We start from the raw sequence: 288,358 nt of genomic DNA on the forward strand, positions 1-288,358 counted from the left end.
TCCGCGGAGACAAACTGGGAAAGCCAATATAGAAAAAGCAGCTACATTTGAGGCATTTGAGGCACTTGTGTCACACAGCATTCCCTATTCCCCCCCCCCTTGTCCCCAAGGAATCATCCACTGCTCCCTCCATCAGTGCCCATGAGAGCAGCAGCCTGCCATGATGAACGGGGGCATGATGGGGCATGTTTCCGCTTCGGTGACATCCTGCAGAGCACAGCTCCCTGCTAGCCAAACAGGGCATCATGGAGTCACTCTGTATGCCAGTTTTTCTCCTCTAATGATGACAGATCTCAATTAAGGCTTTCTGTCTCAATGATGATTGGCCTTCTAACAACAGTTTCCACATGAACACCTTCAGACTGTCTGACTTGGATTATCAAAGAAGCAGCAGGATTGGAGATTCAGGCAGTCTTGTGACTGTACATTGTGCATTTCCTCTTCACAGCACCCATTTTAGCTGAAACAACAATAACCTCTCCCCAGCATCTCGATTTTCATTTTGGTCCTGTTTTGGTCTTTCAATATCACTAAGGTTGTGTTACTGAACAAGGGTTAGAAAGGCATGGGGAGTGGATTAGCCCTCCAACCTAGCACGTCAACGTGTTTTTAGAGATTTAGGGCTCTGTTTTCAGCTGGTGTTAAGTGTCAAACACATGTTAGTTTGCAATTTTGTAATGTAAAAACTGGCGCACTGGCATTTTCCAGCCCTAACGCCAGGTTTGGAAATGTACCTCTCTAACATCAGCACGCTTACACTCAGATGGGAGGAGTTGGAAATATTTTATGCGTGTTCTTAAAAACACAATCCAACGTGCTAATTTCAGGCACCACTGGTAGGGATTTGTAAGACCTACCAAAAGCTGGTTTTAGCAGTAACACAGTTGGTTATGGCATGCATTATGACAGCAGAAATGCAACCTATCCAGCCGTGAAGCACACTACCCATATGTGCATGGAACAAGAGTAGCCTAATGTGCTTTTGGTGCCTGTATACTTCATATTTAGAAACATTTAGTTTTATTTGGTTAAAAACCAAGAGTAGCCTCCCCTCCTCTCAATTAAGGCATTTTTGGTGTCTGCCCAATGCAATATCAGAGTAGGCAAGACTATAAATAAAGGGTTTGGCTCCTGAAACAGCCTGGAAATAAATCTTAGGAGTGTGAGGAGGTGAATTATTGGATGCCTTTTTTGTTTAAATTACTGTCTTAAACATTTTTTTTGTTCGTATATTTTCTGGATTTATTGACCGACAGCCTGTAAGGTTCGCAAAAATATACCCATATTTTGTTTTGTTTTGACATCTCCTTTCGTCTTGTGTTCAGCCCAACTAAGAAGCTTAAATTGCTGGAGAAGACTGAATCCAGCAAATATCTTTTTGAGGATCAGCCATCCATCAATTCTTAAGTAAGAAATATACTCACTGTATAATGCTGAATAGTCTTGCTGATACATTTCAATGTTAAACAAATTACTTTAAACATTAACGCTACAATTAAGATGGCTGCTGCAGTTGTGGCTATCTCCAGCGATGCAAAAACTGATGTCAAGGAAAATGAGACCTAGAGCAAGGTTGTGGTATGAAAAGCCCCAAAGGAGACTGTTTTACCTATTTTTATCATGGAGAGAGAAATCCTGACAAAAGAGGAGGCCATAGCCAACCCCATTAAGGAAGAGGAGCTCGACCACAGTCTCATACATGAAATTCTTCCAAACCACTTGAGGTCAGTACAGAAAGTATGTGCACTCTGGTGTATATATCTTCTCAGTAAAGAAGCAAGGGCAAAGCTTCTGGTCAGAGGAATAACAGTTGTGTTCAATAAGAATAATCCTTTCAGTTTGAAGTCACGCATGGCTGACCAGAACTCAATTCAAGTTACAATTAAAGAACTACCTGAATCAGCAGATGATAGTGTTGTGACTGAGTTTCTGGCTAAAGTAGGATGTAAGATGGTGGGGAGAGTGATGAGGCGCATGACAAGATACAAGGGTCAACTCACAAACTGCTCCAATGGAGATCGTTTTGTATATGTTGAAGCAGCACCTATCACTCCCATAACACGGTCTGTAAAGATTGACCCTGAATGGATCAAAGTATTTTGTGATGGACAAGGCCCTGGGGCGTAGACGAGACTGGCAGACAAAATCCCACTCTAGAAGGGGTCAGGAGATGGTAGAGTACAGTCCTACTACACCGGAAAACATAAGCGCCAGAGAGGAAAATTTTTCACACTATATGCAGGACAGCAATCCTGTCCCCATGAGTAGGGCAGGTGTATCACATATCCGAGCTGAAATGACAGAAAGTGAGACTGAGGTTGAAGAGGATCATTTCTCAGCTCCCAAGGACAAAGGTGAAGTGAATGAAACATTGGAGTTGGTACCTGGTGAGCCAGAGTCTACAACAGTGACCTCTCATTCCAAGAAGAAGAGTGCTAAAAATGAAGCTGGGAAAGTGGCTACTGAGACCAGTGACAATCATAACCCAATAGAAATCTCTGAGGATAATAAGGGGCCCCAAAAGCGGTGCAACTCTCTGGGGAATGCAAAAGAAGGAAGCCAAATATCAATGCTGGCCTTCAGTCAATCAATCCAGAATCAACAAACACCCAAGCAGCTCAGGGTAGGGAGGGGATTGCTTATGTACATGAAAGATAACTTTAAAGGCAATCGTTTCACATTGAAACATGCCAATGACCTTGAATATATGGGGCTGAATGTTTTCCTCTCACCTCTGTCTTTCACTATCATTGGATTATATCGACCACCAACATCTGATACCTCGTTTTATTACCGTCTAAATGCCATGCTTAAAGAATGTGATCATTAGATCACATTTCTCCCAAATTCCAAATAAAAGTATTGTCATTTGGAGCATTTGTTTGCAGAAAATGACAACTGATGCTCTAAATGACAATATTTTATTTGGAATTTGGGAGAAATGTTGTCAGTAGTTTATAGAATGAAAAAAAAAAGTTCATTTTACCCAAACACATACTTATAAATAGTAAAACTGGAGAAACTGATATTTTTGCAGTGGTCTCTTAATTTTTTCCAGAGCTGTATAGTTTGGCGGTTTCCAGGGGAAGATACGATCTATCTGAAGTTGGATAATCCAAACTTGACCGTGTTAACCACCTTCCTTACTTGTTTCTTAAATGTCAAGTTGGAATCCAAAATGACGCTGAGATACCTGAAGATAGACAACTTTCAGATTCTCACTAATGACAAGATCAGCTCTTTGAGTAGAATCAATGGCTTTCTTAGACAAGTACATACAAACAGTCTTGTGACAACTGGTCAAATTTCACAGTGGGTTCGAGACCTGGAGAAGCCTACAAGCCACAGTGTCTCGCACCCACTGTGAAATTTGGTGGAGGATCGAAGATGATCTCGGGTGCTTCAGCAAGGCTGGAATTGGGCAGATTTGTCTTTGTGAAGGACGAATTAATCAAGCCACCTACAAAGTTGTCCTGGACGAAAACTTGCTTCCTTTTGCGCTGACAATGTTCCCCAACTCTAAGGATTGTGAGTGGGTGTAAAGTGGGTATGGAGCCTGCTGCATTCGAAGGAAATGCCACTATACAAGCGTTTGCATCTTTTTCAAAAGAGCCACAACAAATCCCCGGAAAGTAGCAGGACAGGAACTTTCCCCTAGCGGTGTATAGCCTCTGTTCGATCGATAAGTGGTTCATAGAGATTACAGTTTATATGTGAAGGAAGACATATGAAATCACGCCTTACTTAACATTTTAGTAGAGGCCAGGGATCAAATATTACGGATTCCTTGCGATGAGAAATTGGCTAAATTTGCCACAGGAAAAGGTATTTTGGGTTGAAGTCTAGGCGAAATGCCAGGGGAATGGATTCTAAAGGTAACAAATTGAAATTATATGGCCAAACACTCCTCGCAAACTCAGAATGCCTTGGGGGGGTTTTTAATATCATGAGACATTTTGTGGTTTTATTTTTAAATAGATTCACGTTTTATATTGTCTAATTCTGGAATAGATTTCTAGAATGGACGAAAGGGTGGAGGGGTCACGAGGAATTAGTAAAAGGGTAACCAAACCTAAAATGAACTGGGGTCACAAGGAATTAGCATAGGGATTACCAAACCTAAAATGAAGGTTTGATCAATGACCTTTTATTTTTTTTATGTGGTGTGGTAGTTATGGAGAATCATGGGGAAGAGACCAGTGAATTGTTATACTCAGTGGCGAGATAATGTCACTGTGTGTCACGTCCTGACCAGCAGATGGAGCTGGTGTAGTAGTTTGGGGGTCAGGACGTGGCAGTCTGGTGTGTGTCTTGTGACTCCTGATCAGGAACAGCTGGGAATCGTTGTTCCTGATTGGGAGTCACATATGTAGGAGTTGTTTGTCACTGGGGTTTGTGGGTAATTGTTTCTTGTTTAGTGTGTTTGCACCTGACAGGACTGTTGGCTGTCAGTTTCCTTGTTTTGTTTGTTATAGTGTTCTTTCTAATTAAATTGAAAGATGAATACTAACTCCGCTGCATTTTGGTCCATTCCTGAAGACAGCCGTTACAGAATTACCCACCAACAAAGGACCAAGCAGCGGAAGAAGGCTGGCGAGGTAAGGGAGACCGGGAGGCACCCCCAATAAATTTTTAGGGGGGGGCACAAGGGGAGTTTTGTGGGGCAAGAATGGAGCCCCAGGCCAGCTCCCCGCACTAGCATGGAGGTGCGTGTTCGCAATCTGGTACGCCCAGCACCACGCACCAGGAGTCTAGTGTGTCAACCCAGCCTCGCCAGTCAACAGTCGTCGTCAGAGCTGCCCGCCAGTCAACAGTCGTCGTCAGAGCTGCCCGCCAGTCAACAGTCGTCGTCAGAGCTGCCCGCCAGTCAACAGTCGTCGTCAGAGCTGCCCGCCAGTCAACAGTCGTCGTCAGAGCTGCCCGCCAGTCAACAGTCGTCGTCAGAGCTGCCCGCCAGTCAACAGTCGTCGTCAGAGCTGCCCGCCAGTCAACAGTCGCCAGAGAGGTCAGACTGCCCCGAACTGCCGGAGCGGCCAGACTGCCCCGAACTGCCGGAGCGGCCAGACTGCCCCGAACTGCCGGAGCGGCCAGACTGCCCCGAGCTGCCGGAGCGGCCAGACTGCCCCGAGCTGCCGGAGCGGCCAGACTGCCCCGAGCTGCCGGAGCGGCCAGACTGCCCCGAGCTGCCGGAGCGGCCAGACTGCCCCGAGCTGCCGGAGCGGCCAGACTGCCCCGAGCTGCCGGAGCGGCCAGACTGCCCCGAGCTGCCGGAGCGGCCAGACTGCCCCGAGCTGCCGGAGCGGGCCAGACTGCCCCGAGCTGCCGGACTGCCCAGACTGCCCCGAGCTGCCGGACTGCCCAGACTGCCCCGAGCTGCCGGACTGCCCAGACTGCCCCGAGCTGCCGGACTGCGCCAGACTGTCCCGAGCTGCCGGACTGCCCAGACTGCCCCGAACTGCCGGACTGCCCAGACTGTCCCGAGCTGCCGGACTGCGCCAGACTGCCCCGAGCTGCCGGACTGCGCCAGACTGCCCCGAGCTGCCGGACTGCCCAGACTGCCCCGAGCTGCCGGACTGCCCAGACTGCCCCGAGGCTGCCCAGACTGCCCCGAGCTGCCGGACTGCCCAGACTGCCCCGAGCTGCCGGACTGCCCAGACTGCCCCGAGCTGCCGGACTGCCCAGACTGCCCCGAGCTGCCGGACTGCCCAGACTGCCGCCGGACTGCCCAGACTGCCCCGAGCTGCCGGACTGCCCAGACTGCCCCGAGCTGCCGGACTGCCCAGACTGCCCCGAGCTGCCGGACTGCCCAGACTGCCCCGAGCTGCCGGACTGCCCAGACTGCCCCGAGCTGCCGGACTGCCCAGACTGCCCCGAGCTGCCGGACTGCCCAGACTGCCCCGAGCTGCCGGACTGCCCAGACTGTCCCGAGCTGCCGGACTGCCCAGACTGTCCCGAGCTGCCAGACTGTCCCGAGCTGCCAGACTGTCCCGAGCTGCCAGACTGTCCCGAGCTGCCAGACTGCCCAGAACGGCCAGAGCCTGAGCCGCCTCCAGGATAGGTGGGTTGGGGAGGGAGGGTGTAGCACAGTGCCGTCGTTGACGGCAGCCACCCTCCCTTCCCTCCCTTATTGTTTAGGGTTTTGTTGGGGATTTTGTTTGTTGGTGGTTTTTTGTTGTGGTTAGGTGCATTCTGGGGTCTGCACCTTGGGGGGGGGGGTACTGTCACGTCCTGACCAGCAGATGGAGCTGGTGTAGTAGTTTGGGGGTCAGGACGTGGCAGTCTGGTGTGTGTCTTGTGACTCCTGATCAGGAACAGCTGGGAATCGTTGTTCCTGATTGGGAGTCACATATGTAGGAGTTGTTTGTCACTGGGGTTTGTGGGTAATTGTTTCTTGTTTAGTGTGTTTGCACCTGACAGGACTGTTGGCTGTCAGTTTCCTTGTTTTGTTTGTTATAGTGTTCTTTCTAATTAAATTGAAAGATGAATACTAACCCCGCTGCATTTTGGTCCATTCCTGAAGACAGCCGTTACACTGTGTCTAATGGTAGTACATGCTAAATTGTCACGTCCTGACCAGTATAAGGGTTATTTGTTATTGTAGTTTGGTCAGGACGTGGCAGAGGGTATTTGTTTTATGTGGTTCGGGGTGGTGGTTTATTTAGTAGGGCGTTTGATTTATTATTTCCGGGCTTTTGGGTAATGTTCTGTTTGTATTTCTATGTGGTCTCTAGTCTTTTGTATTTCTATGGCTAGTTTATTGGGGTTGGACTCTCAATTGGAGGCAGGTGCTTTCTCGTTGCCTCTGATTGAGAGTCCTATATATGGGTATGTGTTTGGTTTAGTGTTGGTGGGAGATTCTTTCTTGTTTTGCCTGTGTGAGCATGACAAGACTGTTTTGTTGTTCGTGAGTGCTACGTTTTGTTATTTTGGTGTTCTTTTTATTTAAAATAAGATGAGCATACACATTCCTGCTGCGTTTTGGTCCTCCATTCCCGACGACAACCGTTACAGAATCTCCCACCACAAGTGGACCAAGCAGCGGAGTAAGGAGCAAGGGGAATTCAATATGGACTGGCGGGAGAAATGGACATGGGAGCAGATTCTGGCCGGAGAGGGCCCATGGAGGAAGTCTAGTGAGGACCGGGAACGCTACCGGGGAACACGACTGGCGTTTAAGCCCGAGAGGCAGCCCCAATAAAAAAAAATTGGGTGGGGGGGGTACATGGGTAGTTTGGCTGGCTGAGGATTGAGCCCCAGGCCAAATCCCCATACCTTTTCTGGGCAACCAGTGACTGGACAGGTCCCGTGCTTCGGGGTAATGGGTACTGTGGTGAAGCCAAGTATTTTTAGGCCGGTACGCGCAATACCAGCACCCCGCCTTTGCCAGGGGGAAGTGGGCATCCAGCCAGTAAGAGCGATGCCAGTTCTGCGCTCGAGACCGCCAGTACGCCTCTACGGTCCAGTGCGTCAGCCCAGTCCGACTCGTCCTGTTCCCGCTCCCCGCACTAGCCCTGAGGTGCGTGTTCCCAGGCTGATACCTCCAGTACCAGCACCACACATCAGGCTTGTAGTGCGTCAACCCAGTCCGACTCGGCCTGTTCCCGCTCCCCGCACTAGCCCTGAGGTGCGTGTTCCCAGGCTGATACCTCTAGTACCAGCACCAGGCATCAGGCTTCCAGTGCGTCAGCCCAGTCCGACTCGTCCTGTTCCCGCACTAGCCTTGAGGTGCGTGTTCCCAGGCTGATACTTCCAGTACCAGCACCATGCATCAGGCTTCCAGTGCATCAACCCAGTCCGACTCGGCCTGTTCCCGCTCCCCGCACTAGCCCTGAGGTGCGTGTTCCCAGGCTGATACCTCCAGTACCAGCACCACGCATCAGGCTTCCAGTGCGTCAGCCCAGCCTCGAGTATCCGGCACCAGTGTGCAGTCCAGAGTATCCGGCACCAGTGTGCAGTCCAGAGTATCCGGCACCAGTGTCAAGTCCGCCTATGACCCGGAACCGGGGGAGTCCGCCTATGACCCGGAACTGAGTAAGTCTATTGACGATCCGGAACTAAATATGAGTAACTGTTTCGAATGAGTCTGCCTACAGTGTGGAACGGAAGAGGTCTGCCTACGATCCGGAACGAGGGGAGACTGCCTACGGCCCGAAACTGAGTAAGTCTGTCTACATTCTGGAGGCCAGTAGGCCAGAGCCAGAACCACCTCCTGTATAGATGGGTTGGGGAGGGGGGGTGTAGCACAGGTGCCGTCGTTGACGGCAGCCACCCTCCCTTCAGTTTAGGGGGATTTAAAAAAAATAAAAATATTATGAGGTGCATCTGGGGTCTGCACCTTTAGGGGGGGGGATACTGTCACATCCTGACCAGTATAAGGGTTATTTGTTATTGTAGTTTGGTCAGGATGTGGCAGAGGGTATTTGTTTTATGTGGTTCGGGGTGGTGGTTTATTTAGTAGGGCGTTTGATTTATTATTTCCGTGCTTTTGGGTAATGTTCTATGTTTGTGTTTCTGTGGTCTCTAGTCTTTTGTATTTCTATGTCTAGTTTATTGGGGTTGGACTCAATTGGAGGCAGGTGTTTTCTCATTGCCTCTGATTGAGAGTCCTATATATGGGTATGTGTTTGGTTTAGTGTTGGTGGGAGATTGTTTCTTGTTTTGCCTGACAAGACTGTTTTGTTCGTGAGTTCTACGTTTTGTTATTTTGATCTTTTTATTTAAAATAAATAACAAGATGAGCATCCACATTCCTGCTGCGTTTTGGTCCTCCATTCCCAATGACAACCGTTACATAAAGGATGGGGTGGATGAAAACAAACATTTAATGATTGGAGTAAGGACAGTGAATTTACAATTAACAGGTTTGGCTTTATAATTAATACTTTTGGATTGCTGATTAAAATGTAGCATAGTGAATGCTAACGAAATGTGCACTCTTTTCCAAAAGGGGGGGGCTTCATTATTTTTCGTATGAAGGTCCCGGGAGACTGTGGGGAGAGAGCAGTTAGTGATATTCTGCAGTTTTAAGTATAAAAGTATTTGGATTAGGCCATAAACGAGTTCCAGATAATGAGTGAGGCCTGTTCATGTGTGTTCTGGACCTACGGTTCACCAGCACGCACACGCTATTTACTGGTTAACCTCTTAGCGTTCCCCTAGGATAGGGGGCGCCACAGCGCATTTTGAGAAATTCGTGCCCATTTTAAACGGCCTACTACTCAAACTCAGAAGCTAGGATATGCATATAATTAATACTTGTGGATAGAAAACACCCTAAAGTTTCTAAAACTGTTTGAATGGTGTCTGTGAGTATGGCAGAGCCTTCTACTGTGAATACTGACAGAATGAGACGCTGAAATTGGTCACATGAGGAAGGCCATCACCATTATGACGCCGGCGGCCCTGTCTACCCTCCCCTTTCGAAACGTTTTGAAACACAATACAATCGTCCCCCTCGAATCTTATTGGCTCTCTTGTTGAAACAGGCCCTGAAGATTTGTTATACAACGTTTGACATGTTTGAACGAACCTAAATGGGATAAAAATGTTTTGTCGAAATAGCTGTCCCGCGCCCGACGGAGCTTTTGGATCAGCCTTCAGACGCGCTAACAACAAGCTAATGGAACATAAAGGATGAACTTTTTCGAACGAAAATACATTTGTTGTGGACCTGGGATTCCTGGAAGTGCTTTCTGATGAAGACAACCAAAGGTAAGGGATTATTGACAATAGTATACAAGACTAGATGTGATGTGCGATTATTCCAAGATGGCGCAGAGCTGTATTTACTAGGTAATTTTCTGAGTATCGCATCCCCTTTTATCGCAAAGTGTGATTACCCAGTAAAGTTATTTTTAAATCTGGTATTACAGGTGCTTTCAAGAGATATTCATCTATAAATCTTAGAATGACAATATTACATTTTAAAAATGTTTTCAAATAGTAATTGAGTAAATTGTAGCACTGTTTCCCCGGATGCATTTGAGGGAAAATAGTTAGTCAACGTTACGTGCCGATGTAAAATGCTGTTTTTATATATAAATATGAACTTTATCGAACAAAAGAATGCATGCATTGTGTAACATGATGTCCTAGGTGTGTCATCTGATGAAGTTTGTAAAAGGTTAGTGCTGCATTTAGCTGTTTTTTTGGTTATTTGTGATGCATGTGGTTGGTCGGAAAATGGCTGTGGCTACTTTTACGATATACTCCTAACATAATCTAATGTTTTGCTTTTGCTGTAAAGCCTTTTTGAAATCAGACAACGTGGTTCGATTCAGGAGAGGTGTATCTATAAAACGATATAATTTGAAAAAAAAATGGAAGATTTTTTTTTTTAAATTTTGTTATGCTAATAGCGATATGATTTTTCGCTGGATGTCGAGGCCGCACAGGGGTTAAGAATGTGCGTTAGTGGTGTGTTACTGTCAGATTTATTGGATGAGGTCTTTTCAATTGGGTATGCAGAAGGATGGAAATGTTTTGAAAATGTATTTGAATGGTTTCTAAAGGACAGGGAAACAAAGCTCCAGAAACCTCATCTCTTACTGTCCTCCTTAGGGAATCACTGGATGATAGCTTGGGACAACCATGAATGTGTTTTTGTTCTCTTGTTTTACCATGTACTCAGAGTTATAATGTTAGTCGCATTAAACATGTACTTTTTTTTTCTCTTTCCTTTTCAAGTCAATATGTTAGGTTTTGTGGCACATAAGAGTGAACATCGTTCCAGAGGAGGGACTGTTGTATGTTCATAACTGTAGAAATGCATTAGGAGTAGTGACTAGTGTGTTATGGCTTAGATGTAATGATAGAGGAGTATCATTCCCAGAGACTGTATATTGTTACAGGAGATGGCTCATAAGAGAGGGCGGACAGCAAACTGTACAGTACACAATATGGGGGATTAATTGAACATTGCACATACCCATGGTGAGAATAGAAGAGAGAGTGGTGGGATATCAGACACTATGGTAAACTTTCAGGAAACCTGTGACTCAGTTTTGTTAGGTTGGATATTATTCCCAACTCATTCATCTTTTTCCCAATATCTAACAGCCAGCGAACACCTGACAGATTAATTGAAGGTGGTTATAGTCATGGGCCATGTTAGTAGTATCAGGGGTTACTTTGGTAGCATTGTTGGGATATCAGTTTGAGTACTCATGCCACATGGATTGGTAACTGGGAGACCGATGGTGTACAGGGGGGGATGTTGTATAAATGTCACATTAGTGATCTTGCCATAAGAGAAGAGTTTATGTTGTCAGGAAATGACCCATGTGTTGCAGTGTGTATATCCTCAGGTGAAAGCAGAGATAACCAAGGGCACGGGCTGAATTCTGGAGATTAAGTGTACATCAAGATGCACCAGGCGGGGGTGTTGGGACAGCGTTGGTTTGGGCCACACACACTACTCCTTACAGCACCTGCAGCAGTAAAGATTGTCATGTCTCTCGTTGGGGGGTGCATAGTTCTCACGTGAAGTGAGGTCCAGCTGCGTAATGGGTGAGCTTGAGACACCATGACGGAGAAAGCAGAGCAAAAGAGGGCGAGAGAGATTCCATTGCAAGACATGCAGATAGGTTGTGTCTGGGAGCTACTTTAAACATCATAGTTGGGTTGGGGTTAGCTGCTTTATTGGTTAATGCATCATATGATAGAGGATAGATGTTGGGGTAATTGTACTCTAAACATATCAGGTGACGTGCCTATCAGGTGTAATGGAGGAGATGGGGGAACAAAGTGAAAATTACATGTCTTGGGAACACCTCTCTGAACTGGGGCCGAAAGGGGAAGACTGGGCGAAAGCATGAGGAAGCTTTTTTAGGGATTTAATTTTTGTGGAATCCACCAGAAAAGTATCCTGGAGGCATAGTCAGGTGAAGGGAGAGTGGGAATTGTCATGGTCTCAGGCTTTGTTTTTCATGCATTTATAACTATGCATAGCTTATCACATTGTTAACCTCTATGGGCTAGGTGGGACGCTAGCGTGCCACCTGTGGTGCACTCCATCAACAGCAGGTGCATTTCAAGAGCGGCAAATTTGAATCCAAATAAATGTCAAAATTCAAATTTTTCAAACATACAACTATTTTACACCCTTTGAAAGATAAACATCTCCTTAATCTAACCACGTTTTACGATTTCAAAAAGGTTTTACGGCGAAAGCATAAATTTAGAGTATGTTAGGACAGTACATTTACAAGAGTTGTGTGTAATGTTTTGTCAAGTCAAAGACAGGGTCACCAAAACCATAAAACCAGCTAAAATGATGCACTAACCTTTTACAATCTCCATCAGATGACACTCCTAGGACATTATGTTAGACAATGCATGCATTTTTAGTTCTATCAAGTTCATATTTATATCCAAAAACAGCGTTTTACTATGGCATTGATGTTGAGGAAATCGTTTCCCTCCAATAACCGGCAGTCAAGTCAGCGTCACAAATTAAATAATTAAAATTAGAAAACATTGGTAAAATATTATATTGTCATTTAAAGAATTATAGATTTACATCTCTTGAACGCAATCAACTTGCCAGATTTAAAAATAACCTTACTGGGAAATCACACTTTGCAATAATCTGAGCACTGCGCCCAGAAAAATACGCGTTGCGATACAGACTAGACGTCATGTTGGGGAGATCTATCGAAAATACTATGTAAATAATCCATTACCTTTGATTCTCTTTATCAGATGTCACTTCCAGGTATCACAGGTCCATAACGAATGTAGTTTTGTTCAAAAAAGCTCATCATTTATGTCCAAAAATCTCCGTCTCGTTAGCACATGATGTAAGCCAGCCGGACTTCTCGTCATGAACGAGGGGAAAAAATATATTTCCGTTCGTTCAAACATGTCAAACGTTGTATAGCATAAATCATTAGGGCCTTTTTAACCAGAACATGAATAATATTCAAGGTGGACGAATGCATACTCTTTTATAACGTATTGGAACGAGGGTACCCAACATGAAGTCGCGCGCCAGGTGTCTAATGGGACATCATCGTTCCATGGCTCTTGTTCGGTCAGATCTCCCTCCAGAAGACTCAAAACACTTTGTAAAGGCTGGTGACATCTAGTGGAAGCAATAGGAAGTGCCAAAATATTCCTAAGCCCCTGTGTTTTTCAATGGGATAGGTTTAAAGGTCAATACAACACATCAGGTATCCACTTCCTGTCAGAAAATGTCTCAGGGTTTTGCCTGCCAAATGAGTTCTGTTATACTCACAGACACCATTCAAACAGTTTTGGAAACTTTAGAGTGTTTTCTATCCATATATAATAAGTATATGCATATTCTAGTTACTGGGTAGGATTAGTAACCAGATTAAATCGGGTACAATTTTTTTATCCAGACGTGCAAATGCTGCCCCCTAGCCCTAACAGGTTAATATTGTTGTTTTGTGTGTCTTTTTGTTGCTTTCCAAGTCTTATGCTATCACTCTCTCAGGAACCAGGTGGAGAAACAAAAAGCGTTCCATCTGACATGGAACAAGATGGCAGATTCAGCTGGAATGGTATTTTGCTATATGATGAGAGATGGAAATAAAATTGTGTATGGTATGATCATAGAACAGAGGCCTTAAGTCTCTGAGTTTCTAAACCTCACGGTAAATGTTTTATTGTTTGTTCATTTAGAATATATATTTTTTTATTCATATTTTATCATTGTTTGTCCATTTAGAAGTAATTTCCAAGTTTATATTTATTGAACATTAGGAAGCCATTGTTCAAGAGGGGGGACTGTTGGATTCAGGGTAAACGTTGAACATTGATATACTAAAGACATGATAGATCAGAAGAAACGTATATATTTGAGTGAAAGAGACTGGTTTTTATGTCAGAAGTTAATGGTTCTCTGTAGAAAGACAGAGTGGCTGTGGAATGTGCTGGGTGGATGGGAGGGAGTCACAGGAGTGTGATAGGTGATACGGGAGGACATCTGTGGATTAGGCTAAGGAGGGGTTAACCTGTTAGGGCTAGGGGGCAGCATTGACACGGCTGGATAAAAAACATACCCGATTTAATCTGGTTACCACTCCTACTCAGTAACTAGAATATGCATATACTTATTACATATGGATAGAAAACACCCTAAATTTTCTAAAACTGTTTGAATGGTGTCTGTGAGTATAACAGAACTCAAATGGCAGGTCAAAACCTGAGAGATTCCTTTACAGGAAGTGGCCTGTCTGACCATTTCTGGAACTTCTTTGCCATCTCTATCATTTACTAAGGATCTCTGCTCTAACGTGACACTTCCCACGTCTTCCATAGGCTCTCATAGCCCGGGAAAAAAGAGAATGTCGTCATTCCAGCCCCAGGCTGAAACACATTATCGCCTTTCTCAAGTGGCCCATCAAGAGACACTAGCTTATGCGCGTGACCCCGACCGCCCCCGCCTTTGGGATTTTTTCCTCTGTTTGCCGAAAAGGAGATTCCCTGTCGGAATATTATCGCTTTTCACGAGAAAAATGACGTAAAAATTGATTTTAAACAGCGGTTGACATGCTTCGACGTACGGCAATGGAATACTTTGAATTTTATTGTCAGGAATTGCGCCAAGCGCGACACTTCTTTACTATTTCGGATAGTGTCTGGACGCATCGAACAAAACGCCGCTATTCGGATATAACGATGGATTATTTTGGACCAAACCAACATTTGTTATTGAAGTAGACGTCCTGGGTGTGCATTCTGACGAAGACAACAAAAGGTAATGACATTTTTATAATAGTAAATATGATTATGGTGAGTGCTAAACTTGCCGGGTGTCTAAATAGCGAGCCCGTGATGCCTGGGCTATGTACTTAGAATATTGCAAAATGTGCTTTCACCAAAAGCTATTTTAAAATCGGACATATCGAGTGCATAGAGGAGGTCTGTATCTATAATTCTTAAAATAATTGTTATGCTTTTTGTGAACGTTTATCGTGAGTAATTTAGTAAAATGTTAGCGAATTCCCCGTAAGTTTGCGGGGGGTATGCTAGTTCTGAACGTCACATGCTAATGTAAAAAGCTGGTTTTTGATATAAATATGAACTTGATTGAACAAAACATGCATGTATTGTATAACATAATGTCCTAGGGTTGTCATCTGATGAAGATCATCAAAGGTGAGTGCTGCATTTAGCTGTCTTCTGGGTTTTGGTGACATTATATGCTGGCTTGAAAAATGGGTGTCTGATTATTTCTGGCTTGGTACTCTGCTGACATAATCTAATGTTTTGCTTTCGTTGTAAAGCCTTTTTGAAATCGGACAGTGTGGTTAGATTAACGAGAGTCTTATCTTTAAATGGCTGTAAAATAGTCATATGTTTGAGAAATTGAAGTAATAGGATTTTGAAGATTTTGAAAATCGCGCCACAGGCTGGCAGTGGATGTTACGTAGGTGGGACGAATTCGTCCCGCCGGTCCCATAGAGGTTAAGGTCAGATCACCTGAAGGGAAAAATAACAGTATTATCCTATTACCCTCTTCCTGTCAAACCATAAGATGTAAGGATTGGAGAGGAGTATATATACTTGTGATGGTGGGAACATGTCTTGGTCTGAATTACAGCTGTAACGAGCCTTTGGGAATAATTAAACTTGGTTAAGCTTCTCTACTGTCCGTGAGTAATTTACTCTGAAAAATTAGAACCTAACAGCTTTAACCTCTCTAGGCTAGGCGGGACGAATTCGTCCCACCTACGTAACAGCCACGGCTATCCTGTGGCGCGATTTTCAAAACCTTAAAAATCCTATTACTTCAATTTCTCAAACATATGACTATTTTACAGCCATTTAAAGATAAGACTCTCGTTAATCTAACCACACTGTCCGATTTCAAAAAGGCTTTACAACGAAAGCAAAACATTAGATTATGTCAGCAGAGTACCAAGCCAGAAATAATCAGACACCCATTTTTCAAGCCAGCATATAATGTCACCAAAACCCAGAAGACAGCTAAATGCAGCACTCACCTTTGATCTTCATCAGATGACAACCCTAGGACATTATGTTATACAATACATGCATGTTTTGTTCAATCAAGTTCATATTTATATCAAAAACCAGCTTTTACATTAGCATGTGACGTTCAGAACTAGCATACCCCCCGCAAACTTACGGGGAATTTACTAAATTACTCACGATAAACGTTCACAAAAAGCATAACAATTATTTTAATAATTATAGATACAGACCTCCTCTATGCACTCGATATGTCCGATTTTAAAATAGCTTTTTGGTGAAAGCACATTTTGCAATATTCTAAGTACATAGCCCAGGCATCACGGGCTCGCTATTTAGACACCCGGCAAGTTTAGCACTCACCATAATCATATTTACTATTATAAAAATGTCATTACCTTTTGTTGTCTTCGTCAGAATACACACCCAGGACAGCTACTTCAATAACAAATGTTGGTTTGGTCCAAAATAATCCATCGTTATATCCGAATAGCGGCGTTTTGTTCGATGCGTTCCAGACACTATCCGAAATAGTAAAGAAGTGTCACGCGCTTGGCGCAATTCGTGAAAATAAAATTCTAAGTATTCCATGACCGTACTTCGAAGCATGTCAACCGCTGTTTAAAATCAATTTTTACGACATTTTTCTCGTAGAAAGCGATAATATTCCGACAGGGAATCTCCTTTTCGGCAAACAGAGGAAAAAAATCCCAAAGGCGGGGGCGGTCGGGGTCACGCGCATAAGCTAGTGTCTCTTGATGGGCCACTTGAGAAAGGCGATAATGTGTTTCAGCCTGGGGCTGGAATGACGACATTCTGTTTTTTCCCGGGCTCTGAGCGCCTATGGACGACGTGGGAAGTGTCACGTTAGAGCAGAGATCCTTAGTAAATGATAGAGATGGAAAAGAAGTTCAACAAATGGTCAGACAGGCCACTTCCTGTAAAGGAATCTCTCAGGTTTTGACCTGCCATTTGAGTTCTGTTATACTCACAGACACCATTCAAACAGTTTTAGAAAATTTAGGGTGTTTTCTATCCATATGTAATAAGTATATGCATATTCTAGTTACTGAGTAGGAGTGGTAACCAGATTAAATCGGGTATGTTTTTTATCCAGCCGTGTCAATGCTGCCCCCTAGCCCTAACAGGTTAAGCAGTATGTAGATGCAAGCCTTATCTTTAAGATCCTGCATGGTCTTGCCCCTCCACCTCTATGTCGGCATGTCATGCTCAAGAAAAACACCTCCAGGACAACAAAGGCAGTAACTAGAGGGGATTGCGTTGTCCCTTTTGGACACAGTAAACTCAGTCAATTGGCTTTCTCTGTTAGAGCTACAATATACTGGAATGCAATGCCCATGGACTTGAGAATCTGCACCGATTATTGTACTTTTACATTTAAATTGTAAACATGGCTCAATTCTACATGAACAAAAGTTGTGGTTCCTCACATGTACAGTGCCTTGCAAAAATATTCATCCCTCTTGGCGTTTTTCCTATTTTGTTGCATTACAACTTGTAATTTAAATAGATTGTTGCTTGGATTTCATCTAATGGACATACAAGAGTCCAAATTGGTGAAATGAAAAAAAAAACTTGTTTCTAAATGTTCAAAAATATAAAAAATGGAAAATGCAATCTAAGTGTCACATGATCTATTCTGAAAGGCACCAGAGTCTGCAACACCACTAAGCAAGGGGCACCACCAAGCATCCCATTACAAAAAATAGAAACAATATGGCACCACAACAAACCTGCCAAGAGTGGACTGCCCACCAAAACTCATGGACCAGGGAAGGAGGGCATTAATCAGAGAGACAAAGAACCCAAAGATAACCCTGAAGGAGCTGAAAAGCTCCACAGCGGAGATTGGAGTATCTGTCCATAGGGCCACTTTAAGCCGTACACTCCACAGAGCTGGGCTTTACGGGAGTGTGGCCACAAAAAAAAGCCATTGCTTGAAGAAAAAAATAAGTAAACACATTTGTTTGCTAAAAGGCATGTGGGAGACTCCTCAAACATGTGGAAGAAGGTACTCTGGTCAGATGAGACTAAAATTGAGCTTTTTGGCCATCAAGGAAAACGCTATGTCTGGCGCGAACCCAACACCTCCCATCATCCCAAGAACACCATCCCCACAGTGAAGCATGGTGGTGGCAGCATCATGCTGTGCGGATGTTTTTCATCGGCAGGGACTGGGAAACTGGTCAGAGTTGAAGGAATGAAGGATGATGCTAAATACAGGGAAATTCTTGAGGGAAACCTGGTTCAGTCTTCAAGAGATTTGAGACTGGGACGGAGGTTCACCTTCCAGCAGATCAATAACCTTAAGAATACTGCTAAAGCAACACTTGAGTGGTTTAAGGGGAAACATAGAAATGTCTTGCAATGGTCTAGTCAAAGCCCAGACCTCAATCCAATTGAGAATATGTGGTATGACTTAAATTTTGCTGTACACCAGCAGAACACATCCAACTTGAAGGAGCTGGAGCAGTTTTGCCTTGAGGAATGGGCAAAAATCCCAATGGCTAGATGTGCCAAGCTTATAGAGACATACCCCAAGAGACTTGCAGCTGTAATTGCTGCCAAAGGTGGCTCTACAAAGTATTGACTTTGGGGGGGTGAATAGTTATGCACGCTCAAGTGTTCTGTTTCACACAACAACAACAACAAAAATAGCATCTTCAAAGTGGTAGGCATGTTGTGTAAATCAAATGATACAAACCCCCAAAGAATCCATTTTAATTCCAAGTTGTAAGGCAGAAAAAATGCCAAGGGGGTGAATACTTTCGCAAGTCACTGTAAGATGACAGTTGATGATGTTGTTGTTATAAACATTTTGTATTGGATGTAATGTATTTTGTATTGTTTTAATGAGTATTTGTTTTTGTATTGTGGCTGTGTAATTGCCCTTACCTGCCCTGGGACTACGGGTGCAAATTAGCTATTGGCTAACCCCGGCACATTTACAAAATGAATGTAGTTCTGTCCTTAAGCTGTTCTTGTCTATTAATGTTCTGTATTATGTCATGTTTCATGTTATGTGTGGACCCATGAAGAGTGACTGCTGCTTTTGCAACAGCTCATGGGGATCAAAATAAATGGATGTTGCATTATTGCAATATGAATTAATGTGCAATGTCCCTATAAACAAATTAATAAAGTATTTAGAAACATAAAAAAATAAAAACTGTTTTCCCCTTTAGTTTATTTGGTCAAAAACCAAGCGTAGCCTCACCTCCTCTCAATTAAGTATTTTTCCCTGCCCAATGCAATCGTGACGTAGTCAAGACTATCGATAATGGGTTTGGCTCCTGAGACTACTTGGAAATAAATGTTAATCACAAGTTTTATTAAAATATTTATTAAAATATGAATAAAATAAAACATTGAGCTGACATTCCCTTTTTATCTATGCATTGTGGGCAGGCCCACATTATTTTAGCCTCGCAGTCTGCGTTGTTTTAATATTACATGCCTACCAGGAGAAATTATGGTGTAACGGCCGTCGTAGGAAGTGGACCAAAATGCGTGAATGCTCATATTTATTTTATGACGAACATTAGACAATCTTGCAGGCTAAACATAACAATGCAAAAACAACCTCCCACAATTCCCATAACAAACACACCCCTATACATAGGACCTTCAATCAGAGGCAACGAGGAACAGCTGCCTCCAATTGAAGGCCCAATCCCAATTAACTAAACATAGAAATAGATAAACTGAACATAGAAATACACTAACATAGAACATAGACCAAAACCCCGGAATACTCTAAACAAACACCCCTCTACATAAACAATATTATCAACAACCCCGAACCACATAAAACAAACACCCCCTGCCACGTCCTGACCAAACACAAATAACCCCTTTACTGGTCAGGACGTGACAGATGGTGCCTGAAAGTCTGACATAGCCTATTTAAAACAAGTTGTTGTTTCGATTTGTTTAGAATTATTTGTTCACTTTTTTCGTCTTATTAATAGTGAATTTCATCTTGCTTATTGACAGTGTTTGGCATGTCCATGCTCAGCCATAATGCAATTTATTGCAGGCCTAGCCGTGATGCTAGTGAATTCTATTGAAGCCATGCAATTAAGAAGAACCATGTGGACAGCAAATGGATTCAAGTTAACGTATTTAGCAAAGATAGGTCTACATTTTGTTATTTTGTGTCTGTAAGCCATTTAACAAACTATGACAGACTAACATTGGAATTGGAGTTGATTCCAAGGCAATACATAGAAGACTGTAAATACACAACTTGAAGCAACCACATATTTCACAATGGAGCATGCTCTGATTGGCCAGTGAGGGGCTACGCCTAGACACACTCATAAGTTGTTTATTCATCAAACCCAGCCCTTTCGTGCCAATGTCAGCAAGTGGGCCGATTGTTATAATAGTGAAAATAGGTTAAATATTTCTGACACACCCCTAAACCTACAGCTCTTCCACCTGCGCTTAGATTTACCATTGTGTTTGGTTTGTTAAAATGGAGCCCTAAGTCTGTAGGCCACTGGTTTGAGCTTTCTTTACCATTCCTTTGCACAAACAAAAGACGGCCCAGGCAAACAAGCTCCCATAATGTGTTCTTTGGGAAATAGACAGAATCACCTTGTGTACAATAAGAAGCCTATCATGCCAGGTACTAGGAAAAATACCCCATTGAGAAGAGGAGGCAAGATGCTGCTGCTCAAGGCTGTGAAGTGAAGACGTTAAATCATCCATAAAAGCACTATTTGACTTTACTTACCATGTTAAGTAACGATGACTTTACTCAAGAGTGACATATTTTCTCACTCGTCTCTGACTGTGAAACTATTTTAATATGACAATAGAATGCACTCCTAATGAACACTAGCTGTCCTAATGCACACTAGCTGTTCTTTCCCCAAAGTGTGAAAATTGAAAACAACAAAAAAGTTTTCATGATATTACCTGGAGAAGAATTAGATAGCTGCAGAGGGATAAGTAAGGAAACTGTCAGATGTGGAGTGAAAAGTTACATCAATCCTTTTCAGATGGGAGACTCTTGATTTCAATCCCAAAGTGTGGTTTGTAGACAGGTTTCAACATGCATTATTTAATATGTTTGTTTAAAGGCTGAGCTATCTTTTAGTTTTACACAGTTGCAGACTCCCCTTGGGACCTCTGCTCTGTGAGCACTGCCCTACTTTCCAACGTTACTGAGCCACAGAACAATAGCTTATGAGCCATGCCAGGAAGATCAGGCTAGGGAAAAATGCAGACTAAAGCATGGAGTTGGAAATGACACAGTCTGAAAACATGTGATCTGAAGTGGTGAGATTTCTCAGAATGCATGTCACACTTCAAATCTCTCATATGAGGACTGTTTTCTGCCACAGTGTCAGGTTCTAATTAGACAAACATATCTGGAACTATAAAGACAGTCAGGAAAAACAAGGTCATTCAAAGACAAAGGCATACAGTACTTTGATCATGAAAAACATCCCAAGTATTGAATGTCCTCTGAGATATTCTACAGTGAGACAGATGCCCATCTATCCTACAGCATAACTGCTCTGATTATGTCACAGCAATGGTATGGAGACGTGACTAGAACTCTCGTGTTTTTAATTCTGTTACGTTCCTCCATATCGTAACAAGAACAAAAACAGTCTGAAACTGAATGTAAAACACAACAATAACAACATGCAGTTTGTACTCCTCCAGCGCTGATAGAATTTCGAGAGATCGTTGAAATGTAGTGTGTCCAAGTTCAATAAAAGACAATTTCCCCAGAAGTTGACTGCTCTTGCGAGATCCAATCCCAGGGTTTAGTGGGATTGTTCTAAGAACCAACTGTATCTGATCGGCTATCTCCCAATGACACGAGTTAGCTGAAGCTCTCTAGGGGCTTTCTCCAGAGTGCCGAGAGGGAAGGATAGTAGCTTGAATCATCCTCTTCATCTTGCAGTGAAGAGATGTTGGCAGAGTGACAAGAAGAACTTAGTACAGCCATACTGTGGCATGCACTGCAGTGGCTTGCACATGTCTTTGTGCCCAATAGATTGCTTTTTAAAATCACAGGTAGGAATACTGTGTGGAGGCCCTCTTGAGAGAAGCCCTCAAATGTAATGCTACAGAATATTGGACCAAGTAGGTACATCCTATGTAGAAAATGAGAGGTATCCACAGCGCACATTTTGAAATGGCTGTGTTTTTGTCACACCCTGATCTGATTCACCTGTCTTATGCTTGTCTCATCCCTCCACCTGGTGTCTCCTATTTTCCCCATTATCCCCTGTGTATTTATACCTGCGTTTTCTGTCTGTCTGTTGCCAGTTCATCTAGTCTCGTCATCCAGTGTGTTTTACGTGTGTTACCAGTTCTTGTCTTCCTGGTTCTGACCTTTCTGCCTACCCTGAGACTGCCTGCCGTTCTGTACCTTTTTGACTCTGCCTTGGCCTACGAACCTCTGCTTGCCCTCGACCTGCCCCTTGCCTGCGAACCGAACCATCCGCCTCCTGTGTCTGCATCTGGGTCTTATCCTGAGTCGTGATAGTTTTAGGATTATAAAAGCGGAAAATGTGTTGTAAAGCAAGGATATACCTGGTTTGCAAGGGTATACCTGTTCACATTATTGGCGTTCTGCAGCACTTATGTCACACCCTTACTCTTTGACCACGATAACTAGACCCTGTTATATCATCCAGAGCAGTAAATGGGGTTTGAGTGTTAGTGAGGTCCGTAAGGGGTGGGGGGAATTTGTTGAAAGTTTAAGCTCATTTTCTGCATTTCTATACAATTAAAAAACCTTAAAACGCTATTTGGAGAACAGCAAAAACAAGCAAATATAACCCCAGCCATTATCACCTTGGCAGCTGTAGGTTCATTCACCTCAGTCGATCTACAAACACATAGCTTATTAGCTATACAACTGTAATCTTATACCCCTGAAAGGGTGGAAATACACACAAAAAAAATAGGTTTCCTCAAGTTTTGATGTTCAAGTTTTACTTTTTAATGTCACATGCACAGCGAAATGCCTTTCTTGCAAGCTCCAAACCCAACAAAGCAGTAATCAATAGCAATGTAGAACTAAAAATAACATAAGGTTGAACAAAAACACCATACATATTTGGACATTGACCAGGTTATTTTTATTTTAGCTGTCTACCACAGCATATTGGAGGTGAAATTAAATAATGAATATGCGCTGAAAGTGTGGACTTAAATTTTAGGGTATTTACATCCAAATCGGGTGACCTGTGTAGGAATTATAGCACTTTTTATAAACTCAGCAAAAAAAGAAACGTCCCTTTTTCAGGACCCTGTCTTTCAAATAGAATTCATAAAAATCCAAATAACTTCACAGATCTTCATTGTAAAGGGTTTAAACACTGTTTCCCATGCTTGTTCAATGAACCATAAACAATTAATGAACATGCACCGGTAGGCAATTAAGGTCACAGTTAGAAAAAGACGGACAGCTGATCATCCTCGCAGTGTAACAACACCTGCACAGGATCGGTACATCCAAACATCACACCTGTGGGACAGATACAGGATGGCAACAACAACTGACCAATTACACCAGGAATGCACAATCCCTCCATCAGTGCTCAGACTGTCCGCAATAGGCTGAGAGAGGCTGGACTGAGGGCTTGTAGGCCTGTTGTAAGGCAGGTCCTCATCAGACATCACCGACAACAACGTCTACTATGTGCACAAATCTACCGTCGCTGGACCAGACAGGACTGGCAAAAAGTGCTTTTCACTGACGAGTCGCGGTTTTGTCTCACCAGGGGTCATGGTCAGATTTGCGTTTATCGTAGAAGGAATAAGCGTTACACCGAGGCCTGTACTCTGGAGCGGGATCAATTTGGAGGTGGAGGGTCCGTCATGGTCTGGGGTGGTGTGTCACAGCATCATCGGACTGAGCTTGTTGTCATTGCAGGCAATCTCAACGCTGTGCGTTACAGGGAAGACATCCTCCCTCATCAATCAATCAAATGTATTTATAAAGCCCTTCTTACATCAGCTGATGTCACAAAGTGCTGTACAGAAACCCAGCCTAAAACCCCAAACAGCAAGCAATGCAGCTGTAGAAGCACGATGGCTAGGGAAAAGGTCAGCACCTCAGGAGTAAATGTCACTTGGCTTTTCATAGCCGATCATTCAGAGTATCACTACCGCTCCTGCTGTCTCTAGAGAGTTGACAACAGCAACTCATGTAGTACCCTTCCTGCAGGCTCATCCTGACATGACCCTCCAGCATGACAATGCCACCAGCCATACTGCTCGTTCTGTGCGGGATTTCCTGCAAGACAGGAATGTCAGTGTTCTGCCATGGCCAGCGAAGAGCCTGGGACCTGTTGGATCGGAGGGTGATGGCTAGGGCCATTCCCTCCAGAAATGTCTGGGAACTTGCAGGTTTCTTGGTGGAAGAGTGGGGTAACATCTCACAGCAAGAACTGGCAAATCTGGTGCAGTCCATGAGGAGCAGATGCACTGCAGTACTTAATGCAGCTGGTGGCCACACCAGATACTGACAGTTACTTTTGATTTTGACCCCCCTTTGTTCAGGGACACATTATTCAATTTCTGTTAGTCACATGTCTGTGGAACTTGTTCTGTTTATGTCTCAGTTGTTGAATCTTGATATGTTCATTCACGTATTTACACATGTTAAGTTTGCTGAAAATTAACACAGTTGACAGTGAGAGGACGTTTCTTTTTTTGCTGAGCTTATGTGGTCCCCCCTTTTTAAGGGACCAAAAGTAATTGGACAATTGGCTTCTCAGCTGTTCCTTTGCCAGGTCTGTGTTATTCCCTCATTAGTTCATTTACAAGTAATCAGATAAAAGGCTGATTTCAAGTGTGGCATTTGCATTTGGAATATGCTGCTATTAACCCTCAATATGAAGTCCAAAGAGTTGTCGCTGCCAGTGAAGCAAGCATCATTAGGCTGAAAAATCAAAACAAAACCATCAGATAGAGCACAAATATTAGGTTTGGCCAAATCAACTATTTGGTACATTCTTAAAAAGAAAGAACGCACTGGTGAGCTCAGGAACAACAAAAGGCCCGGAAGACGACAGAAAATAACTCTGGTGGATGACAGAAGAACTCTTTCCCTGGTGAAGAAAAACCCCTTCACAACAGTTGGCCAGATCAAGAACACCCTCCAGGAGGTAGGCATATCTGTGTCAACGTCAACAATCAAGAAAAGACTTCACCAGAGTAAACACAAACCATTGGTAAGCCTCAAAAACAGGAAGACCAGATTAGAGTTTGTCAAAAAACATCTAAAAAAGCCTGTACAGTTCTGGATTAACATCCTATGGACATATGAGACAAAGTTCAAAGTGTACCAGAATGATGGGAAGAGAAGAGTATGGAGAAGGGAAGGAACTGCTCATGATCCTGCTCATGATACCACCTCATCTGTGAAGCATGGTGGAGGTAGTTTTATGGTGTGGGCATGTATGGCTGCCAATGCAACTGGTTCCATTGTATTAATTGATGATGTCATTGCTGACAAAAGCAGCAGGATGAATTCTGAAATATTTAGGGCTATATTATCTACTCTAGATTCAGCCAAATGCTTCAAAACTCATTGGACGGTGCTTCACAGCGCAGATGGACAATGACCTGAAGCACTCTGCGAAAGCAACCCAATACTTTTTTAAGGCAAATAAGTGAAATGAACTGCAATGGCCAAGACAATCAGCTGACCTGAATCCAATTGAGCATACCTTTCACTTGCTGAAGACAAAACTTAAGGCAAAACACCCCAAGTACAAGCAGGAACTGAAGACAGCAGTAGAGGCCTGACAGAGCATCACCAGGGAAGAAACCCATCTGGTGATGTCTATGGGTTCCAGACTTCAGGCAGTCATTGACTGCAAAGCATTTGCAACCAAGTATTAAAACTCACAATTTAATTTATGATTATGATAGGTTGTACAATTACTTTTGAGCCCCTAAAATTGGGGGGTGATGTTTAAAAATGGTTGTAATTCCTACACGGTTTATACAATAATTTTGACAAAACTCTTAAATTAAAGATGAAATTCCACACTTAAAGCACATCTTGATTGTGTCACTGTCCATATACTTATGGACCTGACTGTATATACAGGGTCAGTTCCAATACCATATTTACAATGTGCAGGGACACTGGAGTGATAGAGGTAGATACTGTATGTATAGGGGTAAGGTGAGTAGGCATCGGGATGTATGATAAACAGAGTCGCAGCAGCGTAAACTAAGATTGTATATGAGTGTGTGTAGTCAGTATACATTTTTTTACCTTTATTTAACTAGGCAAGTCAGTTAAGAACAAATTCTTATTTTCAATGACGGCCAAGGAACAGTGGGTTAACTGCCTTCTTCAGGGACAGAACGGCAGATTTTTACCTTGTCAGCTCGGGGATTCAATCTTTCAACCTCTCGGTTACTAGTCCAACGCTCTAGCCACTAGGCCACCTGCCGCCCCAAATGTGTGTGCATGTTATGTGTGTGTTTGAGTGGGCCAGAGCCCACTCAAGGACATTCAGAGACTTGTCCCGAAGCCACTGCGTTTTCTTGGCTGTGTGCTGAGGGTCGTTGTCCTGTTGGAAGGTGAACCTTTGCCCCAGTCTGAGGTACTGAGTGCTCTGGAGCAGATTTTCATCAAGGATCTCTCTGTACTTTGCTCCGTTCATCTTTGCCTCGATGCCGACTAGTCTTCCAGTCCCTGCCGCTGAAAAACATCCCCACAGCATGCTGCCACCACTATGTTTCACCATAAGATTGGTGCCAGGTTTCCTTCAGACGTGACACTTGGCATTCAGGCCAAAAATTTAATTCTTGGTTTCAACAGGCCAGAGAACCTTGTTTCTCATGGACTGAAAATATTTAGGTGTCTTTTGGCAAACTCCAAGTAGACTGTCATGTGCCTTTTACTGAGGAGTGGCATCTGTCTGACTAGTCTACCATAAAGGCCTAATTGGTAGAGTGCTGCAGAGATGGTTATCCTTCTGGAAAGTTCTCCCATCTTCACAGAGGAACTCTAGAGCTCTGTCAGAGTGACCATTGGGTTCTTGGTCACCTCCCTGACCAAGGCCCTTCTCTCCCGATTGCTCAGTTTGGCCGGCCGGCCAGCTCTAGGAAGAGTCTTGGTGGTTCCAATTTTCTTCCATTCAATGCCAAGAGTGTGCAAAGCTGTCATCAAGGCAAAGGATGGCTACTTTGAAGAATCTCAAATATAAAATACATTTTGATTTGTTTAACGCTTTTTTTGGTTACTACAGGATTTCATATGTATTATTTCATAGTTTATATGTCTACACTATTATTCTACAATGTATAAAATAGTAAAAATTAAGAAAAAACCCTTGAATGAGTAGGTGTGTCCAAACATGATATCGCCATGACTGCAAAACATTGCACAAAGTAGTTGACATATCAGGAAATCTCAAAGACAGCAAAAGTAATGGCACCAGATCATTTTTCATCCCCTCTCGTTTCAGAGAATGACTGACTTCATCTGTCTGTCTATGGGAATCTGTACAATCATTTCAGCTAAACTTTTAAATGTTTCCAAGGACTCCGTGGCACCACCCAGATCTTCCCCCTGCAAACAAGATAAATACAGTGGCATCCTTCCGATGCAATTGAATTTACTTAATTGATTGCTCCCCCCTATTTGGCTAACTGAAACAACCCCATGTAATGTAATTTGGATCCTTCATTGACCTTCATCCTCTTCTTAATCTAACTATTTTTTTCTCTCCCTCTTCTTGCAATTCCATTTAACTCCGAAGACCCTCGACGGTCTCAGACATTGATGGGACTTGTAAGCCGGACAGAGATTTAATATCAAACAGGGCATATCACCTTAGCCCCTCGGCCCAATGTGTGCCACAGCCAGCTTGTTTGGCAGGGACCTTTTAATCCGTGAACGTCATCTATCACTTAGCCACGGCCTTCATGCCTGTCAAGAGCCAAAGTGAAGAGTCAATAGACAGTCCTTGCTGATGTGGATAACATCCAATACATCAGGAAATAAACCACCTGGAAAGCATATTGAGAAAATATGACAAGCTCAATTTAACGTGCATTTCCTGAAATTCACACACAGTTTGGATAAATTAGAATTAACCAGCTTCTAAACATGTTAATATTTGATGTGCAGACAATTACAGAGCTTGATCCTTTGTAAGGAATAAGTCTATTGAGGGTTCTTAATTATAAAAGTAATACATATCTTCATTGTGCTAAATAGTGCTATTGGTGGGTTATGTTAATCTAATAGTGCTATTGGTGGATTATGTTAATCTAATAGTGCTATAGGTGGGTTATGTTAATCTAATAGTGCTATAGGTGGGTTATGTTAATCTAATAGTGCGATTGGTGGGTTATGTTAATCTAATGGTGCTATAGGTGGGTTATGTTAATCTAATGGTGCTATAGGTGGGTTATGTTAATCTAATAGTGCTATTAGTCACCAGACAGCTTTTAATCTGAACTCATAGGGTTCTCACAGCATACTCATTTATAAACATATCCTTGATAAATCTGCACCATGGTCTTACAATGGTTCTCTGGACCCTCATGGAAAATCACTGTTTTTGAATTCAGTTTTCACTGTAGCATTCCTGCATTTTGCAACAATTACTGGAGTCCATTGTGTTCATCTCTGCAGGATAATTGCTTTATGTAGCCATAGGCACAGATAATATATGTTTGGTCACCTAGCAAAGACCGACATCACTGCAGGAATTTGCCTCAAGCTCTCCCCCACCATCTCTTTCAATTGATAATCAACTTACCAAGGCAGTTGCTAACTACTAATCTTCAATGGTAACATTGGAAAAAGTTTAAAGATAATGACAATTTAGATAGTCATCACCTTGTGTAAAATTGTTGTATCAGCTTTGAAAACCACACTCAAATCGTTTTAACAAATCACAGCTTTGTTGAAGCTAATGGCGTGTAATCTTTCAACAACAAAAAAAGGGTAAAATAACCCTACATCTGGACCATGTTCAGTAGGCAGGAAACAGAAAACATTTAGAAATGTATTGAAACGGAAAGTACCGTACTACCTGAATTTGACCAATAAGAACATTCTCGTTTTCCATTAAAAAAATGGTTTGCTACATTTTGCTGACTTGTAGACCAATGCACATATAAGCATTGTCATTATTAGTATCATAAATTATTCACAAAATAACAGACTATTTTCTATTTGACCCTCTCACCTATGAATTAGTAAACACATCTGCCAGGCAAATGAATAATACAACATTTTGTAATGCACAGACACCTGACGTCTGTCACATGTCTGGGAAGTGGAGCGCAAAGTGCTTCAGAGGGTCTTGGCATACACCATGCATTAGTACACTGCAACATGTGATGTCAGGCCCCTGAGAGGACAGAGTCACAAGAGGTGAGCCCTCAGGAGAGGTTAAAGAGCTTCACATTTTGGTAGTGGGCCAATGGAGTCCCAATGGAAACTACTTAACATTAATTTAAGTGAGTTCAAAGGTCAATAGTTCCAATCCAGTGTAATTCAGTTCAAGGCTTTATGCTTTGAAAGAAGGTTAGCACTTTATAAATACTCCACACAATAAAGCATTTATAAAGGATTAGTCAATTGTTTATTCATAATTTATTAAGCATTACTTCATTCATAAGATGTTTATTATAGGTCCTTATAAACGGTTTTCTCGAGTGGATTTCTATTCCTTCATTAATACTGCTATGTGATTGAGGTAGAAATGTTACATGTACAGTATTACATTTAAATGTTTCCAGTGCTTCAGTCTTTCAAATGCAGACCATTTTCACCCATGGCTTTGTTTGGCTGAACCTTTACTGAGCCTTTAAACGTAAATTAGATAGTTCAGCTAAATAATGTATTCCGATATTTGTTTCCTTACCTAGTAAGAACTAAGCAGTCTGTGGACTGCTCTTAGTCTCTTGTGGACAGATTCTGCATGTAAATGGGATGGAATGCATAGGATAACAAGCAGCAGTACTTCTGGTGTTTGTGTTTTCATCACTGATTATGTGGACATACCAGGATTGGGCAAAGGCTTAAACTTTGACTGCATCATGCATGTGGCTGAGAGTTTCCTTTTGTGAGGGTGGAGACTTCATAAACCAGAACTCCCAATTTTGAACACGTACTGTATGGACCTAGAATTTAATCATGCAGCTGACCAAATTACTCTTAGTTCTGGGTTAATTAACGAAGAGTACACTTTGGTTTTCGTAGAAAATTCACTGCCAATAAACACTTATGCTAGCATTTTCTGACTAAAAACATTATTTTACTCAGCATCGAGAAGTTATACATCACATTATTACAGCACTGTGACTGTTATGAAATAAAATTGTCAATATATTTTCTTAAACATTCTCTTTATTATGTGCTTATTGTTTAACCATTGATATGTTCTAGGGACCATTTTGAGACCTTAAGGAGCATCAGGTACTGCTGGAATGTCTACCAATGGCATGTCCAACTTTCTGTGAGAAATTACACTGGTCACTCAAAACATTCTTAAAGTATTTATAAAACATAAATAGCCCACACTTTAGAGGAGGCCTTGCAAAAATACTTAACTGATAATTAGTAAATGATTTTTAAGGACCTAAATTAAACATCTTATGAATGATCTTATTAATAATTCTGAAATAGTCATTACTAAATTGTTTATAAAAATGTGAATAACTAGGTTATTAACATTTACAAATGTGGGAGTAATGATTAATATATTATGAATAACAGGGGTGCAACTTTCACTGGGGATGGGGGGAGGACATGTCCCCCGCACATCCTGAAATATAATTTTTGTGTCCCCCAGTTTAATCATTATAATGTGATACAAAACAAGGCAAAGGTGTGCTTTAGGATCAACCGGACGCCTCCGAGCGGCTGGGTAGGCTGTTTAGAGTGCTTATTCGACTGGATTAAAAATAAATAAACATTGTCCCCCGCACCTCTTAAACCAAAGTTGCGCCCCTGATTAATTAATAAACTATTTACTAATCCATTGTAAGTGCTTTATTACGTGGAGTTATTATAAAGTGCTACCAAAATAAGTGTGAATAATGGACTATGCACAGCATTTGTTGATTATAGCCTGTGTCTGATAATATAACTTATTATAGACCTATACGGTGAAAAAGCATGCTCCGTTGAAACTGACAGCTTGGTCAACCCCTGTGGGCGACTGAACAACTGTGTGATGCCAACAGACTGCATCCTTGTGTGAAAAACATCAGGTGATACAATACAATTTGTACAGAAACAATGCCAATGTGGGAGCCAGAGCAAGACAGAGGACAAACTCAAGGGGCAATGAGAGGGAGGCAATAATGTTTCATATGCCAGCTTAATGACCTCTTCCAATACGAATTAGTATACAGTACACATCCTCATATTATTACAGAAAAGCTACACAACAAACTACAAAGAGCCATGAATTACTATCCTCTGTTATAGTTGCCCAAAATCTATTTCCTCACTGCCAAAATATATTCCTTAACGGTTTCCCTCTGCCAAGTCCCCGTTGATCCCTGGAGCCAATGAGATTGTTGCTGGAAGCTAAAGACCCCCCAGCATCAGAAACCTCCTAAGAACCACGCTTTTATCAAAGCTTCCTACTCAAAAGACCAAGGTATACCCTGCCCACGTTCTCCTCCACAAAGAAAATACTCCTCATGAAAATCCCCTCTGGTGAGGATGGTCTGTGTGTGTGGGCTGAGAGAGAGAGAGAAAGTAGAGAAAGGTAAAGAGAGAGATTCTAACTGTTAAAAGTGAGTCTCTGACCATTGCATAGCCACAGGGCTGTATGTTTGTTTTGGTATATTCATGCCTCAGACATTTTAGATTTTAGATTTTATTAGGATCCCCATTAGCACATGCCAATGGCAACAGATAGTTTCACTGGGGTCTGACACAACGAAAAAGACAGACAAAATACTAATATTTACGAACATCTAAAACGTTAACATGTAGCGTGTGTCACGGCATCTATCAGTTACACATACATGTCAGTACATACCGTGCATCGGGAAAGTTTTCAGTGTACTTCACTTTATCCTCATTTTGTTACGTTACAGCCTTATTCAAAAATGGATTACATGTTTTTTTCCCTCATCAAACTATACACCATACCCCATAATGACGATGCAAAAACAGTTTAATTTTTTTGCAAATTTATGAAATAAAAAACTGAAATATTCAGACCCTTTACTAAGTACTTTGTTGAAGCACCTTTGGCAGTGATTACAGCCTTTAGTCTTCCTGGATGTGACGTTACAAGGTTGGCACACCTGTATTTGGGGAGTTTCTCCCATTCCTCTCTGCAGATCGTGTCAAGCTCTGTCAGGGTGGATGGGGAGCGTTGATGCACAGCTATTTTCAGGTCTCTCCAGAGATGTTTGATCGGGTTAAAGTTCGGGCTCTGGCTGGGCCACTCAAGGACATTCAGCGACATTTCCCGAAAGCCACTCCTGCTTTGTCTTGGCTGTGTGCTTAGGGTCGTTCTCCTGTTAGAAGGTGAACCTTTGCACCAGTCTAAGGTCCTAAGTGCTCTGGAGCAGGTTTTCATCAAGGATCTCTCTGTACTTTGCTCCGTTCATCTTTCCCTCGATCCTAACTAGTCTACCAGTCCCTGCCGCTGAAAAACATCCCCACAGCATGATGCTGCCACCACCATGCTTCATCGTAAGGATGGTGCCAGGTTTCCTCCAAACGTGACCTTTGGCATTCAGGCCAAAGAGTTCAAACTTGGTTTCATAAGACCAGAGAATCTTGTTTTTCATGGTCTGAGAGTCTTTGGGTGTCTTTGGGCAAACTACAAGCGGGCTGTCATGTGCCTTTTACTGAGGAGTGGCTTCCGTCTGGCCACTCTACCATAAAGGCTTATTTCATGCAGATTTGATCTCCACACAATCAATGACAGAGAGATGATCTGCAGAGAAGAATAGGAGAAATTCCCCAAATACAGTTGTCCTAAGCTTGTGGTGTCATACACAGGAAGTCAAGGCTGTACTCGCTGCCAAAAGTGTTTCAAAAAAGTACTGAGTAAAGAGTGTGAATACTTATATAAATGTGAGATTTCCATATAAAAATGTTTAAAAAATGTGCTTTGTCATTATTGTCACACCAGTCTTTGGTTTGGCTCCCCCTCCTGTCCAGCTCGCCGGCCTTCTAGCTGCTGCCGAAACCTACTGCTGGCAAACCCCCTTCACTCATCAACCCCGGACTTGTCTCTTCATCATTACACACACCTGGTTTCAATCCTCACTCTATCACTGTATATTTGTCGATGTCAGTCATTGTAAATGTTACTTGTTTTCCTGAGAGGAATCTCTTCTACTCTTTCCTATGTACTTTATATTTTGTACTTTGGGTTCGCCCTGTGCCTTTTTGTTTACGAGATATATTTTGAGCACAACAGCGTTGGATTTTCACAATACTTATTTCCCTCATTAAAATGCAAATCAATTTATAACATTTTTGACATGCGTTTTTCTGGATTTTTATGTTGTTATTCTGTCTCTCACTGTTCAAATAAACCTACCATTAAAATTATAGACTGATCATTTCTTTGTCAGTGGGCAAACGTACAAAATCAGCAGGGGATCAAATACTAATATATATATAGTTGAAGTCGGAAGTTTACGTACACCTTAGCCAAATACATTTAATCTCAGTTTTTCACAATTCCTGACATTTAATCCTAATAAATAATCCCTGTTTTAGGTCAGTTAGGATCACCTCTTTATTTTAAGAATGTGAAATGTCAGAATAATAGTAGAGAGAATGATTTATTTAAGCTTTTATTTCTTTCATCACAATCCCAGTGGGCCGGAAGTTTACATACACTCAATTAGTATTTGGTAGCATTGCCTTTAAATTGTTTAACTTGGGTCAAACGTTTTGGGTAGCCTTCCACAAGCTTCCCACAATAAGTTGGGTCAATTTTGGGCCATTCCTCCTGACAGAGCTGGTGTAACTGAGTCAGGTGTGTAGGCCTCCTTACTCGTACACGCTTTTTCAGTTCTGCCCACACATTTTCTATAGGATTGAGGTCAGGGCATTGTGATGGCCACTCCAATACCTTGACTTCGTTGTCCTTAAGACATTTTGCCACAAGTTTGGAAGTATGCTTGGGGTCATTGTCCATTTGTAGACCCATTTGTGACCAATCTTTAACTTCCTGACTGATGTCTTGAGATGTTGCTTCAATATATCCACAATTTTCCTCCCTCATGATGCCATCTATTTTGTGAAGTGCACCAGTCCCTCCTGCAGCAAAGCACCCCCGCAACATGATGCTGCCACCCCCGTGCTTCATGGTTGGGATGTGTTCTTCGGCTTGCAAGCCTCCCCCTTTTTCCTCCAAACATCACCATGGTCATTATGGCCAAACAGTTCTCTTTTTGTTTCATCACACCAGAGGACATTTCTCCAAAAAGAACGATCTTTGTCCCCATGTGCAGTTGCAAACCGTAGTCTGGCTTTCTTATGGCGGTTTTGGAGCAGTGGCTTCTTCCTTGCTGAGAGGACTTTCAGGTTATGTCAATATAGGACTCGTTTTACTGTGGATATAGCCTATCAGTCAATTAGCCTATCAGAAGCTTCTAAAGCCATGACATCATTTTCTGGAATTTTCCAAGCTGTTTAAAAGCACAGTCAACTTAGTGTATGTACATTTGTGACCCACTGGAATTGTGATACAGTGAATTATAAGTGAAATAATCTGTCTGTAAACAATTGTTGGAAAGATTACTTGTGTCATGCACAAAGTAGATGTCCTAACCGACTTGCCAAAACTATAATTTGTTCACAAAAAATGTGTGGAGTGGTTGAAAAACAAGTTTTGATGACTCCAACCTAAGTGAATGTAAACTTCCGACTTCAACTGTATAATACTTTAAAAAATTCTCCAATCCACTCCTCACAACTTTTAAAATTCAACACCCCCAAGTGGCAAACCTGATGGACAGTTTAACTGTCACTTAACCCCTCACACAAGCTATTCCAAAGAATACTAGACTGAGGTGCACCATTTGTAGTGCAACCATATAGCTCACTTTAAAGGCGAAGTTAAGCGAGTGAATCGGTGTGTAGTGGTACAACTGTGTGACCTTTTAAAATCAGACTTTTCCTAGTATTTATCTAGTTATCATCCAGGACATTGGACATTACAGTTGTGAAATGGAAAAATGTCAAGCTATTAATAGAGGAAGAGATGACTGACAGTGGGACTGGAGACAGCTATAGATCTGTCATGCCTTTCAATGTATTTAAATAATTTCCTGACATTTAAAGACGTGCTGTGGCCCTGAAGTTAAGAGGTCATTGCTTTTTTTCCTTTACTCATCTTTTCCTACTCTTCAGTCCTGATTCTATTTGGTCCCTTTATTAAAGTGTGTTAGCTCACCGGCAGCCATCCAGAGGCAGGTAATATACAGAGTACATTACTGGGCCAAAATTAATTTTGATGGTGAGACAGCGTTTTGTCAAAGTGGATATTAAAACCAGAAGGTATACTCGAAGCCAAAGAATCAGTAAACAGAAGATACTCTGCAGTGAGGCGAAGCGTTGCCATGAAAAAAAAGGCGAGGTGTCCGGGATTTCTCTAGACATAATGTCAAACGTTATCGGGCAACTTGAATGAGCAGTCAATGTTCTAGTCTTAGAAGAGCAATCTGGCATTGCTCAAACTGCTGATGTCCCCTCATGAATGCCAAAGAACATTATGGTAGACGTCCTCTACAGGACTGCAAATTGCTCCTCACAATGAAATACAGACATCTGTGCAATAACAAAAAACTGTGAAAGAGTGAAATAGTCTAGACAAGCTAAATGCCACTTCACTGTAAAAAGCAGGCCTGTTTAAAAGAGTACACATGAATCATTTCATAGAACTCTATAAAGTAGTTTTCACAGCCAGTCTTCTATGGAACACCAAAAAATGGCGGCTCACTTTTGCAATATCTCAACATGACTCCTCTACTTATGAAATGGTAGCAGTCATAAGGCTTGAATTTAATCTGCTATATTTTGATGATTACATCATATCTTATTCTATGTTTAGCCAAAAGTATGTGGACAGGTGCTCGTCGAACATCTCATTCCAAAATCTGAACTATTCAACAGACATATGTTGAGGTTGTGTAACACTTTCCAAGGTAAAACCATGTTGGGACTCGTGAGAACTCAAAAACATAGATTCACAACCGATAGTCCTCAGCAATAAAAGATACTGGATAAAACATACAGCGGCCACTGTCACCAAATACATGCAATTGAAATGGTACTGTAGAGTTGGTCATCAACACATAAAATACCCCCCATGCCAGTTGATATCCATCCTCCTTTTGGGACATCACATCTCCTTACACCTTGGACTATCACAGTGGCTTCGTAAAAACCACGTGATGAATCTGGGCTGTGCTGAAAATCCAATGGAGCAAGATATAGCCTAGTTCTACAGACATTTAGACTGCATTATCTCCAGCACAGTCTGCGAGGTCTATGAATCAGACATTTTCTGTTGTGACTGACTGTCCTCCACTGTGGTTTCAGTTACACAGGGTTCACAGCCCATCGGCTCTTGAGGGAGTTGTGCCTCCCATCTGGAAAGGTCACAGCCACCACCAGTGTATCTCAATTATACAGCTTGGCCTAATAGCATCCCTTGCGATGCAAAACATAATGGAGCATGTTCACTGCGCATTAAACCCATGTTAAATATTCACAGGCTCTAATATTGTGCTATATGCATTTAATGTATAGTTGAATGGACTTTGTATACACATATGTCTATTGTAGCACCCTCTAATTGGTACCTCCCAGAATATGGCATGTCATATTCAACACCTCTCAACAACATGTGATTACATCGGAGAATATTGCCACTGTCGTGACTCAGGTAAGTGCTAGCCTTTTCAGTGGGTTTCATTTCCTGTGATGTTGGCAGAAACACTAGAGACTTGGGTATGAAATCTCTCTCGCTCTCTAGTCGGCTTGTGAGACAATGGGAAGCACGGAGAAGAATCGTTTGATGGTGTGTGGTGGACAGTTAGAGAAGAGAACACAGGTCTTTGTGGGCTGGGACAATAATGTCTCTCTGAGGCGATAGTAGAATGGGATGGGAGTTCCAGGATTGTTGTCCTGTTAGCCCTGTGTATGGTGATGTGGGCTTGCTTCCCTGTGGGATGTCCCTGTGGGTGACAGTAGCCCTATCTCCTGCCTTAGAGAATCACAGATTGGGCTCTATTGGAGAGCAGCAGGCCCCTTGCGAGTATTTTGATGACTGGAAAAGTGAATAAGCTGTGGACGAAGCCTGTTGCTACTTTGCTTTATTAATCATTTGCAGCCACTGGGTCGTTCTGCTCTCAGACAGGGGCAGGCAGACCTTCTAGGAGAGAGGAGACTGTACGTGTTTCTGTGTGTGTGTGTGTGTGTGTGTGTGTGTGCAACCTCTCAAGTATTTTTAAACAGAGATCCAATTGAATAGCATTATTACAAATTAATATCATATGTAAACTGTGTGAAATCCAGTTTGAGTACGTGGGCGTGTGCACACTATACACAGCATTGCATCTGAGCCCAGGAACCTGATACTGCAAGCCTTTTCTCAATATTTATCCAGTAATGGCCTCAGCTTTTAAATGAACTGAATTTCCTTGGCTTACGAAATTTCTTTGTAATGTACAGTAAGTAATTGGGTTAGCCTTTCAAGTCCTAATTCAGTTACCCTGACATTGACCTCCTTGAGCCTCGCTTTTGAAGCTAGCTGCAGACTGAAGGTTTCACCGCTTCTCAACCCATCACTTGGTATTACTATAGTCTGCAAATTACTTTGGCAAATGGATTTGCGCTAATCTGCAAGTGTGAGCATGCCCTCATTCCTGGTGCGCTTGGAAGTGTGATTACTGCTATAGGCAATGGCGGGTGAAACACAACACAGCTGCAGAGGTAACCTGTTATTGAATTGATTTAATTGGCCCCCAGTCCTTGGTTTAAACAGGTGAGTTCACAGGACCATTAATGAGTTGATTGACAACAGTCAGATCAACAGTCAATAGCACCTGTGCCAGCAGGGCTCTGGTGGAAGTTGTAACAGATTGTAATCAAGGAGGATTTATAGAGGATAGCAGTAGGCCTACAATGGTTTGTTATTCACAGAAATATGACTGTTGGTAGTAATCTGTTTCAAAATGTTGCTTACAACCACACATTTGCGCAAGTGTGCATAGCAATGTTCTTATTCAAATTTATACACTACAATGCATAGTTTTCATTTTCTTTATCTTATTCTCAACAGGGCGAACACAACATTGCACTTAACAGCTAAATCTTCTCCATGAAAAGGTAATGGACTGACTGTCATGGTTAGTTGGCACAACTTCCAATGCTCTCTTTGAAAATGGCAATGGAAAATGGCTAAACACGGAAAATTCTGATTATACGTATTTTTTCATATTAGTGATGCTGTCCCAATCAGAGTGACAGGCATTGCAATGCCATAGTGATGTGGTTTTTCATGTATAATGCTGCTTGTTGGAATGCAAAATGACCATTTTGAAAAGGTTCTCTCAAAACCTTAATTGATGTAAAACATTAAAGTTGGGGGGAAATTTGTGTGAAGTTGTGGAAAGTTGAGTATGTGAGCATATGTTTTGCAACATACTATACATTTTTGCTTTGGTGTTAGTTCAATAGTTGCTATGGTTTAAAATAAGCACTTTAAATCACTAAATATTATGACCAAACCAAAAGCAACTGCAGCAAAAAGATGAGAAAGGAAGGAAATCTCTTGGAGTTCATCCATCCAACAAACACTTTAAAATCAACAACGTCTATCTTTCTGCTCCTAGTTACCGATATCTGTTTTTTCTTCCCAAGACAAACCATGGAGGCCTGTGGCTGTAGCCCAGGTTTTAACGAGAAAAAGGATGAAACAAAGAACAGTAAATGTCTGTAGGGGGCAGGTTCACAGGAAAAAAGTTTAACTTCCAAAAAAACAACTGTAACGAGGTACGCTGAGAGTCGGGAAGCAAGTTCAGGGACTGAATACATTTAATAAATAAATGAATGAACAAAACAAGAAACACAAACAGCGCACCAACATGAAACAGCAACAATGACAACTGGGGAAGAAACCAAAGGGAGTGACATATAAAGGGCAGGTAATCAAGGAGGTGATGGAGTCCAGGTGAGTATCATTATGCGCGTAACGCTGGTGACTGGTGTGGGCCCTAACGAGCAGCCTGGTGACCTAGAGGCCGGAGAGGGAGCACACGTGACAACAACAAACATTTGGCTCCACTTCATAGGGAATCTTTCCATTATAAGAGCTTAACCCATTGTGTGGTGACATCCTAAAAAACATCCTAAAAATGACGCCTCAAACATGGTTTACTAGGAACACAGAATCAAATTATACTGCTGCCACAGCAGGCAGCAGCGTATTTACTTACTACTCAGCATTTTCATTCTAGCATGTTGGGAAGGGAAGCAATGCTCTCTCTGTGACTGTTTATTTGTGTCAATATACTGTGCCTTGCATAAATTGACCTAACCTGAAATGTAATACTCGTTGCCAGTCTTGTTTTATTAGTTTATAAATGGATTTCCTCTTCCAGTAGCTGGGTTTTAAATATGTCTGGAAGGGGTAATGTGTCTCCCTGTATTTACCAAAGTTTCACTTGTACGGATCTGGGGTTTATATTTTATCTAAAATATTTCAAGGTTCCCAGAAATAATATTAAAGACAAAAATCCATCTACTACACTTGAATAACGCACAGTAATAGCGATGCATTCGGCTTATTTTTGTTGTGTTCAAGAGCTGAATATTCTCCTAACAGTGTTTGATTGCTCAGTTGGTGAACTTGAATCATTGTGAACTTGAATAATTGAATAAGAATTGTACCACTCTATCAACCAATCTTTTATAGGGTCATGGAGAAATGTTAAAACCCTTCAGGTAGTTTGTATATCATTCCTTTATAAATTTTTCAGGGAAAATAGCATGTTCTTCTTTTAATTTGAAGACATTTCTATGGTTATATTTGTCTCCATAATGGCCAAAGTGAGCGTGTGGACTGTTGATCTTAAAATTCTTATTAGAGAAGATTATCTTAAAGATCTCTTAGATGGATTCTGAAGGAAAATAACAAATAGTAGCTCCTTTAGGAACATGTAGCCTAACTTTCCAGACTACCAAGGACAGGAAGTACATGGATGCTCTGAACAATAGCAATAAGGGAAATGATGAGTGGAAATAAAAGGAAATTAATCCTCTCACTTCGGCTATTTTGTTGAATGGACATTTTTCCTCTCCATATATTGGTAATTTCTGTAAGTCCCTCCGTGATAAACTATGTAATGAACCCATCTGGGGAAAGCATTGTTGATCAACCAAAGAAATGTATTTCTTAATGATTTCTGTTAATGAACAACTCAAAATGAGCTTGCTTCATTGTTCATAATAAAGTCAGGCCCCCATTTGTAGGAATATCAGAGAGCACTTTGATATACGAAGCAGATGAAGAAGTGTGAGAGGATTTTAATCTTGTTGGTGGTGGAATAATCATGCTCTTCTACTGATGAGGTCAACATTTCAAAGCTAGTTTGTTGAAAATCGATGTCTACGACTTTCTCATCTCCCTGTGTGGGAATTTATATTTTAATAATGAAAGTTTGCACCGTTCATTGATCTCTACTTAGCTCCTCTCCTAATTTTCTCTGCAGTGTGCTCATGGTCTTATTCACCCCAAAGATGTTTCACAATCATTGCTGCCATGCAAGACTAATAGGTTACCTTGGATTTTACAGTGGCTTTAATAGTTGATTGAATAAAATGGCGTTGTACGTGTCCCCAACCGATTTGTGTTTTTTTGTTCGTTTATTTGAGTTTTTTGTAACTTATTTTGTACATACCGTCTCTTATGACCGAAAATAACTTCTGGACATCAGGACTGTGTTTACTCACCACGGACTGGCAGAATCCTTTTTTTCCTTTAATGAGTCTGATGAGCCAGACACAAACAATATACTGCTTTCTCAGGAACAGGCCCAGATGCCTGTGATTTGCGTGAAAAGGAGGCAGAGAAAAAGGGGCCAGATGGCGGGATGCCTTCTGAGAATTTGTAGGCGATCGAATAAACCTCCACTTCCTTCCATTCTGCTAGCAAACGTGCAATCGTTGGAGAATTAACCCCTGTGCGGCCATACGGGACGGACATCCAGCGAAAAATCATATCACCATTAGCATAACAAAATTTAATAATAAAAAAAAAAAATGTTTTTTTTTCAAATTATATCGTTTTATAGATACACCTCTCCTGAATGGAACCACGTTGTCCGATTTCAAAAAGGCTTTACAGCAAAAGCAAAACATTAGATTATGTTAGAGGAGTATGTCGTAAAAGTAGCCACATAGCCATTTTCCGACCAACCACATGCATCACAAATAACCAAAAAACAGCTAAATGCAGCACTAACCTTTGACAATCTTCATCAGATGACGCACCTAGGACATCATGTTACACAATACATGCATTCTTTTGTTCGATAAAGTTCATATTTATATATAAAAACTGCATTTTACATCGGTGCGTAACGTTGACTAACTATTTTCCCTCAAATGCATCCGATGAAACAGAGCTACAATTGACTAAATTACTATTCGAAAACATTTTTAAAATGTAATATTGTCATTCTAAGATTTATAGATGAATATCTCTTGAAAGCACCTGTAATGCCAGATTTAAAATTAACTTTACTGGGTAATCATACTTTGCGATGAAAGGGGATGCGATACTCTGAAAAATAGGCTAACGTTACAGGTGAGCGCCATCTTGGAACAATCGCATATCACATCTAGTCTTGTATACTATTGTCAATAATTCCTTACCTTTGGTTGTCTTCATCAGAAAGCACTTCCAGGGATCCCAGGTCCACAACAAATGTATTTTCGTTCGAAAATATTACTCCTTTATGTTCCAAGAGCTTGTTCTTGTTAGCGCGTCTCAAGGCTGATCCAAATGCTTCGTCGGCCACGGGACTGCCATTTCGAGAAAATGCATTTTTTTCCCATTTAGGTTCGTTCAAACCTGTCAAACGTTGTATAACATAAATCTTCAGGGCGTTTTTCAACAAGAGAGCCAATAAGATTTGAGGGGGACGATTGCATTGTGTTTCAAAACGTTTCGAAAGGGGAGGGTAACCAGGGGCGCCGGCGTCATAATGGTGATGGCCCTCTCCGTGTGACCATGTTCCACAGCGTGTCATTCTGTCAGTTTTCACAGTAGGAGTCTCAAACCACTTTGTAAAGACTGGGGACATCTAGTGGAAGCAATAGGAAGTGCTCAATGAACCATAGCTCACGGTGTGATTAATAGGCAACGTGATGAAGTTGAGTTCGCAATTCAGAATTCCACTTCCTGTTTCCATCTGTCTCGGGGTTTTGACTGCCATATGAGTTCTGTTATACTCACAGACACCATTCAAACAGTTGTAGAAACTTTAGGGTGTTTTCTATCCACAAATATTAATTATATGCATATCCTAGCTTCTGAGTTTGAGTAGGAGGCCGTTTAAAATGGGCACGAATTCTTTTCAAAAATCGCTTTAGCGCACCCTGTCCTAGGGGAACGCCAAGAGGTTAAATCAATGACCTATGCAGAAGATTAAACTACCAACGGGACATTCAAAACTGTAATATCTTATGCTTCATGGAGTCGTGGCTGAACGACGACACCATCAACATACAGCTGGCTGATTATATGCTGTACCGGCAGGATAGAACAACAGCATCTGGTAAGACAAGAGGCGGCGGACAATGTATTTTTGTAAATAATAGCTGGTGCACGATATCTAAGGAAGTCTTGAGCTATTGCTCGCCTGAGGTAGAGGATCTCATGAAAAGCTGTAGACCACACTATCTACCTAGAGAGTTTTCATCTGTATTTTTCGTAGCTGTTTACATACCACCATAGTCAGAGGCTGGCACTAAGACAGCACTGAATTAGCTGTATTAAAACGCACACCCAGAGGTGGCGCTCCTAGTAGCTGGGGACTTTAATGCAGGGACACTTATAACCGTTTTACCAAATTTCTATCAGCATGTTAAATGTGCAACCACAGGAAAAAAACTCTGGACCACCTTTACTCCATAACACAGAGACGCATACAAAGCTCTCCCTCACCCTCCATTTGGCAAATCTGACCATAATTCTATCCTCCTGGTTCCTGCTTACAAGCAAAATTAAAGCAGGAAGCACCAGTGACTAGATCAATAAAAAGTGGTCAGATGAGGCAGATGCTAAGCTAAAGGACTGTTTTACTAGCACAGACTGGAATATGTTCCGGGATTCCTCCGATGGCATTGAGGAGTACACCACATCAGTCATTAGCTTCATCAATAAATGCATCGATGACGTCATCCCCACAGTGACCATATGTACATACCCCGACCAGAAGCCATGGATTACAGGCAACATCGCAATGAGCTAAAGGCTACAGCTGCCAATTTCAAGGAGCGGGACTCTAACCCGGAAGCTTATAAGAAATCCCGCTATGCCCTCCGACGAACCATCAAACAGGCAAAGAGTCAAGACAGGACTAAGATCGAATCGTACCACACTGGCTTTGACGATCGTCGGATGAAGCAGGGCTTGCAAACCATTACAGACTACAAAGGGAAACACAGCCGAGAGCTGCCCAGTGACACGAGCCTACCAGATTAGCGAAACTACTTCTATGCTCGCTCCGAGGCAAATAACACTGAAACATGCATGAGAGCACGAGCTGTTCCGGAAGACTGTGTGAGTAAGACCTTTAAACAGGTCAATATTTACAAGGCTGCAGGGCCAGACAAATTACCAGGACGTGTGGCAAGTGTCTTCACTGACATTTTCAACCTCTCCCTGTGCGAGTCTGTAATACCAACATGTTTTAAGCAGACCACCATAGTGCTTGTGCCCAAGAACACTAAGGTAACCTGCCTAAATGACTACCAACCTGTAGCACTCACGTCTGTAGCCATGCAGTGCTTTGAAAGGCTGGGCATGGCTCACATCAACACCATTATCCCAGAAATCCTAGAACCACTCCAATTTGCATACTACCCCAACAGATCCACAGATGATGCAATCTCTATTGCACTCCACACTGCCCTTTCCCACCTGGACAAAAGGAACACTTATGTGAGAATGCTATTCATTGACTACAGCTCAGCGTTCAACACCATAGTGCCCTCAAAGCTCATCAATAAGCTATGGACCCTGGGACTAAACACCTCCCTTTGCAACTGGTTCCTGGACTTCCGCCACCTTGATCCTCAACACAGGGGCCCCTCAGGGGTGCGTGCTCAGTCCCCTACTGTACTCCCTGTTCACTCATGACTGCATGGCCAGGCACGACTGCAAATCCATAATTACGTTTTCCTATGACAGAACACAGGTAGGCCTGATCACCGACAATGACGAGACAGCCTATAGGGAGGAGGTCAGAGACCTGGCCGTGTGGTGCCAGGGCAACAACCTCTCCTTCAATGTGATCAAGACAAAGGAGATGATTGTGGACTACAGGAAAAAGGAGGACCGAGCACGCCCCCATTCTCATCAATGGGCTGCAGTGGAGCACGTTGAGAGCTTCAAGTTCCTTGATGTCTGTTGTATATTGATATTCTAGTTTTGTCCCTTTAGGGCACCTGTAACCCCCCCCCCCTTGCTTACCTACGTTGAAATGCTTGGAATGTTCTTCCTGTGAAACGCATTAAACAATGCCCACGTTAATTTCTACTCCCGTCTCATGTCCTGTCCTTATATTAGTTGTATAAATAATACAGTGTGCTATACAACAAAACTGTCGACGAGGAAGAAACGTTCTCACCTTCGGCAGAAAGTCTGAGTTCAATTCGTTATTTTTTTCCCGCTGTAGAAAGACGCAAACAAAACGTGGAGCTAGCCAGTCGAGTGATGCTAGCTAGCCTTTGATGTCACAACAACGAGAGCCTCGAGGGATAGGAAGAGTTTCTCCCGTCGTGTTTCACTTTCTTGAATGCCTCCTCACATGACAACAAGCTCAGTCCAATGATGCTGTGACACACCGCCCCAGACCATGACGGACCCTCCACCTCCAAATCGATCCCACTCCAGAGTACAGGCCTCGGTGTAACGCTCATTCCTTCTACGATAAACGCAAATCCAACCATCACCCCTGGTGAGACAAAACCGCGACTCGTCAGTGAAGAGCACTTTTTTGCCAATCCTGTCTGGTCCAGCGACGGGGGGTTTGTGCCCATAGACGATGTTGTTGTCGGTGCTGTCTGGTGATGACCTGCCTTACAACATGCCTACAAGCCCTCAGTCCAGCCTCTCTCAGCCTATTGTGGACAGTCTGAGCACTGATGGAGGGATTGTGCGTTCCTGGTGTAACTCAGGCAGTTGTTGCCATCCTGTACCTGTCCCGCAGGTGTGATGGTCGGATGTACCGATCCTGTGCAGGTGTTGTTACACGTGGTCTGCCACTGCGAGGACGATCAGCTGTCCGCCCTGTCTCCCTGTAGCGCTGTCTAGGCGTATCACAGTACGGACATTGCAATTTATTGCCCTGGCCACATCTGCAGTCCTCATGCCTCCTTGCAACATGCCTAATGCACATTCACGCAGATGAGCAGGGACCCTGGGCATCTTTCTTTTGGTGTTTTTCAGAGTCAGTAGAAAGACCTCTTTAGTGTCCTAAGTTTTCATAACTGTGACCTTAATTTTCTACCATGTGTAAGCTGTTAGTGTCTTAATGACCGTTCCACAAGTGCATGTTCATTCATTGTTTATGGTTCATTAAACAAGCATGGGAAACAGTGTTTAAACCCTTTACAATGAAGATCTGTGAAGTTATTTGGATTTTTACGAATTATCTTTGAAAGACAGGGTCCTGAAAAAGGGACGTTTCTTTTTTTGCTGAGTTTATATTCTCACTATTGTTATTTTACAGCTGCTCTTTAATTACTTATTATTTTATTTCTTATTCTAATCCATGCTTTTTAAAACTGCATTGTTGGTTAGGGGCTCGTACTGTTAGTAAGAATTTCACTGTAATTTCACTGTAAGAATTTCACCTGTTGTATTCGGGACATGTGACTAATAACATTTGATTTGATGATTCTTCCAAAGTTGAACATGACGCCTCGCTCCTGGCCCATGTCCAGCTCCAGCTTAGTCAATAGCTAAGCCAGATGGGTAAAGCATGTACTGCAGTTGTCAGGTCAGGTGGGAATTGATGAACACATCATTAATCACCCGCCTCCCACTGCTCACATATTTAAATGAGGTTTCATCTTTAAACCGTTGAATCAATTTGAGAAACCATCGAGACACTCGTTTATCAAGATGGAATGCCCTTCTTGCCAGAATGCTGTACACTGTTTCCCAATTGTTTGACCCGATTCAGGAAACTAGGCATATGTCGCAAGTCACGACTTCACAGGAGAACTGTTGGAATGTAAAAAATATTTTTAAATCCCCCCAAAAAATTTGGGGCAGAAATGCATTCTCGAACATGTGACCTTTCATGTGCCTTAATATCAAACTTTTATGCCATCTGTAAATATGAATAAAATTGTTCATTTACGAGCCTAGTTGGTTTAGCCACAGAAAAAGTGAGCAACCTTCCTGCTAGCCATGATTGGCTGAGATAATGATCGGGCTGGACATGCCAAGAGATGAGTTTGGATTGGTCTGCCATATTGCACGCGTCTGTCTATTGGAGATGGTCAGTATGTCTAGGTAATCATGTCAAATTATGCTTTTTTTTAAATGTATCGCGTAGTAAAACTGCATAAACCTAATGTGAAGTTAAAGTGTACTGTAAGCTAGCTAACGTTATGTGTACGTTTGGCCTGCCATATGAGTTCTGTTATACTCACAGACACCATTCAAACAGTTTTAGAAACTTTAGGGTGTTTTCTATCCAAATGAAACAATTATATGCATACACATAACGTTAGCTAGCGACCCAGCCAGCTAATGTTAGCTAGATAACAGTACACTTGAAATGAAACCACTTTGTCAAAATTAGAAATGTGTAATATCTGAAAATGTAGCTAGCTAGACTATCTTACCCGTGGTATGAAATCAGAGTAGATAGCCAGAGCGAATTTACCAGCTACTACGTCTATCAACAGTTGCAGTGACATTCTATTGAAATGGATACTTGCATGGAATCTTTTGTTAAGGGTGGATCTGTGAGGTCTGTACTAACTTGCCAGCTACTTCCAGACATCTAAGAAATAGAGAACCGCTCACCGAACATTACTCGTCCTAGTAGAGATTGTTAGGCTGTTATGTTATCCAGAGCGTTGGTAACTGTGCTGTCAGATTGTTCATTCGTAAATTCAGAGTGTTTCGCGTTCAGAGCGCACACTGGACGCTCTGGCCTATAATAGGGTTGTTCCGAAAGTTCTGACATCACAACAACAGTCAAGCACCCAAGCTAACTGGCTAACATTGGCTAGCTACTTCCAGACACATAATGAGAGAACACCCCACTCTAACCATTTTACTCCCCCTAGCAGAGCTGGTTAGGCAGTTTTCATGTTATCCAGAGCGTTGGTGACTGTAACAGTGCTGCTGGCTACAATTGAATTCCGCTTTGGTGCCGACGTTTACTGACACCAGACATATTCAACCGGTGTTGAACATTCAAAAATTCATCAGTTATTCTGCACTATGGCACACTAAGACGAGAGTCTTTGTTAAGAAATGTAGCTAGATAGCTAGTTAGGTAAACAATAAATCCCAATGCTTGATGTAACGTTAGTTAGCGAGCCAGCCAGCTAACGTTAGCTAGCTAGCTAACAGTACAATAACTTGAAATGAAAACACTTTGTCAAAATTAGAGTGGAGTCTTTTGTTAACTAGATGTTCCGCTAGCGGAACGCCTCGCCAATATCCAATGATAGAGCGTGGCGCGAATTACAAACACCTCAAAAATCCCAAAACTTCAATTTTTCAAACATATGACTATTTTACACCATTTTAAATTGTCCGATTTCAAAAAGGCTTTACAACGAAAGCAAAACATTAGATTATGTCAGGAGAGTACCCAGCCAGAAATAATCACACACCCATTTTTCAAGCTAGCATATAATGTCACAAAAACCAAAACCACAGCTAAATGCAGCACTAACCTTTGATGATCTTCATCAGATGACACTCCTAGGACATTATGTTATACAATACATGCATGTTTTGTTCAATCAAGTTCATATTTATATCAAAAACCAGCTTTTTACATTAGCATGTTTTGTTCAGAACTAGCATACCCACTGAAAACTTCCGGTGAATTTACTAAATTACTCACGATAAACGTTGACAAAAAACATAACAATTATTTTAAGAATTATAGATACAGAACTCCTTTATGCAATCGCGGTGTCCGATTTTAAAATAGCTTTTCGGTGAAAGCACATTTTGCAATATTCTGAGTAGATAGCCCGGCCATCATGGCTAGCTATTTTGACACCCACCAAGTTTGGCACTCACCAAACTCAGATTTACTATAAGAAAAATTTGATTACCTTTGCTGTTCTTCGTCAGAATGCACTCCCAGGACTTCTACTTCAACACCCAATGTTGATTTGGTTCCAAATAGTCCATAGTTATATCCAAATAGCTGCGTTTTGTTCTTGCGTTCAAGACATTATCCGAAGGGTGACGCGCCGGCGCATATCGTGACAAAAAAAATCTAAATATTCCATTACCGTACTTCGAAGCATGTCAAACGCTGTTTAAAATAAATGATTATGCGATTTTTCTCGTAAAATAGCAATAATATTCCGACCTTGTTTTCGTTCAAACACTGAAAATAGAAAATGGAGTCTTCACATGCACGCGCGCACCCGTGTCATTGTTCTCAGAACGACCACTTTCCAAAACCCCTACTGTTTTTCGCCCAGGGACTGCAGAGTCATCATTCCCCGTTCTGGCGCCTTCTGATAGCCTATGGGAGCCTTAGAAAATGTCACGTTACAGCAGAGATCCTCTATTTTCGATAAAGAGGCTATAGAAGGCCAAGAAATGGTCAGAGAGGGCACTTCCTGTATGGAATCTTCTCAGGTTTTGCCCTGCCATATGAGTTCTGTTATACTCACTGACACCATCCAAACAGTTTTAGAAACTTTAGGGTGTTTTCTATCCAAATCAAACAATTATATGCATATTCTAGTTTCTGGGCAGGAGTAATAACCAGATTAAATCAGGTACGTTTTTTATCCGGCCGTGAAAATACTGCCCCCTATCCTAAACAGGTTAAAGAGATGGGTGGGGCTAAGGCTTAAGAGTGTGTGAACAATGCTGAATGAGTGAAGACAAAGAGGGGCTCTCCAATACTAGTACCAAAACATTTTTGCATAATTACTTTCCCATTGTTTCCTCAAATGCTGTGTATGATATACCATTTTTTAGCTTTGAGTCTCTACTTTTATCCAATGTAAACAACATAAATTCAAATTCAAGACCGAATCCAGGTGGTGAGTCACGTATGTCCTTCATCTTCTCTGAGTCTATGGCACATTCTAAGTACATTATTGCCACCTACAACACTTATTGAGGCAAATGGCTGTCAAGTTCGCAATTCTTCACTCTCTACACTTCAAGGGGAATCTATTACACTGTCCCGAGGACAAATTTGTCTGCCACTCTAATATACATCAATGCAATTTTCAATAGTGCTGAAGTAAGGTGCTAAGGTATGTGTCCCTTTCTAACATGATGCAACAAACTGTAATGTACATCTCCCAGCACCTCCCATGACTTTCCTCCCTATACATAGCACTACCAATACTGTAACTGACACGTAATGACAAAGTTCTGTTTGCTACAATAACATTCAAAGGTAGATAGTTCATCATTAGACAGTTAGAAAGTCTCCCCACTGGGCACAGACATCAGTTCAAAGTATAGTTTTTTATTTACATTTGGTTGATGTCACTATGTTATTGGATTTTGTTAAAAAAATGGGGTGACAAAACTATGAAATGCCTTTACATTGACGACTTTTTGCAAATACTATCAGTTTTCCACGTTGATTCAACATCATTAAATAGATTTTTGGGGATGAAATTACTTAGAAACAATGTTGATTCAACCAGTTTTGCCCAGTTTTGGCTATCTGGAAAATATGGCTATATTTCACTCACTCACTCACTCACTCACTCACTCACTCACTCACTCACTCACTCACTCACTCACTCACTCACTCACTCACTCACTCACTCAAAGGGTCTCCACTTCTGTCGGCCTATGGCCATCTTTTCCAACATACCCTAGCTCTGCTGATGTTGCTGGACCCTATGGTCTATGGACTAAGTATGCAAAAGTAAGAAAGCGAACAGTGTCAGGCAAAGTATCAAGTCTGGAGACACTGGTGACTATGCCTGTGGATCTGTGAGAATAGAGGCTCTGAGGCAGTGCTGTTGCGCCTTCTTCTCCACACTGTCCATGTATTGCGTTGCCCATGTTTACTCCAATGATTCCTACAGTTATGTCAAGTTGGCTGGATGTCCTTTGGGTGGTGGACCATTCTTGATACACACGGTAAACTGTTGAGCATGAAAAACCCAGCAGCGCTGCAGTTCTTGACACAAACTGGTGCGCCTGGCATGTACTACCATACCACATTCAAAGAAACTGAAATAGTTTGTCTTATCCATTCACCCCCTGAATGGCAAACATACACAATCCATGTCTCAATTGTCTCAAGGCTTGTCTCCACCCCTTCATCTACACTGATTTAACAAGTGACATCAATAAGGGATCATAGCTTTCACATGGATTCCCCTGGTCAGTCTATGTCATGGAAAGAGCAGGTGTTCATAAATGTTCTGTACACTCAGTGTATATGACTCTGGTTGGGATATCCAACCACTCAGCTGTGCATCTACAGTAAAGAAAAAGTTGCTCACTGCGAAAACAGTTGCATTGGATCGCTCAGCCTCAGCCTCTGCTCTGAGAAGCTTCCTGTTGTCAGTTGCATCAGTCACATGCCAGCCCTGCGTGACAAAACCTTTAGAGTTTAGACAAATGCCTCTCTGTGTCACTGACAAAAAGCAGCGAGCTGAAGAACAGCGTCCTAGTCTTTAATTAAAACCACTCAGTGGAACAATATTGTCTTCTACAATGAGACATTGTGGCTCTGTAATGACTATCTTAGAAAACAAGGAGTTATTGACTATCTTCAAACAAGGAGTTATTAAAACACGGAACTTGGGTAAATGTGTATTGGTGCATGGTGCATTAAAGGAGGAATGCTGAAGTGAATGAGAAGCGATCTGAGAGTGCTGTGTCTGTGTGTGTGTGTGTGTGTGTGTGTGTGTGTGTGTGTGTGTGTGTGTGTGTGTGTGTGTGTGTGTGTCCGTGTCTGAGCCGTGCGTGTGCGTGTGTGTATATACACGGCCTGCGACAAAGTTTATAGGTGTGGCCTATTCCCAGTTAAAAGGCATTGCAAAAGAACTGCAGATTACCAAAGGGACATGGAGGGCGCAGGATCAGTTTTCGATCCAAGCCGACCTTCAGTCCTGACTCCAAGCTTTCACTCCCTCTATCTCTCTCTAGTAAATCCTCCACTCCCTCTCTCCACTCGAGTGGCTAAGGCCTAACAGCAAGAGCACATCCAATCCTCCTGGATCCTCTGGGTCAGAGGGGCTTCCCACTGCCATCAGAGCAGCTAAGCTTCTCACCGTCCTCAGAGGCTGCTGCAAAGCATGGGCCTTTATACTGAAACAGCCGGAGCCTCTGACCCACATGACACAGACACAGCATTATTAGATTAGAACACAGAATTTGATTGGCCTCTAAGTTATCAGTGTCTGGCTGCACTCAGAGATCTGACTCTGAGGTCTCTCATAGAAACCAATACTGTAGATGAGTGGAGGTCGGTGCTGATTTTTAGGAGTATTGTCTTATTTCTATTACAGCATATTGGATGATTGTCATTCATATTTCATTCACCCGGCTCAATGTAACATCGATAGGTTTAGGCTACAACACATTACACTCAATTTTCCCCTATTCCCTCATGCCTGCATCTAGCTGATCTAGGGTTTAATCATTAGTCCAACAGTTGAAAATTTGAGTTTCTATTGGACAAATTCAGGTATGTTTATCCCCATTTCGTTTTATTTGCTTCTGTTTAAGAAACCTTTTTCAACAGAATCGGCTGAATGAATACACCCCTGATCAGACGCAAACACAGTTCTCTTTGCTCATTGTATTCTTTCGCATATCTACGCGCTCTCCTCCTCTCACCTTTTTCCTTCGCTTTTGGACTTCAGTGCAAACCACATCTGCTGTCTGTAACCAGGCGAAGAAAAAAAATATCCAAGCCAAACCTTCATATCATAACCGCTACACACAGCTAACGTCATAGTCAATATAGCTACTAAAACGAACACGTTAGTAAACCCGCTACAATCATGCAGTACAGTGTACAGTCAGAAAGGAGTTTAGCACATACACTGGCAGACCCCGATGGCAATAAATTAATAAAACCAAAAGTTTACCATGACTTGCCCCAGGGCAGTGCCCTGTGTAGGGTGCCGTGTTTCGGATGGGACGTTAAACGGGTGTCCTGACTCTCTGAGGTCATTAAAGATCCTATTGCACTTATCGTAAGAGTAGGGGTGTTAACCCCGGTGTCCTGGCTAAATTCCCAATCTAGCCCTCATACCATCACGGCCACCTAATCATCCCCAGCTTACAATTGGCTCATTCATCCCCCTCCTTTCCCCTGAAACTATTCCCCAGGTTGTTGCTGTAAATGAGAATGTGTTCTCAGTCAACTTACCTGGTAAAATAACGGTAAAATAAAAAATTTAAAAACTTGGAAGAGTTACAGTGTTGGATTGCCATAGCCAGCTAGCTAACAAAGAATCCCTCGCTGTTTGAGTCAGGTGTTTGAGTAGGCTAAACTAGCTAGCTGCATTCGCTAAGTAAGTGGAATATATATATGGCTTGTAGAAATCCCAACAGGATGGCCAGCAGAGATAGGTGGGATCGGCTGAGGGAAGCTGAGGGTTGGGATGTGGATTTGGAGACAAGTGGGAGTGGAGTTCCTGGGCGGGGGATAAAAAAGACAATCAAAGATAAAAGTCAAACAAAAATTCTAAGGAGTCACGTGGGATCGCCCAAAAAAGATGGCAACACTTTAGTGTGCTCCTAATACCCGCATGTACACAACCATTCAAAAGTTTGGGGTCACTTAGAAATGTCATTGTTTTTGAAAGAAAAGCTAATTTTTTGGCCATTAAAATAACAACTAATTGATCCGAAATACAGTGTAGACATTGTTATTGTTGTAAATGACTATTGTAGCTCGAAACGGCTGATTTTTATTGGAATATCTACGGAGGCCCATTATCAGCAACCATCACTCCTGTGTTCCAGTGGCACGTTGTGTTAACTAATCCAAGTTTATCATTTTAAAAGGCTAAATGATCATTAGAAAACCCTTTTGCAATTATGTTAGCACAGCTGAAAACTGTTGTTCTGACTAAAGAAGTAATAAAACTGGCCTTCTTTAGACTAGTTGAGTATTTGGAGCATCAGCATTTGTGGGTTTGATTACAGGCTCAAAATTGCCTGAAACAAAGTTCTTTCTTCTGAAACTCATCAGTCTATTCTTGTTCTAAGAAATTAAGGCTATTCCATGCGAGAAATTGCGAAGAAACTGAAGATCTCGTACAATGCTGTGTACTACTCCCTTCACAGAACAGTGCAAACTGGCTCTAACCAGAATAGAAAGAGGAGTGGGAGGCCCTGGTGCTAACTGAGCAAGAGGACAAGTACATTAGAGTGTACAGATTGAGAAACAGACGCCTCACAAGTCCTCAACTGGCAGCTTCATGAAATAGTAGCCGCAAAACACCAGTCTCAACGTCAACAGTGAAGAGACAACTCTGGGATGCTGGCCTTCTACGAAGAGTTCCTCTGTCCAGTGTCTGTGTTCTTTTGCCCATCTTAATCTTTTATTTTTATTGGCCAGTCTGAGATGTGGCTTTTTCTTTACAACTCTGCCTAGAAGGCCAGCATCCCAGAGTCGCCTCTTCACTTATACAGTCCTTTTTACATTAGCAGATGTCACAAAGTGCTATACAGAAACCCAGCCTAAAACTGGGATTATAATATTATATGGCCATTGAGGCCAGATTGTTCTTCAAGATGTTTAGTGCATAGATGACCAGCAGGGTCAAATAATAATCACAGTGATTGTAGAGGGTGCAACAAGTCAGTACCTGGCAGCTCTAGACAGGCGGGCGACCCTGGCGGCCCCGGACAGGCGGGCGACCCTGGCGGCCCCCGACAGGCGGGCGACCCTGGCGGCCCCCGACAGGCGGGCGACCCTGGCGGCCCCCGACAGGCGGGCGACCCTGGCGGCTCCCGACAGGCGGGCGGCTCTGGCGGCACCGGACAGGCGGGCGGCTCTGGCGGCTCCGGACAGGCGGGCGGCTCTGGCGGCTCCGGACTGGCGGGCGGCTCTGGCGGCTCCGGACTGGCGGGCGGCTCTGGTGGCTCTGGCCCAGGATTCACCAGGCTGGGGAGACATGCAGGAGGCCTGGCTCTGGGCGCAGGCACAGGACTCACCAGGCTGGGGAGACTCACTGGAGGCCAGGTCCGAGGAGGCGGCACAGGATAGACCAGGATGGGGAGACCCACTGGAGGCCTGGTCCGAGGAGGAGGCACAGGATAGACCAAGATGGGAAGACCCACTGGAGGCCTGGTCCGAGGAGGAGGCACAGGATAGACCAGGATGGGGAGACCCACTGGAGGCCTGGTCCGAGGAGGAGGCACAGGATAGACCGGGCTGTGGGGGAGCACTGGAGTTCTGGTGCGTAGGCTTGCCACCCCTACTCCAGGCTGAATGCCCACTCTTGCCCAGCACGGGCAGAGTGCAGCCATAGGACGAACTGAGCCCTCCCAGCGCCCCGGAGACACAGTGCGCAGAACCGGCACAGGATAGCCTGGACCGAAACGGTGCACTGGAGACCAGACGCGCTGAGTTGGCACAATCCGCCCTGGCTCGATGCCCACACTCGCATGGCACTTGCGGGGGGCTGGCCTATAGGACTGGGCTATGAGCGCGCACTGGAGACACTGTGCGCTTCACAGCATAACACGGTGCCTGACCAGTACCACGCTGCTTCCGGTAAGCACGGGGAGTTGGCCCAGAATTCCATCCTGGCTCTGCCACACTCCCCGTGTGCCCCCCCCCAAAAAAGAAAAATGTTGGGGCTGCCTCTCGTGCCTGTTGCGCTCCCTTGCCTCATACCATCGCCTCTCCGCTCTCGCTGCCTCGATCTCCCACTGCGGGCGGCGATACTCCCCAGCTTGAGCCCATGGTCCTGCCCCGTCCAAAATTTCCTCCCAAGTCCAGGAGTCCATAATGCTCCTCTCCTGGTGCTGCTCCTTCCTCCGCTGCTTGGTCCGTTGTTGGTGGGTGAATCTGTAACGGCCGTCGTCAGAATGAGACCAAGGTGCAGCGGAGGATGTGTTCATCTTGAAATTTCATGCAAAAATTAACACTTTACAAATTAAACAAAAATGACAGCCAACAGTTCCGTCAGGTACTTACAACTAAACAGAAAGCATTCACCCACAAACCCCAAAGGAAAAACAGGCTGCCTATGTATGACTCTCAATCAGCAACAACAATCTACACCTGTTCCTGATTGAGAGCCATACACGGCCGAAACAAAGAAAACCACCAACATAGAAAAAGAAACCTAGAACGCCCACCCATGTCACACCCGGGCCTAACCAAAAATAGAGAACAAAAAACCCTCTCTATGGCCAGGGCATTACACTATTGTCTTTCTCTCTCTTTGAGTCAACTACTGGCCACATGTTATGCAGTGGTAGCTAGCTGTAGCTTATGCTTTCAGTACTAGATTCATTCTCTGATCCTTTGATTGGGTGGACAACATGTCAGTTCATGCTGCAAGAGCTCTGATAGGTTGGAGGAAGTTGTTATAATTACTGTGTAAGTCCATGGTAGGAGGTGAGAACCATGAGCCATTAGGTTTTGTGTTGAAGTCAATGTACCCAGAGGAAGACGGAAACTAGGTATCCTCCGGCTACACCATGGTGCTACCCTACAGAGTGCTGTTGAGGCTACTGTAGACTTTCATAGCAAAACTGTGTTTTAATCCATTATTTGGTGAAGTGAATATATTTAGTATAGTTTTATCTAAAAATTATAACTTTTTTTAATGTTTCAGTATTTTTATTTTCATAAAATTCACTGAGGAGGATGGTCCACCCCTTCCTCCTCTGAGGAGCCTCCACTGGTGTAGATAGAGCTGACTTTGTGACTCATTACCTTGGCATACTAAATAATTCAGGTGCATCATTGTAATGTATGAGACTTTCACAAATACTGGTAGCAAAGGACATGATTCTATATTATGCTAATAATTCACATTTAGTTGGGGGATCTTGGCAGAAATATATGCAATAAAACTCCAGTGGGACTAGAAAAATCCTGCACCAGTATTGGATATTTGTGCTGAGGCAAAATAAAAGGATCCTGTGTTTAACTGTAAGTTAAATTACCCAAGAGTGTTGTTACAATGCCTTGTGACAATGTATATGCTCCATAAATTATTTAATTTGCAACCCCCCAAAAAAGAGAATAACTCTGAATAAATATTATTTGCCTCCACTAACATCATTCAATGCATAGTAAGGGTTGACAGGGTAAAGGTAAAATATCTTGGGAAACAAGAACCAATTATTTAACTTTATATACAAAGGACAACAGAGCTATAAGATTTCCCATTGCGCCTGCATTATTTTGCAACTTGGCCTCGCCAACCAAACATCCTCCACTGGCACTATAGAACTAGACCACACTCATCCACCCACTGTGGCATGACAAGGTTGCATGGATATGGCATGGTAGGAGGAACCATCCAAGACGGCATCAGCTTTCTGCTAACCTACATTTAACGTCTGAAAAAACCTCGATTAAAACTTCTTAGGGCTAGGCCCCTTTTTTCTCCATTTTCACCTGAATGACATGCCCAAAGTAAACTGCCTGTAGCTCAGGCCCTGAAGCCAGGACATGCATATAATTTGGTGCCATTGGAAAGAAAACACTTTGAAGTTTGTAGAAATGTTAAAATAATGTAAGGGAATATAACACAATAGATATGGTAGGAGAAAATCCAAAGAAAAACCAAACAAATCTTTTTTTGAATGGGACCATCCTCTCAGAAATGCAAGAGAAAGGTCATATTGTAAAAAACTCCCTGGATGCAATTCCTATGGCTTCCACAGGGTGTCAGCAGTCTGTTTCAGGCTTGTATCTTCAAAATCGAATAAGAAATAACAGTTTTAGTAGAAGGACACCGTCTTGGAAATCCGTGTTTGCGCGTGCCATGAAGAAATTAAGCACCTGCTAAAATCAGTTTCCTATATAACATGTTATAGCTGGGACACTTTGGATGACAAATCAGATGAAGTTTTTCAAAACGTAAGTGAATATTTAATCTTTATAAGTGAATGTATGAAACTTGTGCCGGTGGCAAAAACATTTTGATGTGGGGCGCCGTCCTCAAACAATCACATGGTATGTTTTCACTGTAATAGCTACTGTAAATCGGAGAGTAGAGTTAGATTAACAAGAATGTAAGCTTTCAGCCGAATTAACCTCTTGAGGATACCCTAGGATAGGGGGCGCCACAGCGCATTTTGAAAAAAAATCGTTCCCATTTTCAACGGCCTACTAATCAAACTCAGAAGATAGGGCATGCATATACTTATTATATATGGATAGAAAACACTCTAAAGTTTCTAAAACTGTTTGAATGGTGTCTGTGAGTATAACAGAACTCATTTGGCAGGCAAAACCCTGAGACATTTTCTGACAGGAAGTGGATACCTGATGTGTTGTATTGAGTTCTAACCTATCCCATTGAAAAACACAGGGGTTTAGGAATATTTTGGCACTTCCTATTGCTTCCACTAGATGTCGCCAGTCCTTTCACAGTGGTTTGAGCCTTATAGAGTCAAAACTCAGTGAATGACAGGAGTTTGAAATTGGTCACAGGGGATGGGCCATCACCATTATGACGCCGGCGGCCATGTCTGCCCCCACCTTTGGAAACGGTTTTAAAGGCAATGAAATCATCCCCCTCGAATCTTATTGGCTCTCTTGGTGTTAGTGGCCCTGAACATTTATTTTATACAACGTTTGACATGTTTGAACGAACCTACATGCGCGAGGATTGCTTTCAGTATGAAGTGCAGAGCTGCGTTTGGAGAGAGCCATAGGACGCGCTACCAACATCAGGCTAATGGAACGTGAAGTATGGACTTTTTGACCGAAAATACATCTGTTGTGGACCTGGGATGCTTTCTGATGAAGACAACTAAAGGTAGGCGATTATTGACAATATTATTGAAGATGAGATGGTTCATACTGTTGCATCCAAGATGGCGCCGAGCACTGTATATTAGCTGATTTTCTGAGTATCGCATCTCCTTTTATCGCAAAGTGTGATTACCCAGTAAAGTTAATTTAAAATCTGGTATGACGGGTGTTCTCAAGAGATATTCATCTATAAATGTTAGATTGACAATATACATTTAAAAAATCGTTATAGTATAGCAATTTATTGAAACGTAGCATTGTTTACCGGGACGCTTTTGAGGGGAAATTAGGTAGTCAACGTCAGACAGAGATGTAAAATGCTGTTTTTATATATAAATATGACCTTTATTGAACAAAAGAATGCATGCATTGTATAACATGATGTCCTAGGGGTGCCATCTGATGAAGTTTGTAAAAGGTTAGTGCTACATTTAGCTGTTTATTGATAATATGTGATGGAAGTGGTTGGTCGGAAAATGGCTATGAAGCTGCTTTTTACGATGGACTCATCTAATATAATCTAATGATTTGCTTTTCCTGTAAAACCTTTTTGAAATCGGACGACGTGGGTCGATTCAGGAGAGGTGTATCTATAAAAAAAAAAAAAAAATTTTAATTTTGTAAAAAATTATGCTAATTTTTTAATGCTAATTGGCGATATGATTTTTCGCTGGATTTTGATCCCGCTAACGGGATCAGATGCTCAAGAGTTAAGAGACTTATATGTACCTAAATGTTTAAAATCCATAATATTTATTAGAATTTATTTGATTTGCATGCCCTCCAGTTTCACCGGAAGTTGTCCCGCCAGTGGGACACCGATCCTTATTAACTCTGCCTTGTCACTGCAAAGTGAGCCATGGTCCCCTTCACTTTCACTCTTATTTTGTTGTCACGTCCTGGCCAGTATATGGGTTAATTGTCATTGTAGTTTGGTCAGGACGTGGCAGAGGGTATTTGGTTTATGTGGTTCGGGGTGGTGTTTTTGTAGTAAGGGCATTTGATTTAAGTATTCCGGGTTTTTTTGGGCACTGTTTGAGATTCATGTATTCTATGTTTAGTCTAGGTAGTCTGGTTCTATGTTTAGTTAATTAGGGTGGGGACTCTCAATTGAAGGCAGGTGTGGTCTATTTGCCTTTGATTGAGAGTCCCATATATTAGGGTGTGTTTGTGTTTGTCATTTGTGGGGGATTGTTCTTGCACTGCGTTTTTGTATGCCTGTAAGACTGTTCATGTCGTGTGTATAGTTTTTTTCCAGTGGATGCTTTACTCCTTTTTTTAAATTAAAATATGAGTATCCATATTCCCGCTGCAGTTTGGTCTATTCAACACGGCTCATTTTGTGACATTTGTTCACCCTCATCTTGCCTCATGAGAGTGTGGGTCCTTTAAAACAGCGGTCCCCAACCCCCAGGCCACAGACCGGTACCGGTCTGTGGGTCATTTGATACCGGGCCGCAGAGAAAGAATAAATAACTTACATTATTTCCGTTTTATTTATTATCTGAGTCTGAACGATGTTTTATTTTGAAAAATGAACAGACACCTTCTCTTATACACAGAAATACGATGGTTATCCCGAGGGAGATTGCTGGCCAGAGTGTTTGAATTACGAGAGCCGCTGCAGAGATTTCTCTCCGAAAAAAAGTCACCGCTGGCAGCACATTTCAGTGACGAGGAATGGGTCGCAAAACTCGCTTACTTGTGCGACATATTCAACCTGCTCAATGAACTCAATCGGTCACTTCAGGGGAAAATGACAGCTGTCTTCAAGTTGGCAGATAAAGTAGCTGCATTTAAAGCCAAACTGGATTTGTGGGGACGGCCCGTGAACAGAGGTATATTTGACATGTTTCAAACATTCGCGGGGATTTTGGAAGAGACTGAGCCCGAGCCTTCATTGTCCCAGCTGGTGCACGATCACCTGTCTTTGCTTTTAACCTCTTGGGGCTAGGTGGGACGCTAGCGTGCCACCCGTGGTGCACTCCATCAACAGCAGGTGCATTTCAAGAGCGGCAAATTTGAATCCAAATAAATGTCAAAATTCAAATTTTTCAAAAATACAACTATGTTACACCATTTGAAAGATAAACATCTCCTTAATCTAACCACGTTTTACGATTTCAAAAAGGTTTTACGGCGAAAGCATAAATTTAGAGTATGTTAGGACAGTACATTTACAAGAGTTGTGTGTAATGTTTTGTCAAGTCAAAGACAGGGTCACCAAAACCATAAAACCAGCTAAAATGATACACTAACCTTTTACAATCTCCATCAGATGACACTCCTAGGACATTATGTTAGACAATGCATGCATTTTTAGTTCTATCAAGTTGATATTTATATCCAAAAACAGCGTTTTACTATGGCATTGATGTTGAGGAAATCGTTTCCCTCCAATAACCGGCAGTCAAGTCAGCGTCACAAATTAAATAATTAAAATTAGAAAACATTGGTAAAATATTATATTGTCATTTAAAGAATTATAGATTTACATCTTTTGAACGCAATCAACTTGCCAGATTTAAAAATAACCTTACTGGGAAATCACACTTTGCAATAATCTGAGCACTGTGCCCAGAAAAATACGCGTTGCGATACAGACTAGACGTCATGTTGGGGAGATCTAAAATCGAAAATACTATGTAAATAATCCATTACCTTTGATTCTCTTCATCAGATGTCACTTCCAGGTATCACAGGTCCATAACGAATGTAGTTTTGTTCAAAAAAGCTCATCATTTATGTCCAAAAATCTCCGTCTCGTTAGCACATGATGTAAGCCAGCCGGACTTTCGTCATGAACGAGGGGAAAAAATATATTTCCGTTCGTTCAAACATGTCAAACGTTGTATAGCATAAATCATTAGGGCCTTTTTTAACCAGAACATGAATAATATTCAAGGTGGACGAATGCATAGTCTTTTATAACGTATTGGAACGAGGGTACCCAACATGAAGTAGCGCGCCAGGTGTCTAATGGGACATCACCGTTCCATGGCTCTTGTTCGGTCAGATCTCCCTCCAGAAGACTCAAAACACTTTGTAAAGGCTGGTGACATCTAGTGGAAGCAATAGGAAGTGCCAAAATATTCCTAAACCCCTGTGTTTTTCAATGGGATAGGTTTAAAGTCAATACAACACATCAGGTATCCACTTCCTGTCAGAAAATGTCTCAGGGTTTTGCCTGCCAAATGAGTTCTGTTATACTCACAGACACCATTCAAACAGTTTTGGAAACTTTAGAGTGTTTTCTATCCATATATAATAAGTATATGCATATTCTAGTTACTGGGTAGGATTAGTAACCAGATTAAATCGGGTACATTTTTTTTATCCAGACGTGCAAATGCTGCCCCCTAGACCCAACAGGTTAAAAGAGTTTGAGCGCTAATTCCCTACCACAAAAGACCCACGAACTGCCAAGGAATGGATCCGCGACCCATTTGTCAACAAACCAGGTGAATCCAGTATGTCTATGCAAGAAGAAGATCAACTGCTGGAGATCGCAAATGACGGCGACCTTAAAAGTATGTTCGAGACAACAACTCTGCCGGTGTTCTGGATTAAAGTCACGGCAGAATACCCTGAGATCGCCACCACAACAGCATTGAAAACCCTGTTGCCATTTTCGACATCCTATTTGTGTGAAGCTGGATTTTCTGCAGTGACAGCAACCAAAACAAAATTACGGAGTAGACTTTACATAAGCAACACACTTCGGGTGTCATTGTCTCCCATTACCCCTAGATGGGACCGTCTCGTTGCAGAGAAATAAGCTCAGGGCTCCCACTGATTTAGCGTTATGGTGAGTTGTATTTTTCATGCACTTTATATTTGTTTTTGTGTTGTATCTTATTTTTAAGGCATGTTTAAACGTTACCATAGCGACCAGAGAGCGTTAGGGGTAGAGAGGACATTACTCATGTTATGTTGTTGGTGCGATGTTACGAGGACGCTGCTAATAAAGTTGCATACGAGTACACAGTGGATTCACGTTTATTATTATATTTTAAAAATACCACAGTTTTTATGCCGGTCGTATCATTTTATTTTGTGTATTTATCCGCCACACCTTAAAGGCCGGTCCGTGAAAATATTGTCTGACGTTAAACCGGTCCGTGGCCCAAAAAAGGTTGGGGACCGCTGCTTTAAAAGACGGACTCAATTTTGCTGTGGCTATGGAGAGAAATCCCACTCAGGCATGTGGGCGTTTCGAAATATATATTAAACAGAAAATATCAGGCTAGTCAGAAGGCCTAGTCAAGATACCAAGTCAGCTTTGTTTCAACGTGGCTGGGTGTAAATATTGGGGAGTTGACACATTCAACCTTGTCAGCAGTTCGGTTTTGGCTCTGTTACTCACCTTAACCCTCTCTCTACATGCAATTTTCCAGGCGAATCTGCTCCCATTCACGTGCTGATACAGTCCGTACACCCTGGCAGTCAGAGAAAGAGAGAGGAGATTAGTGAACCGTATCTGCGGACTGCATAATTAGCCATCATCTTTACTGTAATACTTTCTTTATCGCCCTGCTCCTTAGCACTTCTTTTAAGCAGTGGTTTTGAAACGTGAAGTGTGTCTGGCTTCTTAATTTCAGGACGAGGAATCAAGAGAAAAGTTAAATATAAAATGTATGAGGTTACAACTGTGCTTTTCACTGTAGTTCATTCTCCATAATTGTGTAAAACCATATTTCAGTTTTTCTGTGTTCCTAAGTGAGGTGACATTCTGCTATCAGCCAGCCTTATAAATCATGAGAAGTGTAACGTGAGTAGTGTTTCAATTCACAGGCATACAAGTTCATTATAGTATATTGACCCAATGGAGGTCTAGCTAATGGGGTCTCAACTGGGAAATGCAAATAGTGTATAATTAACCACACAAAGTGATGGGATTTAACATTAGTTAATCGGTAGTACTGTGGGTCTACATGATAGGAAGTCTTTGTATAGAATATATTTTCATTCTGCTGTACATTCCTACATGGAGCAATAAGGCACTCAACACCAATTATTTAACTTTATATACAATGGACAACAGAGCTATAAGATTTCCCATTGCGCCTGCATTATTCTGCAACTTGGCCTCGCAAACCAAATATCCTCCACTGGCACTATAGAACCAGGCCACACTCATCCACTCACAGTGTGGCATGACAAGGTTGTATGGCTACAGTATGGCATGGTAGGAGGAACCATCCAAGACGGCACCAAAACTTTGGCAGCAGTCAGTGGTTAGTGGTGCTGACTTGTATTGGCCTACTTCCCCTCGTCAGCAATAACTCTCTGACTAATTTGGGGGAAGACAAACAACAAGTGGACTGGGTCCATTATCAACCAGTACTCCCCCCCATCTGTCAGGCCAAGGAAAGTCACTTGGCACAAATATTCAGGCACAGAGTGACAGCCTCTTCCATCTGAGGAGGGATCAGCTTTTTGCTAACCTCCATTTAACATGTGAAAAAAAACTCTTAACTGCCTTATCACTGCAAAGTGAGCCATGGTCCCCCTCACTCTCACTCTTATTTTGTTCACCCTCATCTCACCTCATGAGAATGTGGGTCCTTTAAAAGACGGACTCAATTTTGCTGTGGCTATGGAGAGAAATCCCACTCAGGCATGTGGGCGTTTGGGTTTCCAAAAATATATTAAACACAGAAAGTATCAGGCTAGTCAGAAGACCTAGTCAAGATACCAAGTCAGCTTTGTTTCAACGTGGCTGGGAGTACATATTGGGGAGTTGACACATTCAACCTTGTCAGCAGTTCGGTTTTGGCTCTGTTACTCACCCTAACCCTCTCTAGTGTCAGATTTCACTTAGAAAGTGAACACTGAGCGCTCCAGTCATACAGACACATGCAATTTTCCAGGCGAATCTGCTCCCATTCATGTGCTGATACAGTCCGTACACCCTGGCAGTCAGAGAAAGAGAGAGGAGATTAGTGAACCGTATCTGCGGACTGCATAATTAGCCATCATCTTTACTGTAATACTTTCTTTATCGCCCTGCTCCTTAGCACTTCTTTTAAGCAGTGGTTTTGAAACGTGAAGTGTGTCTGGCTTCTTAATTTCAGGACGAGGAATCAAGAGAAAAGTTAAATATAAAATGTACGAGGTTACAACTGTGCTTTTCACTGTAGTTCATTCTCCATAATTGTGTAAAACCATATTTCAGTTTTTCTGTGTTCCTAAGTGAGGTGACATTCTGCTATCAGCCAGCCTTATAAATCATGAGAAGTGTAACGTGAGTAGTGTTTCAATTCACAGGCATACAAGTTCATTATAGTATATTGACCCAATGGAGGGCTAGCTAATGGGGTCTCAACTGGGAGATGCAAATAGTGTATAATTGACCACACAAAGTGATGGGATTTAACATTAGTTAACCAGTAGTACTGTGGGTCTACATGATAGGAAGTCTTTGTGTAGAACATATTCTCACTCTACTGTACATTCCTACATGGAGCAGTAAGGCACTCAACACAGCAGGCAACAATATGCATGGGGCATTTAGCCTATAGATGAGCTAGCGTGCGATTTCCCCTACATAGGCCTACAAACTCTCTCACATTGCTAAAGACAGTTAGACGTCCACTATTGAAATGTAGGCCCTAGGCTGCTATAGGCTACTTTACCCTCCACACTAAAAACATGTTGTTCAGAGTTTTGAAGTGTTTATTGCTGCTAATGTCTACACTGTAGGCCTAGCCTAGGCAACTGATAGTGGGCACTAGAGGGCTAGATTTGCACTATCATCTAGGATTGATGTGCATTCCTGGCAGTGTTGCCAACTTAGCGAGTATTCAGACCCCTCTAGCGACACATTTTCAAAAAGCGACTAGCGACAAATCTAGCAACTTTTTCTGGTGTTATTGGAGACTAATGGAGACTGACGCGAAAGTACGTATCATTCTTACTCTTCTCAACGAGCAGCGGGTGTTGCCGTGTGCCCCACCCCCGTCCCAAAGCACTCACAGGCGGCCCAGTCCTCGCGCAGCAGTCCCTCCCAGCTGCAGTCAGAGCAGGAGATGTTCACCCCTCCGCCTCCAGACTGCAAATGAATCGCGCATGCGGGAAGCCGCCGCTCGCTGATCCTGCCATGGCTTACATTCAGGGCGGGATGTAAATGTAAAAAACTAAACAAACAAAAAAAAAATTATAATAAAACTAACTCTGCCAGAGTGTCTCTTTTGGGTCACTTTTGCCGGTCCCAAGCCCGGATAAAGGAGGAGGGTTGGAATTGTGACATGGTGACATTTTTACTCACTTTTTGTCTCTCCCACAACGTTATTCCTCTCTTCTACAGCGTCCATCACAATTACATGCACATGGCCAATTATGCAAATTAGGTGATGACGTCATTTAGCGACTTCTAGCGACTTTTAGGACAGCCAATAGCTACTTTCCTTACTGAGGAATTGGCAAAACTGATTCCTGGTAATACACACGTGTCCCCCGTGGACCGGCTGGTTAATAAAGCATCCTCCACTCAGGCTGAAAGGCATAATTGTCCTCCTTAACTAGCTTTAGTAGGTGAGAAAAGGGGAAAAATATGTGTACTATCTTAATTTAAAAAAATTTTATCCACCACCGTTTTCGGATTTTCAGACAATTTAGGATGTCCCAAACCCTTGGCTGAACGTGGTGTGCAACATCCTAAGTTATTCGAAAAGGGTGGTGGAAAATGTTGTTTTATTAAGACACCATTAATAAAAGACTAAGGAGGGAAATGGTGCCTTGCAGCCTGAATGGAAGACGGTTTATGTACGAGCCAGTGCACGGGAGACATGAGTGTATTACCGGGAAATCACATCAAACCTAGACAACAGTGCATATCTAGTGCCCACTATTGGCTGCCTAGGCTACCGTAGACCTAGTTAATTAGCCTACATGTCACATTGATTTTGCAAATGCCGTTTGCCGCAATTTGGCAACATAGCTACTAATATGTCAGTCTCAGCCATATCCCCTGTAGATCATTACAGTAACGTTATTGTCGATATCTTCCGTACCTTTAAGTAATTTGAGTTTATTTCTTAGTAAAAAAAAGCTATATTTTTAGGCTACCTTTTTCACTTCCTTTTTCTCCAGGGCGCCGGGGTGACTTGCAGCGAGGGAGCGCAGTTGTCACTAGATACCACAGCCACAAAGTCCAAATTCATGAATATGTATGTATGCAAACAAAAATTTTCTTTTTAGTATTAATTTAAAGTTAGGGTTACGCATATGTCTAGCCCAGTACGTAGTGTATCGCTGCCTAGGCTACCTTAGAACCAACTTCCCCTTAGAACTTTCCTTGGCAGCCGATACCCACTGGGAACACACTAGTTGTTTCCACGTCATTTCAATTAATTTACTTTGAACCAACATGGAATAGACGTTGAATTTACATCTGTGCCCAGTACGTAGTGTATCGCTGCCAAGGCTACCTTAGAACCAACTTCCCCAATTTTAAACGGCCTACAGATATGTGGCATCGATATGAGTCAGAAACATGAATTTTAGTGTGAAAATGTACCACAAAGTGTAAATAGGATCATTTTTGTCATAAAGTCAGTCTCGTCCAAAACTGTGTTTTGTAAGTGAGTTTGTAATGACTTAGCCTACTGGAGAGTTGGGTATGGATTACGATCATGTCCCCTTGCCCTGTGTTGCCCACTAACACGAGAGAAGCAGCTGTGCTGATTGCTCTCTATCAACGGAGATCACTCAATCCAATCATAGCAGCCAGAACTTCCAGACAGTGAGACAGACATAGAATTAGGAATTAGAACACTAGTTTGGTCATAAATCTTCTTATGATGGGATAAAAGGTCAGACATTTTGGTCAGGGAGATGGTTAACCATTGATTGCAAGGGCTGTGATAAGATATTGTGTAAAATAATCAGTGTTGGGGAAGCGACTCTGAAAATATATTTTATCAAGCATATAATCTACAGAAAGATGTCCAAAGTTTAGATACACCTACTCATTCAAGGGTTTTCTTTATTTTTACTGTTTTCTACATTGTAGAATAATAGTGAAGACATCAAAACTTTGAAATAACACACATGGAATCATGTAGTAACCAAAAGCATTTTTAACAAATCAAAATATATTTTATATTTGAGATTCTTCAAAGTAGCCACCCGTTGCCTTGATGACAGCTTTGCACACTCTTGGCATTCTCTCAACCAGCTTCATGAGGTAGTCAACTGGAATACATTTCAATCAACCGGTGTACCTTGTTAAAAGTACATTTTTTGAATGTATTTTCTTCTTAATGTGTTTGAGCCAATCAGTTGTGTTGTGACAAAGTTGGGGTGGTATACAGAAGATAGCCCTATTTGGTAAAGGACAGAGTCCATATTATGGCAAGAACAACTTAAAAAAGCAAAGAGAAACGACAGTACATTATTACTTTAAGACATGAAGGTCAGTCAATTTGGAAAAGGTGAAAAACTTTGAAAGTTCTTCAAGTGCAGTCGCAAAAACCATCAAGCGCTATGATGAAACTGTCTCTCATGAGTACCGCCACAGGAAAGGAAGACCCAGAGTTACCTCTGCTGCAGAGGATAAGTTCATTAGATTTACCATCCTCAGAAATTGCAGCACAAATAATTGCTTCACAGAGTTCAACTAACAGACACATCTCAACATCAACTGTTCAGAGGAGACTGCGTGAATCAGGCCTTCATGTTTGAATTGCTGCAAAGAAACCACTACTAAAGGACACCAACAAGAAGAAGAGACTTGCTTGGGCCAAGCCACGCGAGCAATGGACATTAGACCCATGGAAATATGTCCTTTAGTCTGATGAGTCCAAATTTGAGATTTTTGGTTCCATCCGCCATGTCTTTGTGAAACGCAGAGTAGGTGAACGGATGATTTCTGCATGTGAAGCTGGATGAGCGAATGCCATGAGCGTGTAAAGCTATCATCAAGGCAAAGGGTGGCTACTTTGAAGAATATAAAATATATTTAGATTTGTTTAACCTGTTGGGGATAGGGGGCAGTATTTGCACGGCCGGATAAAAAAACGTACCCAATTTAATCTGGTTACTACTCCTGCCCAGTAACTAGAATATGCATATAATTATTGGCTTTGGATAGAAAACACCCTAAAGTTTCTAAAACTGTTTTAATGGTGTCTGTGAGTATAACAGAACTCATATGGCAGGCAAAAACCTGAGAAGATTCCTTACAGGAAGTGGCCTGTCTGACAAGTTCTTGTTCTTCTTGGCTGTGTTTATTGAAAACTGAGGATCTTTGCTGTAACGTGACACTTCCTTCGGCTCCCATAGGCTCTCAGAACCCGGGAAAAAGCTGAATGATGTAATTCCAGCCTCTGGCTGAAAAACATTAGCGTGTTTGGATAGTGGCCGGTCAGAGTACCATCAGACTGAGGCTCGTGCACGAGTCGACCCCATGTTTTATTTTCTTTCGTCTTTGAACGTAAACACGCTTTCCCGGTCGGAATATTATCGCTTTTTTACGAGAAAAATGGCATAAAAATTGATTTTAAACAGCGGTTGACATGCTTCGAAGTACGGTAATGGAATATTTAGAATTTTTTTGTCACGAAATGTGTCGTGCGCGTCACCCTTCTTTACCATTCGGATAGTGTCTTGAACGCACGAACAAAACAGAGGATATTTGAACATAACTATGGATTATTTTGAACCAAACCAACATTTGTTATTGAAGTAGAAGTCCTGGGAGTGCATTCTGACGAAGAACAGCGAAGGTAATAACATTTTTCTTATAGTAAATCTGACTTTGGTCAGGGCTAAACTTGGTGGGTGTCTAAATAGCTAGCCCTGTGATGCCGGGCTATCTACTCAGAATATTGCAAAATGTGCTTTCACCGAAAAGCTAATTTAAAATCGGACATAGCGAGTGCATAGAGGAGTTCTGTATCTATAATTCTTAAAATAATTGTTATGTTTTTGTGAACGTTTATCGTGAGTAATTTAGTAAATTTGCGGGGGGTATGCTAGTTCTGAACGTCACATGCTAATGTAAAAAGCTGGTTTTTGATATAAATATGAACTTGATTGAACAAAACATGCATGTATTGTAAAACATAATGTCCTAGGGCTGTCATCTGATGAAGATCATCAAAGGTTAGTGCTGCATTTAGCTGTGGTTTGGGTTTATGTGACATTATATGCTAGCTTGAAAAATGGGTGTCTGATTATTTCTGGCTGGGTACTCTGCTGACATAATCTAATGTTTTGCTTTCGTTGTAAAGCCTTTTTGAAATCGGACAGTGTGGTTAGATTAACGAGAGTCTTGTCTTTAAAATGGTGTAAAATAGTCATATGTTTGAGAAATTGAAGTAATAGCATTTCTCAGGTATTTGAATAACGCACCACGGGATTCAACTGGCTGTTGAGTAGGTGGGACGATTTCGTCCCGCCGACCCTAGAGAGGTTAACACTTTTTTGGTTACTACATGATTCCATATGTGTTATTTCATAGTTTTGATGTCTTCACTATTCTACAGGGTAGAAAACAATAAAAAATAAAAACACTTGAATGAGTAGGTGTGTCCAAACTTTTGACTGGTACTATATATATTTTTGGTCTTGAGAACTTGAAGGCATTAGTCCATGATTTAAGCTACTTTCTGTAACTTTATTCACTAAATCTTGCACCTTGGAAATAATCTAGCCTTCTGTGCCTAACTCTCCTCGGGTGAGACATGGTACCCTTTGCCAGGCCTATAAAAAAGAATAATGCAATAATTTAATATAAGACTTAATTTAAAGGTATTAATGGCAATTAGAGATATATGATGACAGCCTGGGCACAATAATCAGCATTCAATCTAAGGGAGGTCCATGTAGGCCTACAAGGACCAAGGAAACATTAGGATTTACAATCATGAGGGACTGACATTATTATTATTAGGCTACACATGCTGAAAATGCTGAATTCATTACATTTAAATTCACAAGCGCGTATCTCATTTAAATTCACAAGTGCATTGCCACCAGTGAGTGCATCGCTCCCTCCCTCTCGTGCACAGCTCAGTTCCCCTCCCTCTCTGCATCTCATGTTTTAGTGAAAACCATTAGCCTACATGGTATTCCCAACGAGGCACAATGCAACACCTCCACACCAGCTCATTTTAACTAAATTCACGGTTTGACTTGAAGACATGGAAGTGAATAAGATAGGTTTCTCTCTGAAAGCTACTTACTTGGTCAGCAAGTAGGCCCACAAGGAGAGACGCGGAAAGTACTCGATGGTGGGAATGAGGAGGAAAGACATCGGACTGGGCGTGCCGCTGCAAGTCCGGAGTTGAGATTGCATCTCACCCCACCCGCTCGCTCACCTAGGGGTGATCCACAGAATTGTTGTGTAAATCATTCACGGTCATTTGTTATTCGCCCAATAACCTCATTGAGACGTATATCAGGTGACAGCGATGTAATTCCTTGATATAGCAAATTCCTATAGGTTGTTTTACTTTCACTGGATTTTTTTTTTTTAAGTGTTGGCTTTGTATGAGGTTGTTGGAACCCAGCTATGGATTTTGGAGAAACGCTGGACACGCCTGCACCTTGTATTTTGGACAAAGTTCAAGGTTGCTGCATAATTTTTCTCCAAAATGCATGAGTGATTGTTTTTGGATAACGGTACCGTCCGTTTCAATTCACTGGAGTGTGTTTCTAACAATTGTATGTTTTCTTTGATTTTGGGGGAGAACGGACAACACGTTTCAAAGAACGTTGTGCCAGGAACCATTGGATAAATGTGATCAGCATGTTAGTCAAGGACATTTTGCACTGCAACCGAGGTGCGAAGAGGCATTGCTACCCAGCACAGATGAAACCGAATCGATTGACTAAAACCCCCTTATAGTAGTAACTTTACACTATTATATCTTTGTTATTCCTGTGCGTTTTCCAGCGTGTGTTTGCTATACCTGTGGCCGGTGGTGGTACCTGAAGCTTGTCTCCTGTCTGGGTGTGCGTCTTTTCGCGTTCAGAAATTTCCCTGCGCTGCCCGACTGGCGTTGCTATAGAGCAACCCTACGCCGTCTCTGTATCACCCCGGGCAGGAACGGATCCATCCGTGTGGGGACAGAAGTGCAAAGTTGGACGCTAATCGCCAGGCACCGTGCGTTCGAGAGCGGGATCTTTCGACTTTGAGGGACTGGAGAGAGGGCTCAAACCAAAAAGGTAGGCTAATTGATAACGTATTAATCATGTAAACGTGTTCGAAAATGAAATGGCGGTTTCTGCGACTTGGAATGCAATTTCGCATGAGAACAGCCCTGAACATTGCTGCATTTTTATTAGTTGAAGAATTACCGGCATGCACTACTGATGATAGCATGGACCGCCATCCTTGTGCCAACATGCATTCTAATATTTGACGTCCATTTGATTAAATATAGTATATTTGTGCACGAATGAGTATGTTTTCCATTCTAGCTAATATTGCACGAACATGTGAATTTATGTTTTGTAAGCATATTTACGTTATCAAAGCAAGGTATTTTATGCAGTGTCTCAATGATGTACAGAAATGAGTGAAACACTAAAACATGTTTAGGCCTAATTGGTGTCATTTACGAAATTGTGTGCTTTGTGGTTGCCAGAGCTTCCTGCAATCCTGACCGCATTGGAATGCGTTAGCTCTGTTGGAATGAGGACACATTTTATGTATGTTTAAATTGCTTTTGTCCTTGCAGTGACTAGCTATATAGGGGCGAAAGAAACAGCAAGGAATGTGGTTGGTAAGGTAGACTACACTGAAATCAGAACTAGTACTGTTCTCGCTGGCAGATGTGGCTGGGTGAGACTTTTCAGCACCATGGACAGCTCTCCAACGTTAGCAATGAGTTCCTGACGAATTGGCTGTATGAGACTCTCGGTGCAATAGACAGCTCCCGAAACGGTATCCTTGAAACTTTACCGTTTTGAGAGCCAGAGGTCATTATGTATTTTACGCTGCATCATGATCAAATGAATAGTCATGAATATATTAGTTATCTGCTGCAAAAACAAACGATAGATAATATATAACTGTGACTCAGGCGATGTGTCTGCCTCGATAACGGTCATATGGAGCATTACAAGGTGCTCTACTTTATATCACTCGCACTTCACACCCACACACTTATTCTCACAGAGACGGCCTCACACACAGACAAAAAAACCACTCAGCACCTAGCCTACATACTCTCATGTACGAAATGTAGTGAGTGCACTTCTATCTCAGCTAAATCACTAATCTTCAGGCATCAGCGATTAGGGCGTCATTTGATTTGAAGGTCATATCTGACACAATTCTGATAGCCTTTTTGAAATATGACGTGTCTCTAATGTGCACCAATTAGCATTTTCGTTTCCATTGTGACAGCCTTGCCTCTAGGTCAGCCAGCACCTGTGATAGCCTATTCTGGTGCCAAATATGGATAGGTTTGTATTTCGCATAGAGGATGACTATTGGTGAGCTGAATATGAAAAGCTCTCAATAATATTCAGGCCCTGTAGACTAATAGACACAAGATAGATTTTAGCAATTTTCATTTTAAACCTCATAAAAAGGCCAAATGACTTTATTGACCAGTCAATAGCTGAAGACCACTTTGCTGCCTGGTGTTAGAGTTTGTGCCTCCTTGGGGAGGGACTGCGCAGGATGAAGGCTGAACCATTGTCATGAGAGTGCCTGTGTGTGTGTGTGTGTGTGTGTGTGTGTGTGTGTGTGTGTGTGTGTGTGTGTGTGTGTGTGTGTGTGTGTGTGTGTGTGTGTGTGTGTGTGTGTGTGTGTGTGTCTAGGTTATATTTTATGTACTGCTGTAGCTCAGAAAAAGCATGTTGACACCTTCCTAGCAGTGTGTGTGTGTGTGTATGTGTGTGTTTGTGTGTGTGAGTTCCAACTCATAGCCCATGGGTGGGATTAGGTGGACACGGCTGGTGCTAACAAAAATGCATTTGTACCTGGCTACTCCAGGCTGTCTGGTGTTCTGTGCCTGCCCAGAGCGGGCTCTCTGTCAGTAGGGTGAGAATTAGAACAGAGTTGCCCATTATGGTGGAATAGACACCCTGAGGCATATGGATCCGCTCTCTCTCTTCATTCCCTCCCCAGTCAAGACCACGCCTCCCCAGCCCAGCTCAGCAACGGTTCATGCCCTTGACTATCCCACATTGTGTTAAGTGTGGGCTGTGCAGTCCTATTGTGTCTGTTAACATTCGAGACAGCTGTGAAGATGGAGTTAGTGGGTAGGTAGGGACCTAACAGGGCCTAGTCTTGCGCTTTTGTGAGGCAGGTCAGGTTGTAGTGGATTAGCTTCACTGTTACAGCCTGCTTTGATCCATAGAGTCTGGCATCCAGCAAGCAACTCTCTCCATGCGCTACCTGAATGAATTTCACCTGTAGTCACACAATGGAATACAAACTGAGACTTGCTGTTGGTTTAGGGTGGTTTTATTACAATGTAGGTGTATTATTGTGAATTACCCATGCAGGGAATTATTTAGAACAGCTAGGTTGGTAAGGTGAATCCCTTATAGATTTAGCCTTTTTGCGGTCCATCATGGTCAGTCAAACACAATACACACACAGCGATAGCTCAAGGGAGTTTTTACTTTAACTCCCAGCCTTCCCTTCTTTCCATCAAAGCTGAAGACTTGGCACATGTTAAATAACTTGTCTGAACTACCCCGCATGGAAATAAACCTGAAATAGACACACTCACTCATTGCAGTCTCTTCCCTGCTTTCAGGGTGTGTAAATATCGCCCTCTGATTCAACTCCTGTAAACAGGTACCCCATGCTGGGGCACTATATAGATTAGAAAAGGGGAATTACAAGGGGAGAAAAGGGATAGAATGCATACCGTTGCTACCATCATTGCACCATAAGACATCATGGGGGAAAATGTCTAAGGCTTTGAGAGTGACCGTGGATAAATGGCACCCAATTATCTCAATCACCGTTGTGTGAACAGTGGCGTGGTTGCTGTCAGCATTAAGATAAAAATAGACTGTGTGAACCACAAATCTACAGCATTGCGGCTGCAGCCCATACTGTCCTGTTGTAATTGGCTGGGGTTTGTTTTCTCATTGTTTTGGGCAAGTGTAATCCTCTTTTGCAACTGTTATAGGGAAAATGTGTATGCTTCAGTCAGTAGCCTAATCGGGTTGATGAACTTCAGATGTGGGCAGAACTCATGTAGAAGGGTGACATTTCCCATCCGCAATAGGCATGAAATTAATGCATAAACCAAACTCAACAGCTTGCAAGCATGAGCTCATACACAATTTGATACATAAAAAAAATAAAATGTTTTATTGTCACACACTTGATAGGTGCATCGAAACATGATGTTTTACAGCCATAGTAGTATGGCACCCCTGGAGCAAATTAGGGTTAAGTGCCTTGCTCAAGGGCACATCAACAGATTTTTACTTTGTCAGCTCAGCTATTTGAACTAGCAACCTTTCAGTTTCTGGCCCTATGCACTAAAACGCTAGGCTACCTGCTGCCCTATAAAAGCTATACATGCATAAGCATGAGGTCATTAACTAGTAATTATCAGGAATTAAGGTAAGACCCAAGTGCAGACTGTGTGAAGTAACAATGTTTATTATAACCACAGGGGCAGGCAAACGACAGGTCAAGGTAGGCAGGGGTCAATAATCCAGAACAGAGGCCAAGGTACAGGACGGCAGGCAGGCTCAGGTCAGGCAGAGGTCGGTAATACAGAGGTGGAGCAAAGTGTAACGAGGGTCGTCTAATGGGGACCAAGACGCGGCGTGTGACGTGCTCATATTCACTTTTATTTAACTCGCAAACAACAAAATGACCGTAAACAGTCCCGTCAGGTGCAACATACAGGAAACAACCACCCACAAAACACAGGAAAAAACACCCATACTAAATAGGACCTTCAATTAGAGGCAACGAGGAACAGCTGCCTCCAATTGAAGGTCAACCCAAGAAACTTAAACATAGAAATAGACATACTAGAACAAACATAGAAATATTCTAACATAGAACATAAACCCAAAAACCCCGAAACACATAAAACAAACAAACAAACACCCCCTGCCACGCCCTGACCAAACTACAATAACAAATAACCCTCTTTACTGGTCAGGACGTAACAGTACCCCCCCCAAAAAGGTGCAGACCCCGTATGCACCTCAATTTTTTTTTTTTTTTTAATTAACCCCAAATAAAGGGAGGGAAGGGAGGGTGGCCACCGTCACCGACGGTTCCTGTGCTAGACCCCCCCTTCCCAAACCTCCCCCCACGGAGGTGGCTCTGGCTCCGGGCTTAATCCCCACTCTAACCTGTCCACCCCTGCTAAAGGCTCAGGGCTGTAGCCCACCGCTGAAGGCGCCGGGCTGAGAGGCGACTCTGGCTGCGCCGGACTGGCGGGCGACTCTGGCAGCGCCGGACTGGCGCAGCCCCGGACTGTGGGCCGTCTCTGTCGGTTCCGGACTGTGGGCCGTCTCTGTCGGTTCCGGACTGTGGGCCGTCTGTCGGTTCTGGACTGTGGGCCGTCTCTGTCGGTTCCGGACTGTAGGACGTTGCCGGAAGCACTGGATGGGGAACTGTCGCCGGAAGCTCTAGACGGGGCACTGTCGCCGGAAGCTCTAGACGGGGCACTGTCGCCGGAAGCTCTAGACGGGGCACTGTCGCCGGAAGCTCTAGACAGGGCACTGTCGCTGGAAGCTCTAGACAGGGCACTGTCGCCGGAAGCTCTAGACGGGGACTGCGCACTAAAGGCCTGATGCGTGGGACTGGCTTTGGAGGCGCCAGACTAGTGACTCGCACCACAGGGCTAGTGTGAGGAGCAGGAACATGACGTACTGGACTGGGCAGGCGCACTAAAGGCCTGGTGCGTGGGGTTGGCTTAGGAGGCGCCAGCCTAGTAACACGCACCTCAGGGCTAGTGCGAGGAGCAGGACGTACTGGACTGTGGAGGCTTACCGGAGAGAGAGTGCGAGAAGCAGGCACATGCTCGACACAATAAGCATGGTGAGTTTGCTCAGGGCTTACCCCTGGCCCAGCCAAACTACCCGTGTGCCCCCCCCCACAAAAAAATGTTTGGGGCTGTCTCTCGTTCTTCCCTGGTAGGCTCCAATATCGTTCAATAACTTGCCCCCAAGTCCAGTTTCTCCTCCCCATCCATTCCAATACCGACCAGGTATCCATCTCTGCCCGGGCACGCCGCTTGATCCAGTCATGGTGGGTGGTTCTGTAACGAGGGTCGTCTAATGGGGACCAAGACGCGGCGTGTGACGTGCTCATATTCACTTTTATTTAACTCTCAAACAACAAAACGACCGTAAACAGTCCCGTCAGGTGCAACATACACAAAACAGGAAACAACCACCCACAAAACACAGGAAAAAACACCCCTACTATATAGGACCTTCAACGAGGAACAGCTGACTCCAATTGAAGGTCAACCCAAGAAACTTAAACATAGAAATAGACATACTAGAACAAACATAGAAATATACTAACTAACATAGAACATAAACCCTGAAACACATAAAACAAACACCCCCTGCCACGCCCTGACCAAACTACAATAACAAATAACCCCCTTTACTGGTCAGGATGTGACACAAAGGTACAGGACGGCAGGCAGGCTCTGGGTCAGAGACAGGCAGTGAGTGGTCAGGCGGGCAGGCACACGTCCAGGACAGGCAAAGGTCAAAAACCAGGAGGACGAGAAAAAGAGACTAGGGGAAAAACAGGAGCTGAGACAAAACACTGGTAGGCTTGAACAAACAAGACAAACTGGCAACAGACAGAGAACACAGGTATAAATACACAGGGGATAATGGGGAAGATGGGCGACACCTGGAGGGGGATGGAGACAAGGACAGGTGAAACGGATCAGGGTGTGACAAGTAATGATGTGTGTGGGGTTAATTTGCTGGAAATACCAATGCAGATGGGAAAAGATAGGGTAGGGACTGTATGATCAAGCCATGATAAGTTTCCATATCATTGTTAGTTCAGTGAAATTTATGTTTGCCTCATCATTGGTTAGAGTGGTGGCCTTTAATTGCATAATGGCAATACATTACATAACACATGTATAATGAAATTATACAATATGTAAATTGTTTTGTTTTCAAACAAAGGCTTACTCACAGATATTCAGGATGTCCTGGAATTGGTACACCTTTTGGATTAGTTGATCTCTCTGTCCATCAGAAGGTCTACAATCATACGTCCCTCTGTGTGAATTAAGGTGTGTGGCCAGCACCACCTGAGCTTTGGTCCTAAATCCCCATTTGATGTTGGTTTGATCCACGTGCAGTGAGGCCTTGCTTGCCCTTTTCAGTGAGCTGGCAGGCCCTCAATACCTCCTCAGGGCTGCTGGCTGTTCTGTTGTGATCTAGCTGCCCATTGACCCTCAGTAGTCTCCTCCGCCATTGGTCCCACTTTCACCCCAAGCTCAGCCATCACTTTCACCTTGAATATCCTCCTCCTCTTCGTCCTCCTCTTCTCTTTCCCTCTTTCTTTCCCCTTAATGTACATTATTGGAGAGGTTGGAGCATTTAAACAAACAAGTAGTTATAAATGCTTTAAAGAGCATTATTCATGACATATTCTTCACAAATAATGTATGTTTGTCATGCTGTATAAAGTGTGACATAATAGCTCCTGCTCCAAAACCTTAACACATTCAGTAGTTGTTTGTTTAAAGTGGGACTGAGCTTTTTTTAACACCAACATTCCTCTGAGCTTCAATATGCACACACCCATACTCTCACGTAGCGTAGGTTACGACCCACATTAGTCAGTGACTGGAGCCGACAAGCTTAGTTTTATGGATTCTGAAATAGGCCATGGTTGACATCATTACAGAAAATAATGTTGCCGCATCCATTACAAGGCTGTGCTTGTGATGATATGAGCTGGCAACAGTGAAAATATCCAGCTCTGTAAATATGTTGTTCTAAGGATGAATGCAATGATAGGTCGGTCACCCCTGGTTAAAGGAGATACTCAATGGCAAGAAATCAAAACAATAAGACCATCATGGCTGTCATTGTACATCAGAGAGTAATCAGCAAGGAGAAAAGACACTGGGTGAGAAAAGACACTGAGTGTGAATGAGAGGTCATGATTACCTTTCCCTCCAGCTCGTAAATCACGACAGCTGGCGCAACACCCCGGATCATATTTCCACCAGAGGCAATAGAGAACTTCAGAGGGGAGATTAAAGTGGGGGATAATAGTTTCTTGAGCTGTCTGCCTTTATTGTTGGCTAACAGCCTTGTTATCCAATAAAAATGATTCATAAATAGTTCATGGAAATACATGAATAAGTCAAGTCCCTACTGGTTGCTTGATGAAAGGCTGATATGCAATTCAATCTAAACTGCTTTTGTCTTTTTTGGGATCACGCAGTTAGTTGATCGATGCAAGATCAACAATGTGTAATGAGTGAGATTATCTTTTTTCAATGTGTCTGTGAGTGGAGGGTAACAAAATTGACCCTGCATGTACTGTAAGCAATAAGTATTCCTCTCCTGTGCTTCCTCGATCATCAATTTTCTACTGTGCACTTAGTCCAACGCTGCTTGGCTCTCCATGCTCCACCCACCCACTCAGAGCCAGGTCAACGGTAGAGGAAACAAGTGCTCGCCGGGGTCAAGGCAGGGGGGTCCCTGCGGTGTCACCCAGTGTCGGCCTAGTTGGAGGATGATGGGGCCATGATGGGGCCCTATAGACGATTGATGCTTCCGTTCTCAACCACCGCAGACCAGCTAGACCCACCAACACAGACTAGTCTAGAGACTATAGCTGCAGGTGCAATATACAGATCCTTAATGCTGCAGTATAGTTCCAGTCTAAGACACTAGCTAGGCAAATTGACTCATCTTTCAATCAATGGCTTTCATCAATTTGTAGCTATGAAAATGGAGAGGTACCGCATCCATTGTGGACAGTAGAGGAGCGCTGTAGTACCCTGCATTATTTAATCCCTGTTGTTCTACCTCACCACTGTGTTTTCTTATGTGTAATATGTTTGCTTTGACTGTTTGTAACCATGGCCAGGATTTGTTGTGCGTCTGCGAACAAATTTGTTCTCAGACGAATAGAACATGAATGAGTGTCCCGTGCGAGAGGAGTGCACACCTCCAGTAGCCATGCCTGCCTCTGCATACTGTATGTAGGTCTAAGGTCTCGAGATGAGCAGCCGAAGGCGATCACGTCCGGGTGGAGAGAGGCTTGGTACTACATGAGGTTTTAACGAGCCTGTTTAACAGCACAGTAGCCTGGTCATGTAGGTGCAGACACCTGGAAAGAGAAGCAATTAGCCATGGAGCACAGCCTCAAAATATATTAGACCTTCTAAAGACAACTGGATTATTGAATTTCTCACGTGTGTATGCATATGTACATGCACGTGGATGTGTGTTGTTTGCCAGCTACAGCAGCATATTAACCAAAGATGGTTTAGTTTTCATGCTGCGTTAACATTACACACTTACCCCATTGTATTGTAATGACTGTGGCGTTGATAAGCACAATTACAGCTCCCCCAAGGGAGCTAGCTTTCTTGCTAATGTGCCCATCTCTGGACCCCAAGGTTCTATTCATGCCTTAGATCTTGTGCTTCTCCCTTATTTCATTAACCTTTTACTGCAGTGGGCTAAATCAGGTTGTTTCTTGGTAGTCTTAAACAAGTCTACTTTGTAAAAAAGTACACACCTCACACACATGGTTATGGGCTTAAAAAAGAAGACACCTGTACCATGTCAGATATAACATTGAAAAGTGTTCAATTTTGATTTTGCTTCAAAATTGTTTCTTTGAAGGAATGTTTATTAACCTTTTCACGTGTGAGTTCCAAATATTTCTCATGGTCATCCCAGCATGAGTTTTTGTTTGTTGTTATGTGTGTGTGATCGCAGAATGCACTCACCGTTCCAAAGTGTGATTGTTACGCAACTGGACAGTTAACCCACGCCGCCCTCAAGCAAATTCACGCCGCCTGCTAATTATCTATAGGCTATGTTTCAACTTGTCAATTTGAGTTTGATTTTCTAACAACAGTTTGAATTGAGGTGTGTTCGGCTTCCTCGTTAATTAACATTGAGGTATCCCATTTCACTGTTGCGGACAATTTACATTGAGGCATTACTGAGCAGGGCAATCTTTTTTATCTTCGTCGAGAGCCCAAGCACAAACTTTTTCCTCCCTGGAACATTTTACGGCTTGCACCCAAACTACTAATAATAACTTTGGTGTGTGTTCCTGTGACAGTAAGTGTCTTATTAAGCTATCATCATATTTTCTGTATGTTGTGATGTCATTTCTACTGTAACACACCATATGTATGTATGGAGCATAATGTATTTACAGTTTTATTCATGTTTTCAAGTACTGGTGACAAATCATGTATTGCGATTCTTGCATAGATTGTCATAGACACAAATTATACTTTTTTGAAGGTTGTACTGATTGTGATGAGCTAATGCGAAGCTATTTGCCAGCTGTGTGTGGCGCCATGTTTGTTGACATCATACAATGCATTCCGGTTGTGACGTAAATGTCTGTCCAAAGATATTATAACAAAACGAGGTGAAGGGATGGTTCACTCGTCTTTCAATTAAACATCCGGAAGTGAATAAGGGAAGTGAATGATGGTAGATGACACACCCCTTTCAACATCCATACACAAACAGACCCAACTCATCTTGTAACCTCAGCTTTGGTTGACGAGAAAAAACAAACATGGCGGCGAGAACAAACCACCCATCATCGGATTACTTCAGATTTTTCTAAAGTGTTTCACAATTTTTTGGGGATCTGTGGTGATGAATTTTAAATAGCAATTGCTATTAGCTAATTCATATTATGGTTTCTGTCAGCTGAGAGTTGACCGTTTGTGTCACTCTTTCCCCAGTTAGTGCTACAACTAATGTAGCCTACATTATCCGCTATGGATGAGAATTGTGCTATGCTGTTGCTATTTCTGTGAATGTCTGAATATTGCATCCAAAACTAAACTGCTTACATTAAGGACATAACCTTGTAAAGACTGTGTTTGTGCAATACGTTTCTGTGAAAACAGTTTGGCCAGCTCAAACACTGACTGTTGCGTCAATCGTAACTGGACGTTCTAAATAAGTACGCTGCAGGGACCACTGTAGAATGATCACACCCGTGTGTCCGTACGAGTCAAAGGGTTAATTATTCAATTATGAAAAATATGATTAACATTCCACCCAACATTCCGCCACTAGAGGGCGATTTTGTAATTTTACGGCAAGAACAGTATCATAGTAAATGGATCTCTTTTCCACAAAATTCTGATCACATTTGAATTTAATGTTAGTTCCAATCACATCATTCTAGTTTTGCTTCAGAGTGCTTCATATTTTTCCTGCGTGTGTCAGAATGCAGTTTTCAATCTCATCTTGGTGACAAGGAAATGGCATATCCATTGCTCATTCGTGCTTCAATATCCGAAGGCGCAATGCACTCAAATAGCCTGAGATTGAGGACAGGAGAGAGAGTGAATGAGGATTCTGAGCTTCTCGCTCTGATCTCAAAAAACATGAATTTTCTAACTTCACTTTGTCAGCACTTTGATATGACCCGCAGCCTTTCAAGTGCTAATCACTAATTTGTGTCTCCACTTTTTTCGACGGGCGAAAAGGACTGATAACCGCCCCGTTCTTGAGATTCTCAGATAATTTAAAATCCAATACAAAAGGATAAAGTGTATTGGATAAAAAGAGGGAAGATTCGTTGCCAAAGCTCTGGGTTTTGCCGCATTAAAGTGTAAATGACACTTTATCCCACATGTAAAAAATGGAATCTTATTAATCTAGCTAGCAGACTTGCACTACAGCAATTTCACATGTAATGTGCCCACTATGAAATTATCATTGATTTAATATCTTACATATCAATTTACTCTGTTGGCTATTTACTGTAGGCCTTCATTGTAAATAAGAATTTGTTCTTAACTGACTTGTCTAGTTAAATAAAGGCACAAAAAAAAAATTATTAACTGTGGATCATTTTAATACCTCTCTGAACAGCGGTCCAGTGAAATATGCCCAGGGTAATTAAAATCAGCTTTTTTTCTACATCCTCTTGTTAAATCTAATAAAAAAGGGATGAACTGAAAAGAGAGTAGCACACATGCATGCAGGTACGCACCCACACACACACACTTCCTTTCTCTCTTTCTTCCTGTCTATCTACCTGTCTCTCATTCTCTATCTCTCACTATCTCTACCTACCTCTCTTACCTCTCTCTTTCTCACCCTACCTCTCACAGATACAGCATATGACTTCTCCTAGCCCTATTTTTCTATTTGGGCCATGGAGTAATCCATGTGTCAGAGAGAACACAAAATAATCAGTAGGTGTGAGCCTTGAGTCTTTGGAGTGTGAGAGCTCCATCCCTCTTGTAATTCTGCACTTGATGTATTCCCCATGAAAGGGATCCTCATTAATTTTTCATATGAGGCTCTGCAATGCATTGTGGGTTGAGTGCTGTAAGGAGAGAGTAACGGTGGCTCAGCAAACTTGTTTCAACCATTAATTGCTTCAATTGATCATCTGATCAATACCTGATAGCAAATATATTTAGAAAACCTCACACTCCCATTTCCCATGTCCTCCTTCTGCCCATCCTTTCAGCTCAGCCTTGCGCTCCCATGTCTCCCATACACACACAATGGCACACACAAATACGTACGCATGCACACACTCTTTCTCTCCTTCTCTTTTCTGAACCTTAGCACTCATTGATCAGTTGGTGGGTGGGGTGAAGCAGGCTCATACTACCTGCAGCCTGAGTCCATCCAGAGTGGCTGTGGTGGCTGAGCTCCCTGCTGAGACTGGGGTGATTAGATTCCTACTGGGCCCTGACACTGTCTGGCACCAACCACTGTTTCCCATCATGCACTGGAAGCTGAGGAAAATGGTTTCCCCCTGCCCAGCAGCAGCCGCACACAGCACACAGATAGAGCTATGTAGGCCACCCTGCAAAATGTTTTCAGAAGTCAGGCTGCCCTTTAGACGCAATGGAGTTGGAACTCTGGAGGAGATGTCTCTGCAGGTTGATATTCATTTTACATTTACATTTTAGTCATTTAGCAGATGCTCTTATCCAGAGCGACTTACAGTAGTGAACGCATACATTTCCTTTTATTTCATGCGTTTAAAAAAATATTTAAAAAAATTATTTGTACTGGTCCCCCCATGGGAATCGAACACACAACCCTGCACACAACATGCTGGCGTTGCAAACACCATGCTCTACCAACTGAGCCACTCAGATATTCAGTAGTTATGTTACCTGTTGTGGAGTAACTACTCACTCTTGAGATGCTTGCACATGGGGAGTCGATAACACACATCGATGTGGGGCGTACCACGGCTGTGGAGACACGCAGAGGGGTTAGAATAGCACAATCAGAGTAATCATTCAGATGTTATATTGAGTATCTCATACTATTTGCCATTTGTCTACTCTTAATTAAATGAGTTACTACTACAGTAGGTCACCTATCATGGAACATGAATCATCCAGCATTTACATGTGTGTGTATTGCACTACATACATGACAAGTGTTCGATCTACCCTTGCAAATCGCAAGACTTTCTGCCAAAGCTTTGGTCAAAGATTTAGCTCCATATACCCCCAAAACCCCTCCCCAGTAAAAATCAATTCCCATGTACCATCAAATGAAAAGCAATCCTAGTAGCTCTCATTGTCACGGCTACATCTCAGCTCTGCAAAGCCCTCCACCAAGGAACTGCAGAGGGAGGCTATTTGGAATAAAAACTTTGACTGTAGCATTTCAACACCACCATGTTCCTCCTTCTGCCTTCTCCATTTCTCCCATCCCTTGTTTTCTCCATCTCCTTTTCGAAAGCAACTCAATCTCTCCTTCTCATCACCCCCCCACCACCACCCTGTCTCGGAAGGTTCCACTTTTGTTTCCCTTTCAAGAGGTAAGTAACACATTCAATCAGATTATTAAGAGACTCAATGTTATTGCTGGCTGACAGGCGGCATCATTTTTGTTTCATCCTCTCTTGTTTGCTTTCATTGTTCCTAGTGTCAGAGCTGTCAACACTCCCACCCCCTCTCTAACGTCCCCATTGCTCATCAACCCCATCGCCATCAGCCACAAAAATTGCAAGGAGTGTGAGACGACTCATGCGCAACGAACGCGAGTCAATGAACACACACTTTATATTCATGTGGGCTAAGTAGAAAATGGAAGAAGGAAAGAGAGAGAGAAAGGGGGACAAATGGTGATTGATTCGCTGTACTGAAGAAGTTAAGCAGTTTTACCTAATTCTGTATATGTTGAGGCATACTATATGTGACCGACCACCTCGACTCGGTCTTAAGTAGCAAAATTTTAAAATGTGTTTTTTGCATTCAATAAAAGTATGACTCAAGGGCTAGAAAATGCTATATCCTCTCTAGGGTAGGAATCGTCCCACCTACTCAACAGCCAGTGGAATCCCGTGGCGCGTTATTCAAATACCTTAGAAATGCTATTACTTCAATTTCTCAAACATATGACTATTTTACACCATTTTAAAGACAAGACTCTCGTTAATCTAACCACACTGTCCGATTTCAAAAAGGCTTTACAACGAAAGCAAAACATTAGATTATGTCAGCAGAGTACCCAGCCAGAAATAATCAGACACCCATTTTTCAAGCTAGCATATAATGTCACATAAACCCAAACCACAGCTAAATGCAGCACTAACCTTTGATGATCTTCATCAGATGACAATCCTAGGACATTATGTTATACAATACATGCATGTTTTGTTCAATCAAGTTCATATTTATATCAAAAACCAGCTTTTTACATTAGCATGTGACGTTCAGAACTAGCATACCCACCGAAAACTTCCGGTGAATTTACTAAATTACTCACGATAAACGTTCACAAAAAACATAACAATTATTTTAAGAATTATAGATACAGACCTCCTTTATGCAATCGCTATGTCCGATTTTAAAATAGGATTTCGGTGAAAGCACATTTTGCAATATTCTGAATAGATAGCCCAGCCATCACGGGCTAGCTATTTAGACACCCACCAAGTTTAGCCCTCACCAAAGTCAGATTTACTATAAGAAAAATGTGATTACCTTTGCTGTTCTTCGTCAGAATGCACTCCCAGGACTTCTACTTCAATAACAAATGTTGGTTTGGTTCAAAATAATCCATAGTTATGTTCAAATATCCTCTGTTTTGTTCATGCGTTCAAGACACTATCCGAAAGGTAAAGAAGGGTGACACGCCCGACGCGTTTCGTGACAAAAAAATTCTAAATATTCCATTACCGTACTTCGAAGCATGTCAACCGCTGTTTAAAATCAATTTTTATGCAATTTTTCTTGTAAAAAAAAGCGATAATATTCTGACCGGGAAACCCTGTTTTAGTTCAAAGACAGAGAAAATAAAAACTTGGGGTCGCCTCGTGCACGCGCCTCAGTCTCATTGTACTCTGATCGACCACTTACCAAAGGCGCTAATGTTTTTCAGCCAGGGGCTGCAAAGACATCATTCAGCTTTTTCCCGCCTTCTGAGAGCCTATGGCAGCCGTAGGAAGTGTCACGTTACAGCAGAGATCCTCAGTTTTCAATAAAGAGAGTCAAGAAGCCCAAGAAGTTGTCAGACAGGCCACTTCCTGTAAGGAATCTTCTCAGGTTTTTGCCTGCCATATGAGTTCTGTTATACTCACAGACACCATTCAAACAGTTTTAGAAACTTTAGGGTGTTTTCTATCCAAAGCCAATAATTATATGCATATTCTAGTTTCAGGGCAGTAGTAATAACCAGATTAAATCGGGTACGTTTTTTTATCCGGCCGTGCAAATACTGCCCCCTACCCCCAACAGGATATCACATACTGTAGTTGAGGAACAATTGGAAAGTAATTCTGCTTTGAAAGTTGATCAACTTGTAACCTCACTTTTGAGAAAATGGGTCTTGAATGTTTTAGTAAACCTACTGGAGAGCTCTTCTTTGTCTACACCCGTTCAGCATCGTTCACACCCTCTTAGGCCTTTGTCCCATCCATCTCTTTAAAGATTCACATGTGAGGCCATGTGGTAAATGCACACTATATCAAATAAAATAAAAGTTTATTTGTCACATGCACGGGATACAGAAGGTGGAAACAGTACAGTGATAGTATTTGCATAGGAGCAATATCAAAAACACAAAGTGTCCAGAAAAAAATATTTTATCGTTATTAGATGATGCTTACCCGGCACACTTGTCTAAATTGATGGGTCATATGAAGGAAATGCTATAACCACCAATAGTGAATGGGTCACTATTGTCTAGACATGTGCACATGTCATGAAATAGAATCGATGGCCCGTAATCACCCCCAGACACACCTGCTAATTTGATGGGTCATGTAATAATCCGGCCGAAGTGGAGTCTTTTCTTTAGACATGTAGCTAGCTTGGTAGCTAGCTAAATAAAGAACCGGCATAACCCCAACTCATACTACTACCAATACAAACATTGTCAAAGCTCTAGTATGAATCTGCAGGTAGCTAAAGCTAACAAACTAGTTAACTAGCTAACAATATGCGTTAACTTGCAATATAAATGACTTCATGACAAAATTAGAAACTTAAATCTGGAAAATGTAGCTAGACTCTTGCCCATATAGATGAACGCTTCACGGCAGACTGGAACCATTTAACTCTGTTTTGTTTGAAGCAGCATCTTGTTTGGCCAGCTTTGTCAAGTCACTCCAGTTCACACTGAATGTGGCGTGTGCAGAAAGTAGCCCATTACTTTTTCCAACTGATCTGTCGATAGAACCTGCTAAATTCAGGGCATCAATTTTGTTGAGAAAAGTAGCAACATTTTTGTAGTTATCGATGGCTAACATTATATCTTTCAAAAACGGCGCAGTAGAAAGGCCTGTCAACACATACTGAACAGCTGACTTTATAGACAGAAGCTTGCTACATGGCAGACCAATCCAAACTCATCTCCGGGCATGTCCAGCCCATACATTATCTCAGCCAATCATGGTTAGTGGGAAGGTTCCTGCCTTTTTCTGTGGCTAAACCAACTAGGCTCGCAATTTAACAATTGTATTCATATTTATGGATGGAATACAAGTTTGTTATTAAGGGACATGAAAGTTCACATGTCCCAGAAGGCATTTCTGCCAAGAAACGTGTTTATGTTCAAATTCTGCCCCTGTGATGTAGTGACATGAGACATACACCTAGTTTCCTGAAACAAGTCACATATGTGGAAGAATGAACACATTATGCTGAGAAACATGTGCTGTAATGTATGGTGCACTGCATATAGTGGTTAAGGAAGGATAGCGGGAGAAGTAGGGTAACCTAGATTCAGCAATTCCTTTTTCGAGCTCACCTTGCTTTCGATGCAGCGTCCTACAAGTTATGTCCGAAATGGTTTACTTTCTCAAAGTTTTTTTTATTTTTAATTTTATTTCACCTTTTTTAACCAGGTAGGCCAGTTGAGAACAAGTTCTCATTTTCAACTGAGACCTGGCCAAGATAAAGCAAAGCAGTGCGACAAAAACAACAACACAGAGTTACACATGGGATAAACAAACGTACAGTCAATAACACAATAGAAAAATCTGTATACAGTGTGTGCAAGTGAAGTAAGGAGATAAGGCAATAAATAGGCCATAGTGGCGAAATAATTACAATTTAGCAATTAACACTGGAGTGATAGATGTGCAGATGAGGATGTGCAAGTGACATGTGACATGACTTTGGCTTTAAAAACGTAGTAGCTGACTGGTTGGTCCAATTTCAGGGACGATCTGGAAGACAGAGTAGTACTGTGGCTTCTTCTTGGGAATGGCTGAGAAATTGCTCATCTGTGAGGTAATCCCGCATGCTGCTCCTATAATATATATATTATATTATGTCTGCCCACCGCATCACCGGGGGTAAACTACCTGCCCTCCAGGACACTTACAGCACCCGATGTCACAGGAAGGCCAAAAAGATCATCAAGGACATCAACCACCCGAGCCACGGCCATTTCACCCCGCTATCATCCAGAAGGCGAGGTCAGTACAGGTGCATCAAAGATGGGACCGATAGACTGAAAAACAGCTTCTACTGTATCTCTACTGCCATCACACTGTTAAATAGCCATCACTAGACGGCTTCCATCCGGTTACGCAACCCTGCACCTTAGAGGCTGCTGTCCTATATACATAGACTTAGAATCACTGGCCACTGGAACACTAGTCACTTAAATTAATAATGTTTAAATAATGTTTACATACTACTATACTCATCTCTTATGTATATACAGTATTCTATTCTACTGTATTTTAGTCAATGCCACTCCGACATTGCGCAATGTAATATTTATATATTTCTTAATTCCATTATTTTACTTTTAGATGTGTGTGTATTGTTGTGAATTGTTTTTAGATACTACTGCACTGTAGAGCTAGGAACACAAACATTTCGCTACACGCAATAACATCTGCTAAATACTGTATGTGTATATGACCAATAACATTTGATTTGATTTGGATTTTATATGGTATGCATTGGACTTTGGGACTGTGTGTAATGAAATGAGCCCTTTATACCAATCAGATATGGTAGTGGCTTTGCTGATAAGACTGAGGTCATTACTTGAGATGGATTTTTTGCCCTGCGAAGTGGATTTATCCAAGCTCTGGGACAATTACCTACTCATTTATAGTGACAAATGCCCGCAGCACACCGACGTGGCATCACTGCAAACAAAAATTAGTCATTAGGACGTCCCCGGAATGTCACGAAATGGTTGCCTAAAGTGGTCAGGACGTTGTATCATGGTCGCTTGGAGGTTTTGTCTAATTCCTGGTTGGTGCCGGGGACAACCCTGAGGATGTTTTTAGGATGTTCTTGGGTCGGTGTGTCATGCCTCCCTGGTTTTTTGTCTAGTTCCCAGGTTATTTAATGAAGCTGCCATGAAACTAGACACTCTAATGTACTTGTCCTCTTGCTCAGTTGTGCACCGGGGCCTCCAACTCCTCTTTCTATTATGGTTAGAGCCAGTTTACACTGTTCTGTGAAGGGAATAGTACACAGCGTTGTACGAGATCTTCAGCTTCTTGGCAATTTCTCACATGGAATAGCCTTAATTTCTCAGAACAAGAATAGACTGATGAGTTTCAGAAGAAAGTTCTTTGTTTCTGGCCCTTTTGAACCTGTAATCGAACCCACAAATGCTGATGCTCCAGATACTAGTCTTAAGAAGGCCAGTTTTATTGCTTCTTTAATCAGCTGACCTAACTTAATTGCAAAAGGGTTTTCTAATGATTATTTAGCCTTTTAAAATGATAAACGTGGATTAGTTAACACAATGTGCCATTGGAACACAGGAGTGATGGTTGCTGATAATGGGCCTCTTGCTGATAATATGCCTATGTAGATATTCCATACAAAATCAGCCGTTTTCAGCTACAATAGTCATTTACAACATTAACAATGTCTACACTGTATTTCTGATCAATTTGATGTTATTTTAGTGGACAAAAAATGTGCTTTTCTTTCAAAAACAAGGACATTTCTAAGTGACCCCAAACTTTTGAACAGTAGTGTATATATTTTTTCACATTAAATAAGAGCTAACTAAGAGTTAATCAATAAATGTCCTCTGCAGTGGACACCCCAATGCCGCAACTATGTTTTTCACGTACTGTACCCATTGACAATAATGTAAATGTGTTCATATTTATGTCCTAATGACCACTACAGAGGACAATCTTGCACGTACAATAAAATAGAAATATAAACTGTTTTTTTGGGGGGGGGGGTTCTCAGGAGAATATTGTTGTATTTTTTTTATTTGTGTGACTATTCTTGTCTATCAGTGTTTTGTTACTTGTCATGTTTATGGCCCACAGGAAGAATAGCTGCTGCTTTGGCAAAAGCTAATGGGTTAGGGTTAGGGCTAATAAACCAATAAACCAATATTATTGGTGATGAATGTTTAGGATATTCTTCAGGCGTTGTAGTGCAGCACAAAGATCAGCAAACCCCAAATCCAGAAGTTGTGAGTTTAAAACCCATGTTGGGTAATATTGAAAAGTCAGTACTAATTGATCCTGACAAATGTAATCATATTGTCATCGATTAAAGATTTTTGCACTATTTTAGCTGAACAGCGTACCACTTACCTTAAAACCCCCCCATACCATTTCATTACTTTTCTTAAAATGGTATGGGACAACTGGGACCATCACTTGACAAAAACCTCTAGGGGACCATGATGCAAATGTCCCAAGAATGTCCTAAAATCGTCCTTGTGACTGTCTCAAGATAACCAGGAATGTGACTGTCTCCAGATAACCGGGAACTAGAAAAAACCTCCAGGTGACCATTACACCACATCCAAAGAATGTCCTAAAAACGTATTTGGGGACGTCCCTGGGACAAAACGGGAACAAGACAAAACATCCAAAGGACCATGACACAACGTCCCAAGATCGTCCAAAAAATGTCCTTGGGACAAACCAGGGATTAGAAAAAGGTCCCCCAGAGAATATTCGCTTGGGACCATCACACAGTCCTACTTACTAGTAAAATCTAAGTCTTGAGAACGTCCTAAAAAGGTCCTGATATGGTCCTCATTGACGTCCTGGTAACTTACAGGGAACTAGACAAAGGTCCCCCAGATAACGTTCTCTTGGCACAATCACGCGACGTCCTAAGGATTAGTAAAAGGAAAATCCTAAGAACGTCCTAAAAAGGTCCTGACATGGTCCTCAGTGACATCCTTGGTACTTTAATGTTCCTAGAACATTTTCAGAAAGTCAATGGGTCATATTGCGCATAAACCTTAAGGGACCTAATGGGAACGTCGCCAAATGTCCTCAGGATGTCCTTTGTTTGCTGGGATGTGCCACCTCCAGCCTTTCAGAAGACTCTTGCAAGAGACCATTTTGTATTTTGCCACCTTGAAGGAATAGATGGAAAATCTTCACAATATCAATCTGGTACACCGCTATGGTGCAAAGCCTAATTTTCCGTCCCTGCACCAGCTGTCTTCTAAAGTAAATGTAGCATTTCATTCAGTATCCCTCACCCGTAAATGCATTTCCTATGTCACTTCCTTGCTGGTAGAGATTGAATGAGCTGAACAGACCTTTAGTGTGGGTAGGTGGCAGGAGAAGTGTGACTGTATATTATATAAGGTGGTGTTCTGTAGCAGACAAACAAACACATTCATACAGATGGAGAGACATTCATAAACTCACAAACACATACAGTATATACATACAAACATCCATCAATTCCACTATCAATCATCTCACTATCAATCATCTCACTGTCTGTCTGTCTGTCTGTCTCTCTGTCTCTCTGTCTCTCTGTCTCTCTGTCTCTCTCTAAACATTCTAATACTCATCCATAAGACAGTTGTTTTGCCTTGGCTGTTGCTCATCCTTTAGTTTTTGTTCTTTGATTACTTTTGAATATATGCTTATTTATGTTTATTTCATTTGTTTGTATGCATGTGGGTGTGTATGCTGTAGTGTCTCATAATCAGAACACAAGTAATAAGGTAAAAAGCAGCACAAAGAAATAAGGCAAAAAGCACGAATAAGCAAAGCATTGGTTCTAGCTTGACAGTGATAAATGAAACAATAGCAGTGCCTAGAAATTGGTTGTTGCAAGCTCCAGAGATTCTGTTGATAAAGTTTTTAATTATTGTTCTCACCTGGGTACAGTAAACACCATACTACGGTAAGGCGTCTTTACAAAGCTAACTCATTTGCCCAAAGATAAGCGATATAAAATACTTGCTTGTGTGTCGTGATTAATTATAATTGCATCATAATTAGCTGTTTATCTTCAGACATTTCATAAGCAGAACAACATTTGGCTATTGTCATAATTTCTGTCCATACCTTCAGGTTGTTGTAAAAATGGTCATATAAGCAGAAACATTTGTTAGCCTTTAGCTTGTGTGGCCCAACATCCCAGAATAGAACACCCGTGACTGTGAGAGTATGTTTAGAAGCTCCTGATGTGATACTGTCTCCTGGATTCTGTGGCCAGGTCCCCAAGCGCTTCCAAATGCTAATGCATTCAACCTGAAGGAGCATCAGCAATTTACTTGTTTTCTACTTGTTAAAACAAGGAAGAAACAGTGAAGATAGTTTTTTATTAGTTCCACTGTCATCAGCATAAAAACTTTGCTAATGCATATCATTTTCTACTTAATTGGGCTAATGCTTGATCTTTAGTGTGTCCTCCCACTGATCACAGAATCCAAGACATGATCTTAACCTTGGGTGTGAGAGGACATGCTACTGGCATTCTGTTGATATCAGTATTTAGCAAGAACCTGCAAGGAACAGTGTTTATGTCCTAAAATAGAACGAATGCACCATCGAGCATGGCCTTTATCATACACAATGGCAATGTATATGAGGTCTCTTGTAAGTAGCAAGATGCAAACCTACGAATCGGGTGACTGCACTAGGGGAATATAATCGAGTTATGGTGATTGTCAAAGAGCCAAGCAAAATCTCAAAATCACAGGCTTTTTCGCTTTCACTTCTAAAAGCTCAAGTTCTGCAGTTTCTGAGGAAGTTCGGAGGAAGGCATCCTTTGATAAAGTGCAATGTCTAATAGATTTCCAGCACTCTGAGTTGTGTATGGGGAAAAGATGGCAGAAGTGCTCGGTGCAGGAGTTGACACTGCCATGCATCAAAAACAGACACTTCAAACTGGAGCCAGTCAATGTCATTTATTCAATAGTTTATTGCATAAATTACAGTCATTTCAGGTGCAACTCTCCTCCAAATGATTTTATGTTACAAAGACCCATTTTAAAACATGTTCACTACAAGAGACACGTTTAGTACGGTGGATTATGTTAGAGATGAATAAGGAGGACTGGGAGGAGGACAGGGAAAATATCTAGTCTGGCCTTGCTAGTGGCCTCCTGGTATTGAATGGTTGATGGTTGGTTGATTAGAGTGTGATTGCTCAGTTTTAAATTAAGAGGCAATGACTGTTATCAAAGATGGATGATGGTAACAGCCGTGTAGTGAAGGCTGACCTTTCTGCCTTGTGACTTATGTCAATACTGTGTTTATCTATCAATCCATGCTCAGTCTTCAATGGGATATTTGAAATTGAAGGTGGCATTCGTTCATCCCGTCTTGATTTGGAATTCAAATGGAACTCATCAGTAATATATATTCCACAGTTATTCCGAAGGCTGATCTTGTTCAAGGTCAAAAGATATTAGAATAACCAATTGAATTTCGAGTTAGTCTTGTGGCAGTTTCCCACCTGGCACTCTGGCAGACAGGGAAGTCAAACCAAAGTAGCCATGAAAAACACTGGCAACAACCGTTATCCAGCAGACACCTCACATTAACAGAAAACCACTATTCTTGGCCAACTGATTCAGACAGCTTGGCACAGACTTAGCTACAGCAACAATTATGCTGGTGAGGGTAAACCAAACAGACCAGAGAAGACAAACGCATGGTCAGATCCAAAAAGGCTGAGGCAACAGGAGTTGTTCCCCTCTCTCTCTCTTTCTGTTTCTCTCTCTCCTAATAATAGTGCAAGCAGTCAGCCATTTTTATGAGCGATACATATAATGGCGAGTGGAGAGATAGGAGTATATTTAATGGCACCGTTGAGACGACCTTCATATTCCCTCTCCGCTGGATATGGAAGTGCCCTTCAGCATCCAAATAAAGGAGTATTGGGGCTAGGAAATGAGCTAGGGCTTTTTCCAGCCCTGCTCTTGAGTTATAATCCATCAATAAGCATATATCCACTTAAGACAGTTGGGGCATCTAGGCAGTGTTATTGTGGCTATGCTGCATAAGAAATACTCCTGTTATGGCACTTCTGGGAAGATGCATTGCAGACTACCTCGTTTAAGTCTATGGGCTCTATCCCCTCAAAATATGTATAGCTTTTATTAAACAATGAAAGTAGTCTACCCCTTTTGCACCTGTTTTCTGCTGTATTGCACCGTGGACATGGAGATGGTAGACTATACTGTATTTGGGGAGAGGGAAATTACCACTATACAAAACTAAACAGAATTTACTTTCTGAAAGGTATTCAGCTAAGAATTGGCTGTGCCATGCAGCAATGTGGCATTCCCTTAGATAAGCACGGCCTAACATGACAAAAGAACAGCACCATGTTGTAAGACAAACTGGGACCTACATTTTCTTTGAAAGCTGAACCCTTGCTGACATTGATGTGACTGTCTGTGACTTAGATTTATGTCGAATTGTTCAGTAGTGAAGAAGCACAGCATTTGTCTTGTAAGTGCTGTTTCTCATATCACAAAGGCTATTGTACTTTAGTGTGTAAGACAGTGATTGCATCCTTGGGCTTTGTGTCTGAATTTGACACTCTGTTGTGACATGTTGTCACCCAGTGTTAATACATGACCAAACAAGACAACCATCTCAATAAATATTTGACACCAATTACTTCAGGCCAAAATTGGATTATCATCAAACTCTTAAAGAATATGGGCCCTGGCCTGGAGTGATCCTTTAAAAAAACCTACTACTGTAACTCAATTAAGGGCATATTGCAGTGTCTCTGATTTCTCTCACCCTTTTAAACCTCACACCCAGGCAATGTTTACCTTAAATTAATAATTATTTCACACATCCTATAACAGACAATGGACCTTATTAAAGCGTTGGGCTGTTCGTATTCGAGCAAACACTATAAATAACGCAGATCCATTTTCTACGTCATAAAATAAGATGAAATGGGCCCTGGAATGTCATTCAGACCACATTCTGATTCCAAATTGGAATTGCCTGGTCATTACTGCCTGGCTTTTAGAAAAACGGTCAGATGTGATCCACAACTCCTGCATACAGCATGACATGCACACGACATACACTGAGTATACAAAACATTAACAACAGCTCTTTCCATGACATAGACTGACCAGGTGAATCAATTCGACAGTATTTAAAAACATTTTTAAAAAAATGTAATAAAATCTCTCTACTGTAAGTCGCTCTGGATAAGAGCATCTGCTAAATGACTAAAATGTAAATGTAAGCTAGGATCCCTTATTGATGTCACTTGTTAAATTCACTTAAATTGGTGTAGATATGGGGGAGGAGACAGGCTAAAGAAGGATTTGAAAGCCTTTAGACACTTGACACATGGATTGTGCATGTGTGCCATTCAGAAGGGGAATTGGCAAGACAAAAAATATAAGTGCCTTTGAATGAGGTATGGTAGTAGGTGCCAGGCTCAAAGGTTTCTGTCAAGAACTGCAATGCTGCTGTGTTTTTCATGCTCAACAGTTTCCCATGTGTATCAAGAATGGTCCAACACCTAAAGGTCATCCAGCCAACTTGACACAACCGTGGGAAGCATTGGAGTCAACAGGGGCCAGCATCCCTGTGGAACGCGTTCGACACCTTGTAGAGTCCGTTGCCTGATGAATTGAAGCATGCGCCTGTGAGTGACGGGGTCTGGGGGTTTAGTCTATTGGAATAGTAATTCATTATTGCTGGATAATTGCCAGGCCATGCTGAAGAAATACCTTTGACAGAACCCATTTCTTTCCATCGCTGTCACCCTTTCCATTTGTGTGATAATACGTCTTTCATAATTTACGAGGGGACATTTACATGGCTGATAGGCCCCGATAAAGCCTGACAGTTCCACCCTGTGCTCCTGTTATCCATGTCACTTCCCCTTCCTTAATGTATACCTAAACCTCCTCACACATGAGCAGGGGGGCTACTAGGCCTAGCAGACGAAGGTTGCATGCACTCCAACTCCAGTATCACCTCTGCGAGGGTTTAAAAATAAATGGAATGGATAGCCAGGCCGGTGGCGGCGGGCAGCCTTTCATTTTCTATTCTCAGCCAGGGAGACCGGCCTTCTTTCTGAGGAATTAGGAACCATTAGGATGAGTTGCAGATTAAAAGGTGTCACGCACAAGACCAGAGGAGCCGCAAAATGTAGTTATTTAGATGAGGGGGAAAACTTGGGAGCCATATTACCCGTGGTGCGACAAGTCAGCCGAATTGAGGCGCAAATGATTGTTTGACACAAATATTTGTGTGGAGGAATCATATAATTTAGCCATGGACCAGGCTGTGAGCTCAGTTTGACTGTAATGAAAGGTAATGAAAGGAGGCAAGGCATGGAGAGTACACAGAAAAGTAAAACACATCCACAATATTTAACCAACAGAGAGTGGAAACAACGATTACATGCCTGATCTACTGCCTTGTGTTCAGGGGTCCCCACTTGCAGTTGCCTTTGACTGTGTTGTCATTAACACAGATGGTCATGGCATGGGGAATTACAAACAGCTCTTAATGAGAACTGACATTTTACAAATGACTATAACTGGTTAAATGATATTGTGACAGTGACAGTGACGGTTATGTGCTGATAGTTAGAAAACAGTCAATGAATCATGGGTTATCTGTCCCCGGTGGCCAGCAGTTTGTTTCCAGGTAATTCATTTGTAGCATTCTATATTTTGAGCCATTTTGTCTTGTTGGTTCAATTCTTATCTCCTTTATTTTCTGGTTGTAAGCATGATGCTATCTCTAATTGTAAAAAAAAAAGCATTATAATTGGGTTCAACGGTTGGAGACAATGGACATTGTCAACTAATTGCCACAAAACATATTACCCTTCACAGGATATAACATCAAGATTATATCATTTATATTACTTTCCCAACCGCATGTGCCTGCATTTGCCTTATTGTCGTAGAGATTACGAATGGAACAACATTGTGTAGCAGGATTGTGACAGGCATCAAGACATGCAGTTGAAAGAGAGGACATCTCTTCCACATTTAATAGTCTTTGTCTTTCCACAACAGGCATTGGCGTGTGAAGGGCAGTCTGGTGCTGAATAGGCCCCATACATCACCCAGATGGATGTTACACATGGGTGTCGAATAACAAAATTACACCCTTTAAAGCGGAAGAGTTATATGAAAGCGACTAATAAGTGAATGTACTGTACTCGGTAGCCTTTTGTATTAACTATTGTAGTAGTTGTGGTGAAGGTAGTGGTTGTGGTAGTGGTAGTCATAGTGTCTGTATTTGTTATTTATCCTTATGTGGCATAAACCAACATGATCTCATTGGAATATCAAAACAATTACATTTAACCATCATTTTTTTCCCCTTCGACAGACACATAAGTTTGTATGTCTCTTGTGGGAACATACTGTACTTCTATATATCACAATAATAGCATATTATTTATACAGTACATGTATGTCACAAAGCATGGTTAGGGTTAGAGACATACAGTACAAAGGTCCATCTTGTGAAAAAGATTGTCTGTTGGATTTCCCTTCGTCATGTCTGGCCAGAGGCTGAGTAATGCCTTTACAGTGAGCCCATTAATTAAAACGTGGGTCAGCAGTGACAGACACTGTCTGAGGAGCTGCTGGCAAGCCAGGACACTTTACCTGTTGAAACTTCATTGTTAAGGTCAAACGTGCTGTCGTCAGTTTGGATTATTCACGCGTAGCTGCCTTCCTCCTTACGATGTGCATCTTAAAATAACAGGGCCGGGACGCTTTAGTGCCTTTATGTGTCACTCCAGTGCTCGCCATTTAAAAGCCAATTAAAAGCGGCACAAAATAGAAACTAAGAGTTATTTTGGTGTCAGCGATGATGTAACAGTAAGGCCTTATTGAGAAGAAAAACAACCTTTAGGGTCACATAGGAGAGCTTCAACACCGCACGGGCCAGAAGAACACACAGTGCCCTGTCACACGCATAAGATGCTAGTATAACGCGGGAAAGATGTTGCATCAGATATCTCTGTTAGAGAAGTGTAACAGATTCAGAGATCAGAACTCTCACATTATAATTAATCTCATCGCATACACTGATCAAGACCTGTGTATTATATAAGATAAACAATGTATATTAGCATATACAGTGCATTCAGAAAGCATTCTGACCCCTTGACTTTTTCCATATTTTGTTATGTTACAGCCTTATTCTAAAATGCCCAAACTGAGCAATCGGGGAGAAGGGCCTTGGTCAGGGAGAAGACCAAGATGGTCACTCTGAGAGAGCTCCAGAGTTCCTCTGTGGAGATGAGAGAAACTTCCAGAAAGACAACCATCACTGCAGCACTCCACCAATCAGGTCTTTATGGTAGAGTGGCCAGACGGAAGCCACTCCTCAGTAAAAGGCAAATGACAGCCCGCTTGGAGTTTGCCAAAAGGCACGTAAAGACTCTCCGACCATGAGAAACAAGATTTTCTGGTCTGATGAAACCAAGAATGAACTCTTTGGCCTGAATGCCAAGCGTCCCTTCTGGAGGAAACCCGGCACCATTCCTATGGTGAAACATTGTGGTGGCAGCATCATGCTGTGGGAATGTTTTTCAGCTGCAGGGACTGGGAGACTAGTCAGGATCAAGGGAAAGATGAACGGAGCAAAGTACAGAGAGATCCTTGATGAAAACCAGCTCCAGAGCACTCAGGACCTCTGACTGAGGAGAAGGTTCACATTCCAACAGGACAAAGACCCTAAGTACACAGCCAAGACAATGCAGGACTGGCTTCGGGACAAGTCTCTGATTGTCCTTGAGTGGCCCAGCCAGAGCCCGGACTTGAACCCAATTCAACATCGCTGGAGAGACCAGAAAAATAGCTGTGCAGCGACACACCCCATCCAACTTGACAGAGCTTGAGAGGATCTGCAGAGAAGTATGGAAGAAACTCCCTAAATACAGATGTGCCAAGCTTGTAGTGTCATACCCAAAAAGACTTGAGGCTGTAATCGCTGACAAAGGTGCTTCAACAAAGTACTGAGTAACGGGTCTGAATACTTTTGTAAATGTGATATTTCTGTTGTTTTTTCATACATTTGTGAAAATTTCTGTAAATCTGTTTTTGCTTTGTCATTATGGGGTATTGTGTGTAGATTAATGATGGGGGAAAAAAAACAATTTAAGGCTGTAACGTGACAAAATGTGGACAAAGTCAAGGGGTCTGAATGTTTTCCGAATGCAATGTACACCTTGTAAAAATGCTCATGTAAACACACCAAAAAAAACTTCTCCATTTTGTCAATTGAGTTGATTCCACAAATGTGGAAATTTGTCCATAGATGCCTGTGTGCTGTTTGAGTGGCATTTGGAGCTATCCCAATTACCCTAGGTCACTCTCTGTGCTACTTTTATCAGATTAGGATAGGATAATCCCACAGTTAATTTCTCAATGGATACAGTTTTCTCGTCATGAATGTGGAAGGGAAATGACAGCTTTAGGCTCTCGCGGTAAAGACAACATTCTTTTGGATCTGTTACAAAGCAAGCAAACAGAGGATTTGATCCTCTCACAAAAGAGAGTGGCTTGTTTCCCCTGCTGCAATTTGTATGAGCTGCTGCACAGAAGCCATTTTAGTTTTAATGGGCTTTACTTAGCACACTTCAGAGAACTATTCTACTTTAATCTGTTTATAGCCCTGCCTCCAAGCATCGACGCACAATGAAGCCTGCCGGATGGGTGCAGTTAAATAGTTTATCCTGCCTGAGCCCCTGTGTGTTAGCTTGAGCTTGTGTGGCCCATCTGAGATTCTGTAGCAGACGCACCACTATAGGAACGCCCTCCCCACACAGCCTGTTCTGAAAGATTACTTCATGCTTAACGGAAACTCAATTAAGACTCGGTTAAAAAATCTACCCTGTAATAGAGGAAGTACAGTCGTGGCCAAAAGTTTTGAGAATGACACAAATATTAATTTTCACAAAGTCTGCTGCCTCAGTGTCTTTAGATATTTTTGTCAGATGTTACTATGGAATACTGAAGTATAATTACAAGCGTTTCATAAGTGTCAAAGGCTTTTATTGACAATTACATGAAGTTGATGCAAAGAGTCAATATTTGCAGTATTGACCCTTCTTTTTCAAGACCTCTGCAATCTGCCCTGGCATGTTGTCAATTAACTTCTGGGCCACATCCTGACTGATGGCAGCCCATTATTGCATAATCAATGCTTGGAGTTTGTCAGAATTTGTGGGGTTTTGTTTGTCCACCCACCTCTTGAGGATTGACCACAAGTTCTCAATGGGATTAAGGTCTGGGGAGTTTCCTTCCCATGGACCCAAAATATCGATGTTTTGTTCCCCCAAGCCACTTAGTTATCACTTTTGCCTTATGGCAAGGTGCTCCATCATGCTGTAAAAGGCATTGTTCATCACCAAATTGTTCCTGGACGGTTGGGAGAAGTTGCTCTCTGAGGATGTGTTGGTACAATTCTTTATTCATGGCTGTGTTCTTAGGCAAAATTGACATTGAGCCCACTCCCTTGGCTGAGAAGCAACCCCACACATGAATGCTCAGGATGCTTTACTGTTGGCATGACACAGGACTGATGGTAGCGCTCACCTTGTCTTCTCCGGACAAGCTTTTTTCCCGATGCCCCAAACAATCGGAAAGGGGATTCTTCCGAGAAAATGACTTTACCCCAGTCCTCAGCTGTCCAATCCCTGTACCTTTTGCAGAATATCAGTCTGTCCCTGATGTTTTTCCTGGAGAGAAGTGGCTTCTTTGCTGCCCTTCTTGACACCAGGCCATCCTCCAAAAGTCTTTGCCTCACTGTGCGTACAGATGCACTCACACCTGCCTGCTGCCATTCCTGAGCAAGCTCTGTACTGATGGTGCCCCGATCCCGCAGCTGAATCAACTTTAGGAGACGGTCCTGGCGCTTGCTGGAATTTCTTGGGTGCCCTGAAGCCTTCTTCACAACAATTGAATCGCTCTCCTTGAAGTTCTTGATGATCCGATAAATGGTTGATTTAGGTGCAATCTTACTGGCAGCAATATCCTTGCCTGTGAAGCCCTTTTTGTGCAAAGCAATGATGACGGCACGTGTTTTCTTGCAGGTAACCATGGATGACAGAGGAAGAACAATGATTCCAAACACTCACACCTGTGTTAATGAGAGAATCACTACATGATGTCAGCTGGTCCTTTTGTGGCAGGGCTGAAATGCAGTGGACATGTTTTTGAGGGATTCAGTTCATTTGCATGGCAAAGAGGGACTTTGCAATTAATTGCAATTCATCTGATCACTCTTCATAACATTCTGGAGCATATGCAAATTGCCATCATACAAACTGAGGCAGCAGACTTTGTGAAAATTAATATTTGTGTCATTCTCAAAACTTTTGGCCACGAGTCCATGTGACTTTTGAAAATTGACCTGCTGAGGACAGAGATAGGAAAGGTGCGTGTTAGGTTGCATGTGGAGTGTTATGTTCTGTTTGAGCACCAGTGAACTGGAGCAGTGTTTACTTTAAGTCCCATAGCATGCACACTCCAAAGGTCAGAGGAGGAAGAGCACACCTTCAAGCCCTTAAATCATTCAGCTCCATTGTGGATGCCTGCATGTTTCTCCATTCCATCCCTCCACCTAAAAATACATCCTTTGTCTCCGGGAAGAAGAAAAGTCTGAAAAGTAAAGGACAATGATGATCAAAGTTCCATCAAACTGTAATACCCACTGTACTGTGGTTTGCTTCTGACATGGCAAACAAAAACACATTGTTCACAAAATAGATACAGTGCGTTTCGTCTGGCAAAGCCAATCTCAATCAGTCTTTAGCATTCTTATTGTCCGAGCATGAAAATGTATCGATGTCGCCATGCTTACAGCTGTGCTGAGTTGATTTTGAATGCATTCTGCATTGTATGGATTGGTACATAGACATTTGCCAACGGTGGTTTTGCCGGTATTATGGAGGCTAAAATGAGACTGGCAGATAAAGCTGACGCATAATGTCTCTTTGGATGACAAGTTGTGTTCTATGAAAATAACCAGAGCAACACAAACACACGCACACACCACACCCACTCCATGCCGAATCCGCGAGCGCTGAAGATCAATAGTGTGATGAATTACCTTACTATCAAGATTGACTTGCATTCAACCCCAGCTCTTCGTTTGAATATCCTCCTGAAATTGCCCACCTTAAATATTGAAGGATGGTAGAGAGAGGTGGGGTGATGGAAAGTTGAGAGAAGCAAAGAGAAGATATAAGCCCCCATCTGTAATTCCATTTTATTCCACTGTTGTTTTGTTTGTCAATGTCATTATGGTGAAATGGAAAATTTGGGCGAGGTGAGTGAATGAAGCCAAGCCTTTAACGGTGCAGTGCACATCATAAACAAATCAGCATATGGGAGTGTCCTGTTCACGGATGCGCCGTAAACGCGCAAGACCTCATGACTTATGGGTTTGAAACATGCTGTTGATTTTAGACTGCAATTATGGAAGAGAAGTTACCCTGCATTAGCACGGGCTAAAACACACAGGGACATTGTGTGTGTGCCTGTCATTTCTCAAATGTGATATTCATGCTGGCAAGGTACTAAATGGAAAATACAGAGAGTGCTTTCAAGGATAAGAAGCCCTTTAGTTGTGTGCTCTGTTGGTTACTATGGAGAGTAGGGGTATTGCATTGCAACATACACAATAGAATTTGCTCAATGGACACTGCTTGCAATCTATTTCACCACTACTGGATATTTATTTGTGTGTTGCTGTGGTTTTCGATAGGGGCATTTCTTCCTAGAGGTGCAGTGTTATGCACATTAGTGCCATTTATACATCTAACCAGCGGGACGAGAAACATGTGATCCATGAATAGTTATCTAAACCTCAAGACTCTCATTTGAAACGAATGATGTGTGTCCAAGGGATTTGTTTTTGCTTAGAAATATTTGTATGTTATAAACTGTAATAATTCAATGTTGTACACTCCTCTATGTTGCTTCACTGGAATCAGATGCATCTCTAAATGCTTGAAAAGTACAAGAATAGTTCAGAGAATGGAGCATTCCAGTATCTTGAGATTTCTTATGACTTGATCGGCAAAGGCAACAGAGGCATTGCCTTCAGCCAAACTGTTAAATACAATAAACATTCTGTTTTACAAAAGCGTATAGCTAACTTCTGATTTTTAATGATGTTTTGAGCGCTAGATTAGTGTTATACGCCGCTGACTTCTTGGGAATGCCATGATACACTGTCGCTCGGGCATATCCTGGGTAATAGTAGGATATTGCTTTTGGATACATGCGTTTATTTCCTCTCTATTATCATTTGCATGCTCATCTATTCATCAATGAATCTGTTGCTAATTATGTTTTTAAGACAGGTGATTTCTGCTTGATATTAAGTGTTGTGTGTGTTCGATCTGTGTTTCTTGAGGATGACCGGTCAATTTAACAACTACACATCTCCTAACGATTGCTCAGTTAATTTTCTCCCTGTATGCGCTGCCCTTCAATAAGAAGACATGCTAAAGGGTGAATAGGCGAGAGAGAGAGGGAGAGAGAGAAAGAGAGAGCGAGAGAGAGAGAGAAAGCACACAAAACAATTCCCCCTGCGGGAAGGCCATCTTCTCCGAGACAGAACACTGCTGTCATGCTGTCTTGGCTATGCTGTGCCTTCCCAACAAGCTACTGTACAAAGACACAACGTGAAAATGGATAAATGAAAACCGTTTCTGTGTTTTGTTTTGTCTTTTCTGTGGACATGTTCAAACTCCTGTGCTTGGTTCCCATTTAGACATGTTACTTGACAGTTCCTGTGAAAAAGCCCAACGTCGTGACCGGGAGACCCATGAGGCGGCGCACAATTGGCCCAGCGTCATCCGGGTTAGGGGAGGGTTTGGCCGGCAGGGATGTTCTTGTCCCATCGCGCTCTAGTGACTCCTGTGGCGGGCCTTGCGCGTGCACGCTGACATGGTCACCAGGTGTGCGGTACTTCCTCCGACACATTGGTGTGGCTGGCCTCCAAGTTAAGCAGGCATTGTATCAAGAAGAAGTGCCGCTTGGTTGGGTCGTGTTTCAGAGGACGTATGGCTCTTGACCTTCACCTCTCCCGAGTCTGTACAGGACTTGCAGCGATGAGACAAGATTGTAACTACCAATTGGATACCACGAAATTGGGGAGAAATAGGGGTACAAGTTTTTTTTTTAAATACATAAAAAAATGCCTGCCCGCTATCCAAGGCTGTTATCTCAGGCCCAACAAGGCTGTCTGTCTCAGACCCAACCAGGCTGTTATCTCAGGCCCAACAAGGCTGTTATCTCAGGCCCAACAAGGCTGTTATCTCAGGCCCATCTCCTCCTTAATATCCTTCACCTATGCTTTTGCAGTTCTCAGTGCACCATTAATTGATGTCAGAATGGGTTGCCATTTTCTTTCTGGCCCTGCAATGCTGAACAGTTGAACAGCAGAACATGTTGTTGCGGGGATCTATAGTCATAATAGGAGCCCAGTGTGCTCCATTAAAGTAGGAATATCTCCCACCCATATCCCGACTGGGATTTGTCTCCATAAGCACAAAAAGAGCAAAACGTTTTTATTCTTCTTAAGGCTAGCGCTCCTGCAGGTTATTGTTCTGCCTAACAAGCAAGCAATACCTCACTGTAATAGCTCAATTAATATGCCAGTTTTTCCGTGCATGATAAAGCCTCGGCAACGAGAGAGGATAAAGAAACGCCAACCCAGGCTCCTAGTTTTCTACAGAGAGTACATGGGGAAATAGATGGACAATCGCTGACAGTTTGGTGTGACTTAATGATCCCCAGCCAAATTGCTTTGCAGGATCCCTGCACATGGGAGGCTTAAGATAGCGAGGACTTGTATCATACACATCCCATGGGGAAGAGAGACACGTTGTTAACAGTGTCTCCGAGGGATTGGAGGGATCTTAGCGCCGCTATCCTTCTCATTATTCACACCCCTGCATGTCCCAGGCGTCTCTCTCTCACTTTTCGCGCTCACTTCAGCACAAGTTTATATTCTATGCTCTCTCTGCTTCTTTTTTTACTTCATCCATCTCGCACAAAGACAGATGGAGGTGTGTACGTAGATAGTGCCCCCAGTCTGACACGATCTCTCTTCTGCTAAATCTAGATCTCTACCTCAGAAGATAAATGGATCAATGGAAGCAGAACAGCAGAACAATGGAGACCTAGTGACTCATGATCCCACAGTTGCGAAGCAGTTTATTGTTGATGTCTTCTATGGATGTTTGCTGACTGAGGAATAGGCCGGCAGTCTGTTGTGGTGTCAAACCTCCTCTCTCACCTGTCCTAATCACTACTGTACCTTTTAAATGGCCCTATGTCTTCAGTCTATGTTGTTACAGTGTGTATATGTGAATTGCCCCTAAGAGAAGCTTCAGTAGCAGGATGATCCTGCCCAGAAGTTCCACAGAGAGGTGGTGTAGTAGCTACTGTAGAAAGTCCTCTGCAGCTTTCACATATAAAATGTACATGGAGATTAAAGGCACAGAACTACAATGTTGCCACAAGCTCACTATAGGAAAGGACATGAGCTGAAGGCGTTAGATGTTAATTAGGCCATGCATGTCTCATTTTTGTGGGCTTTGCTTTTGTTCAAGTTTGACAGTGTCTGGGTGGTTCCTGGGGTAATACATGAGCCCATACTGAGCTGTCAGTGTGGATGTGCGAGTCAGGGATGATTACTAAAAGGAAAGAGCTCAGCCTGGCTGTGATGGAGCATGCATGTGCCAGATAAAGCAGGGCTCTTTGCATATAACATCAACGAGATTTGCATATTGAAAGAGGATTTGCAATGTGAACTTTAGCTGGGGTTCTTTGTGAGCATTAGATTAGTCGTGGAGAGAGAGGAGGATAGACCATGGCATGCCAGAGGGGGCAGTGAAAGATGTGCCTCAGATGGCCATTGTGGCAAAAGTCAAGTAAAATACGATATGTTCAAATCAAATCAAAGTAGATTTTTTTGCATACAAAGATTAGCAGATGTTAAGGTATAGGGGGCAGTATTTTCACGGCCGGATGAAAAACGTACCCAAATTAAACTGGTTACTACTCTGGCCCAGAAACTAGAATATGCATATTATTAGTAGATTTCGATAGAAAACACTCTGAAGTTTCTAAAACTGTTTGAATAGTGTCTGTGAGTATAACAGAACTCATATGGCAGGAAAAAATCTGAGAAGAATTCAACCAGGAAGTGGAGGATCTGAGAATTGTAGTTCTTCTTTCTAAACCCTTTCGAAACTACAGAGTCTGTGGGGTCACGTTGCACTTCCTAAGGCTTCCATTGGCTGTCAAAAGCCTTCAGAAAGTTGTTTCATCCATCTCCAGTAACCGGGCAGAGTATAGGAGCTCAGTCACTGAGTGGACTGCCTGGGGACAAAGGGATTGGATATGCGCAGTCCTGCGAGCGCACTGTTCCTTCTTTGTCTCCTTGAATGAATATGCTATTGTCCGGTTGGAATATTATTGCATTTCTACGTTACAAATACCATAAAGATTGATTTTAAACAACATTTGACATGCTTCTAAGTATGGTAATGGAACATTTTGACTTTTTGTGTCTCGAATTACGCTCGCGCATTATGCCTTTGGATAGTGACCTGAACGCACAAACAAAACGGAGGTATTTGGAAGTAGCAGTCCTGGGAGTGCATTCTGATGAAGATCAGCAAAGGTAAGAGAATATTTTCAATACTAATTCTGAGTTTAGGTGACCCCGAACTTGGCGGGTGTCTGTATAGCTTGCTGTGATGGCGAGCTATGTACTCAGAATATTGAAAAATTTGCTTTCTCTGTAAAGCTATTTTAAAATCTAACACAGCGGTTGCATAAAGGAGTACTGTATCTATAATTCTTAAAATAATTGTTATGTATTTTGTCAACGTTTATGATGAGTATTTTTGTAAATTCACCAGAAGTTTTTGGTGGGAATACATATTCTGAACATCACGCGCCAATGTAAAATGCTGTTTTTGGATATAAATATGAACTTTATCGAACAAAACATACATGTATTGTGTAACATGATGTCCTAGGAGTGTCATCTGATGAAGATCGTTAAAGGTTAGTGCTTCATTTAGCTGTGTTTTGGGCTTTTGTGACATATATCCTTGCTTGGAAAATGGCGGTGTGGTTATTTTTGTCTATGTACTCTCCTAACATAATCTAATGTTTTGCTTTCGCTGTAAAGACTTTTTGAAATCAGACAATGTGGTTAGATTAACGATAGTCTTATCTTTAAAATGGTGTAAAATAGTTGATTGTTTGAGAAAATGAAATTATGAGATTTTTGATGTTTTATATTTCGCGCCATGCTATTTCACTGGCTGTTGAATAGTGTGTCCCGCAGGTTTGGATGGTAGCGTCCCACGTAGCCATGAGAAGTTAAAGCAGGTGCAGTAAAATGCTTTTGTTCCTAGCTCCAGCAGTGCAATACAATTTTATGCCCTTCCATTTCTGGGGTGTTACCTAGTGGAAACAATTCTCTCTCTATTGCTTTTTCAGCAGTGGCTGACAAGTAACAAGGCTTAACCAATCAAGAGCTGACAGCTTTAAAGGAAGGGATTATCTGTCATCTATGGCTGATCTGGATAGAGCGATGGAGACTGTCGCTATGACACATTTTTTTAATCTTTATTTAACTAGGCAAGTCAGTTAAGAACAAATTCTTATTTTACAATGACGGTCTACCCTCTAACACGGACGACACTGGGACAATTGTGCACCGCCCTATGTGACTCCCGATCACGGTGAGTGGTGATACAGCCCAGGATCGAACCAGGGTCTGTAGTTATGCCTCTAGCACTGAGATGCAGTGCCTTAGACATCTGCGCCACTCTGGAGCCCACCATCAGCTGAGTGTTGCGACAAACTCACCAGTGGCTATTATTAGTCAGGTAAAGCTTTTGACGTGTGCTACAGTATGTGGTGAAGGAAGGGAAGTTTTTGGTTCCCTGCATCACATGGTAATTGATATCCTATCACTGGGAGAGAATTACTTTAATGAGCATATTGGGGACCTGACCTGTCATGAATTGTAATTGTATTGCCTCCTATATGATCAACACAGAATCACGCATCTTATTATTTATTTAAGATATTTTTTGGTGGATTTTCCATTTAAATATTCCTGAATAACTGGACCTGCTGGGAGTATATGTGGCCACATTATTATAGGGTGACTTAGGAGAATGATATCTGCAACAGACAGCCCATCTCAGTACCAAATGACATTTTCACTGCAGTTTACAGCCTAGAGTAGAATTTTGTACTCATTTGAAAACAATAATGCAATTATTCATTGCATTGTGCTGTTGTAGGCTAGTCTAGATAATTGTATTGTTCTTAAACAAGATCAATAGGGAAGCTTTTTGAGCTGACTCAAAAAGTGGCCTCTCCAGTCATATTGAACATGGGTGCAGCTTTGAATGATTTTATGTGTGGTATGATGCTAGTTAGCCTGTTGCAGATCTGGACAAACGATCCACCTACCACTATTGTCACTATGAATGGTGGATAGAGGGCAGGATAGACAGTTAGACTGGTAGACTATACTCACCCGTGGTATATTAAAGCAATAATGCCCGAGAGGGTGTGATTTATGGCCAGTATACCACGGCTAAGGGCTGTTCTTATGCACGACACAAAGCAGAGTGCCTGGACACAGCCCTTAGCCGTGGTATATTGGTCATATACCACAAACACCCAAGGTGCCTCATTGCTATTATAAACTGGTTACCAACATAATGAGAGCAGGAAAAACACATTTTTGTCATACCCGTGGTATATGGTCTGATATAACCCGGCTGTCAGCCAATCAGCATTCAGGGTTCAAACCACCCAGTTTATAATAAAAGTTAGCATGAGGAAAAGCGTAGTGTGTAAGTGAAGAACCAAAACACCTTGATCTAGAGGAGGCACATGCAAGCAGAAGAGGAAATTTGGCTAGGATGGAAGAAATGATATTTTGAAACCTCCTCCAAAAGGGTGTATGTAAACCTAGGGAAAAAAACACACTACCCTCCCCTGTGCCCAATAAAAAAAACACACAACCGTCCCCAAAGTATAAAATAAGTTAGACAACCCCCCATAGAGTGCACAGTGAAGTACCTCAAAAGCCAAACAGTGAAAAGGCTTAAAAATCAAACATTGACGAAGTAATTGATATCGTCTGAATGCTACTATTAGTGGTTGGATCAGCTCATTTGCATCCTATGATACTTACTGCCTCAGGAGGAGATTCTCATCATGGCGCCTGGCAATGCCATCCTGTGAAATTATGTAGAATGATTGCTATTTTATGCAGAAGAACTATTGCTTTTTTAGCATTGTAATTCCCCCAAACCCTCCAATTACATGCTTTGTTTGTGTGTGTGTGTGTGTTTGCCTGCGTCCGTAGGTACCTACGTGTGTGTTCTGTAGGTAGTCCATTATTGTCTAACACCCTTGTTGTAGGTGTTTTGTTTTTGACAGAAGCCTCTATAATTGGGAGTGTGACTTTGTTCAATGTTGTCACACCTTGAAACCCTGCCTGTTTATTACATTGCTTCCACTCATCCTACAGCTTAAGCTGATGTGAATGACTTGTAATACCTCATATTAATTTAGATATCTGTCAGAGACGGTCAGAGTTTAATATATCCATCAGATTTCCTTTAAAACTGTGAATGTCACTTTAACATCTCACATGTCATTTCCTGTCACCTTATCTCAAATTGCAAACCAATTATCAGTGATATTATTATCATATTAATTAAATTGTTGCATTGACTGAAGCAATATCCAAGTGGGATAAAGTGGTAGATTACAGCTTGCATTAGACTATTGTCCAGTACCCGGCATTATTGTAATAAGGTATAATGAGGCCCTAATTGACCAGCTTCAAAAAGGTGTGAAATAGAGGTCTGAGAAAACATGTTGTATAAGTAGAACTCTTTTCTGTGACACAAACTAAATGAATTGTGTTGCACATATTTTTGGGAGCAATAGTTATACATCAATAAATCACACAGTCTGATATTATACATTTAATTTGAAGTATAGCCTACTTTTTCTGTATCTCAGAAGATGAGCGAACATTTTCTTTCACAGTAAGCTATTATATGGACTTTGAAGGGAGAGACAGTGAGGGGGAAAAGAGAAAGAAATAACCATTTTGAATGGTAATGAAAGATGTGATGCAACATGTTAAAATTTCTATTTTGCATGTTTCTGCGTTCCGTGACCTTCAATGCTTCATAGTCTTTTTTAATACTCAGACTGGATAATCAGACATGGCCAATAAAGTCATTGAGTATACCTCAGTTTCTAAATACAGGTTGTATTGCAACCACACTGAGGGTGCAAAGGTACAAACATATATACTTTATTGCACCTTAACATCAATGACACAGCTGTTCGCTTGCAAAATGACCTATGAGCTTTGTTTGAACAAGTTGGCCCTAGGCCCGGTGGCATTGTCTTTTTTTAAATATATATAAAAAAATATTTTAACCCATTCACCATCACCCCTTTTCGGAGGACACAAATCTTTTTTTCTTTTTACAGCTTTTCCGCTACATATACATACACTATCGTTCAAAAGTTCTAAGTTCACTTAGAGATGTCCTTGTTTTTGAACGAAAAACACAAGTACATTAGAGTGTCTAGTTTGAGAAACAGACGCCTCACAAGTCTGTCAGCTTCATTAAATAGTACCCGCAAAACACCAGTCTCAACGTCAACAGTGAAGAGGCGACTCCGGGATGCTGGCCTTCAATGCAGAGTTCCTCTGTCCAGTGTCTGTGTTATTTTGCCCATCTAAATCTTTTCTTTTTATTGGCCAGAGGAACTCTGCCTAGAAGGCCAGAATTTCTCAAACTAGACACTCTAATGTACTTGTCCTCTTGCTCAGTTGTGCACCGGGGCCTCCCACTGCTCTTTCTATTCTGGTTAGAGCCAGTTTGTGCTGTTCTGTGAAGGGAGTAGTACACAGCGTTGTACGGGATCTTCAGTTTCTTGGCAATTTCTCGCATGGAATAGCATTAATTTCTCAGAACAAGAATAGACTGACGAGTTTCAAAAGAAAGTTCTTTGTTTCTGGCCCTTTTGAGCCTGTAATCTAACCCACAAATGCTGATGCTCCAGATACTCAACTAGTCTAAAGAAGGCCAGTCTTATTGCTTAACTAATCAGAACAACAGTTTTCAGCTGTGCTAACATAATTGCAAAAGGGTTTTCTAATGATCAATTAGCCTTTTAAAATTATAAACTTGAATTAGCTAACACAACGTGTGTCACGTCCTGACCAGTATAAGGGGTAATTGTTATTGTAGTTTGGTCAGGACGTGGCAGAGGGTATTTGTTTTATGTGGTTCGGGATGGTGGTTTTTGTAGAAGGGAATTTGATTTATGTATTCCGGGGTTTTTGGGCACTGTGTCATTTTCATGTATTTCTATGTTTTGTCTAGTGAATCTGTTTCTATGTGTAGTTAATTGGGGTTGGGACTCTCAATTGAAGGCAGGTGTTGTCTCTTTGCCTTTGATTGAGAGTCCTATATATTAAGGGTGTGTTTGGGTTTGTATTTTGTGGGAGATTGTTTCTTGTTTTGCCTGTTTCTTGTTTAGTGTGAGTAAGCCTTACAAGACTGTTGTGTTGATCGTGAGTTCGTTGTTTGTTATTTTGGTGTTCGTATTTTTGAGTTAAATAAAACGTCAAGATGAGCATCCACAATCCTGCTGCATTTTGGTCCTCCTTTCCCGACGACAACGTGCCACTTGAACACAGGAGTGATGGATGCTGATAATGGGCCTCTGTACGCTCATGTAGATATTCCATAAAAAATCTGCCGTTTCCAGCTACAATAGTCATTAACAACATTAACAATGTCTACACTGTATTTCTGATCAATTTGATGTTATTTTAATGGACAAAAAATTTGCTTTTCTTTCAAAAACAAGGACATTTCTAAGTGACCCCAAACTTTTGAACGGTAGTGTACATATACATTTTACGTAGGTGGTACTTTTATATACAGCAATCACATAACAATAATACATTACCAAACATAAGCTCTCAATCCCACCCCTCAGCCACTCTCAGCCCATCACCATAGACCACCCTCATTTGGTTTCCATCTGCGATATATTTTTAATTTGTGTTGTGATGTTTTATATGAATTTTGAACCTTTCTATTCACATAGTATCCACAGACTGTGAGATAAAGATGAAAACCTGTCCTACGAGTATTATTATATTATTGATTGACTTATTGACTATGGCTTTCCAAATCGCCCGACACTGCTATTTCTAAGATTCATTCTAAGTGAATGTTGTGATTTTTTTTTACCATTCCTGAACCTGTAACTAGAAAGAAGCTACATAGGGGCAACACCAGAATAAATGATCTAGTGATTCTGTCTCTTTGCAGCAAAATCTACAGAGCTGAGATTTGTTGTATGCCCCATACAGTATATATGGCATTCTGTTTGTGTATAATAATTTATCTGTACATCAGAAATCTCTTCCGATTTATTTTGCAACCTGTATGGTGCAGCTGTCAATGTTTTAAAACATTTTTTCAATAAATAATGTTTTTTTATCAATCAGTATATTTTAGTTTTTCTGGAGGATACAGTTTTTATTGTAACAAGCTTTATATGGCTTCTTTAAGAAAGGGTCATACTTTAAACAAAGTTTCATTTAGAATTCGTTGGAAATAAGAAGTTGTAATCTGTATAGAGGCAAAAAGGCAATTTTTTTGCAACTGGAGAACCATTTTGGGTTTAAGTATAACTTATGTATGAGTGAAGCTTTTAGTGAGAGGTTAAATGCTTAAATAATTAATAATTTTAGCCCTCCAAACTCATATTCATTATATAAATAGGCACATTTAATTGTGTCTGGATCAGCATTCCAAATAAGGTGAAATCTTTTTTGCACATATGATTTAAAAAACACGTTGTCTGGAGTAGGCAGCGCCTTCAGTAAGTAAGTCAACTGTAATAGGACCAAAGAGTTAGTTGGTTGCAGAATCTTGTTTATTTTTGAAACCATCTATTGAAATTGGTGGTGTTAATTTCATTTATTTTTTTCAGATATGAATACGTATGTATACTTCACCATCCACCCATTTTATTGGTTAACTACAAGGTAGTGTAAACATTGTGTCTTTTAAGGATCTGTGTCCCCCCCCGTGGGACGGTTGAGCAAACGTAGGCCAATGTGATTAGCATGAGGTTGTAAGTAACAAGAAAATAGACATATCTGATATGGGCAGAAAGCTTCAATTTTTGTTAATCTAACTGCACTGTCCAATTTACTGTAGCTATTACAGTGAAAGAATACCATGCTATTGTTTGAGGAGAGTCCACAATTATGAAATTGAAAATGTATTAATAAACCAATGAGGCACATTTGGGCAGTCTTGATACAACATTTCAACAGATATGCAATGGTTCATTGAATCAGTCTAAAACGTTGTACATGCACTGCTGCCATCTAGTGGCCAAAATCTAAATTGCAGATGTGCTGGAATAATACATTACGGCCTTTCTCTTGCATTTCAAAGTTGAAGGTACAAAAACATAAAAAAGAATGCATGTTTTTTTCTTTTATCTTTTACCAGATCTAATGTGTTATATTATCCTACATTCATTTCACATTTCCACAAACTTCAAAGTGTTTTCTTTCATGGTATCAAGACTATGCATATTCTTGCTTCAAGTCCTGAGCTACAGGCAGTTAGATTTCCTCCTCTGTAAGTTGGCCTTGTGTTAATTTTACATTATTGTTAGTAGTAAAGGAAATCCTTACAGTTAACATCATTCAGTGGAGAGGGAGGACACTGAAAATAAAATATAATTTGGTGAATCATGGATGACTGTAAATTCTGTAAATTCTTTTTGGTAGCATTTCTATGTGGAAGATTCAAGAAAAAAAATGTTCTATCCAATTCGCTTTATTTTAGTAATCATTTTGTACTTGATCGTTCTTGAATAAGTTTTTCCTCTAATCTATTTTGTGCCTCTAAGGGACAGTTTCCATTACCATCAACCCTGTGCTGTTATTTCCTTTATTACTCTAATCTCTTTTTACCTAAACTGCTTTAGTTTAAATTATGAGTATTGTATTGAATGGCCTCTAAAATCCATCAATCAATCAAATGTTATTTATCACATGCGCTGAATACAACAGGTTTAGACCTTACAGTGAAATGCTTACTTACAAGTCCTTAACAAACAATGCAGTTTTAAGAAAAAAAGAAAAATACAACAAATAATTAAGGAGCAACAATAAAATAACAGTAGCGAGGCTATATACAGGGGGTTCCGGTACAGAGTCAATGTGCGGAGGCACTGGTGAGTCGAGGTAATTGAGGTCATATGTACATGTAGGTAGAGGTAAAGTGACTATGCATGGATAATAAACAGAGAGTAGCAGCAGCGTAAAAATGGGGGGTGGTTGGGGACAATGCAAATAGTCCAGGTAGCCATTTGATTATCTGTTCAATAGTCTTATGGTTTTGGGGTAGAACCTGTTAAGAAGCTTTTTGGAGCTAGACTTCGCGCTCCGGTACCACTTGCCGTGCGGTAGCAGAGAGAACAGTCTATGCCTGGGTGTCTGGAGTCCTTCCTTCCTTCCTCTGACACCGCCTGGTATAAAGGTCCTGAATGGCAGGAAGCCTGGCCCCAGTAATATACTGGGCCGTACGCACTACCCTCTGTAGTGCCTTGCGGTCAGAAGCCGAGCGGTTGCCATACCAGAAAGTTATGCAACCAGTCGGGATGCTCTCGATGGGGCAGCTGCAGAACTTTTTGAGGATCTGAAGACCAATGCCAAATCTTTTCAGTCTCCTGGGGGGGAATATGCGTTGTCGTGCCCTCTTCACGGCTGTCTTGGTGTCTTTGGACCATGATAGTTTGTTGGTGATGTGGACACCAAAGACCTTGAAGCTCTCAACCTGCTCCGCTACAGCCAAATCAATGAGAATTGGTGTGTGCTCGGTTCTCCTTTTTCTGTAGTCCACAATCATCTCTTTTATCTTGATCACGTTAACCTGTTAGGGCTAGGGGGCAGTATTGACACGGCTGGATAAAAAAACATACCCGATTTAATCTGGTTACCACTCCTACCCAGTAACTAGAATATGCATATACTTATTACATATGGATAGAAAACACCCTAAATTTTCTAAAACTGTTTGAATGGTGTCTGTGAGTATAACAGAACTCATTTGGCAGGCAAAACCCTGAGACATTTTCTGACAGGAAGTGGATACCTGATGTGTTGTATTACCTTTAAACCTATCCCATTGAAAAACACAGGGGCTGAGGAATATTTTGGCACTTCCTATTGCTTCCACTAGATGTCACCAGCCTTTACAAAGTGTTTTGAGTCTTCTGGAGAGAGATCTGACCGAACAAGAGCCATGGAACGATGATGGCCCATTAGACACCTGGCGCGCGAGTTCATGTTGGGTACCCTCGTTCCAATACGTTATAAAAGAGTATGCATTCGTCCACCTTGAATATTATTCATGTTCTGGTTAAAAAAGGCCCTAATGATTTATGCTATACAACGTTTGACATGTTTGAACGAACGTAAATATATTTTTTCCCCTCGTTCATGACGAGAAGTCCGGCTGGCTTAGATCATGTGCTAACAAGACGGAGATTTACGTTGTTCCGGAACTCCAATTTGAGCAGCAGCAGCTGAAAAATGAGCTCCTACAAATATTGAAATTTACATGGTTTTTAGAGTGAAGTACATCGGAAAAAAGCTAAAGAAAACTGCAAGACTGAATAGGAGAAAAAACAAGCAACAAACAAAGAAGATAGGCTTTTGAAAATAACTATTTTTCATAAAATTGTAGTTATCTTAGCAAGCTGAATTGTTTACCAGTTGCTAAGCAGTTGCTAGGGACTCTTTTGGAAGAAGCTAGCTAGCTAACGAAGAACAACAAAGAATATCTAGTTAACAGAAGAAAAGAAAGAGAAAATCAGGACAGAAGAAAAAGGATATCAAAGTGAAACAGTTCTCTAAAGACACAGGAGACAATAATACAAGAAACAACACTTCTGTAGCTTGTCAACTATGTGTCTGTCTATCCCTGTTCTCTCCTCTCTGCACAGGCCATACAAACGCTTCACACCGCGTGGCCGTTGCCACTCTAACCTGGTGGTCCCAGCGCGCACGACCCACGTGGAGTTCCAGGTCTCCGGCAGCCTCTGGAACTGCCGGTCTGCAGCCAACAAGGCTGAGTTCATCTCAGCCTATGCTACCCTCCAGTCCCTAGACTTCCTGGCGCTGACGGAAACATGGATTACCACAGATAACACTGCTACTCCTACTGCTCTCTCTTCGTCTGCCCACGTGTTCTCGCATACCCCTAGAGCATCGAGCCAGCGGGGTGGTGGCACTGGAATCCTCATCTCTCCCAAGTGGACATTCTCGCTTTCTCCCCTGACCCATCTGTCTATCTCCTCATTTGAATTACATGCTGTCACAGTTACCAGCCCTTTCAAGCTTAACATCCTTATCATTTATCGCCCTCCAGGTTCCCTTGGAGAGTTCATCAATGAGCTTGACGCCTTGATAAGTTCCTTTCCTGAGGATGGCTTACCTCTCACAGTTCTGGGTGACTTTAACCTCCCCACGTCTACCTTTGACTCATTCCTCTCTGCCTCCTTCTTTCCACTCCTCTCCTCTTTTGACCTCACCCTCTCACCTTCCCCCCCTACTCACAAGGCAGGCAATACGCTTGACCTCATCTTTACTAGATGCTGTTCTTCCACTAATCTCATTGCAACTCCCCTCCAAATCTCCGACCACTACCTTGTATCCTTTTCCCTCTTGCTCTCATCCAACACTTCTCACTCTGCCCCTACTCGGATGGTATTGCGCCGTCCCAACCTTCGCTCTCTCTCTCCCGCTACTCTCTCCTCTTCCATCCTATCATCTCTTCCCTCTGCTCAAACCTTCTCCAACCTATCTCCTGATTCTGCCTCCTCAACCCTCCTCTCCTCCCTTTCTGCATCCTTTGATTTTCTCTGTCCCCTATCCTCCAGGCCGGCTCGGTCCTCCCCTCCTGCTCCGTGGCTCGACGACTCACTACGAGCTCACAGAACAAGGCTCCGGGCAGCCGAGCGGAAATGGAGGAAAACTCGCCTCCCTGCGGACCTGGCATCCTTTCACTCACTCCTCTCTACATTCTCCTCTTCTGTCTCTGCTGCTAAAGCCACTTTCTACCACTCTAAATTCCAAGCATCTGCCTCTAACCCTAGGAAGCTCTTTGCTACCTTCTCCTCCCTCCTGAATCCTCCTCCCCCTCCCCCCCTCCTCCTCTCTGCGGATGACTTCGTCAACCATTTTGAAAAGAAGGTTGACGATATCCGATCCTCGTTTGCTAAGTCAAACGACACCGCTGGTCCTGCTCACACTGCCCTACCCTGTGCTTTGACCTCTTTCTCCCCTCTCTCTCCAGATGAAATCTCGCGTCTTGTGACGGCCGGCCGCCCAACAACCTGCCCACTTGACCCTATCCCCTCCTCTCTTCTCCAGACCATTTCCGGAGACCTTCTCCCCTTCCTCACCTCGCTCATCAACTCATCCTTGACCGCTGGCTACGTCCCTTCCGTCTTCAAGAGAGCGAGAGTTGCACCCCTTCTGAAAAAACCTACACTCGATCCCTCCGATGTCAACAACTACAGACCAGTATCCCTTCTTTCTTTTCTCTCCAAAACTCTTGAACGTGCCGTCCTTGGCCAGCTCTCCTGCTATCTCTCTCAGAATGACCTTCTTGATCCTAATCAGTCAGGTTTCAAGACTGGGCATTCAACTGAGACTGCTCTTCTCTGTGTCACGGAGGCTCTCCGCACTGCTAAAGCTAACTCTCTCTCCTCTGCTCTCATCCTTCTAGACCTATCTGCTGCCTTTGATAATGTGAACCTTCAGATCCTCCTCTCCACCCTCTCCGAGTTGGGCATCTCCGGCGCGGCCCACGCTTGGATTGCATCCTACCTGACAGGTCGCTCCTACCAGGTGGCGTGGCGAGAATCTGTCTCCGCACCATGCGCTCTCACCACTGGTGTCCCCCAGGGCTCTGTTCTAGGCCCTCTCCTATTCTCGCTATACACCAAGTCACTTGGCTCTGTCATATCCTCACATGGTCTCTCCTATCATTGCTATGCAGACGACACACAATTAATCTTCTCCTTTCCCCCTTCTGATAACCAGGCGGTGAATCGCATCTCTGCATGTCTGTCAGACATATCAGTGTGGATGACGGATCACCAGCTCAAGCTGAACCTCGGCAAGACGGAGCTGCTCTTCCTCCCGGGGAAGGACTGCCCGTTCCATGATCTCGCCATCACGGTTGACAACTCCCTTGTGTCCTCCTCCCAGAGTGCTAAGAACCTTGGCGTGATCCTGGACAACACCCTGTCGTTTTCCACTAACATCAAGGCGGTGACCCGATCCTGTAGGTTCATGCTCTACAACATTCGCAGAGTACGACCCTGCCTCACACAGGAAGCGGCGCAGGTCCTAATCCAGGCACTTGTCATCTCCCGTCTGGATTACTGCAACTCGCTGTTGGCTGGGCTCCCTGCCTGTGCCATTAAACCCCTACAACTCATCCAGAACGCCGCAGCCCGTCTGGTGTTCAACCTTCCCAAGTTCTCTCACGTGACCCCGCTCCTCCGCTCTCTCCACTGGCTTCCAGTTGAAGCTCGCATCCGCTACAAGACCATGGTGATTGCCTACGGAGCTGTGAAGGGAACGGCACCTCCATACCTTCAGGCTCTGATCAGGCCCTACACCCAAACAAGGGCACTGCGTTCATCCACCACTGGCCTGCTGGCCCCCTACCTCTGAGGAAGCACAGTTCCCGCTCAGCCCAGTCAAAACTGTTCGCTGCTCTGGCACCCCAATGGTGGAACAAGCTCCCTCACGACGCCAGGACAGCGGAGTCAATCACCACCTTCCGGAGACACCTGAAACCCCACCTCTTTAAGGAATACCTAGGATAGGATAAAGTAATCCTTCTAACCCCCCCCCCTCTTAAAAGATTTAGATGCACTATTGTAAAGTGGTTGTTCCACTGGATATCATAAGGTGAATGCACCATTTTGTAAGTCGCTCTGGATAAGAGCGTCTGCTAAATGACTTAAATGGAATGTAATGTAATGTAATGACATTTTTGGACATAAATGATGAGCTTTTTTGAACAAAACTACATTCGTTATGGACCTGTGATACCTGGAAGTGACATCTGATGAAGAGAATCAAAGGTAATGGATTATTTACATAGTATTTTCGATTTTAGATCTCCCCAACATGACGTCTAGTCTGTATCGCAACACGTATTTTTCTGGGCGCAGTGCTCAGATTATTGCAAAGTGTGATTTCCCAGTAAGGTTATTTTTAAATCTGGCAAGTTGATTGCGTTCAAGAGATGTAAATCTATAATTCTTTAAATGACAATATAATATTTTACCAATGTTTTCTAATTTTAATTATTTAATTTGTGACGCTGACTTGACTGCCGGTTATTGGAGGGAAACGATTTCCTCAACATCAATGCCATAGTAAAATGCTGTTTTTGGATATAAATATGAACTTGATAGAACTAAAAATGCATGCATTGTCTAACATAATGTCCTAGGAGTGTCATCTGATGGAGATTGTAAAAGGTTAGTGCATCATTTTAGCTGGTTTTATGGTTTTGGTGACCCTGTCTTTGAATTGACAAAACATTACACACAACTCTTGTAAATGTACTGTCCTAACATACTCTAAATTTATGCTTTCGCCGTAAAACCTTTTTGAAATCGTAAAACGTGGTTAGATTAAGGAGATGTTTATCTTTCAAAGGGTGTAAAATAGTTGTATGTTTGAAAAATTTGAATTTTGACATTTATTTGGATTCAAATTTGCCGCTCTTGAAATGCACCTGCTGTTGATGGAGTGCACCACGGGTGGCACGCTAGCGTCCCACCTAGCCCATAGAGGTTAAGGGAGATGTTGTTGTCCTAGCACCACACTGCCAGGTCTCTGACCTCCTCCCTATAGGTTGTCTCATTGTTGTCAATGATTAGACCTACCACTGTTGTGTTGTTGGCAAACTAAATGATGGTGTTGGAGTCGTGCTTGGCCATGCAGTCATGGGTGAACAGGGAGTAGAGTAGGGGACTGAGCACACACCCCTGAGGGGCCCCTGTGATGAGGATCAGCGTGGCAGATGTGTTGTTACCCACCCTTACCACCTGGGGGCAGCCTGTCAGGAAGTCCAGGATCCAGTTGCAGAGGGGGGTGTTTAGTCCCAGGGTCCTTAGCGAAGTGATGAACTTTGAGGGCACTATGGTGTTTAACGCTCAGCTGTAGTCAATGAATAGCATTCTCACATAGGTGTTCCTTTTGTCCAGGTGGAAAAGGGCAGTGTGAGTGCAATAGAGATTGCATCATCTGTGGATCTGTTGGGACTGTATGCAAATTGGAGTGTGTCTAGGATTTCTGGGATAATGGTGTTGATGTGACCCATGACCCGCCTTTCAAAGCACTTCAATGCTACAGACGTGAGTACACAGTAGTCATTTAGTCATTTAGACAGGTGAAATTGCTGTTAGTGGGCACAGGGACTATGGTGGTCTGCTTGAAACATGTTGGTATTAAATAAATCAAATAAAAAAAATGCACCTCTATTTAACTAGGCAAGTCAGTTAAGAACAAATTCTTGTTTACAATGACAGTCTACAGGGAAGAGTGGGTTAGCTGCCTTGTTCAGAGGCTGAACAACAGATTTTTACCTTGTCAGCTTGGATGTGATCCAGCAACCTTTCTGTTACTGGCCCAACGCTCTAACCACTAGGCTACCTGCCGCCCTAACGACAGCACTAAAGACTCGGTCAGGGACTGGTTGAAAATGTCAGTGAAGACTCTTGTCATTTGGTCAGCGCATGCTCAGATTACACATACTGGTAATCCGTCTGGCCCTGCTGTCTTTTGAATGTTGACCTGTTTAAAGGTCTTACTCACGTCGGCTATGGTGAGAGTGATCACACAGTCGTCCGGAACAGCTAATGCTCTCATGCATAATTCAGTGTTGCTTGCCTCGAAGCGAGCATAGAAGATATTTAGCTTGTCTGGTAGGCTTGTGTCACTGGGCAGCTCGCGGCTGTGCTTCCCTTTGAAGTCCATAACAGTTTGCAAGCCCTGCCATATCCGATGAGCATCGGAGCCGGTGTAGTACGGTTCAATCTTAGTCCTGGATTAACGCTTTGCCTGTTTGGTGGTTCGTTGGACGGCATAGCGGGATTTCTTATAATCTTCTGGGTTAGAGTCCCATTCCTAGAAAGTGTCAGCTCCACCCTTTAGCTCAGTGTGGATGTTGCCTGTAATTCATGGGTTCTGGTTGTGGTATGTATGTACAGTCAGTTTGGGGACGACTTCATCGATGCACTTGATGAAGCCAGTGACTGATGTGGTGTACTCCTCAATGGCATCGGAAGAATCCCGGAACATATTCCAGTCTGTGTTACAAAACAGTCCTGTAGCATAGCATCTGCGTCTTCTGACCACTTCCTTATTGAGCATGTCACTGGTACTTCCTGCTTTAGTTTTTGCTTGTAAGCAGGAATCAGGAGGATAGAGTTATGGTCAGATTTGCCAAATGGAGGGCGACGGAGAGCTTTGTACACGTCTCTGTGTGTGGCGTAAAGGTGGTCTTGTTTTTTTCCTTTGGTTGCACATTTAACATGCTGGTAGTAAATGAGGTAAAATGGATTTAAGTTTCCCGTCACTAAGTTCGCGTCCACTAGGATCGCTGCCTCTGGATTAGCATTTTCTTGTTTGCTTATGGCCCTATACAGCTCGTTGAGTGCCGTCTTAGTGCCAGCATCGGTTTGTGGTGGTAAATAGACAGCTACGGGACATATAGATAAAAACTCTCTTGGTAAATAGTGTGGTCTACAGCTTATCATGAGATACTCTACCTTAGGTGAGCAAAACCTTGAGACTTCCTTAATATTATATTTCGTGCACAAGCTGTTATTACAAATAGACACAGACTGCCACCCCTTGTCTTACCGGAGGCAGCTGTTCTATCTTTCCGATGGACCAAAAACCCCGCCAGCTGTATGTTGTCATTCACCCACGACTCGGTGAAACAAACGATATTACAGTTTTTAATGTCCCGTTGGTAGGATATCCTTGATCAGAGCTCATCTATTTTGTTATTCAATGATTGCACATTGGGTAATAGGACTGTCACGGCTGTCGAAAGGAGTAGAGGACCAAAGTGCAGTGTATGTGTAGTTATACATGTTATTTACTCTGTGAAACTATGCAATACATCAAATAACTGAATAGACAAAACAACAAACCGTGACGCAGAGGAGAACAAGCACTACTCAAATAATCACCCACAAAACCCAGGAAGAAAAACCCCTACTTAAGTATGATCTCCAATTAGAGACAACGAGGACCAGCTGCCTCCAATTGGAGATCATCCCAAACAAACCAACATAGAAATACAAAAACTAGAACCTAAGAACATAGAAATAGAAAACATAGAAAAACACAAGACACCCCCTGTCATGCCCTGACCTACTCTACCATAGAAAATAACATCTTACTATGGTCAGGATGTGACAAGGACTGATGGTAGAGGAGGTTTATTCACTCGCCTACGAATTCTCAGAAAGCAGCCCAAACTCCGCCCCCTTTTTCTGCATCTTTTCTTCACGCAAATGACGGGGATTTGGGCCCGTTCCCAAGAAAGCAGTATATCCTTCGCGTCGGACTCGCTAAAGAAAAAATCTTCTTCGTCCAGTTTGAAGTGAGTAATTGCTGTTCTTATGTCCAGAAGTTAACCTCTATGGGCTAGGTGGGACGCAAGCGTCCCACCCGTGGTGCACTCCATCAACAGCAGGTGCATTTCAAGAGCGGCAAATTTGAATCCAAATAAATGTCAAAATTCTAATTTTTCAAACATACAACTATTTTACACCCTTTGAAAGATAAACATCTCCTTAATCTAACCACGTTTTACGATTTCAAAAAGGTTTTACGGCGAAAGCATAAATTTAGAGTATGTTAGGACAGTACATTTACAAGATTTGTGTGTAATGTTTTGTCAATTCAAAGACAGGGTCACCAAAACCATAAAACCAGCTAAAATGATGCACTAACCTTTTACAATCTCCATCAGATGACACTCCTAGGACATTATGTTAGACAATGCATGCATTTTTAGTTCTATCAAGTTCATATTTATATCCAAAAACAGCGTTTTACTATGGCATTGATGTTGAGGAAATCGTTTCCCTCCAATAACCGGCAGTCAAGTCAGTACCACAAATTAAATAATTAAAATTAGAAAACATTGGTAAAATATTATATTGTAATTTAAAGAATTATAGATTTACATCTCTTGAACGCAATCAACTTGCCAGATTTAAAAATAACCTTACTGGGAAATCACACTTTGCAATAATCTGAGCACTGCGCCCAGAAAAATACGCGTTGCGATACAGACTAGACGTCATGTTGGGGAGATCTAAAATCGAAAATACTATGTAAATAATCCATTACCTTTGATTCTCTTCATCAGATGTCACTTCCAGGTATCACAGGTCCATAACGAATGTGGTTTTGTTCAAAAAAGCTCATCATTTATGTCCAAAAATCTCCGTCTTGTTAGCACATGATCTAAGCCAGCCGGACTTCTCGTCATGAACGAGGGGGAAAAATATATTTACGTTCGTTCAAACATGTCAAACGTTGTATAGCATAAATCATTAGGGCCTTTTTTAACCAGAACATGAATAATATTCAAGGTGGACGAATGCATTCTCTTTTATAACGAATTGGAACGAGGGTACCCAACATGAACTCGCGCGCCAGGTGTCTAATGGGCCATCATCGTTCCATGGCTCTTGTTCGGTCAGATCTCCCTCCAGAAGACTCAAAACACTTTGTAAAGGCTGGTGACATCTAGTGGAAGCAATAGGAAGTGCCAAAATATTCCTCAGCCCCTGTGTTTTTCAATGGCATAGGTTTAAAGGTAATACAACACATCAGGTATCCACTTCCTGTCAGAAAATGTCTCAGGGTTTTGCCTGCCAAATGAGTTCTGTTATACTCACAGACACCATTCAAACAGTTTTAGAAACTTTAGAGTGTTTTCTATCCATATATAATAAGTATATGCATATTCTAGTTACTGGGTAGGATTAGTAACCAGATTAAATCGGGCACATTTTTTTTATCCAGCCGTGCAAATACTGCCCCCTAGCCCTAACAGGTTAATTTGGTCATGAGTGACGGTAGCAGCAACATTATGTACAACATAAGTTGGAAAATAAGTTACAAACAATGCGAATAAACAAACAAAATAGTTGATTAGGAGCACGTAAAACGGCAGCCATCCCCTCCGGCGCCATTGAAATCCCTAAAAGTACTTTAAAAGTGCCCCATACAATAAGGGGATTTTCTGTACCAATGTTGTGCAGAAAAAAAGTAAATTATGAATTGTTTTATGTTAGTTGAGAACAAATTGTCAACCAGTAGGCTTTGATTCAATTTCTAATATCTCCGTCACTTGAAAATTCTTTAAGCGTTATGTGGAGGCCAATTAGACGATGGTCCAATCGCACTCTGTCTCTGATTAATAATTTTTAAACTTTTGATGACAGCAAGAATGAGACCGGGAAGTAGTCAAGACGACTATCTTGACTAAGCCTCCTCCGTGTACACCTTACTTGTTCAGGGTTTTTCAGCCAGCATATATACACTAGTTCCTATGTATCCATGATGTTCGTGATCTCCTTAAGTGCATGAGGGTGATAGTTTGTAGTGTGATTGTCACGATTACCAGGATCAGTAGAGAGGCAGAGTCAGGTGCAGGAGACAGAGGTCCGGAGTAATAGTGGGTTTTAATAGAAAATCCGGGAACAACACAAGAAGCCGAAAGGCACAGGGCGCACATAAATACAACTAGGGAAAACACGTTCCGAAAACAAAAGACGCACGGGGCGCAGCCCGGTAAATATAATTAACAACGAGCGCAGCACTCACTCACAACTGTCCAGAGTTGACATAAAACAATCCCGCACGAAATCCTGAACTGAAAAGACACACTAAATAACCTAACTAATGACAGACAAGAAACAGGTGCGGATCAGACAGACAAAACCAAAAGACACAGAAACATAGATCGGTGGCAGCTAGTAGGCCGGCGACGACGACCGCCGAGCGCCGCCCGACCGAGGAGGGGCGCCACCATCTGTGGATACTGTGACAGTGATTTCAAATACGATCCATTGAGGTAATTAAAACCATAATAATAGATTCATTTGTTACTTTTCAGTTGAATAGATTATTATATATATTTTCAAAGAAGTGTGGATCATCATTATTTGGCCCATATAGATTAATTTTGTCCAATAACATATTTAAAAGGATCCATCTTCCTTGAGAATCTGTTTGCACAGTTTACACAATCGGATTAATATCGTTGTTCATTAATATAGTCACCCGTTTTGAGTTTCTTTGCCCATGACAAACATTTATTTCTCCCTCCCAGTCCTTTTTTCACCCAACCTCCTCTATATATTATTTCTTAAGCTATGTAAAAATGTATCTTTTTTTATGATCTGCTAATTGTAACTGGCTATACTTATTTCCCCACTTACCATAATGTTACCCAAGTTTCAATTATACTTAACACAACCAATGTTTGTGAACTTACCATCAAAAAGTACCATGATGATTAAGTATCCATTTAGCTGTACCATAATATTTAAACTGTTAAGCATAATGTACTGTAGCTGCAACTGTGAAAATGTCGAATTGCCCTGCTATTTCACCCACTAAAATCTCTCCCCCTTATCTAGAAGGTCTGTTGTCACTAAGACCATGGCTTCATGTCTTATTTAATAGAGGACTCTGAGGGGAGAACACTTCACAAAGCAAACTTTATGAAGTGGTACAGTGCCTTGCAAAAGTATTCATCCCCTTTAACAATTTCCCATTTTGTTGCATTAGAACCTGTAATTTAAAAATGTTCACGTCATTTCATGTCATGGACATACACATAATAGTCCAAATTGGTGAAGTGAAATGAAAAAATTTACTTTATTTGAAAAGTTCAAAAAATAAATATCGGAAAATTGGTGCGGGCATATGTATTCACCCACTTTGCTATGAAGCCCCTAAATAAGATCTGGTGCAACCAATGACCTTCATGAGTCACATAATTAGTTAAATAAAGTCCACCTGTGTGCAAAAAAAGTGTCACATGATCTGTCACATGATCTCAGTATATATACACCTTTTCTGAAAGGCCCCAGAGTCTGCAACACCACTAAGCAAGGGGCACCACCAAGCAAGCAGCACCATGAAGACCAAGGGGCTCTCCAAACAGGACAGGGACAAAGTTGTGGAGAAGTTATAAAAAAATATCTGAAATGTTGAACATCCCACGGAGCACCATTAAATCCATTATTCAAAAATGTAAAGAATATGGCACCACAACAAACCTGCCATGAGAGGGCTGCCCACCAAAACTAATGGACAAGGCAAGGAGGGCATTAATCAGAGAGGCAACAAAGAGCCCAAAGATAACCCTGAAGGAGCTGCAAAGCTCCACAGCGGAGACCTCTCATCACCCAGAGAACAGCATCCCCACAGTGAAGCATGGTGGTGGCAGCATCATATTGTGGGGATGTTATTCCATCGGCAGGGACTGGGAAACTGGTCAGAATTGAAGGAATAATGGATGACGCTAAATACAGTGAAATTCTTGACCTTCCAGCAGGACAATGACCTTAAGCATACTGCTAAAGCAACCCTTGAGTGGTTTAAGGGGAAACATTAAATGTCTTGCAATGGCCCACTCAAAGCCCACACCTCAATCCAATTGAGATTCTGTTGTATGACTTAAAGATTGCTGTACACCAGTTGAACCCATCCAACTTGAAGGAGCTGGAGCAGTTTTGCCTTGAAGAATGGGCACATCCCAGTGGCTAGATGTGCCAAGCTTATAAAGACATACCCCAAGAGACTTGCAGCTGAAATTGCTGCAGAAGGTGGCTCTACAAAGTATTGACTTTGGGGGGTTGAATAGTTATGCACGGTCAAGTTTTTTTGTCTTATTTCTTGTTTGTTTCACAATAAAAAATATTTTAATCTGCAAAGTGGTAGGCATGTTGTGTAAATCAAATGATACAAACCCCTCAAAAATCTATTTTATTCCAGGTTGTAAGGCAACAAAATAGGAAAAATGCCAAGGTGGGTGAATACTTTCGCAAGCCACTGTATTTGAGCTATTTTCCTTAAAGTAGTATATTCCCTGGCCATATACAACACATTTCCAGGATTTTAGTAGAAGTGACAAGATTTCATGCTTACTCATGCATGTATTATAGCGACATCCTTTATATTCAGTTTGTTATAACAGACAGTTTAAGTTTACCCAGAAATCACTGAGCTGAGATACACATGATTGCAATCTCATTCATACCGTACCTGACTGTCCAGGAGGGAACCCTCAGGAAAAATAAAGGTAAAAAGGAACAAAACAGAAAAACTACACACTGAGTGAAAATAAAAGTAGAAGTACAGAGAAGTCAAGAGGGGGTGAGATCCAAAGAGAGACTGCCCAGACTTGCCTTCCTTCACCATTGATTCTGACCCTGAATCTCTGAGTTGACAGGCTCGACTTCCAGCCCAACCCCCCGACCTCCTACTCCACAGACGCCGTGTATCACAGAGAAATCAGTCCCTACTCCGGACAGATTAAGGTTTATCAATCGACTCGGGACAGGCAGCACAACACCACAGGCCTGTCCCAGCATTGTCAATTGCAGCTCATGGAAAAATATATAGTACCAGTCAAAAGTTTGGACACACCTACACATTCAAGGGTTTTTCTTTGTTTTTACTATTTTCTACATTGTAGAATAATAGTGAAGATATCAAAACTATGAAATAACACATAGAATCATGTATTAACCAAAAAAGTGTGACAGCTTTGAACACTCTTGGCATTCTCTCAACCAGCTTCATGACGTAGTCACCTGGAATGCATTTTAATTATCGAGATAATTTGTGGAATTTATTTTCTTCTTAATGCATTTGAGCACGTCAGTTGTATTGTGACAAGGTAGGGGTGGTATACAGAAGATAGCCCTGTTTGGTAAAAGACCAAGTCCATATTATGGCAAGAACAGCTCAATTAAGCAAAGAGAAATGACAATCCATCATTACTTTAACCTTACAGGATCAGTGGCTGGTTGAGCTAACGTATGCTAATGCTGTTTGCATGAGGTTGTAAGTAACAAGACAATTTCCCAGGACATAGACATATCTGATATTGGCAGAAAGCTTAAATTCTTGTTAATCTAACTACACTGTCCCATTTAAAGTAGCTATTACACTGAAAAAATACCATGCTATTGTTTGAGGCGAATGCACAGTTTTGATCATGAAGAGTTATTAATAAACAAATTAGGCACATTTGGGCAGTCTTGATACAAAATTTTGAACAGAAATGCAATGGTTCATTGGATCAGTCTAAAACTTTGCACATACACTGCTGCCATCTAGTGGCCAAAATCTAAATTGCAACTTGGCTGGAATAAAACATTGCGGCCTTTCTCTTGAATTTCAAAGATGATGGTAAGAAAATACAAACGAACAGTTGTTTTTTTCTTTGTATTATCTTTTAACAGATTTATTGTGTTATATTCTCTTACATTCCTTTCACCTTTACACAAACTTCAAAGTGTTTCCTTTCAAATGGTATCAAGAATATGCATATCCTTGCTTCAGGGCCTGAGTTACAGGCAGTTAGATTTGGGTATGTCATTTTCAGTCAATCTTCAAGTGCAGTCGCAAAAACCATCAAGCACTATGATGAAACTGTCTCTCATGAGGATCGCCACAAGAAAGGAAGAACCAGAGTTACCTCTGCTGCACAGGATAATTTCATTAGAGTTAACTGCACCTCAGATTTCAGCCCAAATAAATGTTTCACAGAGTTCAAGTAACAGACACATCTCAGAATCAACTTTTCAGAGGAAACTGCGTGATTCAGGCCTTCATGGTCGAATTGCTGCAAAGAAACCATGACTACAGACACAAATAAGAAGAAGAGACTTGATTGGGCCAAGAAACATGAGCAATGGACATTAGACCAGTGGAAATCTGAGTCCAAATTTGCGATTTTTGGTTCCAACCGCCATGTCTTTGTGAGACGCAGAGTAGCTGAACAGATGATGTCTGGATGTCCGCATGTCTGGTTCCCACCGTGAAACATGGAGGAGGAGGTGTGATGGTTTGGGGATGCTTTGCTGGTGACACTGTCAGTGATTTATTTAGAATTCAAGGCACACTTAACCTGCGTGGCTACCACAGCATTCTGGTTTGTGCTTAGTGGGACTATCATTTGTTTTTCAATAGGACATTGACCCAAAACACACCTCCAGGCTGTTTAAGGGCTATTTGATCAAGAAGGAGAGTGTTGGAGTGCTGCATCAGATGACCTGGCCTCCACAATCACCCGACCTCAACCCAATTCAGATGGTTTGGGATCAGTTGGATTGCAGAGTGAATAAAAAACACCCAACAATTGCTCAGCATATGTAGCAACTCCTTCAAGACTGTTGGAAATGCATTCCAGGTGAAGCTGTTTGAGAGAATGACTGTGCAAAGCTGTCATCAAGGCAAAGGGTGGCTACTATATATTTTGATTTGTTAACACTTTTTTGCTTTCTACATGATTCCATATGTGTTATTTCATGGTTTTGATGTCTTCGCTATTATTCTACAATGTACAAAATTGTAAAAATAAAGAAAAACCCTTGAATGAGTAGGTGTGTCCAAACTTTTGACTGGTACTGTTGTTTACCATAGATGATTAAGGAGTTATCAACCCTCCGGAGGGGTTGGACTTAAACCTCAACGGCCAACCCCTTTTCTCCTTACTTCCAGTGAGCCACCCATGGGAAATGTGTCGGCTTTAGATGATAGCAGGTCTGAGGAGAGATTCTAAAGCGAATGCAAATGAGCTCTTTGCCTCATGTAGCTCCTTTCGCACCGCTCTATTTCTGTAATGAAGCGTTTCCCATCAGTTGGCTGCGGGGTAAGAGTCCGAATCATGAAGGAGGAGTACGTTTCAGCTTTTTTTAAGTGGGAAGATGGATGAAGGCACTAAAACAGCACACTGAGGCATGTCCAAGCCTTCTATAACACTCTCTTGTGTTCTTTAGGGACAAGGCTGGCCCTAGGCATAAGCGACCGCTTTTTTTGAGGAACTCAGTCGGGGTCTCAACTTAATGTTGAGAGTTAGGGCTGGATTCAATCTGTTTCACGAAAGTATCTCTGAAGATCCGCTTTAAAATGTGAAGGTCATTTCCGATTTAGCCGACATATGCAGTGCTAACCGTGAATGCATTCAGTGCGAATGTGGGAACATTGTCTTTAAATTTCATTCGAGGTATAACACTGATCTTCTGTGATACTTCTGCGATACAGATTGAATCCAGCCCTTAGAATAGTAGGACACACAAGGTGCAATTTTGAAATTTGGTTGTGCGTCAACAGATTTTCTCTTGTTATGTCAGTCATTGACAGTCACTCAATTAGCCCATGTCAGCCCCAAAACATTGATTGTTAAGTTAGTCTCGCCAGCTATCTAAACTTGTGGTAATCATGGTCGAATTACTGACTGGGCACACAGGGCACATGCCCAGGGGCCCTGGCCTCCAGGGAGCCCTCATTGATTTGTTAGTCACTCTGACTCAGATATCATATTAACATGGCATAAGTCATGGCAAAATGTGTAGATTTGCAGGAAATTTGCTTTAAAGCTGAAAATAAATCTCTCCACCCTATGGTAAAATGTGTAGAATTAAAGGAAATTTGCTGTAAAACAGATTTTTTTTCTCTCCACCCCATGGAAAAATAAGTATAACTGCATGAAATTAGTTAAATAATTGCTAAATCTCCGCTCTGCCCCATGGAAAATGTGTAGAATTGAAGGAAATGAACTCAAACTTTTTTCTTTCCACCGTCAACTGTTTTGCACATGAGGTTGGTGGCCCCCAACAAAATTTGGTTTAGGGAACTCAAAAGACCGTTTAAGGATAAAGTCTATACCGGCATCCATGAAAATAGCTTTAATTTTCAAGGTGTAGAGACCAACTTAACATGGAAGTCCCCTTACAAAACTTTATCCTCTTATAAACTCCTTATTTGCATCACTTATACTGTTGTCTTGGATGCACCCACACGAAGGTCCTCGCATCCCACATCCTCTTCTCACCAGCCTCGCACTATTGTTGCTATGGAAGTCCTGAGAGCTTAAGATTTAAAGCAGTAGGCTTCCTCCTCGATGAGAAATGCACAGACAACAGGGTCCACACTCTATGATCATAGCAATTACCCAATAAGGTACTCCAGAGCTTGAAATACTCTTCCCATTGTTCCACATATAAAAGCATAGGAATGCCAACAAAATGAAAAGCCCGGTAAAGCGCTCCCAGGCCTTCTTCTTGTTCATATCTGTGTGCGTAGAACAAGTGTTCCTTAATAACAAATACCATGGAAAATTTGGTTAGTCCTGTGTAACTCAGACAATTAATAAATGCAACTGGGCCTTAATTTCAGATGTAAAATAGTCAAAACACATCTGAAATAATGAATGATTAAAATACAATGAGAAGTCAACAACTTTAACAAGAACTATACCAACAACGTTATAGCAGCACGTCATTTGAAAGAACAAGAGGAACCATTCCTATTGACTTCATAGCACTCAAAATAAGTGGTGGATTCTTGGACAGTCCAGGGGTTTCTTTATGTCATTGGGCATTTGGGGAGGATTTTCCCCCTGTTCTGATGCAATTTCCCCTCCTCTCCAGCGCAGCACTAAAGGGATGTAAACTGCATCAGAGAGGTTGCAGAGAGGGCTTGGTCTTTTTCTGCTGAGCCTCCAGTCTCCATTTAACGAGATCAGTATACCATGTGGATGGGTGTTCATGATCATGGCCGAAGGCCATGTGTCTGCAAATCACTTGAGATTAGGGCTGGCAGGGGTCTGCTCAGCTGGGTGACAGGACATACACAGACGCCTGTACAACATCAACTTCAGAAATGACATCATAGGAGAGAATATCAACCGTCATCGCTTGTTTTAAGGGGGTTTCACAGGGCTGCCAAGGGTTCCCAAGTGATTTGATTGATTTTCTACTCCATCGCGGGTTTCCAAAAGGCTTATATCGACCGTATATCGAATGTCGAATACTATTGGAAATGACTGTAGTTATGTTGGGGAAGGGGCATCATTAATGTGCAGTCATTCTCGGTAACATCCACTTGATTAATGCATATTGAATAATGGACAGTGAAACAACTCCTCTGATTCACCTCCTTTTTTGATGTCGAGTAATGTCTTTTTTTTGCCCCTTCCTATACAATATGTCCACCGTTCAAAGTACCAAGCTCTCTGCTTAATTCTTTCCAGATGATTTATCTCAGAGAGAATGAGTCACTGTTTTGTTTTGAATGTGAAGCGATGGCCAGAATAAATAAAAGACAAAGGGAGCATATTATCTTTTCAGAATATAGAAATTCAGTCTCTCAGTGGTTTTATCCATCAGACATTGTTTTCGTTGTCTGTGCACTACAAACACAAGTGAGATTTGGGTACTTATTGAGTCGAGCAGAGACTGATTGAGGGGCCAAATGTGTCCTCGGATTGTTTTCACAGCTTTGTCTTTTTTTCTAGGATGTGCTCTCAACCGACATAGGAGTAGCATACCCATGCCCCCTCTCTGTTTGTAAATTCGCCTACCATTCAAACAAATCATATGTCTGCTTCATTGATGCTGAGTGATGGCACTGATATCCTGTTTTATTGAATACTCACAATACTAACTGAGAGCAAGAGTACTACAGTGCCAATTCATTTGCCACATTTCTTTCAGTATCGTATAGGTTAAATTAACTACTGTATTGGGACTTAATTATTGATCTCTTGCTTAATGTTGAAAGGAGGGAAACGGCTAGGAAATTCACTCTGCATTTCAAAGTGTTGTTTCTCGAACGCAGGTTAATGCATTATATATCAGGCTGTTGATGCTCAAGGCCACAACATTAGATACAAATCATCAATAACTTATTAAACCTTTCGAAGGCTGTCTGTTTCCCTCATTTTGCCCTGAGATAAACCATGTCGTGCTCACCTGTTAAAACTTATTGTTACCAGCAACGCTGATTCCAGAAAACGATCTCTTCACTAATTCGCCTGTGCTAACCACACTTTTCCCTCATTAGTCTCTCATTTAGATCAGCAGCGTGCTCATGCATGTAAGTGCTTGTGTTTTGTGTGTACGCACATGTCAACATATGAATATAAAGAGAGCGAGACGTGAGGGAACGCGTTTGAAAGTACAAGACCTTATCTATTTATAATCCCTGTTTTATTATAGAGAGATCAAATAAATTAACGATTAGCCTTTTATCTGATACAAAGCTGTGGGAATTCTGACTGTGAATTCCATCAAAGGGATCCTCAGTGATTAGCCAAGAGTGGAATGCAAGTGTTTACAATACTGCATCACTGTAAATTTAGATGCTCTAAATAGGTCACGCACAGTGGCGCTCTCAAATGTCTTATCTCGATAATATGGCTGTTTTTGCAAGGAAATTCAATCGATAACCTGCTGCAGATACATCAGATGGTGATTGAAGAAATTACTGTGCTTTCAGAAAGTATCCATACCCCTTGATTTATTCCACGTTTTGTTGTGTTACAGCCTGAATTCAAAATGGATGAAATAGCTTTTTTTCCCTCTCTGACCCATCTACACACAATACCCCATAATGACAAAGTGAAAACATATTTTTAGAAATGTTAGCAAATTTATTGAAAATTAAATTCAGATATACAGTATACATTTAAAAAAAGTATTCACACCTCTGAGTCAGAAGCACATATGGCTGTGATTACAGATGTTAGTCTTTCTGGGTAAGTCTCTAAGACCAACATTTGCCCATTATTATTTTCCAAATTCTTCAAGCTTTGTCAAATTGGTTGTTCATCATTGCTAAACAACCATTTTAAGGTCTTGCCATATATTTCAAGTAGATTTAAGTCAAAACTGTAACTCGGTCACTCAGGAACATTCACTGTCTTCTTGGTAAGCAACCCCAGTGTAGATTTGGCCTTGTGTTTTAGGTTATTGTCCAGCTGAAAGGTGAATTCATCTCCCAGTGTCTGGTGGAAAATAGACTGAACCAAGTTTTCCTCTAGGATTTTGCCTGTGCTTAGCTCCATTATGTTTTTTTTTATATACAGAAAAACTCCCCAGTCTTTGACAATTACATCAATACCCATAACATGATGCAGCCACCACTATGCTTGAAAATATGGAGACTGGTACTCAGTAATGTGTTGTATTGGATTTGTCTCAAACATAACACTTTGTATTTAGGACAGAAAGTGAATTTGCTTTGCCACATTTTTTGCAGTATTACTTTAGCGCCTTGTTGCAAACAAGATGCATGTTTTAGAAAAATGTTATTCTGTACAAGCTTCCTTCTTTTCACTGTGTCAAATAAGTTAGTATTGTGGAGTAACTACAATGTTGTTGATCCATCCTCAGTTTTCTCCTATCACAGCCATTAAACTCTGTAACTGTTTTAAAGTCACCATTGGCCTCATGGTGAAATCCCTGAGTGGTTTCCTTCCTCTCCGGCAACTGAGTTAGGAAGGGCGCCTTTGTAGTGACTGTGTATATTGATACACCATTTAATGCCTCATTGATAACTTCACCATGCTCAAAGGGCTATTCAGCTTCTGCATTTTTTACCCATCTACCAATAGGTGCCATTCTTTGCGAGGCATTGGAAAACCTCACTAGTCTTTGTGGTTGAATCTGTGTTTGAAAGTCAGTGCTTGACTGAGGGACCTTACAGGTAATTGTTTATGTGGGGTACAGAGATGATGTAAACATTTTGAAAAACATAATTTCACTTTGACATTATGGGGTATTGTGTATAAGTGACACGAAAATCTCAATTGAAAGCATTTTCAACTTGTAAAACAACAGAATGTGGGGAACAATCTAGGGGTTTGAATACTTATTGAAGTCACTGTAACTCCATTCACTGTTCAATAGAGCAGGTCTCTATTATATATATATATATTTATGACATTTGCACACCTTCGTCCAGCAACACGCCACAAATATCAGTCTGAATTATTGAGGTGCTGATTAGAGCAGTGTGATGAAAATGCAGATGGGAGCCAAGCAGAGACTTTGACCAGAATGACTCATCTAGTATTAATCTGATTCAGACCTGAGTAACAGTAAAACACAAATCGTACCAGGTTAAATATAGATTTGATCGAAGTTTGTTGATAAGCCCGTATGAATCTTACAAAGGTGTTTTGGGCTGCATGTCATTTGGTTCTACAGTATAGTCTTTGTCAAAGGCTCCTCCTCTATAGTGCTCGTGGAAAAGTGGTTCCCATAAAATATGATATACAGACTCACAGACACATTGAATAGCTGTCCTCTTTCAACAGGATAAATGACGAAGCTCGGGGCAGGCTGAAGTGGGCCAGGGTGGGGTAGGGATGAGGGAAGAGAGGGGGAAGTGCAGCCTCTGCGATTCTGCTAGATGTGGCAAATGAATGTACTTAATTAAGCAATGAAACAGCCAAGTCTTTAATTATTCAATGCTTGCCAACTTTAACTCCATACATTACTCATAGCTATGGGCAATATGGACTTACATAGCACAGTAACACACTACAGTCGGCTGCAGCGATAACCCTTTCTCGGTCCTCTCACTCTCGGTATTCCCGTTGGGTGTCAGAATGCCGCGTTATGCCATTGCTTCTGGACCAAAATAGCAATGATCGAGTGTTTACGCTCGGAGATGAGGTTTGACTTTTACCTAAGACTGGATAGGATAAAGCAATCCTTTCATTCGTAATAAACAATGATTCTTTTGTTGATTTCCAATACAATCAGCCTCATGCTCATTATCTTTGTTGAAAGTCATATAGATTATTCCTTCTCATTACTTAAACCCACATCTGGCTGGCATGTTGGATCCAGCATCTGTTCCTCCTGTTCTTCTGATGAACACAATTCTCACTTAATTGGTGAACCAAAAAAACATAAGCTGCTGTGTGCTGCAGTAGACTACGTAACAGAAGAGATATACTCTGGCCATGCAGCCATTCAATTGGGAACCCTGTTTCATGTCTGTTTTAAACCACACCTAGCCTTGCAATGTTCAGGATGAGTGAGGCCATATGGTCAAGTGGCCCAGCAGGGGAGAAAGAAACATTAGCAACGTCTGGAGAGGAGCACTTAATTGAGCTGCGTTAGATTAATTCCAACCTTTCCTCTGAGGCTGCGTTTACACTGACAGTCCAATGCTGATATTTTTCCACTGATTGGTCTTTTGTCCTATTAGATAAGTTATGTTGTCCATAATTGGGGAAAAGATCAGAATTGGGCTGCCTGTATAAATGCAGCCGAAGAGGCTAAGGGGCTGGGATACACCACTGTCCCATTTTATATCTCATTATTCCCCCGAGTGAGTGTGCAATATTCTGTCCATGTGAATGAGCATGCAGATGTGTCTACGTGTTGTTAGATTGGATAATGAACATACTAAGTGGAGAATGCAGTTGCACATTGCAGTGTATGCTTTTGGTGTTTTCCCATGTGCTTACAGTAACTTTTAAAGAAATGTATTGTGGTTGCATTCCTGGCAAGGTATCAAGGGTATGAGTGGTGTGTGTGTGCGCGCATGTGTTTGTGTATCTGCTATACAGTGTGTGTGCGTGTGTGTGTTTGTGTGTGTTTGTGTTGTGTGTTTGTGTATCTGCTATACATTGTGTGTGTGTGTGTGTGTGTGTGTGTGTGTGTGTGTGTGTGTGTGTGTGTGTGTGTGTGTGTGTGTGTGTGTGTGTGTGTGTGTGTGTGTGTGTGTGTGTGCGTGTTGTGTGTTTGTGTATCTGCTATACATTGTGTGTGTGTGTGTGTGTGTGTTTGTGTATCTGCTATACAGTGTGTGTGTGCGTGTGTGTGTGCGTGTGTGTGTGCGTGTGTGTGTGCGTGTGTGTGTGTGTGTGTGTGTGTGTGTGTGTGTGTGTGTGTGTGTGTGTGTGTGTGTGTGTGTGTGTGTGTGTGTGTGTGTGTGTGTGTGTGTGTATCTGCTAAACAGTGTGTGTGTGTATGTGTGTGTGGTGTGTGTGTTGTGTGTTTGTGTATCTGCTAAATTGTGTGTGTGTGTGTGTGTGTGTGTGTGTGGTGTGCGTGTTGTGTGTTTGTGTATCTGCTATACATTGTGTGTGTGTGTGTGTGTGTGTGTGTGTGTGTGTGTGTGTGTGTGTGTGTGTGTGTGTGTGCGCGCGTGCATGTGTTTGTGTATCTGCTATACTCTGTGTGTGTGTGTGTGTGTGTGTGTGTGTGTGTGTGTGTGTGTGTGTGTGTGTGTGTGTGTGTGTGTGTGTGTGTGTGTGTGTGTGTGTGTTGTGTGTTTGTGTATCTGCTATACATTGTGTGTGTGTGGTCTCCCTCCTGTGCTCCTCTGGCATTGACCCTAAGTCATCCTTCATCCTCTAATCCCCTCTCTGCACCGCACTGCGGGGAGTGGACACTGAGAGAATAATTGATAGAGTACAGTAACCAACGAGCTGGTAATTGCACTGAAGGCTGTGAATGACATTACGACAGAAGAGTAAGTGTGGCTCAACACCTAAAATTGTTTGTGATTCAGAGGAAAGGTGCTCAGAGGGGCGGCATTAACCTTTTAAAATAGCCTTGATTCGTCATTAGCACACAGAGGTCAATATGAGCACATTCAATGAAAAATACAGGTTTACAAATCCTAGATTTCCCTGTTGTAAATCTTTTCAGGGCCTGAACAGATTGGCACAGTGAATACCAGCCACTGTATGGGGCGGTTTAAATCAAGGTAGAATATCTCATATTGAGTATAATTTCATAAGCGTTGGATATTGAATATTATTCTACTGCCCTCAGCATGCTTTTCTAGTGGGATAATACGACCATTGACTGTGTTTCTCTGCATCACGCCTTGTGAGACATGGAGGATGCACTAGCTACAGCATGTTGTTTTTGTTGTGGAAATCTATTCCATGCAGACTTGGATGCCCTTATCTCGCAGTGATTTCAACTTGAAAGAGAATAAGTAATGGACATACAGTGGCAAGAAAAAGTACGTGAACCCTTTGGAATTACCTGGATTTCTGCATAAATTGGTCATAAAATTTCATCTGATCTTCATCTAAGTCACAACAATAGACAAACACAGTGTGCTTAAACTAATAACACAGACAATTATACATTTTAATGTCTTTATTGAACACACCATGCAAACATTCACAGTGCAGGATGGGAAAAGTATGTGAACCCTTGGATTTAATAACTGGTTGACCCTCCTTTAGCAGAAATAACCTCAACTAAACGTTTTCTGTATTTCAAATTTCAAATCAAATTTATTTTATATAGCCCTTCGTACATCAGCTGATATCTCAAAGTGCTGTACAGAAACCCAGCCTAAAACCCCAAACAGCGGGCAATGCATGTGAAAGAAGCACGGTGGCTAGGAAAAACTCCCTAGGAAAAACTCCCTAGAAAGGCCAAAAACCTAGGAAGAAACCTAGAGAGGAACCAGGCTATGAGGGGTGGCCAGTCCTCTTCTGGCTGTGCCGGGTTGATATTATAACAGAACATGGTCAAGATGTTAAAATGTTCATAAATGACCAGCATGGTCAAATAATAATAGTCATAGTAGTTGTCGAGGGTGCAACAAGCACGTCCGGTGAACAGGTCAGGGTTCCATAGCCGCAGGCAGAACAGTTGAAACTGGAGCAGCAGCACGGCCAGGTGGACTGGGGACAGCAAGGAGTCATCATGCCAGGTAGTCCTGAGGAATGGTCCTAGGGCTCAGGTCCTCCGAGAGAAAGACAGAAAGAGAGAAAGAGAGAATTAGAGAGAGCATATTTAAATTCACACAGGACACCGGATAAGACAAGAGAAATACTCCAGATGTAACAGACTGACCCTAGCCCCCCGACACATAAACTACTGCAGCATAAATACTGGAGGCTGAGACAGGAGGGATCAGAAGACACTGTGGCCCCATCCAATGATACCCCCGGACAGGGCCAAACAGGCAGGATATAACCCCACCCACTATGCCAAAGCACAGCCCCCACACCACTAGAGGGATGTCTCCAACCACCAACTTACCGTCCTAAAACAAGGCCGAGTATAGCCCACAAAGATCTCCGCCATGGCACAACCCAAGGGGGGGGGCGCCAACCCAGACAGGAAGACCACGTCAGTGACTCAACCCACTCAAGTGACGCACCCCTCCCATGGACGGCATGGAAGAACACCAGTAAGCCAGTGACTCAGCCCCTGTAATAGGGTTAGAGGCAGAGAATCCCAGTGGAGAGATGGGAACCGGCAAGGCAGAGACAGCAAGGGCGGTTCGTTGCTCCAGCCTTTCCGTTCACCTTCACACTCCTGGGCCAGACTATACTTAATCATAGGACCTACTGAAGAGATAAGTCTTCAGTAAAGACTTAAAGGTTGAGACTGAGTCTGCGTCTCTCACATGGGTAGGCAGACCATTCCATAAAAATGGAGCTCTATAGGAGAAAGCCCTACCTCCAGCCGTTTGCTTAGAAATTCTAGGGACATTTAGGAGGCCTGCGTCTTGTGACCGTAGCGTACGTGTAGGTATGTACGGCAGGACCAAATCGGAAAGATAGGTAGGAGCAAGCCCATGTAATGCTTTGTAGGTTAGCAGTAAAACCTTGAAATCAGCCCTTGCCTTAACAGGAAGCCAGTGTAGGGAGGCTAGCACTGGAGTAATATGATCAAATTTTTTGGTTCTAGTCAGGATTCTAGCAGCCGTATTTAGCACTAACTGAAGTTTGTTTAGTGCTTTATCCGGGTAGCCGGAAAGTAGAGCATTGCAGTAGTCCAGCCTAGAAGTAACAAAAGCATGGATTAATATTTCTGCATCATTTTTGGACAGAAAGTTGCTGATTTTTGCAATGTTACGTAGATGGAAAAAAGCTGTCATTGAAACAGTCTTGATATGTTCTTCAAAAGAGAGATCAGGGTCCAGAGTAACGGATCAGACCTGCGGATCAGACCTGCATAACGGTCAGGAGGAATTTTGGACCATTCCTCTTTACAAAACTGTTTCAGTTCAGCAATATTTTTGGGATGTCTGGGGTGAACCGCTCTCTTGAGGTCATACCACAGCATCTCAATCAGGTTGCCGTCAATGATGGCAAGCTATCCAGGCCCCGAGGCAGCAAAGCAGCCCCAAACCATGATAATCCCTTCACCATACTTTACAGTTGGGATGAGGTTTTGATGTTGGTGTGCTGTGCCTTTTTTTCTCCACACAGAGTTGTGTGTTCCTTCCAAAGAACTCAACTTTAGCTTAATCTGTCCACAGAATACTTTGCCAGTAGCGCTGTGGAACATCCAGGTGCACTTTTGCGAAGCTGTGGTGTCCTCCCATGAACACCATTCTTGTTTAGTGTTTTACGTATTGTAGACTCGTCAACAGAGATGTTAGCATGTTCCAGAGATTTCTGTAAGTCTTTAGTTGACACTACAGGATTCTTCTTCAACCTCATTGAGCATTCTGTGCTGTGCTCTTGCAGTCATCTTTGCAGGATGGCCACTCCTAGGGAGAGTAGCAACAGTGCTGAACTTTCTCCATTTATAGACAATTTGTCTTACCGTGGACTGATGAACATCAAGGCTTTTAGAGATACTTTTGTAACCCTTTCCAGCTTTATGCAAGTCAACAATTCTTTAATCTTAGGTCTTCTGAGATCTCTTTTGTTCGAGGTATGGTTCACATCAGGAAATGCTTCTTGTGAATAGCAAACTCAAATTGTGTGAGTGTTTTTTATAGGGCAGGGCAACTTTAACCAACATCTCCAATCTCGTCTTATTGATTGGACTCCAGGTTAGCTGTCTCCTGACTCCAATTATCTTTTGGAGAAGTCATTCACATACTTTTTCCAACCTACACTGTGAATGTTTAAATGATTTATTCAATATAGACAAGAAAAATACAATAATTTGTGTGTTATTAGTTTAAGCACACTGTGTTTGTCTATTGTTGTGAGTTAGATGAAGATCAGATGACATTTTATGACCAATTTATGCAGAAATCCAGGTCCTTCAAAGGGTTCACATACTTTTACTTGCCACTGTATTAGCTAACTGTCTGACGGTGTTTCTCCAAAGTAATGAACTTAGCATATTTCTTAGAAGATAGGAGGTGAAAATTATTGAGAAATATTACACTATTACACTAACCAGAGACAGGCAGTGCAAAGGAAAAAGCTCCTCTCGACATTTCCAGAATTGTTTGCCTCTCGACTTCGTGATTTAATTTCAAAGCATTTATTACTGTTTATAAACTCTGAGCTGGGGACCTGTAAGCAGAGTATTGTGAAATGAAATCATGCTGCAGAGCCTAGCAGGAAAATGCCGTCCTCTGTAATTTAGCATTTACACAACAAATGAATTGTGAATTCATTCCCCATCTAGAATGGAGTGCCAATCGTCGTAGTTTAACTGACTTTAGAAAAACCCATGAATTTTTATAATAAAAATTGTATCATTGTTGGAAGTTATATGGTCATAGAGTAATACATTCATTTTGATGCAATACAGTAATTTAAACCAAGGTGACCAAACTCCCTTTCAATAAGGTTGATGTTGTACTGTACAATACCAGTATACTGTAGCGTATTGGAATAAGATGGATGTATTCACCTTACTTGGGCTACAAACACAATATGATGAGTCGTACCTGTGCCGTATGCTCCCTGTCTCACTACTCCATCTTCAGTTCCCATGGGAGCAAGGCCAAGCCAATACCATCACCCACTTATGCAAAGAAGGTAGAGCTGTATTTAATTGTGTTTTAGTGTTGCTAATTTGTGGCAGTGATTGGAGCTTCCCGCATTACACGTGTGTGTGTGTGTGTGTGTGTGTGTGTGTGTGTGTGTGTGTGTGTGTGTGTGTGTGTGTGTGTGTGTGTGTGTGTGTGTGTCAACTCAAATTATTGGTTGCGTACACAGATTTGCAGATGTTATCACAGGTGTAGGAAAAGCTTGTGTTTCTAGCTCTAACAGGGCAGTAATACCTAGCAGTAAAAAATACAAACATAATCCCCCAAAAATATATATATAATTATGAGCCATGAATAGAATACTGTACATACTGATAAAGTAGGTGAAACAGTATGTAAATATTATTAAAGTGATCAGTGTTCAATGACTATGTGTGACAGGTTAAAGGAAATACTTATAGCCTGTTATACATTAAAAAGTATTAGTAAGTTCATAGTATGTGAGGATCTTAAAACATCTAAGGTTAAAAAGATCATGCATTCTGTATTAGTTGATAGAGATTGATAACATTCATATAATTGTGTTAAAAAGTTAAAATCCATCAAGCGTACAAAGGGTAAGAATTGTAAAAGGAATGTGTAAACGTTATATTGATGACTTTATTTTGTGGTGCCTAATTGAAGGGGAAAAGTGTTAATCTGTGATCTACTAAATGCTCTTAATCTATGAGCCTGAGATCGATTGCTCTGGTCTCCACCCAAGTTCGCGGGGAAATCGCGAACTTTTATTGCAGTAAAAGTTCTCAGTGAAGAAACAATACCGTATCACGCTCGTGATTATTTCTCCCCTTTTTCAGGTACCTTATTGATGATAAAACAGAGTCATTTAAATGTAATAACTCGCTAACATGTCAAGAGTGTTTAAGGTGTGTCTTAGTAACATCTTGAGGAAGTTAGAGTTAAGTTTGCAGAGTAATATGAGCCCTGCTCGGTTGCAGTGAAGGCTAGCTTCGTACTGAGAGTAGCTGCCATTTTATTTCGATCGTGAATGAACATGTGCGTTGTTAATAAGATATTTTGCGGTGTTATTTGTATAATGGTTTTTCAAACACTTTATTGACTGTTGATAAATTGAGTTATGGTTTGAGTTAAAGCTTGGTGCTTGACAGTTATATTGAAATTAGTATATGTTTCAGTGAATTACAGTGTATACTGTTGTGACTTGAATAAGCCTTGTACCCTACAACACTAGCTCTTTCCTGTAGATCTGTTGTTTTGTAAAATGTGTTACTTTTGTAAAATGTGTTACTTTGGTAAAATGATTGCAGTAAAAGTTCTCAGTGAGGAAACAATACCGTATCACTCTCGTGATTATTTATCCCCTTTTTCAGGTACGTTATTGATGATAAAACAGTCATTTAAATGTAATAACTCGCTAACATGTCAAGAGTGTTTTAAGGTGTGTCTTAGTAACATCTTGCGGAGGGTGGGTATAATTTGTGGAATGTTCCAACAGGAATATGTTCCAAAAACGTTGTAAAGTACAAGGTTGCCAACAAACAACGCATACAAAGTAGCATGATCAATTCACCTAGCTAACTAGCTGCCGAATAGGAAACAACTCACCACGTAGCTTATTCTTAATGTTTGTCCATAGGCTACCAGAGTGAAGACAGAATTTTTTTCGGAATAAACGTGGTGAGTGACAAATTTTATGAAATAGCCCACTCCCTAACTTTGTATGCGTTGTTGTCGGCAACCGTGTTATTTACGAAGCTTCTGGAACAGATTCCTGTTGGAACTTTCCACAATTTATACCCACCCTCTTGAGGAAGTTAGAGTTAAGTTTGCAGAGAGTAATGTGAGCCCTGCTCGTTTGCAGTGAAGGCTAGCTTCGTACTGAGAGTAGCTGCCATTTTATGTCGATCGTGAATGAACATGTGCGTTGTTAATAAGATATTTTGCGGTGTTATTTGTATAATGGTTTTTCAAACACTTTATTGACTGTTGATAAATTGAGTTGTGGTTTACTGAGTTAAAGCTTTGTGCTTGACAGTTATATTGAAATTAGTATATGTTTCAGTGAATTACAGTGTATACTGTTGTGACTTGAATAAGCCTTGTACCCTACAAAACTATTTCCTGTAGATCTGTTGTTCTGTAAAATGTGTTACTTTTGTAAAATGTGTTACTTTGGTAAAATGATTGCAGTAAAAGTTCTCAGTAAGGAAACAATACCGTATCACGCTCGTGATTATTTCTCCCCTTTTTCAGGGGCGTAACATATGCACGTAGGGCAGCAGTCTCTAAGGAGCAGGGTAGAGTACTGGGTGGTAGCCGGGCTAGTAACAGTGACTAAGGTTCAGGGCAGGGTACTGGGCTAGTAGTGGTGACTGTTTAACGGCCTTGAGATAGAAACTGTTTCTCAGTCTCTCGGGCCCAGCTTTGATGCAGGCCGTGGCTCGGGTGGTTGATGATGAGGCCCTTGATGATCTTCCTGGCCTTCCTCTTACACCGGGTGCTGTAGATGTCCTGGAGGACAGGTAGTGTGCCCTCGGTGATGCGTTGGGCTGACCGCATAACCCTGTGGAGAGCCCTGCGGTTGCAGAAGGTGCAATTGTTGTACCAGGCAGTGATACAGCCCGACAGGATGCTCTCATCTGTAGAAGTGTGTGTGCAAGTGTGTGTGCAGGAGTATGAGAGATAAAAAGGGAGTGCATTTTGTTAGTAATATGTGTACTATGTGTTTTAGTATGAGTGAGTATGTGTTTGCGCCCGCCCTGCATTTAGTCTGTGTGTAATGAAGCAACGCTCCACTGTTTGTCCTTAATTCTCTCAGTGTATCTGCTCCTCCTGACCTCATGGGGTGGGTTCTATGATATTCCCAATGAATATTGAATTAGCCTTTAATATCATAAGATATGGGGCTCAGGATTGGAGGAAATCAATGTTGATAAGTGCTGTTGAGTGTCACTTACCCCCAATGCATCATTGATGCACTAATTCCCTTGAGAGGACTAAATGATGCAGTTATTTTGACATCAGACCAGTCCAGACTTGAGCGAACACTTTTAACTGCCAGATTAGGAGTGTGTCAATGTTTCAAGAATTTCCTAAGGCCCTGCTTTTGGAGGTTTAAGGCAGGCAATACAAGCATTTAGTATAGTGCATTGATGTCCCATATTACATTTGGCACATGCACATTGCATTGCCTACAGTGTGTGATCATTGCTTATTGCAATATTGATAGCTTTAAAATGAATTGTTATGGAAATTCACAAGAGGACTATAGACCAATGTCTTATAGTAATATTGTCATTCATCAAATTGCATATAAAGACTATAGCACGTGTTATTAATAGCATTCATATAAAAGAGATTGCATAGACCGACCGTGCCCAATTTATTATGGATATCTTTGTTTTGTTTTTGGAGTGGCTCAGTCTCCTTGTAAAATGACATGTGCTTATCTATATTTATGGTTAAATGAATACTGGATTCACCTTGACTTGGCATTATACAATTACATTTGGAGAAAGACATTTTTTATTTGATTTTATTTCACTTTTATTTAACCAGGTAGACCAGTTGAGAACAAGTTCTCATTTACAACTGCGACCTGTCCAAGATAAAGCAAAGCAGTGCGAGTTAAACATAGGATAAACCATCGTACAGTCAATAACACAATAGAAAAATCTGTGTGCAAATGTAGTATGATTAGGGAGGTAAGGCAATAAATAGGCCATAGTGGCGAAATAATTACAATTTAGCAATTAACACTGGAGTGATAAATGTGCAGAAGAGGAATGTGCAAGTAGAGATGCTGTGGTGCAAATGAGCAAAAAAATAAATAACAAAATGGGGATGAGGTAGTTGGGTGGGCTATTTACAGATGGGTCGTGTACAGGTGCAATGATCGGTAAGCTGCTCTGACAGCTGATGCTTAAAGTTAGTGAGGGAGATATAAGATTCCAACTTCAGTGATTTTTGCAATTCGTTCCAGTCATTGGCAGCAGAGAACTTGAAAGAAAGGCGGTTAAATGAGGAGTTGGCTTAGGGGATGACCAGTGAAATATACAGTTGAAGTCAGAAGTTTACATACACCTCAGCCAAATACATTCAGATTCAGTTTTTCACAATTCCTGACATTTAATCCTATTAAAAATTCCCTGTCTTAGGTCAATTAGGATCACCACTTAATTCTAAGAATGTGAAATGTCCGAATAATAGTAGAGAGAATGATTTATTTCAGCTTTTATTTATTTCATCACAATCCCATTGGGTCAGAAGTTTACATACACTCAATTAGTATTTGGTAGCATTGCCTTTAAATTGTTTAACTTCGGTCAAATGTTTCGCATCCACAAGCTTCCCACATTAAGTTGGGTGAATTTTGGCCCATTCCTCCTGACAGAGCTGGTGTAACTGAGTCAGGTTGGTAGGCCTCCTTGCTCGCACATGCTTTTTCAGTTCTGCCCACAAATGGTCTATAGGATTGAGGTCAGGGCTTAGTGATGGCCACTCCAATACCTTGACTTTGTGTCCTTAAGCCATTTTGCCACAACTTTGGAAGTATGCTTGGGGTCATTGTCCATTTGGAAGACGCATTTGCAACCAAGCTTTAACTTCCTGACTGATGTCTTGAGGTGTTGCTTCAATATATCCACATAATTTTCCATCTTCATGATGCCATCTATTTTGTGAAGTGCACCAGTCTCTCCTGCAGCAAAGCACCCCCACAACATGATGCTGCCACCCCCGTGCTTCACGGTTGGGATGGTGTTTTTCAGCTTGCAAGCGTCCCCCTTTTTCCTCCAAACATAACGATGGTCATTATGGCTAAACAGTTCTATTTGTGTTTCATCAGACCAGAGGACAGTTCTCCAAAAAGTACAATCTTTGTCCACATGTGCAGTTGCAAACTGTAGTCTGGCTTTTTTATGGTGCTTTTGGAGCAGTGGCTTCTTCCTTGCTGAGCAGCCTTTCAGGTTATGTCAATATAGGACTCCTTTTAACTGTGGATATAGATACTTGTGTACCTGTTTCCTCCAGAATCTTCACAAGGTCCTTTGCTGTTGTTCTGGGATTGATTTGCACTTTTCGCACCAAAGTGCATTCATCTCTCGGAGACAGAAGGCATCTCCTTCCTGAGCAGTATTTAATTTTTTACCTTTATTTAACGAGGCAAGTCAGTTAAGAACAAATTCTTATTTTCAATGACAGCCTAGGAACAGTGGGCTAACTGCCTTGTTCAGGTGCAGAACAACCATTTTTTTTACCTTATCAGCTGTGGATTCGATCTTACAACCTTTCGGTTACTAGTTCAACACTCTAACCACTAGGCTACCTGCCGCCCCGGTATGACGGCTGCGTTGTCCCATGGTGTTTATACTTGCATACTATTGTTTGTACAGATGAACATGGTACCTTCAGGCATTTGGAAATTGTTCCCAAAGATGAATTACCCGATCAGAAGCTACTAAAGCCATGACATCATTTTCTGGAATTTTCCAAGCTGTTTAAAGGCACATTCAACTTAGTGTATGTAAACTTCTGACCCACTGGAATTGTGATACAGTGAATTATATGTGAAATAATTTGTCTGTAAACAATTGTTGGAAAAATTACTTGTGTCATGCACAAAGTAGATGTCCTAACCGACTTGCCAAAACTATAGTTTGTTAACAAGAAATTTGTGGAGTGGTTGAAAATGAGATTTAATGACTCCAACCTAAGTGTATGTAAACTTCTGATTTCAACTGTACCTGCTGGAGCACTTGCTACCGGCTGGGTGCTGCTATGGTGACCAGTGAGCTGAGATAAGGCAGGGCTTTACCTAGCAAAGACTTATAGATGACCTGGAGCGAGTGGGTTTGGCGACGAATATGAAGCGAGGGCCAGCCAACGAGAGCATACAGGTCGCAGTGGTGGGTAGTATATGGGGCTTTGGTGACAAAACAGATGGCACTGTGATAGACTACATCCAATTTGATGAGTAGAGTGTTGGAGGCTATTTTGTAAATGACATCGCCAAAGTCAAGGATTGGTAGGATAGTCAGTTTTACGAGGGTATGTTTGGCAGCATGGGTGAAGTATGGTTTGTTGCAAAATAGGAAGCCGATTCAAGATTTAATTTTGGATTGGAGATGCTTAATGTGAGTCTAGAAGGAGAGTTTACAGTCTAACCAGACACCTAGGTATTTGTAGTTGTCCACAAATTCTAAGTCAGAACTGTCCAGAGTAGTGATGCTGGACGGGTGGGTGGGTGCGGGCAGAGATCGGTTGAAGAGCATCCATTTAGTTTTATTTGCATTTAAGAGCAGTTGGAGACCACGGAAGGAGTGATGTACAGAATTGAAGCTCGTCTGGAGGTTAGTCCAAAGAAGGGCCAGAAGTATACAAAATGGTGTCGTCTGCATAGAGGTGGATCAGAGAATCACCAGCAGCAAGAGCGACATCATTGATGTACACAGAGAAAAGAGTCGGCCTGAGAAATAATCCATGTGGCACCCCCATAGAGACTGCCAGAGGTCCGGACAACAGGCCCTCCGATTTGACACACTGAACTCTATTTGAGAAGTAGTTGGTGAACCAGGCAAGGCAGTCATTTGTGAAACCAAGGCTGTTGAGTCTGCCGATAAGAATGTGGTGATTGACAGAGTCGAAAGCCTCGGCCAGGTCGATGAAGACGGCTGCACAGTATTGTCCTTTATCGATGGCAGTTATGATATCGTTTAGGAAGTTGGGCGTGGCTGAGGTGCACCCATGACCAGCTCGGAAACCAGATTGCATAGTGGAGAAGGTACGGTGGGATTCAAAATGGTCGGTGATCTGTTTGTTAACTTGGCTTTCGAAGACTTTAGAAAGGTAGGATAGATATAGGTCTGTAAAAGTTTAGGTCTAGAGTGTCTCCCCTTTTGAAGTGGGGGATGACCGCGGCAGCTTTCCAATCTTTATGGATCTCAGACAATACGAAAGAGAGATTGAACAGGTTAGTAATAGGGGTTCCAACAATTGCGGCTGATCATTTTGGAAAAGAGGGTCCAGATTGTCTAGCTCAGCTGATTCGTAGGGGGTCGAGATTTTGCAGCTCTTTCAGAACATCAACTATCTGGATTTGGGTGACGGAGAAATGGGGAAGCTTGGGCAAGTTGCTGTGGGGGTTGCAGAGCTGTTGACCGGGGTACTGGTAGCCAGGTGGAAAGCATGGCCAGCCGTGTTTCCTAGCCTCAGTGCAGTGGGCAGCTGGTAGGAGGTGCTCTTATTCTCCATGGACGTTACAGTGTCCCAGAACTCTTTGGAGTTTGTGCTACAGGAAGCAAATTTCTGTTTGAAAAAGCTATTCTTTGCTTTCCTAACTGCCTGTCTATATTGGTTGCTAACGTCCCTGAAAAGTTGCATATCACGGGGGCTATTCGATGCTAATGTAGTATGCCACAGGATGCTTTTGTGGTGGTCAAGTCTGGAGTGAACCAAGGGCTATATCTGTTCTTAGTTCAATATTTTTTTATTGGGGCATGCTTATTTAAGATGGTGAGGAAAGCACTTTTAAAGAACAACCAGGCATCCTCTACCGGACAGAATGAGTTCAATTTCCTTCGGGATACCTGGGCCAGGTTGATTAGAAAGGCCTGCTCGCTGAAGTGTTTTAGGGAGCGTTTGACAGTTATGAGGGGTGGTCGTTTGACCACGGACCCATTATGCACGCAGGCAATGAGGCAGTGTTCGCTGAGATCCTGATTGAAGACAGCAGAGGTGTATTTAAGGGGCAGGTTGGTCAGGATGATATCTATGAGGGTGCCCGTGTTTACGGATTTAGGGTTGTACCTGGTAGGTCCCTTAATAATTTGTGTGAGATTGAGGGCATCTAGCTTAGATTGTAGGGTGTTAAGCATATCCCAGTTTAAGTCACCTAACAGTACAAACTCTGAAGATAAATGGGGGGCAATTAATTCACATATGGTGTCCAGGGCACAGCTGGGGGCTGAGGGTGGTCTATAACAAGCGGCAACAGTGAGAGACTTATTTCTGGAAAGGTGGATTTTAAAAGTAGAAGCTCGAACTGTTTTGGCACAGACCTGGATAGCATGACAGAACTCTGCAGACTATCTCTGCAGTAGATTGCAACTACACCCCCTTTGGCAGTTCTATCTTGGCGGAAAATGTTGAAGTTAGGGATGGAAATTTCTGAATTTTTGGTGGCCTTCCTAAGCCAGGATTCAGACACGGCTAGGACATCAGGGTTGGCGGAGTGTGCTAAAACAGTGAATAAAACAAACTTAAGGAGGAGGCTTCTGATGTTAACATGCATGAAACCAAGGCTTTTACGGTTACAGAAGTCAACAAATGATAGCGCCTGGGGAATAGGAGTGGAACTGGGGGCTACAGGGCCTGGGTTAACCTCAACATCACCAGAGGAACAGAGGAGGAGTAGGATAAGTGTACGGCTATAAGAACTGGTCGTCTAGTGTGTTGGGGACAGAGAATAAAAGGAGCAGATTTCTGGGTGTGGTAGAATAGATTCAGGGTGTAATGTACAGACAATGGTATGGTAGGATGTGAGTACAGTGGAGGTAAACCTAGGCGTTGAGTGATGATGAGAGAGGTTTCGTCTCTGGAGACACCAGTTAAGCCAGGTGAGGTCTCCGCATGTGTGTGGGGTGTGACAAAAGAGCCATCTAAGGCAACAAATGAGTGCTCTACAGTGAAATAAAACAATAAGAACTAGCCAAGACAGCAGTAGACAAGGCATATTGACATTAGAGAGAGGCATAAAGCAATCACCAGTGTTGATCAGGAGAGCTAAGACAACAACGCGTAAATGGCGATGAATGGGCAGAGCGGGTCAGTTAGGTACATACAGGACCTGAGTTCGAGGCTGGGGCTGACAGGTAAACAAAATGAGGTACCGTGTTATTGAAACAGTCCAGGGGGCATCAGCTGTGTAGCCGAGTAATCATAGGGTCAAAAGAGCAACAATTGGTGAGTCAGGGTGCCGTTCGGTAGTCACAACTATGCTAGCCGAGCAGGGGACACAGCGTTCAGAATGCTAGCAGGTCCTGGCTAGTAGATTGTTCTTCGGCGACATCGTAACAGAATAGCCTGTTGAGACCACATACGTCGGCAGCCCAGTCGTGATGGATCGGCGGGGCTCCGTGTTGACAATAAAGGGTCCTGGCCAATTGGCAAAGCAGGTATTGTAGCCCTTGCTTTATCTGGTATATGGGCCTAGCTCGAGGCTAGCGCAAGGCTAGCTGGTGCTTGCTTCGGGACAGAGGCGTTAGCTAACAATATACACTTGTTTGCAGCTAGTTAGCTGCGATGATCTGTTGTAATGATCCAGAGCGGCAGGAATCCGGAGATGTGGTAGAAAGAAGCAGTCCGATATGCTCTGGGTTGATATCGCTCTGTGCAGACTGGCAGGTATTGTACGAGCTAAGGCTGGCTGGTGACTGAGAAAAAGGTGAAGACCGCTAGCCGTGGTTAACAAAGACTAGTAGCTAGTTAGCTGGCTAGCTCCTGATGGAAGTCCCAGTTATAAGGAATAAAAATAGCAGATCCGTACCACATTGGGTGAGGCGTGTTGCAGGAAAGTATATTTAGTTCATAGATAGAAAGTGAGATTAAGATCTATATGAAAAAGACCGGCTATTTACACGGGATAAGACACGGGATAAGACAAAGACAAACACACACGTGTGTGATACACCATCTTGGATACATATTCCCTGTGATGAGTCTAAGCCCTTGAGTACACTTAATTTGATACCTTTACTGCTTTTAAGCCCTGTTTGATAATGACTGGTATCCTTGGATATTTATATATAGTATAAGTCCTCATTTTTGTAGAGACGTTTGGTATTTGAAACTCTGGGGACAGCACCCTTAATGATGACCTACGTAGTTCCCTTCAGCTAACACAGACATGGCAATTTACCACATGAGCGAGATTTCTCTCCTGTCTCCTTGTCCTCTAAGGAAGAGAAATGTTACACTAAGGAATGCTAATACAGGTTTGCCCTGTGTATAGTGTGGAGGTGCAGTAGCTAGTTACTTCATTATCACGCAACAATGGGATGGAATTTAAAATAGCCTAGTACAAATACTTCCCACTGGGCACAGACATCAATTCAACATCCATCCCACATTGGTTCAACTTAATTTGATTGAAATGATATGGAAACAATATAGATTCGACCAGTGTGTGCCCAGTGGGCTCTCTCACTCTCTATCTCTCTCTCTCCCTCTCTCTCTCTCTTTCTCTCCTTTCTCTGTTTTACGGGTGGTTTGTTTGTTTCGATGCTTTGTCGCTGTTTTCTTCATTTCCCTGAGAAAATTTGAATGTTCTCTTCCTCTGTAATTTTGTCTTTTTTCTTTATCGCAACTAATTTCCTCACAAATATAGTCTTTTGTATTCTTATGTGGCCTGTATATTCACTGGCCTCATTTTGAAAGTAATCCACTTTTTCATGGGTTTCATTCTTTCCTGTAATGAGGTGATGGACTGGAATCATTTTTTAAACAATCCTGCTAAAGTAGCAGTATAAACTACTCTTTCCCATCATATACCCAGACTGAAGATAATATTAACATAGAGGTTGGGGTGAGTCATAGTAGATTGTTCTTTCTATAGTCAGAAGGACATGTCAGTGTCAATACAAAATATTTCTTTCTGTGGTCTAAAGGCATTAGTGTCACTTCATGATGCTCTTTCTAAGGATGCAATACTTACTACACAAATGTTCTTTCAATAGTCTAAAGGACATATGCCTTTGCAGGAGGTTATTTCTAAAAGTAGGCCTACTGTACATATCTCATTGTCACTGGAGAATGTTCTTTCTTCTGTAGTCTGAAGAACTAGTGTCAGTGCCACATTTTCTCACCACAGTCTTAGTGATGTGAGTGACATGCTCTAGTCTTCCATTTGATGTGTTGCAAATTGAGGTTGGTCTACACCCAGATAGGAATCTGAGAGGAACAGGAGTGCAGAGGAGGCTGACATCAGACAGCGGTAGCGCCAGGCCCCCACCATCACCATCACTCTTGACTGAGTGCTTATTACGCGATGCTATATCACTCCCTGGGAGGAAGATGAGGAGGGGTTTGGGTGGGCTTCACAGGCTTTACAGCATGTCCATCCATCCGCACGACCTACCACTTGATCCCAGATCTGATCCCAGAGCAGCCATTCATAACAACCCTGTTGTGATGAAAGTTCCAACATGCTACAGCATGGGGGGACGGGAGCTATCTCCGGGGGGATGGAGCCCCCATCTCAAGGAGGCGGGCGTTTTCCCAGTTAATAATTGGGAGAGAGTGGGAAATTGATCTTGATGGATGCCTAGTTAGTGTTGTATGGATGTGCGAGTGGTGTGAGCATGCCACAGAGTGTTGAAGGTGATTGTCCGTGTTGAGGTGCGGCGGTGTTTAAGAGCTCTTGTGAACAGGCGTTTGGACAAAATTACTGTTCTTAAGATTCAATTTTTTCCAATTTCACAAGAAGTACTTGGCCAAGATTAGATGAAGATAATCGCTCTTCTTGGTCTCTTCGAGAAAATCAGGACTGCTTGATTGGGATTTGTCTTTCAGGGTGAAGCAGACATCTTGATCCAGATATTCATTTCACTGCCATTTCAGCTGAAGGTTAGGGTCAGATCACATTTGAGATCCACTGACTCCCTCTTTGCACTGACTATGCAATGCCATATTATATCTGTCTATGCAATGCAATATTATGTGGCACTATGCCCAATGCCTCCCAACAACTAAAACAATATCTGACCATGCTAATGTATGCATCCTCACCAGAGTGCATGCATAATGTTAGCCTACCTGTTATTGAGAGTCACTTCACCTGCTCATGTCTGTTATTATAATACCGGTAAGTATTCTTCAAGTTTTGGAGACCAGATAGAATTTCACCCATATACAAAATTCAATCTCTCGCAGGAGGGGTCAATGAATTCGGAGAGCATGTTGAGGCTTGAATGATAAGCAATCTCTAGCGATGAGCAATATAAGCGCACCGGCACGTTGCCTCCATTTCCCTGTGCTCGTATGATATCTCATTACCATGCTGAGCTTTATCAACCGCTCCTTGTAAACACCTCTACACTGGCTGGAGTTTTAGGCATGTGGTTCAGAAACTTTTCTGTATATTTTGATATATGTTATGTTGATCTTATGATTAGACCTAGCCTATTTACAGAAGAACATGTAGTTTGTAAGCTGAAGATGGCCAGTCTTCACCAATTACAAGTGCAACTGGATACCTGTCATAATGCATTGTATTCCATGACAGTGTCTTTATTAAATGTCCCTTTTATAAGGAGTTAATGGAATCTAATATGGTGTGCCCACCATTCCAAGGATAGTGTGACTCATACTGTATTCAAATGGCCCATTTTGTAACGGTTGTCGTAGGAAGTGGACCAAAATGGAGCGGGTTGAGTGCTCATCTTAACTTTATTGAACACGTAACAAAACAAGAAACCGATCGAACAAACAGGATTACAGGCTAAACACAGCTATGCAAACAGCTTCCCACAAAACCCAAACAAAACACACCCCTCTATATAGGACCTTCAATCAGAGGCAACGAAGAACAGCTGCCTCCAAATGAAGGCCAAATCAATAAACATAGAACTAAAAAGGACTACAACATAGTATATTTCTAACATAGAACATAGCCCAAAAACCCCGGAAAACACTAACCAAACACCCCTCTACATAAACACACACCCCGAACCACAAAACAAATACCCCCTGCCACGTCCTGACCAAACTACAATAACAAATAACCCCTTTACTGGTCAGAACGTGACACATTTAATATCCTGTAAAAGGCAACCGTCTGTCTGCATCGTGACTCAGTAGACGATATTTACATGTATGTATTATTTCGTTATTTGATTGAATTTCTAATAAATATGGCATAACGTCTTATGGGTGCTTGACATTTCGCCATGCCCAAGGATTTCTGTACAATCTGCCCTCCTTTCCAATATGTACCAATCTGATGATAGACAGCCTTGTTAAGAATGGTAAATAGTTTACTGTTTCCCCTCCCACCCATTTCCCCTTCACCGAGACAAGGTAATGGCGCCAGGCTACATCATTCTCAAGTAGACAGAACATGTACCTTGGCAAAAGTAGCTAGGACTCGGAGGAAGTTGTGCAATACAATCTGTTCCACTGACTAGCCTGTCCTGATGTGGCTGCACTTCGCAAAATGACTGTCAGAGATTCAGGGGAGGATAACAATTTAACAAGGTATTGAGGTTTCAAATCCCTTTCTTCCCTCTGCCTCATAGTATGAAGTCAGTTCTTCCATGTACTTAAATGCACCATCTCTCTCCCAGACAAGGGAATGTGGTGCATTATTAGGAAGGTAATTAACTAAAGACTGTATGACAGTAATTCAATTAAGTGCTCTTAGATGGTACTCTTTGGCAGCGGTGTAAATCTCTCAGTATCTGAGATGAATACGGCATGTCAGGGCAGATGGGAGAAATCAATTAATGCCTACAGGGGAGTAGGTAAAATCTTGAACCCAGGCCGACTTCCTGTCAAAAAGACAGGGTATAATTTTATGAGGTTTTCTGCGTCAGCTTCCTTATTGGATCTGACATCAATCACAGGAGGACACTGAGCTCCCTTTGAAGAGGGGAAGAAGGAGATAGAAATTGATACGAGGGCTTTGACAGTGACACAGATTATTTTAGGCTTCTTCTGAATCAGTTCTCAAATAAGGGGTTTCTGGCTGCACACTACTCTCAGTGACGCAGGTCGATTCAATGATTTATTAAATAATAAACACCACTACAAGAAACTGATAGCTTTTCCAATAAATACCATCTGAATGACATGAAACTTATGGCCCCAAACTGTGAATGACACAGTCTCTTCAGTCATGAAGTATTATATTCAAATGTATATTTTCTAGAGATGTGACGATTCACCGATACACATCGGTCCCCGATTCAAACGTTTAAGATACGAGTGCATCGGTCCACGTATCGTTCCTGTATTGTATAGGAGCCCGTGACACATGTATCAAATCGTCTTGAAAGGGAAAGGTGAACATTACTACTAACATTACTACTTAGCATAACTTTGAAGATGTGCACAGAAACACGTATTACTGTGTGTCACCCACTCCCAGATTAACATTTAAAACTGTCTTTTCGGGTTATCTGATTTTTGGCCTGTGACCAAATAAAGTTTGTCTTCAAAACTGGCTGGTGGAGATTACTACTGTCTGGAGTGTGGTGGAGTCTGTCTTTGGTGGCTGCCTGTGCTTGTTACTGTTGTAAGCCTACCTGTACAGGGAGTGTGATTGTGTGATAAGCCTTCTACCTTCTTTCTCACCCACTTCCCAGACACAGCAGGAGGGGGGAAGCATGCCTCACCCCCATCTTCACCCCACCACTTAAAATAGCAGCTACCACATCTTTGTTTGACAAGGCTCATCTCAACCCAGTTATCCCGACATACCGCGGCATGAGATCGAACAAACGTCACACTGCTTTCTCTCCTCTTTTCTACCTCTCCTATTTCCCCTTCTTTTTCTACATTCCTCTTGAAGCATTGCACTGCATTTTCTGACATGTCTTCCTACACTCTTAGAAAAAAAGATGTAATCTAGAATCTAAAATGTTTCTTCGGCTGTCCCCATAGGAGAACCCTTTGACTAACGCTTTTTTGGTTCCGGGTAGAACCCTTTTGGGTTCCATGAAGAGCCCTTTCTTCATGGAACCCAAAAGGGTTATACCTGAAATCAAAAAGGGTTCTTCTATTGGGATAGCCGAAGAACAGTTTTGGAACACTTTTCTCTAAGAGTGTATGAGCTCAAGGTCACCTGCCTCCAGCCCACTTTACTGAGGCAGATATGGCTCGACTGGACGACGCCATTGTGAGTGCAGCACTAATTGAATTATATCTCTGTGGTTGATATAAATTGATTGGAGAATGAGACTCAAGGTCTGTCGCTTGTCTTATGCAATGAGGTTCATTGGCCCTGCCTTCCACCTGCAATTCAATGCCTATTGGAGGCTCTTGATGGCTTTAATTATATTTGATATGTAGCGAGGGCATATGTTTCTGGCAGTAATCAAGTACATGTTTTATGCGGTGCTGTGGGGTTAAACTGTGTAGCATTGATCATCCTCTTCACTGTGTATTTCATCTCTCACCCATCCACCCATATCACAGACAGACACACACACACAAACACGCACACTCTGTATTCACTCCACGGAGATGCAAGGTTGAGTTGAGGCAGCAATTTGAAAGTGTAAAGAAATCTGAGCATGCTTGCTGTTCCTCTCACGTCTGGATTGGAATTGAGAAATGATAGAATTGCTAAACTAGTTCCCCTAGTTTACTCTCCAAAGTTTTCCTCAGAATACTGTAGCTTAGGCTCCTTTCAGAATAAAGCTTTGAATAAATATGATTTCCTTCCAAATCATGATTGAATTAAACCTCTCGACATAGGCAAATAAAATTACTTGGCAAAGTCACGATCAAAGAGGCTATCAGGTGAAGCCAACAATGAATGTAAACTTAAGCAGGATTTGTTCATGGTAAGTCAAGGCTGGGCCTGCCATACAAAACCAGACAGACTTTGTCTTTAACATTTTCCATTGACAAACATCATGTTAACCTGTATGTGTTTTTCTATGCAAATTAAATGTATGTTGACAACCCTTCAAATTAGTGGATTCGGCTATTTCAGCCACACCCGTTGCTGACAGGTCAAGTACACAGCCATGCAATCTCCATAGACAAACATTGGCAGTAGAATGGCCTTACTGAAGAGCTCAGTGACTTTCAATGTCGCACCATCATAACATTTAGTGGAAAGCCTTCCCAGAAGAGTGGAAGCTATTATAGCAGCAATGGGGGGACCAACTCCATATTAATGCCCATGATTTTGGAATGAGCAGATGTCCACATACTTTTGGCCATGTAGTGTATTTTTATTACATAACCGCTAGTGTGATTGATTGACATTTCATTTAATGTATTTTAAATGTAATGTTGCCTTGACTTTACTTAACCACCTTTGCTCACATTTCAACTAAATGGGAGGCTGGGCCATTGACGCGGCCCTCTGCAACTCCAATTCATCACACAGGTTATTTTACTATCCATGGGAAAGCAGTGCTTCTTTCTCTGGCAGCAAAGGGCAGACAGTGTACATACGTCCCTCCCAGCTGCGTTCTGACCTCCATAGGAAGAAAGTACAGGCTGCTCTGCCTCTGTACTCCAGAGCAGGGTGATTTGGATTGAAGCGGGGTGTTTTTTATAGCCCATCACTCATACACCAGGTATCTCTCTGTCTCACTCTCTCTATATACACTGCTCAAAAAAATAAAGGGAACACTAAAATAACACATCCTAGATCTGAATGAATGAAATAATCTTATTAAATACTTTTTTCTTTACATAGTTGAATGTGCTGACAACAAAATCACACAGAAATAATCAATGGAAATCCAATTTATCACCCCATGGAGGTCTGGATTTGGAGTCACACTCAAAATTAAAGTGGAAAACCACACTACAGGCTGATCCAACTTTGATGTTGAAAACCGCTCCTCCGCTCTCTCCACTGGCTTCCAGTTGAAGCTCGCATCCGCTACAAGACCATGGTGATTGCCTACGGAGCTGTGAAGGGAACGGCACCTCCATACCTTCAGGCTCTGATCAGGCCCTACACCCAAACAAGGGCACTGCGTTCATCCACCTCTGGCCTGCTGGCCCCGCTACCTCTGAGGAAGCACAGTTCCCGCTCAGCCCAGTCAAAACTGTTCGCTGCTCTGGCACCCCAATGGTGGAACAAGCTCCCTCACGACGCCAGGACAGCGGAGTCAATCACCACCTTCCGGAGACACCTGAAACCCCACCTCTTTAAGGAATACCTAGGATAGGATAAAGTAATCCTTCTAACCCCCCCCCCTTAAAAGATTTAGATGCACTATTGTAAAGTGGTTGTTCCACTGGATATCATAAGGTGAATGCACCAATTTGTAAGTCGCTCTGGATAAGAGCGTCTGCTAAATGACTTAAATGTAAATGTAAATGATGTAATGTCCTTAAAACAAGTCAAAATGAGGCTCAGTAGTGTGTGTGGCCTCCACGTGCCTGTATGACCTCCCTACAACGCCTGGGCATGCTCCTGATGAGGTGGCGGATGGTCTCCTGAGGGATCTCCCAGACCTGGACTAAAGCATCCGCCAACTCGTGGACAGTCTGTGGTGCAACGTGGCATTGGTGGATGGAGCGAGACATGATGTCCCAGATGTGCTCAATTGGATTCAGGTCTGGGGAACGGGCGGGCCAGTCCATAGCATCAATGCCTTCCTCTTGCAGGAACTGCTGACACACTCCAGCCACATGAGGTCTAGCATTATCTTCCATTAGGAGGAACCCAGGGCCAACAGCACCAGCATATGGTCTCACAAGGGGTCTGAGGATCTCATCTCGGTACCTAATGGCAGTCAGGCTACCTCTGGCGAGCACATGGAGGGCTGTGCGGCCCCCCAAAGAAATGCCACCCCACACCATGACTGACCCACTGCCAAACCGGTCATGCTGGAGGATGTTACAGGCAGCAGAACATTCTCCACGGCGTCTCCAGACTCTGTCACGTCTGTCACATGTGCTCAGTGTGAACCTGCTTTCATCTGTGAAGAGCACAGGGCGCCAGTGGCGAATTTGCCAATCTTGGTGTTCTCTGGCAAATGCCAAACGTCCTGCACGGTGTTGGGCTGTAAGCACAACCCCCGCCTGTGGACGTCGGGCCCTCATACCACCCTCATGGAGTCAGTTTCTGACTGTTTGAGCAGACACATGCACATTTGTGGCCTGCTGGACGTCATTTTGCAGGGCTCTGGCAGTGCTCCTCATGCTCCTCCTTGCACAACCCAGCAGTGGTCCTGCTGCTGGGTTGTTGCCCTCCTACGGCCTCCTCCACGTCTCCTGATGTACTGGCCTGTCTCCTGGTAGCGCCTCCATGCTTTGGACACTACGCTGACAGACACAGCAAACCTTCTTGCCACAGCTCGCATTGATGTGCCATCCTGGATGAGCTGCACTACCTGAGCCACTTGTGTGGGTTGTAGACTCCGTCTCATGCTACCACTAGAGTGAAAGCACCGCCAGCATTCAAAAGTGACCAAAACATCAGCCAGGAAGCATAGAAACTGAGAAGTGGTCTGTGGTCCCCACCTGCAGAACCACTCCTTTATTGGGGGTGTCTCGCTAATTGCCTATAATTTCCACCTGTTGTCTATTTCATTTGCACAACAGCATGTGACATTTTTTGTCAATCAGTGTTGCTTCCTAAGTGGACAGTTTGATTTCACAGAAGTGTGATTGACTTGGAGTTACATTGTGTTGTTTAAGTGTTCCCTTTATTTTTTTTGAGCAGTGTATATATCTTTCTCCCCCAGAGTGAAAAAATTCACGCTCACTCCTGGCTCTGGTCAGGGTGGCTCATCATCTTTATAATATAGAGAAAATTGCTCTTTGGACAGTGGGGCCTACATGGAATGGGAGCCATTTTCTCCTCATAAAATCGTGAAATAGCGATGAGATTTTTCTCTCGTTGTCACTCCCACCTTAAATCTATCTGATTGTGCTTTTTGGGCGAGGGCGGGTGTGTGCAGTGGATTTGAGGTACAAAGCATGCTGGGAAAACTCTAAGTAAGTGCTTTCCCCTTTCTCATTCTTTTTCTTTCTTGCTTGCTCTGTTTTCTCTCTCTCTTTATCACACATACACATTCTCTCTCCTTGTTTTCTTCTGAGGTTAGCTATTTGGGGGGGGGGGTTATGGGGTTGGGTTGGGCAAGGCAAGACTGAATTCAAAGACTGACAGGGTCGCAAGCTGAGAAAGTGCTTAAGTGAAGCTCTCTCTCTCTCTCTCTCTCTCTCTCTCTTTCTCCCTTGAACTCAAATAGGCTGAGCATCTTGAGGATTGTCAATTGTCCATCCAAGACTAATAACGTTTGGATTGCCTTGAAGTCAGCATATGTTGTTTTATCCCTCATGGAGAGGACGGGGGGGGAAGAGACTGGCTCTTCTTAGACTGTTTGGTTTAGATACACTCTCCGACACTCTTGTTTACCTCATTGTGTTTACCTAGTGGTTGGAATGCACTGGTCGGATTGACTAATGTGTGTAGAGTGATTATTGCTTACCTAGGCTGTTAAGGAGAGCCAAAGGAAAGCATTTCCATGTGGCTGCAGTTTTGCAGTGAGCAAATCGATCTGCATTCACATCGACCCTTTTGTTTCTGCACTTTGACTTACCCCTGGAAGCCTTAAAACCAGAAAGCACCTTCACAATGGAGTGGCTGTTAAGAAGCACTGTCCATAACATAGTCATTCATTGCTTTAGCACAGCACTCAAGCTTTTTTAGTAACCTACTAGGCCCAATGTATATCTATTACCTGTAATTCAATACCTTCAGAAGAACCATGTGTCATACTGACAGTGAAAGGAGACATGAACATGTTGAAGTGTTGTAGCTTGTGACAAATCCCTTCGTTGAACAAATAACAGCTGCATCTTCCACACAAAAAAACAATGCAGTACCAACATGACAACCTGTCTCCTTTGCTGACTGCAGTGACTACACACTGCATATTGGTTGGTTAGGGAGGAAAGTTTGCAGGTTGCATCCTTTTCTGGATCTTTTGCCTTCCTCTACCCTCCTCTCTGTTCCCCAGACGTATGGTTGGCTTCTTGCCTGCTCCTGCCGGGATTTCTGGTCATCAGATGACCATAACCACTGACACTCATCTGCTGCAAATGCTTGGGTTGTGGCGAGTTCAGAGACAATCAGAGCCACGTCGTCAAGGGAACCGGGTGTCACTTCTTTGCACCCCCAGTGTCATGACTAAACCTGTTGCTATGAAAGTCTGAGCCCCGAAGGTCCATTTTAGCCAGACAGTTCAGTTGACTCCATCCTAATGCCTTAGTTGCGGAGAGGTCTGACACCGTGTGTGACCACTGACCACCACCGGAGGCATCAGTATAAGCAAGACCTGCTGGACTGATAAATGTTGCTCTTTAGCTGCCTCGGACACGTCTCAGATGAGGAACACAGCAACGGGTCCACAGTGGGGCGACCAACCATTAAAGGAAACCCCAGGGGATGAATCCTGTGCAAATAGAGAGATGGTTGAGCCCAAGCTCTCTGCTAAGTTTGTTTGATTTCCACGTTTGAGCCGACCTTGAAACCCCTTGCCCTAAATGTCAGATGTGAAAGATTTTAAAAAGGGGGAGACTATCCAACTGATAAGCCTGAGCAACCATTCTACTAAGATCTGCTTTGACCTTTCCAACTATTAGCAAGATCAGAGGGTTGTAAAGCACCAGAGTGTTAGGCTCGAATGCTGGCTGCTGTTCTGCGAGATAGGAGAGCTGTGCAGGGTTGATGTTGATAGTGCGAGGGAGCGATTACATGAACTGTAAAAAGAAAGAACTGTGACACTGTCTCCTGCTTGCCAGACTCTGGCTGCTCTGGCTGTCAGATGAAGCTGATTTGAGACAGTGCAGGGGAGGCTGTTATTAGAGTGGAAAGATTTCATTTGATGTTGTCTTTATGACACGGCCAAGATGCCAAACCTCAGGGTATGTCAGTGAGTGAGTGAGGGAGGGAGTGAGGGAGGGAGCATGCACACGTGAGTGTGCCTCGTCATATTTCGATTTTATTCTCTAGTATCATGTCTGACGCTGTCTCTGATTAAAGGGGATAACATAACTCACTAGTGTGACTAATTTACAACTCAGTAGATGCCTGTAGGGATCCACGTATGGCTAAACGAATACATATCCAGTCGATAGAGCAGAAAATCCTTCAATATTCATTAATGAATAGGTTTAATCAGGTGTTGCTTTGTTTGTTTATTTAACAGCAATATTAGCATGTTAATTTGTCTGATTAGACAAGCACTACAAATGTTTTAGTTTCCCACTGAGGGAAATTCATTCAAGGTGCAAAGGCTGCAATGCTGTAGTGATCAGTTCAGTTGTCCAGTTCAGGTCCCATGCAGTGTAGCTCAGTGTGTATAGTGTCAACTCTGTAGGGTTTGCATGGCAGATATAAAACACGCTAATAGATACAGGCATGACTGAGCCCTCCTGAAGTCTGTTTGAAATGTATATTCAAGCCCTGAAGGGCCACAAGAGAAATGATGACGCAACGATGAGCTGCCAGAGATTTCAAATGAGCGCTTGATCTCACAGGCTTTCTAAATGCAACCATTACCCAAATCCCCTGTAGCAGTCCAAATGTCCCCCCCAAAAATCCCATATAATCTGTGTGAGAACATGACCTTATTACAAAGCTCTATCCACAACTTTCATGTCATTGTCTCTTGTGAATATGCATAGTCAGCTACCACAGTCAAATCATTTAAATCTGTTGGGATTTTTCATTTAAATTCAACATCAGTTGTTTATCATTTATCTCCCGCACTGCTCAAGGCCACCGCATATTGATGAAGGAAAAGCCATTTCTGAAACGTCTCCTATACTCAGCTCCGATGGAAAATTAGTTATTTTTCAACTTGTGTTTTTCTGTCTGTTCTAAGACGTAATCAGTTTTCTGTCGTGGTCGAGTTAATTAACTTTATATGTAAATGTATCTGTAAAAGTGACAGTTGGTGTGTGTTTTCCTTTTCCTCATCTGTGTTTTTTTTCTCCCTGTCACTCACAGGCAGATTGGCAGGTGGCCCGAGCTGAGCCAATGACAGGCGGAGAGGAGCCTTAACGTCGGGCAGGCTTGAGTCCAGCCAAAGTAGGCTGTCAACATAGAACAGAGTGGAGGCTACCCACACACACATACACGGATGAGAGCTCAGGCCACCGGCTTGTGGATGACGCCAAGTGGCGGCTTCCCCTCCATGTCTATAAGGTACGCTGAATAGCATGGCCTTTAGTGGAGTTCATTTTTTTTACACTCAAGGACAGAACATGACGTGGCTGTGTTCCGATACCTTCCCTAGAATACTATCTACTTAGAGTTTATGGCCAAAGCATTTCTTCATTCTAAGTGGTAGGCTAGTATGCTAGTGCGGATATTGGAACATAGCTGACTTCTATACAGTCTGTGGGAGACTTTGACCCTGTGTCACACAGCAGCTGCAGACTAACTTACTGTAGGAAATGTTGATGAAATAATGACTTGCTCTACCCTGATATCCCCTAGTTGATTGTGTAAACATGATTAACGACTTGCTATTAACGGCTTGTTACATGATGTGTCTGCAATTAAGACTCCCGGTAGTTGATGCTTAATGCACATTCTAGATGCAGGTTCTCATATTTCACTGTACACACTGCCAGGTAAACACACTCATTAGCTGGATGATGTCATGTGACTAGAGGAGCATGCCATTGACAAGTGGGTGCATATTTGGAAAATACAGGCACCAGAACTAAAACTCCTAATTAGAGTAAATGGGCCACATCTTAGGTAGCAATAGTGGCTTAATTCCTCTTAAATGGTGATTAAATGTCACTGGAGTATACAGTATGGTCTAGTGCATGAGTACTCAACTCTGACCCTACGAGGTCCGGACCCTGCTGGTTTTCTTTTCTACCTGATTGGATGGGAATAATGAAAAAATGGAGAGGAACTGGCTTCGAGGTCCAGAGTTGAGTTTGAGGGGTCTAGGGAATAAGAGTGATATTGGAATGTTTTATTGGCCTGTGTCTGAGAGAAGTCCCAACCTCACCCCCCCCATATTCCAGTCTCCCTGGGCATGCCAATGGCAACTTCACTTTAGCTGCTGCCAAGCAGGGCAGGGAAGTGCCAGGCCGGGTAAAGGGATTGTTGGAACAGGAAGGCTGTACATGAGGAGGCTACATGGCTGCTTCCCTCCCAGGGAGAGTTCCTGGCCTATTATTAGAGAGGCTCCTTTGACCCACTTCACATTGATTAGAGTCATGTTAGATGGCAGAGATAGAGAGACAGCTTGGAATGTGAACATAAAGTCCCCAGAGTCATAGAGACACTGTACTTGAACCCTTTCCAGGGAGATTTTTTGCCACTTTTCCCCAAGTGTTAGGGTGTAGGGTAAACAATCTGGAGAGAAAGGACCGAGCACTGGAAGTCAACATGCAGTAGTGCAGTGGAACTGACAACAGCATTCATTCAGTGGTTTGCCATTCATTAGGCACACCAATGGTGAAACTGTATGAATATGAAAACCATTTAAATGCAATTTATATTTTTTAAGTCAGTCCTTGAGGTTTCTCCATGAAGCTACACCATTAGAAAAAAGGGTTTGAAACGGGTTCTTCTGCTGTCCCCATAGGAGAATCATTTTTGGTTCCAGGTAAAACCCTTTTTGGTTCCAGGTAGAATCCTTTTGGATTCCATTACCCTCTGTGGTAATGGTTCTACCTGGAACTGAAAACGGTTCTTCATAGGATTCGAAATAGCAATTTCTTTCTAAGAGTGTAAACAATCTTATTTGCCACCACTTCCTACAGTATAATACATTCTGAATATGCCCTAAAGATAGATGTGAACCAGTAAACTTGTTGTGACTGTCACTGCAGTATTTAGTTAGTGTGTGTGTGTGTGTGTGTGTGTGTGTGTGTGTGTGTGTGTGTGTGTGTGTGTGTGTGTGTGTGTGTGTGTGCGCGTGTATACTGCAGAAGTGTGTGTGTGTGTGTGTGTGTGTGTGTGTGTGTGTGTGTGTGTGTGTGTGTGTGTGTGTGTGTGTGTGTGTGTGTGTGTGTGTGTGTGTGTGTGTGTGTGTGTGTGTGTGTGTGTATATACACTGCAGTATTTAGTGATTTTTTGGTTTTGTGGGTGTGTGTGTGTACATGTGATACAGCCAGAGCTATTCTCTTGATAAACTCACCAATCAAAAGGTGTTTTACACATAGATCAATTCATTAACTAAACTTCTACTGTCATAGTTGAATCTTGAGCTAGGTCCATATACTTTCCTGATTAAGTAATATTTCCAAAGATTGTTTACAGACAGATTATTTCACTTATAATTCACTGCATCACAATTCCAGTGGATCAGAAGTTTACATACACTAAGTTGACTGTGCCTTTAAACAGCTTAGAAAATTCCAGAAAATGATGTCATGGCTTTAGAAGCTTCTGATTGGCATAATTTGAGTCAATTGGGGTGTACCTGTGGATGTATTTCAAGGCCTACCTTCAAACTCAGTGCCTCTTTGCTTGACATCATGGGAAAATCAAAAGAAATCAGCCAATAATTGTAGACCTCCACAAGTCTGGTTCATCCTTGGGAGCAATTTCCAAAAGCCTGAAGGTACCACGTTCATCTGTACAAACAATAGTACGCAAGTATAAACACCATGGGACCATGCAGCCATCATACCGCTCAGGAAGGAGACGCGTTCTGTCTCCTAGAGATGAAGGTACTTTAGTGCGAAAAGTGCAAATCAATCCAAGAACAACAGCAAATTCTCTTGTGAAGATGCTGGAGGAAACAGGTGCAAAAGTATCTATATTTACACTAAAACGAGTCCTATATCGACATAACCTGAGAGGCCGCTCAGCAAGAAAGAAGCCACTGCTCCAAAACCTCCATAAAAAAAGCCAGACTATGGTTTGCAACTGCACATGGGGACAAAGATCATACTTTTTGGAGAAATATCCTCTGGTCTGATGAAACAAAAATAGAACTGTTTGGCCATAATGACCATCATTATGTTTGGAGGAAAAAGGGGGAGGTTTGCCAGCTGAAGAACACCATCCCAACCATGAAGCACAGGGGTGGCAGCATCATGTTGTGGGGGTGCTTTGCTGTACGATAGACTGGTGCACGTCACAAAATAGATGGCATCATGGGGAAGGAAAATGATGTGGATATATTGAAGCAACATCTCAAGACATCAGTCAGGAAGTTAAAGCTTGGTCGAGAATGGATCTTCCAAATGGACAATGAAGCAAGCATACTTCCAAAGTTGGACAACAAAGTCAAGGAATTGGAGTGGCCATTACAAAGCCTTGACCTCAACCCTATAGAAAATTTGTGGGCAGAACTGAAAAAGCATGTGCGAGCAAGGAGGCCTACAAACCTGGCTCAGTTACACCAGCTCTGTCAGAAGGAATGGGCCAAAATTCACCCAACTTATTGTGGGAAGTTTATGGAAGGCTACCTGAAACGTTTGACCCAAGTTAAACAATTTAAAGGCAATTCTACCAAATACTAATTAAGTGTATGTGTCACAGTTGTCGTAGAGAGGGGACCAAAGCGCAGTGTGTGTGTGTAGTTCCACATTTTATTTACTCTGTGAAACTCATGCAATACATAAAAATAACTGAATAGACAAAAACAACAAACCGTGACGCAGAGGAGAACAAACACTACTCAAAAAGAATCACCCACAAAACCCAGGAAGAAAAACCCCTACTTAAATATGATCTCCAATTAGAGACAACGAGGACCAGCTGCCTCCAATTGGAGATCATCCCAAACAAGCCAACATAGAAATACAAAAACTAGAACCTTCTAACATAGAAATAAAAAACATAGTAAAACACAAAACACCCCCTGTCACGCCCTGACCTACTCTACCATAGAAAATATCATCTTACTATGGTCAGGATGTGACAGTATGTAAACTTCTGACCCACTGGGAATGTGATGAAATAAATAAAAGCTGAATTAAATCATTCTCTCTACTATTATTCTGACATTTCACATTCTTAAAATAAAGTGGTGATCCTAACTGACCTAAGACAGGGAATTTTTACTAGGATTAAATGTCAGGAATTGTGAAACTGAGTTTAAATGTATTTGGCTGAGGTGTATGTAAACTTCTGACTTCAACTGTATATGCACAGACTTTTACCAAGGCCTTTTACATGAATTTCAATGGATAAATAGAAAATACAATCTCTGGATTCTATTTGATTAATGCATTCATTCTCAAATGGACGCTGCATCCTAAATATTAGGGGCTCAGAGAAATCTAAAAAGGGTTAATAGCCGTGAAATGTGGGAGCAGCAGGGTGGAATGATCATATTAAGGAATTACTTAGTCTAAGGGCAAAGTAAATAGCTAGTAATTGCTGACTCCACTGTGATAAAACAAAGAGGCAGAAAAACAACAAATGCATGGACATTATTTAATCTATATGCTTATAGGCAAATCCAGGCTAGATGAAAGAACATAGAAAGTGGTATTTGTATGTGGTTCTGAATAACATGACCATCTGTATTCAGTATCTGTCTCATTCCCTGAAGCGATGATGACACCGGGCGGTAGGTAGCCTACTGGTTAAGAGCCTTAGGACAGTAACTTAAATGTTGCTGCTTCAAATCCCTGAGCCGACTTGATGAAAAATCTGTTGATGTGCCCCTGAACAAGGCGCTTAACCCCAACTGCTCCTGTAAATTGCTCTGGATAAGAGTGTCTGCTTACATGTAAATGGATACAAAGGCTTGGCCCTTGGTTGACTGGGCAGCTGGATGGCAAGGACATGGTGTGGTGTGAGGGCATGGTGGCAGACCAAGGGTAACACTGGGCAGGCGGGTCAGGGCACCCCAGAGGTACCAGCTGCAGCCAACCAGCCAGCAGAGCTCTCTAAGGGACGCCCTACACAGTGGCCCTATGGTAATTAAGTGTTAGACATTCAGAGATAATCCCTGACAAATGTGTCCGGCTGGAATCATAATGAAGCCCAATGCACATCTCTTTTCTCCTCCATTGCCACAGCAGCTGCAGTATATGGAAATGGGTTGGTTGGGATGGTTTTAAATCCACTTAATTTTCAATGAATTATCGCCTTCCTTGATTTTCTATTCATTTATGCATAAAAGAGAAACGATGTGTGGATGGAGGAGTCAGAATTATTTATAAATCAGTGGATATCAATTAATTGTCATTTGTGACTGACAACCTGACAAGGACTCTGAAGATGGCCACCAACCAACCGCTGACCAAATGCCTAGACCAGAGGCACTCAAAAATCAATCTTGGTTGTTCTTGCGTTGTTGTTCAGTTATTCTAACCACATTGTTTGGTAAACTAACATAAATCTGCTTGTGCCAGGGGGGCTCTATTCCAAGAGCCTTCATTTCACTGAAATGGATCGTTCAAATTTCATCTTTGAGCTGACAGCTGCTCCACGACGCCCACACCCCACTGGAGCAGTAGTGTTTTGGTTTCACTGCACATCCACACTACTTTATTGGACATTATAAACGGGGTAGTTCAAGCCCTGAATGCTGATTGGCTGATAGCTCTGGTATATCAGACCGTATATCACGGGCATGACAAAACATTTATTTTTACTGCTCTAAATACGTTGGTAACCAGTTTATAATAGCAATAAGACACCTCATTGGTTTGTGGTATACAGTATGGCCAATATACCACGACTAAAGGCTTTGTCCAGGCACTCCGCAATGCGTCGTGGCTAAGAACAGCCCTTAGCTGTGGTATATTGGCCATATACCACACCACTTGTGCCTTATTGCTTAAATGTTTTTCTCCTCCATCTTAGATAATGGACCCACTCTATTGATTCATATTCATGCCTGTGTAATGTCCGACCCCATCAGTGCTCATTGCAGTCTAGGGAGTGTTAAGGGGAGCAGTACAGGATGTAAAAGTGACCACTATTAGAGAGAACGCAAGAAATGGAGTGGGACCAGTAGCCATTAGCCGATGTCCATGCAGCATTAACAGCAATGCAACTGGCTGCATGGTGCGCTGACAACAACCTGGTCCTCAATGCAAAGAAAACCAAGGAGCTCATTGATGATTACAGGAAGTATAAAAGCTGCAGTCACGCCTCAGTTCTCATTGATGGCATTGAGGTGGAGCGTGGGCCCAGCTTCAAATTCCTATGGTGTCTACATGTCCGAGGACCTTTCCTGGACCCTCAACACCTCAACCCTGGTCTAAAAGGCGCAGCAGCGCCTGTACTTTTTAAGGAGGCTGAAGAAGGCCCGCCTGTCTCCCAAGATCCTGGTGAACTTTTACCGCTGCACGGTCGAGAGCATTCTGACTAACTGTGCCACAGTGTGGTTTGGCGGATGCTGCGTGGCCGACCGGAAGGCCCTGCAACGGGTGGTGAAAACCGCCCAGCACATCACTGGTGCCCAGCTCCCTGCCATCAGGACCCTTCACCTCCATGCCACAAACTGCTTGCCCTCCTACCATCAGGCAGGCGGTACAGGTCTCTACGTTGTCGCACTAGCTGGCTCAGCTGGCTTTTCTACTAGCTGGCTTTTCTAGCTGGCTTTTCTACTGTATCATATGTTGTTTTACTCCATGTGTAACTCTGTGTTTTTGTATGTTGTCGAACTGCTTTGCTTTATCTTGGCCAGGTCGCAAATGTAAATGAGAACTTGTTCTCAACTTGCCTACCTGGTTAAATAAAGGTGAAATAAAAAATAAAAATAAAAAAATAACAGTTTCTTTCCAGCTACTGTAACCCTGCTGAACTCTTTGGCTCGGCACTAGCCATATCCACCCACCCACCGCTTAGTACTGCCTCTCGGGGACCTTGTTGCATTACTCTCTTTGCACTCTTCACGGTACTACTGGACTCTGATATTGCTTTGCAAAGTCTGATTAAGGACATTATTCAGTTGTACATGTACATGTCTACCTTGGTAACCTCATTGCTGCTATCCCTGTATTTCAGTTGTATGCCTCCTTGCACTTTCAATTTGCCTTCATTGCACATTTAGACTTGCCATTTGTACTTGCCATTTGCCTTCATTGCACATTTATACATCCCACTTAATAATATACATTGTATTGAATTGTTTCACTTTCATTTGCACTTCTGGTCAGATGCTAACTGCATTTCGTTGTACTGTACTTGTACTTGTTCAATGACAATAAAGTTGAATCTAATCTAAAACGAGTGTTGAGGGTGATCATAAACATTAGACCCTCTTTCCCAATCACATACAGTATGGATTCCATACGTCTAGATGAATTATATGGTAAAAGGGGGCATCCCGGTTTATGGCTTGCATAGGGTTGGTAATCTATTTAGTGTGAAGAATAAATTACATTTGAAATGGAATTTTCTCACCTAGAAGCAAACATGTCACTACATGAAATCTTAATAAAGACATAGGAATATATATGCATGTTTTATGGTGTGGGGGTGTTATGCAGTGTCATTTTTATGGCCAGAGGTAGAAATAAATGTGAGGCTATTGAGAGTTTCAATTGGATGGTGACGGTCTAATGGTGATGGTGAGAGGAGATGTTATTGCAGAACAGAACTGTTAAGTGCTGTACTCAGATGACATATACATTTGAACACACATCAATGCATCAGAATAATAAAGTGTCAGTGATTTATCTTTAGCTTGGAAGAAGGAAGACCATTATTTAGAATAGGCAGATGTAACGATCTTTTATGCTTTTGAACAACCCCCACTACACGTCGTACTCTTTCATAGTATTTCATCTGTCTGGGAGAGGATAAGTCTGGTTCTTTTTCCCCCCCATTTCATTTGGGAGGATATGGGGGTGTTTGCTTAACGATTGGGTTGTTTTGTTCATTGTTTTGTTGCAATCACGAGCCTTCGTTATAAAAATATATGTAATACCTTTGTTCCCCAATGATTTGATAAAGAAGCCAATTCTGAATTGTACTCCCACTGTTTTTGTATAAATGTTACTTCCAAGACAAGATGAGCATTTTTGAAGGCTTTTCATCTACTGTCAGCCCATTTGTGTTTGAGATACAGAGGGAGTGTGTGTGTGTGTGTGTGTCTGTGTGTAAGTGTGCATGTGTTTTATAAGGAGCCCGTTTGAAAAACCTGCCCTCCCCCGTCTATCTTTCTCTTGCTATGTCAGTACTGTACTAAGCCTTTCTTACGGTTTACCTTCCCCGGTCTATTCAAATCTTTACGTAGTGTTTGTGCAACTCACTGGCCTCCTCTCACCTTCATTTACCCTCTGTTTTTGTCAATAGAGAAGATACATGAATATACAAGTGACTGTCATATTTTTACCCTAAGCATAACACTCCAGCCATGAATGTCAATTGGAAGAATTAGCAGTCACACAAAATCTTTACCATTTGAAGTAGGTGTGATTTGTGGTAATTATAAATAACTAGCTAATTAATCACATTTGCATTGGCAATGCTTTAGTCTACAGTGTGTCAGCCTCAGGTAGGCTACATCCACCCACACACACACACTGCCACACAAAAACATGCGCCTATACACCACTCCCCTTGCACCCACTCGTGCTGCTCAGATGGGTCTTATGCGTCTCCATCACCAGTTCTGCTCTAGCTGGGCGTATGCAGTCTCAGGCTCCCAGACGTTGGCGCCATCTGTTGAGCTTGATTGCCCTGCTGGTGGGGGCATCCTCTGTCTTCCATCTTCCACATGCCAGGCCTGCGAGCCTGGGAGCTCTGATAGGAACCCCCTCCGCTCCCTCTATCCTCTCTCTCCCTCTTCCTCCTGTGACGTGTCAGTGTCATGGCAGACCATGATGAGGTGTCAAAGCGCTCTCTCTCTCTCACACCCTCCCTCTTTCTATTTCTCTCCCTTTCTCGCTCTCTCTCACCCCACCCCCCACCCCCTCTCTCTCGCTGTTTCATGTGCCACTCCCGGTCTCTAGCGTTTTGTGATTATTGGAGTAGCTGACAGATTTGCCTCGTTCATGTTTTGTTTTCGTGGACAGGATATTCTTTTCATGTCTTCAATAGGTTTGTGGTTATTTTACGTCTGTACATTTTGTTCTGTGTGAAAGTCCCTGTTTTCTCGATCACATAAATGGCACCAGGCGTTATGGTAAAACCTTTTACACAACGCAAGAATGGAAAGCCACCAAACCAAAGGTATTTGTGATAATGGAGCTGGGAAGAAGTGCTTGGTTATGAATGAATAGAACAGAACAGGAAGACCAAACATTTCCCCCATCAGGGAGACAAAGAGACTGCCGAGTTGTGGACAGGAGATGAAAAACCAAAGCACTTTATGAACAGAGAGAATGGAGAGAAAACAAAGTGCTCCGAGTAGAAACGAGATGGAGAGAACATCTCCCCAGTCAGGTGAAAGAGGGACAGAGATTCACTGTTTTATTTTCCTCTGACGTGAGTCACTCAGGTATGGAGAAGAATTCAAATCTTTGAGATAGCTTTGTTTTTGTTTTTATGAGCATTAATGGAATTTTGAATCAAAAGTAAGTTGTTGAACGCTCTTTTATATGGAGGGAAGATACCGACGTGGGATCTCAGAGTCCCTTGCAATGAAGCTGCACAAACTCCAATTTTTTTGTATTGTTGTTCAACCAACATCTGCCCTTTTTTTATGTGATTTTTTTCAGTAAGAACTTCACACATACAGTACTGCTTTTATAAAGGTAATAGGCCACGTGCTACACTCACACAGACAATATGGTGTTGATTGAAAACATGGTGGCTCTGTAGCAACCATTTGGAATCGAAAACAGAGTACAAATGTCAACATTTTTGTAGAACAAATGCATCTCTAAAAAAGAAAGCTTTCCACATTTCACATTATTTGAATAACACTGAAAGTCTTATCTGCTTGTAGTCTTGAATTGCTGCTCGCAGCTGTACTTTCTCTATATGCCAGTATTCAGTGTGGTGGCATTGTCCATTATGCAGCAGTTACCACTGTTAATGCAGTCAATTTGCTTATCTCTCTGAACCAGTATGTTCCTGACGAGTTTGGAATCCTTGCAGACATTTGCACATTAATAGAGATGGGGGGGGGGTTCTACTAAGCCAATGTATGGAATTATTATGGATCCTTTAGCTATTTGATTTAGAATTTTAGGACCCCTTTAGGTATATAAAACAAATGTTTACAAAGGATTTGATAAAATAATGAGTATGGCCTATACTACTATAGCCCATAGAAACGCATTGAAAATGACAGTAAAAAAAAATTATCATAAGGAATAAGGTTTTGAAGTGTCTGTCCTATATCTAGGAGATATAAGAAAGTTCAGGGCATATATTTAACCCACTGGCGATTGTAGCATGTAAATCTTGGTGGGGCAAACTCCCCCAAAAATGTTTAGATGCCTGCCAGCAAAGCCACTACTCAACACAACATTAAACAATACATTAATTGCACTATAAAGGTGACAAACTGTGCCCACAAACATAAAGCTGTCCCCACAGCAGAGCTTTCTTTTCTGCACCATGGAGTGAATCCAACAATATTCGATGATGACATTTCTCTAAAACAGGCTTTAGACTAAATGTGCACCACCAAGTCAGAACAGTAGGCTAAATTTTTATTTGTATTTGTTATGGATCCCCATTATACAATTTGGCAGTTATACCATTTTTTAAAATCATTACAATGCGTTCATAACAGATTTCACAACACATTAAGTGTGTGCACTCAGGCCCCTAGTCCACTACCACAAATCTACAACACAAAATCCATGAGTACGTGTGTGTATAGTGCGTATGTTATCGTGTGTGTGTGTGTGTGTGTTGCTTCACAGTCCACGCTGTTCCATAAGGTGTATTTGTTTTTTAAATCTGATTCTACTGCTTGCATCAGTTACCTGATGTGGAATAGAGTTCCATGTAGTCATGGCTCTACTGTATGTAGTACTGTGCGCCTTCCATAGTCTGTTCTGGACTTGGTGGCATGTCTTGTGTGGTATGCATGGGTGTCTGAGCCGTGTGCTAGTCGTTTTAACAGACAGCTTGGTGCTTCCAACATGTCAATACCTCTCACAAATACAAGTAGTGATGAAATCATTCTCTCCTCCACTTTGAACCAGGAGAGATTGACATGCATATTATTATTATTATTATTATTATTATTATTATGTTAGCTCTCTGAACATCCAAGGGCCAGCCGTGGTCCCCTGTTCTGAGCCAATTGCAATTTTCCTAAGTCCTTCTTTGTGGTGCCAGACCACACGACTGAACAGTAGTCCAGGTGGGACAAAACTAGAGCCTGTAGGACCTATCTTGTTGATAGTGATGTTCAGAAGGTAGAGCTGCACTTTATTATGGACAGACTTCTCCCTATCTTAGGTACTGTTGTCTCAATATGTTTTGACCAATCCAGGGTTACTCCAAGCAGTTTAGTCACCTCAACTTGCTAAATTTCCACTTTATTTATTACAAGATTTAGTTGATGTTTAGGATTTAGTGAATGATTTGTCCCAAATTCAATGCTTTTAGTTAAAAAAAAAATGTAGGACTAACTTATTCCTTGCCACCCATTCTGAAACTAACTGCAGCTGTTTGTTAAGTGTTGCAGTCATTTCAGTCACTGTAGTAGCTGACGTGTTGAGTCATCCGTATACATAGACAAACTGGCTTTACTCAAAGCCAGAGGCATGTCGATAGTAAAGATTGAAAAAAGTAAGGGGCCTCGATAGCTGCCCTGGGGAAATTCTGATTCTACCTGGATTATGTTGGAGAGGCTTCCATTCAAGAACACCCGCTGTGTTCTGTTAGACAGGTAACTCTTTATCCACAATATAGCAGGGGATGTAAAGCCAAAGCACAAACTGTACGTATTTCCAGCAGCAGATCATGATCAATAATGTCAAAAGCCGCACTGAAGTCTAGCAAAACAGCCCCCACAATCTTTTTAGCATCAATTTCTCTCAGCCAATCATCAGTTATTTGTGTAAGTGCTGTGCTTGTTGAATGTCCTACCCTATAAGCGTGCTGTTGTCAATTTTGTTACTGTAAAATAGCATTGTATCTGGTCAAACACCATTTTTTCAAAAATCCTACTCAACCATAGCATTTTTCAATTCCTCATCAATCCACAGGGATTTAACCTCTTGGGGCTAGGTGGGACGCTAGCGTGCCACCCGTGGTGCACTCCATCAACAGCAGGTGCATTTCAAGAGCGGCAAATTTGAATCCAAATAAATGTCAAAATTCAAATTTTTCAAAAATACAACTATTTTACACCATTTGAAAGATAAACATCTCCTTAATCTAACCACGTTTTACGATTTCAAAAAGGTTTTACGGCGAAAGCATAAATTTAGAGTATGTTAGGACAGTACATTTACAAGAGTTGTGTGTAATGTTTTGTCAAGTCAAAGACAGGGTCACCAAAACCATAAAACCAGCTAAAATGATGCACTAACCTTTTACAATCTCCATCAGATGACACTCCTAGGACATTATGTTAGACAATGCATGCATTTTTAGTTCTATCAAGTTCATATTTATATCCAAAAACAGCGTTTTACTATGGCATTGATGTTGAGGAAATCGTTTCCCTCCAATAACCGGCAGTCAAGTCAGCGTCACAAATTAAATAATTAAAATTAGAAAACATTGGTAAAATATTATATTGTCATTTAAAGAATTATAGATTTACATCTCTTGAACGCAATCAACTTGCCAGATTTAAAAATAACCTTACTGGGAAATCACACTTTGCAATAATCTGAGCACTGCGCCCAGAAAAATACGCGTTGCGATACAGACTAGACGTCATGTTGGGGAGATCTAAAATCGAAAATACTATGTAAATAATCCATTACCTTTGATTCTCTTCATCAGATGTCACTTCCAGGTATCACAGGTCCATAACGAATGTAGTTTTGTTCAAAAAAGCTCATCATTTATGTCCAAAAATCTCCGTCTCGTTAGCACATGATGTAAGCCAGCCGGACTTCTCGTCATGAACGAGGGGAAAAAATATATTTCCGTTCGTTCAAACATGTCAAACGTTGTATAGCATAAATCATTAGGGCCTTTTTAACCAGAACATGAATAATATTCAAGGTGGACGAATGCATACTCTTTTATAACGTATTGGAACGAGGGTACCCAACATGAACTAGCGCGCCAAGTGTCTAATGGGACATCACCGTTCCATGGCTCTTGTTCGGTCAGATCTCCCTCCAGAAGACTCAAAACACTTTGTAAAGGCTGGTGACATCTAGTGGAAGCAATAGGAAGTGCCAAAATATTCCTAAACCCCTGTGTTTTTCAATGGGATAGGTTTAAAGTCAATACAACACATCAGGTATCCACTTCCTGTCAGAAAATGTCTCAGGGTTTTGCCTGCCAAATGAGTTCTGTTATACTCACAGACACCATTCAAACAGTTTTGGAAACTTTAGAGTGTTTTCTATCCATATATAATAAGTATATGCATATTCTAGTTACTGGGTAGGATTAGTAACCAGATTAAATCGGGTAAATTTTTTTATCCAGACGTGCAAATGCTGCCCCCTAGACCCAACAGGTTAACAGTTTTTAGTCATTTTCTTGATGGGTGCATGCTTATTAGTAACTGGGATAAGCAATTTCATAAACGTGTCAAGTGCAGTGTCTGTTTGCTCCTCATTACACACCAAGGACCAACAAATATTATTTACATCAACAACATAGTAATCACTAAAAACATATTGTATGATCTCCTATATACTATACTAGGACCAGGCTTTGGAACTTTGGCTTTCCTAGAAATGGCTACTATATTGTGATCATGTAATGGTCGTCGTGAACACAGGACCAAAACGCAGCGGGAATATGAATGCTCATCTTTTTTAATATTGAGAAAAGTGAACACTTACAAAATAAACAAAACAATGACTACACAGTTCCATAAGGCAAAGTAGCTATACGGAAAACATCTACCCACAAAACCCAAAGGAAAAACAGGCTGCCTAAGTATGACTCCCAATCAGCAACAACAATATACAGCTGTTCCTGATTGAGAGTCATACCCAGCCGAAACAAAGAAATCCCAAACATAGAAACACGGACATAGAATTCCCACCCAAATCACCCCCTGACCAAACCTAAATAGAGACATAAAAGGCTCTCTCAGGTCAGGATGTGAAAGATCACTACATCTGATGGATCTGGATACTGCTTTCAAGCACATTTCTGCAGTATTAGTAAAGATGTGATCAATACATGGTGATGTTTTCATTCCTGTGCTGTTTGTAACTACCCTGGTAGGTTGACCGATAACCTGAACCAGGTTGCAGATACTGGTTACAGTTTGAAGCTTTTTCTTGAGTGGGCAGCTTGATGAAAGCCAGTCAATATTTAAATCACCCAGAAAATATACCTCTGTTGATATCATATACATTATCAAACATTTCACACATGTTATCCAGACACCGACTGTTAGCACTTGGTAGTCTATAGCAGCTACCCATACTAATGGGCTTTAGGTGAGACAGATGAACCTGTAGCCATATTACTTCAACAGTATTTAACATGAGATCCTCTCTAAGCTTTACAGGAATGTGGTTCTGAATATAAACAGCAACACCTCCACCACTGGCAAATCTGTCTTTCCTGTAACTGTTACAACCTTGTATTACTACCACTGTATCATCAAAGATATTATCTAAGTGAGTTTCAGAGATAGTCAAAATATGAATGTCATCTGTTACTAGCAAGTTATTTTTTTCATGAACCTTTTTTCTAAAGCTACATATGTTAACATGGACTATTTTGAGAACTTTTCTGGTATGCTTGCTTGTTTTCATTGCTTTACTGAGAATCTTAGCAGAAGTAGATATTCTCATGTTATTTTATGTTAGTGCAGGGTGAGCTGCACACAGTGCACGTCCTACTAGTGCTAACAGCATAAATCTGGTCAATAAACACATGATTGCTGCATACAATAGCTGTAAGATCAGCAGAGGCATTCATGGCAGTTAGAGGGACATGAATTAGATTACTTACATTGTGTCTACCAACGCCCCGGGTATAATGTACAGTTGCTAAAGCATTATCAATCAATCAAATGTATTTATAAAGCCCTTCTTACATCAGCTGATTTCACTAAGTGCTGTACAGAAACCCAGCCTAAAACCCCAAACAGCAAGCAATGCAGGTGTAGATGCACGGTGGCTAAGAAAAATTACATAGAAACTCCAATTATGATGACTCAGCGACACAATGGCAGGGATTAACTGGGCTGGGCTTTGGTCATTGATATGTCATTGTCTCAACTCAGCCTTATATTGCTGTGAAAGGATCCACAAACCCAAATGAATTGGGTAGATCCCATCCTTCTTATAAAACGTGTTTTGTTTCCAAAAGTTATTGAAATTGTCAACAAAAGTTACATCCACTGAGCATCAATAATCAAGTAGCCAGTTGTGAAGAGAAAGAATCCTGCTAAAGCATTCATTGCCACGATTCAGAGAGGGCACACGGGCCAGATATGATGGTGTGTCTAGCAGAGAGTCAATCAGCTCTTTAAAATCTAGTTTCAACTGTTCAGATCTGCCCTTCATAATGGGATTAAAACCCACATGGACTACGATAGAATCGATTTCCATGTCCTGACATAGTACATTCAGTAGCAGCTTAGTAATGCAATTTACTGGAGCTCCGGGATAGGATATTGTTCTCGCATCAGGAACAGTCACATTTTCTTATGATGGAGCGGCACAAAATCATGGCTGGGGAGAAAGAAGAGGAAATCTGCCCACTCCCAGGCTTCACCGGATTCAGAGAACCCTTTAAGGGCAGGCGAGAAGCAGGAAAACCTGAGCCCGCAGCTCTCGGCGCCTGGTACAGGCCTCTGACAGATAGAGAAGCCCTGCTTCATCCAGAGTAGGGACGGAAGGTTGCCAACGTCGACTTAAAAATCAAAGGGGAAGGAGTAGGAGTAGGCATAGCAGCCGCAGACACAGGTACCCTCGGCTATTAAGATGCAGGAAGATCAGGCTCCAGGGATGCGAAACTGTTCGTTGTTTGTATACGCTCCGGGCCTCTTGTTGGGAGTGTAGACAGCTTTGCGGGTGTCTTCGGGTTGTGACATGCGACCATCGCTGATTACCATGCTCCTCTTGCTGTGCTCCTTTGACTCCGCTATCAGATGGGTGAGGAGAGGCAGGAGATGGCTCCCCTGGCAAACAAACTCCGGGCAACACCGGCCTGTCGGATAGTGACAAATGACTAGGGGGAGATGCATCCTAAAAGCGCAAATGCCGTCCAGCCACCGGCATAGAAAAGGTAAACATTCCACTCTCCGTTTCTCCTCAGTTTCTTACGTAAGCTGGCGACATGCGTGATCAAGGAAGTCACCTCATGTCTATAATCGTCGGCAAGCAAACAATTGCCACATTGGAACTCGGAGTGATCCAGTTTGTATCGAAACAAAGCTTAGTAGATACAGCTTCTACAGCACTGGAATCATTAATTTACTTCTCCAGACAAAGAGAACTCAATTGTAAAACTTATCTTGGACTAACTTTGTTAGCTTGATGGCTAGCAGCTTGGTTAGGTTAGCGGCTTTGTCAAGCAGACTTCAACCTGTCAGTTCAGTGGGATTTCGGGATAAGAAATAGCAGTCCTGGCTGTTAAAAAATAACTGTGTCGCAGAATCCATGGAAAAACAAGTTCGGTATTCAAATTTAACAAAGATTGGTTATGTTTTAGTCAAAAATAACAAACCGAGTGTTTCCAGCATACAGTGTTCAGCTGCGCACTCTGATGACGTGTTAGGTGGTCACAGAAACTGTGTGATCATATTTAAGTTATGAGGGGGAAAGGGAACAAATTATTAGGGTGAAGCACATGGGCAACTAACAGCTTACTACACAACATGCACTTATTATTACTTTCTTAGCTACTGTATACATATCACTCTGGAATATTACATCATTTATGTAGCAACATACAAGACAATTTTGGACTCAACAGTTTTTCTGTGTTCACTTGAACAGGAAGGTGGTGCGGCCGTCCTTCTTGTGGGCAAACTTTGTTATGAAACTTTGGAATCAAAGTCTGTCATTTTCTGGATTTATGGTGCTTTCCAGATAACTTGGAAATCAGAAAAAAATAGGTTGAATCATGACATCAGTGATCTTTAAGTTGGAGTTCTACAAAGGGCTGACTTCTCGACTTGGAATTCCGAGTTGGATGACCATTTAAAATGTATTTTCCCAATCGGAGTTCATTTTTTCCGAGTTCCCAGTTGTCTTAAACTCAATGATGTCTGAGATTTCCCAGTTCTGAGTTTCCAGTTGTTTTGAAGACAGAAGTCATGCTGGCTTGACAGCATGGCCAATGCGTTCAATCTTTTCTGGCCCATGGTGTTGCATGTGAATGTTTATCCTTAAAAAGCTTGGAAAAGAGACCCTTAAACACAGACTTGGACCACACACCCTTTCCACTGAATAGCAGGCAGGGGAGCCAAAATAGGGATTGCTTTGCAACGCGTGCAGTTAGCCACTGATTCCTTCCAAACCAGTCATTGCTGAATTTGCGATATCCAACTTGTTGTGTAATGTTTATGTCCAATGGCTGATGCGCACCGATATGTTTTATCTATAATTGAAAAGGATTTTCCAGTAGACTGTCAACATGATTCATGATGATGACTGCTTGTCTAGCTTGCTAGCAAGGATTTTGAAAGTATGATGTTGACATAATCAATCCAATCAAAGCTATGGTAGATATAACGTGATTTGACTTAATTTTATCTGTGGCCAATGACCTTGGGCCTTCTTGGATGGGCACTTCTAATGTAAATCTATGGCAGCACCCAAGGGGGCTTGAACGTTCAAGCTCTACCTGTAGATTTTGCGGTGATGTAGTTTCCCCATGAGTGACAGAACACATTCACAGTGCAACTAAAGAAGATTACCAACCCCTACGCTCTGTATTTTCCGCTGGCTGCCCCTCCACCACAGAAAGCACTGAGCTAGGCTGAAACACCTGCATTTTGGAGCTGCCTTACTCAAGAAAGCAAAAAAGAGACCATGTTTGTATGCAGCTTTATTCACTTAATAATCTTGCCCCACCTGCCCTGAATGAAGGGTCGCCACTGATTTAACCCATTATTTTTGTTGGCAGAAAACTACCTCAATACTCCCATTCATTTGTATGGGTTACCTTCAGATGAGTCCCATGACACTTGTAGGGGTCATAGAGCAAAAGGGAGCACACCATCGTGTTTGTGAGAGTCTCATCTTTTTCTAGAGTTGTCATATCTGCTCTGACAAACAGCGCTGTAGCTCTGCCACTTTCCACCGCAGGTGAGGAAGGGCGACATAGGCGGATGCTGTGGATTAAGACAGAGGTCTTGCAAAAAATATATCTAGCTTAAAACTAGTTTATACTGACAGATTTTGATGGGGATTTTTTTATTATGTTCATTAGATTGACACCCAAGTGCGTCAATAGACTCCTAAAGATTCTTTAAGCCCTCATGTTGTAACTCTTGATGAGTGGGAAATATCCTTGTAAATTCATTATCATAAGTATTATTAGGATGAATTGAGTCTGACGTAAGGACACCAAGTCTTAGCTGACATGTCAGTATGCATCGTTATATTATTGGGCATACCCTAAAACCAACATTTCTCAAGCTGGAACCAGTGACATAACCATCACGTTTATGTGCAGATATTCCATCATATTCCGATATCTAATACATATTTCTGTTTGGCTCTAGCAACAGAGTTAGCCACCCAGGACATCTACCACTTTTCACTCTCTTTCTCTTGTTCTTTTCTCTTTTCAAACGGTTTCCAAGGCAATCTGTGAGTGAGGCTTTCACAGCAGCCGGGCCCATCTGTTTAAACACTCTGTGAAGCAGGCTAGGATTAGTATCACAATCCCTGCCGTGCTGTCCCCACTGAGGCAGGGCTGCTCAGACAGACACTGTCCATGTCACCATCAAGTCAATCTCTCTCTCTCTCTCTCTCTTTCTCTTTCTCTTTCTCTTTCTCTTTCTCTTTCTCTCTTTCTCTTTCTCTCTTTCTCTCTTTCTCTCTCTTTCTTTCTCTCTCTCTTTCTTTCTCTCTCTCTTTCTTTCTCTCTCTCTCTCTCGTTGTGTCACAACAACGTCACTCTAACCTTCATGACTATCCCTCTGGCAGTGTTACATAAAACTGTGCTAAAGGCAGAGTGTGTTTCCTTCCACCTGACTCCTGAACTGTGTCTGTGTCCCCGTGCATTTGTGCGTCAGTGAGGTTTACTCCCTTTCACAGTCTAAGTCCAAATATATCACATACCTCCCTCTCAAATGCCTATGTTAGAATAATAATGTCCAATCATAATGTTGTTACACAATACACATTCAATTCACAATTGTTATATAATTACTGTTTTGTCTCCAAGCAGATGGCTGTATTCACTGTGGATTATACTATATTGTTCAGTGTTTTTTTTAAATTCTATTATAAATATCAAAACTGTTCAGGACCTGCTTAAGGCCAGCCTAACAAAGTCAGTCAACTGATACCCTACATCTGCAGAATTATTATAATCGGTCGGTAAGAAGGGGCTCTCCTCTAGTCTATCATTTCTCCATTTAAAGCCTCACTTTCAGCCATGAAAAAGGTCTGTGTGATATGGACAAGCTTCAGCACAGAAGAAAAAGCTTTCAATTTACCGACTGAAAAGGGAGTCATAAGAGCTGTAGAAACTCCACTAAAAGAGTTGTTTCCTCTGATCTCTGGTAAAATACATGAACCACTTTCCAAAGATCACAGACAAGATGAACACTAAGAGAGAATTGATCCAGCTCAATTCTGCCATTTTTCACAGACACGCTCTGGGAAACACCTGCTCAAGCAGGAAATGGATTATGTGATAAGAGGAAGATGTTTTCGGCATCTGCTGGCAGGCAGCATAATATTGGCAGATTTCTCCCAATGTGCTAATACCTTTCACAGTTCCACACTACCCCCTGGCCAATAACAACCTTTGTCTCTCTCTCTGTCTTTCTCCTCTCTCACTTCATCTATCTCACTGTCTCATGCTCTCTCTCGCTCTCCTTTTTTCTCCCCCCCCATTGGGACAGTCTTGGTAGATTCAACCTCCAGTTCCTTCTGACTGGATGGAGGAAGAGGTACGTGAAGTGTTGGGAGAGGAGCTTGTTACCTTGGGTGCTACTTTGACCGGTAGAGCCACCATTGTCCTGGCCAAATGTGCTGCTCCTTTTCCTGGAATCTGAGATCACTGAAGCATCTCCAATCTGAGCTTCAACAAAGCCTATTGTTCTACTTTGTTTCTTTTATTGAATTCTATTGTCCTCCAAGTGTTGCTGAATCTCCTCTCTCCTTCAGTTTGCTCCTCAATTCGTGGACCTTGGTTGGAAAGCTAGGTAGCACCAGTCAGTGATCCCTTCCCTTAACACTGTTGATCAGCTTATGTGTTGCATCGCCCACGGTTCTCAAGCACACTGTAGACTTTTAGCCACACTGAGGAGTAGGGACCGTGGGATTTGCATTCTTTATTTGAGGACAAAGGATGAGATGTCAGGCAGAAATCTCGCGGTCCTGTGGGTAATTAATTACTGCGTGTAGAATGATTACTTTGATTGAGCAGGTGTTGAGCAAAATATTTGATCAATATAGATCCATCATTAGAAATCACAAATCAATAGCTGTTAAGTAGGCTGGTTTGCTAGAATGCATCATATGTTAGGGTTGACCATTTTAATCTATAATCAAGTTGAATATAAAGTACTGTATGTTCATCCACCACTGCACATGGAGCACCTAACTACTGTATGTCTAGAAAGTCAGTTTTAGACCTACTCTTCCATCATCTAGCTTTGTAGTTTCATCAAAATGACATGGATGGAGGATAGCTAGACTCCAGAGCATTCTGTCTCTCACAAAATTGTAGCCCACTTTGTGAAGAATAATATCTCCTGATGATTTACAACCTCAGACAAACTTGGCAAATCAATACAGATTCATCTTTCACCAACCGGTCCAGAAATAACAGGGTTTTGACACGGCCACTGGCTTTATTGACCACAGATCATGTCGAATCGAGCAAACCCTTGATCGATGCTCGAATGGCGCTTTTGAAGTGAGCAGTGACAGCGACCACTATATATTTATTCCTGGTTCTTGTTGTTGTCTTCAAAGGGAGTAAACATCAATGTGTGGAATACTGGAACAATGTGAAACAGAACGCTATCACATCAAAGTGACTGACATTCTTGTCTAGAGTAGTTACGTATAATGATCTCCTGTCGCCAGTCAATCTCTCCTGTCAGAAATTGAGGCAGATTCATTCCGAGGTGAATGTCATTATAATCACGTGGTGGGGGGGGGGGTGTAGCAGTGTCGATATTTTTCCACATTTGGAAAAAGAGATAGCAGCGTGGTAGCAGTGTCAATATTTTCCCGTGTGAATTGTTTGTTGACAATTCAAATGCAATAGGTGAACTACATTTTTCACGTTGTGTTGCATTTCAGCTCTTGAGTATGGAGGCTGAATCAGGGGCCAATTCATTCAACTGGGATATTGGCTGGATTGACTGAAGTCTGATTCTTTTGGGGAACTTAAGTAACCTTAACAGAATAAGTACTTGAAGCCAGAAGACCCAGATACCCTTAAAGAACCTGACTGGCCGTCACTGCTCTCTGACAATGATATGGCTAATGTCTGCTCTTTAGCGTGAGTGTCCGATCATAGCTATGAATGAAAAAGCGAATGAGGCATTAGTGATCCAGTCAGTGCTATCACCCAGTGGAGAGCATCAAGAGGAAACCTTTAATGTAACAGTGAGAGAACTGCCATGTCGGGACACAATAAAGATGAGTCACTGAAATGTGACCTAAACTGACTGGGCCAGGATGTTTTGATTGGTGCAGCAAAGGAACTCACCTGTCACCTGAGTTCGTCACACCAATTGTTTCTTTCAGCTAAGGGCCAATTGGACAATTAGTGAGCTATTGGAAGGCTTTTGATTAGAATTTCCTTCAACCATTTAGATGTTACAAAACAATCTCTTTTTTATTGAGTCAACGAGATAAGAGTAGACAGAGCCATCAAGGGATGTTTTCTTGTCTCCTGAAGCCCAACATGAGGCACTTTAGACTGGCTTGCAGGCAGAAAGATCATCTCTTCTGCCTGGCACTACCAGGGTAGCCATAGGGGACAAGGAATCAGCACAGTCCATCTGCCACTGCAGCCACCTTGCCAAGACAACATGACACTCCAACACTCTCAGAATTTGGGGAATGGGTCCTTTTGTGTGTGTGTGTGTGTGTGTGTGTGTGTGTGTGTGTGTGTGTGTGTGTGTGTGTGTGTGTGTGTGTGTGTGTGTGTGTGTGTGTGTGTGTGTGTGTGTGCGTGCGTGCGTGCGTGCGTGTGTGTGTGTGCGCGCGCATTTGGGCGTGTACGTTTGAATGAGTGCACACATATAATCATGCAAGTATGCAATGCTGGCAGCCTTGGGAAGGTGTGCTTTGACTGTACCTTCTGGCTGACTTATTCTACATGCTCATCTCCCATATCGACAGCAACAACAAAGGCACCATAGGAATTGGTCCCCTCCCCACAATTCCCCTTCTTTTCTCCTCCCTTCCCCTCTCCTCCCACTGGTCCTGGGGTTGGCAGGGTTTAGGTATCATGCTGGGTGGCTGTAGTGTTTGGAGGGCGTGTAGACGAGGTACTCTTCAGATTGACAGCTGGTGAGTGAGTACGGACCGGGCCACTCTCCAGGCGAGCCCAGTATCATCTCAGCCCATCAGGCTTGATTTTCCCTTCATTGATCCGTCCAGTGCTCTGCCACTGTGAAGTCTTAATGAGCAGTTTACAAAGACGCTTGGTGAGTAGGTGGGTGGGAGAGAGCCATCGGATCAGATTGCATCATAGTAGGGGTTTGCGTTATGATAATTTAATCATAACAAAATTGGAAATATAAACATTGACGATTACCAGGGTCAGCAATGAAAGGTAAAATCGCAATAGACCCCCTCTTGAGATTGTGTTGGAGGATGTCATCTTTAGAGAACAGACACTAGAAATCTTACCCTCAGCCCGGTTCTCTCTCTCTCTCTCTCTCTCTCTCTCTCTCTCTCTCTCTCTCTCTCTCTCTCTCTCTCTCTCTCACTCTCTCTCTCTCTCTCTCTCTCTCTCACTCCTGTCAATCGTATCTCTTGGGTTTAGCTCTGTGGCAAATCTGAGGGCTACAGACATTGATGAAAGATGCAAGAGAAGAGTAAAGGCAAGAAAGACAGGGGAGAGTGAAGCAAGACGCAAGAAGAGCGAAAGAAGAGGAAAGAGTGTGTGAGAGACAAGTTGACTTATGGGAGAGAAATTCAGAGAGCTGAAACCACTTATGCAATTATTCTCCTAACAGATAGAGAGAGAGAGGGATAACAGAGGAGATTTCTAGAGTGTGTTGGAGCTTTAATCTGGGATTTGGGAGACTTCCGCTGGGCTGAAAGGCGAGCAGCGGCTCGCGGTGCAGGCCCTGTGTCTCGACTATACGACTGTTTTTGCAAAACCTCTTCGCCCCCTTTCCCTCCTCCGTCTTATCACCCGGCACCAACACCACTGCTGCGCTACTGTTGTTGTCATTAGCGGCACTATTTTCAGACTTGGGGTGGTGCCATGTGCATATTATCGCCACGTCTCCTCGATGTGGAGAGTTTTAATATAATCATTACAATCACACAGAGAGAGAGAGAGGGATGAGTCACTGAGCCCCGCGTATGTCCAGGTAGAAGCTGTTCTGTGGATCCCAGGGGGATTCTATGATGCGTTGTGCTACTTAACTGGCCACCTGCAAGGTTATATAACATGTTGTTGGTGGTTGAATGTGTATGTTAAATAAAACGATGCAATAACCATGACATGGTACATCAAGTAGGCTATGAATGCAGGTGAGGCACATAGGAAGATGTTCATCACCTGTTAACTCGGGGTCGATGACTCTGTATTCATGACTGGTTGAGCTTGATGCTGTTGTCAAGAACAACAGCAGTTTTTATATTGAGTTTGTCATCTATCTCTGTTTACATCCTCTGTCCTGTAGGTAGGAGTATCTGGCTGTGCTCCAGGAACACTCACGGAGCTCCAGTATGTCATTATTACAGCACAGTGTTCCCAGCCTGCCCAGATTCCATCATGGCTGTCCCAACGGGGCATAGATCCTCGTAATTACAGTCTTGTACCCTCCTCCTCCTCCCTACCACCACCACCTCCCCTGTTCCTCCTCTATGGCACATCGTCTAATGTTAGGCCTGCATACCCCCTGCCGACTTCCAAGTCACACGCAGAGACTTTTGCTGCGCAAATCATTGAGAAATCTCTATTGAGATATGCGGAATGTGTTCTTTGGGGAGCCCAGAAGAGAAAGAAGGACACGTCTCATTTCCATAATTCAATTAATATCTTATCTTATATTGTCCCCTCATTATTGGCATTACCATTCGAGGCAAAGCGTAGTTACGCCACGGGGGATTTCCTCCACAAGATGAATGTGTGAAGATTGTTCTGGCACCAAGAGACCTGCCTGCCACTGAAACAGCCTATCTGCTATGTATTTTATAATTAGCCTGGAGTGATAATTGGCATCATCAGTCCTGAGGAGTGTGTTCATGCTAGTCTGCTTCCGTTGTTCTTTCTCACTACAGTTCAATGGGCACCGTCACATACATATTGAAGTCTGGGTTTACAGTGCTGCATTTTTTTCTGGGATTTGTAGTCCAGCCATCTACTTACACAAAGAGCCTCATGAAATACAGTAAGAAGTTAGAAACGACTTCAAATCAAATTGTATTTGTCACATGTGCAGAATACAACAGGTGTAGACCTTACAGTGAAATGCTTACTTACAAGCCCTTAACCAACAATGCAGTTTTAAGAAAATACCTAAAAAAAAGTAAGAGATGAGATTAACAAATGATTAAAGAGCAGCAGTAAATAACAGTAGCGGGGCTATATACAGTGAGGGGAAAAAAGTATTTGATCCCCTGCTGATTTTGTACATTTGCCCACTGACAAAGAAATGATCAGTCTATAATTTTAATGGTAGGTTTATTTGAACAGTGAGAGAAAGAATAACAACCAAAAAATCCAGAAAAACGCATGTCAAAAATGTTATAAATTGATTTGCATTTTAATGAGGGAAATAAGTATTTGACCCCCTCTCAATCAGAAAGATTTCTGGCTACCAGGTGTCTTTTATACAGGTAACGAGCTGAGATTAGGAGCACACTCTTAAAGGGAGTGCTCCTAATCTCAGTTTGTTACCTGTATAAAAGACACCTGTCCACAGAAGCAATCAATCAATCAGATTCCAAACTCTCCACCATGGCCAAGACCAAAGAGCTCTCCAAGGATGTCAGGGACAAGATTGTAGACCTACGCAAGGCTGGAATGGGCTACAAGACCATCGCCAAGCAGCTTGGTGAGGTGACAACAGTTGGTGCGATTATTTGCAACTGGAAGAAACACAAAAGAACTGTCAATCTCCCTCGGCCTGGGGCTCCATGCAAGATCTCACCTCGTGGAGTTGCAATGATCATGAGAACGGTGAGGAATCAGCCCAGAACTACACGGGAGGTTCTTGTCAATGATCGCAAGGCAGCTGGGACCATAGTCACCAAGAAAACAATTGGTAACACACTACGCCATGAAGGACTGAAATCCTGCAGCGCCCCTAGGTCCCCCTGCTCAAGAAAGCACATATACATGCCTGTCTGAAGTTTGCCAATGAACATCTGAATGATTCAGAGGACAACTGGTGAAAGTGGTGTGGTCAGATGAGACCAAAATGGAGCTCTTTGGCATCAACTCGCCGTGTTTGGAGGAGGAGGAATGCTGCCTATGACCCCAAGAACACCAACCCCACCGTCAAACATGGAGGTGGAAACATTATGCTTTGGGGGTGTTTTTCTGCTAAGGGGACAGGACAACTTCACTGCATCAAAGGGACGATGGACGGGGCCATGTACCGTCAAATCTTGGGTGAGAACCTCCTTCCCTCAGCCAGGGCATTGAAAATGGGTCGTGGATGGGTATTCCAGCATGACAATGACCCAAAACACATGGCCAAGGCAACAAAGGAGTGGCTCAAGAAGAAGCACATTAAGGTCCTGGAGTGGCCTAGCCACTCTCCAGGCCTTAATCCCATAGAAAATCTGTGGAGGGAGCTGAAAGTTGCCAAACGTCAGCCTCGAAACCTTAATGACTTGGAGAAGATCTGCAAAGAGGAGTGGGACAAAATCCCTCCTGAGATGTGTGCAAACCAGGTGGCCAACTACAAGAAACGTCTGACCTCTGTGATTGCAAACAAGGGTTTTGCCACCAAGTACTAAGTCATGTTTTGCAGAGGGGTCAAATACTTATTTCCCTCATTAAAATGCAAATCAATTTGTAACATTTTTGACATGCGCTTTTCTGGATGTTTTTGTTGTTCTTCTGTCTCTCACTGTTCAAATAAACCTACCATTAAAATTATAGACTGATCATTTCTTTGTCAGTGGGCAAATGTACAAAATCAGCAGGGGATCAAATACTTTTTTCCCTCACTGTACAGGGGGTACCTTTACAGAGTCAATGTGCGGGGGAAAAGGTGTTGAGGTAATTGAGGTAATATTTACATGTAGGTAGAGTTATTAAAGTGTAAGGAATGCAAATAGTCCAAGTTTCCGTTTGATTAGCTGTTCAGGAGTCTTATGGCTTGGGGGTAGAAGTTGTTTAGAAGCCTCTTGGACCTAGACTTGGTGCTCCGGTATCGCTTGCCGTGCAGTAGCAAACAGAACAGTCTATGACTAGGATGGCTGGAATCTTTGACAATTTTTAGGGCCTTCCTCTGACACTGCCTGGTACAGAGGTCCTGGATGGCAGGAAGCTTGGCTCCGTTAATGTACTGGGCTGTATGCACTACCCTCTGTAGTGCCTTGCGGTCAGAGGCCGAGCAGTTGCCATACCAGGCAGTGATGCATCCCGTCAGGATGCTCTCGATGGTGCAGCTGTAAAACCTTTTGAGGATCTGAGGACCCATGCCAAATCTTTTCAGTCTTCTGGGGGGGAATAGGTTTTGTCGTGCCCTCTTCACGACTGTTTTGGTGTGCTTGGACCATGTTAATTTGTTGGTGATGTGTATGCCAAGGAACTTGAAGCTCTCAACCTGCTCCACTACAGCCCCGTCGATGAGAATGGGGGCGTGCTTGGTCCTCCTTTTCTTGTAGTCCACAATCATCTCCTTTGTCTTGATCACGTTGAGAGAGAGGTTGTTGTCCTTGCACAACACGGTCAGGTCTCTGACCTCCTCCCTACAGGTTGTCTCATCATTGTTGGTGATCAAGCCTACCGCTGTTGTGCAGAGGGAGGTGTTTAGACCCAGGGTCCTTAGCTTAGTGATGAGCTTTGAGGGCACTATGGTGTTGAACGCTGAGCTGTAGTCAATGAATATAGGTATTCAAATAGGTGTTCCCTTTGTCCAGGTGTGAAAGAGCAGTGTAGAGTGCAATAGAGATTCCATTATCTGTGGATCTGTGGGTGCGGTATGCAAATTGGAGTGGGTCTAGGATTTCTGGGATAAATGTGTTGATGTGAGCCCCTCTCCTTGAAAGCGTCACCTCTACCCTTTAGCTAAAGGGAGAATGTTGTCTGTAATCCATGGCTTCTGGTTTGGGTATGTACGTACAGTCACTGTGGGGACGACGTCCTCGATGTACTTATTGATAAAGCCAGTGACTGATGTGGTGTGCTCCTCAATGCCATCGGAAGAATCCCAGAACATGTTCCAGTCTGTGCTAGCAAAACAGTCCTGTAGTTCTTGCATCTGCTTTTCTGCGTTCAGCCACAACTCGGTGAAACATAAGATGTTACAGTTTTTAATGTCCCGTTAGTAGGATAAACGTGCTTTCAGTTCGTCCCATATATTTTCCAGCGATTGAACGTTAGCTAGCAGGACGGAAGGCAAGGGCAGATTAGCCACTTGTTGCCTGATCCTCACAAGGCACCCTGATCTCTTTCACAAAATCTGCGTTTCCTTCTCCAGCGAATAACGGGGATCTGGGCTTGGTCGAGTGTCTGTATTATATTCCTCTCATCCAACTCATTGAAGAATAGCTATTCGTTGAGTTTGAGGTGAGTAATCACAGTTCTGATGTCAGAAGCTCTTTTCGGTCATGATAGACGGTAGCAGCAACATTATGTACAAAACAAGTTACGAACAATGCGAAAAAACAAACAAAATAGCATGGTTGGTAAGAGTATTCGGGGCAGCCTTCCCCTCCGGCGTCATCATTAGACTTACCATATATGTTACAAAGAATACCCGTCAGAGTCATTCATCAAACTTTTTGAACAAGTTTTAATTACCATGGATACTTTTTTTACTATATTGTGAGGCGATCAATAACATACTATAAATGATGTTGTCGTTTCGTAAATTTAAATTTTAGATGAGTGAAAGTTTTTTTCTTCCCCCCTCTGAAATGTTTGTGTGACTCACCCAAATGTTCATTATTTCTGGCGACATTGCGCTGATTTAAAACAGACCAATAGATAGGATTTGTCTCAATTTCTTCTTCCCCCTCCTTTCATTGTCGTAATCTCTTGGAGCCTACTCAATGTGTCTCTGCTTTCGGGAGCTGTCACCATGCTTTGGGCAGACTCATGTATAATTTCCAACATTCAATTAAGTCCTGAAATTTTAGATAAGTCTCAGTCTCTGCCCCCAATCCCCAAAAATAAATAGGAATGGCAGGAGGCGGACAGGGTGTGTAGGGCCAGCATCGGACAGTGGACTGATCATCTCTGCTCTCCCTCTCTCTCCATCAAACCGCCCCGTTACTAGCGATAATTCCGCAGGATGGCAGATATTAGAAGCCGCTCCTCTTTCTCCATTCGATAAATATTGAGCCACCTCCTTGTGAAGGTGTCACCATGACATGCTTAACAAGCCTGGCATGACTTTGATTGCTTACAGACGGGGGGCAAACAAGCCAGTGTATCTCATTGACAGGTGTGTCATTTATGGTCCGGTGCTGGGCTGGCTGCCTCCGATGCTCATTACATACAGGCCAGACATCCTCATACTGAATACACAATTGACAAGTTAAAGTGACTGTCAGGACTCGTCTCGTCAAGGGCATGCAGCTTGTAAAAGCATCCCAGTCAATTGACAATATAAAAAGGTTACAGCGGATGCCTATAGATCAGAAAGTGAGACTAGACAGTATATGAGCTTAGACATGTTTAGAAATTGACTCAGTGCTTGTGAAATATAATAGATGGTCTTAAAATATGAATAATGGTTCTCATCAGACCTATTATGTCGCTGGCAAATTATAATATTTATGTACACGTTAGAAGTAGAATGTTTAATAAAGGGCTCTATACTGCAGAGAGGCCTCTTCAAGGCCTTGCAAAGAATGAAGGCCCTATCACAATGAAACTTTATGAAAACTCTATTTCAAACGTCTGATAAATTAGAAGATATAAGAAGGTATAAGCTTGGAATTAAATAAATATATAGCTATTGTGTTGTAGCATATTCACCCAAGGTTGTCTGTCGCTCATCTACTTTTTATAGTACCGGGTAATTTGGATGAATGAAGCTGGATAATTCATTTAATGAGATGGTTTGGGGAAAGAGGACAAAAGCCAAAGGACAATGACACACCACTTGGCCACGGTGCGGCTAAGGCTGCCTGAATCTGATGACATGATGGGAGCTGCCCTGCGGCATTGCTAAAGAGAAGCTGAGAGTTTCACACATTGGATGGCCCTCTGGGTCATCTGGATCTGTCTCTCTGGCACAACCTCCCTGTCCCCGGAGAAGGCAGTACTGCACGGCCATGCACGTATTACTCTGGAAGGCTAATCAAATCAGCCTTTTGCTGGGCAAGCCATTTTGAATGGTTCGAAAAAATATTATATTACCATTTCCTCGCCGCATTTTGGGGGGGTTATATTGGAAGTCTTCTGTGCTCGGCTAAATGGACTGGAGATGGAATTGAAATTGCAGACATCGGAAGGTCTGGGATTTTAAATGTGCCGTTTTCAACAATAAAATCTTCTTGTTAACCATTGAAAATGTTTTTGTGAGTCAGCAAAAAAGTCTCAAAATGGATACGAAGCATTGCAGGGCTGGGTAATTGCCAGCTGCTAGATGGTAAGCACTACACAACACCTGTCTAGCCAGAAACTGCAGGATAGAACTCTACCCTTGACACTGCACTGTACTGCTCTGTGCAGTATGTTCATCAGCTGGTTAACGTTAGTCAACCGTATGCATGTACACACAGTTTAAGACATACAGTGCCTTTAGAAAGTATTCACACCCCTTGACTTTTTCCACATTTTGTTATGTTACAGTCTGGATAAAAAAATATGAGTTGAGATGTTTTGTCACTGGCCTATACACAATACCCCATAAGGTCAAAGTGGAATTATGTTTTTCGAAATGTTTACAAATGAATAAAAAATTAAAAGCTGAAATCTCTTCAGTCAATTTGTTGTGGCATAAAAGTTCAGGAGTAGAAATGTGCTGAACAAGTCATAATAACATCACATAATAAGTTGGATGGACTCAATCTGTGAGCAATAATAGTGTTTAACATGATTTTTGAATGACTACCTCATCTATGTACCCCACACATATCATTTTCTGTAAGGGCCCTCAGTTGAGCAGTGAATTTCAAACACAGATTCAACCACAGAGACTAGGGAGGTTTTCCAATCAAATCAAATGTATTTATATAGCCCTTCTTACATCAGCTGATATCTCAAAGTGCTGTACAGAAACCCAGCCTAAAACCCCAAACAGCAAGTAATGCCGGTGTAGGAGCACGGTGGCGAGGTAAAACTCCCTATAAACGCCAAAACCTGGGAAGAAACCTAGAGAGGAACCAGGCTATGAGGGGTGGCCAGTCCTCTTCTGGCTGTGCCGGGTGGAGATTATAACAGAAGATGGCCAAGATGTTCAAATGTTCATAAATGACCAGCATAGTCAGATAATAATAATCACAGTAGTTGTCAAGGGTGCAACAAGTCAGCACCTCAAAAGTAAATGTCAGTTGGCTTTTCATAGCCGATCATTGAGAGTATCTCTACCACTCCTGCTGTCTCTAGAGAGTTGAAAACAGCAGGTCTGGGACAGGTAGCACGTCTGGTGAACAGGTCAGGGTTCCATAGCCGCAGGCAGAACAGTTGAAACTGGAGCAGCAGCATGGCCAGGTGGACTGGGGACAGCAAGGAGTCATCATGTCAGGTAGTCCTGAGGAATGGTCCTAGGGCTCAGGTCCTCCGAGAGAGAGAAAGAGAGAATTAGAGAGAGCACACTTAAATTCACACAGGACACCGGATAAGACAGGAGAAATACTCTAGATATAACAGACTGACCCTAGCCCTCCGACACATAAACTACTGCAGCATAAATACTGGAGGCTGAGACAGGAGGGGTCAGGAGACACTGTGGCCCCATCCGATGATACGCCCAGACAGGGACAAACAGGCAGGATATAACCACACCCACTTTGCCAAAGCACAGCCCCCACACCACTAGAGGGAAATCTTCAACCACCAACTTACCATCCTGAGACAAGGCCGAGTATAGCCCACAAAGATCTCCGCCATGGCACAACCCAAGGGGGGGCGCCAACCCAGACAGGAAGACCACGTCAGTGACTCAACCCACTCAAGTAATGCACCCCTCCTAGGGACGGCATGGAAGAACACCAGTAAGCCAGTGACTCAGACCCTGTAACAGGGTTAGAGGCAGAGAATCCCAGTGGAGAGAGGGGAACCGGCCAGGCAGAGACAGCAAGGGCGGTTCGTTGCTCCAGAGCCTTTCCGTTCACCGTCACACTCCTGGGCCAGACTACACTCAATCATAGGACCTACTGAAGAGATGAGTCTTCAGTAAAGACTTAAAGGTTGAGACCGAGTCTGCGTCTCTCACATGGGTAGGCAGACCATTCCATAAAAATTGAGCTCTATAGGAGAAAGCCCTGCCTCCAGCTGTTTGCTTAGAAATTCTAGGGACAATTAGGAGGCATGCGTCTTGTGACCGTAGCGTACGTGTAGGTATGTACGGCAGGACCAAATCGGAAAGATGGGTAGGAGCAAGCCCATGTAATGCTTTGTAGGTTAGCAGTAAAACCTTGAAATCAGCCCTTGCCTTAACGGAAGCCAGTGTAGGGAGGCTAGCACTGGAGTAATATGATCCAATTTTTTGGTTCTAGTCAGGATTCTAGCAGCTGTATTTAGCACTAACTGAAGTGCTTTATCCAATGCCTCACAAAGAAGGGCACCTATTGGCAGATGGGTATAAAAAAGCAGACATTGAATATCCCTTTGAGCATGGTGAAGTTATTAATTGCACTTTGGATTGTGTATCAATCCACCCAGTCACTACAAAGATACTGTCGTCCTGAGAGGAAGTAAAACGCTCAGGGATTTCACCATGAGGTCAATGGTGACTTTAAAACAGTTACAGCGTTTAATGGCTGCGGTAGAAGAAAACTGAGGATGGATCAACAACATTGTAGTTAATTAATCCACAATACTAATGTAATTGACAGAGTGAAAAGAAGGAAGCCTGTACTGAATAAAATATTCTAAACCATGCATCCTGTTTGCAACAAGGCACTATCTAAGCCTTTATACTTAGGCGTAAACGAATCCACATACTTTCAGAAATGTATCTTCTCCAAAAATGCATGATTTCAATAGATATCCTTACATGATATGTAGGGTACTAGGGGTAGAGTACTAGGGGGAAACTAGTAAAGGACACCAATAAGAAGAAGAGACTTGCTTGGGCCAAGAAACACGAGCAATGGATATTAGACCAGTGGAAATCTGTCCTTCGGTCTGATGAGTCCAAATGTGAGATTTTTGTTTCCAACCGTGAACGGATGATCTCTGCATGTGTGGTTCCCACCATGAAGCATGGAGGAGGAGGTGTGATGGTGTGGGGGTGCTTTGCTGGTGACACTGTCAGTGATTTATTTAGAATTCAAGGCACACTTAACCAGCATGGCTACCACAGCACACTGCAGTGATACACCATCCCATCTGGTTTGTGCTTAGTGGGACTATCATTTGTTTTTCAACAGGACAATGACCCAAAACACATCTCCAGGCTGTGTAACGGCTATTTGACCTAGAAGGTGCGTGATGGAGTGCTGCATCAGATGACCTGGCCTCCACAATCATCCGACCTCAACTCAATTGAGATGGTTTGGAATAAATTGTGTGTGAAGGAAAAGCAGCTAACAAGTGTTGTTAAAAATTGTAAAAATATAGAAAAACCCTGGAATGAGTAGGTGTGTCCAAACTTTGAGTTGTACTCTACATCAAGTTCAAATTCAGGGATGAGCCTTTGCACATCAAATGTCCTATTAAGGTCCCACTCTTTTCTATTTTTCCTCTATTTTCCCATCAATCAAAGACAGACTGTCTCGGGATGATCTTAATATGGAATCCAGTGTTGGAATGGAGCCCATGTAGTGTATCACACCTGATTGGGACACGTGTTCTGAACTCGTGCACGAGTGCGGGAAAACAAAACAAGGCATCGTACCTGGCTTTGTGGCACCTGTCAGCAACGTGGGCCTCCTGCAGCAGCGCCAGCCTGCCTCGCCAAGGTCAAAGCCTCCGCGTCATGCTGTTGTTTGTTCCGCATGCATATGTTCCCCTACCTACAAGCTGTCATGTCTCATAGAAACACGCCCAGCGGAAATTTCCACTACCGCTAACACTTCCACACATCCTTTGGATCTAGCTCACTGTACTGTACACACAGTAGCAACTGTATTACTGGGGAATTTTCCCACCTGCAAGCCGTTCTGTGCTCTATAGCTGCCAAGCTTCTCCCTAGGTGGCGGATGATAAATAGAATTCATTCTCTGAGAATCTACGGCAAATGTGGAGGGCCACTTCTGGCGGATAATGCGGGAGGGAGATCCCTGCCGTTACCTTGCCTGCCAGGGAGAAATCCCTCCGGCATCGACTCTTCACTTATCCCAGATGAGGTCCTAGTGTATGAGGAAAAGATTAGCCAATCTCAAGTGTCTCCATCACTATCGTATTTCTATCATCTCCATGATCTAGAGTCAAGGGAGCGTAAAGCTGACAAAAGTCTCTCTAGTACCTTCCAGGGGCTCGGTAGAGAAGCACTCACCAAACATTTGCCAGTAAGGCCACATACTGTATACCTTGGATACATGCTGCGAGGACTGCATGGGGAAGTTGGGTGGAGAAGCTGTGTGTGGTCATGAATGCATAATTAACATGTGAAGAAGCCTAACTTGCTGGAATTATGTGAGGAAATAAACCTGTGATACACTGAACATTCTTATGATGAAGTTGGTTCACTTTGCATAACATGCTGCAGTGTAAATCTGTTAGGTACGATAAGTTAATAAGGAATAATTTTCCTGCAAAGTGTAACCATTAGAAAGTGAATCCACTATTATGACAAAATATCACCAAATGTTCAACGGTTGCTAACTTTCGTTTATTGTGGATATGAGAAAGAGACTAATTTGATCATGTAGCTACAGCTATGGAGTGATAATGGCAGCTAACATATCAGTGGGCTGATAATCTTCTGCTCCTCAGTTTAGAGATGTTTTAATCCGTTCACCAGTCATGGAACTCACTGGGCTGAAGTTGTACACATGGTGTAATCTTTAACATTCTGGCTTTCCGTCTTGTGGCTGATATTCACGCCATGCTGGCATTGTCTTGTGGCTGATATTCACGCCATGCTGGCATTGTCTGTGGCTGATATTCACGCCATGCTGGCATTGTCTGTGGCTGATATTCACGTCATGCTGGCATTGTCTTGTGGCTGATATTCACGCCATGCTGGCATTGTCTGTGGCTGATATTCACGTCATGCTGGCATTGTCTTGTGGCTGATATTCACGTCATGCTGGCATTGTCTTGTGGCTGATATTCACGCCATGCTGGCATTGTCTTGTGGCTGATATTCACGCCATGCTGGCGTTCAGTCCTGTGGCTGACATTCAAGCCATGCTGGCATTGTCTTGTGGCTGATATATTCACGTCATGCTGGCACTCACATCCTTTGTTCGATTTAAAGACATCAAACAGTACAATTGGAATTTTAGAGCACTTTTTACAACACAATTTGTCGCTGAATGCTTTATACAAACTATTTTAGGAAAGAGACCTTGACAGGAATCAACCCCTGCTATGAGGTAATCTCAATAGGGGAGAGGTTTGTTTATTTTTCTCAATGATCGTAACTTCCCTATGTGGGTCGCATTCATGTTGTTGCATTGTGATTTGTACATTTCAACCCACTACCATGGGTGAGTATGGAGCATTATTCCATGTCATTTAGGAGCACAAAGCAGAAGGTGCCTCTGTTGGAATGCTGTGTGTTTGTTCTTGTTTACCCGTTGAAGGCCAGTAGTGGGCATTCCGGCAGTGAGGTATCCAAATCATGGTGCTATCCTATCCTCCCCACACAATATCATAGAAAGGCAGGGAAAATAATGACGCTTATAGTCTGAAAGCTGCCGAAGTTTGGTCAATATCCTACATTTCTCCAACTAAATGAGCCTCTTGAGCTTTACTTTGAGTCTAAGCACAACCCTATTCAAAGAAAGGTGAGATTCCTGTGGGGGTGTGTGTGTGTGTGTGTGTGTGTGTGTGTGTGTGTGTGTGTGTGTGTGTGTGTGTGTGTGTGTGTGTGTGTGTGTGTGTGTGTGTGTGTGTGTGTGTGTGTGTGTGTGTGTGTGTGTGTGTGTGTGTGTGTGTGTAGTCTAGTGTTTGTCTTCATAAGCTAGAGTGTTGGTTCTGCTGAGTGTGTGGGTGGAGGTGTAATGCAGTCCCTGGCGTGGAGCAGTGTGGGGGAATTGGGAGGCAGACACAAATTGACTGGGCCCTGAGTCACCTCAGTCTATTAACAGTGAGACTGGAGAGCTCAGCAGACTGCAATGGAGCAGGTCCAGGACCAGCTTAACCAGTCCTGCTTCTAACCCAAACCTTCCAGAGCACACATCTCAAACTGATCCAGAAACAACACTTGGCCACTCTAATGGCCTGTGTGCCTTAACCTCAATCTCATAAGAAAACAGTAAAGTATTACTACCAGATTATGCTATGTACTTGTCATACTTTGTCCAGTTGTTCTGCATAAATGATGCTTCATAGAGCTGAAATGAAGTGATCCTACAAGAAAACGCCTGAGACTTTTTTCAATTAAGGAGGAGGGGAGTGAAAAGGGAGGTGTAATGTCTGCCAAGGCAGAGTGAGGGAGAAAGGGAGGGAGACAGAGGGGGTATGAGATGGCAGCTCCCTCGCTTCCGTCTCAGCTGTGGCTTTCCGAGCTGTGCTTCTCGCTCTGACTGACTCCAGGGCTAGCCACACATTAGTATTCCCATCTATACCAACCACAGCACAGCAGTAGCCTTTGAAGGTAGTACAGGATGTCAACATGTAGTAGCCGTCCTCTTCCTGGCTGAGGGGCGCTCGTCCGTGAGTTCACTGCCCAAACTGCCGAGCAAAAGCCTCTGTACCGTGATGGAAATAATGCTGACAGGAGACTCTCACTGTTGCCTCTTAAGAGGTGATGTTTCCAGCTGCCCCGGTGGCAGGCTAGGCTGTACCCCACGGATTTAGATGTGCACTCAGAAAATGGGAAAAACCTCACACTATAACAAAAGCACTTAAACCCTTGTAGCATTCATCACACCCAGCACCTCGCTGTCAGCAAAAGACAATAGCTAAGTAAGGTGAGATTTGGCTAGTGCTTGGATAGGAGACACCTTTGGGAATGTGTCTCAGTGGGCCAGTATGGGAGATTCCTATGGAAGATCCAGTCCCATAGCATTTGTAGGGACACAGTGCTGTGCGGACATCATTGCTGGGACGGACGTGCCTTCAAAACCAATGTCCTGATTCTGGGGTCATAAAGATCCCCTTGCACTTCTTTAGTGAGCCTGGGTGTTCACCCAGCTGTCATGGCCGCGTTCCCAGAGTATTATTCCAATCCCCCTCCTCTTCACTTCCATAACTGATGATAGGTGAGTGTTCTGGCAAAGACTGGCTGCCAACCTGTACAGAATATGCTCACACTGCTACAGAATGATGATGCATGAGGTGATATGCAGCTCAATGCAATGTTGTGTAGTTGTTTAAGATCTGAGGATTTATTTTGACCAATGCATTATTATCGTACCATCATTATATGTCATAAGTGGTCATAGCCCAGTTGTGATAGATGTGCAACTCTGTTCTTTCATGCCAGGCGTGTGTCGACTACAACCCCGGCTGCCTTTGTCCTGGAGGCAGAGCCTCGTCTCTATGAGCACATCAGGTCTCCAGTCCTTACCACCAGTATCACAACAACAACAACAACAACAACAACAGCAACAACAATAAGACCTATGTCACTGCAGCGGAGGTCTACACAGCTAAGCGGAGTGCAGAGTGTTCTTTTGACCAACGTCTTTGAACAGCTCATCTTTGAAAAGGAGGCTATGTTCAGTGGAGGACTAGTTCGAGAGAGCATGGAGTTTGGTTTCTAATGGGTGGGAGACACTTAGCCGTTAACATTAGTGATGGGGGAAAAATCTATACAGTTACGTATCAGGATATTACTTTTGACAATATATCGTATTGTTTTGACAATATCGCAATATTATTTTTGAGCTAGTTGGCTGTACCTGCACCAACATTTTTCCTTCATAGCTGTTTCTCCATCTTCTTTTTAATTTGTTTTCATCACTTTTATTTCCATGACTGATCAAAACGTATTTCCTCTTGTCCCTCCGCAGTAGACATATGGTAAGCAATATCTTTGGAACATCGAATTGCAATAAAATCACAGTAACGAATCTCAGTGCATATAGAATCGTGAGAATCGCAATACATATCGTATCGGTACCTAAGTATCGTGATATCATATTGTGAGGTCCCTGGAAATTCCCATCCCTAGTTAACATGTGTAAACTTTGACAGCCTTTAGTGTCACAAGCGACAGAGCAGCTCGCAGTCACTGTCATGGTGGCTTTGTCTGGCTGTAGTCATTGTGTGCGTGCGTGCATGCTGGTACGTGTGTGCCTGCTTGCCTCTGTGTTTGCATTAGTGTGTGCCATAGCCCTAGCAGTTCGCCCCCTGAATGCATCATGTTGCTTTGACAGTCAGGGTAGAGGAGAGTGAGAGAGGCGGGAGATGGACTGAGGTGGAGGAGGGAGCGGGCGTACACAGCTTACTCAGGGAAAGGTCAATGGTGTTAAAGCGTACGACAGAGGGATCATGGGCTAATTACGAGCTCTAACTGTCATTAACTGTTTTGGCACTGGGAGTGGATTGCCATGTTGCTGCTTCACCTCAACAACGCTATCCTGTTAACCATCGCCAACAGTTGACAACCTGATTGGGGAGTGGAGGGTGTCCAGTGATGGGAGTGAAAGGTGGGGGTAGGGGGGGGAGGATAGAAGAGGTGGGGTGTATTTTCCTGCTTGGGTAATCAGCGCCAGCCATCTTGCCGCCAGCCATCTTGCCATTGTCTTAAAAGGAGACGGCGTTGACATTTCTGTCAACTAGTTGGCACTCTCTCATGTGTACTGTCAGACTTGTTGCCTGGCTGCAATCCGCCACCACCTAGCACCTCCCATTGTATGTGTTATGGCTGTGGGTGAGATATGCTGCAGAATGTCCTGTACTGTAGCGTCTGCTCTGCCTGGTTAGGTGTTGCAGGGCAGGAACTCGCTGCTGTGTTTGCAAGCAATCTGCATTGCTTGCTGTTTGGGGTTTTAGGCTGGGTTTCTGTACAGCACTTTGAGATATCAGCTGATGTAAGAAGGGCTATATAAATACATTTGATTTGATTTGTTCATTTATGGTGATGTGGAGGTGAATTCCCCCGTCACTGCATTGGAAGTCAAACACGATAGGCCCAATGGAGCACTGTGTTTCCTGAACATTGTTGTAATGCTGTGTGTGTGTGTGTGTGTGTGTGTGTGTGTGTGTGTGTGTGTGTGTGTGTGTGTGTGTGTGTGTGTGTGTGTGTGTGTGTGTGTGTGTGTGTGTGTGTGTGTGTGTGTGTGTGTGTGTGTGTGTGTGTGTGTGTGTGTGTGATGGGCATAGGGTTGCAAAGGGAAGGTATATTACTGGACACTTTTGAAGTTTGGTAACTTTCAAGTTTTATTTTGAATTGTATAAGATGACATCTAATGGCCTTTTTGGGTACTTGAGATTAGCAAATGCATCTGCAATTATTTCTGTCCCCTCTGTGTGTCCTAGCCACACTTACAAATAATGAAATAGAATGACAAAGCTGTAAAACATTATCATAATTATAAACCATCAACTTGTTGAATACCATTGGTGTTTAATATGAGTGTTTCAGCATGAAATGAATTGCGCCCCCCTTTACCCTCAGAACAATTCGTCGAGGCATGGACTCTACAAGGTGTCAATGCTTTTCACAGTTGTATCAAGTTCGTTGGATGTTCTTTGGGTGGTGGACCATTCTTGATACACACGGGAATTGTTGAGCTTGAAAAACCCAGCAGTGTTCCAGTTCTTGACACATAAACCTGTGCAACTGGCACCTACTACCATACCCCGTTCAATGGCACTTAAATATTTGGTCTTGCCCATTCACCATCTGAATGGCACACCCACACACAATCCATGTTTCAATTGTCTCAAGGCTTAAAAATCCTTCTTTAACATATCTCCTCCCCTTCATCTACACTGATTAAAGTGGATTTAACAGGTGACATCACTAACCTAGAATCACCTGGCCAGTCTGTCATGTCACTAATGTTTTGTACACTCAGTGTATATTTATTATTTTACACACTTGTATTTATTTTAATACGTCAATAGGTATTTGTTTCAATTTTTTGGCATCAAACTGGTGGCAGTTGTGAAAAAAGTCAATAGTTGGAAGACTATTAATGTAAAATAATGTCATTGTTGATTAGATGCTTTTTCCAGTAATTAGGATATTTTCTCTTGAACCATATAGTCTATCTACTAAAAACGTAATGACAATATGAACACAGGTATGGAAAAATATATACTGTATATATATTAATACATTTTTGTTTAAGTTATTCAAGTATAAATAACCAAAGTTACAATAGATGCTAATTATCAAAACTGCAGAAGATTCCACTAACTTGGGCATGATTGTTTATTTGTATATTAAATACATGTTTGTATGAAAGAGTTCAAAGTTCAAGGTTGACTCATACCATGCATAATGTACATGTATGCCTTAGTGTTTATGCTGAAGTGGTATAGACCTATTGTACTGTATGTATGTGTGTGGGTGGACGGTGAATGAAATGAAAATGTTGGGACTATAGTAAATGTGTATGATTATATGAGGATTTGGTTAAAGATACAGGCTTATCCACTATCCAGTGTATTGGCATGTATTGGAGTGTTTTCCACATACACAATACATCCACTATAACCTCCAGCATAACCACTGTTTACTTAATAGGTTTCTTAAGAAGTCTCTGGTGAGCTAACAGAGGACATAGAATTCAGTAATGTAACATCTGTCCCACTGAACGAGCCCCCTTGGGAGAGTTCAACCACTGTGCTACAATGTTCGCACAGGAAATGTCTCAAAATGAACTGGAACAAAAATTACTCCGCCACGCACAATCCCATGAAAGGAATGCTTATGCAAATCAAAATGGGCAATTACATTTATGGCCAACAGCAATGAGGAAGAAACAAAACAACAAAAATAAAATGTTTCCCATTAACGAAAAGATAGGTATGCTCTCCATTCATTAATTTCTCGCTTTCAATTTGCACTTAGCAATTACAGGTTAGTCGTGCACAATGGCAAGTGATGATTATAAAATGTCTAGGACATTCCATTTGGTCCAGGTGGACTTCCATTCAGGCCGCATAGCGTGTGGAAATGACAATGCAAGAGTGGCTCAAACCTTTAGTAATGGTTAACAAATACATGGCAACACTGTTGCAGCTGCAATGCATCACCTATAAATACCATGTCAAAATCAACAATAGGTATTTTTCTTTTATCTCCGCAATGCAAATCTCCATGGACAAAAAACCCCACACAGAAATGATAGGAGCTTTGGAGAACGCCTGTTACAGTAAAAATCCATTGGCCTGTCACCACAGCAAGAACATTACCCTCCCCATCTCCTTTTTAAAGGCAACAGGCTGCAATCAGTCACCGTGTGACTCCACACCAATAAAACAGCCTCCCTCCACAGCTTTCCCCAGTAAGCCAGGTCATTAAGTCATAGATAGGGGACCTTTATGACCCTCCCCAGCCAAACTCTACTGTAGTATTGACCAATCAGCTTGATCCTCTTGATCACTCTCCCTGTCATTAGGAGATAGCATGCAAATGACACTCCTGCTGATGATGTCCAGATAACACAGCTGATTTGTGTCACAGGCTCTGACTTGTAATGGAAGGGGGGGTGTTTGTGTGTGCAATGAGGGTGGTATATGGACATGACCCCCGCCCGTCTTTGCATGCCAACCGGGCAGGCAAGCAGAGGCATTCAGTGAGAGTGTTTGTTGGTTAAGCCAGGCTCAGTGACTCGTCTGCTCCGGTAGTTCCGGTAAACCCCGGTGACAGCACAGGGAGAGAACACCGCAGGCTGCAGGCCCTTGTTGATCAAATACAGCTGCCCTACTTACTCATATTTACAGTGCTGATCACAGGGGTGATTGTACCCACGCACTGAGCCCAGGGAAAGCGCTTTGTCTCTTTTCTATCCGGCATTGGGAGAGGGATGCTTTTGGAGGGCTGGAAGGTGGAAGGGGATTGGGTGGCATGAGCGATCTCTCCCTTTCTCTCTGGAGGAGGGAGGATGCAGGGTTGTGGATAGCTAATTCACCCTCAGAAAAGTTATAGTGTGCTGAGAAGTGGAGTGGATTGTGGAGGAATCAGCTTTCACCACACTTGTTTTATCTCACTCTCTTTCAGCTGTCTACCTCCTCTCTTTCTCTTTCTCTCCCTCTCTGTCTCTTTATCCACTCTCTCTTTCTCACTCACTCACGGTCTCTGTATCTTACTGTTCCTTTCTCCTTCTCTCTGTTTTTCATTTGTGCGCACACACACCATCCCTTCCTCTCCCGTGAGATTGTGTTGATGAAAAAGGAAGCCCGTTCTAAGAGTAGGATATCCACTAACCAGCAGTTTCTGTGTGCTGCCTGTTTTTATCACCTCCTGATCATTATGCCGGCAGGAGCTTGTCGGTAGTGTGTCACTCCATCTCCATCTTCCACCCACTACCTCATCTTCTGACAATCGCTCCTTTCTTATCTTCATTGAAATTGAAATCCCACTGTTAACAATAACAACAATGGCTGCGGGTGATGAGTCTCTGTATTCATAACCTATCATCCCCTTTTAACCACCTGTTCATGTGTATCTTTATCAGTTAGCAGTCCTCGTTACATAGTGAATGCAGGAGAAAGACGTCATGTACAGCTTGATCCTTACATAATGCAGTGATTGTAAGACATCCATATGACAGAGTGTATGCTGTGTATTTACTCTTGAAGGTATTAGTCTCTTATTAAATGACTAACATTGCAAGAGGTTACCCACTCTGCTCCCCCTGTCAAGCACTCATAAAATAATGCTTCACTGAGATTTTGATGGCGCTGGTCAATGTGTGTTCCAGTGCTAGAGAATGGGTTGAAAGTTGTTGAACTATGCACAATATGAGATTCCTGTCTATCTTTGCTTTTCTCTGCCCAGACGTACTGAGCTGCTACAGTTTCAAATACAAATAATGCCATCTTATGTCATTCATAAATAGCAACATACTGTAAATAAAGCATTGAAATTCCTTGAAACAATGAAAACACCCATCTGTAGCACGCACTCCAGCAGGTATATTTCACTGGTCATCCCCAAAGCCAACTCCTCCATTGGTTGCCTTTCCTTCCAATGACTAGAACATTTTACATTTACATTTTAGTAGACGCTCTTATCCAGTAAGACTACTTACAGTAGTGAATGCATACATTTCATACGCATACATTTGATACAATTTGTTTTTCTTTTTTCCATACTGGTCCCCCGTGGGAATCGAACCCACAACCCTGGCATTGCAAACACCATGCTCTACCAACTGAGCCACACGGGACCCACAGGAACAAATTGCAAAAATCACTGAAGCTGGAGACTTACATCTCCCTCACTAACTTTAACCTCTTGACGGTCGCCTAGGATAGGGGGCGCTACAGCGATTTTTGAAAAAAATTTGTGCCCATTTTAACCTCTCTGGGCTAGGTGGGACGAAATAGTCCCACCTACGCAACAGCCAGTGTAATCCCGTGGCGCGATATTCAAATACCTTATAAATGCTATTACTTAAATTTTTCAAAAATATGACTTTTTTACACAATTTTAAAGATAAGACTCTCGTTAATCTAACCACACTGTCCGATTTCAAAAAGGCTTTACAACGAAAGCAAAACATTAGATTATGTCAGCAGAGTACCCAGCCAGAAAAAAAGCCAATAATTATATGCATATTCTAGTTTCTGGGCAGTAGTAATAACCAGATTAAATCGGGTACATTTTTTATCCGGCCGTGTAAATACTGCCCCCTAGCCCTAACAGGTTAAACGGCCTGCTACTCAAACTCAGAAGCTAGGATATGCATATAATTAATACTTGTGGATAGAAAACACCCTAAAGTTTCTAAAACTGTTTGAATGGTGTCTGTGAGTATAACAGAACTCCTATGGCAGTCAAAACCCCGAGACCGATCGTAACAGGATGTGGAATTCTGAATTGCGGACTCAACTTCATCACTTTGCCTATAAATCACACCGTGAGCAATGGTTCATTGAGCACTTCCTATTGCTTCCACTAGATGTCCCCAGTCTTTACAAAGTGGTTTGAGTCTCCTACTGTGAAAACTGACAGAATGAGAGGCTGTGGAAAGTAGTCACATGAGGAGGGCCATCACCATTATGACGCCGGCGCCCCTGGCTACCCTCCCCTTTCGAAACATTTAGAAAGACAATGCAATCGTCCCCCTTGAATCTTATTGGAGCTCTGGTTGAAAAAGGCCCTAAAGATTTATGTTATACAACGTTTGACATGTTTGAACGAACCTAAATAAAATAAAAAATGCATTTTATTGAAAGAGGAGTCCCACGAGCGACGGAGCTTTTGGAGCAGCCTTCAGAACGCGCTAACAAGAACATGCTATTGGAACATAAAGGATTAACTTTTTCGAACTAAAATACATTTGTTCTGATGAAGATAATCAAAGGTAAGGGATTATTGACAATAGTATACAAGAGTAGATTTGATATGCGATTGTTCCAAGATGGCGCTGACCTGTAACGGTAGCCTATTTTTCTGAGTATCGCATCCCCTTTTATCGCAAAGTGTGATTACCCAGTAAAGTTATTTTTAAATCTGGCATTACAGGTGCTTTCAAGAGATATTCATCTATAAATCTTAGAATGACAATATTACATTTTAAAAATGTTTTCGAATAGTCATTTAGTAAATTTCCTATTAGTTAGTCAACGTCACGCGCCGATGTAAAATGCTGTTTTTATATATAAATATGAACTTTATCGAACAAAAGAATGCATGTATTGTGTAACATGATGTCCTAGGAGTGTCATCTGATGAAGATTGTCAAAGGTTAGTGCTGCATTTAGCTGTTTTTTGGTTATTTGTGATGCATGTGGTTGGTCGGAAAATGGCTATGTGGCTACTTTTACGATATACTCCTCTAACATAATCTAATGTTTTGCTTTTGCTGTAAAGCCTTTTTGAAATCGGACGGTTCGATTCAGGAGAGGTGTATCAATAAAACGATATAACATAGTCCTATATTTGAAAATAAAAAATATGAAATTTTGTTATGCTAATAGCGATAGGATTTTTCGCTGGATGTCCGTCCTGCATACGGGACGGAGCCCGACCAGGGGTTAAGCATCAGCTGTCAGAGCAGCTTACCGATCACTGCACCTGTACACAGCCCATCTGTAAATAGCACACCCAACTACCTCATCCCCATATTGTTATTTATTTTTGCTCTTTTGCACCACAGTATCTCTACTTGCTCATCATCATCTGCACATCTATCACTCCAGTGTTAATGCTGAATTGTAATTATTTCGCCATTATGGCCTATTTATTGCCTTACCTCCCTAATCTTACTCCATTTGCACACATTGTGTATATATTTTTCTATTGTGTTATTGACTATGTTTGTTTATCCCATGTGTAGCTCTGTGTTGTTGTTTTTGTCACTCTGCTTTGTTTTATCTTGGCCAGGTCGCAGTTAATGAGAACTTATTCTCAACTGGCCAACCTGGTTAAATAAAGGTGAAATTAAGATAAATACATTAAATGACTCATGTTAAGCTATTTTCCCCAAAACAATACTTGTAATTAGAATAAGACCCAACCAGAATGTCAAGAGCCTAAATAATTACGGATTCCATATCCTATTAACAACTACACGTGCTGTGCTGCTGTGTGCATTTTTAAGGACACTTATTGTAGATGCATGCTGCAACATAATTCACTTATTAGTACTCAACAAATTGGCCAGTGTTACCTACTGTATAATTTATAGTGTTGATTCAGGTGTTAATTAATTAACTCTGTAATTGTTGAAATAACACTCATTGATGTAAAATAATCCCAGTGTTAAACCAAAACTACACCCATCTATCATATTTCCCAGCATGCTCTATTGCAGGTTGATTTTTTGAATAGTTTGTTTTTATATCTATGTTTTGCATGTACATTGATTGCTTAATTATCTTATCCTACTCAAATATAAATAACATACTTTTTTTCTAAACTAATACAATCTGTTATTTAGACTTATTGCAACCGTTCCTGAAATGGTTGTTCCAGTTTAGATGGTTTAAGTATTCTCATAACTCAGTCTTCCCAACCTGGCAGTCATTTTGAATTCAGGTTGCGGCTAGGAACATGCAATGAAGGAACTGCCGGATGCGTCATAATGGCCCGGTAGTAAAGCCACACTGGGAGCCAAATTTGAAATGGAATACATTGAATACATGGAGCAGGGTGGAAAAATCTAATTAAAACATTATTTAAATGTATTTTCAGAAGGGCTGTGGTCACCATTCATACAATAAATTAAATATGTAAAATGTTATATATTATTTTAGTATTTCAGTGTGGATTCAGCCTATGTTTAATGAAGCCATTAGAAGACTGTTGCTGACAGAGGAAGTATGTACAATTATTTATAATAAATTATTGTACAGTAAGTCTTGGTGATTAAATAACCTTGTTCAGGGTTTCCCAAACTCACTCCTGGGCTCCCCCTGGGTGCACTACACAGCTGATTTAAATAACCAACTCATCATCAAGCTTTGATTATTTGAAACAGTTGTGTAGTACTAGGGCAAAACCCCAAAACGTGCACCCAGGGGGGCCCAGGACCAAGTCTGAGAAACCCTGGCCTAGTTAATCATTACATGACTTTTAACACACTATCTGTTATTTGCTCAGTCTGGCAGTAACCCAGAGCTATCAGAGACTGCAGCTGCTGACAACAACTGCATGTAAGTTGTTATTCTACATCATAATAATTATGTCTGCATAGCATTAAGGAAGATTAGCTCATACTTATTTCTGAAAATTAACTTATGTTTTTGCTATTTTTTTTCTTCTTTGCTAAAACCAGTCAAGCAGGTAGCCCAGCGGCTAAGGAGTTGCGCCTGTGGCAGGAGTTGGACCTGTGGCCGAAAGGTGACCGGGTTTGAATCCCGGGCTGGGTGCTGTAAAAGAATGGGAGGAATTTATCTGACAACTGGAGGCTGCTGGGTTCACATCCTCAAAACATTCCCCTACTGTTGGGCCCTTGAGCAAGGCCCTTAACCCCACAACATGCTTTCTGTCCAGGGGCGCTGCATGCAGCTTGAACCTGTGCTGTTTCAACTGTGTGTTTGGAGGGTGGAGGGGGAGGGGTTGAGAATGGAGCAGAAGACACATTTTTGTTGTTCACTGTAACTAATGGACAAAGTATATTGTATTGCAAAGAAGTCAGCCAGAGTTGACATGGGCCGTTATTCAAACAAAGAGATACCTTCCTGTCCACCAGTGCATATTTCCAAACTATGTTTGCATATAATGACAATAAATTCTAAAAACTATGAGTGTTCTCTTTTGTCCCTTATTTAATTGTTTATTCAATTATATTCTTAGCTCAAAATATTACTACTGAATTGTATTTTGATATTACAATGCCTAATGAACTTGTCCATTCCCTTTGTGATTATTCTGAAGAAGACCATTGAAGCCCGAAACGTCAATCTTTTAAACTTGTCTAATAAAACCCCAAAAGATATACGGTGAGCTAGCGTTGTGCCTGTTCCTGTCCAATGATATTTAATAATAGTAGCCACAATTCATAAATGGCACCATGCAGGGTTCTATATGGAACCATTTTAGGTGAAGAAGAACCTCTAGGGTTCTAATCAAATAACTCTATAAAAGGTTTTTATATAGAACTTTCAGGGGCTCCATATATAAAACAAGCAATAGAACCCTTTTTGGTTCTATAAGGAACCATTTTTTAGAAGAGTGTAAGCTATGACATGTCACTGGAGTAGCCTATAGGCCTACTATTTCATTTTTTCACGGCATCTAAACTGATTGGATCCCCATCACATACTATACAGCGCAAAACCCGCCACATGATCTCCAGCCCAGACCACTCACTCCACCACTGCTTTGATCTCCCGTCGTGTCGGAGAAATCCGACAATTAAATGGCATGCACTGCACGCTTCGGGAGGAGTTTCATGCCAGGGGCTATCACTATTATGAACAACTCCACATGTGAGCAGGCCTGGGGTGGGATGGGAGGGTATTTGTCTGACCGTTCATATTGTTTGTTTACTGCTATGTTTTCTATATGTTTTGCTTAGGCCTACAGTGTGTGGTGTGTGAAAAGTGCTAAGAATTTCTCTTGAGGGACCAACATGAGTCGGAATTGTCTTTTCCGTCATACGACCGTCATATTTCACATGCATTGATATAGTTTTATTCAATCAATTAATCTAAGTTTAATGCTGGAATTATTTTCTCCTTCGTGGCATGAGGAGTGATAGCTCATAAACTGAAGAGAACTTATAGGATAAGATTGATTGGCTTCTTTCTCTCGTTGATACGTTTCACACCTCCCCAATCCAGACCCCAAAACATATTTGAGTTACACACATATGCAGACTTCATTAACATAATGTGGGATGTGATGGGTATATGGTCTTCTCTATTCACTACAGAACATTGTAAAGGAATCATTTTAGGAAACAAGAATCTCAACCTACAGCAGTCAAATGATTTGGCATGAATAGAAGGAAGCACCAACAGCTTGATAAAAAGTGTAAAACACGTGAAAGCTTAATTACAATATTAGTGGGAATATGATAAAAACAAGATAATGGTATATACTTTGATAAATTAGAAAAATATTATTTGAGATTCAGCCACGCTAAAAGTTGAGTAGACAAATGAACAAACAAGAGGGCTTTGCTGGAGCACTAAGAAATAAGACTTAGACTGTCACGCCCTGACCTGAGAGAGCCGTTTTTCTATTTGGTTAGGTCAGGGTGTGATGTGGGGTGGGCATTCTATGTTATCTATTTCTTTGTTTTGGCCGAGTATGGTTCCCAATCAGAGGCAGCTGTCTATCGTTGTCAGGGGAATCATACTTAGGCAGCCTTTTCCCACCTGTGTTTTGTGGGTAGTTATTTTCTGTTTAGTATTTTCTGTTACCTGACAGAACTGTTGGCTTTTTGTTTTTGTTACTTTGTTTAAATTTAAAAAATCATGAACACTTACCACGCTGTGCTTTGGTCCCCTTCTCATTCCGACGAAAGTCATTACATAGACTTACCTGTTTGACAGACGCAATTATGTTATCCATACATTTGTTGGTAGAGTTACTTCCTCCAATACTGTCACCATGTACTCCTTAAACAGGCCTACATTCCGGCCTCATGTCTGGGGTTGAAAATCTCCTTCTGAAAGTAGGATTAGATTCATAATGACATTGTAGATTCAATTCTTTACAGTTTTGTTGCAAACAAGACACACTGGTTTGGAATTGGAGAAATATGATAAAATGACTATTTTAATAGAGTACAGGTAGGCCTATAATAGAGACATTACCACTGTAATTAGATCAAAAGTATTATGTTATTGTCATTAAATTGGTGAGCTCACTAACCACATGTGTTAAATGTGTAGTCTAGGCCTATGAATTGGGCAGCTAGTAGGCTATTTGCTAATAAGCTATTTATGTTCTGGCCCTCCATCTAGCTACATGCTCAGGAACAAATCGGCGGGAGAACAATCCTATTGTAGTTGACAACCCCTGTTGTATATTTAAGCAATATGGCATGAGGGGGTGTGGTATATTGCCAATATACCATGGCTAAGGGCAGACGCATTGCAAAGTGTCTGGTTACAGCCCTTAGCCATGGTATTTTAGCCATATACCACAAACCCCCAAGGTGCCTTATTGCTATTATAAACTGGTTACCAACGTAATTAGAGCAGTAAAAATAAATGTTTTGTCATACCCGTGGTATACGGTCTGATATACCATGGTCTGATATACCACGGCCATCAGCCAATCAGCATTCAGGGCTCAAACCACCATAATGTAAATTCAATCACCCCCTTCACCATCATCATCATTATTTAGATCATTAAAAGATCTTGTGGATGTCTCGGTGAACAACCTGGTCTCAGAGCATTTCGTATTATTCTGAGACACTCCATTTAGTGTGATATGTTATGTTTGGTATGGTTACATAAGACAGATGGTTACTTAAGGCAAAAACCAACGGAGGGTGGTTGGTCGGGGTGGATGGGTATGCGTATAATGCAAATGTCTAGCAACCCAAATGTTGCGAATTCAAATCTCATCACGGACAACTTTAGCATTGTAACTAATTAGCAACTTTTCAACTACTTACAAGTTTTTAGCTACATTGCAACTACTTAGCATGTTAGCTAACCCTTCCCCTAACCCTAACCTTAACCCTTATAGCTAACCCATCTCCTAAACCTAACACTTTAACCTAACTCCTAAACTTAACTCTAACCCCTAGCCTAGCTCGCGTTAGCCACCTATTCACCAAGCTAGAATACGTATTGTAGGATTTGCAAATTCGTAACATATTGCACGTTTTTCAAATTTGAAACATATCATACGAATTGTAATAAATAACATATCAAACTAAATGGGTGATGGACATGCACAAATTAATACATACAGTTGAAGTTGGAAGTTTACATACACCTTAGCTAAATACATTTAAACTCAGTTTTTCACAATTCCTGACATTTAATCCTATTGTAAATTTCCTGTCTTAGGTCAGTTAGGATCAACACTTTATTTTAAGAATGTGAAATGTCAGAATAATACTAGAGAGAATGATTTATTTCAGCTTTTATTTATTTCATCACATTCCCAGTGGGTCAGAAGTTTACATACACTCAATTAGTATCTGGTAGCATTGCTCGTGACCCTGATTTACCATTTCAGATAGTGTCTGGAACGCACGAACAAAACGCCACTATTTGGATATAACGATGGATTATTTTGGACCAAACCAACATTTGTTATTGAAGTAGCAGTCCTGGGAGTGCATTCTGACGAAGACAACAAAGGTAATCAAACTTTTGTAATAGTAAATCTGACTTTGGTCAGGGCTAAACTTGCTGGGTGTCTAAATGGCTAGCCGTGATGGCTGGGCTATCTACTGAGAATATTGCAAAATGTGCTTTCACCGAAAAGCTATTTTAAAATCGGACACCTCGATTGCACAAAGGAGTTCTGTATCTATAATTCTTAAAATAATTGTTGTTTTTTGTGAACGTTTATCGTGAGTAATTTAGTAAATTGTTAGTAAATTCCCCGGAAGTTTGCGGGGGGTATGCTAGTTCTGAACGTCACATGCTAATGTAAAAAGCTGGTTTTTGATATAAATATGAACTTGATTGAACAAAACATGCATGTATTGTATAACATAATGTCCTAGGTGTGTCATCTGATGAAGATCATCAAAGGTTAGTGCTGCATTTTGCTGTCTTCTGGGTTTTTGTGACATTATATGCTAGCTTGAAAAATGGGTGTCTGATTATTTCTGGCTGGGTACTCTGCTGACATAATCTAATGTTTTGCTTTCGTTGTAAAGCCTTTTTGAAATCGGACAGTGTGGTTAGATTAATGAGAGTCTTGTCTTTAAAATGCTGTAAAATAGTCATATGTTTGAGAAATTGAAGTAATAGCATTTCTAAGGTATTTGAAAATCGCGCCACGGGATTCAACTGGCTGTTGCGTAGGTGGGACGAATTCGTCCCGCCTAGCCCAGAGAGGTTAATATGAATGCCATGACTCAAGCATCCTTTACTGTTTAGTCGAGTACATAGGCCTCAGTGGAGGCTGCTGAGAGGAGGACGGCTCCTAATAATGGCTGGGATGGAGTCAATGGAATGGTATCAACAACATGGAAACACGTGGTTTCCATGTGGTTGATACCACTCCATGAACTCCATTCCAGCCACTATTATGAGCCGTCCTCCCCTCAGGAGCCTCCACTGATAGGCCTATGGCTAATGTGCCTGCATGAAATAGTCCACCATTGGCATGCGTTGACATGGGTACCTTTTCCTGTTGTGCTTTTCTTAGTTAGTTGTCGAGAGGTATTGGCTCTCTCTCCGGGGGTGCTGTGACTTCTCATCCTCCCTATAATGGAGAGCAGGGAGCTCAGCCCTGCCTGGGCGTGTCACTGAGACACCGCACTGTCTTTTTTTCTGCCTCTGATATATGGCTCAACTTAGCAGAGAGCAGCTCTCCTCTCTCAGTCCCTATTGATATGCCATGTGTGTGGCTCGGTATCTCCCTCACCTGGCAGAGAACCATAACTGCACTTCCATGTTTTCTCCACCTTCTCCCTCCTCCTCTTCCCCACTTGACAGTCCCTCTCTTTCATTTCCCTGCAGTTAGCGCATTGATATTCAGAGTGGGTTCGCTGGAAGTTGGAAATAATTATGTTCATGCATTTCTATGTAAACGCTATGAGAATGGAAGGGTGTGCACAAACAATAAACAAAGGATCTGGTATCAGATATCCATTAGCTATTCTGGAGCATTTCTGAATATATTCATAATGGATTCCCTTGTGAAATACTATTTTAGTGTGTGTTATAGACAGATGGGGTGTCAGATAGCACTTCTTTGAGGTGGTGGGGTGCGGTGGAATGAAGTGCAGTGTCAAGGGAACAGCACTCTCTCTGCAGCCTCCACAGATTTCCCTGTTATCTTGGGGTAACCTGCTCAAAATTCACATCATGACATTCTGACTAAACTGTAGTAAAGCGTGCGTGTTTTGATATCCAAGCACACCTTTAGGGAACAGGTCTGGGAATGGAGTAGATATCTTTCCTTGAAAAAATCTGCCTTATGTAAATGTTTTTTCAGTTTTTCTTTTCCTTATAAAGATGTAAGCATTTCATTTTACAAATATTTAACATTTGCAGCTCGAGGTTCTATCTATCCATCGCAATGATGACAGTGTTGTTGCTTTCATTGCTGTTGTTGTTTTCATTGTTGTTTTTGTTGTTGCTTTCATTGTTGTTGTTGTTCTTGTTGTATGCTAACAGCCTTTCCCCTCCCCTTGTCTTCCAGGAGCCTAGCCATGGAGAGCCTGCTCCTGTGCCTGGCACTCCTCGCTACGCCCACCGCCTCCATGCTGTGCCCCAAGCGCTGCACCTGCCAGAACCTCATGCCCTCCTACACTGTCCTCTGCACCAAGACAGGCCTGCTCTTCGTGCCGCCGAACATAGACCGACAGACGGCCGAGCTGCGCCTCATGGACAACTTCATCACCACCCTTCGTCACCGTGACTTCGCCAACATGAGCAGCCTCATCCACCTGACGCTGTCGCGCAACACCATCAGCCAGATCAAGCCGTACGCCTTCGCCGACCTTCAGGACCTGCACGCCCTGCACCTGGACGCCAACCGACTCACCATACTGGATGACACCCACTTCCAGGGCCTGGTCAACCTCAGGCACATGATCCTTGCCAACAACCAGCTGCACAGCATCTCTGAGGGGGCCTTCCAGGACTTCCTGGAGACACTGGAAGACCTGGACCTGTCCTACAACAACCTGGTGAACATCCCCTGGGAGACCATCGGCCTGCTGGCCAGTGTCAACACCCTCAGTCTGGACCACAACCTCATAGAGATGGTCCCCGAGGGCATCTTCGCCAACCTGCACAAGCTGGCGCGTCTAGACATGACCTCCAACAAGCTGAAGAAGATACCTCCAGATCCCCTGTTCCTGAGGATCCCAGTGTACGCTAAGCTGAAGGGTTCTCCACTCACGTCCCTGGTGCTGAGCTTTGGTGGGAACCCGCTACACTGTAACTGTGAGTTAATGTGGCTGAGGAGGCTGACCAGAGAAGACGACCTGGAGACCTGTGCCTCTCCCCGAGAGCTCGCCGGCAAGTATTTTTGGACCATCCGCGAGGAGGAGTTTGTGTGCGAGCCGCCCATGATCACGCGGCACACTTCCAAGATGTTTGTGATGGAGGGCCAGGAGGTGAGCCTACGCTGTAAGTCAGTGGGTGACCCGGAACCTTACACGCATTGGGTCAGCCCCGAGGGGAAGCTGATCGGGAACACGTCCCGCACCATCTGCTATGAGAACGGCTCTTTGGACATCCTCACCACCACTGTGAAGGACTCTGGGAAGTTCACCTGCATTGCCTCCAATGCCGCCGGCGAGGCCACAGCGCCTGTGGAGCTGGTGGTTAACCCCTCGCCACACTTTGACCCCAAGCTGGAGCCCGAGCCTGGCCCTTCGGACATCCCCACCTCCATCAAGTCCAACGCCAGCGGGGGCCACGCCCGCATCGACCATCAGAGGGTCAGCGTGTCGGAGCTGAGCTCGACTTCGGCCACCATCCGATGGCCCTCTCAGGACCACATCCCGGGGGTCCGCATGTACCAGATCCAGTACAACAGCTCCTCCGACGACATCCTCATATACAGGTGAGTTGGTCACCACATGATTTTACATGAGATCAGATAAGACGACATGCATCTCTATGGGGAGTGGTTGATATACAACTATCCCTATGAAGCTGACTGGTATTTCTGTGTGGAAGTTGATCTTCACGTTCGCCCTTGCATACTATGGGTCTCTTGTTGTTCTTTGACAGTTCATGAGCCTCCAAATTGATTGTCATTAACAGCCTGGTTCAGAGAGGCACTCAATCACATTGATAATGAATTTAGTGGCCGACGACAATATCAGGTGACTGTAACTCATCGCTAAAGAAATCACAGAGCGAACTGCAGAAACACAAGAGCATGATGCCCACAGGGAAAAACTCATAAAAGTTCTGACATAATGGGTTGGAATGACTCAGTATGCGTACATCTATTGGCACATCAACCTATATAGCCTTACTGTGCAGTAGCCATTAGCTGTAATGGGTTTTGCAGTGACATAGAGTGAGGAAGAGAACTATAGGAAGAGAACTTGTTCCCATCAATCATCTCCATAGGACTGAGAGGATGATCCAGTTACATATTGACCTTACTGATATCAGATTCCGATGTTATATTAGGTGGGTTGACTCCCATGTATCAAAGGCCAAGCATTCATTGATACGATGGACTGAATGTTGCAATGCCTCACTCGTACTAAGTGTCATGGAAGGGTTTTGAAAAGTGTTGAGTTTGGCATTTGGAATGCAGTATTGTTCCTATCAGAAATATGAATATACTGTGCAAGCTTTCAAGTGATTGTGATTATTTGTAAGCTGTGGACAATAGAGGTATTATCTTCAGTGAGAGAAAATAATACATATTTTCAATAGCACCCAAAGGAATCCCAGTGCAGAATTGCGCTGATGTAAACACATTACACCAGTGAAGTGCAATCCGTTCCAGAAGGCAATGTTTGATAACTGATTTTAAATGAAGCACAGTTGAGTTGAACTCTTCACCCTAACTTTAGTGATTGAAAAGAATCTGTCCTTATGGGAACAGTGGTTTCTGAGTCACCTCCATTTCAGAGATTTCAGAGAATGACTGTTGAAGAGCATAAAACACCTGAAACATTCCGATTTACACAGAGAAGAAAGGCGGGTCACTCCCGCAGTAACTACAGTCCTCTGTTTGTCTCTGCTAAGAATCAAGTGGAACATTAACAGAAAAAAACGGAATTCTCTCCTCAAAATGAAATCCACAGAAATCGCCGGCCATTAAATTCCCCCAGAGTCGGCTGCGAACCCGTTTCTTCTCCTAGGGCAATATTCTCCTCTTGAGCTTTCAAAGACTTCTTTAAACTCGCTATTCATTATTTTTTATAGGCGGTACAGAGGAAAACATCACCATGAATGTTGGAGGCTTGACTGCAGCGCCAGCCCATGTTATTACAGAGACATAGAAGTGAGAGCACTGTACAGTATTAGAAGTCTTAAGGGGTGTTTTTTATTTTTCCTGCCCCACGGCAAAAATAGCCAGCGAGCTCAGTTCCATCCACCTCTCTTTTGAAGTTCTTCCCGGCACTCACACAGTGGATTATTCCACAAGCCTATAACGGACGGATGGAGAAAGTCGTTAAAAGACGGAAATGTATCTATTGATTTTTTTTTTTTTTTATATTCCGCCACGGCCCTTTTCGACATTTCACTGTGGAGCGATTCTCTGTTAAAGGAGCCCCGTTAGTACTTAATTAACTTCCGGCCTTTCCCTGAGGATGGATTAAGAAAAAAAAGACACGTAGGAGAAGTAATTTGCTGTTAATTATGCAAAAAGCACATGGATGCCTTTGGTTTATGGCACTGCAAAGTAATCGGAATGCGTTTTTTAATCAATTAGGCACACATGAGTCCTGCTCTGTGTGGACTGACAGTTGTATTGAATTTGGGAGGTGGCAATGGAGGGATGGAGGGATGGAGAGAGGGGGGAATGAAAGGATGAGGGGGCTGAGGACAGCTAATATACACTCAGACAAATTAAGATTGTGCTGAAAACAGGAGAGGATTGGGACGGTATCAGCTTTTCTTTCAGTCTCTCTCTTCGTTCTTACATCAAGTCGACTGCACTCTCTATTTCTCTTCCTTTCGTTCCCTTTCTCTGTCCAATTCTTTTCTCCAGATATCACTACCTAATTGCCTTTATGTTTGTCTGGCCTCTTCGGAGACAGTCTTATATGAGAAGAGGACCATCCTATATCAAAGCCATTATAGACAGCATGTGGTAGGGAGGTTTCAGCGCACACTCCCATCCATGATCACACGGCGCACAAGAGTACACACATGCACACGCACCCACACAGTTCTCCAGGTCCCCCTAACCCTTCCTGGCCCCCGTGCCTGTAACATCCATATTCCCATCTCTAATGTGACAGACTGGTGACAGGAGATGTGGCAAGGTCAGGTCTGACCGTGTCAGGGAGGGCTCCTGCGCCTCATTCACCATCCCCACCACCTCCTCCCCATGGCATGCAGAGGGCCCAGCCTTCCCCAGCATGTCCATCACCATCCATTCACCATCCCCACCACCTCCTCCCCATGGCATGCAGAGGGCCCAGCCTTCCCCAGCATGTCCATCACCATCCATTCACCATCTCCACCACCTCCTCCCCATGGCATGTAGAGGGCCCAGCCTTCCCCTGCATGTCCATCACCATCCATTCACCATCCCCACCACCTCCTCCCCATGGCATGTAGAGGGCCCAGCCTTCCCCAGCATGTCCATCACCATCCATTCACCATCCCCACCACCTCCTCCCCATGGCATGTAGAGGGCCCAGCCTTCCCCTGCATGTCCATCACCATCCATTCACCATCCCCACCACCTCCTCCCCATGGCATGTAGAGGGCCCAGCCTTCCCCTGCATGTCCATCACCATCCATTCACCATCCCCACCACCTCCTCCCCATGGCATGTAGAGGGCCCAGCCTTCCCCTGCATGTCCATCACCATCCATTCACCATCCCCACCACCTCCTCCCCATGGCATGTAGAGGGCCCAGCCTTCCCCTGCATGTCCATCACCATCCATTCACCATCCCCACCACCTCCTCCCCATGGCATGTAGAGGGCCCAGCCTTCCCCTGCATGTCCATCACCATCCATTCACCATCCCCACCACCTCCTCCCCATGGCATGTAGAGGGCCCAGCCTTCCCCTGCATGTCCATCACCATCCATTCACCATCCCCACCACCTCCTCCCCATGGCATGTAGAGGGCCCAGCCTTCCCCTGCATGTCCATCACCATCCATTCACCATCCCCACCACCTCCTCCCCATGGCATGTAGAGGGCCCAGCCTTCCCCTGCATGTCCATCACCATCCATTCACCATCCCCACCACCTCCTCCCCATGGCATGTAGAGGGCCCAGCCTTCCCCAGCATGTCCATCACCATCCATTCACCATCCCCACCACCTCCTCCCCATGGCATGTAGAGGGCCCAGCCTTCCCCTGCATGTCCATCACCATCCATTCACCATCCCCACCACCTCCTCCCCATCGCATGCAGAGGGCCCAGCCTTCCCCTGCATGTCCATCACCATCCATTCACCATCCCCACCACCTCCTCCCCATGGCATGTAGAGGGCCCAGCCTTCCCCTGCATGTCCATCAAAGCCACACCAGAGGAGGTGGATAAGGACACATCTGAAGATACAGCATATTGGGACCTATTATTTTTTTACCCGGGCGACCTCCCTTTGTATACCTAGACTGTATGCTAGGCTCAGAGCTAATGAAATGGCTAGACCCATCTGTGAGCGTCTAGTGACCTCCACTCATCCAGAGCATTCACTAATCATGAGTGTATATGCACTGGGGGTGAACAGAACAGATTCGACATCAAAACTATTCCCCCTAATTAGTGAGATTTCACCTTTCTTAATATTTTGATCATCTCTCTTCTCTTTTCCTTTTTTCTTTCAAGGAAATGTTCACGGAATTAAAATTCACATCAAATCTAATTCTATTCTTCACATGCTTCGTAAACAACAGGGGGAGACTAACAGTGAAATGCTTACTTACGGGCCCTTCCCAACAGTGTAGCGAGAGATAAAATAGAGAAATTGTAGAAAGGTAATAACACGTAATCATAAAAGCAATATCTCACCATGAAACATTTACTTCATAGTAAAGCACCAGACCATAATGTGACGCTGACTTTATGGGTGGAAGATATTCTGCATGCTCCATAAATGTATTATAATGCGTAAAGGAGAATACAGTGGATAAACAGCATGTCGAGAGAAGAGTAATGGTAGTAAGTCAGTTTAATAGAAACAGCAGGTTTAACCTGTGGATAAGGTAGGGTAGAGGAGGGTATGCTGAGACAGTATGAATCCCACCGTGCAAGGGTAGAGGTTGACCCCGCTGGTGCCTCCGTTTAGAGGAGAAATGTTTAATGCACACACTGTCACCCACGCTGTCACCCCTTGGGCACACCGCACTTTCGAATTCCGCTCTGTGTCTCCTCACCTCGGAGCCCCCGGGCCCCTATGTCCCTGTTGATAAATGGAGCACTTTGGCACGCCGGGGTAACAGCAAACACACACATACACACACACACTCACCTTAGCCCCTGTGTGGTCTAGCGTTTGTGAGACAGTAAGTAAACCTGTCAACGGAGAGAGGAGAATGAGAGGAGAGGAGGAGTGAAGGTGTGTATGTGTGTCTGTGTGTGGTTGGGGTAGTCAAGGTTAAATGTAATCTCCAGGTACTGAAAGTATAGGTTGTTGAGTTCAGTGCCTTCGTGGGAGCTCTCAGTTTTCAACAGTTTTCAGATTACTGCCAGAATGTTCACTCTATCAACAACCTTGTTTTCTCTCAAATGTTCTCTCTCTCTTCTATCTCTGTCTCTCTCTCTCTCTCTCTAGGATGATCCCTGCGTCTCATAAGTTCTTCCTACTCAGTGACCTGGCCTCTCAGCGGGACTATGACCTGTGCGTGCTGGCGGTGTATGACGACGGCGTCACGGCCCTAACCGGCACCCGCCTGGTGGGCTGCGTGGCTTTCACCACAGAGCGAGAGTACCGCCAGTGCCGCTCCCTCCACGACCAGTTCCTGGGCGGCACCATGATCATCGTGATCGGCGGTATCATCGTGGCCTCCGTGCTCGTCTTCATCTTCATCCTCCTCATGAAGTACAAGCTGCACAGCAACCACTACAAGCAGAAAGCGGCACATGTCAGCAACGTGTGCTCTCAGACCAACGGGGGCCAGGCTGCGGGCGGGGGAGGCGCTCCCATCCCACCCTCGTCCTCAGGCTCGACCAATAGGCCCATGCCTTCTGGCCCAGTGGACAGGGTAGGGCACGACGGACCCCATCAGGCCTCGGAAGGGGGCTTCGGAGGGCCCTTGAAAGGGACCACGGTAGTGGACTTGAACCCAGACTACGGGAAGTCAGTGAAGGACGAGGATGCTATATCACAATAACACAGGATCTGGGACTGCCCCAACGCCACCCACTTTTTATTTCCTGGTGCTGGGGTCCCTCTGCCTTACCAAGGATTATCTCGTGTCCAAGGTGGGTGATTCCTGTCAGACAAGGCTGGGGTTAGAGCTGACGTGTATTCATTAACATTTCTGCAGACTGCTTCTGTAAGAGCTTACAGATGTGTGTGTGTGTGTGTCTGTGTACATGCTGTGTTTATTCCTGTAAGTCTAGGTGCATCTGCATGCAGTGTCTATTTCGAGGGGCAGTACTTATGCTGCATAATCCTTTCCTCTTTAAATGAAGCGCAGTAAACAGTGCAGTGAGCCGGTCCTATTGAGCTGCATCTGTGGCTGTAGACAGACAGGTAGGCTTTGCTGGTGCCCCACGCCAGGCCCCCAGTGCTGATGGGAATAGGCAATCATCATAAAATCACACAGCACATAAACACTAAAGGAGGGCACGCCGTGCTCACTCGCTCCATGCCTCCTTCCCTCCCTCGCTGCCCGATGGGACTTCCCCCACTCTCTGTTTCCATGAAACTAATCATAGCTGCCTCCGCTGGCCCAGAGGTATTTGTTGTAAGTTTAATATCCGCAGTATAGCACAATCTTCTCTACATCTGCGCTCTCGAAATACAAATGAACTGAGCGGGGCCCGGGGCTGCTCTGTGGTGTTTTGAACACCATCATCGGTGTCTCTGCCGCCCACCAACAACATCACGTCGTCCCGCGCATTAGCACACTCAATTGTCTAGCGAGGGTGTAATCTTTGGGGTTTCCTAAGGCATTTGTGTTATTCTCAATACTTTTTGGAGGGCAAACTACAAACTGTGTCAGTATCAGCTGGAATCAGAATCTGGTTGGATTAAAAAAGGCAAATGGCAGCCACATGCATAATAGCGACCCCTATGGGTATGATTAATTATGCCCTTGGTAATGTTAGCCTAAACCAGCAGTTACCAAACTAGGGGCCGCGACCCCATATGGGGTCGCATGATGTGAAAATGTGGTCGCAGGAGAATTTCTAAAATGCTGAAGAAAAAATTATATATACACTACCATTCAAAAGTTTGGGGTCACTTAGACATTTCCTTGTTTTTGAAAGAAAAGCACATTTTTTGTGTCCATTAAAATCATATCAAATAGATCAGAAATACAGTGTAGACATTGTTAATGTTGTAAATGACCATTGTAGCTGGAAACGGCAGATTTTTTAATGGAATATCTACATAGGCATACAGAGGCCCATTATCAGCAACCATCACTCCTGCGTTCCAGTGGCACATTGTGTTAGCTAATTCAAGTGTATCATTTTAAAAGGCTAATTGATCATTAGAAAACCCTTTTGCAATTATGTTAGCACAGCTGAAAACTGTTGTCCTGATTAAAGAAGCAATAAAACTGTCCTTCTTTAGACTAGTTGAGAATCTGGAGCTCAGCATTTGTGGGATCGATTACAGGCTCAAAAGGGCCAGAAACAAATAACTTTCTTCTGAAATTCCTCAGTCTATTCTTGTTCTGAGAAATGAAGGCTACTCCATGCAAGACATTGCCAAGAAACTGAAGATCTCATACAACGCTGTGTACTACTTCCCGCACAGAACAGCGCAAACTAACTCTCTAACCAGAATAGAAAGAGGAGTGGGAGGCCCCAGTGCACAACTGAGCAAGAGGACAAGAACATTAGAGTATCTAGTTTGAGAAACAGATGCCTCACAAGTCCTCAACTGGCAACTTCATTAAATAGTACCCGCAAAACACCAGTCTCAACGTCAACAGTGATGAGGCGACTCCAGTGGCCTCCATCATTCTTAGATGGAAGAAGTTTGGAACCACAAAGACTCTTCCTAGAGCTGGCCGCCTGGCCAAACTGAGTAATCAGGGGAGTATGGCCTTGGTCAGGGAGGTGACCAAGAATCCGATGGTCACTTTGACAGAGCTCCAGAGTTCCTCTGTGGAGATGGAGAACCTTACAGAAGGACAACCATTTCTGCAGCACTCCACCAATCAGGCCTTTATGGTAGAATGTCCAGACGGAAGACAGTACTCAGTAAAAGGCACATGACAGGCCGCTTTGAGTTTGCCAAAAGGCACCTAAAGGACTCTCAGACCATGAGAAACAAGATTCTCTGGTCTGATAAAACCTGAATGCCAAGTGTCAAGTCTGGAGGAAACCTGGCACCATCCATATGGTGAAACATGGTGGTGGCAGCATTATGCTGTGGGGATGTTTTTCAGTGGCAGGGACTGGGAGACTAGTCAGGATCAAGGGAAAGATGAATGGAGCAAAGTACAGAGAGATCCTTGATGAAAACCTGCTTCAAAGCACTCAGGACCTCAGACTGAGGCAATGGTTCAACTTCTAACAGGACAATGACCGTAAGCACACAGCCATGACAATGCAGGAGTGGCATTTGGACAAGTCTCTGAATGTCCTTGAGTGGCCCAGCCAGAGCCCGGACTTGAACCCGATCGAACATCTCTGGAGAGACCTGAAAATGGACGTGCAGCGAGCATGAATCCCGAGCATGAATCGGCATAGGGGATGTTCAGTGTGCTGTGTGGCTATATTGACAAAAAAACATATTCCATATGGGATCAAATGGTGGTCTTTTGCACAGATAGGGCTCCATCTATCCCGGGACGTCAGGCAGGCCTCTGAACGCTAGTTATATATGTGTCTCCGTCTGCCATATGGACGCATTGTATGATACACCGAGAGCAACTGGGGGCAAAAGAGCTGAGCACGGAGCTCTGAGATATAATGCAACAGGTAACTTCGATTGTAAATGAAATCAAACCACATCCACTGTGCGCACACCTGTTTGCAAAACTATGTGGAGAAATGGGATCAGAGCATGACAATGTTTTGTTTCACACCGAGGCTTGGTGGTTATCGAGGGGAGTGTTGGAGAAAAAAAATTGCATTGAGAGAGGAACTGGTTTACTTTCGGTGTAATGAAAAAGAAATAACAGAAAACAGCATCAGTAACTGTCCCACACGAGTGATGAATGCTCACCTCCAATGCTTGGAAGAGCACTTTGAGACGGATCTACTTCCCAATCTATTTGACTGTGATCCTGGCTCAGTTGACAGTCGGACAGCTGATCGAGCTGTCATGTGACCGAATGCTGCAGACAATGCATTCACAGGTAACTACAGAAGAGTTTTGGTTCCTGACTCAAAGGGAATACCCTGCCGTCTCCCTCTGAGCATTAATGCCATTTTCAAAACAACTGCGCTCTCGGAAATCTCCGACTTCTGACTTCAGTGCGTTCAAGACAACTGGGAACTCGGAAAGAAACGAGCTCCGACTGGGGAAAAATCCTTTTGAACAGTTAAACGACTCAGAATTCTAACTTGGGAACTCTGGCTTCTTTCTAGAGCTCTGACTTTCTGACCTAAAGATCACTGACATCATGATTTGACCTCGTATTTTCCTGAGTTCCCAGTTGTCTTGAAAGCACCATAAAACTCATGGTAGGCTACTCTTCGCCAGCTCATATCTGTGTGAAGCTGGTTTCAGTGCTCTCGTCTGCGTTAAAACCAAATATCGATCCAGGTTGGATGTGACAGCAGAGATGAGGTGAGCACTGTCGACCACGCCCCCTGACTTTAAAAAGCTCTGACGCGACATGCATCAAGCACTCTAATTAGTGGTGGTGAGATAAGGGACATTATGTCAGACTAATTTGCAATTGACTGCCCCACATTAATAGTATGTGATGGTGAGTTGAAAAGACAATCAGAAATACTGTTAGAATGCTTTTCAATTGAATGCCATAGCCCCAAATAAAAAAGTAAACATTGACTGTTAATTACAATTTTTTTCACATGGGTGAGAATTTTCAGATATCAAAATGGGGTCGTGGGCCAAAAAGTTTGTGAACCCCTGACTAAGAGATTATCAACATTACGATCACAGTCTTCATTTACCACATGTAATAGCTTGCAATATGAGTCATCAACAGCTGCAGCAGTGAAGCAATCCATGCAGCTCTCATTTGGGATCAATTGTTTTTGTTGTTGAGCAGTTTATGAGTCCTGGTTGCATTACATATCCATTCAGGAGAAAGATATATTTTTGTCTCAGACAGCCGAGTGATTAGACCTTGGTTACATATGGTTTACAACCCTATCGATCATGGTCTTACTTCTTGAAGAAGACAGTTTCGGTACCGTGTGTGTTTATAGCTGTTGGCAGCAGCAGGCAGTGTTCTCCCTCTGTGACAGGCCTGGATGAGGTAGATGAGGTTGCATCCTTCCTCAGCCTCAGTATTCAGCATTTAGCTGTGAAATACCTGCAGTGTTTGCATCCATAATTCATCTAGGAGCATCAGACAGCCAGCGAGGAGATGACAGATCACTCATTGTGTCGCTCTCACAGCGACACAGGCTGACAGAGTTACCGGCGACAGGAAGGAGGGAGAGCGGTGGAAGGGAGAGAGAGAGACGGGGAGAGAGATACAGATGTAGGGGAAGGGGAGAAAGAAAGAAAGAAAGAAAGAAAGAAAGAAAGAAAGAAAGAAAGAAAGAAAGAAAGAAAGAAAGAAAGAAAGAAAGAAAGAAAGAAAGAAAGAAAGAAAGAAAGGAGAGAGAGAGAGAGAGAGAGAGAAAGAGATCAACAGTCAAGGTGGACAAAGACGAAGATAGAGAGATCGATGAGAGAAGACGTGGTGTACAGAGGGAGAAAGACATGGAGGGCTTGAAAGAAAGAGTGAGAGAAACAGGTAAGGAGGTGCAGATTTAGAGCTTGTTCTAATAAAGAAGTGTAGGAAGAGAGGGGGGATCTGAGAGGAGACGGGATGATTTGTCAGCGGGGGACGTGATCAGCAGATACTCACCATTGGTGGGGCACTGCTAAAAGTAGGACGCAACCTCCACCCTTTCTACCTCCACCCCGTCTGTGCTACCAGGAGACCCTTTCCCCCTTAGATTGCGGCACAAGCAGCCATGCTATGAATGAAAGTATGCGTGCATTATATAATTGGGCCGTCTCCATACCGTAGCATATCAATTTATTAGCATTAGCATTGCTTTGTATGGAAGAAAACGACTTTCCAAATCAGTCAGCGAACCAGGTTCTTAGTGAAGCTTTGTGGTGGTCTGTGGTGGTCTTTTATCATCTCATTTTGAACAAGACATATGTGTAAGACACTGTCAAATACTGGTAGTTGTGTGGCCTGGGGTGATCTAGCGGTTATTGCTATTGCCTTCTGATCATACAGATATCCCAGTTCTGGAGTGGGTTTGGATCTGGCCCAGACTATTCTAGCACACCATCTTACCCTCCTTACTTTCCTGTGTCTCTTCACTGTCTAAAAGGAACTGGTAGGTGCAGCCACCTAGCCAGATGTGATATTCATATCTACAGACTTGTACCCCTCTGGGTCAGGTAAGACATATGGAAACTTTCCAGGTATTCTTAGCTCAGGTGAGAGGTTCGTGCACTGATTCCTGTATCCTGTCTCTTCCAGATTTGCACATCACCCATGCACGTCCTCTGAGGTGGCGGGATGGAGAATGGAAAGGTGAGTTTGGGGACAGAGAGCTATACATTTGAATGCTATATTAAAGTTCTACATAGAGATGGGGAAATTATGACGTTACGCAAGTCTGCTTTAAAGGGCGAATGAGAAGGGAATAAGGGACAAGTAGACCACAAATAGTATATTTTCACTGAACTTTCCTTAAATGTCATGTTTTACCAACATTCTGATGAATGTAATTATCTTTCTATTGCATTAGATTTTCTAGTAGACAGCAGGTTGTGTCACTACTTAATGACATTTACTCTAATTCTCTCCTCCAGGTGAAGTCCCCCTGGTTCAAGGAAGTTGGAAAAACACAAAATAATAAATATGAAGCCAAGAACAGCATTGGGAGTAGAGATGGGGTGGATGCCATGGAATCGCTGTGCTTTGTCACTTATGCAATTCTATCCGGAACTGGGATGTAATCCAGCACTGTGGAGTGGATGGAAATGTATTCCAAAACCTGGGGCTTCTTTTAATGCGTGAGGAATGAATTGACCTTAACCCAGACGCCTAACATTCCTTTCGGAATACTTTTTGGGATTCCCATTGAAATTGCCTACTACAGAGGAACACCCTTGGATGGTTTTGATGATGTGTTGTGGGTTTCGTAATTAAGCTCCACTCTCCCTTAACGATCGGTCATTTGCCAAAGGAATACAATAAGAGGAAAAGGCGATACAGTGTTTTGTTCTCCTCCCCGAGGGCCTTGGAAGTGTTGGCTCACAGCGATGTCGCGTCGATGCACCAATATCAAACGGTTGTTCTTTGATCTCTAGGGCACGTTATAATCTTTATAATCCTCTCTCGTTCTTTCTCTCGCTCTCTCTTTCTCTACCCCCCGCCCCCCATCTCTCTCGCTCTCTCTCTCTGTCTATATGGACAATTAAATAGTATATTCATCAATTAAGAGATCAAGTACATCCATTTTGGACGATGGTGAAAAAAAAATCATGTTATTTGGCCATGGATATCCCAACTTGGAATAAAAACATGGGCTCTCAAGATGAGGTCAAAATAAGAACCTGGATCTGGTTTGGTTTGATTACATGAACTTACAGCACAAGTATTGCGTTTTGGTTTGATGGTGAAATGGTGAGTTAAGTTTCATTCTGGCACAAGAAACCGACCCTATTGTATAACACTTTCCAACTGAAAAGATGGACACGTAGATCAAATACAATTTTTCCCTTACTGTTGACTGTGTATGTATTTGTATGTGAGATATACCTTCAATTTTCTCTGATTTGATACCCATATTTCCTTTGAATTATGAAACAACAATAAGAAAAAAATACGTGAGATGGAATTGTATGCTTTCATAGGTAAAATATGTGGATTTATAAAGAAATAAAATTATTTTTCTTGACGCTGTGCAGCAACATTATTCACACAATTTCTGAAGCTAATCATATTCATAGATTCATAATTGCATTAAGTGTCAAACTTATTTTACATGAAGAAAATGCGTTAGAAGCAGTGAATTCATCAGCTTTGTTGGTCAGTTTTTAACCAAACTGACCTCATGACAATGTAATCACAGTTACAGAAGTATGGTTTTGCCACTAAGGGTCGCCAGAGGCTTTTTTAGTGACGTTAACCAGTCCCCCTCAGCTCAGTTCAACTCAGACATAGATTAGTCTGGGAAAGACATATGAGAAGCAGGCATCTCTATCTTGGTTGAGTTCATTGTTGCCTGTACAGGGGTATTTCTCAGCAGTTTAGGCAAGATATATACAGTAATACTACTTGAACCCTTTGCCATGAAGTTGTCCTTACTTACACTGTCCATGTTAATTATATACATGCTGTAGTATGCTCCAAAATGCTCCTTTTGCCATGGCCTGATACAGTTTTGTCTAAAACATGGGACGTGACATGTTAACAACAGAGTAAGTAACAGGGATATAGATGCTAGTGGTTATATCATAGCCAGACACCCCTAATCTCTGAGACCCTTGTACTTTCCACAGACTCTGTTGACGTGATTAACTGTAGGTGTTCTTCTGCTTTCCAGCCTGTGGTCAGACAGTCCATCTATGCCATTGTTTACATATGCTGTGTCATTGTGCTAGGCAAATGTCCATGGGCAAACCATATATATGCAGTATGTATTTTAGTAAAGCAAAAAGCATCAGCAGGATTGACAAAATTCACTGAGATTCATGTGCAATTGCTTATTAGCATGTTTTACAGAAGGGAGCCCAAAAATTGCTTTGCAAGGTAACCAGTGAAGTGGTTCCACTCTCAGATATTGTTGTCAGCTTTGCCTACATTATGGTAAATCTTTACTATTATTGATATGTCATTTATCAATTTTGATGCTTTTACAGCAGATTCCTATTCATGCGAGTGCTGATTTACGCAAGAATATCTGCTTGTCTAAGAGAATGTCTGAATGGATTTAGAGCTTTTCAAAAAGGCTGAGATTGCCTCTCACTACAAAACACTGCACATCACCTCTATGTGATTAGATTCAGGAGAAAGTTCTGGATCCCTTTTCTAACTTTCCTCTTCACTTTCCATTAAATGTATGACTACCTTTAACTACTACTAGGCCTACCTTTTTGACGTTGACATTTTGAAGAGTCCCTGTTGAAATGAAATCACACGAGTACTCCTGGTGCTTTTCTAATTAAACTACTTTTGCCAGATGTGGTGCTCATCAATATTCTCCAAAGCAAATAAAACATTAATCACAAGCCCATTTACACCTGGAGCAAACATACGCCTGATGTCCTGATCTTGTCCACATTCTGGTTTTGTCAACAGGTGTAGACAATTAAAAGACACATTCTGATCTGATTGTAATCAGGACGAAGGACGCATGTGAGCAGCAGGTATAGACGGGGCTTAAGATCCAAAAGAAAAAAAACATAGAACATGAGGTAAGAACATTAGCCTACATCTGGATTCCTCTACTTTAATCATGGTATGTTTGTGAGTGTTGTAAAATGGAGGAGCAATGATTCAGCATTTTTGCTAGATGGAATTAAATCTAACATCATTGGTCCTTCAGGCTCCAAGCAGGTGGTGCAGAATACTAAACACACCGGCAGACAGATCTCTTGGGCCTCTGCTAGTCCCACAGATAACGTCAAAATTCTCACAATTGCTCGGGCAGACAGCTTACATTCTTGGGAATAGTAATGCATTTGATATGCAATTCCGCCTGAACCTGTGACTGTTGTGAGATTGAATAACCTCTATGGGGTTTTTAGGACTAGTCTGTCCTCTTTAAGTGAGTGAATACAAACCTCATGTTGTATTAACTGTCCCCCAAAACTCACTGATATTATGAACTTTCAGTGTACTCAAGTCAAATGCACGGCTGGACTTTTTCTGGTGATTTGAGCCATGTAACTAAATGTTCAAACAAAATCTTGAGAGAGATGTACGTGATGGGCTTCTTTGGTGGTATGAGTGAAGGCTATTTTGGACTGCAAGAGATATTCCCCTGCGTCTGTGAGTTTCACTTGTCCTCCATGAGCCAGTTGAAAGTGATGGCGGAATACCCAACATGCTCACTTCTCATCCCCCAAAAAACAAAAGCCACAGACAGAAAGAGGTTTGTTTAATGACAAAGCTCTTATTCTCTTTTTTGTAGTACTTTAATTAGTAAGCTGTAATAACAAAATCTAGCTGACTACAGAAATCCCAGTGAGTTTATCACTACTCAAGGAGAGTAAACAATGAAGTGTGACATCCAGGAAACAGTCATAAAAAACACTTCCTCTTCCTAGTGGATGAAAGCGGTGGTGATGTTGCTGAGGTGACATTCTGAGAGGACTAGCAGGGACATCTCCTATGGATGAAATGCCCACACTGTCAGAATGGGAGGCGCAACCGGAATATCAGAGAATAAAGCTACAATGTCGGCACTTGGCACATCCACCGATTCCACTTCCTTTACATTTGGCCTAAATGCATATTCATCCAGGAAAGATAAGCTGAGCAGTCAGTGTCTAACAGATATCTGGGGAAGGACTGTTATGCTGCCACATTTTGCTCCTGTCGTGTTTGTCAGACAAGGTTGCCTGAGTACTTTGGCAGATTACCGCTCTGCTTGCTATTTTAATTGTCACCAGGCATTGCAAGCAGCACTCTGTTGCATAACCTGGATTTGTCAAACTCAACGAAGATTCAGACAATTACTACCTGTGTGCTTGATTCTCCGTTCTGCCCTGTAAATCTGGGAAAAGGGACAGAAGTGGAGCTGTCGCTCAACACTGCTGGGCGCCAAATTAGTTTCCTCTGTCTGCATATTTCATCTGTCTCCTCACCTAGATCCGTTGGTGAATTCTTCCGTTATTATACTGAAAAATATTACATAAGACAGACCCATTTTGTATTGGTTTGGGTAACTAGCATGTGTGCACGTGCCTGTGTGCATGTGAGTCTGTCAATTTGTGTGTGTAATCATGTTTGCATTTGTGTACACATTTGCCCTTGTGTGCACGTTAGTGAATGTGTGGGTATGTGGACAATGGAAATGCAATCCATGTATGAATACATGCGTGCACTCATTTCTCTACATGCTGTATGTGTATATGTGTATGTAGAGGTAATCAAGTAGGCCTCCCTTTGATCCCGTCCCCTCCAAATCCCGGCGGCTAGTTTATGAGCTCAAGGGTCCTTTCACGCCAGCCAACATCTGTTGGCTTCTCCACAGACCCAGGAAGGACGTAAGGGGAAATAATGGCACGGGCTGGGGCTGTATGGGACGGGGTGAGAGGTGGTGGTGGTTGTGAAGGGGGTTGGGAGGGGAGGCTGGTGGGTGTCCCATCACACTTCATTATGCCCACCCTGCTTCACTCCACTTCAAGGGGAACTTCATCCCCAAAGCGAGACCCCTACCTGGCCCGGGACAAAAGAGAGATTAGGGCGTCCTCTCTATACGAGCAGCACAGGCCCCTGCACAGCATTTGTTTTGCCTAGCTCTTTCACAGGTTCATTGAAGTGTGAAGTTTTCCCAATTCTGAACTAGGCTGGAATTCTTCTGTTTTTGTCTTCTGTTGGTGACCCATTTTCACCGACATATCTACCCATAGAAATAGAATGAAACTCCATTCAAGTCAATGATGGCGTAACGGATGGACTGGCAGCCATTTGAGTGTTCCCATAGGTTGAAGATGACAAAGGTTAAGACAACGGGATTCTAATATCCCATAACTCTTTGTAACAATGGCTATGCTAGTTAGCAACAGCACTGGTAATTAGCAACGCCGCTGGTCCCAGATTTGTGAAGACGTTGCCTTAACCTGAATATTTTTGACCTAGACCCATGGCAGGAAGTAAATGCAGGAAGTGTACCCTTCAATCTGTGCTGTAATTTGTTGAGTCAACTCAACTGACATTACAACAAATACATTCCATTGCATGAGCCACATAAGTCATTTGAATGAAAATTCTACATTATCATGGTGACATTTTATATAACATTCCAAATTACCATGGAAATTATTGCATCGCAATACAGCCATTGGGAGTATACCCATGATTTCACCAGTCAAATTACCAGCATTAGAGGCGGCAGGTAGCCGTGTGGTTAGAGCGTTGGGCCAGTAACCGAAAGGATGCTAGATCGAATCACTGTGCCGACAAGGTAAAAATCTGTCATTCTGCCCCTGAACAAGGCAGTTAACCCACTGTTCCTAGGCCATCATTGTAAATAAGAATTTGTTCTTAACTGACTTGCCTAGTTAAATAAAGATAAAATAGAGCTCCGAAGTCTGTTCTATTCATTCTACTTCTATGCATCTACCATCCTATTATAACTTCCTCGGCTTTGTGGAACGTAGGAATTGAAGTTGCGAAAGCTAAAGCTAAAATCAGGACATAGTTCTGTCTGGGTTGTAGACCTACTAATGTTTGCTTCATAATACTTCAAGTCCTGTACAGACAAAGTGTATTTTACTTCATTTATTTCATGAGATGATGAAATAAAACAATAATCAACCATTGGAAATATATCAAAAGAAAAGCAAGGATGAGTATAAGAATCCATTGACACTCGAACCAATTGGAAAACAACGTGAGAGGCATTATTCTGCCTGCCTTGGAGATCCAAGACACATTATACATGAAAGCAGCTACAAATGCTCCAAAAAAGTTCCAAATTTTTGGATACCACAGGAGAAGGGCACACAAACACTACGGCCATTGTTACATTCCTATTATGCCACAAGCAGACTGAGGCACAATTAAGAGTGACTTGTGTAAGCTAATTGGTCATTAATTTCAGTGTGTTTTGGAAACAGGACACAAGTGTGCATATTTTGCTATTATGATGTTCCATATGCCCAGCGGGCATGACAGACAGCTGAAATAACATCCACATCTTTAGGGGTACGGGCAATGTCTCCGAGGAGTTCTATCCATAGACTGAATCCCCGAGCTGACAAGGTAAAAATCTGTCCTTCTGCCACTGAACAAGGCAGTTAACCCACTGTTCCTAGGCTGTCATTGTAAATAAGACTTGCCTAGTTAAATAAAGGTTAAGTAAAAAAGAAAGTGTTTAACTTCTGTCACTTTATCACGAAGAGGGAATACGCTGGCAATTCCGTACCTCCAAATCGTTCAATTTTCAACATGTTTCTCAATTGTTGTAGACAAACGAGATAATAACAACACATTGTTGAAACATGTCAGTTCACAGAAACAGTATGAAGCAAAGAACATTCTAAAAAGAGACAATTAAAGATGTGTTCAATAAAACAGCCCGAAACAACAACAAAGTAGAAAAAAAGAACAAGCAAATCATCATTAGTAATCAAGAAAATTAGACAGAAAGTTGCTCTCTGTCTGTGAGCACAAGACAAAAGAAGTGGGACATAGACTGGCCCAGTGTGCCAGCATTGTCGCTAGGTTCCTCAGTATAATTGGTGTTGTCGACGGAGCCGGCCTCAAACACCAGTGGGATGATGGATGCTCTGGCCCCGGGGCCCGGGAGGCTGACCCCTCTGTTAGAATGGGCCGTATGGGGGCCAACCGCCATCTGAAGAACACAAAGAATGGGACTACAGCCTACAGCCCCTCAGTAGACTCACACTCCTTTTAGTGATACACACATGGAGGGACGCACTAATGCTCTTACAATCTACACTAATGCTCTCTTACAATCTACACTGCAGTCACACAGATGGTTTGTTGAGCACATGGAGAGCCTTTGAGAGGTGTGAGGACATGAGCTCATTCTATGTGTGTGTATTTGTGTGTGTGTGTGTGTGGGAGGGGGGGGCTACATTGACTCACACACTCAGATAAACATAGCCTCACAAACGCACCATTACCCTGAGGCACACTGTGACATACAAGGGAGACACATGTTAATATGTTCTTATCTATCATACTACACACAGAAATGACACAATGATCTCAATGATCTCAAAGTATCCCGGGGGTTTGAGAGAGAGAGAGAAAGAGAGAGAGAGAGAGAGAGAGAGAGAGAGGGAAGGACAGAGAGAGAGAGAGAGAGAGCGAGTGAGAAGGACAGAGAAAGAGAGAAGTACAGAGGGAGAGAATTAAATAGAACATGGCTGTTCTCAGGTGGACATATGTGTCTATTTAAATGGCTTGGCCAGAGGGTCCATCTTTCCCACTGAATGAGACAGGGAATCTCTGTGAAATAGACTATAAGTTGTCCCACCAAACAGCTAGCTCAAAATGACCATTTAAAACCTATCTTCTGGGAACCTATAAAAGACCAATGTATCGACCAAAGGGTGATTTAAGGGATGGGAAATATACTGCATGACCAAATGTATGTGGATACCTGCTCATCGAACATCCATTCCAAAATCATGGGCATTAATATGGAGTTGGTCCCTCTTTGCTGCAATAACCTCCACTCCTCTGGGAAGGCTTTCCACAAGATGTTGGAATATTGCTGCGTGGACTTGCTTCCATTCAGCCACAAGAGCATTAGTGAGGTTGGGCACTGATGTTGGGCGATTAGGCCTGGCTCGCAGTCGGTGTTCTAATTCATCCCAAAGGAGTTCGATGGGTTTGAGGTCAGGGCTCTGTGCAGGCCAGTCAAGTTCTTCCACACCGATCTCGACAAACCATTTCTGTATGGATCTTGCTTTGTGCATGGGGGCATTGTTATGCTGAAACAGAAAAGGGCCCCCAAACCGTTGCCACAAAGCTGGAAACACAGGATTGTCTAGAGTGTCATTGTACGCTGTAGCGTTAAGCTTCCCTTCACTGGAACTTAGGGGCCTAGCCCGAACCATGAAAAAAGGCCAAGACCATTTTTCCTCTTCCACCAAATTTTACAGTTGGCACTATGCATTGGGGCAGATAGCATTCTCCTGGCATCTGCCAAACCATCAGTCGGACTGCCAAATGGTAAAGCGTGATTCCTCACTCCAGAGAACGCGTTTCCACTGCTCCAGAGTCCAACGAAGGCGAACTTTACACCACTCCAGCCGACACTTGGCATTGCACATGGTGATCTTATGCTTGTGTGTGGCTGCTTGGCCATGGAAATCCATTTCATAAAGCCTCCGACAAACAGTTATTTTGCTGACGTTGCTTCCAGAGGCAGTTTGGAACTCAGTATTGACTGTTGCAACCAAGGACAAACGATTTTTACGCGCTACGCGCTTCAGCACTTGGCGGTCCCGTTCTGTGAGCTTGTGTGGCCTACCACTTCGTGGCTGAGCCTTTGTTGCTCCTAGACGTTTGCACTTCACAATAACAGCACTTACAGTTGACCGGGGCAGCTCTAGCAGGGCAGAAATTTGACGAACTGACTTGTTTGAAAGGTGGCATCCTATGACGGTGCCATGTTGAAAGTCACTGAGCTCATCAGCGAGGCAATTCTACTGCCAATGTTTATCTATGAAGATAGAGAAAGGCTGTGTGCTCAATTTTTACACCTATCAGCAACGGGTGTGGCTGAAATACCCGAATACACTAACTTGAAGGGGTGTACACATACTTTGTGGACACCTCTTCCACATACTTTGTGGACACACAGCTGCTCCCGAGTGGCGCAGCGGTCTAAGGCAGAGCATGTATCACTACAGACCCTGGTTCGCTTCCAGGTTTGACAACTGGCCGTGATCGGGAGTCCCATAGGTGGGCGTCCGGTGTTTTGCCCGGGTTATGGTTTGGCCGAGGTAGGCTGTCATTGTAAATACACATTTGTTCTTAACTGACTTTCCTAGTTAAATAAAGGTTAAATAAATAAATGTCTTGGTGTCAACCTGCATGGTTTGTCAGCACCGGCAGCAGCACAGTGACACGAAGCAGACAAGCTGGAAGAGTTATGCCATACGACCTCTGACGTATAGTTATCTACATTTGCATTGCCGAGTCAGAAAAGCAAGGCCTTCATAGGTCATTGACCAGTCATACAGAAAAAAAGTTACCCCCCTCCGGGCCCCCCACCTAGCCTAACTCTGAGTGGAAAGACTCAGCGGCCTTCATTTTAAGAGCATTCATCTGCAAGGCTGGCATTGACAGCCACTCCTCTGTAATTATCATTAGCGGCTTGAAGAGAGGATGCCTGGACCTCAGGCTAATGGTAGCTAACGAGGAGAAACCCTGAAGGGCTCAAGCCAATCATAGATGGATAGGTAGCCAGGTAGCCACAAATTAAACTCTCGATTGGCCCAATTTGGGGGGGTTGTATGGAGCGCATGAAGGCAATGCATAGCATATGTTTTCATAAATCTGTCATCTTGACATCAAGTTTGTGTGTACGTGCATGTGTGCGTGGAGGCGTAATCTTGATATAAGATTATGTGTAATCTTAGTATCAAAAGGATCTAGTTTTTCAATTAGTGTGTAAACCAGATAAATTAGCAAGGGCTCTATTCAATCCATATCGAGGAAGTTCAGTGTTACATCGTGTCTGAAATGTAAAAACAATATTCACGCATTATCAGCAACTGCATTCACGGTAAACGCTGCATATGTTGGCTCAATCTGAAATAACCACATTTCAGTCGCTCGATCTATAACGCTTCAGCGATACAGATTAAATAGAGCAATAAATGGAGATAATAATACCATGGTAACGGTCACACCTACTGGTAAAATTCTATAATTAAAGAGTTTCGTTCCAAAACGCTACATCCACCAATTTTTCCTTTAAACAATATAAGCTAATTTACCAACATTTCTGAAAATGGATATAAAAAGTTTTGGAATGAAACTCTTCAATTAAAAAGACTGCTTTGTTAAATTGTAAAAGAAAAAAAAGAAAACTCATTTCACTTTGAATGGAGTAATTATTTCTGTTTTATTTAACTATTCAAGTCAGTTAAGAACAAATTCTTATTTCACAATGACAGCTACCCTCCCCTAACAACACTGGGCCAATTGTGCGCCGCCCTATGGGACTCCAGATCACAACCGGTTGTGATACAGCCCAGGATCTAACCAGGGTCTGCAGTGACATCTCTAGCACTGAGATGCAGTGCCTTAGACCGCTGCGCCACTCAGTCCCAGACAAAGCTCATAATGCAGACTGCTAATGAAACAATGAGTCGCCTCTTGGTGGCTTTCGAGTTCTTCTTCAGCACCGTGAAAGGGAACCACTTTTGACTCACAGCCATCCTGCCTGCGTGTGAAAATAAGTTTTTAATGAATTGTATTACCATCCAGCAGCGTGCCGATCCCCTCTCTTTACATTCAGCCCACAGCCAGAGAGAGAGCAGAGAGAGAGAAAAGCCTGCTTTAAAGTCAAATGAGGTGGGAAGCCTTGCCAGCCCTGGCCCTGGCCCAAGTCCTTCCTGTTGTGTCTTTGGCAGATACCAGGCATGTCAACACATTGAGACACAAGGGGATTTAACTCTCAGCAGATGCACTAAGAAGACAATGGTGTATGTGCAAGAGAGAGAGACTACAGGGGAGAAAAGAGAGAGAACGTGGTTGAGAGTGGGTGACAGGGAGACACAGTGAGAAGGAGAGAGAGGACGAGATATGGACTGGAGTAGAGAGAGGGGGAGAGGGAGAGAGCGAAAGAGAGGTGGGTGGGTGAAAGGGAAATAGTTAGATTCAGGGAGAGGAGTAAGAGAGTAGAAGTAATAATTATTCTCTCTCTCTCTCTCTCTCTCTCTCTCTCTCTCTCTCTCTCTCTCTATATATATATATATGAGAGAGAGAAAATAATTATTACTTCTACTCTGTCTATATATATATATATAGAAAAGAACAGAGAGAGTGGGATAAAGAGAGATCATTTAGTTGTTAGACACATTAGAAGTAGAGCGTTGGATGTGAAACAGAAGGGTGAGAAGCTGGGCGATGAGATGAAGCAGAGCGACGAGCGGTGGGCAGGGGCTGGGGGGTTGAAACGGTGGTTAGGGGATTATTCTATTGATTGATGACCCTTTCTAATCCCTGGTGTTGGGCCATGGCATAAGAATGTGGTGCTCCAGGATGACTAAATACATCTGTTTCTCTAACTGACTGTAACCCATTGGGCCCACTGCTGCCCGTGGTGGGCTGCGTGTATATGGGTAGGAGGGGTCTGGTTGAAGGAAAATAAATGATGGATGAGGAACCCACATGAAATAATAATACAGTTAGAATGTTGTTGCTATACTGTACTATCCCTTGACCATGTGTAGTGCTTACTATAGCATTTTGTAGTATAGTAGAGAATACTATACTAGACTAGGGTTGGGCAATTTATTGAATATATGTGATTAATTCAAATCAAATCAAAGTTTATTTGTCACGTGTGTTGAATACAACAGGTGTAGACCTTACAGTGAAATGCTTACTTACAGGCTCTAACCAATAGTGCAAGAAAGGTATTAACATTTGTTAACTAATAGTGCAAAAAATATATTTGGTGAACAATAGGTAAAGAAATAAAACAGCAGTAAAAAGACAGGCTATATACAGTAGCGAGGCTATAATAATAGCAGCGAGGCTACATACAGACACCGGTTAGTCTGGCTGATTGAGGTAGTATGTACATGTAGATATGGTTAAAGTGACTATGCATATATGATGAACAGAGAGTAGCAGTAGCATAAAAGAGGGGGTGGCGGGACACAATGTAGCCCGGTTGGCCACTGTGCGGGAGCACTGGTTGGTCGGCCCAATTCAGGTAGTATGTACATGAGTGTATAGTTAAAGTGACTATGCATATATGATAAACAGAGAGTAGCAGCAGCGCAAAAAGAAGGGTTGGGGGGGCACACAATGCAAATAGTCTGGGTAGCCATTTGATTACCTGTTCAGGAGTCTTATGGCTTGGGGGTAAAAACTGTTGAGAAGCCTTTTTGTCTTAGACTTGGCACTCCGGTACCGCTTGACATGCGGTAGTAGAGAGAACAGTCTATGACTGGGGTGGCTGGGGGCTTTGAACATTTTTAGGGCCTTCCTCTGACACCACCTGGTGTAGAATTAGAATGTATGTTTTAGTGTGAAATTCCAAATACCTGTATCGCAAGAATTGTTAATTTATTTTTTCATGACCGTCCACTTGTTCTCATGTCGTCGTTTTGGTCTCCTCTCCTTTGCTCCTTCTGTGCTGTGCACCTTCCAAGAGGCCAGGGAAGCATGCTTTCTGCTGTGCTCATAGGGCACTTTCGGTACTGCAATTTACCTAAAGTTGAGCCCAAAAGGCAGTGGTGTAAAGTACTTAAGCAAAGATACTTTTAAGTACTACTAAAGTCGTTTTTTGGGGTATCTGTACTTTACTTTAGTATTTATATTTTTGACAACTTTTACTTTTACTCCACTACATTCCTAAAGAAAATAATGTACTTTTTATTCCTTACATTTTCCCTGACACACAAAAGTACTTGTTACATTTATAATGCTCAAGCATGACAGAATTATGGCACCTATCAATATAACGCTTTGTCATCCCTACTGCCTCTGATCTGGCGGACTCAAGAAACACAAATACTGTGTTTGCAAATTATGTGAGTGTTGGAATGTGCCCCTTTCTGTCTGTAATTTAAAATAATATGAAAATAGTGCTGTCTGGTTTGCTTAATATAAGGAATTTGATGTAGAGTGTTTACTTTTACTTTGTACTTTTACTCAAGTATGACAATTGAGTACTTTTTCCACCACTGCCAAAAGGACAATTCCCATAGACAGCCCCATAGAGAAGTCCAATTTAAAAAATTAAAAAAAGACAGTTTAGTCTGACAACAATCTGTTTCAATTCGCTATTTGCATTTGAGGTTTGGTCAAACAGAATTGATCATATGGACACCTAAACACATTGAGACATTATTTTACTTTATACCATGGCATTGTTGAATACTCGTTTCTGATTGGCTTGAAGGGCATTCTTGGGCATCCATTATAACGCACAGTATATCAGCACGGTAGAATTCAATGACTATAGTTCATTCTTACATGTTCTATGTTTGAGCTGCATTTGTAAACATAATTTGAATTGAAAACATTATTGGCATTGTTGAATTTGATTTGCATAATAGACCAAATCATAATGTTTTTAATCAAAGCCATTCTGGTAGTTCCGGGTTGCGAACATCATGAAATCTGGACTCGAGAACGCATAGGACACCATATGCAGACCACCGCCGGACTAGCTAGATTACCTAATGAATAATTACTATACACCAGTTTTCTATAAAATAATCAAAACTACTCTCTTGTTATCAAGCCTCCATTTTTCTAGGTTGTCAGCGAGATAGCTAGTTTTCTTCGTTCATGGAGGAAATGCCAACTAGCTGCAAAGCTATTTTCTTTTTATTTAACCAAGCAAGTCAGTTAAAAACACATTCTTATTTACAATGACGGCCTACCCCGGCCAAACCCTCCCCTAACCCAGACGACGCTGGGCCAATTGTGCGCCGCCCTATGGGACTCCCGATCACAGCTGGTTGTGATACAGCCCGCGATCGAACCAGGGTCTGTAGTGACACCTCTAGTACTGAGATACTGTGCCACCCTGGGAGCTTACATTGCCTTGGTTGCATCTGACCTGTATGATAGCCAAAGCCATGTATTTGTATGTATTTTTATTGAAATGCATAGCCAGCCAGCTAGCTCTAATTGCAATGTTGGATAGATTGTTAATCGATTCCATTTATTTAGCGACAATTATCCAATCTCACAGTGTATTAATTTATCCAATCTTTACCCACCGGCACTTTGCAGCATGCATGCAGGGGCGAAAATCTGATATCAACTTTGGAGGGGACAATTACATGACATTTTCTCAAGAGCAATTCCTGAGGGGGACACCAAAAGTAGTGCTGTAACACATAGCCTACGTTTAATATGGTAAATGTATATTGAGGAACCAAAGAAATAAGGTGTTTGCCGTACTCCTAACTACCGGTACCCAAAACTACACAACTAATCACAACAGCAATACCATTGCTTTTAACAAATCTTAGTTCAGTCACCAGTTTAAGTTGAGAGTGGGGGTATCCATGGCATTTTCCAATTATGTTCCTATTTTACAAGTAAAAAAAATTGAGAACCTTTCATAATGTTGCCAAACAAAGACTCAACAAACTTACCTGAGACTCCCTGTCTCTGCCAGTCTGTCCCTGCATATCTGACCCCAACTCTGCTGTCTGTGTGCCATCTGTTGCCTGCTCTGCCTAATGACATCATTGTGAAACATTTCCATTAGAATTTCATTTCTTTCTTATGAACATTTTATCAACTAGTCTTTGAGATATTAGGCTACTAGGGTTCTTACTTTGCGTTTTGGTGTACTGAAAAATACTCTGATAGTCTTTTTTCTGCCATTTTTCAGCCATTTTTCTACCTGGTTGGCTACACACACACAGTATGTAGGTTATTTACAGTAAGAGATGGGCTTCTATCATCTTATCTTCTATCATTCTATATGGGCTTCGATCTAAAAGGTAGCTAGCAAATGTGAAACGGATTGCAGTGACAAGAGTTGACAGCTGTATGAGTTCACCATTTACACAACATATGCTGCAACCTTTTGTAATTTTAATCGTTTGTTTCATATTGGCTGGCTTCTAACAATAGCTGAATTTGCAAAGCTAGCGAGCACCAATTCAGTGGTGTTTGCTATAATCTTTGCTACCCGGGTTAAATAAAGGTGAAATAAAATATATAAATAAAAGTTCCCTTGCGACAATTTAGCTTTTGCAACGAGACCATTAAATATATTTAAAACAACGGTAGAAGAGAGTGTAGTTCTGTTCAGTTTATCGCTAACCTTATCACAGGGACTTTGAAGCACTAACTTACATGCATGCTGATCTTGGAATAAATTGACGATAGCAAAAGATTCCATCTTTGACGAGGCCACATAAATGGAATAGGTACTAGCTAGCTTAATAGTTAATATTTGCGCGCTAGCTCTGCATATTCAGCTAGTGTGTGTGCGCGATTGACTGGATTAACCTCACGTCAGTTACGTGCATTGAGTGCCTTTCAGACAGTAGATACGACCTCTACGTTACCTCACAAGCTAAGGAACTGGCAGTGGATCTAACCATTGTGAGGCAAAGGGTGGGGGGGTCGCAATCTTTTGAAACTTAAAAACGAGCTATTAAGTGTCTATAATCAGCACAATTGCTTTCATTGCGTATTATTAATATTATTTAAATTACATAGTTATGTTTCAGTGATATATTGGGGGGGACAAATCATATGTTTCCCAGGATGGGGGGGGTCGTGTCCCCCCCGTTCCCCCCGGGATTTCCGCCCCTGCATGCATGTATTCAAAAATAGTAGCTAGCTAATGTTAGCTAGCCCATCTGTAGCCCCCAACTACCTAGCTAACTAGCTAGTTCGCTAGCTAAGTTCCAGTTATTGTTCAGTTATTTTTCAGCTATGTTGTTTGAACACCGAATGACAACAAGCTGCCTGACATTGGGTGCGGTAGCTAGCTAGCTAGATATCCATGCCTTGCCGTTGCATTGGCTATCTTGCCAGCATAGATGGATGCATGCAGATGTCAGTCATGTAACGTTAGCAAGAAAAGACAACCCTTGTTTTCAATTAATAAGATGGCTTGGTAGCTACCTCAGCACAGAAATATTTCCTTACCCGATGCCGATGATGGTTCCATAGTCTGCCATACGTGAGTTACTGAGCTGGGGCTACGAGGTTATCAGAAAGTGTACTAGCTAGTTTAGCAAGCTACCTGTCTGGCATAAGCCTAGCCTACATGTCGACATGTAATCATTGCAATTTGAGAGTTGTCTTCCTCTGCCAGCCATCTAGCTACTAGGTTTGGACTAGGTGCCTGCTTGTTTGTTTGCAATGAGTTAATGGTATACATAGAAAATAACAACCTCTGTTTAAAAGATGATATTATTGCTTGACTGGGATATCCTTCATCTATCTATTTTACTAGGCAAGTCAGTTGAGAACAAAATCCTATTTTCAATGACAGCGAGTTAACTGCCTCGTTCAGTAGCAGAACGACAGATTTTTACCTCGTCAGCTCAGGGATTTGATCTTGCAACCTTTTGGTTACTAGTCCAAAACTCGAACCACTAGGCTACATGCCGCCCCAACTATGAGTGAGTAATTAGGCACGGGCTATCAAACCGTTTAAGACATGGCACACTAACCTCACATAGCCAGCTATTGGAAGTAGTGGCTCACTACCATCATCTGCTGGAAAATTTTGAGATTACACCATAAAATAGCACTGCGACATTGACAATGGTTCATGTTATTGGAAAGTCGATTTTGCCAGCTCCTTACCGTACTGTCAACTACATTATGTGATTACTGATTTTTAAATACAGAGCACAACCACGCAGAGAACCATGCCCAGAACGCAACTTTCTCCACCCGGAACTAAATTTGCTCGCTAATGTTGCATCATGTGGATCTCTCCTATAGCAAGCTTGGTGGTTTGGTTAGCTAAACTAGCAAGTCTGTTTGTTTGGTTACCAAGGCAACTACTCTAGCTTTCTAGTAAACTTTCTAGCTACTTCAGTGGATGTTGAAGAAATTTCAGAGGTTTTGGAACACTTATTGAACAATGATACGGCAAATGTGTTCGATGTTAGCCATGCTATAAAAGGCATAATCAACTTGGGGTTCTATGCGTTCTCTGGAAAATAATGCAACTCAGTGGAAGGTGAGTTCCACTCTGCTAGCACATCGTGTAATACACCTTCCATATCGTTCGTTATTTTCAATAGAACGCATAGCCCATCATTGATTATCCCTTAATGTACATAATAGAGGATACTTAGCCCTTCGAACAATGCCTATTTTATGTCTCAACTCTCAAAATGTACAGAGAGCAGGCCCTACTAAAATGGGAGTGTCAATTAACATTGTTTCTGGAAAATTAATGCTCAGTTTCTGTCGCACCAGAAATTGTGGTTTAGCCACAGACTTTTATGTGCTAGGTGTCTAGTTTGTGTTTTATACATGTGCAATGAGCAAAAAAATACTAATTTATATAAGGAATTGGCAACTCGTTCTCATTCTGAGAAATAAGCATCGTCCTACCCAGGTAGGCCACTTGATTTCAAAATCTTAACAAAGTGGAAAGGCTGGCATGCTGTTCAACTGTTCTACCTTGTTAGCTAGCAAATAAATTCCAAGTTGGCTAAACTTGAAATGAAAAGGATAGCTGGCTATTCACTAGCATGTGGACTTGTGCTTGAGAGATTGTTTATGAGATTCGTTCCAACGTTTCTTGTTTGACATTTTACTGCATTGTTAGTAGCTAGTAACATTTCAATGCACCTGCTATAACATCTTCTAAACTGTATACGCAACCAATACATTTTGATTTGATGAGACCTGTGTTAATTTTCGATTATTAGTGGGGATGTGTGTTGTGCACGGTTCTGGTTGCAAAAAAAGCAGGTTAAAACTATTTTGATAAAATCATTAAATTTGTAGTGGTTCTTATGGTTGTGGAAGGCTTGTATTTAGCCTAGGTATAATTTCAGCCCTAAATTTATTTGAATATTACTGACTGTTTGAAATTCAGTGTATTGAGCTTTAATTGTGCAACAAAGCTTAGATAAAACATTTTACAGAATCTATATAAGTTTGGACACACCAACACACACACCTAACGCTTCGAACACACCGACTGCGTCATTGCGTTTCGATACACCAGAAGTACATTCATTTCCAATGTAACGCTGCGTTTGCCTTGCAGCATTGCGTTGCAGAGGCAGTTGCGAACGTATGCATCAAATTGTATGCGTAGACTTGACAGAAAGTAGCAAAATGTGAATGTTGAATTTTTGTTGCACACATATCCAGTAAAAAAAAACTGGGATTACATAATAAAAACAGGTTGACTGGAGAATTTCTTTACATTTTTTTATTCATTTATTTGCCAAGTATATTATTTATTCGATGACATCCACAAATTAATTGTGAGAGCCTATAATATAATTTCCCTCCAAAATGCAGCTTTGGAGCAAAATGCATAATAGTCAAGATAGCAGAGTCGGCTCTTTCAACAATGAGACCAACGTTGAGGAAGGTGGTCTTGATCGCGCTGTTGGGCCGGGATCAGCCCCGCCGAAAGCGCAGGTCTGTATGGGTCCAGAGATGGTTAAAGTCCCGAAAGCAGGCAGAGGAGTTCCACCGTCTCATTCAAGAGCTTCGACTGCTTGGAGAGGAATTCCGAAGTTACTTTCGTCTGGACCGAAGCCAGTTCGATCACCTGCTTCAGATGGTTGGAGCCAGGATCATCCGGATGGATACCAACTACCGGGAGTCCATCAGCCCAGTTGAACGCCTGGTGATTTGTCTACGGTAAGCTACATTCTAGTACATTTTTAAAGCCTTTGATACCATAATTGATTTATATTTGATACATTGTTTTTATGTGCAACCTAGCTAGCTAAAGGGCTCTCTAGTTAATAGTCCCTATTTGACATCAGATGTACTTTTACAGAATGTTCATTAGGACTATAACTTTTCCCAAAGTTGGTTTAGAATCCTTTTTTAATTATGCAATGTTACCAAATGGAAAGAACATTGGGGTGCCTTCTGCTCTGATGAAGGTAGGCTAGTCTTCTCCAGGACCCATTGTTGTGGGTCACGTTAACTAGCCACATCTGGCACATGCCCACTACTAAACTGACCTGGCAATCCTACTATCGTGGACACTTGTCTCCAAGCAGGATTTTTTGTGTTTATGTCCCTGTAGCTGTCAGCAGTTGTGTCAAAAAGACACGGTTTTGAGGATACTGCGAAAATGATTCTCTCCTCCATGTGTCCAACCGCATGCGACCATCTGCAAAAGATACCTGCATCAGTATAGTTGCCTAGCTGCGCAAAATGTTACGTAGCAGTGATGCAATGACGCAGTCGGTGTGTTCGAAGTGTAAGGGTTTTTCTTTAGTACTTTCTATATTGTAGAATAATAGTGAAGACATCAAAACTATGAAATAACACATGTAAATGTAATTGTCTGCATCACTTCCAATCCCCCATATATATTTTTGTAAAAAAAATATATATATATAGTACCAGTCAAAAGTTTGGACACACCTACTCACTTCAGGGTTTTCCCTATATGTTTACTATTTTCTACATTGTAGAATAATAGTAAAGCCCAAACTATTAAATAAGACATATGGACTCATACAGTAACCAAAAAAGTGTTAAATACATCAAAATACATTTTACATTTTAGTTCTTCAAAGTAGCCACCCTTTGCCTTGATGACAGCTTGGCACACTCTTGGCTAGCTGTCATCAAGGCAAAGGGTGGCAACTTTTTTTCGTTACTACATAATTCCATATGTGTTATTTCATAGTTTTGATGTCTTCCCTATTATTCTACAATGTAGGAAATAGTCAAAAAAAAGAAAAACCCTTGAATGAGTGGCTGTGTCCAAACTTCTGACTGCTACTGTATATATATTGTGAATCAAACAATTGGGATATGATTTTTAGGACATATTGCCGAGCCCTATACTATAAACTGTGGAATGCCTTGTTCATGTAGTGCTTATGCTAGGCTACCTGCCGACCCCTACATGTCAAGTATTGACCATATATTGTGTTCCCTACAGGTTATAGAAAAGAGCAGAATCTCTGAACAATTCGTTCAGACTCCAGTCCTACCTGCCTACAGGTTATGGAGAATTTGCTCTTTTAGTTTCTGTCCAGTAGGTTTCCATTTCTATGTCAAAGATAATAAAACAAAAACACTACAGCAAGTAATACAGTATACTACAGTCATGTCCGCAAAAACACTACAATAAATACTACAGTGAATACTAGTATATGGATATAGTAATACAAATCAAAATCAAATCAAACTTTCTTTGTCACATGCGCCGAATACAACAAGTGTAGACCTTACCGAGAAATGCTTTCTTACAAGCCCTTAACCAACAGTGCAGTTCAAGAAGAGTTAAGAAAATATTTAGCAAATAAACAAAATATAAAAAGAATCCAAAATTACACAATAACATAACAATAACGAGGCTATATACAGGGGTACAGGCAGGGACGAAAATCTGATATCAACTTTGGAGGGGACAATTACATGAAATTTTCTCAAGAGCAATTCCTGAGGGGGACACCAAAAGTAGTGCTGTAACACATAGCCTACATTGTAATATGGTAAATGTATATTGAGGAACCAAAGAAATAAGGTGTTTGCCGTACTCCTAACTACCGGTACCCAAAACTACACAACTAATCACAACAGCAATACCATTGCCTTTAACAAATCTTAGTTCAGTCACCAGTTTAAGTTGAGAGTGGGGGTATCCATGGCATTTTCCAATTATGTCCCTATTTTACAAGTAAAAAAATTGAGAACCTTTCATAATGTTGCCAAACAAAGACTCAACAAACTTACCTGAGACTCACTGTCTCTGCCAGTCTGTCCCTGCATATCTGTCCCCAACTCTGCTGTCTGTGTGCCATCTGTTGCCTGCTCTGCCTAATGACATCATTGTGAAACATTTCCATTAGAATTTCATTTCTTTCTTATGAACATTTTATCAACTAGTCTTTGAGATATTAGGCTATTAGGGTTCTTACTTTGCGTTTTGGTGTATTGAAAAATACTCTGATGTCCGTCTTTTATTTTTCTGCCATTTTCCTACCTGGCTGGCTGGCTACACACACACACACAGTGTGTAGGTTATTTACAGTAGGAGATGGGCTTCTATCATCTTATCTTCTATCATTCTATTTGGGCTTCGATCTAAAAGGTAGCTAGCAAATGTGAAACGGATTAAAATGACAAGAGTTGACAGCTGTATGAGTTCACCATTTACACAACATATGCTGCAACCTTTTGTAATTTTAATAGTTTGTTTCATATTGGCTGGCTTCCAACAATAGCTGAATTTGCAAAGCAAGCGAGCACCAATTCCGTTTCAGTGGTGTTTGCTATAATCTTTGCTACCCGGGTTAAATAAAATAAATAAATAAAAGTTCCCTTGTGACAATTTAGCTTTTGCAACGAGACCATTAAATATATTTAAGACAATGGTAGAAGAGAGTGTAGTTCTGTTCAGTTTGGACTCCAGTTTATCGCTAACCTTATCACAGGGACTTTGAAGCACTAACTTACATCATCTGCATGCTGATCTTGGAATAAATTGACGATAGCAAAGATTCCATCTTTGACGAGGCCACATAAATGGAATAGGTACTAGCTAGCTTAATAGTTAATATTTGCGCGCTAGCTCTGCATAGTGCCTTTCAGACAGTCATACGACCCCTCTGTTACCTTGCCAAACTGGAACTGGCAGTGGATCAAACCATTGTGAGGCAAAGGGTGGGGAGGTACCGAGTCAGTGTGTGGGGTGGTACAGGTTAGAGGTAATTTGTACATGTAGGTAGGGGTGAAGTGACATTGCATAGATAATAAACAGTGAGTAGCAGCAGTGTACAAAACAAATGGGGGGGTGTCAATGTAATAGTCTGGTGGCCATTTGATTAATTGTTTAGCAGTCATATGGCTTGGGGATAGAAGATGTTAAGGAGACTTTTGGTCCTAGACTTGGCGCTCTGGTACTGGTGCGGTAGCAGAGAAAACAGTCTATGACTTGGGTGACCTGGAGTCTTTGACAATTTTATGGGCTTTCCTCTGACACCGCCTATTATATAGGTCCTGGATTGCAGGAAGCTTTGCCCCAGTGATGAACTGAGCCATACACACTACACTCTGTAGTGCCTTACGGTCAGATGCCGAGTAGTTGCCATACCAGGCACTGATGCAACCGGTCAGGATGCTCTCGATGGTGCAGCTGTAGAGATTTTTGAGGATCTGGGGACCCATGCCAAATATTTTCAGTCCCCTGAGGAGGAAAAGGTTTTGTTGTGCCCTCTTCACGACTGTCTTGATATGTTTGGGCCATGATAGTTCTTTGGTGATTTGGACACCAAGGAACTTGAAACTCTCGACCCGCTCCACTACAGCCCCGTTGATGTTAATGGGGGACTGTTCGGCCCGCCTTTTCCTGTAGTCCACGATCAGCTCCTTTGTCTTACTCACATTGAGGGAGAGGTTGTTGTCCTGGCACCACACTGCCAGTTCTCTAACCTCCTCCCTATAGGCTGTCTAATTGTTGTCAGTGATCAGGCCTACCACTGTTTTGTCGTCAGCAAATTAAATGATGGTGTTGAAGTCGTGTTTGGCCATGCAGTCGTGGGTGAACAGGGAGTACAGGAGGGAACTAAGTACACACTCCTGAGGGGCACCAGTGTTGAGGATCTAGTTGCAGAGGGATGTGTTTAGTCCCAGGGTCCTTAGCTTAGTGATGAGCTTCGTGGGCACAATGGTGTTGAACACTGAGCTGTAGTCAATGAACAGCATTCTCACGTAGGTGTTTTATTTGTCCAGGTGGGAAAGGGCAGTGTGGAGTGCGATTGAGATTGCGTCATCTGTGGATCCGTTGGGGTGGTATGCGAATAGGAGTGGGTTTAGGGTATCTGGGAGGATGCTGTTGATGTAAGCCATGACCAGCCTTTCAAAGCACTGCATGACTACCGATGTGAGTGCTATTGGGCGGTAATCATGTAGGCAGGTTACCTTCGCTTCCTTGGGCACAGGGACTATGGTGGTCCTGTTGAAATGTAAGTATTTCAGACTCAGTCAGGGAGAGGTTGAAAATGTCAGTGAAGACATTTGCCAGTTAGTCCACGCATGCATTGAGTACACGTCCTGGTAATCCATCTGGCCCAGTGGTTTTGTGAATGTTGACCTGTTTAAAGGCCTTGCTCACATCGGCTACCGAGAGAGTTATCACACAGTCATCCAGAACAGCTGGTACTCTTGTGCATGCTTCAGTGTTGCTTGCCTCAAAGCAAGCATAAAAGGTATTTAGCTTGTCTGGTAGGCTCGCATCACTGGGCAGCTCGAATCTGTCTTTCCCTTTGTAGTCCGTAATAGTTTTCAAGTCCTGACACATCTGACGAGCGTCAGAGACGGTGTAGTACGATTCAATCTTAATCCTGTATTGACGCTTTGCTTGTTTGATGATTCGTCTGAGGGCATAGCGGGATTTCTTATAGGCGTCCGGATTAGTGTCCCGCTCCCTGAAAGCGGCAGCTCTAGCCTTTAGCTCGATGTGGATGTTGCCTGTAATCCATGGTTTCTGGTTGGGATATGTACGTATGGTCACTGTGGGAACGATGTCATTGATGTATTTATGGATGAAGTCGATGACTGAGGTGGTATACTCCTCAATGCCATTGGATGAATCCCGGAACATATTCCGGTCTGTGCTAGCAAAACAGACCAGTAGTGTACTATCCATGTCATCTGACCACTTCCGTATTGAGTGAGTCACTGGTACTTCCTGCTTTAGTTTTTGCTTGTAAGCAGGAATCAGGAGGATAGAATTATGATCAGATTTGCCAAATGGAGGGCGGGGGAGAGCTTTGTATGCATCTCTGTGTGTGGAGTAAAGGTGGTCTAGTGTTTTTTCCTCTGGTTGCACGTGACATGCTGGTAAAAATGTGGTAAAACTGATTTAAGTTTGCCTGCATTAACCTGTTATGGATAGAGGGCAGTATTTTCACGGCCGGATAAAAAACGTGCCCAATTTAATCTGATTATTACTCCTGCCCAGAAACTACAATATGCATATAATTATTAGCTTTGGATAGAAAACACTCCAAAGTTTCTAAAACTGTTAGAATGGTGTCTGTGAGTATAACAGAACACATTTGGCAGGCCAAAACCTGAGAAGATTCCATGCAGGAAGTGCCCTGTCTGACAATTTCTTGGCCTTCTTGATTATCTCTATCCATTACAGGGGATCTCTGCTGTTACGTGACACTTCCTACGGCTCCCATGGGCTCTCAGAAGGCGGCAAAAAGCTGAATCGTGGCTTTGCAGGCTCTGGCTGAAAAAAAGTAGCGCGTTTGGATAGTGGCTGGTCACAGTACTGTGAGACTCAGGCTCGTGCACGAGTGGACTCCATGTTTTATCTTTGAACGAAAACCACCGCTCCCGGTCGGAATATTATCGCTTTTTTACGAGAAAAAATGGCATAAAAATTGATTTTAAACAGCGGTTGACATGCTTCGAAGTACGGTAATGGAATATTTAGAATTTTTTTGTCACGAAATGCGTCATGCGCATGACCCTTATTTACACTTCGGATAGTGTCTTGAACGCATGAACAAAACGCCGCTATTTGGATATAACAATGGATTATTTTGAACCAAACCAACATTTGTTATTGAAGTAGCAGTCCAAGGAGTGCATTCTGACGAAGAACACCAAAGGTAATCAAACTTTTCTAATAGTAAATCTGACTTTGGTGAAGGCTAAACTTGCTGGGTGTCTAAATAGCTAGCCCGTGATGCCGGGCTATGTACTCAGAATATTGCAAAATGTGCTTTCACCGAAAAGCTATTTTAAAATCGGACACCTCGATTGCACAAAGGAGTTCTGTATCTATAATTCTTAAAATAATTGTTATGTTTTTTGTGAACGTTTATCGTGAGTAATTTAGTAAATTCACCGGAAGTGTTCGGTGGGAATGCTAGTTCTGAACGTCACATGCTAATATAAAAAGCTGGTTTTTGATATAAATATGAACTTGATTGAAGAAAACATGCATGTATTGTATAACATAATGTCCTAGGGTTGTCATCTGATGAAGATCATCAAAGGTTAGTGCTGCATTTAGCTGTGGTTTTGTTTTTTGTGACATTATATGCTAGCTTGAAAAATGGGTGTCTGATTATTTCTGGCTGGGTACTCTGCTGACATAATCTAATGTTTTGCTTTCGCTGTAAAGCCTTTTTGAAATCGGACAGTGTGGTTAGATAAAGGAGAGTCTTGTCTTTAAAATGCTGTAAAATAGTCATATGTTTGAAAAACTGAAGTTTTTGGATTTTTGAGGAATTTGTAATTCGCGCCACGCCTATCATTGGATATTGGAGCAGGTGTTCCGCTAGCGGAACGTCTAGATGTAAGAGGTTAAAGTCCCCGGCCACTAGGAACACCGCTTCTGGGTGAGCATTTTCTTGTTTGCTTATGGCCTTATAGAGTTGGTTAAGTGCGGTCTTAGTGCCAGGATCGGTCTGTGGTGGTAAATAGATGGCTACGAATAATATAGATGAGAACTCTCTTGGTAGATAGTGTGGTCTACAGCTTATCATAAGGTACTCTACCTCAGACGAGCAATATCTCGAGACTTCTTTAATATTAGACATCTCGTACCAGCTGATATTGACAAAAAGACACACACCTCCACCCCTCGTCTTACCAGACGTAGCTTCTCTGTTCTGCCGGTGCATTGAAAATCCTTCCAGCTCTATATTATCCCTGTCGTCGTTCAGCCACGACTCTGTGAAACATAAGATATTACAGTTCTTAATGTCCCGTTGGTAGGATAATCGTAATCGTAGGTCATCAATTTTATTTTCAAATGATTGCATGTTAGCAAGTAGAATTGATGGCAGTGGGAGTTTACTCGCTCGCCTACGGATTCTCAAAAGGTAGCCTGATCTGCATCCTCTTTTCCTCTGTCTTTTCTTCACGCAAATGACGAGGATCTGAGCCTGTTCCCGGGAGAGCAGTATATCTTTCTTGTCAGACTCGTTAAAGGAAAAAGCTTCTTCCAGTTCGTGGTATGTAATCCCAGTTCTGATCTCCAGAAGTTATTTTCGGTCATAAGAGACAGTAGCAGCAACATTATGTTCAAAATAAGTTTTAAAAACTACGTTACAAACAATGCAAAAAAACTAACAGAATAGCACAATTGGTTACGGGCATGTAAAATGTCAGCCATGCTCTTCGGCGTCATCTTAGCAAGACAAATACTACAGTGTGTGTGTGTGTGTGTGTGTGTGTGTGTGTGTGTGTGTGTGTGTGTGTGTGTGTGTGTGTGTGTGTGTGTGTGTGTGTGTGTGTGTGTGTGTGTGTGTGTGTGTGTGTGTGTAGAGGGGCAGGACCAATCTTCAGCATTGGATGGCAGGCTCCAAGCAGCGTGAGAATCTTCTGACCTGCTTTGTTGTGGAAATGAAATTGAAATGGGGGGGACAGTCTGTTACACTGTCGCAGGGGGCTGCTGCATTGTCCCTGTCCCTTGGGAGCTTGGGTGAGGAGAGTTGGTGTGGGGGCCTGAGGGGTATAGAGAAGGTTAGTACTGCTCTGTCTACATTCACAGTGTTCAGTGCAGAGAATAGTATTGGATGCGAGAATTTGTAAAAAAAATATAATAATAATCATTGCAGGATTGAAAGGGCGGAGTATTAGAAGACGTTAGAATAAATAGAAAGTGAGTTGTTGATAGAGAAGACAAGAAGACTGGAGTAGTATGTTAACTGAATGACACATTCAGCATCAATATGACATTTCTTTGCTGAAGGAAATGCATGTGGTACAGAGTACCACATACTGATGATGAAAGCATTACAAAAATATGTAAAAGCACAATTCCAAACTCTGCAAAACTCCAAACTCTGCTAAACTAGAGAACTAGAAAAGACACATAACACATAAAACACGAACAGCAAGTGTTGATCACATGGTGTGGGAGCAGACTGAGCAAGTGTGGGAACCCAATTGCAGGTGAAGCATCCTTCTGTGAGAGACAGATGAAGAAAATGCAAGAAAAGGAGGGAAGGGAAGAAAATATCTATATAAATCAGAACTATTGTGTCTTTAATTACTTTGCAGATGCACAAAATTAGCTGTTCAATCAAGCTCAGGGAAGAATTCCCATTTCAATGGGCGAGACATGAATTCTACAAGATTTGAACAAGGACACATGAAAGTGAAATGAATTGCCTCGTAATTTTCTAACTGAAGGTATTTCAATATTTATTATGAATATACTGTTTCATATTCAAGGATATTTTCATTGCTAAGATTAGACAACACAATAACAATTTAAACTGACTTAAAAGGATAGTTCGGGACTTTGGCAATGAAGCCCTTTATCTATAGTATACTTCCCCAGCATCAGATGAACTTGTGGATACCATTTTTATTTCTCTATGTCCAGGATGAAGGAAGTCAGAGGTAGTTTTGCGAGCCAATGCTAACTAGCTCAGCGCAAAGACTTGAAGTCTTCAGGATCTGCATGCATGCAAAATCCCAAACTATCCCTTTAACAATTCAAACTGATATAAACATAGAATAAAAGACTACTACTATTTCAAATGGAAAAAGTTGATGGAATCGACAGTATCAAAGTTTGAATGGAAGAGGAACTCGGAAATTATATGGACATTAACTCTCCCACTCTGCCCATGAGGTCAAAGATGCCGAATCTCCCTGACTGTTTCTCTGTGCTTCCCTGTGAGATTGTTTGGCACAGAATGTCAGCTTTTGAGCATTCACACGCCGGCCTGGGTTTTGGGCTCTGAAGACTCAGCTCCTTGTTCTCCCCTTTCGTGACCTTCACCCCTGGAGTGAAAAAAAAGGGGGGGGGTGGATTGTGGGATAGGTGCTGGTGCAGAAAAGCAGCTGTGAGAGGTCAGGGGTCATCGCCCCCAAGGACTGCAGCGTTGCCGTGGCTCCCAGCTTTGTGCTGCCGACTCAATGCGCCGCCGGACCATGAAATTCAGAGGGAGTGCAGATGTGAGAGAGGAGTAGAGAGGGGGATAGAGATAGCTGCTAGTGAGAGGAATAGAAGGGGGATAGATGGAGTGGAGTGGTTAGAAAGGGGTATAGAGAAAGGTGATGTGGGACTATTGGGAGCAGAGAGGGGGTGGAGCAGGCTAGTATATTCTATACTGCATGTGTTCCCATCTAGAGTGAGCATGAATTGATGACCCATTTAATAAGCTAGAGCATTGATGTTAATCAAACACACAGAATAATCTTGTATAATTAATGCAGTGTATTATTCCCGTAATCTCGTAGTGCTGAAGAAATCTACTGTTGCTTGGAAACGTTTGATCATTTCTAAAAGTACAACCAACAGACAGCATTACCACAAAACCCCAGGCACTAGAGAAGTGTAGACAAAGAAAAGCATGATAAAAGAGCATAGAAGAAAGAGAGAAGTAAAAAAAAAAAAAAAACGGAACATCAAAAACTCTTTGTCTTTTACATCAAACGCCCTCTAAACGTTTGTTGCTTTGCATCATAAAAACTCAACTATAACACCCATCATTCAACGAATCCCCCCACCGTACACACTCTATAGCTAACACACTTAGTCGCAATCCACAAACAATCTTGCCACTTTTCTCACGGTCTTCTCAGATCATGGTCCACTTTGTACCTAGTGATGGGTCAAGCTGTCCTAAAACTATAGTCCTCCTGGCACGTTAGGGCTAGAGAAAGCCATTGTGGGCCTTTGTGTGGACAGAGCCAGTGGGACTGGCAGGGAGAATAGGCTGGGGAGGAGGCGATTAATGGGGGTTGGTAGAGGAGTAGAGGGTATTTAAAAAATGAGATGCCAAATCATTGGAAGAAACCTCCTAAATGAATAGAAAACTCAGGCCACAAGTCGGTTGCTAGGGAGGAGGAGCAAATGTCACCTAATGCCCATGCATACACAAACACCACAAACACCAATTGTCCCCAACTGAGCCCTGTAGCATAGCTAGGGCCAGAGGGGCAGTGAAGAGGCTGCTGGGAAACAGACGTGCTCTGGGGCGAGTTTCTGATCATAACAAACAAAGAGGGGGTCCCAGGACCTAGCATTGGAGAACCCGCTGCGGTGAATACATCATTGTATGGAGCTCCTCAGTGTGACAAGGTCCTAAGAGGACACAGCTAAATTGTGGTTTTTCAGTATTCAGCATGCCCCATTGGGAGAGAATGCTTGTTGTAGGGGTTGTTGTTTTTAGAGATTTATGTAAAGTCATTTTTTTCCCAGGACAGCCCATGCTATTGTGGAAGGGCCCTGCGGGCAATTAAGCAACTAGATAATTAACTTAATTGAAAATGAGTGGTGAATGGCGGCCTTCTTGTTGCTCTGTTCTGCTCTTGTGCAGGCTCCCTACTCTTGTGGAAGAAGAAAAAGTGGAAAGAGAAGCGGAGACAGAGAAGAGAAAAAAGACAAGGGCACTCTAGAAGCATTCGCCTCTCAAGCTTGTTTTCAGAACAGGAGTCCTTTCAGGGAACCCTTTTTCCTTTTCTAATACTGTTTTCATGTGATAGTCATCTGAATTAAATACAAGTTGTCAGCTCACTTACTTTGCAGGTTATATTATATTTCAAGGGGTTACTCGGTTGGGAAAGAACCAAATATCTATAAATGTGGTTTGAGAAAAAGTTAAAACCAATAACCTCCCTTCAATTTTAACTGTCATTCAACATTATACGGAAAGAACAAGGTTTTTGTTATGCTGTTAGCCAAACAATGTGTTAGATTAAACACAATTTTGACATGGTGAAAAATACAGATACTGTACTTGCTATTGCACAATTCAGATACTGTGCTTCAGAGAGACAGAGTATATTTCATTCGCACATCACGTCAGTGCGAACCATTAAACGTTACACACATTACTGCCAGTCACGCGTTACACCAGATATGTCCGCCATGGGAGCAATCGTAGCCTACCGTTTCCCAACCTCAGACATCAAATATTTGAGCTCACTCTTGTCAGTCAGCAGCTCTGGTGTTGATAGTTCCAGCCTGAAATATGAAATGCTGCTTTGCCAGATGGGAAAGGTCCATAGTTAAGCTAACTCACAGACCTTGTAGCTGAAGCCCACTCACATTTCATTGGACCTGGGCTAAATGTCAGGAAAGCAAAAGAGACATAACCTTGTTATCATCCAACAACTCATACATACGGTATCGCTACAGCATAACATATGCCAGAATATATTCTGCTGTACAAGTACCAGAAATACAAAATATATTATTTGCTGTACCACAGACAAAAGCGGGTTCATGTCTCATCTAATTGCAAATGGAATCCCCTTTTTTAAAACCCTTTCTTGTAGAATAGTGTAATACTATCAATGTCCAGTGTTAACATTGATTATCTCTCCTTTTTGGGCAATCTCACACATACAGGCAGCAGCTGTCCACTCCACTCCGGAGGTATGTGAGGAGGGGGAGCAGAGGTTGGCGCTCTACAGTTACAGGCAGTTACACACAGACCGCACATAGAGGAACTTGGTGCAACACGACACAAATAAAAGCAGATCTCCTTAGGCAACTGTGGGAAGGGAAGGTCTGAGTCGAACCCAGAGCACGCGGGCTCGTACCATAACGTGATTAGGATGAGGGCTGTCAACTTGGCTGGAGGCATGTTGAGTGTCAGAACAAAACCATGCTTTGCTGCAGCTCCCGCTGTGAAAGAGACAGATTTATTCCTCTCTACAACAGGCTTCATTCAGTAGGCCAATGCGTCCCCAGCCACCTTCCACAGTAATCACTCAGGGAATTCTCTGTTTAGATGTTACACTCTTTTCTGCTGTCCTTGTATTAATCCCATTTTCTTCATTCCTGTTGTCTGTTTTATACATCTCAAGCCTGTTTCTGTCATGGCAAGCATTGTTCTGTCATGGGTGTCCTCATCTTCTGTACAAATAGCATAATACTATTTTAGAATGTTTGGTCAGTCTTTTTTGTAGATATCCTCAAAAAACTATTATTCTGTGTGTCTGATTAAAATAAATGATTATGCTATAAGTAGTTGTAACAGGACATCTTTATGTTCATTTGGAATCACCTCAAACAGCTTTTTGTGACTTGACTTTGATATGTTCAACCCTCCCTAGTCTACACAAACATAGAGGTTAACCCACTCCCAGCGATGTTGTTGTAGAGCTAACTGACAGTGGTTGGAGCCGTTTGCCCCGAGGCATCACCCGTTACGGCTGGGCTAACCACAACATCTTGTACAGTGGATATCAATTTCAGCGAATGGAAGTGGGCATAGAGGGGAACCCGTTATCAGCACCACAAGCCTTCACACTCTGTAACCCCTCTACTCTAACATTCCACCACATCTAGATGACACAATTCAGAAAATCAACATAAGTTCTCCATTCATGACAGGTTAATGGTAATATATAATCAGACAAAATAGAGTGTGCGTGCGTGTGTGTGTGTACTCATGGGAGAAAGGGTATCTTTGTGCCTTTAACCTTTATGTATTTGCATGTGTGTTTGTGTAAAACGCTACTCCTACCAGTATGTCGACTCTCATCATGTGTCCACGAAGCTAGATCATACTGTATGTCGTCAATCATACAAACTGAGAAAATTGTGAAAAGGACATGTAAACAAACAAAAACAAAAAAAAGTTATTGTGTTTTCTGTAAGAAAGCCATGTTTGTCTGCTTGTCTGTGTGTGTGTCTGGGCAGCCATGGGGGTGAAGCGTAGCAACCAGACCAGAGCTCCAGCCCTTAGACCGCACCACCACCCGGTCCAGCCCCCAGTCTACCACCCAGCCATTATGTCACCAGGTGCTTGCGGCTGGGGACCTGCTGACAGGAGGCACGTGTGACTGTACAGGCCACCATCCCCTATATGCCCCCAAACCACTCGGACTTACATACTATCCCACAGCCAGGCGCTCCATCATTTTACTAGCCTATTAATCTCAAGTGCTGAGCTCATTTAAAAGGGTTAAAGAACCCCCCCCCTTCCCTTCCACACCACCCTACTTTAAAGTCCCTGCTCTGCAACTGGTGTTGAGTTACGAGGTGCCCCCCTACCCCTCCGCTTTGGGACAGTAATGACAACATTAACAGTAAAAGGCCTGTGTTGACTTTTCACTGTACGGCCCCCTTCAGAGCCCTAGGAGGCAGGACCAGTGAAGGCTATGAGGGAATATGTTGACCTTGGCCTCAGCTAGAGGTGCCTGCACACGCAGGCCTCCAGGATAGAAACAGAGAGGCCCAAAGTCAAATATGTTCCCAACCCCACCTGGAGAGGGGTTATACACAGTGTTTAAAAGGATAGCTATTGAGAATGTCTGGCACATGTCGAGAGCCCGCGTTTACTAACCCCACACGTTCTATCCAGTATTTTTTTACTTTGGATGTAATGTTGACATTCCAAACATTTGGAACAAGGCGGCCGGGGACTTTCAAAGAAAATACATATTGGAGGATATATTTTAAACCAAATATGAAGTCACCTCGGCGGAAGCCAGAGAAAATAATAATAACTTTCATAATATAGTATGTCCAGGTGCACTCTCATTAGTTTCGTATAGAATAACAATTAAATCCCCTCAGTGTATAACTTTTCAACCATGTCCTCTCTCATGTACTCAGGCCTCGACTGGCTTGACCGACTTGAAGATAAAACACGTCTTCAAGACAGTCAAATGTTCCATTTGGTATATGAGTTATGATTGTGCTTTCTCTAAACTTCCCAAATGTAATATTTAAAGGAATTCAGTATTATTCAGTTATTCAGTGTTATTCGGTTTCATTGTTCACATTTGTTAAACCCACTTTCTAGTAAGGTGCTGTTTGGAGAAGGAGAGGCATGAAAGATTAGCATGACAAAAATGCTGGATTAGCCTAACCAGCCTAACTACATACATGATTCATGCTTAGCACACAGGAAAGGGGGTTGGGAATTCTCATAGGCAACAATGCACTGTATATTAATGCAATTTAGGGTGAATATGATGAATGTTCACTACTCTACCATTCTGACAGCCATGATTGACTTGTTAGTGTTCTTACACTAACTGCCTACGGTTACACTGACTAAACACATACGTGGTCTGTAGCCTGTGTACACAGATAGGCTTTATCAGAGCACAGACATCATCCAAAGGTAAAGAGCAGCATCTCTTTAGGGCAGGGTTTCTTAAACTATGGGTCGGGACCCAAAGTGGGCCCTGGGCATGTTAAAGGTGGGTCGTGAGTTATGAGAATAAATCTACAATCACACACTATGTCTTCTTAATTTGGGTCAACGGAGGATGATTTTGGCTCACTGAGACGGTCAATTTCTCTTTTGGGTATTGAGCTGAAAAAGTTTAAGAGGGGACACCGTTGAACACTCCCAAATGCTATTTTAGATGTGCACTTTTCCTGAGATGAGGCATTTCCTCCGGTAGTACTAGCAGATTCATAACTGCCACTGCTGCAATACAGTCACTTTGAAACCACTGGGGACTGCACTGCTAGCAAGTTGTATCTTATTCTGTTGTCTGTTATTTATTTGACTTACGGTCATTGCTATTTCCCAAATAGTCAGACCCAAATGATGCTGGATTACTCTTGCATCTGTTCGTGAATGTATAACAGCCAAATAGAATACTGAGAGATCAAGTAACCTTTATCAACATCATAACAAAATCCTCAGTGGTGTTAAACGGCAAAGTGAAATCTCTCTGATTTGCACCATGTGGGCTGTCTGCAATTTGACTCTGAAGTCACAGTGTCCAACTCCCGAAAGCACATCACATGGCCATCTGACAAACTTGGCCTGTCACTTTGGGGCCTTAACAGGAAAGGGAACGTGCTATCAACAGCTGAGGGCGATGAAAGAACAGACTGGCACAGACAGACAGACAGGTCCCCATTAGAATAACAGCAACAGCTGCTCAGGAGAACGAGACTGGTCTCCTTTAGCACCAAACAACACCTCACTGATTCTCACACCCAGGGAACCCAGACTCTGTGTGCACGCTCCAGACAGCACCAGTCATCAATAATGGCGCGAGCACAGAGTGCCTTAACTGAAGTACACCAGTTGTGGAAAGCAACTGCTTGGAGGTTTGAGCCAGGGTCCCTGTGCAGATGGACATTTGCTGGTTTAGGGGCATGATTAAAAAGACAATTTTGCCGATATTGTGGCTGATGTCTTGTGTTTCCCTTGTGTTGCTGTTTACGGAGCGTGTGTTTCCATTGCTAACTTTGATGTTACAGATTTGTCCGCCAAAAATGCCTGCATAGTGAACAGTTTGTCTCAATAATGCAGACAGATATGTGGGAAAGCAATTGCTTATTTAAAATGTTTGTTTTTATTAAATCAAATCTGCAATTCCACCACCACAACAAGCACATTGTAAACCAACCAGAGTCATCTCGGTCCTCCATGGTCAGCAGTGTTGTGTCACAGCAAGCAGCAGTTTGCAGAATACGGCAGGGAGACCCCACAAACTGTCCAGCCAGGCTGGAAATGTTTCCTGGAAACGGGAAAGGGTCTGGCGGGAAAGAGACGAGAGAGGATGAGGGGGTGGCACTTTGGTGTCTATACACTTCTGTGAAAGCAGTATGTAGGGTGTGTGTGTGTGTGTGTGTGTGTGTGTGTGTGTGTGTGTGTGTGTGTGTGTGTGTGTGTGTGTGTGTGTGTGTGTGTGTGTGTGTGCAGCCAGCTCCTCGGCTCTTGTCCAAACACATTCCACAGCGCCTTGTCACGCTTTTACTGGAAATAGAGGAAGCTAGGGCTACTGTGATGGGAGGGGCTGTCATTATTCCTGATGGGGGGGGGGTTGGAAAACACTTTAGGAAGTGGAGTGGATGAAGGGGGGCTGAAAGTAAAGAATCTGGGGAACTGTGAAAGAAGGCCTGGAGAATAGGAGAGAAAATGGAGAGCGAGATGGAAGAAGGGTAGTGTTGTGTAGCAAAAGCCAGAGGAGCTTTGTAAGGGCTTCACATCATCGAAGGTCAGTGTACTTACTGTATGTTAGCAGGTGAGTTTTTTGTCATGAATCTTGTTTTGGATGCAGCTCTGCAGAGTGGTCACTAGCTGGCACAGCCACAAACCTAACCTTAACCACACTGCTAACCATAACGTCTAACCCTAACCATAAGTTAAGACCAAAAAACAAATGTTCGCTTTCATGAATTTTTATAATATACAGCAGCCAATTGTGACTTTGCAGCTTGCCTATCGAAGGGAAAATCACTCAGTTCTGCCTCCAGGACAAGACTCATGACAATAAACGTCATCCTGCTGAATGTTTGTGGTGTGAAAAGTGTGACAGGGTTCTATGATTGAGTGGACAGTTGAATAAATCTGTTGATCCAGTTCTAAATGTTAATGTGTAAAAAAATAAAATAAAATAATGTACTAAAAGGGATAGACAGACCTCATTTATGCACATCAGTAAAACATATGATATAACATAATATTCAATAATATTAATATTATTACATAACATTTCAAATTGACAACATACCACAAAGCAAAGGACTTACAAACAGTTGTATGATGGCTCGGTGCAAGGGTTCACGCATGCCATTGGCACATGATTGTTACCCCATTTGCTGATCATCAAAGTTCAGTGCCTTTGTCATTTTTAACACACCACTAAAACACTGATATGAGGAGGACCCCCATCTGAAACCTCAAAATAAAATATTTGCATGTTTAGTAACTGTTTTATACTTTAAGTTACAATAATGACTGCAATGTACTAGTTACATTTACATATTTGGAGGGGAGGGACTTCCCTTACCAATAAGGGTCTGTCAAAAATTCTAGCCTATTGACTGCCAGGAAATATTTGTAGGAGAGTTTGTTTTGCAGTGTAGGGATAACACTAATTATTTCACAATTTACCTTCTATGCATTGCCGTTAAATCCCACATAGGCCCATGCTTACATACAGTGCATAGAGTGAGATAGCTTTCTGTGATCCCTACTGGGACCACCATACAACACTGGGTGACAACAATAGGCACTACCTATGCAAACAGAGCCATTCACATCCATTCAAGTCCACCTGAATATGGAAATGCCCTAATTGACACACAATCCATGAGAAAGGCCAGGTACAGAATGCTCAGGAAGGGTTTGCTAAGCTAAATCGTCAGTGTGGCCCATCTATTGCCTAAAAATGTGCAAATGCGTGGTGTCATGCAAACCCCTACTCCCTTACCAATATCTCCATATTGTTTTCCTAGGATGGACTTGCCATTCTGAGTCTCATACACTTACTACATCCAAGCATTTAATGGAGGCTTCCATCTAAAGGGATGCTTGGCGAACATAGGATGATATTGATAAGTGGTTATCAATACCAGTAGAGGGAGTAATATAACTTGTGTTGCAGAAATACTCCCCAAACTCTCAAAGTTTATCACTGGTTTGTTTGGGTCTTCTCAAAGTCAACATGTTGGGACATATACTAGTCCATATTGTCTAAACTTAAAATGTAACATCCACACATGCAGTAGACAGGGGTTGTCTCTCTGATTAAAGGAATTAAGTTCTTATTCGTACACTAACAAGAGATTTAACGTACCACCTGATGCTCCCTCTGACCTAATCTCAATGTTGCCATTGGTTTCCCTTTCAAATGTACCATGTATCATACCAACCCTAGTGCATCCAGAAACCAAACATGTGTGTATGCACACAGAAGAGAATAGGGACCCAGACAGGGAAGTTAATGCCAGGGAAGTTCCTGTCTGTCTATGTGTTCTGGCCATCCCTGACACATGTTAAATAGGGAACCTCCAACAATGTCAGGGTGTTTTACAATGTTGCCGCTCTGTTGACATTGTTGTTTGTATGAGCTAATCCTTCACCTGTGTGTGAGTGTACGACTGTTTGCTGTGAAACTGTGCCCCTGCGTTAAATGAGGGGCTTGTTTGTCCCTGAGCGGATGTCTGTGGGAACCTCACGTTATCCTGTCCCCCAGAACAACACAGACAGGGACACATCTCTGAGGACTTTACACACAGGAAAGAGCCCCCATCCTACAGATATATGTGCCACAACAAAGGTCCTCTAGTGATGGCCGCTCAATGAGGGCAGGCCCGGGTCGTTTGGGGGGGGCGAAGGCTGTGGGGGCGGGGTTTGGAGCTCCAACAGAGACTCTGGGGCTGTCAAGGGGGGGACTGGAAGCTCCAGTGAAAGGGGGGAAGAAAAAGGAGGAGAGGGAGAAGGAAGGAGAAGGGCAGCTGGATAGTTTGTGCATTACTAATAAATGACACTGTGGATGGAATCTCAGACACAAGCAGCAAAAGGCTTCCCTATGTAACAACAAGAAAGCTAGTTAGTAATGCTAGTGAAATTATGGCTTGGAATAATCATATAATTACTTTTTAACCATTTCTTCATTATCATCATATACAATGATGTTATTTAAACATGTTCTAAATTTACAGAATCATGTCAAAACATCAAGATTATATTATGTGTAATGAGAAGTAGCATGTCAAGACAACACATGCCAAGATGTGTCTCCCTGTCATAAAAACATTTTATTTATAGTTTCAACAGTTTCTCTTTTGCAATGTGACCGTTCTCTGTCGCCCACCACTGCTAAAATTTGAAAACCAATTCACAGAATCAGTTAACCGTATTGCCTGCATATAAACTGCCCATCAGGCTTTGCCCACTTGTTTTCATCTCCTGTGGGTTGTGGGTCCTGTTCAGGTCCAAAACCTCACTGCTACCGTATACCTCTCCCAGCCCTGATAGCCAGGCAGTGGGTTATGTAACAGCCACCGCACAACGGAATCCGTTTCTAAGTCATTCCTTCCTGCAAGAAAAACAATACATCTACCAGTCATGATTATGGGCAGATAAGGGCTGAGACCAAACAGTTACAGCAACTGACCACAAACGCTGTAGGGCAACCACTGAGCATCACAGTTATTTAACCGTGCCCACACTGTAATTCTCATGAAACACTCACCGTGGTCATAAATGTCATAAATAATTACTGGAGAAAACACAACATTTTACTGACAAAATGTTGCTGCGGCTTTGCATTAGAGTATGTCTATTGTATAGCAGCTTGGAGACGCATCATGGGCTGCTTTACTAAGACAAAAAAGGTCCTAGGAGTCAGACACAATAAAGAAGCTGAGACGTACCCATTGAGGGTCAAAGGCAAATGTGAGACATTTGTGTGATGCTTACTTTAACAGCTATTGCACCCCCTCTTCTGTGATGGCTCTGCCATTGTGACCTGATTGTCTAATCGTTAACAAGGCCCTTTCCCTCCATCCACCACTATAGATCCATGCACAGGAATCTGTAACAGAGGCCTGCTGGTTTGGCTCACATACAGCAGGGCCAATCAGAGGGAGAAGGTCCAAGACGGCATCTGCATAATCCCATTGTTGCCCAGTGAGCACCATCGCTCAAGCATAATTGGGGGAACCATACCAGTCCTCCAGGAGGACATTGATTGTGCCTTGATAATTGTCACTTTTCAGAGTTGGGCCATCCTTGTCTCTTTTCTCTCTGTCTGGGAAGCTATAGATGCCCTCCATCTTTCCCTCCACTTCCACAGCCTCACAAAAACAACACGAGATAAAATCAACTGTGTCAGGAGAGTGGTAGAGTGCATAATGTCTAGTAGACAGATACCAACATGAGATAAAGCTATAAAATAGCATTTAAAATGAGCTTATAGTTCTATGAATCAGACTCCCTCATGACAGTATAGCAGTATCTACCTGGCAGTATAGTGAGTTTTTTCTCACTGTTGTCGCTAAAGACAATTGACACTGTTGTTCATTGTGTAGATAGACTTTAATCTGGTTTACTGACACGGTGACTCGACAAACAGCAACCCTGGTTTCAGTTGCTTGTCTTTTCATGCCCTAATTAAACAACCCTCCTCCTTATCTACTTCAAAACGACAAGTGTCATCATGGGATAGCAGACTTTTTGCTGGGCCCTATCTCCGTTCTTACAGAATGGTATGAAGTGTTGACTCTACTGTTGACGATAAGGCGTCATAGTGGTTTAAAGGGACAGTGCTTTCTGTTGACTGAAAGGTTCTACGTAAATGTTTACAGAGTGTTTTAGATGTTTTTACTCAGGCACTATACATAATGATGTAGGTTTTAGGGTTGTTTTCAGTCCGCATCTTCAAATGTTAGGTAGGGAGGGAGGGAGAGAGAGAGTCAGAACGAGGCCTACGTTCATACAATGACAGATCAGGAGACATACAAATGTAGGATCTTCATTTGAGGCAGTTTTCTAGAGCAGGAAAATAATCCTGCAGCAACAGGAAATGTGTATTATTATGTGGATTCGAATTAATGGAAATTTTTGTAGGGTTTGATACATTTTTTCGAAAGGAAACATCAAGTCTGAAATTTCAAAATGTCCCTTTAAACCTCAAAGACACAACAATTTGTAAATGGGATTCCTGCATTGCAGGAAAGTTCTCCTGCAAAAGGGTGATCAAATTAAGGTCGTACATCTGTAGTGACCTAAACACCAAATTAATTAAGTTGCTGTTCAAAGTGTTGGAGTTTGTAAGCTTTTCCCATCCTTTGTAAGAATTTGCCCTTGGATTTGCCTTCACTATCTTTTAAACGTTTGAGTATGCTCTCCCACCTACTGTGAACATAATAAACCCTGTCTAGTTGGACTTTTCTCCAAGGTCTCTGGTAGAATGTGTTCTGTTCTGTGCATAAGGTTTACAAAAAGAGGACATAAGCCTGTAGTCAGTCACCAGGGTTTGGATAGTTAGGGAGCGTATTGCATTTCATACAACCACCTGTTGTCTGCCAGACAGGTGAATGTGTGTGTGTCATCTGCCCTCTATTTTCCTGTAAACATTCAAAACAAGACTCCCATCACTTTACCTCCAAAAATCCCAACAGTTGAACTGCTTCCTCTTCCTCACCCCACCCCACCCCTCCCCAATATACTCAAACAATACAGTTTGACAGCAGGGCCTTTGGGTTAAGGGTGGGGCACTTGTTGTGGTTTGTGCTTGTGTTATGGCAACCATTTACAACTGAATGCCTGAAATAACATCATGGGTGAAGGCATTGTAGATTTCCTCTCTCCTGCAGACATGGTTTCATATTGAAATCTGGGCCTTTGACATGCCAAGCAAGACACAAAATACATCCCCATATTATATTAGACCATAATGACCCACAGTTCAATGTGTGAAAGAGATGAAAGTGTGCTTACCATTGCATGCTGCAGCAGTCACATCCAATAAAAACAAACAAATAATTATATTGATGCTTCACTTTCCCATGACTTACAGCCACATCAGAGTGGCATATAATGAATTCATGAATAGCATATATCAATTTATTTATACAAACATAACTAACCCCACTAACAGACCGCTAGTACAAATCTGTGGCTTTTTGGAATTAGGTTTAAACTATGAGTTATAGGCTATAGGAGACGTATATGTTCAACTACGACATGTTTGTTTCATGTTTCCGTATTAGAATATCAAAGTGAATGGGGGGGGAAGAGAAGCCTACTACTACAACTCAAGAGGAGTCCCCTCCACGCAAGACACGCCCTGTCACCAAAATGTGGGTGGAGCTAGGCCTCCTCAACTATTTATTGGGATTCCAACAGATGGCTGAGAAACTTCAGAAGCGCTTGATTAGAGCGTCTTCCTGCACCAACACAGAACACATTCTACTGTGAAGTGGGATAACCTGACTGAGGCATAAAGCACAATGCCATCCGACTTCCTAACGCCGTTTTTGGAACTGGAGGATGAGTTCTGCAAGGTAAGAACAAGTTTAAAAAAAAAAGTGTATTAATACATTAGGCTATATAGGATACGTCTGAAAGTTATACTGTGGATTTCAAATGGTAAATAATCCATGACTAAATTGTATCATTTTAACTTGGATTTATATGTGCATTTTTTTTATCAGTTTTGCCTAAAAAGAAAAGGCTTCAAACTTTATCATTAACGTGCGTAACGGTATCCATCTGTCATTCATTCCTTGCCAAACCAAGCGCATTATAGTCAACTTTCGGGCTATTGTGTTTGCTTGCAGTTTACAGTTTATTTGGTTCAGCATATATTTACATTTTATTATCTTGTACATGGCTTGAATCCCCGGTCTTGGAATGTGACTTCATTCCTCTCTTGTGTGATAGAATTTCCGTGGTCTGAACATGCCAGATGGCGCACCAGCCACCACGCAGATGCAGCGCATCGTGGGATTTCAGCGCAGACACTCACTATGCCCAGTCACCCTGCCCAACTCAAAGTTCAACAGCAGCATTGTGGACCCAATCGGCGAGCCAGCCTGCTGGGCTCTTACTAACACTGCTAACCAGCAGTGGAGCCTGAAACATCAGCAACAGTTGCCCCGCTCCTCTCTCAACAACATCCCATTCCGTGTAGACCGTTCGATCAGCATGATAGAGGGCCATGTTGGCAGCTTCGGGTCCAGCGAGCAGCAGCTCCCCACCACCCCTCCTCTGATGCCCCCACCCGGCCTAAGTATCAGCACCTGCTCCCTGTCATCTCCAAAGTCCCTCGCCCCCTCCCCTCCCATCTCCACCCGGTACAAAACCGAAATGTGCCGCACTTACGAGGAGAGTGGCACCTGCAAATACGGAGCCAAGTGTCAGTTTGCCCACGGCATGGATGAGCAGCGTGGCTTGAGCAGGCACCCAAAGTACAAAACCGAACCATGCCGCACGTTCCACACCATTGGCTTTTGCCCCTATGGCGCGCGATGCCACTTCATCCATAACGCGGACGAGCAGCTCGGGCCCGATGGAGGAACGCCACCTCAGCGACTAAAGATAAGAGAACGCCCACAGCTGCTGCGTCACAGCATCAGTTTCGCTGGTTTCTCCTCTCCCCAAGCACTGACCGGATTCCATCCCGTTCCAGAGCCCATGCTGTTCTCTAGGGCTTCCTCGGTATCATCCCCGCCCTCCACAGGTAGTCCAGAACTGCTGTCCCCATTGTTTCCAGAACCTGCTACACTGAAGCACAACTATCCGTTCTCGTCTGACTGCGGAAACGACCAGATTAATAACAACCCTCACTTTTATACTATCACTGACTCTAAGTGCCAAACTGTCTGTGCGCAAAAGTCAGCCGCACAGAACTCTCACCGCAATGCCTTCTCATTCACCGGACTGCCTGCCATGCAGCGGTGTGCTTCACCTGACTCTCTCTCCGACCAGGAAGGCTATACCAGCTCCAGTAGCCTGAGTGGTTGTGAGTCCCCTGGACTTGAGGGCAGACGTCTCCCCATCTTTAGCCGCCTCTCTGTCTCAGATGACTGACCTTTAACCGTATATTACTGTCTCATCCTAGCAGTAGTTCTGCCCAATGTTTTAAAGCTATAGCCGACATATTTAAAACAATATATCATAACGTCCATGTATACTGTTGTATACCCGTTTTAGCTACTATGGGTGGCTCAACTTGCTTTACAGTATCCGTGATGTCTTTGTTGAGAGAGTTCTGTTGAGGAATTTCTGTACCCATTTCAAAAAAGAAAAGAAAAAAAAGCATGCAGGTAATGATCATTTTGAGCTCGGTATAAGGACAAAACTATTGTCTACACGTGTGCGTTTTACAACTTCAATGGTTCTTCTTATAGCCTTGCCCTTTTAGTGTGTAACCAAAGCTGAACATAGTACCTTGTCTTGTAGGCAGAGTAAATGTTGAAACGTATCCTAAAATGTAGCTAGGCCTACTGTAAACAAAATGTAGCCTTTAGTAAAGGCAACTAATTGACAGTATTATCAAGTAGTCTAACCATAGGGCTTTTTGGAGATTTATTTATTTTGTATGTTTTGCAGAGTTTGTTTACGATTGTGTTATACATTTGTATATGATGCAGAAGAACATGCTTTACTCTTCGCTTTGTTTGAGCTATCACGTAGCTTTAGAACTTTGAATTGCTTGAGTGTAGACTCTGCCAGGACCATGTCCACCAGCATCTCCTTATGCCAGTGAAAGCAATACTTGTGTTACAAGTTACCTTGTTCAATCAGTAAATACACGTATTGCTCTCACCGGTCATAATAAGTCATATGTTCTTACCCAACAAGTGCATTACAGCATTTAGTTTGGGTTCAACGTTTCAACATTCAAGTTCAAGTTCCTGATGCATTCATCCAGTTTTGCTTACTCAGCGAGACATGATTCTCATACACATGTGACTGTTTATATCATATTGTAAACATGATTTGTGGGGTTTCATGAGCTAATAACATAGGCAAGCAATGTTGCCACAGTGACAATGTATGAGTAATATGCGTTATGTCAACATGTTGGTCTCTTGCACACTAACTGTTATTAGACAAAGTGGCATGAATTACTATGTGTATTTCATCTTACAAGGAACTTGTCTTTTGTGAGCCAAGAGTGTTTTTTTTTTGTAGCTCATTTGCAGCAAGAAAGGACTGTGATTGTCTTTACTTTTAGCCTTAACTGTGATGGAAAACAAACAAGACTTTGCATTTGTTAAATTAAAACTTATTTATTTTGTTTTTCAAAGCAAAAATGATACTTTCGGGTTTTGTTGGTTTCTATATAATTTAAGTGTATTGTTTACATTCTATGGGATATGAATCCCTGTCTCTATCTTAATATATTTTTACCTGTTTGGTTCAAAATAAAACTCTGTTGGAAATCACTGTCTCACTGACTTGTTTCACTTAGAGGCACACTGCACTGCACTGTTATGCAATAAAGTGATATTATTACTCATCTGAGAAAAAGTGACAATAACATACGAAAACTCGTTTTATAATTATGTACGCTTTCTAAGAGGGGAAAATAGTAGGATTAAATGTTTGTAATGGAGATTGAACAAGAATGGCTCTCTGCACAAAATGAGAACATGATACAAAAATTATATTTTATTTGGACACTCACAAAGACAGAAGGGAACAGAAGTTGGGTTTTATGTGTGTATTGTTTGGCTTTGTTTTGGCATTCTGGTGTTAGTAGACAGAACATCCCACTGCTGAATAATCCCAGACAATAGCGATTGGCCATTCTATTGAGAAATTGGGGTGGAGGGGGTTACTGCAAGACATGAAAAGGCATGGGGCTTTTGTGAGACTGCTCTCTCTTTCTTACTAACATCTGTATGCTAATGCTAGCCCATGGAAATGGACTGAAGCAGGGGAGGGAGATTTGCAAGTCCATTGAGGAGTCATAGGTCCAGGGAGCAGATTTATTGGGGACTACGAGAAGGGGGAGGGGGTTGGAGGCTTTCAGTTGAATTGTTTACCACGAGGAGGAGGTGTAGCAGAGATGGGTGTGTGCATTTGTCTGAGAGTTATAAGCAAAGATAATTTAGGCAATACTTGAGACATTGAAGAGAGTATCTGAAAAAACACTGCAAAATGTCCCACCTGTAATCCATAAGAGGATTCTAATGCACTGTCTTCAACAATACACCTTGTGATAATATACATTATAAATATATGGACCTAGACCTATACATACATGTATTCACATTATTTGATAGCCCTTTGACCTACTTGCATATGGATCACTATGGAAGTGATGTAGTTACCAATAGTTCTGGTAGTATATGACATAATCAAAGTGATGTTGTTTAGCATATAGGAGGCTAATGTTGAAGTGCAATTTGCTCATTCCACAACCCCCTGGTTTATTGCAGAGGTGCTGCCCTCTAGTGGCGAAGATAATTAAGCGTTTACATTCATAAATTAGTAAGATTTCCACTGTATGCAATGTTTAGGGATTCCTTATTGATGATTTAAACTTACATTGATACGTTTATTCAAGTCATAATTGCAATATATTAAGGGTCTCTATTGATCTATTTCACCATCACCCTAACAAGGCACTCCAAAAAGTGTGATCCTTACCACATACGCAACATAGCCTTTGTCACCTTATATTTGCTAAATTATTTGTGAAACGGGGGCTGGAGAGGAGGCAGAGAGGGGGCATAATATTGTCCTGGCGGCATATCAATTCAAAACAGACTGACTGCACAGAGGTGTCTGGGGTGAAGGTTTTCCGTTGGGGACTAGTGTGTATGTGTATGGGGGGAGGTATCTGAGTTCCATCAGCCAGGACTAGATATTGGGCACATCCATCCTTGTGCAAAGGGGCACACCGCTCCAACGGTTGCAACTGTATGCGCAAGCACATGGCAAGTCAGATTTTTTCAGTGTAACAATATACCCATAGCACCTACAGTACAATAAAACATTTCAAAATTCATATCTCTCTAAGAAACGTTGAAACAATCCAAACATGACAATTTGATTCACACAGTAAGATACATTTGGTGGATTTCATCTGTCTTCCCACAACCAATATGTCCACGCTCTCAACTTGTTCGTGCTCTCAACTTGTCCATGCTTTGTCATCATCAACAGGGCAGCAGGTAGCCTACTGGTTAGAGCGTTGGGCCAATAACCGAAAGGTTGCTAGATCTAATCCCCGAGCTGATAATGTAAAAATCTGTCGTTCTGAACAAAGCAGTTATCCCACTGTTCCTAGGCCGTCGTTGTAAATAAGAATTTGTTCTTAACTGACTTGCCTAGTTAAATAAAGGTTACATTTTTCCACTACGCTAATAGCTCTGACCCAATGAGAATGTGGGGGGGTGCACTAATGATATTTCAGGTGGGGCCAATGCCACCCCTGCCACCCCTATGACAACACCCCTGGAGCTAAAAGCCTATTATTCAAGCATGTCATTACAATAACAAAGAGAAGGACAACAAAACATATTTCGTTCAACCGTGAGAGCTCAAGGAAGGGATGAAGCAACAATAGGGAGAGAAGAAGTGATAGGCACGACGTGTGGGAAAGCACTATGAAAGGTAATGTGTCAGACTACTAATTATAAAAAGAATAATTTAAAATGTCATTCAAATTGACTAGCCTATAATCGTAACTTTGTAGGCTGCATGTCCTGCACAGATCAATGAACCAGCAGCATCACGTTCTCTTCCATCTTCATTGATTAAAAGGGGTGCTTAATTCCAGTATACATAATAAAGTATAATATAATAGTGCACAGTAACACATTCCACACTCAAAGAAGAAGATTACTAGAAAGTGTTCATTTATTTACCCAAGAGAGCATACATCCATGGGCTTTTCTGTTTTTCTGTCGCGCTTCATGTATGGTATAGCTTATCATATGTATTGGATAACGACACAATAATTTGGGCTTTTTAAAGCTTGGGATCATAAAATGTCTTTGATGTAAGGCTTATCGGGCTCAAGTAGCATCAGGCTTGAATTTTCAGCCCGATCATAGCTCAAAAAAAGGACATATTTAAGAGTACATATAACAGTACACGAGCTGCATTTTTGTTTGTTTGAGGTTTTTTTCTATTAGCATTTACTCGGATATATCCATAATAATGATGTTGACACGCGATTTCACCTGGCTCAGAAAAAGTCAAAAGTGAAACAAATCTTCTGAGGTCGGCCAGGCAGACAGCGAGGCTTATATTAACTCCCACTGTACCAAACTAAATTCTATACTAGAAGCAAGGGGAAATAATGTGCGAGTTGAAATTGTGTGTGTTGCAGTGATTTACTGTTTATTGAACTGTTAGCAGGTATAGTGTGCCTGTGACGACCAATGCAGCACGGCTTGGAACGCTGCTCATCCAATCAGCATCCAGGATCTAAACAACCAATTTTAAAATACTAGTTGCGACAGGGAGACACATGCAGAACATAAGCATACAGCACCGAACACACAGCACCAAAGGAAGTCACAACATCAGCTGCTACAGAACCACCCAGTGTCACAGATACATTATCAGTGTGCCTGTCTGGCATCAAACTTTAACCATAACATGTCAAAGGTAGGAACATCACTACTTAGTTACAACAGATGATTTTTCACTAACAAGTATAAATTAAAATGGTAAATGTGGTACTCTGTTATTGGGACTGCTGTAGACATTACACCTCAGGACAACAACAACAACAACAAGCTGGCACTTAACAAACTGTACGAGGCTATATAGAAGCAGGAAACCATGCACCCGGAGGCTGCTTGTCTTGTTGCCGGCGATTTCAATTCTGCGTCACTAAGACACGGGATTCCCAACTTCTATTAACACATCTCCTTCGCCACTGGGGGCGATAGAGTCATAGACCACTATTAATGAACCCACAAGCAAGCATACAAGACCCTCCCTCGTCCCACCTTCGGATAATCAGATAATGTCTCTATACTCCTGCTTACTGTATACAAACAGAAGCTCAAACAGGAAGTGCCCATGATGCGCTCTGTAGAGAAATAGTCCTTCTAATCAGAGGCTATGTTGCAGGACTGCTTTGCTAGCACAGGACTCTGCCAATATCATCGACGAGCTAACCACCTCCATCTCGGGCAATGAAGGTTCGCTGCTTCCCAATCAAAATCCCTGGATTAACACTGAGGTATGTAATAAACTAAATGACAAAGCTACTGCACACAGGACTAACGCAGCCATCCCGAGGCTATGGCTGAGGACACAAATGCGTATTTGAAGTCCCGCTATGACCTCCTCAGAGTCATCAAACCGGCAAAATAAAAATATAGGAACAAGTTGGAATCCTATTACACCGGCTCCAACGCTTGTCGCATGTGGCAGGGGCTACAGTCCATTATGGATTACAAAGGTAGGCCTAGGCATAATCTATCCAACGATGCCTCTCTATAAGATGAGATCAATGCATTTTATGCACGTTTCGACAAAAACAACACAGAACCGTGCACGAGGGCCCCCGCCATCTCAGAGGACTCTCAGAGGCCGACGTCAACACTCGCAAGGCCATGGGCCAGACGATATTCCATGGAGGGGTCTCAGAGAATGCGTAGAACAGGTGGCAGGCATATTCACAGTCATTTTCAACCTCTCCTTGTCTCAGTCTACACCATAGTTTTCTCCAAGCTCGTCACCAAGCTCGGGATCCTGGGACTGAACACCTCCCTCTGCAACTGGATCCTGGACTTCCTGACTGGCCGACCCCAGGTGGTGAGACTAGACAACAACACCTTTACCACGCTGTCCCTAAAAAAGGGGGCCCCCCAGCACAGTGTTCTTAGCCCCCTCCTGTACTCCCTGTTGACTCACGACTCAAGTGTACTGACAACACAACGGTGGTAGGCCTGATCACCAACGGCGATGAGAAAGCTTACAGGCAGGATGTCAGAAAACTGGTAGTGTGGTGCCATGACAACAACCTCTCCCTCAACGTCAGCAACACCAAGGAGCTGATCATGGAGTACAGGAAAGATGGGGATGGGGATGGGGGGGGGTCAAGAGCTTCATGTTCCTCTATGTCCACATCAATGAGTGCTTAACATGGTCCTCTCACACCCAAACAGTTGTGAAGATGGCACAGCAATGCCTCTTCTCCCTTAAGAGGCTGAAACGATTTGGCATGGCCCCTCAGATCCTAAGGAACTTTTACAGCTGCAGCATTAAGAGCATCCTGACTGGTTGTTTCACCGTCTGGTATGGTAACTGCACCGCCCACAACTGGAAGGCTCTAAAGATGATAGTGCAGATGGCCAAGCGCATCACTGGGGGCGAGCTCCCAGCCATTACGTACATGCCAGGCGGTGTCCGAGACATGGACTGTTCTCCGTTCTCCCGTCCGGCAGTAGGAACCGGTACATCTGTACCCACTAAGACACAACCTACGCTGCTACTAAAAGTATTATTGATTAGATGTATTACTCCATTACACTGCTGTCCATTGATTATTGATTGCCATTACCATTTGTATTTATCTATTTATCCTGCTACTGGTCACTATTACTCCTGTTTACATGTATATATTACCATTAGTACTTTCCCATAAGTATTATATCAGGAAACGTCTATACCCCATTACAACAGGAAAGTATACTGCTACTGTCGCGGTAAATGGGAGCGTTACAGGTTATTTTCCCATTACATACAGTGCATTGGGAAACTATTCAGAACCCTTCCATTTTTCCACATTTTGTTACGTTACAGCCTTGTTCTAAAATGGATTCAATTGTATTTTCTCCATAATGACAAGGCAAAAACAGTCACATTTACATAAGTATTCAGACCCTTTACTCAGTACTTTGTTGAAGCACCTTTGGCAGCGATTACAGCCTTGAGTCTTCTTGGGTATGAGCTTGGCACACCTGTAATTGGGTGCAGATCCTCTCAAGATCTGTCAGGTTGGATGGGGAGCGACGCTACACAGCTATTTTCAGGTCTCTCCAGAGATGTTCGATGGGGTTCAAGTCAGGCCTCTGGATGGGCCAGTCAATGACATTCAGAGACTTGTCCCGAAGCCACTTCTGCATTGTCTTGGCTATGTGCTTAGCGTCATTGCCCTGTTGGAAGGTGAACCTTTGCCCCCAGTCTGAGGTCCTGGGCGCTCTGGAGCAGGTTTTCATCAAGGATCTTTCTGTACTTTGCTCTGTTCATCTGTCCCTCGATCCTGACTAGTCTCCCAGTCCCTCCCATCGAAAAACATCCCAACAGCATGATGCTGCCACAACCATGATTCACCGTCGGGATGGTGCCAGGTTTCCTTCAGATGTGACGCTTGGCATTCAGGCCAAAGATTTCAATCTTGGTTTCATCAGACCAGAGAATCTTGTTTCTTATGGTCTGAGAGTCCTTTAGGTGTCTTTTGGCAAACTCCAAGCAGGCTGTCATGTGCCTTTTACTAAGGAGTGGCTTGCATCTGGCCACTCTACCATAAAGGCCTGATTGGTGAAGTGCTGCAGAGATGGTTGTCCTTCTGGAAGGTTCTCCCATCTCCACAGAGAAACTCTGGAGCTCTGTCAGAGTGACCATCTGGTTCTTCGTCACCTCCCTTACCAAGGCCCTTCTCCCCCAATGGCTCAGTTTGGCCAGGCGGCCAGCTCTAGGAAGTGTCTTTGTGGTTCCAAACTTCTTCCATGTAAGAATGATGGAGACCACTGTGTTCTTGGGGACCTTCAATGATGCAGAAATGTTTTGGTACCCCCCAAAGTCTGTGCCTCCACACAATCCTCTCTCTGAGCTCTACGGACAATTCCTTTGACCTCATGGCTTGGTTTTTGCTCTGGCATGCACTGTTAACCTCTATGGGCTAGGTGGGACGCTAGCGTGCCACCCGTGTTGCACTCCATCAACAGCAGGTGCATTTCAAGAGCGGCAAATTTGAATCCAAATAAATGTCAAAATTCAAATTTTTCAAAAATACAACTATTTTACACCATTTGAAAGATAAACATCTCCTTAATCTAACCACGTTTTACGATTTCAAAAAGGTTTTACGGCGAAAGCATAAATTTAGAGTATGTTAGGACAGTACATTTACAAGAGTTGTGTGTAATGTTTTGTCAAGTCAAAGACAGGGTCACCAAAACCATAAAACCAGCTAAAATGATGCACTAACCTTTTACAATCTCCATCAGATGACACTCCTAGGACATTATGTTAGACAATGCATGCATTTTTAGTTCTATCAAGTTCATATTTATATCCAAAAACAGCGTTTTACTATGGCATTGATGTTGAGGAAATCGTTTCCCTCCAATAACCGGCAGTCAAGTCAGCGTCAGAAATTAAATAATTAAAATTAGAAAACATTGGTAAAATATTATATTGTCATTTAAAGAATTATAGATTTACATCTCTTGAACGCAATCAACTTGCCAGATTTAAAAATAACCTTACTGGGAAATCACACTTTGCAATAATCTGAGCACTGCGCCCAGAAAAATACGCGTTGCGATACAGACTAGACGTCATGTTGGGGAGATCTAAAATCGAAAATACTATGTAAATAATCCATTACCTTTGATTCTCTTCATCAGATGTCACTTCCAGGTATCACAGGTCCATAACGAATGTAGTTTTGTTCTTTTTTAACCAGAACATGAATAATATTCAAGGTGGACGAATGCATACTCTTTTATAACGTATTGGAACGAGGGTACCCAACATGAACTCGCGCGCCAGGTGTCTAATGGGACATCATCGTTCCATGGCTCTTGTTCGGTCAGATCTCCCTCCAGAAGACTCAAAACACCTTGTAAAGGCTGGTGACATCTAGTGGAAGCAATAGGAAGTGCCAAAATATTCCTCAGCCCCTGTGTTTTTCAATGGGATAGGTTTAAAGTCAATACAACACATCAGGTATCCACTTCCTGTCAGAAAATGTCTCAGGGTTTTGCCTGCCAAATGAGTTCTGTTATACTCACAGACACCATTCAAACAGTTTTAGAAACTTTAGAGTGTTTTCTATCCATATATAATAAGTATATGCATATTCTAGTTACTGGGTAGGATTAGTAACCAGATTAAATCGGGTACATTTTTTTTATCCAGACGTGCAAATGCTGCCCCCTAGCCCTAACAGGTTAACTGTGGGACCTTATATAGATAGACAGGTGTATGCCTTTCCAAATCATGTCCAATCAATTGAATTTACTACAGGTGGACACCAGTCAAGTTGTAGAAACATCTCAAGGATGATGAATGGAAACAGAATGCACATGAGCACAATTACGAGTCTCATAGCAAAGGGTCTGAATACTTATGTAAATACGTTTTTTTTAAATGTATTTTTAATACATTTGCAAACATTTCTAAAAACCTGTTTTCACTTCGTCAATATGGAGTATTGTGTGTAGATTGATGAGGATTTTTTATTTATTTAATTCATTTTAGAATACGGCTGTAATGTAAAAAGATGTGGAAAAAGTGAAGGGATCTGAATACTTTCCGAATGCACTGTATCTGTATCATGCAAATATATGTTTTAATGGCTTAGTGGTGCTATAAAAGACATGGCTCAAATAAAGACAAATATCATTTTTACAGAATTAAAGGATGTTGTTACAACAAGGAAATGGAAGTACTATCATCTGATCAGCAGGTACTCTATAATGTTACAGGATTTTGACTGCCTTGACATCAGTGTTAATTTCATCAACAATAACTATGACAAAAAATATTCACCAACAACCAATTTTTTTGTGATGAAAACGAATGATGACACCAAGACGAGATGCTTTGAAAAAAATGATAACCTCACCAAATTAGTTTTTATTTTAGTTGAACAAAATGTGATGAGACGAGAATTCCACGTGAGACTAATGGACATTCTATTTGACATGAAGCTCCTTTTCATCTGTTTAGTCCAATATATATATATATATATATATATGTACTTTAGTGCGAAATTGCAAATCAATCCCAGAACAATAGCAAAGGACATTGTGAAGATTCTGGAGGAAACAGGTACAAAAGTATCGATATTCACAGTAAAACGAGTCCTATATCGACAAAACCTGAAAGGCCGCTCAGCAAGGAAGAAGCCACAGTCTACGGTTTGCAATTGCACATGGGAACAAAGATTGTACTTTTTGGAGAAATGTCCTCTGGTCTGATGAAATAAAAATAGAACTGTTTGGCCATAATGACCATCGTTATGTTTGGAGGAAAAAGGGGGATGCTTGCAAGCGGAAGAACACCATCCCAACCGTGAAGCACGGGGGTGGCAGCATCATGTTGTGGGGGTGCTCTGCTGCAGGAGGGACTGGTGCACTTCACAAAATAGATCGCATCATGAGGAAAGAAAATGATGTGGATATATTGAAGCAACGTCTCAAGACATCAGTCAGGAAGTTAAAGCTTGGTCACAAATGGGTCTTCCAAATGGACAATGACACCAAGCATACTTCCAAAGTTGTGGCAAATTGGCTTAAGGACAACAAAGTCAAGGTATTGGAGTGACCATCACAAAGCCGTGACCTCAATCCCATAGAAAATGTGTGGGCAGAACTGAAAAAGCGTGTGCAAGCAAGGAGACCTTTAAACCTGATTCAGTTACACCAGCTCTGTCAGGAGGAATGGGCCAAAATTCACCCAACTTATTGTGGGAAGCTTGTGGAAGGCTACCCGAAAAGTTTGACCCAAGTTAAACAATGTAAAGGCAATGCTACCAAATACTAATTGAGTATATGTAAACTTCTGACCCACTGGGAATGTGATGAAAGAAATAAAAGCTGAAATAAATCATTCTCTACTATTGTTCTGACATTTCACATTCTTAAAATAAAGTGGTGATCCTAACTGACCTAAGACAGGGAATTTGTACTAGGATGAAATGTCAGGAATTGTGAAAAATTGAGTTTAATTAAATGTATTTGGCTAAGGTGTATGTAAACTTCCGACTTCAACTGTAGGTACGGATACCCCCAATGGACATCCTACTACATCTTCCTCTCTCCAATGAACAAGAATTCAACATGCGTAACCACTGAAGCATAACTGAAATGCAATTTGGAAACCAGTATTATTCTCTAACATTCTACTTAAATTAAATTGGCATTGAATTGCACAGTCTGAACATTAACTTAGGTACAGTCTCTTTTTGCTGGGTATGGTCCCCAACAGTATGTATTCTCTTCAAGTAACATAGTCTTTCAGCCACTCTGGTGGCTTCACATCCCTTTTTGGGTGAGCTTGTGGCTCTGTGAGCCTTCTCTCTCCTCCCATTCTTTTTGTGCATTGTCTGTGGCCTCAGTCTGTGTGGCTGATCTGAAAGAGCTCTGAGGTGTGTTTTGTTCCTCCGTACCTACTCTGAGCCTGTGTCCACCACATAGGAGCGTGAGGCATCCACTTTCCTCAGCACTATTGCTGGTGTCTTTGAGTTTGTAATCCACACACGTTGACCTTCTGCCAGCTCTGGTCTCTCCGTAGCACGGTGTCTCCGATTAAAGTCTCCAGTTTGCGTTTCTTTCAGCCGTTTGTCCCTCTCAGAGAAGGCCTTCCTGTTAGGCCATCGGGTTTAAGCTGAGCCGGCGAGACAGGCAATGGGGAGCGCAGCCTTCTGCCCATCAGGAGCTTGGCAGGCGACGGCCCATGATACAGTGGTGTAACTCTGTAAGCTAACAGAGCCCTGTATGGATCCTTGTTTTTTTTCAACAGTCCCTTGACTGTTTTCACAGCTCTCTCTGCCTTACCATTACTCTGTACTGTACTCTGTACTGGTCACATGTGTGAAGTCATATTCTGTGGCAAAAGCAGAAAAGGAGCTCGCGGAGAACTGGGGAGCGTTATCTGTAACCAGGACCTTAGCAACCCCTTGCCTGGAAAAATGTACTTTAATCCGTTGATAACACCAGCTGATGTGGTTATGAGTGTTTTGCTATTTCAATGTATCTTGAATAGTAATCTACCACTAGCAGATAAGAGTCATTTTTCCAAAATAACTTATCTGCCCCTACCTTTTGCCATGGACATTTTGGCAGCTCCTTTGCCATCATTGACTCCGGATGAGAAGGTTGATATTATGTACACACCTTACACTGGGCCACCAGCTTGGCAATCTGAGAACTCAGACCAAGCCACCACACTGACTGTTGAGCCCTCAGTCTGCATTTGGTTATCCGCATGTGTCCATCATGCACTCTGTCTAGCATTTCTGGTTGTAGAGTCTCTGGGATAACTATCTGCTGTCCTTTCATGAGAAGGTCTCCATTACAGTGGAAGTCACTTTGGTGCATCCAATAGGGCTTCAGCAGCTGAGGCAGTTCCTCCTGCCTGGGCCATCCCTTTTTGCACTGCTGCGCTATCTGTCGGCAGATGGGGTCTCGTTGTTGCTCCTCTGCAATCTGCTGCAGTTTGGTCTGAGATGCAGGTAGGCTGTCCCTTATTGCATTAATGGACACCTGTACCTCACCCTCTAGACATTGCTCCTCCTCTGATAATGGACATTTAATTGGGGGATGGGCATATCTGTGATATATCTTCTCCGCTGCACTGATTTTGTGTCCCAAGAACAAGACCTCTGACTGAGGAAAAGTGCATTTTTCATTGAGTGTCAGGCCAGTCTCCTGGAGTCTGGTCAGAACTGCTGTGAGCCTTACATCATGTTCTGCTATGTCCCATCCGAACACAAGCACGTCGTCCGCGTGGACTATGACGCCACTCAGCCCGTCCAACAGCTGGGACATGCGTCTTTGGAAATGCTCAGTACCAGAAGCGATTCCAAATGGCAAAACGTTAAAACAGTACCAGCCAAGCAGTGTTATAAACGTTGTGAGCGCCCTACTCTCTGGTGACAGCGGTATCTGCCAGAAACCTGAGCGGGCATCCAGCTTTCTGAAGACTTATGAGCCATCCAACTGAGCCAGTGACTCCTCCACTGATGGTAAGATGTGTATCTCTCTGCAGAGTACCCCATTCAAGTTAGTCATGTCCACACAGATCTTTATGTCCCCATTGGCTTTTGGGACAACCACCATACCTGCACACCAATCAGTGGGACTCTCTATTTTAGACACCACCCCAATTTCTTCCATCCTCCCCAACTCTTCCTTTACTCTGGCCAATAAAAGGATAGGCACATGGCAGGTGGTGGTAAGGTCATAGGGGACAGCATCCTCTGTCATGTGGATTTTGTAGTCACCTTCTATCCTTCCTAGGCCAGAAAACACTTTAGGGAATTTATTTTTGAAAACCTCACCCGGGTCCTCCAGTTCGCTCACTCTCTCAATGCTTCAATTGCTGGCAGCCCCAGCAACAGTCTGGCCAGAGAGTCAATGACGAAGACAGGCTGGATGGAACTTTTTTCTTTACTCTCCAGTTTAATCACCAACTGCCCTACCACTGGAAATATCTTATTACTGGGTCGATACAGTTTTTGTTTGTAGAGAGCAAAGGGCCATCTCTACTATAGCTATACAGCCTATTTGGGATTGCTGTCACTGCTGCCCCAGTGTCTAGTTTAAAGAGTTTAATATCTGAGTGCCAGCCAGCATTGTTTTCCTTTACTTCTCCCAGAAAGATGCTGTCCTGCTGTGCGTCCTCTGAGACCTCATGCATTTGCTGTAATCGACAGACAGCTGAAAAGTGTCCTCTCCTTGACATTTCCTGCATTCCGCATCCTTTGCCGGCCAATCTTTCCAAATGTGGAAAGGGAATTTCCCACATTTGCGACAAACACTTGAACTAGCTACTGGTGCTGTCTGTGATTGTTTGCTCCATGTCTGTCTCTGTTACTCATTTATTTCCTCACTCTCTTCGCTCTGCAAGGAGCTGCTGCTGCCTTTTTACTGTCTCACTCTGCCTAACCTGGTTTACAGCTTTGGAAAAGGTAAGCTGGGAATCCAACTGTAACTTTTCAGAAAGTGATATATTTCTTAACCCTACTACAATCAGATAAAACTGTCGGTGGTTTCACCCTGCTCCTGTTTGCGCACATTAAACCTATCTCTCTCAAGTATAATGTTGTGTCTCCCTACAAAACAGTCTTTAACGGCACTGTAGTTAAGTTTCTCTTCCTCGGTCAACGGTGAAGCATTTAATATATCCTCAGCTTCATCACCCATAGAGTAGATCAGTGTATTAATAACTTGAAATGCCTCATTTTTCACATTTAAGCCTGATGCTACTCTGTACCTTACAAAGAACCTGATCCAGGGGACTAATGCAAAATCCCTCAGCACTAGCCACTGGCCTGTCCATGTTTACGCGAAAGCCAGTTGAAGTTTCTTCCTCTTGCAACATGTTGCTTAGCAGTAACTTAGTCCTTGCTCGTTAGCTAGCACAATAATGATCTGCGCTGTTTTATCTCCAACACTGTGCCCTGCCTGCTTTGAAACAGACTGAATGTGTGATTTACTTGGTACGTCCTTCACGTTTATGTGATTATTGAAACCACTTCTGACTCCATGTAGTATTCTCTAAAATAAGGAGGCAAGACAACGAGGTTCTAGCTTCAGCATGTTTACAAACCTAGTCTGCGCATGTCATATATAGATATGGATACCCCCAAGGGACATCCTACTACAGCTAAATACTGTACCGTGTTATAACCTGTCATAATATGGTGATAACACTATCCTGACCCATATATTTACACCTGTTGTGACATACTGTTTATTGCAGTATGTTATGACTGGTTAGGACACGTACATAAGACTGTCAAAACCCACAGTTATTCAAATATGTTTTTTCCCTGCCAAGAAGTTTCCTTTTGTTTGAAAATCTGTTTCTTAAGTCCTTTGTTGTTGTTGTTACAATTAATTCTTTACGGTCATGTTTTTTTTTCTCACCCTGTGTTAAATAACTTGCAGAAATACACTTTATGACACTGTCATGAAGCATTATGACCATCGTGTGTCAATTTACTTGGACTAAGAAAATGCACTTTATGACTCTGTCGAGAAGCATTATGATAAGCATCCTATGTCACTTTACATGGACTAAGAAAATACACTTCATGACACTGTCAAGAAGCATTATGAGAGTCATAATCATATAAGCCAGCAGTGGTGGAAAAGGTAGTCAATTTTCATACTTGAGTATAAGTATAGATAAAAACACCAATAAAAAAATGGCTCAAGTAAAATTAAAAGTCACCCAGCAAAATACTACTTTAATAAAAGTCTAAAAAATATCTGGTTTTACATGTACATAAGTACAGTGGTGGAAAAAGTACAATATTTTCATACTTTAGTAAAAGTACAATGTAAATGCTATACATCAAATTCCTCATATTAAGCAAACCAGACGACACAATTTATATACTGTTTTTAAATATTTTTTTTATGAACAGACATGGGAACATTCCAACACTCATCATTTACAAAGCCAGTATTTGTGTTTATTGAGTCTGCCAGATCAGAGGCAGTACATATGACAACACGTTATAATCATAGGTGTGTGAATTGGACCATAACTCTGTCCTGCCTGAGCATTCAAAATGTAACAAGTTCTTTTTGGTGTCAGGGAAGATATATGGGAGTAAAAAGTACATATTTTCTTTAGGAATGTAGTGATGTTAAAGTTGTCAAAAATATAAATAGTAAAGTAAAGATACCCCAAAAAACGGTAGTACCCTAAAGTACTTTTACCTCAGTACTTTACACCACTGTAAGCCACATAGGCCTATCACGTACATGCCCTTATGTCAATCATCAGTCAAAAAGAGAGTGTCCTGTCCTGCTCCTGAAATCTGCTCCTGTATTCATCCCAGTCATCAGCGAGAAAGCATTCGGGTAGGTGCATGTCTGACATCAATGTGTGCGCAATTAATTTAATATGGTCAATTTCAGAAAATGTTTTATAACGTAAACAAACTGTTGACCAGTAGTCTATGGTTTAATTGGATGTTTGCTTTGTGTGCTAGGTTTTGGGGTTTTGGCACTCTTATGTAGGTGTCATAACCAGACATAAATTAACACAATATACCTCACAACAGGTCTAAGTATATGTGTCATGACAGTGTTACGACCATATTATGACAGGTTATGACAAGTTATGTCACCTGAAATGACATATTATGATATGGTTATGACTGTGTCATAATGTGTTATGATGCTGGGTGTCAAGTAAAGTGTTACCAAATTCCTTTCTCTCAAAAAGGTAGGGGTCAACATTATTGGCACTTTCAAAACCTTTCAATACCTCACATCGCGAGGATGATAGCACTGAGCCTTTATTCTAACAAAAAATGATGAGTGGGAGAACACATTGAGAGGGATCTTAGACCATTCCTACATACAGAATCCTTCCAGATCCTTGCTATCCTTCCAGTGGAAGCTAAAGACAACCATAGCATCAAAGATCCACCACCATATTTTTTTTACAGACCAGTATCCCTTCTTTCTTTTCTCTCCAAAACTCTTGAACGTGCCGTCCTTGGCCAGCTCTCCTGCTATTTCTCTCAGAATGACCTTCTTGATCCTAATCAGTCAGGTTTCAAGACTGGGCATTCAACTGAGACTGCTCTTCTCTGTGTCACGGAGGCTCTCCGCACTGCTAAAGCTAACTCTCTCTCCTCTGCTCTCATCCTTCTAGACCTATCTGCTGCCTTTGATACTGTGAACCATCAGATCCTCCTCTCCACCCTCTCCGAGTTGGGCATCTCCGGCGCGGCCCACGCTTGGATTGCGTCCTACCTGACAGGTCGCTCCTACCAGGTGGCGTGGCGAGAATCTGTCTCCGCACCATGCGCTCTCACCACTGGTGTCCCCCAGGGCTCTGTTCTAGGCCCTCTCCTATTCTCGCTATACACCAAGTCACTTGGCTCTGTCATATCCTCACATGGTCTCTCCTATCATTGCTATGCAGACGACACACAATTAATCTTCTCCTTTCCCCCTTCTGATAACCAGGCGGCGAATCGCATCTCTGCATGTCTGTCAGACATATCAGTGTGGATGACGGATCACCACCTCAAGCTGAACCTCGGCAAGACGGAGCTGCTCTTCCTCCCGGGGAAGGACTGCCCGTTCCATGATCTCACCATCACGGTTGACAACTCCCTTGTGTCCTCCTCCCAGAGTGCTAAGAACCTTGGCGTGATCCTGGACAACACCCTGTCGTTCTCCACTAACATCAAGGCGGTGACCCGATCCTGTAGGTTCATGCTCTACAACATTCGCAGAGTACGACCCTGCCTCACACAGGAAGCGGCGCAGGTCCTAATCCAGGCACTTGTCATCTCCCGTCTGGATT

General features: G+C 42.6%; 2 protein-coding genes and 2 long non-coding RNA genes across 4 annotated transcripts; 3 read left to right on the forward strand and 1 right to left on the reverse strand.

Annotated features, from left to right (window-relative positions):
* The first annotated feature begins 70,460 nt into the window (after positions 1 to 70,460).
* On the forward strand, positions 70,461 to 211,031 carry LOC123723808 (uncharacterized). Its single transcript, XR_006771131.1, has 4 exons — positions 70,461 to 71,574; positions 163,914 to 164,111; positions 210,388 to 210,440; positions 210,563 to 211,031. It is a non-coding gene; the product is annotated as an uncharacterized lncRNA (long non-coding RNA).
* Positions 211,032 to 216,492: 5,461 nt separating this feature from the next.
* LOC106612717 (leucine-rich repeat and fibronectin type III domain-containing protein 1-like protein) lies at positions 216,493 to 231,502 on the forward strand. Its single transcript, XM_014214158.2, has 4 exons — positions 216,493 to 217,956; positions 222,827 to 223,476; positions 228,864 to 228,917; positions 229,199 to 231,502. Exons 1-2 carry the CDS (start codon positions 216,548 to 216,550, stop codon positions 223,383 to 223,385), a joined length of 1,968 nt encoding a protein of 655 aa, XP_014069633.2. The 5' UTR covers positions 216,493 to 216,547; the 3' UTR covers positions 223,386 to 223,476; positions 228,864 to 228,917; positions 229,199 to 231,502.
* Positions 231,503 to 247,162: 15,660 nt separating this feature from the next.
* On the reverse strand, positions 247,163 to 249,751 carry LOC123744722 (uncharacterized). Its single transcript, XR_006771132.1, has 2 exons — positions 249,678 to 249,751; positions 247,163 to 248,097 (listed from the first exon to the last, which is right to left on the reverse strand). It is a non-coding gene; the product is annotated as an uncharacterized lncRNA (long non-coding RNA).
* Positions 249,752 to 269,367: 19,616 nt separating this feature from the next.
* sb:cb81 (mRNA decay activator protein ZFP36L2) lies at positions 269,368 to 272,535 on the forward strand. Its single transcript, XM_014214155.2, has 2 exons — positions 269,368 to 269,649; positions 270,029 to 272,535. Exons 1-2 carry the CDS (start codon positions 269,596 to 269,598, stop codon positions 271,175 to 271,177), a joined length of 1,203 nt encoding a protein of 400 aa, XP_014069630.2. The 5' UTR covers positions 269,368 to 269,595; the 3' UTR covers positions 271,178 to 272,535.
* Positions 272,536 to 288,358: the final 15,823 nt, after the last annotated feature.

Source organism: Salmo salar, chromosome ssa09, assembly GCF_905237065.1.
Source record: "Salmo salar chromosome ssa09, Ssal_v3.1, whole genome shotgun sequence".
Lineage (NCBI taxonomy): Eukaryota > Metazoa > Chordata > Actinopteri > Salmoniformes > Salmonidae > Salmo > Salmo salar.

What these genes read in the sequence shown, in the direction of transcription:
- LOC106612717 (XM_014214158.2), top strand. Translation starts at nt 216,548, where the DNA reads ATGCTAACAGCCTTTCCCCTCCCCTTGTCTTCCAGGAGCCTAGCCATG. An exon ending in GACGACATCCTCATATACAG is followed by an intron (nt 217,957 to 222,826) that starts GTGAGTTGGTCA and finishes CTCTCTCTCTAG; the next exon opens with GATGATCCCTGCGTCTCATA.
- sb:cb81 (XM_014214155.2), top strand. Translation starts at nt 269,596, where the DNA reads ATGCCATCCGACTTCCTAACGCCGTTTTTGGAACTGGAGGATGAGTTC. An exon ending in TGGAGGATGAGTTCTGCAAG is followed by an intron (nt 269,650 to 270,028) that starts GTAAGAACAAGT and finishes CTTGTGTGATAG; the next exon opens with AATTTCCGTGGTCTGAACAT.